The 235,505-nt window shown below is 40.7% G+C and overlaps 4 protein-coding genes and 6 long non-coding RNA genes across 13 annotated transcripts; 5 read left to right on the top strand and 5 right to left on the bottom strand.

Moving 5' to 3' along the window:
• The first annotated feature begins 9,216 nt into the window (after positions 1-9,216).
• Positions 9,217-9,619, top strand: LOC125300560. Its single transcript, XR_007194582.1, has 2 exons — positions 9,217-9,258; positions 9,363-9,619. It is a non-coding gene; the product is annotated as an uncharacterized LOC125300560 (long non-coding RNA).
• An 11,390-nt stretch (positions 9,620-21,009) lies between these two features.
• LOC125300240 (desmoglein-2-like) lies at positions 21,010-89,015 on the bottom strand. The gene is made up of 15 exons (XM_048251976.1): positions 88,954-89,015; positions 85,363-85,479; positions 83,610-83,765; positions 83,128-83,266; positions 82,520-82,689; positions 78,854-78,988; positions 78,268-78,453; positions 78,007-78,136; positions 77,487-77,829; positions 74,554-74,696; positions 71,876-72,097; positions 69,916-70,167; positions 63,370-63,500; positions 61,880-62,215; positions 21,010-22,883 (listed from the first exon to the last, which is right to left on the bottom strand). The coding sequence occupies exons 1-15, from the start codon at positions 88,999-89,001 to the stop codon at positions 22,026-22,028; spliced, it is 3,366 nt and encodes a 1,121-aa protein (XP_048107933.1). The 5' UTR covers positions 89,002-89,015; the 3' UTR covers positions 21,010-22,025.
• LOC125300556 lies at positions 42,306-47,123 on the top strand. Its single transcript, XR_007194577.1, has 4 exons — positions 42,306-42,404; positions 46,359-46,500; positions 46,808-46,858; positions 47,024-47,123. It is a non-coding gene; the product is annotated as an uncharacterized LOC125300556 (long non-coding RNA).
• Positions 89,016-93,548: 4,533 nt separating the features above from the next.
• On the bottom strand, positions 93,549-101,543 carry LOC125300360. Of its 2 annotated transcripts, none has more exons than XR_007194536.1 (3): positions 100,804-101,543; positions 95,593-95,692; positions 93,549-93,973 (listed from the first exon to the last, which is right to left on the bottom strand). It is a non-coding gene; the product is annotated as an uncharacterized LOC125300360 (long non-coding RNA). The 2 variants fall into 2 exon arrangements; XR_007194537.1 differs by lacking the exon at positions 100,804-101,543 and adding an exon at positions 100,419-100,454.
• Positions 101,544-102,241: 698 nt separating this feature from the next.
• Positions 102,242-123,186, top strand: LOC125300361. 3 transcript variants are annotated; one of them, XR_007194540.1, is made up of 4 exons: positions 102,242-102,848; positions 122,421-122,485; positions 122,656-122,974; positions 123,098-123,186. It is a non-coding gene; the product is annotated as an uncharacterized LOC125300361 (long non-coding RNA). The 3 variants fall into 3 exon arrangements; XR_007194539.1 differs by lacking the exon at positions 102,242-102,848 and adding an exon at positions 121,827-122,072; XR_007194538.1 differs by lacking the exon at positions 102,242-102,848 and having other exon boundaries at positions 121,827-122,485.
• On the top strand, positions 108,589-110,626 carry LOC125300357. Its single transcript, XM_048252235.1, has 3 exons — positions 108,589-108,971; positions 109,204-109,286; positions 109,580-110,626. The coding sequence occupies exons 1-3, from the start codon at positions 108,824-108,826 to the stop codon at positions 110,267-110,269; spliced, it is 921 nt and encodes a 306-aa protein (XP_048108192.1). The 5' UTR covers positions 108,589-108,823; the 3' UTR covers positions 110,270-110,626.
• LOC125300358 (desmoglein-2-like) lies at positions 112,815-160,043 on the bottom strand. Its single transcript, XM_048252236.1, has 16 exons — positions 159,723-160,043; positions 149,837-149,962; positions 149,460-149,612; positions 127,459-127,603; positions 125,351-125,517; positions 124,465-124,599; positions 123,778-123,963; positions 123,343-123,608; positions 122,884-123,060; positions 122,504-122,646; positions 121,931-122,040; positions 120,831-120,942; positions 120,271-120,531; positions 119,461-119,579; positions 115,937-116,197; positions 112,815-115,317 (listed from the first exon to the last, which is right to left on the bottom strand). The coding sequence occupies exons 1-16, from the start codon at positions 159,759-159,761 to the stop codon at positions 114,061-114,063; spliced, it is 3,657 nt and encodes a 1,218-aa protein (XP_048108193.1). The 5' UTR covers positions 159,762-160,043; the 3' UTR covers positions 112,815-114,060.
• On the top strand, positions 119,461-120,277 carry LOC125300362. The gene is made up of 3 exons (XR_007194541.1): positions 119,461-119,551; positions 119,863-119,937; positions 120,115-120,277. It is a non-coding gene; the product is annotated as an uncharacterized LOC125300362 (long non-coding RNA).
• An 8,206-nt stretch (positions 160,044-168,249) lies between the features above and the next one.
• LOC125300946 lies at positions 168,250-170,795 on the bottom strand. Its single transcript, XR_007194642.1, has 3 exons — positions 170,767-170,795; positions 170,080-170,148; positions 168,250-168,422 (listed from the first exon to the last, which is right to left on the bottom strand). It is a non-coding gene; the product is annotated as an uncharacterized LOC125300946 (long non-coding RNA).
• Positions 170,796-192,773: 21,978 nt separating this feature from the next.
• On the bottom strand, positions 192,774-220,812 carry dsg2.1 (desmoglein 2, tandem duplicate 1). The gene is made up of 15 exons (XM_048251969.1): positions 220,659-220,812; positions 217,988-218,068; positions 217,402-217,563; positions 216,857-216,998; positions 216,113-216,279; positions 215,727-215,861; positions 214,443-214,625; positions 213,528-213,831; positions 213,201-213,373; positions 212,926-213,103; positions 210,168-210,389; positions 208,453-208,695; positions 207,915-208,045; positions 198,347-198,652; positions 192,774-194,777 (listed from the first exon to the last, which is right to left on the bottom strand). Exons 1-15 carry the CDS (start codon positions 220,740-220,742, stop codon positions 193,572-193,574), a joined length of 3,717 nt encoding a protein of 1,238 aa, XP_048107926.1. The 5' UTR covers positions 220,743-220,812; the 3' UTR covers positions 192,774-193,571.
• Positions 220,813-235,505: the final 14,693 nt, after the last annotated feature.

Below are 235,505 nucleotides of genomic sequence, written 5' to 3'. Positions count from 1 at the left end.
AGGCATGCCAAACAAGCATACACAAAAGTTTCAAGAGTGGGGGATGGAGTAAAATATGGAGACAAATTGAAGTGTGATTTATTTTCGCGGAACGGATGTACAGGACTGAGCGGCGGTCATATTTTGTACCGCTATGCGGTACATCTAGTTTTTTGTATGTCCGCTTATTTTAGGTGTATGTTTACATGTCTATTCATTCTTTACATCAAGATATTCACGTACAGTCATTTCTAGTAGGTAAAGCAACTTCCTGACTATAAACATGCCAAGTTTCAAAGTTCTCAGAGCTTGTGTGATTGATCTGCACTAATTTATATGCCTTAACTCCAATACAGACAGGCTATATTTTAGTCCTTTTTTGGTTTTGGGGTGTATAACAATATCTGTTAATTTAACAATCTTAGCAGTAAAATAATTTTAGCCAAGAATCCATTTCATATATGGGAGACCTTAGAGATGAGGAAAAACATTGTTGGGTTTAGTTCTACCTCCGGTAGGGGTATCTCAAAAACTAAAGCTCTTTCTGACCATTTGTCACTAGCCTATAAGTTAGTGTCTCTTTCTAGTTATTCAAACAAAGTGTCCTTCAAGTTAGTGAGGTGCAGTGGTAGCCTGCTAGCTAGTAACATCAGCATTGATCAACGTTGTCTTTTAGGGCTGTTTCACGAACCTGAGCTGATCGAAATGTCCTCCTGGGTTGCGGGAGATGATGACACACACTGAGTTTCCACTTCTTGTCCCTGCTCTGCCCTTTTTTTTCTAAAGAAACGTCTAATATCCATTTGTCCTTCTGTACACTTATTTCGCTAAGGCTAGTAGAAGCACGAAACAGCAATGCAATATAGCGTAGAGAAGGTACTTGAAATTGCAACATTTTGCAACAAATGATTCTAAACCTGCCCAGATCACGTCAGATTTTCTTGCGCTGCTGTTAATGCACACAATGGACACAAAACACAAAAGTCTCTTCTACGGGGCTATTTTCATTCACGATTAGAGTTTTTGTTGTTGTTGACGGCCCATAGATCCGGGGCTATCCCCAGACAATCCTGGGCTATAGCCCCGAATGCCCAGGTCTAACGACGCGCCTGCATGGTATCCTTTGAGCTGAAATTCTAATCTAAAGCCCAAAATAATGAACTTGGTTTCCATATCAAAGAATCAAAAGTTGATCATGGCATGCACAAGCATCAATGTGCTTTTGAATAGATATGTCTACTATCATGTTTCAGGTGGCATGAATGTCAAGTCAAGTGAAGTCAAGTCAAGTTTATTTATATAGCGCATTTCATACACAGGTCATTCAATGTACTTTACATAAACAAAACCAAATCATAATAACAAATATAAGCATAGAAGGGCAATATAGTCAAAGAATAGTTCAAAATGTAAAGATCATAATAAAAAGAAAACATAAAACACAAGGTGAAATCATTTAAAAATAGAGAATGATTAAAAAGGCAAAATAAAAGACACAAGGTAGAATAATTTTCAAGACAGATTCAGAAATTATAACTCAGTGCAGTTAGCAGAAAGCATCTGAGAACAGTTTGGTCTTAAGTCTTTAAAACTGGCTACAGTTGGGGCCTTTTTAACCCTTTGCAGAAGGCCCATTCTAATTTCGGTACCCCAGTACCGATGACGTTCAGTCTAATAACTCTGCCATACCCCAACCAATTTTATCACTGAAAACTTCCTCAAAAACGTCCACATCATAGGCTTTCTGGCGATATGATTGGTTAAGGGATTTGTGGCGCTGAATTTCTTTTACTACGGAAGGAAAAATCAAGAGTTGACGCCTCCCTCCACTAGAGGAAAAACAGCAGGAAGCACTATGCATCGCTTGATCTTGACGTCGCCTAAAGGAGAAACTACTGGATCATCTGAGGTAAAAACAAGTCTTTTATGTTATTATTACTTGTTATCCATGTTATTACTTCAAAATCGTTTTTTAAAAGTTATTTTTGCTGGTAATTACACCTTGTATGCATGGTCAGAACATAATGCGTGTGTGTGTTCACTTCAGCTGATGACAGCTGGTATTTTAGCACACCGTAATCTTTAGTAAACTCATCATTTTCAGTCATTTTTGGGGGGCTACTATATGTCAACCAAGATTACAGACCTACTAAAACTGAAACTTTAACGATTTGTTCTATTTTGAACGATGTTGCTTGCTTGTCATCTGATAGAAAACTAGCTAAGTTAGGTAACGTTAGCATGAGGAGACTAACACTAACAACATGTGTAGTCGCGATACAGTTCACTCCCGTGCTTCATGACTGCCAACTTTATGTCAAGTAGACCTAATCGGTATTTTATTGTCAAATAAACATTTCATTCCTTCGTAATATGTATAGCACAATTTACAGTTGTTTGTAGCCAAGTTGCTTAGCTTACTTAGATAGAAACATCTGACATGAATGACAACATTAATGTTACGTTACCGACGTGAAGACTGTGTTGATCACCGATGGTGTAACGTAAGGATTTTATTCATTGACTGCTGTTTTCATAAATACATGACTGAAGATTTGTTATAAATGTGTTTTAGTATTGTTTAGCTTTTAGGCTGTAAGGTTGGCTGCTACGATTATGAGGTTTTTGGTTGGCTAACTATGATGGGAGCTCATACACCCAAGCCTACTCGTCAACACATTATTTTCTAAGGGGGTGTTTTGTCTTTACGCAACTGCAGTAGCCTATGCACGGTGTGTATGTGTATGCATATGCTGTTTAGATGTTTTCTGTCATATCTCTTGACTCATGTTAATAAATCAATTTTTGCTTGTAAGCTGGTATGCTATGTATGGTTTAGCCAAGGCAATAACACTTACTGTAGTGAGCTCTGAGACTAATGTTACCTCTCCAAGCAATATTGGAGTCCTTTAGTGACAAAAATACTTTTAGTGAAAAGAGTCATGGTTGGTGGTGATTAAGATTATGTGGAAGTAATGTAAAATAAAACTAAACAACCTATTCACTATCAGACCTGTGATTTTTTGTTATTTTAGATGGAGGGAGAGAAGTACGTGCAACTGAGGTGAAAGCAGCCGACTGCTGATGGCAAACATGACCCCAAGGACCACGATGGCATGGACGGGTAGTTTCTGGATGAAGAGGAAGACAATGATGTGCTAGAGTAGGAAAGTAATCTCCCATCATCCTCAGATGGGTAAGCATGTTTGTGTGTGTGTGTGTGTGTGTGTGTTCGCCCAACTGGGCGTATGCACATTTCTGGTTGTGATAAGAGTGTTGCTTATAACAATAATGAGAGGGATTATAGTGATAATAGTTTGGTTAGATTTGTAATTCAATTTCTATATTTCTTATCTGACAATTTCTTTATTTTGAGTTTGGTCAAGTCCCATGTCCGGTAGAAAGCATACACTTTGCCTATCCTTCCAACACAGACAGAGACACCGACTCCAATAGCATTTACACCCCATCGTCTGCTAGGCTTAGATGGACACACATACATGCACACACACACACACACACACACACACACACACACACACACACACACACAACCATGCCACAACTGTGACAATGCACACACCACGGATCTGGTGTGAATGTGGCGTTAGTGTATCACCTTATGTGTGGGGCAAATTATATGGATAATTATATATTGTATCGAATTATATGCTGTATGGTTGTTAAATGTATTGAATTTCTTCTAACGTTTAATTGTAATTATATATATGTGTGTGAATGTTAGTATAAATTGATGTTTTGTTCACCATGTAAGATTTGTTGATCTTTGTTATACTGTTGTCTTGTCATTTCTTGTAGTTCTAATAGTTACTGCATGTTTGTAAACATATGTTTGTTATTTACCTGAAGTTGTTGTTCCTGGTTATTTAATCACATTGTTTAAGACTTTTCTAAATAAAATGATTTATTTCCCCTTTCGTAAACCAAACACATGTGCCAGTGTCTCTATATTCTTGTTTTCATAGTAGAATGAAGCACACGGAGAAGCAGTTACAATCAGCTAGTCTGTCTTTCAGCCTTTATCTGTCCTCCCCACAATTGATTTAGCCTCTTCAGAGTACAGTAAGACATCCCATATTGAGCTTGTTTTGATGGTAAAACAGCTTATTTTTTTACATGACCATTATATCTGTATTTTTAGGTCCGATGCCAAACGGGGAAATGAAAACATTCTATGTCTCCATAGTATTTCCACCTTGGCTGTTTCAGTGAGTGCTGTCGGTCATGTTTGCGTCTTTGCTCCGGAGCTTCGCTCGTTGTAAACCAACCAATCAGCACGCAGTTCATCTAAATATTCATGAGCATACCATAAAAGGAAGAAAACCTCTCGTTTCATTTTAGGGCTTTTAACCAGGCTTGCATTAGGGCGCACAGAACAGCACATATGCCATTTTCAGCCCAACCAATGTTACACACCCTATTCAGAGACCTTAAGGACCAGCACAAAATACCCTATATCATCATTCTATCACCCCTTTAAGACTGTTGGTTTACAAAATCTCCCCAGATCGTCCAGATTCCTAGGTCCACACTTGTGCATTCTCCTCTTTGACTCACCCCACTGTTTTTCTATGGAGTTTAAATCAGGGTGCGAGTTAGGGGGGAGCAGGGGGAGCCATGGCTCTCCAGTGGCCACCTGAGCTCCCCTGGAAACATGGTATGTGAAATTGTGGGGGAACTTTAAAATATTGATATGATTGCCAAATAAATTATATTTTGGCCATGGTTTTCCCTAAAATGTGTAAAATAAGAGAAATAAAATTGTATTTTGAGTTCATGATTCATGAGAAAAGTGCCTGCTTGCATGTTAGAGGCGCGAAACGTGGAAGCGCCTGTCCACATCATGGCTTACCGGACCGGACCGCAAAAGCGGCTGAACCCAGGCCGCTGTGGTATGTGCCGATGCGTCTCTCCATGCAGTGAGAGGGTTGTGTTGTGCTATAGTCCTTGCTGTAGCCTATTGTAAATAATAATATGTTAGCTTATGCCATAATATGCAAACAAGCCATATAGGTTGATCATGTAGCCTATACTGCTGTCATAGCCTACTGTTCTTTCTTCCATAAAATAACTTTAATTCATATGGTTAACTCTAATTAATTAATTAATTTCGTGCTCATCATTTTCAGCGGGGGACTGGCTGATCTGCTGCTCAGGCTACTTTTGTTTTTAGGCCTATAGGCTACTGCATACACAGATCAAGCTTGAGTTTTGTTATCAATATTTGCAAAGTCTTTGAATAGCCATATTGGATGATACCAAAATGATAATATTTTAATTAATTTAATATGTTACTTGCGAATAGGTTGACAACGCTACAACGTCCAGTAGGTTATTAGCCCAATTACGTCGTTATAATCATGGCTATCTCTCTTTACCAGTTGCCACTTATGTCTGTCCTCTTCAAAAAAAATTAGAAGCATGGCACATTTGGCAGTATTTCCCTCCAATACTTTTCGTCTTTTTTATGGCCTTTTCAGTCCCTCATGGCATCTTTCTACCATCCATCCTCCCTGACGCTTATCACTGCGGTAGGGCCGGCCCGGCTGCTATCTGACAACTTTTTAGGAAAGACGGGCCAACCAATTAACTCTTCTTGGGAGGGGAGAACAACCCATGCAGAGGCTGCGGTGTTAGGCATAGAATGCGAACGTGTGTAGCCAACTTTAAGAGAAGATAGATTAACGTGACAAATGCCAATATTTTTCCCTCGACCGGCCCAAAAGTGAAGCGGCCCACCGGGGATTCTCCCGATTACCCACTCCGGGCCTGCCGCTGGCTGCTCTTATCGCGTATGTTTGGCTCTGTGTACAGCCTTATAGGCTATAGCCCATGTGATTGTGAAACAATGTAAGTTGTTGAGTAATTCTAAGTTGATTCAATTAAACAGTCAAAACATTGGTGGTCAGGGTGCGTGGATTATTTACTATTATGTTCATTGAAGTTTGCGTAGCCCATTTATGATCCATCGGGGTGTTTCATTTAAATATTGTAAACATATTATGTTTCATGTAAGCAAACATAGACCTATGGCACCACCCGTGTGCAACGGATTTTCTCTTTATAATAGGCATATGCTGTTGCTATTAATGGCAGGATCAGCATTTAAACTTTGCCCCCCTCCAAAAAAAAAATATATTGCCCGTACCTGCCTCGGCTCGCCCGGAGACCGTGGTATAACTCGCACACTGGTTTAAATCAGGGGACTGAGATGGCAATGGCCGAAGCTTGATTTTGCATTCAGTAAACCATATTTGTTTATTTTGCATTCAGTAAACCATATTTGTATCTGGACGTTTGTTGTGGTTCATTGACCTGATGAATGATCCAATCATGTCCAACGTTTTGTATCTTGGCAGAGATTGACAGATTTCCTTTAAAAATGTTTTTCATGTTGTTCGTGATACCATGCACCTAAATTAGATTCCCAAGGCCTTTGGGAAGAAAAACAGCCCCACAACCATATTTATTTATTTTGCATTCAGTAAACCATATTTGTTTTCAAGTAGCAGGGAATTCAAGCCAAACCGTTGCAACTCTGCCATCAATCATTATGTTAAGCCCACCAAACGACTCTATACACGATTTCAATGCCTGATTAAGTTTCGATTTCTGGAGCTCACAAGCCAACGGAGAGTTGCTAGACTAGGGGCGCGTCTAGATTTCTAGGCTAGTACCATTCAGTTACTCCTGCCGTTAGTAATTAGTAATTAAATGACTGGACAGGTGTTTACCTAGCATGCCCTCTAAATAAGCTATTAGCAGTGAGGTCACTTTTGAAGATTGTCTGGGAAACTTGGTGGCCCCAAGATGACACCTTTGTCTGTAACTCTCCAATAGTGGTTCTTATGGAATTTTTTGCCTATCTTACCATCCTCCATACTGTACGTGGGGGCGAGATAACCATGGGTCTTTGTCCAAGCATGTTTGTTACATTTCCAGTTGATTAGAACCTTTTAATCATTGTTTTAACTGTAAATATAGGCCTTTTCAACAAAGTACCTAGTTTTTATAGACATTCACTGACTTACAAATGTCAACACACTTTCTTTTTATTTAAATTTAGTGTATTCTCTTGTCTTTCTGATGTTGAAAAACGATAAGAGGATTTAGCCTCTGTGTCACTTTATTCATATCTTAGTGAAAAATAAAGAACTACCTCTGAAACTTCACAGACACTCTGATTAACTTAACAAAGTTGAAATTAGATAGGGAAATGCTTCTGTTAGGTTTTGTATGTAAGATTTTCTAGGGGTGCCAATAATTGTGAGCAACGTGTTTTTGTTAAAAATATTTATTTCTTTATGAGATTTTCTTTTTTCTCAGAATAAATGTTCTTCCCTTCAAGGGTGGATTTTTCCTTGTTTTCATTGTGAGAGTACAATGAATCATCAAACTGAATGAATCATCGAATCATCAAATTATTTTTTATGCCTGTTATTAGTCAACATTACCAAAGGTGCCAAAGTAGTACTTTCTCACAGATTCTGAAAGCAACTACCGGTATATACAGAACATGTTGCCAGGCCTTGTACACATCACAAACATCAAATGTCTCTTCCAAAAAACATTCACTGAAGACATTTCTCCCTCGCTGTCATCAGTATCCTCCACTGAAAGTGTAGCCATCTTCAAATTTTTATTCGCACCAACTTCACCACCACTACTGCAATGGCAGTAGGTGGTGCATGGTAGTCCATCTGACTGACAGCAGCAAGAGGCCCTGGAGCATGCTGGCAAAGCAACAAGCTGTAGAACTGTTTTGGGTGCAATGTCAGTGTTGCCATGAACAGGCACAGGAATTCCATCCTCTATTTTCCAGCCAAACAGGGATTCATAATCAGTACACAGGTGTTGGCAGCATCTCTCTACAGAAAGACTTGCAGCTATGCATGCTTGATGTGTTCCGCTGCATATTCTGGAAGACTTTTATTTTAGGAGGATCTCTTTTCTTGGTGAATGTATCTCAAGTTACTGAGGCTTTCAACAAACCCATTCCTGCCTTCATGCTCATCAGCTTCTATATCTGTAAAATTCTTCAAATCAAGATTCCTCTTGAGCATCAAATTGATTGCTGAGGTTTTCCCTTTACCATATGGATATGACACACTGTCACAACCGTGTGTATGTGTACTCCTAGTGTGCTCATTGCTCTAGGGTGTGTGTTTGTATTTGAATGGGTGTACACTGTGTGTGTGGGTGTGTTGTACACTACCCCCAAATGGGTAAAATGCAGAGCACAAATTCCTTGTATCGGTGGGGTCAGCCCTATGTTCCCACATTTCTATGGTTAGGGTTAGGCCTGAGGTGTGGGTTAGGGTTAGGGGACATAGGGCTGTGGGAACATAGGCATGCTTCCGTACTGGTATATCTAAGTATACTTGGCCAATAAACCTGATATGGGGCAGCTGTGGCCTACTGGTTAGGGCTTCGGGCTTGAAACCAAAGGGTTGCCGGTTCGATCCCCGACTAGTAGGAGAAATGTTGGGGGGGAAGTGGTTGAAGAGCACTGCTCTCCAATGCCCACAACCACGGTTGAAGTGCCCTTGAGCAAGGCACCTGACCCCTCACTGCTCCCTGAGCGCCACTGTAGCAAGTCAACTCACTGCTCTGGGTTAGCGTACTTCACCTCATGTGTGCTCATTGTGTGCTTCATCTCACTCTGTATTCACTAATTCACAGATGGGATAAATGCAGAGACCAAATTCCTTGTATATGCAAGTATACTTGGGCTATAAACCTGATTTACATTTGTTGTTATATTTGTTGTTGTAATTCCAAATGATACGTGTCATTCCTTGCAATACTGGAAGAAATAATTTTCTTAATTCTACCCTCTCCTCCTGTAATCAACTTTGCAGTTTTCTCTGTAATTAAGGGGGCAAATTCAAGGACTATTATAGTTAATGTTGTCATGAGCATTCTCTCTCCCTGGTAACAACCTTAATTGATTCAATTCTCTGCCACTCTGCTCACTCTCTCTCTACTCTGCCTAACGAGCTCCACCTGGCTCCGCCCTGCTCTGCTCTAATTACTCTGCCAGCTGCACTGCATTTCTCCACTAACCTCTCCCAGTATATAAAGCCCTGTCAGATCGTCTTCAAACCTGGACCAGTAACCTGCCTGCCTGTCTGTCTACTCTCTGACTCCTACCTGTGATTCGGATCCTTTCTTGACTGCCTCCCTGTTCTACTGCCCCGGTTATCCCGACCTGCCTTCCGGATCTTCTCGATTACTCTCCGATCTTCAGCCCCCCCGGTAACTCGAATCTGCCTTCTGTCTCTCACCACGTTTAGTGCCTAGCCCTGGTCTGTACTACTGCCTGCTGTTCACCTTGCTGTTGTGTGTGTGTGATTCCCCAGGCCTCCGACCACCAGACGAGCGAGCCCCGACGCGTCACCACCCTCAGCCCGAGACGCCGCTCGATCACTGGGGGACACACACACACACACACACACTCAGCACCTTGGACTGGAACCCCCCGGAAACTTGGAAAACCCCAGAGCCCCGAGAACCCCTGGCACTCCTAGCACCCCTGGAACCGGAACCTCCAAGACCTCACGTTTCTCTCACTCCTCTTCCCCCCTGAACCCTTCAATAAAAAGACTCTGAATTTGAACTTGCGCTCTTGGGTCGTCTTCTGTCCATGACATAATGTGCTGACTAACTGGCAAGTACCTCCTAACTCAGACTAGTTTGTATCAATCCTGGACTGTGGTGTCTGTTTTTAAAGCATTAAAAAAATGTTAGGATGACAAATATTGTTGTCTGTAATTCTGGGGGGAAATCCAAGGACAGTTATAATTAATGTGCTAACTACCTGGGAAGTACCCCACAACATTGCTGTCTGAAATTCAGCGACTGATTCAAGGGAAATAAAGCTAACGTGCTAACTAACCGGCAAGTTGATGAACTAGGGTACATCAGACTATAATATTCATATTAAAATGAATTACTATTGAATGATTGTATTCCTGTATGTATTAACCCTCTATATCCCAATAGAATGTTAGAACAATGCCTCTGATTCCTGGAAGTTCCAGGAAAAAAAGGCAATTTCAGTAATATTTTAAATAATGCAAAATAACTTAAAGTAAGGCAAAGTGTCATGCAAGTTACATTCATATTAAAGGTCAGAAACTGCTTTTTAAAATGATATATAATTCATTGCCAATTATGTATGCACAATTTCCATAGACTGCCATTGATCTGAATGAAATGATAGAAATTGTGATATGATGACAACTAAAAGACTAAAAGAGAAGCTTTTCAATCTTAAAATATCATCTAAAAATATATGATAGACCAACTTAAAGGAGAATTCCGGTGTGATATTGACCTAAAGGGATCAGATTCCAAAAATAATTCAGTGGAAATGCATGGATTCCAGTTGCTGCTACTGGAAGAAACTGGAATCCATGCATTTCCACTGAATTATTTTTGGAATCTGATCCCTTATCATACCTGTTCATTCTTACTCGTTGCTCGACTTATCGTGACTAAATTCAAGATGGCTGCAAACGCTAAACTTCGTGAAGATACTGTCTGTATAAATCGTCTTGTAAGTAAACTACCAGTGCTTTTTCAAAGTTCTCAATGTCTCGTTTTAAATGTCAGGGCCCTCGGAAGTCTACCAATGAAGTGTGGAGATACATTGAGCCTCGTAAATGGGTGTAAAACAGTGATTTATTTGCATGGCTAGCCCGATGCCGAAGCACCACTATTGAAAAAAGCTGTTGGTAGCATCGGCTAACTAGCGCCAGATTTTGGAGTGCAGGGGACAAGCCGAGATGGGCTATGAGACATAAGTTCACACTCGGTATCATGTTTCAATACACTTTAGGTCAATATCACACCGGAATTCTCCTTTAACTATTACATTGCAAAAAATATGAAACTGTTGAGTAGTTCAGGGGTTAATATTTTTTTATCTAGTCTGCAAAGAGCAGCAGATGGAATTTTGTCATTTTCATTTAGCGACTACCATTTCAGAACATTACAGCAGTTAGAATAGGCCATTATTAGTGATGAGACCATTACGTTGATACAACACAATAAAATAATAGTAATATAAATACTACTACTACTACTACTGCTACTACTACTACTACTACTACTAATAATAATAATAATAATAAAGGTATTGTTATTATAAAAAACAGCAAGAAAGAACTTCCGACTAAAACCTTATTATGTATTTATATATATATTTTTATTATTATATCAACAGTATTATATTAATTAGACCGAAGCAACACAAACCTAACAGATTACATTTCATTAACTATTCAATAAACTATAACATACCATGAAATTCATGAAAAAATGGTGGCATTTTGCACAATGGCGCAGAACAGGTTGAGCAGCCAAAAGAAGTTTCAATGCACCGCCCACTATTGGTGCGGCGCCCTGCTCTAATGCAGCTTACACATCCCTTTTTCCTCCCCTCAAAGCGCACAAGTGAGTGGCCTTCTTTTAAATTCCTACTCACTACAAAGTCGATACCCAGGGTATTGATGCCCTGGACACCCCGCTTCCTGCCAAAAAAATCATCACATAGGGCATGCACGATTTTAAGTTTGAAGGCTTTCAGAAGAAAGCTGAGCTGAAGCTGCCACACAATATATGCATTTATAATTGCTATGTCAAACAGTCCCCAGAACAGGTACTTCCACCATTTCTTTCCAGTTCGCCCAACATTGTAAGAGCTTCGAAACTGGTCTAGATGGTCAACCCCTCCCATTTTCCTGTTGTAATCAAGGACCGCTCCTGGGCAAGAGATTAGATTAGCATTAAACTTGGATCTTCGCTTCATTTGGTCTCTGCCTGCATGATTGCTTGAAACTATATACACATCCCTTTTGTCCATCCACCTCAATACCATCATCCCATCCCTTCCCACTTTTCTGCTCTCCCCTATCATTAATTTTGGTTCCGTGATTTGCGTTGGAAAGCCTTTGGAGGTCTTTCTGATGGTGCCACAATAGTAGGTGTTACGATCAAGCAAGTCTCTCACCAAGGGAATGGAAGAAAAAAAATTATCTGCATAGACATGATAGTGCTTGTCCAAATATCCTCTAAGCAGATGCATAACTACTCGGTAGGCCAAACCTTTTCCCTGTACATCATCTTTTCCCGTGTAAACATTGAAGGCGAGACAATAACCTGTCAAAAGAGTCACAAAGGCACCATAACTTTATGCCCCATTTCACTGTTTTTTTCGGCATACATTGTTTCCAACGCAGTCTCCCATCAAATTTAATCATCGCTTCGTCCACAGACAGCGCAGACCAGGGCACAAGCAGTTTTGGGAAATTTTCTTGTAGCACTTGTATAAATGGCCTAACTTTTGCCAGCTTATCTGTATCCTCTCCTTGTGAACTGCACTGAAAAAATTGGCAAATTAATTCAAAACGGTTGTGAGATATCCGGTCAGCGATATATGGCACTCGGACACATGGATCAGAGTTCCAGAAGTCGGTGAGGCAGGGTAAACGATGGATACCCATGAGGATATTGAAACCAATGAAGGCCCTCATCTCCTCCTCTGTTGTATCGTACCACGTGGCGGGGGGGTTGCTGGATGCAGCATACATATTTGTAAACTGCACTAGATTTGAGATGAATAACACCCCAACCATCTGCCACATCTGGGGCCAGGATCAACCATTCAAGGCTGGATGGAGGGAACTGGGATAGAGTCAGACCATGGTGGATCGTCGTGTGTTTGTACCCTTCCTCTCTGTCTCCTTCTCCCACTGTTTCTCACTCCCAAGCTTCCTCCTCTTCTTCCTCTCCCTCCTCCTCCTCTTCCTCCTCTCCCTCGACCTCTTCTATACTCTGCCCTGGCTCTCACTCTGGTCTCCACTTCTTCCTCCACTGCTTCACCTGCCTCCTCCGCCTCTTCTCTCTCCATCATCACCTCTTCCTCCTCTCGCATAGCCTCTCCTACTTCATTGTCCTCCTCACCTTGAGAGCTGTGATCTGACACATCCGACAGATTGATCTGACAATGAAAGTTGCACACCAAAAGTCTGTTCGGATTCAATATTAGCCCTATCTACAGTCTGTAATAATAATAATAATCTATCTATCTATCTATCTATCTATTTATCCATCCATCCAGCTCTCGCAACAAAATCTAGGTCAAAGGTGAACACCCCTGACGTAACCAATTGACATCCATTCAGAAGTTTTGTTGTCACTCGATATGGATTAGCCTACTCTGATGACTGCCATAGTGAGCTAACTAACAACGTATGGAAGTAATGCCAAATCTATGCCAATGTCTTGTATGGATCTAGCAGATTAGAAGACAGGAATGAAGAAGTTTCATGTTTTCTGAATTTTTCGGCAAAAAGGTAAAAGACATCCCAGCGCCTCACTGCACTTGTTGAAGTGCTACCTACACTAACTAGTGTTAGTGTTCAACCAAAGATCCTTGATTACTAGCAAGATAGAGCAACGTAATTCGTTACTATGGGAGCAAAATGGGACAGTTCCGGTCTGCATAAGTGGGAGTGTCACCTTACGTCACTAAATAAACTTTCTCTCTTAATAAGCAATAAGAACAGATAAACATAATTGTGTTCACAATATCATTGTCTATAATCATGTATGATACCAATGAATCATTCTTTAGGACATGATATAAATAATTTAATTAGTCATGTGTACTGAGCTAGCTAGCTACACAAGTGACTAGTAGTTGAAGGACTTCGTTTAAACTTAATATACTGTTCCAAATTCGCTTGAGTATAAACTATCCACTTTAACTAATGTCAGTAATGTTATTCAGCTAGTTGTCATTTCAAAGAAATTACACTTCTCCGTTTAAAATGTTACCTTAGCTAAGAGGCTAGCTAGCATGCTAACAACTGGACAGTAACTGGCAGCAGCATGGTCTGATATTAAGTTATTTTATTACAAATCCGAACACTAAAAAATTACACTTTTAGGCTTGAAATGATCCCAAACAGTTACAGATTATGACAAAATGTTCCAAAAAACCCTCAACAAATCCAGAAAGACATAATGACCAATTTATTGGTAAAATTCCACAAGTCTCCATTGACATTAGTGCAGCGAGGGTTTACTCTGGTCTGCATAAAGGGGGATATCCCCCCCTTCCCCTTGCAATAATCGAACGCGGAAATTGTCGAACGTTTGTGCCTCTCGCTCCGCTTTAACCCTCTCTGGTTCAACGTTAGTGAAAGTTAGCGCTAAACTTAGCAATCAACTTAGCGATCACGGACATATTTTGTTTACGGTCATATTCTTTTATTGCCAACATTACATTTACAACTTACATCAGTGTCATTGCCATCCAATATGGGAAGATCTTCTTCCAGCACCTGAGATGGATCAGTGCACATCAAAACCGTCTCGGCCAGACTAAACCTGCGGTGTTTCGGTGCAGAAGACATTATCTCTTTGCCTGTTACTCTGTCTCGTGATTTCGGAGGCTATAATGTTTAAAATTGCAGGTCCTGATGGCGGGAAAAGAAGTAAATTGTAACAAATCCTATGATTGATGGGACACAGTGACATGAGTGACGATTTGGCAGATAGCATAGGCTACTGTAACTTTGAGACTTGAGTCCTCATTCATATCGGCTGAACTGCTGCGGCCGCACGATATACAGATAGGCACATCTCGTAGCATAAAAGATCAACATATATCAAAGCCTACAAGCAGATTTTTTTTGTTTTGATGGCTGGGGAAAAGAGTAAAATGTTACAAATCCTACGACTGCTGTGCCAAATTGATCATGGCAAGATGAGTGACGTTTGTTAGATATCTTGGACATATGCCCTCATTCATATCAGCTGAACCACAGCGGCCACGGAGCAGAAACAGGCACATATCGTAAAAAAAACGCAAATATCTAAAAATAAATCAATATAAACATATGTGTTTGATTATGACAATACATCGAAGGGGATCTAAAATATTGATCTGTAGTGTACATAAGCTGTAGAAATTAAGTGATCGCCTGTATTCATCCATGAAAAAACACCGGCCGCTCACGGCCGTTATGGGGAAGAGCAGCACGGCCGGTTAAGCTACATGGAAGTGCCATAATTTATTACCAAACATGACACGATTTAGAGGTATAAGCTATTATGCGACAAAAAGGAACCTAATTTGACCTTTAAAGGTCACTTTGCAAAAGGTATTTTGTTCTCTGGAGGGACCTAAACTATTTTTTTACTTATGCCCACATTCCACAAAGTTCTACCTGACTAGTACCATAGTTGACACACGTGTCAGTCCGTGTCATGTTTCATTTTGAGTAGGTTGAGTGTTCAACATCAGTGTTCAATATGGATTTAATTTCAATTATAGGCATAATAATATTTAAAAATAATCAGTTGGGGGGGGCACACTGGTCTGTTTGGGCGGGCCTGGCCCCTTAAGGCCCGCCCTTGACGCCGACGCTGTCTACTACTTGACCCTGTAGTCATAGCTAATTTCAGGCGGGGATCTGCTCCTCAGGCTACTTTTCTTTTTTTATCATCATTTCTTTTTCATACACATATCAAGTTTGAGTTTTGTTATCAATATTTGCATAATATTTTCAAAATCTTTGAATTGCTATATTGGATGATACAAAAAGGCTAATATTTTAATTAATTTAATATGTTGCTTGAGAATAGGTTGATAACGCTACAAAGGCCAATATTAGTCTAATTACTCATTGCTAATAATCATTGTATAGGCTATCTCTCTTTACCAGTTGCCACTTATGTTTGTCCTCTTAAAAAAAAATCTGGAAGCTTGGCACATTTGGCAGAATTTTCTCCAATGTTTTTCTTGTTTTTTTACCTGGCCCTTTTAGTCCCTCCTGGCCTCTTTCTACCATCCATCCTCCCTGACGCTTATCGCTACGGTAGGGTTGGCCCGGCTATGGTATCTGAGAAAACTGTTTTGGAAAAGACGGGCTATATGGACCCAACCAACTCTTCTTGGGAGGGGAGAACTCCCTCACATGGTAGGCTACAATCCATGCAGAGGCTGCGGCATAGAATGTGGAATGTGTGTAGCCTACTTTAAAAGAAGATAGACTAACGTGGCAATTGTCAATATTTTTCCCTCGACTGGCCCAAAAGTAAAGCAGCCCACCGGAATTCTCCTGATTCTCCCGATTACCCATTCCGAGCCTGCCTCCTGTCCAACGATCTTGCAGAGTCCAGTTACAGCTCATGGAGTTTCCTGTGTGTACTGGTCAACAAGCCGGATGGGTCATACAGGTTTTGTACCAACTATCGGCGGCTTAATGCCGTAACCAATACTGATTTGTATCCTCTACCGAGGATTGATGAATGTGTTGATTGTGTTGGGGCTGCCACGTTTGTGGCTGCTTTTGTAACCCCGGATGAATTTTTACAGTATAAAGTTATATGTGGCAGTTGTGGCCTACTGGTTAGGGCTTCGGGCTTGGAACCGAAGGGTTTCCGGTTGGATCCCCGACCAGTGGGAATGGCTGAAGTGCCCTTGACCAAGGCACCTAACCCCTCACTTCTCCCCGAGCACCGCTGTAGCAAGGCAGCTCACTGCTCCGGGTTAGTGTGTGCTTCACCTCACTGTGTGCTCTGTGTGTATTCACTAATTCATGGATGGGATAAATGCACAGACCAAATTCCTTGAATACGCAAGTATACTTGGCCTAGAAACCTGATTTACATTTACAGTTATGCCCTTTGGGGTCCAAAATGCCCCAGCCACTTTTCAACAGCTTGTCAGTCGTGATCCACTGAATGAGCTCTTGTGAGGCCTATTTGGATGATGTGGTCCTCTATAGTTGTTCTTGGCCCGAACATCTAGACCTTTTGCGGGAACTCATTACACGTCTTTAGAAGGCAAATCTTACCATCAACCTCTCCAAATGTGAGTTTGGAAAGGCCTGAGTCACTTACCTTGGGAAAGTGGTTGGAGGTGGACGGGTACATCCAGTGAATGCCAAAGTGGAGGCTGTCTGCATTTTTCCGGTGCCCGCAACACAACGGGAATTGCAACGTTTCTAAGGTACGGCGGGTTATTATATAATAAATAATTTCAAATCGGGTTTTAATGGTATGGAAACATGAAATTAAAGGAAATTATTTGTAAACTCTATAGTAGGCTATGTTTTCATTAAAAAATAAGCTACCCACAATGCATGTGATTTCCTGCGGGCACCCAGAATATCAGGCGTGTTAGTTTCGTGGAAGTGTAGGCTAGGTAGAAGGCTACGCAAACATGGAAAACTGGCTAAAAACAGGGACACTGTCTAAAAGGCCTAATTAAGGCGATCGAAGAGGAGAAGCGAGAGAAACAGAGGAGACAGGTAACGATGGAATGGGGGGCAGAATGATGAGAGTGGAGGTGGAGCGCAGGGGGCTAAAAGAAAGGACAAGACAGAAAAGACTGCAAGAAGAAAACAAAAGTATGATGAGGCGTATGCCTAGGCTTCATGTTAATTGGGAGACAGACTGCTAATGTTCTCCACACTGTTTTTTTAGCGTGTGAGCTCATAGACCAGTTGCACATTTTGATTTTGTTATTTGTTATCAAGTAGGGCGGCTAATTAAACATGATGCCTGGAATGAATCAATAGAATGTGTTATTCTTTTATGTGTCGGATGGTGGGGGTACGTACGCGAGATGAGTCAGGATGTAGAAGGTGGTCTGCAGGAAAAATAGTTTGGGAAACGCTGCCTTAGCCCAAAAGTAGCTTTTCAGTGGACTCCTGATGCTATCAAAGCTTTGTTGGCAGACTGCTCTCTCCTAATTTTGAGAAGCCATTCAGCTTATGGCCTCCTTACACAACTTTGACAAGATTTAGGAAAGATTCTTGTAAGATAGTCTTTTGAGTAAAGCTTAAATGGGGGACATTAGTTAAAAGACTACAATCTTGCAAGAATCCTTTCCAAATCTTGTCAAAGTTGTTTGGTGTAAGGTGGCCAGTAGCTAGTGACGTTGGGGCAGGAGCTGTTATGCAGGTGGGGGAAGATGGGGTAGACCACCCACTCCTACTGTTCAGCATTTTGAGTTTGTTTATACTGACCATAATCCTCTGGTTTTCCTTGATAGGAATTATGCAGTGGTCTTTAATTTTACAACCTTTCAACCTTATTAAACATGTATGTGTCTCGGACAATGTTGTCGCAGATACCTTGTCCAGAGCATTATGGTTTTCCTTCATGAGAATTATGCAGTGGTCTTTAATTTTACAACATTTCAACCTTATTAAACATGTATGTGTCTCGGACAATGTTGTCGCAGATACCTTGTCCAGAGCATTATGGTTTTCCTTCATGAGAATTATGCAGTGGTCTTTTAATTTTACAACATTTCAACCTTATTAAACATGTATGTGTCTCGGACAATGTTGTCGCAGATACCTTGTCCAGAGCATTATGGTTTTCCTTCATGAGAATTATGCAGTGGTCTTTAATTTTACAACCTTTCAACCTTATTAAACATGTATGTGTCTCGGACAATGTTGTCGCAGATACCTTGTCCAGAGCATTATGGTTTTCCTTCATGAGAATTATGCAGTGGTCTTTAATTTTACAACATTTCAACCTTATTAAACATGTATGTGTCTCGGACAATGTTGTCGCAGATACCTTGTCCAGAGCCATGTAAGTCTGTATTTTTTCCCTCTCCTCCTCTTCCTCTTTCCCTTTATGTACCTGGGGCCCAGGTTGCATGGGAATGAATGGAGTGGATACGGGATGAGTTGGACTCTTGAGAGTCTCATCTGGGGAAAGTGTTGGTGTTACATCCCCCTGCGCCCCATCAGCCAGTGGTGGCAGTGCCGTGGTTTTTTGTTTGTGTGTGTGTGCGCGTGTGTTGGGGAGTTGACAGTAGATAGGCCTCGTTAGGTTTCACCTGGCGGCAGGTGATGTGGGAATAAAAGTGGCCTGGGGCTCCTCCTTCGTTCTCTCTCATGTCCAGCCTCATTTTTGCCTTTTTCTCACTGAACTACACACGCACACGCACCCAGCTCACACACACCTTTCCATTATCTTTTCCCACTAGACAAGATATAGCCTACTTCTTAATTTGGTGTCATCAAATATAGAGGCATACAATTAAATGGTAGCTTAGTGGAGTTTCCATTCAATGTGCACGTCTGCGCAAGTGATACTGCTGATTTTGATTATATTTATAATGAGTAGGCCTATAAGCTACTATATGGTAGGCTATATAAGATTATAGTGTTACATAAAGGCAATCACAAAGAAAATAGGTAGGCTTTCTGCATGACTCATTCCGAATGAATTGTCTTTAATAAATACAACACATTGGGCTTGGCAAGAAATTTGGCAATGCTACTTTCCCACAGGTGATGCCCCCTTCCCCCAACACACACACACACTCCACACCATTACACCATACTCCCCAAACACACACACAATACAACTTTTTAATTACTACTTTTAATTAATTCTAAAGTTGATCTGGCTCTAATTTCATTACTTATGATTAATATTATGATTACATGACAATAAACTACTTGAACTTAATTGCCAAGCAAAACCTATAGAAATCCCTGAACAAATTCACACCTTAAACCTTTGTTTACATGGTGTTACAAGACTCAATATATGGCATGAGCATATAAATGGTCACATACAGTCTATATTACTAGCCTGGTCACACCCTTTCAGGGAGATACAATTCGGGAACACTAGTGTTTCCCCAGGTAGACAGACTACCTGCCCAACCAGCATCGAAAGGGGATGAGGCTATAGATTCGAAACCGAAATGGGCTATAGACCCTCCTGTGGGCTAAAGAGTGTCAACCTCGCATTGTTTGTGGTCGTCCCCTCCAAACACTTTGGAGCTACAGTTTGTCCTCTAACCCTTCACTGTAGTATGTCGCCATCTAGCTAATCAGCGCTATTCCTTCCTACTATTAATTTGGTGAGTAATTAATTGTTTCTGTATGCTTCAGCAGGTTGTATGGTGTCGCCATCCTTTGCTTAATGCTGTTTTGCCTCTGTTTGTCTTTCTTCATTGATTTGTTTCATAGTCTAGGCCTACTATTGATTTTGGGCTTCTCAGAGCAATTGTGTTTGTCTGTTATCTATTTGAATTTGTTGTTTTGATGGCCATCCACTCCCTTATTGTGTGAATATGTCTTGTATGTTTTTGATTTAGTCTCTATTTGTATTCATTGTGGTAACGGGAAAATCAGTCAGCTTTATAAGGGTCAGCCTTTGCGTCATCCGGGCCTACTGGTGTGATTACTGTTGTTGTCTGTACTTTTCGTTGCCTGTTGTGGTTTGTTTTGCAGGAGTAGGGGGTGCTGCAGGGGAGGCTGGTCACCTGGTGTTAGTGGGAGTCTCCAGTTTGTAGTGCATGTGTGGGTTCATGTGTGTGTGTTTCCAGTACTGTTCACCTGTGTGGGTTGCGGTGGTTGCTGTTTCCTATATCCACGTGTAATCCTGACATCCCTCTCTTTAGGATAACCTGCCTCCCTATGGTAAGCCCCCCCTTCCTCCTGTCTAATAAATTATTAATTGTCTTGTCTCATGTTTTGTTACATTCCCACCCTATGGGGCACAAAGTTGTACATTTTAATAATAAATTAATATTTTCTTAGTCTTGTGTTACAGCTCTTTCCTTCCAGTCTAAGTTTCTCTTAATTTGTTCCCCATCCTCTGTGCTTAAATAAAAACATTTCATTTTGTGGAATTCTGTCTGTCTCATGCCTGAACCTGTGATCCTGTCGAGTCTTTTGATTAACAGAAACCTATTCCCTGGTTTTGATACAAGGGCGGCGTAGTCAGCTAATAAATTAAACTTCTTGCCAGTTCTTGGCAACGCCACACAAAGTTAACAGTATGTTTATGACCGTCACCATGCTAGTGTTGTAAACTATCGCTAGTGACCAGACTCTATTCACTTTGTGAATGAGTCTTGCTTGCCAGGCTACTATATTACAGCACACATATACCTAACACAAGATCTCAAACGCATATGGGCCGCTGATTGCATTTATAGTCATTGCATTTATATCCTTGGAAGAATAAGGTTTATTAAGGATGATTAAGGTTTATCACCACAATCAAGGTTTATCACAAATATAACAATACAATAGTTATAATTAACAGTAAACAGTTATAGAAAGTTGGTGAGGCTACATTAAGGATAGTAATACTAACAATAATGCCAATACAATATCAACGATCAATAATGAAAATAAACAGATACCATATACCATTACTCATAAGAACCACTTAATTAAGTGCAAGCTGAACAAATAATGTCTTTAGACCCCTCTTGAAAGACCCAAAACTATCACAGGAATGCAGAGCACTGAGCAACTCTTTCCACCAATGAAGGGAGAGAGTACCACTGAGGGGAAGAGTGTCTTGAATTTGAAGTGTTTATGGCAGGTCGACACAACAGACGCTCACCAGAAAATCACAGTGGGCAATTGGGGATGTAAAGCTGGATCATAGAATTGAAATAGCAGGGAGCAGATCCAGAAAGTGTCCTTGGCTATAGGCCAAAGTGATTGTGTGAGCATTTTATCCTGCCACTAAGAGTTTCTCTTAAAACCTATTCACAAAGCTGCTGAAACCAATTTTTAGTAAGGAAAAATGAAAACTTGGTTGCCATGGTTGACACCATTACTCATGCAGAAGCTTGATTGGAGTGACCATCATAATTGGCTGATGATTATAACGTGAGAATGATGCCAAAACCCTCCCATATGAAGATGAGTGACAGATCTTTGCTGGTGAGAATGTGTGTGCTACACAGGTACTGCGAAGGACGGGAGATAAATGGACCAATCCCACTGTTGCTGCCTGGCCGCCGTTTACCAGAAACAGGTCTGTAGACCCCGGGGAACCAGGAGCATGTTGATGATTTTGACATTCAATCCCCTGTTCCCCCTGAACGTGCCTGCTCTGCTGCATTATCAAACTATGACCCCCTGAATGTACCCACCCTGGGACATCACAAACCCCTGAGCCTCCTGAACGTGCCCGCCCTGGGATATAACCAGACTCCCTTTTCGTTAAGCCTGTGCAGCACCCGGGCCCTGGACGATCACCCCCTGTACACCCTGAATATGGCCACCCTCCTGCAACACCAAACCCTGACCACCCTGAACGTGCCCACCCTGCTGTAACACCAAACCCTGACTAACCTGAACATGCCCTGCCTGCTGTAACACCAAACCCTGACCACCCTGAACGTGCCCATCCTGCTGTAACACCAAACCCTGACCACCCTGAACGTGCCCGTCCTGCTGTAACACCAATCCCTGACCACCCTGGGCCATCACCAGCCCCTGGGCTCCCTGCACCAGGCCTCCCCCCTGCAGCAGCATTCCTTCTGTGACTGTCTGACTCCCGTTGACCAGGATCATTCCCTGACCCAGACCCACTTGGGGCCTCTCAGTCAGCAGCACTGTGCTCTGGACCTGCTGCGGCTCCACCATGTAGTACAGGGGCTGCTGCTGCTGCACCAGCACAGTCTGGGTCGGCACGGCAATGGCTTCACACAATTGAATCCTGGGAAGAGTAGAAGAGTTGCTGATGGTACTACAGATCTCTGTGGTTTCAGTGTGGACAGGAGGAGGAGGAGGAGGAGGAGCCTCGGAAACCATCACAGTGCTGACAGACATAGAACTTTCTCGCTCTGTTTTTGCTTGCAGCGACATCTCAATTTGTTCCAGAATCAGTTTTGGTGGCTTGCAGATCTGGGCCAGGCTGGAGAACTCTGACTCCAGATCATCCAGGAACTGAAGGTCATCATCAGACCCCAGGAGGCTGCAGCAGCCCACAGAGCCAGCAGGTGATCCCTGCCCCTCGTAGCCATAATCCAGCAACGTGTCCTTCTGAGGAACCTGCACAGCTGTGTATGCTGACTTCTGTAACACAAACACACACACACACAGATACATTTGTCATGTGTTTCATTTACATAAGAAAGACAAAATAAAAAAGATCTCCTGACCACAGTTTTTTTTCAATCCAGCTTTATCTCTCACACTGCTGAGGCTTATTTCAAATGGGGCTTTTGCTAAATGCAAATCATGAAATACAATGAATACATGAAAGACATATCTTCTGATCCTAAAATAATAAGCTTTATAATAATAATAATAATAATAAGCTTTATTTGTATAGCACCTTTCATACACAGAATGCAGCTCAAAGTGCTTTACATTTGAAGCATGTAACACAATAATAGTCAGTCAGTCATTATCAATCACTTTTCTTCATTGCTGTGGCCGTTTATGATCCAATCGGCAACATATCAAAAATATAGAGAAATATAGCTGCAAGCAGCAATGAGGGGGCCAAGCAGTTGAGCAGAAGTTGGGATTGGACTGGACTGGACTTGACTGTGTTGTGTTACATTGGAATGGATTGGACTTGATTGGATTGGATTGGATTGGACTGGACTGGATTCAAATGTCACCGAATTTATTGTGTGTCCTCAAGATGTCCTCCTAAGACCACATACCAAGTTTGGTTTAAATCGGTGAAAGTGTTGATAATTATAGCACCCCTCGTGGTCAAAGGTCACCAAAATAATTGTGCAGTCTTAATATGGGGTCATGACTCCACATACCAAGTTTAGTTTCAATCGGTGAAAGTGTTAATAAATATAGTACCCCTAGTGGTCAAAGCATATCAAATTAATTGTGCATCCTCAGGATGTAATCCCAAGTCCACATACTAAGTTTGGTTGCGATAGGTGAAAGTGCTAATCATACCACCCCTAGTGGTCAAACGACATCAAATGTATTGTGGGTCCTTGTGGATGTGTTCACGAATCAACGTACCAAGTTTGGTGTCAATACGAGAAATTCTTCTTAATTATAGCACCCCTAGTGGTCAAAGTACACCAAATGTATTGTGCGTCCTCAGGATCGGGTCCCGAGTCCATATACCAAGTTTGGTTTTGATACGCAAAGGCATTACTGAAATATGAGCTAATTTCCTGTATCTCTAGCGCCCCCTAGTGGTTGAAGGTCACCAAATGTATTGTGTGTCCTCAGGATTGGGTCCCAAGTCCATATACCAAGTTTGGTTTCCATATGTGAATGCATTGCTGAGATATGAGCCTACTTCATGTGATTATAGCGCCCCCCTAGTGGTCAAAAGACTCCAAATTTATTGGGTGTCCTCAGGATGGGGTCTCAAGTCCATGTACGAAGTTTGGTTTAGATATGTGTAAGCATTGCTGAGATATGAGCCTACTTCCTGTGATTATAGCGCCACACAGTGGTCAAAATTTACCAAATTTCGTGAGCCTCCTTCTAATTGGGTCCTGAGCCCATGTAACAAGTTTTGTTTTGATACGTGAAAGCATTGCTGAGATATCCCTTCACTTCCTGTTTGGCGGCTTCGCCGCCAATTTTGATTGGCTGTTACGGGCGAACGGTTTTAGGTTTGAAGACAAAAAGGGATACATTTTTTGAGGCTTGGACTGAAGATTGTGTGTGTCAAGTTTGGTGTCAATCGGACAAACTTTGTGACCTGTGAAAACTTTTAGGTGTTTTTGATTAAATCCAATATGGCGGCCAGATCAATTACGTTGACATCACAAATTCACATCTGTCGGACTTACGACCTCCCATAGTATTAACAATCACCATTAGTAAGTTTTAATTCCAAACACAACACCCGTTACAGGCCAAAAGGTAAATTTGCTAATTATAGCGCCACCTATAGGTCAAAAGTCATTATATTTATTGAGCCTCCTCCTTATTTGGTCTTTGCTGAGATATCACTTCACTTCCTGTTTGGTGGCTTCGCCGCCAATTATGATTGGCTGTTACGGGCGAACGGTTTTAGATTTGAAGACAAAAAGGGATAACTTTTTTGAGGCTTGGACTTAAGATTATGTGTGTCAAGTCTGGTGTCAATCGGACAAACTTTGTGACCTGTGAAAACTTTTAGGTGTTTTTGATTAAATCCAATATGGCGGAAAATCCATCATGGCGTCCAATGACGTCATAGGGTGCGTTGAACTCGGCTTGGTCCAAGGATTCTAACGATACCTCATATTTGACAATAGAGCCAACGGGTCAAAAGTTACTTGTATGAACGCACGTCCAACTTTGGCCTGTTGGTGGCGCTAGAGTGCTCGAGGTGCCAACTTGAAACTTGGTGAAATTAATCATGGGACTGTGCCTAATTTGTGTGCCAAATTTTACAACTTTTTACCAGACGGTTCTATGGGCTGCCATAGACTTCCATGACAGAATAATAATAAATATAACTGCAAGCGGTGATTTAACGGGGTCCGAGCAAAATGAATATGAGGTAGCATAGCTTTTTTGTTTACATATGTTTCGATTGTTTGGGCCCAATTGTTCAAAAAAACGTGATTGGATTTCGGTTACCGGATTTCGGCTATCGGATTTCAAATCTTGAAAATTGTTGTTCAAAGTTGTTCAAAGAGAAACAAGGATCCTGAAATTGGATTAGATCACATAATTAGGGCCCAAGCACCGACGGTGCGCGAGGCCGGGACGGCCTTGCGCACCGAGAGGTGCGAAGCCCTATTGTTTTTGAAAGGATTATTATTATTAGGGGTCCGAGCAGCGTAGCTGCAGGACCCCTATTGTTTCTGTACCGTTCATTTTTTGCCAAAATTCTGTAAAAGTCATACTGCAGCCTAAACCGTAACTCCAAAACTCTTGACATTTTCAGGTATGGTTACCAGTACCCCCCTCTACCCATAACCCAAAATTTGGGGTACTGCACCCAAAGGTGGCGCTCTTGTCAAAAACGCTTATTTCTCCTTACCAGATTGACCTAGACTCAAAATTCTTATTAATCATATTAATCTCTAAATTCAGATGCATCTTTTTCACCCTGGTCTTATGCTCTAAAATGTTTTACTTTTGCCACAATTTCAGAGAAAAGCCAAACATCATAAAAAGTTTCACAGGCTTCAAAAATGATCAAATCTTCACCAAAATTCTCACAGACAATGTTTAGACAAAGCCTCACAAAAGTTATTAAAATAATTTGGATATGTTGTTCCATTTCAGAGATATAGGCCAATAAAGTTCAACCACTCAGCCCATTTATCCTATATCACCTATATTCCTATACAGTGGGTCCCAGTTAAAAATTGACACTTCATTCACGATCAGGGTGATTCACGCAGCTGGGTGAAATGTAAGTACAACTGCTGCCGCTTGGGGGCAGCATAGTCTGCTGTGGCGTTCCACGGTCGAACCGGACGGCGCATTCGACAGCAAGGGCTGTGATTGGCCGTGTTTTTAGCAGCCCCTGCAACATGCTAGTCCACTGTAGCCTAAGCTTTGTACATAATGTTTAACATAGTTTTGGATTCAGTGGCAAGATTTCTTGATTGTACAGTGCCTGTCTCTCAGTAATGTTTTAAAATGAGAGCTTCGTCAGCTGGCAGTAGGCTACTTTGTCGGTAGTCATGAGAAGTTCGCTTGCTAACAGAACATAAATATGCTGCCCAGAAACCTTGTGAATAGTTCAAATACTACACTAACGAGGTTGAAAGATAGCCTTTGCCCACAGCATCTCCTTAACAGTAATGTTAACAAAATGACAGCATTCATATGACAAAGGAAAACGAATTCGGTCACTCAAGACAGCAACCAGTGTAGGCTACATTCCCACCCAATAGGCTACTCGAAGCAGATAGCGTTGTCTGACGATCGAGTGGGTTAATGCACGTATATCCAGAACAGGTCTGCAACTTTCAGGCAGTTCTGAGTTCGAATCTAGGCAGGAGCAGAGCCATATAAAGGCCTAGGCCTATTGTTATCATTTTTTGCAAGGTGTTGCTCCTGGCAATACTTGTTTATAAGACGTTTGGTGATTAATTGATAGCTGTTTTTGGGACACGTTAAACGTTCTTTATAATGAGCGATAATGGGAGTAAAACGACTGTTACGCAGCTGTTACTACTGTAGGCTACAATGATTGCAATACAAAAATATCTCGGCGTTAGTTTAGTTAGTTTTGTGATTTTTTGCACTTTTTTTGCCTCATGTGTTTTCAGGTTTGAGGGCTTTTTTTGGCAAGATTGACCTTGGTAGACTCTGCATATGTTATTTCTCCATTATGGAAAATAAAGTCAATTTTCGACACACGTCTGTTATTAGTTCAATAAGAAGTGTTGCTTGTTAAAACATGTGACTAGTGAAACTCAAATGATTTTAGAAATATTTAGCCAAAGCCAAAAAGTGTTAGAGAGAAGGAGAGACGCCCGATTGCAGCTCAGATGTCTTCTTAATTTTCTTTATTCTTTAGTAAAAGGTGCAGAACATTATTAAACTTTAAAGACAGAATACGCACGCAGGCACAACTAGGCTACTTGTTGTTTTCTTTTACTCGGCTATCTATATATGGTTATCAGCACACAATGTTGGGCTAGGCCTAATTCACTAGTTATGGATATCACAAGTTTAAACAACGAAAACAGAAAGGATGGAGACAGCAAAGCTAGAGGAGTTATTCCAGATGGGCAAGAACAAGGTAGGCAATTGGTGTGCTTGTCAGAACGTTAGATTACAGATGTTTAAAGCCAGACGTCACGGTACGCTAGAACAAAACTAAAGGTAACTTTAGCTATAGGGCTGTATCAATTTGTCCAAATTAATAGGTCATCGTAGACGTTGTTGTTGTATTATTGCATGTGGATATTGTTATGCTATGTAGGCTACTTTTTTTGCAATGCACGGACCTAAAACCGGGAAACGGACAAATATTGTACACGCGTGAATTTGTTTTTGCGGGGGTGGGGGTGGGTGGGTGTACGTACCATATCTCTCTCTCTCTCTCTCTCTCTCTCTCACACACACACACACACACACACACACACACACACACACACACACACACACAGTACCTTTCTTAGCCACAGATAATTTTAGTGGTGATATGTGTTATGGACATTGTTATGCACATTATTGACTGCAGTTTATTCTCATCAATGTCAGTCCATGAATGCATATTGATCAGTTGTTAACTAATACTGTAGGCCTAGAAGTTGCATTTGAAAATGTTACTGTTGTAGGCTGTTTGTTTTTTATTTCAGCCACACTGTTTTAAAGTGGTTAGGACCATTACACACCAATTTTGAATAAGCCATACTGCAATACCGATTTCATGGTTGCACCATGCACATGTTCGCCGATTATGTGGCCCTCAGTAACCTATAAATTCAATGATGTGGCGCTCTATGAAAATGAGTTTGACACCCCTGCTGTCCTGGCCTGGCCTGGTTGCACCGGATTGTGGCCAAACGACAGATTTACTTTGTGCCCCGCGCTCCCCCACTGCTTGTGAAAGAAGGGGGTGGGGAGGGGGCTTAACGAAAAAAAAGCAATGTCCCAAAGCGGCAAAGTTATAATGGTAGGCTACAGGAAGTGGGGGGAGGGTATGGGATGACCAGAGCCGTCTTCGCTGTGCTATTCAGAAAGCATCTTATTGTCTTTCCAGGCGCACACAGCTCGTTATAGCCTATCGAGTGCCTTAGCAGATAGGCTCTGCTCTTGGGTTTGGCCTCACAGCGAACTCAACCCTCTTGTTGCTTGCAGTTTGTTAAATAAAACGATGCAGATTACATCATTTATTTCTGATTAATTGCGTCTTTTTTGCAACATCTGCTTGTTAGGCTGGGCTACTGTCAATGTCCTGTACAGGTATCTGTTCAACAATTGCTGGTGTAGGCCTACAGGCTATAATCAATTAGGGACTGTTCGTTATTTATTTAAGGGGCTACCGGAGGAGTTTTGGGAGGTTAGTCAAAAAAGACGTGACCCTCCCTCGCCAGCAAGACATTTTTCTATGACACTCCAAAGTGATTGAGAAAAAACGCATGACCCTCCCCAGTTCCAACAATTTAGGCTATTGATGCCTTCTGTCTACTGGGTCAATGGGAGCTTGCATGCTACGACTCCTTCCTTGAAATGCCTTGAAAAGGCTGTCGTTTGCACAATTTCACAAATAATTACTGGGACCGAAAAACAAACCTGTCAACTTTTCCCGGGTTTATCGCGTATTTTAACTTTTTCCTCGCTGTCTTAGGAGGAGCTGCAGGGCCGTCGCAAGGGGGTGCGAGGCCCTGTACGAACTTGACAGATGCATGAACTTACGTGCATGAAATCATGCGATAGCTTACTTTACACATAGCCAAGGCTACCGTCGGTGCATTTTAATAGTAGCCTAGTCTAATAAGCTACACCAGCTTGTCTTTAAGAGGGGAAATTGTATAGCCTATAACATTAGCTGAGTATTTGGCCATATGGTGTTTATCATAGGCTACATCATGAAACCAAATAGTGTAACAAAGGCGAACACTTTAAAAGGGGAAATTAATTGGGCATGAATCATTGTGCTGAACGGTATTTGTCAATGCAGAAACACACGACATTCAAACTGTTGATAAGATGTGCACTATGGAAATTGGTCTGTAGGCTAACAATGTACTTGTACAGGTAAATGTTCAACAATTGCTGTACAGGCTATAATCAATTAGCTAAATCATTTGTCAAGCTGTTTAAATTAATTGCTACATTCAAACGCAAAAGGTGCTTTGATATATTTTTCGTTTGAACGGCGGCAAGCAGGCATGCTGCGGTTGCAATGAATGAGGATAATTGGTTTTATCTGCGGATTTATTTTTTGCATTAATTTGAATATGACTCGCTCCAGTCTCAACAGCACTTTCCACACGCATCTAAGTTCTAACACATATCCCCTCTCGCTTTCTCTCTCTCCATCCCTGCACACGGTGCTTTCTTAAAGGAGCTGCACCATCTTACAACAATTGCATCTACATTTTCATATTAGAATGTTTTGTCAAGTGTAAGCTTAAACTACCGTGATCAATTTAAGTTCCTGTGCCCCCGCTGAAAGTCTCATGCGCTTATCGTTACACTATCAAATCTATAAGTAACCGTGACAAATAGGGTATAAGATATATAAACTCACGCTATTGTATTATCATATATGTTTGGTAATGACTCAGCTTTCTCTGATTGTTCTACTGACTTGGAAAATGCATCATGGAAGCAGTAAGTCAAGTCGTATCAAAAATAGTAGTGGCAGAACTCCAAAGTGACACCTTGTGGTTGTTTGTGTCAACTGCAATTTGTGCCATTTCTGCTGAGAAAATGGGGTGCGTGATTCCTGAAGGAACCCGTCCAAACTTAACAGGGACCCACTGTATGAGTAATTTTTTTTCTTGGATAACAACCATACAACCATCATTAGGTGGATACCATTAACAGTGCACATTTTCAGATCTGTACTCTTTTTTATAAAGCCCTTAATTCTATTGTCAAATGTATGCTAGGAATTTTCTTGATGTTGTGTGTTTGCCGATACACATTTTCACCATGTGAATGTGACTACCCAATATGTAGGATTGTCAGTGGCTCAGTGGGATAATGCCTAGTGCTGGTGTTTGTTAGGTTGAGAGTTCGAATCCTGGTAGAGCTTTAGGCTCAACCTGCATATGCTATTGGTTATTGAAGATTCACACCATTGAACAGCACCTGAATGACATCAGGCAATCAACATACACAGTCATTAGTTGCCAAGAATCAGAATGCCGAGACACTCTGACATTTAGGGGAACTTCTATGTTTACTATTTTTCCTTCATCATTAAGTCTATCATATTTATATTTCATCCATTAGTGTTCTTCTCTACAAATGTCTAATTGCCCCAGAATTTCAAAAAGTTTTCAGGTGTACTCTTTCAGGAAAGCCCTTCATTTTATTGTCAAATGTATGCTTGGAGTTTTTCTTGTGTGTTTATCAACACACATTTTCACCATGTGAAAGTGACTGCCCAATGTGTATCATTGTCAGTGGCTCAGTGGGATAATGCCTTGTACTGGTGTTTCTTAGGTTGAGAGTTCAAATCCCTATTACAGCTTTAGGAGCAATGTGCACATGCTATTGGTCATTTAAGATTCACACCATTGAACAGCACCTGAATGACATCAGCCAATCAACATTCACACTCATCAGTTGCCAAGAATCAGAATGCCGGGACTCTCTATTACATTTAGGGGAACTTCTTTGTTTACTATTTTTCCTTCATCATTACGTCTATCATATTTATATTTCATCCATTAGTGTTCTTCTCTACAAATGTCTAATTGCCCCAGAATTTCAACAAGTTTTCAGGTGTACTCTTTCAGGAAAGCCCTTCATTTTATTGTCAAATGTATGCTTGGAGTTTTTCTTGATGTTGTGTGTTTACCAAAACACATTTTCACCATGTGAATGTGACTGCCCAGTATGTAGGACTGTCAGTGGCTCAGTGGGATAATGCCTTGTACTGTTGTTTCTTAGGTTGAGAGTTCGAATCCCTGCTGGTTATTTAATATTCACATTGAACAGCACCTGAATGACATCAGGCAATCAACATTCACACTCATCAATTTCCAAGATCCAGAATGGCAAGACACTCAATGGCATAAAGGGGAACTTCTTTGTTTACTATTTTTTCTTCATCATTAAGTCTATCTTTTATATGTCATCCATTAGTGTTCTTCTTTACAAATGTCTAATTGCCCCAGAATTTCAAAAAGTTTTCAGGTGTACTCTTTCAGGAAAGCCCTTCATTTTATTGTCAAATGTATGCTTGGAGTTTTTCTTGTGTGTTTTACCAACACACATTTTCACTGCCTAGAGTTTTTTCTTGTGTGTTTACCAACACACATTTTCACCATGTGAATGTGACTGCCCATTATTTAGGATTGTCAGTGGTCCAGTGGGATAATGCCTAGTGCTGGTGTTTGTTAGGTTGAGGGTTGAGGGTTCAAATCTCCGGTAGTGCTTTAGGCTCTAGCTCAAATACTATTGGTTATTGAAGATTCACACCATTGAACAGCACCTGAATGACATCAGACAATCAACATACACAGTCATTAGTTGCCAAGAATCAGAATGCTGAGACACTCTGACATTTAGGGGAACTTCTTTGTTTACCATTTTTCCTTTATCATTAAGTCTATCATATTTATATTTCATCCATTAGTGTTCTTCTCTACAAATGTCTAATTGCCCCAGAATTTCAACAAGTTTTCAGGTGTACTCTTTCAGGAAAGCCCTTCATTTTATTGTCAAATGTATGCTTGGAGTTTTTCTTGTGTGTTTACCAACACACATTTTCCCCATGTGAATGTGACTGCCCAATTTGTATGATTGTCAGTGGCTCAGTGAGATAATGCCTTGTACTGGTGATCCTTACAGTGGGTCCCCGTTAAAGGATAATTCCAGTGTGATTTTGACCTAAAGTGTGTTGAAACATGATAACGAATGTGAATGTATGTCTCATAGCTCACCTCGGCTTGTCCCCTGCACTCAGAAATCTGGCGCTAGTTAGCCAATGCTACCAACACAGTGTTTCGTTGTGGTGCCTCGGGCATCGGGCTAGCCATGCAAATAAATCACTGTTTTACACTATTTACGAGGCTCAAAGTAGCTCCATACTTCATTGGTAGACTTCCGAGGGCCTTGACATTTAAAACGAGACATAGAGAAAAAAAGCACTGGTAGTTTATTTACAAGACGATTTATACAGACAGTACCTTAAGGAATTTTACCGTTCGGCGCCATCTTGAATTTAGTCACGCGATAAATTCGGCGGCAATCTGAAACGAACAGGTATGATAAAATATAATTCCGTGAAAATGCATGGATTCCAGTTGCTGCTACGGAAGCAACTGAATCCATGCATTTCCACCGAATTATTTTTGGAATCTGATCCCACATTGGCGTCGAATGGTAAAATTCCTTAAGGTACTGTCTGTATAAATCGTCTTGTAAATAAACTACCAGTGCTTTTTCAAAGTTCTCTATGTCTCGTTTTAAATGTCAAGGCCCTTGGAAGTCTACCAATGAAGTATGGAGCTACTTTGAGCCCTCGTAAATGGTGTAAAACAGTGATTTATTTGCATGGCTAAAACGATGCCCGAGGCACCACAACGAAACACTGTGTTGGTAGCGATGGCTAACTAACCAGATTTCTGAGTGCAGGGGACAAGCCGAGGTGAGCTATGAAACATACGTTCACACTCGGTATCATGTTTCAACACACTTTAGGTCAATATCACACTGGAATTCTCCTTTAAGTTTGGACGGGTTCCTTCATGAATCACGCACCCCATTTTCTCAGCAGAAATGGCACAAACTGCAGTTGACACAAACAACCACAAGGTGTCACTTGGGTGCCACTATTTTTTTGATGCGACTGACTTACTGCTTCCATGGCGAAATGGGGGCACGGAACTTAAATTGATCCGCGGTAGTTTAAGCTTACACTTGACAAAACATTCTAATATGAAAATGTAGATGCAATTGTTGTAAAATGGTGCAGCTCCTTTAAGAAAGCACCGTGTGCAGGGATGGAGAGAGAGAGAAAGCGAGAGGGGATAGGCCTACAGTATGTGTGTTAGAACTTAGCGTGTGGAAAAAGTACGTGCTGTTGAGACTGGAGCAAGTCGTATTCAAAATAATGCAAAAAAAAGCAATTATCCTCATTCATTGCAACCAAAGCATGCCTGCTTGCCGACGTTCAAACGAAAAATATATCAAAACACCTTTTGCGTTTGAATGTAGCACGAAAAAATGTTTAAACAGCTGGACAAATGATTTAGCTAATTGATTATATAACCTGTACACCAGCAATTGTTGAACATTTACCTGTACAAATTACATTTGACAGTAGCCCAGCCTAACAGCATGTTGTAGGCCTACTGTAGAAATTTCACTTAAATTGCAACCACAACATGCCTGCTTGCCAACGTTCAAACGACAACGAAAAAGATAATAAAACAACAAGAGGGTTGAGTCTGAATGACACTGAGTTTTTAGACACTGAGTTTTTGTAGTTAAGAAATATTTTCGGATAAAAAAATGATCATTCTTCAATCTCCTTCACTGACGCCTATGGAAAAGGCTTAACGTCCCAAAACAACGATCAATGATCATCAAATTTCTCTCTCACATTGCTCCTCATAACCATCTATAAAAAAGTGTTTTTTCTTTTCTTTTTGAGCTATGTGTAAAGTAAGCTATCGCATGATTTCATGCACGTAAGTGAAAAGGGCCTTACATCTGTCAAGTTCGCACAGGGCCTCGCATCCCCTTGCGACGACCCTGCAGCTCCTCCTAAGACAGCGAGGAAAAAGTTAAAATACGCGATAAACCCGGGAAAAGTTGACAGGTTTGTTTCGGTCCAGGTGATTATTTGTGAAATTGTGCAAACGACAGCCTTTTCAAGGCATTTCAAGGAAGGAGTCGTAGCATGCAAGCTCCCAAACTGACCCAGTAGCCTAAGGCATCAATAAATTGTTGGGACTGGGGAGGGTCATGCGTTTTTTCTCAATCACTTTGGAGGGTCATAGAAAAAATTCTTGCTGGCGAGGGAGGGTCATGTCTTTTTTGACTAACGCTCCCAAAACTCCTCCGGTAGCCCCTTAATTAAATAAATAACGAACAGTACCTAATTGATTAATATAGGCCTACACCAGCAATTGTTGAACATTGACCTGTACATGACATTGACAGTAGCCCAGCCTAACAAGCAAATGTTGCAAAATACATCAAAAGACGCAATTAATCAGAAATAAATAATGTAATCTGCATAAATCTTTATTTAACAAACTGCAAGCAACAAGAGCATTGAAGTTCGGCTGTAAGGCCAAACCAAAAGAGCAAAGCCTATCTGTTAAGGCAGTCGATAGGCTATATAACGAGCTGTGTGCCTGGAAAGACGATAGATGACGGCTCTGGTCATCCCATACCATCCCACTTCCTGTAGCCTACCATTATGAAGGCCTGTAGCCTAAAACGACTCGTTGCCGTTTTGTGACATTAAGCTTTTTACGTTAAGCCCCCTCCCCATCCCCTTCTTTCACAAGCAGTGGGGGGCCTTGGGCCAAAGTAACACTTTTGGTAGACAAAGGAGGGTTCTCCGCTTCTGTCGTTTGGCCACAATCCGTTGCAACCAGGCCAGGACAGATATTTTAGAGAGGAGGCGCCGGTGCAGCTCAGATGTCTTCTTAATTTTTCTTTATTCTTTAGTAAAGGTGCAGAACATTATTAAACTTTGACTAACATTTCGATGTGTCGATGTTTTTGACTAACGAACATCGAAGCGTTAGTCAAAGTTTAATAATGTTCTGCACCTTTACTAAAGAATAAAAAAATTAAGAAGACATCTGAGCTACACCGGCGTCTCTCCTTCTAACTGCACAGGCTTTGGCTAAATATTTCTAAAATCATTTGAGTTTCACTAGTCACATGTTTTAACAAGCAACACTTGTTATTGAACTAATAACAGACGTGTGTCGAAAATTGACTTTATTTTCCATACGGAGAAATAACATATGCAGAGTCTAACCAAGGTCAATCTTGCCAAAAAAGCCCTCAAACCTGAAAACACATGAGGCAAAAGCGCAAAACATCACAAAACTAACTAAACACGCACATATTTTTGTATTGCAATCATTGTAGCCTACAGTTGTAACAGCGCGTAACAGTCGTTTTACTCCCCGGAGGCGCTCATTATAAAGAATGTTTAACGTGTCCCAAAAACAGCTATCAATTAATCACCAAACGTCTTATAAACAAGTATTGCCAGGAGCAATACTTGCATTTTTGCAAAAAATGATAACAATAGGCCTAGGCCTTTATATGGCTCTGCTCCTGCCTAGATTCGAACTCAGAACTGCCTGAAAGTTGCAGACCTGTTCTGGAAATACGTGCATTAACGATTAACCCACTCGACCGTCAGACAACGCTATCTGCTTCGAGTAGGCCTATTGGGTAGGACTGTAGCCTACACTGGTTGCTGTGGCACAGTCTTGAGTGACCGAATTCGTTTTTCTTTGTCATATGAATGCTGTCATTTTGTTAACATTACTGTTAAGGAGATGCTGTAGGCAAAGTCTATATTTCAACCTCGTTAGTGTAGTAAAAGAAATCAGAACTATTCACAAGGTTTCTGGGCAGCATATTTATGTTCTGTTAGCAAGCGAACTTCTCATGACTACCGACAAAGTAGCCTACTGCCAGCTGACGAAGCTCTCATTTTAAAACATTACTGAGAGACAGACACTGTACAATCAAGAAATCTTGCCACTGAATCCAAAACTATGTTTAACATTATGTACAAGGCTTAGGCTACAGTGGACTAGCATGTTGCAGGGGTTGCTAAAAACACAGAGAAACGCACTGAAAACTCGGCCAATCACAGCCCTTGCTGTCGAATGCGCCGTCTGGTTCGACCGTGGAACTCCACAGCGGACTATGCTGCCCCCAAGCGGCTGCAGTTGTACTTACATTTCACCATTCACCATGATCGTGAATGAAGTGTAAATTTTTAACTGGGACCCACTGTAGGTTGAGGTTCAAATCCCACTTGAAGCATTAGTGTTCGAATGCTGTTGGGTTGTGGAGGTTAGCATATTAGAATAGAATGCTGTTGGGCTCTGGAGGTTAGCACACTATAACATTACAGCTACTTGTCAATGAGGACTTGTAGTGCAAGGCAAGTATAACTGTATAATTATAGGCTGTTTATCTTATTTACTCCGACACAGCTGTAGCCTATAATTATTTGTTATTCTTATAATATTTGTCATTTCTTATACATATTTAGTCGGCTCTTCCACTTGACAGAACAACTCTATATCGGTTAAGGATGTCACGCATGAAACAATGCTGCAGAAACACGAAAATACGACTTTGAGTTTAGTAGGCTATCATTTTCAGTTCCTGTTTATCTATTGCACAATGGGTAATAATTTAAAGGAATCGTGTTGCAGTCTTGTAAATAGTGACCCTGCAAGATCCCTAGTCATTGCAAAATCATAGTCTGTGACTTAAAACTCTACTACTTGTCTTTAGATGTGAGAGGGTCTGAGACTGTAGTCTTTCGAAAATCTTTTCCAAATCTTTGCAAATCTTTCCAAAGTATATCAGTGTAAGGAGGGCTTGAGGTGAAAGTGCTGTGGAGAAATTGCAGGATTGTTTGGCTCTGCCACCTAACCACACCCAGTTTACCTGCTGGGAAACCCTGTAGCTCCGGAGCAGGGGCTCAGACCAGGATAAATTGTTTGCTTTCAGCCCTCAGTTCACTCTTTTGTTCATCTCAACCCAGCACTCCAGTGTGTCCTGCTCTGTGTCGTCTTTGAGTTAACGTAAAGTCATCCCTTTAATGACCCTCACTATGACTTTTGTGATGTTTATCAGTTTGTAGAGTAGCTCTGCCATCATGTGTAAAGTTAAGGTCTTTGTTTGTTGGTTTGGTGTGTTGGAGTCCCATGTGAGAGATGATTAGGTGATGTTGGTTGACTTGGGATGTCACGTATTGTTTAGTTGTACCTTATATAGCCATATGATTTCAGTTTATTGTTCAAATGTCAATTGGTTTGTTTGTGAGTTGGGATCTGTACTGATTACTCCATTTTCCAAGTTTGTTTCCTCTTTGATGCAGCACACATACAAGTAAAGAACAAAAGAACAGATGAATTGAAACTCAAATAAAGTTCACTTGTGTTGCACCGAAACCTGCCATCTCCGTGTCATCACTCCATACCATTGAGCCTTCTGACCGAGGCTCTGCCTGCTCGCCACACACTCACTCTACCTCGACCCACATCGCCCCCTACAGTTCCTTCAGTTGGGTTGTGGAGGTTAGCATACTAGAATAGAATACTGTTAAGAATACTGTTGGGTTGTGGAGGTTAGAACACTATAACGTTACAGCTACTTGTCAGGACTTGTCGTGGCAAGTATAACTGCATAATTATAGGCTGTTCATCTTATTGACTCCAACACAGAACCCACCCCCACCCTCCTTCACCTACCACCACAAATACAGTTCCATTCTGTGGGAAACACTGCCTTCCATTATCAGACCCTTCATCTTATCCATGACAAATGCATAGTCCTGTAGAATAGAGTATTGTTAGAATACTATTGAGTTGTGGAGATTAGCACACTAGAATACTACTGTTAGAATACTGTTGGGTTGTGGAGGTTAGCACACTAGAATAGGGTATTGTTAGAATACTATTAGGTTGTGGAGGTTAGCACACTATAATGTTACAGCACAGGGTAATCCTAATTTTATGCATCAAATTTATTCCAATCCAACTCAAAAGTTTTGAACAACACAAAGTGAAGGTTTTATCCAGATCAAAACTAAGAATAGATTATGTGATCTAATCAATTTCAGGATCCTTGTTTCCCTTTGAACAACCCATTTTCAAGATTTGATCCAATCCGATAGCCGAAATCCGGTAACCGAAATCCGATCACGTTTCTTTTGAACAATTGGGCCCAAACAATCAAAGCATATGTAAAACTAAAAAGCTATGCTACCTCATGTTCGTTTTGCTCGGACCCCGTAAATCACTGCTTACGGTTATATTTATTAGGGCCCGAGCACCGAAGGGCGCAAGGCCCTATTGTTTTTGTAAGGATTATTATTATTATTATTAGGGCCCGAGTACCGAAGGGCGTAAGGCCCTATTGTTTTTGTAAGGATTATTATTATTATTATTATTATTATTATCGAGTATTATTATTGTTATTCTACTTTTTTGCTTTCCTGTTTTTGAGGTGGTTAACATGGTCGAAAACTCTTGAAATTTGGCACACACGTCAGGTGTCACACATCGCAGTTAGGTACAAGAGCTTGACCCCGGGCATGGCCCAGGGACTCGCTAGCGCCCCCTTAGGTGACTGATCCCGTTGTTGGCAAATATTTTGAGGTGGTTAACATAATCGAAAAGTCTTGAAATTTGGCACACACATCAGGTGTCGCACAAAGCAGCTAGGTAAAAAAGCTTGGCCCCGGGTATGGCCCAGAGACTCACTAGCGCCCCCTTAGATGACTGATCCCGTGGTGGGCATATACTTTCAGCTACACACACCAAATTTGGTAGGTGTCTGTATCTCCCCAAGATGAATGACTTTCGTATGTACAATGCATTAGCCACGCCCAACAGGAAGTGAGGTATTTGGGATTTTGTGCAGACTAATATGTGATGAAATATGTGATGAATCATGATGCCAAAAGAGGTTCTTCCCATGGGTGAAAACGCATGAAATTTGACACACACATTAAGTGATACAGTGAATAGACAGGGATACAAGCTTGGCACCGGGCGTTGCCCAGGAACTCCATAGTGCCCCCTTATGTCACTGTGACTTGTGGTTGGCATATAGTTTTAGATACACACACCAAATTTGGTGGGTGTATGTAACTCCCAAAAACAAACCACTTTTGTATTAACATGCCATCTGAAACTTAAAAATATTGGATATCATTATTGTAATGATATTCACATGTGTAATTCACATGCCTAATATAGCGCCGCCATCTGGCCAAAAAGTGTATCAGAAATGTTCTTTGCTTAAAATGAATAATCTGAAATTTCTCAGGTTAATATATGTTATGATTATGATGACACACAATGGGCCTGCCTTGCATTGCGCCCCTACCTGGCTAATCAAGTAAATGTGCCAGAAAATAACATGCAAAAAACAATAGCACACACATCAAATATGTACATTTTACAAATGCACCACGTCGGTGCTTTGTTGGATCCTGAAATGTCACGGGTTGCGGCCCGCAGGTGCTCGGGCCCGCCATTGCCGCTTGCGGCTATATTCTATTCTTGGTTTTGATCAGGATAAAACCTTTGTGTTGTTCAAAACTTTTGAGTTGGATTGGAATAAATTTGATCCATAAAATTAGGATTACCCTGTGCTGTAACGTTATAGTGTGCTAACCTCCACAACCCAACAGTATTATAACAGTATTCTATTCTAGTATGCTAACCTCCACAACCAAACTGAAGGAACTGTAGGGGGCGATGTGGGTTGAGGTAGAGTGAGTGTGTGGCGAGCAGGCAGAGCCTCGGTCAGAAGGCTAAATGGTATGGAGTGATGACACGGAGATGGCAGGTTTCGGTGCAACACAAGTGAACTTTATTTGAGTTTCAATTCATCTGTTCTTTTGTTCTTTACTTGTATGTGTGCTGCATCAAAGAGGAAACAAACAGAAAATGGAGTAATCAGTGAAATGGGGTAAATCAGTACAGATCCCAACTCACAACAATAAACTGAAATCATATGGCTATATAAGGTACAACTAAACAATACTTGACATCCCAAGTAAACCAACATCATCTAATCATCTCTCACATGCATCTCTCACATGGGACTCCAACACACCAAACCAACAAACAAAGACCTTAACTATACACATGATGGCAGAGCTACTCTACAAACTGATAAACATCACAAAAGTCATAGTGAGGGTCATTAAAGTGATGACTTACGTTAACTCAAAGACGCACACAAAGAAGGACACACTGGAGTGCTGGGTTGAGATGAACAAAAGAGTGAACTGAGGGCGAGCAAACAATTTATCCTCGTATGAGCCCCTGCTCCGGAGCTACAGGGTTTTCCAGCAGGTAAACTGGGCGTGGTTAGGTGGCAGAGCCAAACAATCCTGCAATTTCTCCACAGCACTTTCACCTCAAGGACTTTGTGCAGATTTAAGTGTACATTCGAAAATGAGAAAAAATGTAATAATAATAATTATATATATATAATATCTCTACAAACCAATAGTATTCTAACAATACTTGATTCTACAGGACTATTTATTTGTCGTGGATAAGATGAAGGGTTTAACGAGGGAAGGCAGTGTTTCCCAGATAATTGAATTGTATTTGTGGTGGTAGGTGAAGGGGTGGGTGGGTTCTGTGTTGGAGTCAATAAGATAAACAGCCTATAATTATACAGTTATACTTGCCTTGCACTACAAGTCCATATTGACAAGTAGCTGTAATGTTCTAGTGTGCTAACCTCCACAACCCAACAGCATTCGAACACTAATGCTTCAAGTGGGATTTGAACTCTCAACCTAAGGATCACCAGTACAAGGCATTATCCCACTGAGCATAGTTACAGGGTGAATTACAGGGGGTACTGGAGGGTACTATACCCCCCAATGAAGACCCAGTACCCCCCACCCATACAGAAAAATCAAGGGAAAAATATATTCACATATATGCAGCTACATCCAGCTTATATTTAAATAGATGGCTACAATATATTTAATACATATATAGTACAAGAATGTATATATGCAAGTATATGTGGGACCCAGCAATGTAACATATATGTGGATATCGTACATGAACATATATGGTGAATATATTCAATTAACTTATTTGCACAAAGGCAGTGATAGGTGGGGTTTACAAAAAACCTTCAACTTCAAAATACGTCACTACCAATGTCCTCTAAGGTCGTTGGAATAACGGTTAAAATGTTTGCAGCTTTTTCACTACATAAGCATAACTAACAGCTACTACTAGTACAAATGTAAAACGTTTGCTCTGGTTAAGTAGATTGGCGGGGAGTATGAGGGCAAAACCAGTATTTTGCCGACTGACTGCATTAGTAGACCTAACGTTAATGAGAAAGACTTTTTCAACGGCTCTGGATGGGACAACATCTTGCTAGAAACAAACATTATGTGGTGGAGGGGAGGAAGGCTCTTGGCCGGTTTTCGAGGCCATGGTGGTCAAAATTGCTTTCATATAACATTTGCAGAAGTTAATGTCCGACTTAACAATGGTATTATTTGTGGAAGCTGGAAGGTAACCGTTGCTACTTTCTGTAACATTAACGTTAGCATAAATTAGCCAGCGCTAGCTTTATTATTTTACACCTGAAAGGGGTTTGGACAATTAATGAAAACGACTTGTAATGACCATATTTGGTAGTATATTTGCCTCTGGCATGTGGATTGATAGCTAGGCATAAATAGAAGCTAACTTATGATTTGTCATGCAAGACAGAAAATGTAACGGTTAACATTACTAGAGCTAGCCTAAGGTGTAGACATTCTATGCACTGGGGTTTAGCTAGCTAGCTGCTATTGTTGCATCATGGACAACACTTAGAGCTAACATTAGCTTTTAAAAATATCTTTTTTAGATAGGACGTAATGTGGTATGTGCTGGAGAGTATTAGAGTGGACGTGAATGGAAATGATATTGCAAGTAATGTGTTTTCTTTTTGTGCACTATCAAACTACTTTGTCATGCTTTGTGCACTGACATTCTTGCAAAACCATTCATACCCATGCTAAATTATGGAAATGTAAAAGTTGAATTGTATTGAAAAGGACCATGTATGGTCATGTAGTATATTTGAGCACTGAAACCCCTTTTTTTTACATTTTAGAGAGGGAGGCAACACTCGAAAGCTACATCAAAGACACCGGAGGAAGGACCAGAAGACCTGAGACCAAGATGACCCAAGCCCAACCCGTAGTATGCTTCACTGACAAATGTTGATGTTGATGCTTCATCATCACATAGACCAAAGGTAATCAAAAATTAATGTTTACTTATGAATATATCTTTTTTGTTAACCCTTTCGTGCCCGTGCCGAACATTCCATTTTGGTGCTGGATGACCTCCTTACACAAAAAAAACTTATTTCTTGAGTATAATACATACCATCAGTGGGATATACATACCATTGTAATCAGAAGGGTCAGTTCTATCAAATGATGTAAAATACATATGGTAATGTTGATCTAGTAATGAACAGTCTTCGAAAATCCTCTCCAAATGTATACCGAAATTCGTTAAAATTGAATTTCATTCGCATAAAAATGAATTTTCATCATATTTCATGTTCAGCAAGTTGTGGGCTATTTAACAAAAAAGACTGAATTGGAATATCATTAACCTTTCAAAAGTTATGATAAATTAAGTGATAAGTGTAAAAAAAATGCAGTAAACGGGATTTAGAATGTTGACAGAATTCACATTCTCTTTCTCACCAAAAACATAAAAGTATGCATAAAAACTAATAATGAAGTCAGACACAATGGTTTAGATTTATTTGGTCCATCAGAATAAACCATTTATTTGTATATAAGCAAATGCTACAGTCAACAATAATGATATATAAAAGAAAAACATGTACCTTACCAGTAATACAGGAAGTAAGTATACTGTATATTTATTGAAGATCAATTCTGAATAGAGACATAGAATACATTTGATTCAACAACTTCCTTATATAAATTAGTGTAATATGAAAATGATATACATCTATAAAATGTATTACTTATGAAAAGCTAGGAATACAATCAACTTCAACATCACTCAAAAATCAATGTGTCTAAACATTTGAAAGTGGATAACATAGAACAAGCCTGTTGAGAATAAACACATACACACATATACACACAAACTCACACACACACACACACACACAGAGGAGGATAGGGAAAGGTGGGGTGGGGAACCTGAAGGTTAAACACAGAAGACCTATGACTCATAACAGAACGCATCCCCTTCTGTAGAATGCCAAATCTGACAGCAATTTTGTTTACCAAAAAGCAGTCACCTACCGCTAAACTCCAGGCCATACAAGCTACTTTAGTGTTATTATGTATTGTTTTTATAACAAAGTCAACAATTTTTCTTTGGCTCCTGCTGTACAGGAATATGTACTTGATGAAAAGACGACAGAGTAGTAGTTGGAGCAGCTGAAGGCTTAGGCTGAAATTTTGACCGAAATGCCTGCCAGCTGTTGTGATAGATTTTCACCAAAGTCGTTCTGGCTGTAGCTACCAAACCTAGGTTCAACACCAGATTCTGCATTGCCAAACTTGAAATAATAAGAAACTACTGAAACAGCAATGTCAATGGAGAAAAAAAAGTGTACACAATATGTATTTCTCATTTGGTCAACGCTCCTGATCCCTTCAGAGACTTGGTTCCCAGTAGCAATGGATATTAGGGAGGAAGTGAAGTCCCATGTCAATGATCAATCCCAGAAAACTGTGAAACTCTTCTGGGGTCTCTTCGATCCCATGCCCCTGCACTGTGTGTTTGCATACTGACGCCTACTAAGCACAACCTCCCACCCGCTCGGTTGGTAAAACCACATATGCCTGGGACAACAACATAAAAATCAACATAACAAGTCTATTTCACAGTGTTTTAGTGGCAGTCTACACCACCCTACGCACGCCACCTAAATCTATACCTTCTTCCTCCATCCTCACATGGTCTTCAACATTGTGAGCGCAAGCTCATCAACAGTCAGCTACCTCTTCAGGCCTGCAAGGAGGTCTGTGTAGGTCTTGTCATCCTCCATCTGAAACAACAGTAAAATCATACAAATGTAATACATTTATTAATTTAAAAAATAAAATCACAAAACTACAGATGTGTGTGTGTGTGTGCACATACATACACAAGAAGAGGTAGCCTAAACTATTGAAGCATTTTGAGTAACTCAAAAAATATATAGAAGTATGAAAAGTCATTTTATTACACATGGGTTTAGCTACCCTAAATCTGATTGCCTGGCTGGCATTAAGATAAAGACAGATTACATTTCACCTAGTAACTAACTGCTTAAATGCAATAATGACATTTCTGACATAATATGTGATTTCACATCATGTTTTCTATAAAACTACATATTGAGAAGAGTAGAATATCAAGTCATGCCATCTTAGAAAATGTTGAGACAAGCACGTCTGATGTTTGTCATTTAGAAGTTAGCAAGGTAAAACAGTTCACTACAAACTGCCTAGCGAGGTAACAACCCGAGGAGAGGCAATACGTTAATTAGCACTACATTTCTGACAGAATCCATTGATTTCACATCTTGTTTTCTACAACTACATATTGAGAGGAGTAAAAATATCGCTCAACTTATTTCATGTAAGAGAACGCAACTTAGAAACGCGGCGCCCATTGATTTATTCAGCTTTGGTATGCTATACTGACTTGCCAATATTGTCACGGTCGGGTCTAGAACCCAGGCTGCCGGAGTGGCAAACTGACTTTTAACCCACTAGGCCACTGAGACTAATGACTCAAGTGCAGAGCAGACAAAGTAAGATTAACTGAGTTTATTTCAGGTTTTAGACACAAAAGCTCAGAAGATCCGAAAAAGTCAAAAACAGTCCAAAAAGTTAAATCCAAAACCTCAATCCAAGGCGTAATCCAGAAAATCAAAGTCCAAGAGCCAAGCCAGGGTTCAGATAACAGAGTTCAGTCCGAGGAAGGAAAGGCAAACAAATCCAATAGGAGAATCCAAAGGAGATACCGTAAACAGTCCGGGTCAACACAGAGGTAAAGAATCCACAGGGCAAAAACGTCCACAAATTTCCACAAAGGCTTAGAGCTTGAGACACACAGGGTAATCACGAAGACTTAGCAAAGACACAGACAAAGAGCAGGGTTTAAATACACTGACACAATGAGGAAATGAGACATGTGACCAGAGACAATGAGGAACAGGTTAATTGGATAACAAGAGGATTGGGTAACAAGTGACTAGCTAGGGACAGAACAGAAGTTTTTGGCGACATCTAGTGGCCAAAATAGTTAATGCGTGACAAATATAATGCTTACCTAACAAGCAAATTGGTACTAGAAAACAAACTTACTTACAGGTTATATACTAACAGGTTTTTAAATGAAACTGTCAAATGAAAATAACCGATATCAAAAGCAAACGAGAATACTGCAAGCAGTTCAGAGTAATGCAGCTAGCTAAAGTTACATGACGATGCACTTAGCCCCCGTTATGCCATAATGTTGACGCTGATGAGAAAGCATATTACTGTCAAATAACATGATTTTATGACTACAAATTAAGATTAACCATAACTAGAAACGATGTAAAATATATATTACCTCAGTTTATCCAGCTGTGTGGTTTCCAGTCGGAGGTAAACTCCAACGAAGTGCAGGTGGCATCTGGCGGTCCATGTTAAAATGTCTGACTGAAGTGAAAAGTTTTTTTCACTCATCTTCAAGTATCAAAACATTTTCGCGCCATAAACCCCTTAACCAATCATATCAAATTGAAGCTTATTTGTCAGCATTACGGGGAAGATTTCAGAAATAAAATCAGTCATTGGACAGCTGAGATATTAGATGATTGGTCATCGTTAAAATTTTAACGAAATTAGAACGGTCGGGCTTGTAAGGGTTAAAGGTCTATTTTCGAATGCAGAACATAACCTTTTGTTTCTGAGAATTTATACATTTGTTTGAGTAGTTTTGATCTTTTGAATGACAAGAAATTAGCTTCAAGCTACTGGGGACACAAATTGAACTGAAATACCTTTCCAACCATGTCTTTCTATGATGGTTGGTACAGCTTCCCTACAGTCTCAGATAGCAATCTCAGATGGGAGACACTTCATGAGTGGGAATATCCCAGGACATTACATATTACGCAAGTATACCCTTTACCAACGCCACTCTCATTCATGCTGTATATTCTGTTCACTTGCAGGTTTCAGAGAAGGCTGGTAGAGCTCTCTATGAGTGTGAGCTGTGGTGGGAGATAACCCAGAACTGACAACCACCTAAAGAAGAGGTGGCGATAATGGCTCTCCAAGAGGAGGTTGTGAGTCTGAAGGCTTTTATTCAACAAGGTTTGTGTTTTCATACAGATGTGAACTTTTACATTAAAATGTACATGTTTAACTTTAATGAAATAGCAGCTTCTTGGTTGTACAAGTTTAGTAAAAATTTGAGGATGAAACTAACTTTTTCTTTCAGTGTGTATCTGTGTGCTTCTCTCTTCTGTGTATATGATATATTAGTTGTGTTGTCTCATTTAAAAGTGTTGTGTGGCTGTCGGTGTGGACTGCTTCACATTTTCGCCTCACCATCATATATCTTTTCTGTGTTAGTAAACTGTAACTATTTGAGGTCCTAATTGATTGTGCTATTTTTTAGGAGGCACTTAGAGGGAATGCCTGGACCCTGAGAGGACTAAGACGATAATTGGTGAGTTTATTTTATTTGTATGTCTTTCTCTCCAACTCACTTTGTATTTATCTCCAATAATTGTGATAACACAACAGTGTTTCTGCAATTTAGCATCTGTATTTGTGTCACTAATGTTTTGCATGTTCTATTTGTATATGTTCTGTCCTATTCAGGGGCCACCAGAGGCCACCCTGAAGCAGTTCCCAGGCCAGACACTCACTCCAGATTGCTGGGCCAGGCAATAAATGCCAAAGTGACAGAACTGAGGTTCCATAACAAAAACAAAGATTTCCAATAAAATAGAATAAAAGATAACAGAAGTGTTGTGTGTTTCTTCCTCTTTATACTGATACTATGGTTGATTTTGAGTAAACACAATAGTGAAATATTTATTGATCAATGCAGAACATATCAAACCATAGTAGAATATGAACTATATTAGAGAAATATATGTCTGAAATATATAGATCATGTGATCAGAATCGTCATCAAGGGTCATGTGATCATGCTTCTTAGTGTCATATATTTAAATATATTTATTTATATGCATAAAATATAAGAAAGTGGCCAATATTGAATATTTACTTATATTTTGAAATATATTGATACATACATGGAAATATATGTATTTAACATAGATGTAAATATATTTATTTAACATAGATGTGCTTATACTGGAATATGTTCAAGCTGCATATATGTTAGTGTTGCACGGTGTATTGATACTAAAAAGGTATCACGATGCCTTCACGCAAAAAACGATACGATTTCCGACGTTTTTAGAATCGATACTTTATTAAAATAATAACGTTCTGCGTCTGTGTGAACTGCTGCTCTCACTGCTCCTTGCACGCATCTAGGCAAGTGGGCGTGTCAAGCAGGCATCTCTGAGTGAGTGAGTGCGCAGCTAACGTCAACAAAGTTCTTTGCCGACAGTCCTCTGCCTTGTGGATAAAACAAAAGGTGAAGTGAAATCTGGAACTATATGGGATACATCAGGAATAGTGAAGGCAAGCCATCAGGTACCAGTGATGGGCAGTAACGCGTTAGAAGTAACACGTTACTGTAATCCAATTACTTTTTTCAAGTAACGAGTAAAGTAAGGGATTACAATTGCAAAAACAGTAATTAGATTACTTTTACTTTCCTGCAAGCAGCCTGCGTTACTGCGTTACTAAAACGTGATTTTGCCATAGACAGTAAAAGAATTTGGTATTTTGCCATATGGATTTTGTGAGACTAACTCCTGACAATGATGTAGGCTATAGCTGCGCGATATAGATGTAAACAACAGACACCGTGTACAAGACATGGAGTGCAGGAGAGCCTTGAACATGGAGCATTTAATTCATTGCAGTTCAGACATTAAGAAAAAAACATTAACGCTGTACACTCTTCTGGGGAGAAAAATGTTGTCTACAGCGAAAAATTCCACCTCAAATCTGAGCAAGCACCTAACAAGCCGGCACAGGAATGTGAAACTCATTGAGACACCCAGATCCCGACATGACTGCTGCAGCAACAGGTGAAAATAGAGGACGTCGCGGGTTCCCTGTAGCCTACTGGCCCGTTATAACAGGAGCCAGGGCATTATAAGATTCTGGCTGCATTCACTGTGATTTGGAAAATGGGCAAAAATTAATGTGGTCTTTGCCTTTTTGTAATGGGGCTGGTGAGTGTTGAAGTCTTCAATAATTAGTTTCCCTTAAACCAGCGTTTCTCTACTGGGTCGCGGAGACATGCCATAGGGCGCGAAAAACAGGATTTTTAAAAAAATTTTTTATCTGTAGCCTATTCCCAGGTAGCAATGGACGCACTGTGTTATTCATAGGGAAGCGCTCGTGTCAAAGCAGCGTGAGCGCATGTTTGAATCTGCAAGCACGTTCACTAATGAACATTTCTTGAAGCTGGCCTATCTTTGCGATATATTTGGAAAGCTCAATGAGTTAAATCTCCAGTTACAAGGCAAAGACGTGGCTGAACGTCAGCAAGACCAAGGAGATTGTTGTTGACTTCCGTAGAGGTCACACCCAACACCTGCCACTGACCATTGACGGTGCTGTGGTGGAGAGAGTGAGCAGCACCAAATTCCTGGGGGTGCACATCAGTGAAGACCTCTCCTGGACCACCAACACTGCATCACTGGCGAAGAAAGCTCAGCGCCGCCTGTACTTCCTGCGGAAACTCAGGCGAGCGAGTGCTCCACCAGCCATCATGACCACATTCTACCAAGGCACCATTGAGAGCATCCTCTCCAGCTGTATCGCTGTGTGGGGCGGAAGCTGCACTGAATACAACAGGAAAGCCCTGCAGCGCATAGTGAACACAGCTGGAAGGATTATTGGTGCTTCTCTCCCCTCCCTGAAGGACATTTACACCTCCCCCGCAAGGCGCAAGGCGACCAAAATTGTGAGTGATGCAAGTCACCCCGCTCACAATTTGTTTGATCTACTGCCCTCTGGGAAGAGGTACAGAAGCCTGCGCTCCCGCACCACCAGACTCACCAACAGCTTCATACACCAGGCTGTTAGGATCCTGAACTCTCTCCCCCCTCTCCCCCCTCCACCCTCAGCTACATAACATCCTGGACTTTTAGACCCAAAATGGCTGCCTTGCACTACTCCACTTGCACTACTCCACTTGTACACTTGCAACTTGTTGTTGTTGTCCTGTTGTCCTGAACACTTCTGAACACACTTCTGCTGCTCTTACATAACTTGCACCACTATGCCACTTGCATACTTAGGTCAAACAAAACTACCTCAGCCATTTATTGGCCTGACTTTTGCACTATTATATTGACTGTCTACTGTATGCACAATTGCACAATTTCTACCAAATTTTGCTGCTCTTATTTCTTCATTGTATGTGCCTTCTTATTTTTACTTTTTATATTGTTTACTTGAATGTTATGTTTGGCTGTGGACCTAATTGGTAAAATATGTCTTGTCTCCACCGTGGGATAGTAGGAAACGCAATTTCGATCTCTTTGTATGTCTTGACATGTGAAGAAATTGACAATAAAGCAGACTTAGACTTTGACTTTGAAAGACAAGCACCTACCTCACCTAGCAGATAAGATTACTGCATTCACCAAAAAACTTGAGGTATGGGACAGGCGCCTCGATTGCAACAGTATGCCTTTGAGAATCTGAGTGAAATCGGCTGAAACGTCTGCTTCCGGGAGCCACTCTTGTGATCCCATGTATTAAACAGTAGGCCTACATCACATCCCTGCAAAGTTTATTTCAAAAATATTTCCCAACCAGCAGTGCTCAGTATGACTGGATTATGGATCCATTTAATGCAGCATGTTGGTATTTCATTGAGTATATTGTACAATGCTGTAAAATATTGGCCTATGCTTCCTAATATGTTGCTGGAAAACAGAAATATGTGTGTTTAATTTACAATGGCACATTATGTATTTATTTATTATTATATCTGCAGCACCAGCTGATTTTAACTCTGCTGAAGAGGATATATTTAGAACTTGTCATTATTTCAATACATTTGACAATTTTAAGCTTGACCTACCACTTTCTTAGAGCGATGAGGGGCAGGTGGGGCTCGAAAAGGCCCCCTTGATCAAAGTGGGGAATGAAAGAAAAAGTTTGAGAACCACTGCCTTAAACTAAGCATTTACATGAAGCACAGTAGCCTATGCCGATTGAAACACATTCCGATCAGGTAGGTGCTACCAGGCTCATATAGGCTTTCACTTTTAATTGCAAACAGAAAATGTCTAGCTAGCTGTTTATACCAACTTAATATCATGACTATTGCTAATATAGTGCCAAATGTGGAGTTTGTGGACTAGCCATAGGCTTATATTTGAATGGAGCTGATCATTATGAGAGTTGTGTAGATGCTCTTAAAGTGACAGCGCACCATTTATAAATGAGTTAAAATGCATCAAATTAGTAGTATTTCTTAAGAAATATTTTAAACTAACAGTTCTGCTTTGGGCACCAAAATAGCCAGCAGCGGCACTGCACACACACAGTTCAAACACATACTCTTCTTGATAATAGAACAGCCTAAATGTGGCATGCAACAGCATTTTCTGTTTTGGTAAATGCATTACTCCTCTCTGCACTGCAACTGTTAAAAGATGTAAATGTTAATAGAGACTTTGGTTTTAATATTTTTTTTTGCTGTATTTTATTTACATCTATTTGAATGAAGGAGTATACACACCAAAAGGTTAAGATTGAAACTAATAAAACCAAGTTTTAAAAAAGCGTATTCAGGTTGTGTATAGCTAGTGTGTTTTTGTAAAGTAACTAAGTAATTAGTAAAGTAACTAATTACTTTTGAAAATAAGTAATCAGTAAAGTAACTAGATTACTTTCTTGGATCAGTAATCAGTAACTAATTACTTTTTCCAAGTAACTTGACCAACACTGTCAGGTACACAGAGGTCCTTTGTAAAATATGTTTCAAAGTCATTTATAAGCAGTAGCCTAGGCTACGCATGGCTAAACACCTCGCAGACATATCCCAACATTTTTAAAGAGTTCAAAGAACGACAGGTCAACGAATATGCTCTAGAAAACACGACTACATGGTTAGTGCCAAGTTCTTCTCTTCTGTTTTAGTCTAGCCTATGTGAAACGAGTAGGCCTATGGTTCTCTGGGATAAAGCGAACCTTCCTTCATCAATGAATTTTGACGAGACATAACGAGGTAATCATGTTGACGAGACATAACGAGCTGTAGCCTAATCATAGGGTGCTAACGTGATGAAAGCGCAATGTTCACGCCAGAATATCATTACCATAACTTGTAAACAATCTATTTCATGTTCGGTCAGTACTGGTAATATTTGTCATGGCATGTAGACTGCAATTTGTTCAATAATTATTGCCCAGATGTTGAATAGGCTACCCGAAATGCGCTAATTAAAGCCCACAGCATATTACCACCAAAGCGTGAGTCCTAATAATAATAGCGGCTTATTGGTGGTAGCAAATCATGTTATCAAAGAAATGGACGTAATGTAGGAATGCACACAGAGATATAATGCAACAGGTAATGGTGTAGGCCTATCTGACGAAGACCTGAGTGGTTGGAACGTCGTACTTTTTTTTTTAACACATTTTTCCCGTTGCAACTGTCAAAGAAATCCCATGAACACGGGAAGGCCTAGGGTAGCCTATACTGTACATGGCCTAAAGATTAGGCCCCCCTGCATAGCATTCAGTGATTTGCATGCAGTAGTTTCAACACTGACCTTGATCTAGCCTAGTTGACTATTTAAAGCTACTTTATTGCCAAAACACAACACAATGTAAATTAACTATAACAAACAATAAAGGACTTAATCACACAAAGTAGGCCTACTATTTTACTGACTATAAAAAAAATTAATTATGTAGGAAGTTTAGAACCCAGAATTGAACTGCACACTACAAAAGTGCACCGAATTCAACACAAATGACCCAATACACTTGGAGCAGGTAGGAGTCCTTCTTTTTTCCAGATATCTTAGGATTTCGCCGTAGTATCGTTTCAGTATCGAGCATCGTGATATTTATGGCAGGTATCATATCGAAGTCATAATTTTGGTATTGTGACAACACTAATATATGTGATATATTATTTTTCTGTATGGGCAAAGAGACAGAAATATCAGTTTTGAGGGGGTCAGATATTTTTTCTAATATTGTGAAAAATATCATTACAGTTACAATACAAGTCAACTCCTGTTTTCACTGTAGGAACATTTTTATGTAAAGCGATTTCAGAAACCCCTATTGTGGACCGTTACCATTTTTAACCACCCGTGGCTAGAAACAACTGAGCAAGTGTTAACATTGAATGACAAAACGCTAGGTAAATTCCTCCATTAGGCTAAATTCGGTTTGCTGCTGACGTGCATGGGTAAATGTAAGTTGCTAACTGACGTCTAGCTTGTTGAAAATGTGTTATTTTACAACCTTCATTTATAAACATGTTTGTTCTTTCATAGCTCATGTCACCTCTTCATACATTGAATTACTGGCTACTTACCTGCTACTTACTTACCCACTGAGGCTAGTAAAGTGTACCTTGGTTAGTTACCAAGGTTAATTAGCAAGGTAATTCTCTATTTAAATAAACTTTTACTGTACATTGTGGTGAGGTAAAATCGATTGCCATTTCCAAGGAGATGAACTCCATAGCCTAGGTATCCATTCTCATTATATCTTGAATAAATTATTGTGCCCTTTTGAAATTAGTTTGGCACAGATCCTGTGTTTTTATATTACCGGTATGCACAAGAGGGTCTGATGTAGCTAAGCCTACATCAGTGAAACCTGTGGAAACATAAAAAGACCAAAGTAGCCTAGGCTAAATATGTGCTAGTATTTTAATTTGTTTTTAATTGGTTGGTATTGTTTTTACATTCTATTATTTCCTATTTTTAGTTTGATAAATGTAGTTTCATCGGAGAACCCTGATACTATCTTAATGAAACTATTTTTTATCTACAAACAATTACATTAAAAGTGTAGGTGCAGTTAGGTTTTATACACTGTTCGTGTCAAATGTGTTAAGGACCAGCAGACAGGAGAGGCACAGAATAAAAGCCGTGAGCAGGCCGCAGGGAGACGACAAGATGAGGGCAGAGGGCAGAGTTGATCAAAACAGTTCTCTTTTGGATATACAGTATAAAAACGATGAGATATTCTGTAGCCTACTGATTATCAGTTTGTTGCATGTTTAGACCTTGTATGTGTGTTGCACAACACATGTTGCACTTGGCGATCAAGGTGGGGATTAATATGGTAATATACCATTATGGTCAGAAGAAGTGAAGGAGCAGTACCCCCCAATTATGGTGGGATAATTCGCACTCTGCCACTGAGCCACTGTCAATCCTATATGTTGGCCAGTCACATTCACATGGTGAAAATGTGTGTTGGTAAACACACAAGAAAAACTCCAAGCATACATTTGACAATAAAATGAAGGGCTTTCCTGAAAGAGTACACCTGAAATCTTTTTGAAATTCTGGGGCAATTAGACATTTGTAGAGAAGAACACTAATGGATGAAATATAAATATGATAGACTTAATGATGAAGGAAAAATAGTAAACAAAGAAGTTCCCCTAAATGCCAGAGTGTCTCGGCATTCTGATTCTTGGCAACTAATGACTGTGTATGTTGATTGCCTGATGTCATTCAGGTGCTGTTCAATGGTGTGAATCTTCAATAACCAATTGTATTCGAGCTAGAGCCTAAAGCACTACCGGGGATTCAAACTCTCAACCTAACAAACACCAGCACTAGGCATTATCCCACTGAGCCACTGACAATCCTACATATTTGGCAGTCACATTCACATGGTGAAAATGTGTGTTGGCAAACACACAACATCAAGAAAATTCCTAGCATACATTTGACAATAGAATTAAGAGCTTTATAAAAAAGAGTACAGATCTGAAAATGTGCACTGTTAATGGTATCCACATAATGATGGTTGTGTTGTTGTTCTCCAAGGGAAAAAATGTACTCATATAGGAATATAGGTGATATAGGAGAAATGGGCTGAGTGGTCAAACTTTATTGGTCTATATCTCTGAAATGGAACAACATATCCACATTCTTTTGATAACTTTTGTGAGGCTTTGTCTAAACATTGTCTGTGAGAATTTTGGTGAAGATTTGATAATTTTTGAAGCCTGTGAAACTTTTTATGATGTTTGGCTTTTCTCTGAAATTGTGGCAAAAGTAAACATTTTTAGAGCATAGGACCAGGGTGAAAAAGACGCATCTGAATGTAGAGATTAATATGATGAAAGAATTTTGAGTCTAGGTCAATCTGTTAAGGAGAAATAAGCATTTTTGACAAGAGCGCCACCTTTGGGTGCAGTACCCCAAATTTTGGGTTATGGGTAGTGGGGGGTACTGGTAACAATACTTGAAAATGTGAAGTTTCTAGGATTTACGGTTTATAGGAATATAGGTGATCTAGGAAAAATGGCCTAAGTGGCCTAACTTTATTGGCCTATATCTCTGAAATGGAACAAAATATCAAAATTCTGAGCGATAACTTTTGTGAGGCTTGGTCTAAACATTGTCTGTGAGAATTTTGGTGAAGATTTGATTATTTTTGAAGAGTGTGAAACTTTTTATGTTTGGCTTTTCCATGAAATTGTGTCAAAAGTAAACATTTTTAGACCATAAGACCAGGGCCAAAAATATGCATCTGAGTTTAGAGATTAATATTATGAAAGAATTTTGAGTCTAGGTCAATCTGGTAAGGAGAAATTAGCATAATTAACTTTTTATTCCAATAGCGCCACCTTTGGGTGCAGTACCCCAGATTTTGGGTTATGGGCAGAGGGGGGTACTGGTTAACCTGGCAATAGCCAGATGAATTTCGCTCCGCCTAGCTCCACTCATCCATCTGGAACCGATCCATTGAAGTGTTGCTTCAGAAGGCTGGGCCTAATCAAAAAATGCTTGCATATGATTGAATAAGCCACTTGTCCGTCATCTATTGACGTGCTACTTCAACCACTCACATCGAAGCCAACCCGTGACGCTAATAACAGACTCACAGTCGCTTCTACGCTATGTCACATCTATGAAACTCCCGCCCTGCGTCCTGTTGGCTAAACCATAAAGTTGGTTGGAGAAATCACTCTCAATGGAAGAGGTCCCAGATGGATGTGAGTGAAGCTAGGCGGAGCTAAGCGGAACGACATTCATCTGGCTAGGGTCAGGTTAGGTACTGGTAACCATACCTGAAAATTTGAAGAGTTTTGGAGTTACGGTTTAGGCTGCAGTATGACTTTTACAGAATTTTGGCCAAAAATGAACGGTACAGAAACAATAGCTACGCTGCTCGGACCCCTAATAATAGGAAAACGTAAAAACACAATGGGTGCCTTCACAGCTTCGCTGCTTGGCCCCCAATAACATGTCATAAGACTGGCAGCCTTAACCCTTTACCCCCCCACAAGCCGATATATTATTAGCCGACAAATGAAAAAATGAAAATATTATTATCGGTCCGATAACAGAATTCTGGCCGATAATTTCCGCCGATATTTTTTAAAGTCCTAATTTAGGCCTACGTAAGGTCCGTCTGGCTACACTGAGCTACTTGAGCTTGGTTGGCTATACTTTTTCCTCAATATAATGTCAGCGGTGTGAATGTATTTCACCACTCTAACAAAATCTGTGGATATGCGTTCATTTGGGAATCTGTGCATCTCAAAATCCTCTCGTGAATGATTCGCCATTTAACCTTACCAGAGCGGAGCTCAGCCCTATCTAGAGCCGTCTTGTGCTGGTGTGTTTGCACTTTACTGCGCTGGTTGGGGAAACAAATAAACAAACTCGTTATGGGACGAGTACATAAGTAGGCCTAGTTCTAAGTTGTGTTTTAGTATTATATTTGCATTACTTTAGCTTGGGTTTTGTATTATTACCTAGAAATATGCTAACCATTCGTGCTTCAGTTCCAGACAGGTCATCATAATAAGTTATTAAAACCTTCGGGGCTAACGCCTTTCATTTCTGCTGCAGCAGGTTCTGCGCAACAGAGTAGACGGACATAAGATACAGTATGAGGAGTTGCAGCTTTATTCAGTTACCCGCAGTTGAAACTAAACCTAAGTTTCCCTCACAAACTCTGATTTGGTCGCTATACTGAAGCTTATTCCAAGCTGAGCCGTTTATGAGCGTTTAGTCCTAAATGAAAACGATTCAAACTCTCTAGCCACTCACTCGCAATTTACTGACGTCAGGTTTACTTAAAGGAGCCACACATACTGTAGGGCTAGGCTACTGATATGTTGTTGACTGCGGTACTATTGATGACTATTATGAGTTCTGTCCATCATTTGGTGGTCGGTTATCGGTTATCGTATCGGTATCGGCCACACCAAACCAATACATATCGGTTATCGTTATCGGCCCTAAAATTCCATATCGGTGCATCTCTAGTTCTCTCTTCTTGGTCTTAGTTAAAAGTCTAGCCGCAGAGTTCTGTATGAGTGCCAATTTCTTTAGATGTTTTTTTGGGAAGACCAGTGAAAAGTGCATTGCAGTAGTCTAACCTGCTAGTGATAAGGCATGAATTAGTTTTTCTGCATCTTGTTGAGTTAAAAAGGGCCGCACTTTGGCAATGTTTCTCAATTGGAAATAGGCTATCTGAGTAGCTTTACTGATATGGGGCTTAAAACTTAACTCTGCATCTAAGATGACACCGAGGCTTGTTACTTTTGGTTTGACCTGGTGCGGCAAGTTCCCCAGATTACTAAGAACAATGTCTCGCTTTAGTTTTGGTCCAACCAAAAGTACCTCTGTTTTGTCATCATTTAGTTTCAACATTTTTTTGCTCATCCACTGATTAATGGAGGTTAGGCATGCAGTGAGGGAGAAAAGGCCATCTGGGTTAGTTGGCTCCAAAGAAATATACAATTGGGTATCATCTGCGTAGCTGTGGAAGTTTACATTATGCTGACTTATGATGTTTCCCAATGGAAGCATATATAGGGAAAATAGCAGAGGACCAAGGCAGCTCCACTGGGTCACACCAAAAGGCAAGTCATGTTTTTCAGACACATGATCTCCTAGACTGATATAAAAATCTCTGCCAGTAATGTAGGTTTGAAACCAGTTTAGAGCATTATCAGAGAGACCCACCCACTTCAAGAAGGTGAATTAGGATGCTATGATCAATGGTGTCAAATGCCGCACTCAAATCCAGAAGAATAAGGATTGAGACTTTGTTTGAGTCAGTAGCCAGTCTAAGATCATTGACTATTTTTACTAGAGCCGTTTCTGTGCTGTGATTTTTCAAGAATACTGTTTTCGTTGAGGAAGGTATTTAACTGATTACAAACGACTTTTTCAAGTACTTTGCTCAGGAACGGTAGATTTGATATAGGCCTGTAGTTGCTCAGATTGGTATGGTCAAGATTCGACTTTTTAAGTAAAGGTTTCACAACAGCGGTTTTAAAAGCAGTTGGAAATATACCTGTATCTAATGAGGTATTTATTACCTTGAGAATAAAGGGAGCTAAGCTATCATATACATTTTTGAGGAATCTAATAGGGATTGGATCCAAAACACATGTTGAGGAGCCGGTTTGAGTTATAATTTTACCAAGCTCAGATTGAGTAATAGTGCTAAAGAACCTTAATTTTGGGGGGCTGTTTTTGGGTGTACTATCAGACATATTACTTGTGTTACCAATAGCCTCCCTTATAGAAATTACTTTGTTTTTGAAGAAGTCTGCAAATTCTTCGCATCTTAGAGAGGATGCCTGACTGAGTGTATCAAAAGGTGTTTGATGGAATAGCCTATCAATGGTGGAGAACAACACCCTAGAGTTTCCACTGTTTTCAGCAATTACCTTAGAGAAGTGATTCCTTCTCTCATTCCGAATAGCTCTAATATAATTTGCTATTTTTTCTTTTAGAATCGCACGGTGAACCTGTAACTTAGTTTTACTCATCCCATGTTCTCTCAGCTTTTCTACATGATCTTTTTAGATCATGGATATTTTCGTTCATACAAGGTGTCAGTTTGCTACGGGGCCTTTTTTTAGTCTTTAAGGGTGCCACTCTGTCAAGCAGAGCGTCTATTTCACGATTGAGAGCCTCTACCATTTGATTAATGGGATGATGTAAAATATCTAAATTTATGGAGTCTATAAGAGCTATGAACTGCTATTCTGCTCTAATGTCCAAGAGTCGCGATTTGATTGCAATTTCGGGATGAATTTTTGGAGTATGTAGTACTATATTAAAAGATACACAATAATGATCAGACATACAGTAATATATATTATTTACTGATAAGTCTGACTTCTATCCCTCTAGAAATGACTAGATCGAGGGTGTTGCCAAGGTTGTGGGTGGGTCCTGTAACATGCTGCTTTAGCTCTAAACTGTCCAAAACATTAAGGAACTTACTGGCTTTAGCATTAGTTGTCTTATTGACATGAATATTAAAGTCGCCATTTGCAATTATCCCATCATAGCTAGTGATGATGAGCGACATAAGTTCAGAAAACTGGTCGAGAAAGCCAGTCCATAGTTTAGGAGGGCGGTATAAGGTTAATAGAAGTACAGCTGGGTCAGCCTTCAGAGTGAGGGCAATATACTCAAAAGTTAGCAAATTCGCCAAAGTTGACTCTAGTGCAGCTATATTTGTTTGAGAGAATGGAGGCAATTCCACCACCTCGTTTGCCCTGTCTAATTGAGTGGAAGAAATTATAATTTGGGGGACAGGTTTCAACAAGAACAGCTTCGCTGTCTGAAGTCAGCCAGGTTTCAACAAGAAACAGAAAATCCAATGTTTTTTCACTAATAAAATCATTGATTGCAAAGGTTTTGGTAGTAAGTGCACCTATATTTAGTAAGCCCATGTTAGCTGAAAATGCCTCTGGCTTTTGAGGAATATGCTGAGGTATGGAAAGAATATTTGTTAGGTTTCTAGTTTTAAATTTATCTTTTCTTTTTACCAGGGCTCCGAACCGGTTCAAGGAACGAAAACCGAAAACGAACGGAATTTTACGAGGAGCGGAAACGGAAACGGAAACAAAAACAAAATGGTCTTCAACTGTTCCGGAACAGAAACGTTATTCTGAAATCCACAAAACTGGTTAATAACGTTTTTTTTTCGTTCTCTATATATTTTATAAAATTTCACAAAAGCATATCCTAAGTGTTCTACTCGTTTCATTGTAGGCGAACAGCCTAATAATTTGATTTCTGCAGTTTGAAAAAAAAACCCCGAATAAATGGACATTTGGTCCAAATGTGTATATTTTGTCTTGCTGTTGTAATGTAACCTATCCGTCTGCCACTTCGGATCTTAGGCCAGCTCGTAGCGTAGGCTACTGAAACTGATTTGGAAATTGTTTGTAGCCTATGCGTAATAGCCTATTTTGCCTGTCCACGCCTTGTCGTTTTAAAGTCGGGATTTGAAATGTTTGCGCAATTATAGCCTATTCTATGTAGAAGAGTTAAAAATTTGAAAATTTTGAGATAGGAAATTTGAGATAGGCCTTGTCAGCAACAGACAGGTTCGTTTATAAACAGGGTTGGAATTATAGCGCAAGCCTTTGAAGATCTCCATATGGAATATCCATACTGCCGGAACTTTAAGAATGAACGGTATTTTGCGTTCCAAACCGGTTCAGGACCGATATGTTGGTGGCGGAACACATGCAAGAATGAAAACGTTAAACATAGGCCTACCTAAACCGTTTGGAACGGAACGTTTGAAAAATATTTTCATTTTCAAGCCCTGCTTTTTACTATATGTTGGGTAGAAATCAATGTTGGAATAGAACTATAAGTCATGCTATTGCATGAAGCAGCTTGATCTATGGTAGTAGTATTGTATGTTACCCTGCAGAAAACATTTTCAGACCCATCCACATTTATAATGCCATTCGAATCAATACCTGGGGGGCGTGAATCTGTAATATTTTCTATAGAATGATAATGAAATGAATTGTTTAATTTAACACGGTGGAGAAGGACGCATTTGGCGCTTTAGTGCTGTAGCCTCGCAAAAATAGAATTTGCTAGTCGTAACAATAATAATTCATTAGGACTATTTTCTGCTAGGCTAAAACATTAGGCTACATCTTTTACGTTCAATGTAGGCTATTCTGCGAGACATGTAAAAAAACAATTCACACATTCACGTTCATCAGGAATTATTTGAACAAGAGGGTAGTCTCACATAGACTAATAAGTATTTTATTTTTGCACTGTTTGGCTGACAGCCTTTAAAGTAGGCTACCCTATATATGCATTTAGCCTAACTCCGCCCTCCTACGTACTTCCGCCAGAGACTTTCTAATGAGGAGACACAGCACTCAAAAAATCCTCAATCGAAATGCATGGGGCTACTTTGTAACGCCAATATGGCCGTTGTCTACACATATCACACCCCTTCCTTGGCAAAACGTTGACATGTGAATACATTTAGCGTTGTTCCAAAAAGCGTTGCAATATGACCGCCGAGTGGAGGGACTTGCCTAAAAGGACTTTGCTTCCGCTCAATTTTAATTTCCCTTCAGTACGTCGCCTGGGTCTGCGGTATTTTCACAGGTTTTCTCCAGCAAAAATCTGCAGGTCCAATCAGCGAACAAAGGAGTAGCTGAGAACGATGATGTTTAGGTCGTGCACTAGTTTGAGCCTTGGTTATGGCAGATCCAGAGTGGCTCTGAGCAGATCCAATAGTTTTTTTTTTTTTAAGTATATTTTTTGGGCTTTTTTTGCCTTTATTTGGACAGGACAGTAGAGAGTGACAGGAAGCAAGTGGGAGAGAGAAATGGGGTGGGATTGGGAAATGACCGCCGGTCGGATTCGAACCTGGGTCCCCGTGAGCACTCGGACCTGTATATGGTACGGGTGCTGCAGCCTGCTGCGCCACAGCACCCCCCCAGATCCAATAGTTTTAAACTTCAACAGAGTACTCGCCTTGAAGAAGGTTAACGCTTGGCAATGGAAAGTGGCCAGACTCTCTGTACAAATGAAATGTACGTACGTGAGTCTGGATATTTCCAGGCTACATATGCATCAGTTCTAGGCTCAATTTCATTTCCATGGAAAGTTTTTTTTTATGTTTAAGCCTGTTATCCTACAGCAGGAATTAGTGCCTGGTATGTGGGGGCGTGGCATCACGATGGTATCCAAAGCCACTTACAAAAAGGGAATAATCAAGGCACAGTGCCACCAGGACATACAGTATTAGTGCAGCAACTTGCATACTACCTACTTACAGAAGTACTACATACACACATAACGAGGGGTGAGAACCAGAGGGGCGTAGGTGATATGATCAGCTCTTTTACTGTCAAAACGACAGAATTATTTTAAAAAATGAGTTATTAGTGAAATAATAACTAAGAGAAATAAGAGTTATTAGTGAAAAGGACTGAACACACTGAACCAGTTGGTGAAATGTTGTTAAAAGTTGTTGAAATGTCACTTAAGCCCCTCTGGTTCTTAGGCCTCGTACACTTGTGGACTGTGGCAACCACCTGGCACTGCCATTCTCTGCCTCTCACCTGGGCGAAGTACTCCATCAGAAAATCATCAGGTAGAGCAATATCTTCATAGAGGTCTGCCAAGCCTGCCTGCCTGCTCTCCTGCCGGGTGACGGCGCGGTATGTTGAGCCTCTCTGGTGAGCACTGAGCGTGTTAGCCTGGCCTATGGCTGCATACTCCGCCATGCTCCTCATGTCCATCTCCACATGTTGGCTTGGCTGAAACTGGCTCATCTGCATCATCTGGCTGTAGGTGCTGCTGGACATTTGAGTGGTTTGCTGCTCCACTGCAGAACTGAGGGCCACAGGTGCTGCTGCCTTTATCATAGTAACTGGCAGCAGGTAGGTAGGGACCCCCTAAAAGCAAAGAGACAAACAAAACAAATATACTGTATTGCACTCTTGACTTCTTAAAATATATTTACAGTAGTTTCCTGTGCACCACCACAGTGTGTTATGCAAATTAAAAAGAAACTGCATCCGTGTATTAGCCACAGTGCCCAACAGCCCACTGAATCACAATCAGATTTTATATCAGAATCAGAATCATACAGAAGAATGAAGAAAATAAATGTATTCCCATGTATAGCCCACCCTTGTGTAGTTACCCCATAGCTGAAGAAATTTGCAAAATCAATGTGTAAACCTCAGTTAAAGGAACCATATGTAAGAAAAATATTTCAATTAATCATAAAATGGCCCTGATATGTCACTAGACATTAAGAAATCATGTTCATTTCAAATACTTATATCACTGACAACAGTAGTGCGGCCAGGATATTGTCATTTAAAAAGTGAAGTTGCAGCCCTCAACTGATGTTGATGTTGTGTTTTGTCATGTCATGTTTTGGCCTGATGCGCCACCCTCCACCTATCTACTAATCACGAAGTCAGTAGTGTTTCGCCATCAGGTTTGGCAACCTCGAGTCAGGGGGAGGGGGAGGGGATACACCGCTCTTCAGTATTTTGAAAGTGATTGCAGTACCAGTTTTGGCCACAATCTTACATATGGTTCCTTTAATACTTGGGAAATTATGGTAAGCAATATGGTATGAGTGAGAGTGGGGTTGGTAAAGGATATCCCCACGGCTGTGATTTGGCCATACCGTAGGTCTCCTCAAAAAAATACAGTAACTAGTGTGAATTTTTGGTGTCTGGCGGTGCCAAACAATGAACATTGTCACTGTAACAAAGTTGGGTGAGAGGCTATTTGTGCACATTCATTAGTACATTCGGCTGTCTTCATGTTATGTTAATCTACTCCATTAACCCTTTTATTCTCATTTGATCTGTTTAATGGAACATTATAAAATTGCAACCTGCTCTCTCGTTCTCGATAAATGGAACATTAAATGTCAGACAATTCATGTGTAATGTATTAACCGTGGAGTGATAACTAAATAAAGTAAAGAAATCTAGGATATCAGCACTCTGGGAATGCAGCTTGTCCAATTAGAAATGAATAAATTGTTCAACTGGACCTAACTGTTGGGGATACATAGATGCATTACCTTGTCTTCACCCTTGCCCTCAGTGTGATATGGCATCAGGTACTCTTGAACATCAAAAGGCAAGTCCATGAAACGGTCAGCCATGCCGGCTACAGATCCACACTGGCAGAACAGCAGCAGTAGGGGGACCACTTAACACACACAACACCACAACAGCACACGGAAACAGAGAGGACAAAGAGATTTAAAATTTAGTTTGAATACAGTACCGTAATTTTCAGGGTATTCGCCGCAGGACAGTTTTATGCAAGTTAAAAACAAAACCATATTAATACCATATTAACTGCCCCCATGCATTAACCTCATAGCTGAAGAAATGTAGCAAAATCAATGTATAAACCTCGGCTAATAGTTGAGAAATTACGGTAGTAATTTCAAGATTTGCCTAACCATCAGGTTTTGAGTGTCAGAGATATTTTGAGTTTAGAGGTGGCTGAGAAACTTCACTGTCAAACTGCAGCTCCCATGTGCCTAAGTAAAAAAAAAGTGCGTAACTAAGCGCTTTTCAGCCTGCACAAATTCTCCCCTTCACATAAAGTGTAATTCCAGCGAAAAATTAACACAAGGGTGTTTTTCTGCATTAAAGAACATCAAATAAGCCGTGGAGACAGTCATTTTCGTTGATCAACCACTACAGAGCTTGGCCTGGTATATGCTAGCCCCAAATCGCAAACAGTGGAGTAGCTATGAGCAGTAAGCTAAACGCTTCCCAAATAGCATTTATTTAACTAGTAATATTGTTCAAAATGACACCAAACCTCGTCAGTAGCTTGCTTAAGGTCTCTACACATAAAACTAAACACCAACAACCTAGTTAACGAACGCAGTGTTTATTACAGAAGACTTAAAAACATGTGCGCTATTTTAAAAACTTTATCTTGGATTCATCTGCTGAATTTCTCTACATTCAGTGATGTAAGTTATGAACCCATTTTCTACAAGCTACATGTCTTCCTAACATTCCGACATTGACATTGCATTTTCCAACGAAACAAACAAAGAGAAAAAATAACTTTGTTTGTGATCTGTCACCAGGGCCCAGTTCCCCGAAAGCATCTTAAAGGAGAATTCCGGTGTGATATTGACCTAAAGTGTATTGAAACATGATACCGAGTGTGAACGTATGTCTCATAGCCCATCTCGGCTTGTCCCCTGCACTCCAAAATCTGGCGCTAGTTAGCCGATGCTACCAACAGGTTTTTCAATAGTGGTGCTTCGGCATCAGGCTAGCCTTGCAAATAAATCACTGTTTTACACCCATTTACGAGGCTCAATGTATCTCCACACTTCATTTGTAGACTTCCGAGGGCCCTGACATTTAAAACGAGACATTGAGAACTTTGGAAAAGCACTGGTAGTTTATTTACAAGACGATTTATACAGACAGTATCTTCACGAAGTTTAGCGTTTGCAGCCATCTTGAATTTAGTCACGATAAGTCGAGCGACGAGTAAGAATGAACAGGTATGATAAGGGATCAGATTCCAAAAATAATTCAGTGGAAATGCATGGATTCCAGTTAGCAGCAACCATTGTGACTACCATGTGACCTACTATGTGACCATTGTGACCACCATTATGAATTCAGGGGTTGTTTAAGTTCTGATTTCAGTGAACAATTCGGTTTTAACATTTCAATAGTAAATCACCCACACCACCCTAACATATGAAGTATCCTTTTACAGTTATTGCACACCTGAAATCTCTCCATGATCTGACAAAAAAGGTAATGTACAGTCCTGCTCAGTCAAGCATGCCACAACATTTTCAGCGTTATTATACGGCAGTAGCCTACGGAGGAGAAAAGGCCTGTGAGCTACAGCAATTGTTTTTCAGTCCTTGAACAATCATGCAAGAACCGTATTTGACGAACATAGAATGGCCACAGAACATTTGCAAAGATATGCTTCCATTGGCTACACCAGACAAGCAAGTTTTTTCCCCTTTACTGTGTATGCGTGCGAGCAGCATGTATTCGCTCCGCTTCCGTTGTTGTTTAAAGATTGAATAGGGAAACGGATTGGAGACAAAGGCTAAAATTTAACGCAGCTACAATTTGTAAGATATCACCAATATAAATGTAATGTTACAGATGTATGGCTACATACATTCTTAAAATGGTTCTAGTCTAGACTTAAATATATATTGAAAACTTCACAATGGAGCGTGTTTTTAGAGCGTGATCTGACTGATTGTTTTTTTTTAGAAGGTGCGCTGGGGGCGCCTCATAGCCGTTCCGGGCACCGCGTTGGAGACCACTGGGCTAGGCTACAGTATGTGCTGACACACCATTGTGCTGAAGGCCTTTTGCTATTCAGTTCACCATGCTTACGTTTTCAAAATCAAAGACTGGTTTGTGTTCTTTCTGGATTTAAATGACATTCAGAAGGTGAATTAGAAAGTCCACGTTCCACATTTTCATATTTACCTAAATTAACAAGGTGGTGGATCAGTCTGATTCTATTTTAAATAAATCACACCTCTTTCATAAGGCCGCCTTGATTTCGAACTTATGCTCTGTGGGTGTGACAGATGCAGGAATGGGAGAATGTGCGTACCTAAAAAAAGTGCGTAACTGAAGCGCATAAAAAGGGCTTATGCGTGATTTACGAACAAATGGGAGAGTTAGCCCCACTGTGCATAGCTAGAGCTCTAACTTTGTGTGGGTTTGTCATAGATATATTAACTAGATGTCGCCTTTGGCTTCTCAACATGCATCTGCAGCCACCATCTTTCATCTGACGGAAGTAGGCTACTTCTATGAATAGCTTTATAGGCCAAAACTCCTGCAGCTTGTCAGTACACTCTATTCTTTTGAGGGTAAGTGTCCCCTGTTCAAATATGGTGGCTGCGTTGACATATTCTGCCTCATAGGCTTTAGCACGCAAGGCGACATCTACCGATATCTTTATGGGTTTGTGCTAAAGGACTGCTACTTGGGTGGAGTGATTTGCGCGCAGCACCTGAAAAGCCCCATTGTTACTTTTGCAAATCCAGTGCTTCAGCTGAATGAGAATTCCAAGTATGTATATGCTTAGCATCAGTCCTAGTGCTACTGGACCTTAGTGCAGCATTTGACACTGTTGATCACAATATTTTACTACACAGACTAGAACACTGGGTTGGATTTACAGGCATAGTTATCAGCTGACTAAAATCATATCTACAAGAAAGGAGCTTCTTTGTTGCCATCGGAAACTGTACCTCAACACCAACGTCCTTGACCTGTGGTGTTCCCCAGGGGTCGATCTTGGGGCCACTATTATTCAACCTCTATATGCTCCCACTTGGACAAATCATTCAAAATAATTTGATTTCATATCATAGCTATGCAGATGACACACAAATTTACTTAGCTCTATCACCAAACGACTATGGTCCTCTTGAATCTATGTGTCAGTGTATAGAACAAATCAACACCTGGATGTCTCAAAATTTTCTTCAGCTGAACAAAGAAAAAACTGAAGTAATTATATTTGGTAAAAATGAGGAAAGACTTAGGGTTGCCACTCTCCTTGACACAAAAGGGTTGAAGGCAAAGGATACTGTTAAAAATCTTGGTGTATTAATTGACAGTGATCTAAATTTCAACAGCCACATGAAAGCGATAACTAAATCAGCTTTTTACCACCTCAAAAATATTGCCAAACTCAGAGGGCTGATGTCAAAACATGACTTAGAAAAACTCATTCATGCATTTATCTCCAGCAGGGTTGATTACTGCAATGGACTGTTCACAGGCCTTCCTAAAAAGACTATTAAACAGCTTCAGGTGATACAAAATGCAGCAGCTAGGACTCTAACAAAAACTAAAAGAACTGACCACATTACTCCAATTCTTAAGTCCTTGCACTGGCTTCCAGTAAGTCACAGAATTGACTTTAAAGCACTATTGCTTGTTTATAAATCAGTAAATGGAGCAGGACCTAAATACTTGTCAGACATGCTTCAGCAGTACACACCTTCTCGTCCTCTCAGGTCCCAGGTGAAAAACCTGCTAGTAAAACCTACAGTTAGAACTAAACATGGTGAAGCAGCTTTTAGCTGCTATGCGGCTCAGCTGTGGAACCAACTTTCGGATGACATTAAAAAGGCCCCAACTGTAGCCAGTTTTAAATCTAGACTTAAGACCAAACTGTTCTCAGATGCTTTCTGCTAACTGTGCCGAGTTACAAATTCTGAATCTGCCTTGATAATTATTCTACTTTGTCTTTTATTACTTTTTTACTACTTTTGCCTTTGTTTTTGCTTACTAATTATTCTTTATTTTTAAATGATTTTACCTTGTGTTTTATGTTTTCTTTTTATTATGATCTTTACCTTTTAACTATTCTTTGACTATATTGCCCTTCTATGCTTTTATTTGTTATTATTGTTTGGTTTTGTTTATGTAAAGCACATTGAATGACCTCTGTGTATGAAATGTGCTATATAAATAAACTTGACTTGACTTGACTTGACTTGACTTAGAAAATTGCTGTGTCTCATTTTACATAAGTATTTGTACACAGGGCTGTAGTGGAGGCTAAAGAGTTTCTTGAATTTCCCCTGGGGATCAATAAACTATCTATTTATCTATCTATGCAAGTAAACACAGTTTTTTCACCTCTGAAATTTCAGAAATATAGTTTATCCACCTCTTATTACAGTTTATCCGTCTCTCAAAAGAGTTTATTCACCAGTTGCAACTTTTCAACAACATTCAAAATTCACAATGTATTATCCACATCCACAATATGTACACTCATAAACAATCTAGGAACCATTTAATACCACTGGTATTGTTAGAAACATTGGAAAATAACCTCCACCATCATCAAACATGTTCTCAATGCTTAAAAAAAAAAAAAAGTCTGATACGGGGCAGTCTACCTTACCATGATCACAGAATTCATAGTTTACCCACCTGTAACTTTTGGGAGCTGCGTGGTGCGTCAGACTTTACAGAGTTACTGCATGCACAGACGAGAAGGGTACGTACAGTGTATACGGAAAGTTTTCACAGTCTATGTTCACAGCATGTTACAGCCTATGGTCACAGCATGAGACAGCCTAAAGGATTAAATTATTTTTCCCCTCAAAATTGTACACATAATACCCCATAGTGACAACTTTAAAAAAAGTTTGTTTGAGATTTTTGCAAATTTATTAAAAATAAAAAAACAAAGAAATCACTTGTACATAAGTATTCACAGCCTTTGTGATCAAGCAAATGAATCTACAAAATTGAGCTCCAGTGCATTCTGTTTCCACTGATCACCCGTGAGATGTTTCTACAGTTTAATTGGAGTCCACCTGTGGTAAATTCAGTTGAGGTCCCACAGTGTATGTCAGACAGTGTATTGTCTCGAGGAACAGATCTGGGGAAGAGTACAGAAAAATGTCTGCTGCTTTAAAGGTCCCAATGAGCACAGTGGCTTCCATCATCCGTAAATGGAAGAAGTTTGGTACCACCAGGACTCTTCCAAGACCTAGCCGTCCCTCTAAACTGAGTGATCGGAGGAGAAGGGCTTTAGTTAAGCTTCCAGAAGGACGACCATCGCTGCAGCACTCCACCAATCAGGCCTCTATGGTAGAGTTACAAGATGGAAGCCACTCCTTAGTTAAAGGCACATGGCAGCCTGCCTGGAGATGGCCAAAAGGCACCTGAAAGACTCTCAGACCATGAGATACAAAATTCTCTGGTCTGATGAGACAGAGATCGAACTCTTTGGCGACAATGCCAAGTGTTAGGTTTGGAGGACACCAGGCACCATTCATCACCTGGCCAATACCATCCCTACAGTGAGGCATGGTGGTGGCAGCATCAAGCTGTGGAAATGTTTTTCAGCGGCAGGAACTGGGAGACAAGTCAGGATTGAGGGAAAGATGAATGCAGCAAGGTACAGAGACATCCTGGAAGAAAACCTGCTCCACAGCACTCTTGACATCAGACTGGGGTGACGGTTCATCTTTCAACAGGACAACGACCCTAAGCACACAGCCAAGATATCGAAGGAGTGGCTTCAGGCCAACTCTGTGAATGTCCTAGAGTGGCCCAGCCAGAACCCAGACTTGAATCCAATTGAACATCTCTGGAGGGATCTGAAAATGGCAGTGCACTGACGCTCCCCATCCAACCTGATGGAGTTCGAGAGGTTCTGCAAAGAGGAATGGGCGAAACTGGCCAAAGATAGGTGTGCCAGGCTTATGGCTTCATATTCCAAAAGACTTGAGGCTGAAATTGCACTGCCAAAGGTGCCACAAATTATTGAGCAAAGGCTGTGAATACTTTGGTATGCAGTACATATTATATTTTCGTTTTTTATTTCTAATAAATTTGCAAACATTTTAAAAAAAATTGAAGAAAGAAATTAATTGAATCCCTTTTGGAATAAGGCTGTAAAAAAATAACAAAATGTGGAAAAAGTGAAGCGGTGTGAATACTTTCTGTATGCACTGTATCATCATCTACAGTAACTCTGGGGTAGACGGCGAATAAGCTAATTTCCCAAAATGTTGGCGTGTTCCTTTAACATGTATCTCTGTGTCTCTGTGTTGACTCACCCAATACGACGGACAGTCCTGCCAACAGAACGCCAAAAAGTGGGGCTCCAAAACTGACAGAACTGAGGGAGGAACCATCTGCACCCACATATCCTCTGAGACTGCAGCCATATCCATCTGTGCAAGTACAGACCTCCAGCTCCAGCGTCTGCTTGTCTGGGCAGGACAGACCCTGAGCATCGGTTACCTCCACTGTGATTGTGTAGACTCCTGGCCACAAGGGCTCCACCGAATGCAGGGCCACTGCTGTGCCTGCCAAATGCCAGGAAATACACAGACATGTCTACAGGTTGGCCATTTTATCACATTTTAAATGCCTAAAAGTAAAGTTTTATTCCCACATGTTCTTCAAATATGTCTTACGGAGGATTAGTAGCTTGCGGAATGTCTGAAATGAGTTGAAATAATTAAATAGCCTATTTTGAGTTCATAGAAAGGCTTACAGATGCAACCCAATTCAGAAGTGGGCATATAGATTACAGTAATAAGGATAATTGAATGTTTAAGTAGCCCCCATTGACTGATTTAGTGTATGCCTAATCCTGTGAACATTTCAGATGCAACACCATTGGCAAACGCACATGGCAGCAGGTGAAAATGAAACACAAAAACATTATTCAGAATAGTAGGTTTATATAGTTATAGCTTGCATTAATATTTCTTAATTATGAAAACATGTAGGCCTAGCTTATAGCCTTCACTTGGCCTCTGTTTTACAGCTAACAAGAAAAAAGTGTCTTTGAACACTGCTGTAGGAAGAAAGGCACCAGAGTGTTTTACAGTAGCAGAGGAGTTGGCCATCGCAAATAATAGTGGAAGGCCGATTATGGAGGGGGTTGAGGGAGGCATTCGGTCGGATTCTGGTGCTGTGGAAATGTGTAGCCTTTATGTGCAGGGTACAGTAATATGATATTCAATTCAACAAGTTTGTTAAAATGGTGATTTTTATTTATTAGGCCTACTGTAGGCTATGTCCGATTTATTTTAGGCTATTCTTGCTCAGATGTTCAGCCTACTGTAGGCCTATGTCCGATTTATTTTTGGACATACAGTATTCTTGCATCACCGATGGAATACATGAATGTCCACGTACGGGCATTGCTATGAGACCTTTTCCTAGATCATCTGACAAAGATAACGAATTCCCTCGACAATTCCCCTGACAATCTATATCTTCATAGAGAATATCGTCCGGGTAGGCTATATATATTTTCTGGCGGTCTCTAAAACCCCTCGCCCTGCGAAGAGAGTCCCTCACGATTTGTGCTCCAATGTCGTATGGATCATCCAGGTACGCCGACATGTCTCGGGAGAAATTGTTAGTGGAGGGGTGGTACTTATAAAGGGTGTGGTTAACGGAAACCTCGGGTTAACCAAGAACATAACCTGGTCGGAGCAGGTTTGAGATGCAGCGTAAATTGGCATGGCAGCATACCTCGGTTAAAACCTATCCACCTTTCGTAGTACGGGTTAATCGCGATGTTACGCCACACGTGATCAAGTTACTCTCGAAGTTACCCAGATAAGCCAGTAACCCCGCTTCGTAGTACAGGCCCCTGAAGTCCTAGGCTAGACGCTGGAAATCCAATTCGCAGAACTCACGGCGGACCTCTGATAGCGACGGTTCCTCCTCCCAAATACCACTTACACAAGTTGTAGTGGTAAGAAACCTTGAACTCTGCTCATTAAGTGGGACCTATTTGCCAAAGGCATATTGAGTCAAAAGCAACGTCAAGAGGTGTGGGCTTGTCTTGGTACTTTACTCAGTACTTTATTATTAGAAATTAAGACTCATTGCCTGGCCAACATTGACTTTGTCCCACCTCTGGTAGCCTCTAAAACCTCTGCCTGACCTGCTATGATTTCTCATGACATAATTTGCTTTCGCAGGAAAAGTGTCAACACCACAGATATGCTTTATCAAGATGTAGGCTCCTAAAGGATTTGAAATGCCCCTCACCATTGAGCTTCTCCGTCTCCCATGGTCCTGTGGTCTGCTCTGAAATGATGGAGAAGTGAAATGGTTCTCCATTGGGGCTGAAATCTTCATCAATGGCAGACATGTACACAACTTTAGAATCTGTGCAGATATTCTGGTATGTGCTCGTCAGTTTCGGGCAGTTGTCATTTGAATCCTGTACATTAATGGCAATGGTTCCAGTGGCTGTTCTTCCTGATCCATCTGTGTGAAACATTAACAGTTAGTCATGAAATTGACAGTTGACAAACTCAATAAGCCCATTTCACAGTGTCCAGGTGATGGCCTTGTTGATGTTAATATTACCTTAATTGGCAAGGTAAAACCTATTCCTGTTTCTGTCTTTCCTGTGGACTGCACTGTTCCAGAGTGAGTTAGTTTACACAGTGGCAACATCTTGTGAAATGGGCTTTTAAAATGGAATTTTACGTGCGTGCAGACATTTGAATGTCGGGCAGTAAACGGGTTCGGGCTCGGGCTGATTTCTGTGGGGCTCGGGTCTTGTCGGGCCTAACTTTTAAGGGCCGATTACAGCTCTGCCACTGACCAACTGTGGGTGGAGATCTTTAGATTCAGCAAGTCATTGTTTGAAGAATTATGCCGAATGATAGACCCGGCTGTTGCCCGAGTACTCGTGGTCGGACGCCTATCCCAACAAACAAGCCATCACATCTATCCATAAATTGCAGGAACGTCTGTCTGTCTGTCTGTTGTTCGTCCGTTCGATTTCAAACTTGGCAGGTGTCTTGCTACTGGCATGAGTAAGTGCAGTGCATAGTTTGACATTGTTTGGATAAGAAAAGCAAAACATCGTTATATATATATCGGTAAAAGAAGCACACGTTGGCTTTCTCCGCTCTACCATAGCCACCCCTCTCACTCAGCACTGCACAGAGAGAGGATAAGCGGAGATTTGGCAGCACTAAATCACGGTTAAAATGCAAGATGTTTGATTATCACGTCTGACCTCAACAATAAAGACTCCCTGTATGTTTGCTTGCATAAAATGATTTACGCGGTTTTGCAACAACATGCCAACAAACACGGGTAGGTAGTGGCAATTCAAAATTACATTAAAAGTATGTGCAATAAACTGACGCTTTGAATACCCCAGGCTACATTGGACGTGAGAATTTGAATAAACAAACTACAATTCCGACTGCAAGGTCCCAACAAGCGATAGGCTAATGGTCCCGAATTTAACGTTTCAGAAGACATGCCACATAGCTAAACAACAAGTGGCAGACAGAGCAACTTATGCTACCAAACACTGCTTTTTCGTTGCAAATGTCAAACGATCACAAAATGGCTTGTCTTCACTATCAGGAAAGTTATTCAATAAGCTATAGGCCAAGCCTTAACTCAAAACATTTGTTATGCCATTCTGATCAGAAATGTCACATGCAGTCATGCCTAAATTCTGCTTACTGCACATTAATTATAGGCTAATATATTATGATATTCAGTATTCATTATTGAATGCTTAGCTGGAATGATGTTTTTCCCTATCATCCTATAAATCTGCGGGCGTGTAATAGGCTAATTGGGCTACAGTTTTTCTACAGGAATGGCATGTTTGAACGGGCACTGCACTAGTTGTATAAACTTGCGGCGTGTGCCGAATACAGAGTTGTTGGTAACAATTTTAGCGTTAGCAAAACAACTGTGCACCGATGTGTGTATTCAGTTTGTTTTATTCTACGGAAACAAGAAAGAGAGCACATCAAGTTGCCTAATGTTAGGGAAGCTCCAGAGATTGCTGAGATTCTCTGAAGGTTACGTCACACAATGCGAATAAACCGTTTCCATCAACTTTATTCGCATTATACCTTATGCGCATCGATAGTTAATCCACCCCCCTCTAGCGAATCAAATATAGATGCTCATTAGGATTTTTCATGCGCATTTCAAATGTTTCCATCCGGGATTTCTTATTCGAATAGATTAAATGCGCATTAGGAAGTTGGATGGAAACATGCTAACAGTCAAAGGTTTTATTTCATTAAAAGAAAGAACAAATATGTATCTTTATCTGGTATAAATCCCTATAAACCATGGTCATTTGGGGGTCCAAATATGGAGTTCCAAAAGAGTCACATCTGCCAGAGAGGGTTTTTGGACCCCCATGAAACCCACACCAGTGGTACCATACCCTTCAAATTAATTTTGGCAAGAGCAAGGCTCCCACATATAATAAATAATCCTGTTTAGAATAAATATGATCATTAATTGTGGTGCTAGGGCCACCCAAAAAGTGAAAAATCACACATGCTGTTAACATTTTTTAAGACTTTGGTGACCCACCTCTCACCCAAACAGTAAGGAATGTTGATTCTGCCTCCAGAATTGTGTAGTATAGGCTACAATGAACTACCACACCAGTTTCCAGCCTTCTACCACTATTAGAACACGTTATGGGCTTCCAAAAATGCCAAAAGATGAAATGTGAAATTCCAATGTGTCAATTAGGGCCGTGGCACCCGAAATTCAAACGGACGCCACGGGCAAACCGTTTGAGATATTGACCTGAAACTTCAGATTCCCTAGTTTGGTAACATAAGGCATATTTTCACAGCTTTTCAGCTAAATCTGAGAGGTACCATGTACATGATACCCCGGTATTGGCTGTTTTCACATGGAATGACCCAAAAGGAAGTCACCTTGGACTAGACAGAGGACCTCAGCATAGTATGTGCCATTCTTTAGGAATGGAGATTCTCGATCTGGCATCTTGTTCAGTCTGATCTCTGCAGTGTCTTCATCAATAGTCAACCAGTTATCAGGGTCAAATCCTTCAGCATACCTACACATTTAGTCAATTAACAGAGAAAAAGAACACTGTACAGTTAAGAAAGTGACACTGTGAAACATAGAATTAATTTGAAAATTATGCCTTTTGTCTACAAAGCTTTAAATGGCTTAGCACCCCAATATCTCTGTGATCTTTTAAATCCCTACTGTCCTCCTAGACTTCTTCTATTATCTTCCCAGTGTCTTATTTGTGTTCCTTTTGCTTTCCTTCAATCTAAAGGTGATAGAGCTTTCTCTGTCTATGCTGCCTAGCTCTGGAATAGCCTTCCTGATGATGTCAAATCCTGCCACACTATCAGTAGCTTTAAATCCAACCTAAAGATCTACCTCTTCTCCCTAGCTTTTAACACTTCCTGACCCCTTCACCTCTCCCCCAAATTATTACTATATATTTTTTTTTATGTTCATTAATATTATTACAAGGGCCATCTGTTGTTATCTTTGAGTTTTTAAGTTTGTTATTTTCCTTACTTAGCCTATTCATATTTTATTATTATCATTATTATTCATTTTATTTATTATAATTATTGTTATTACTACCTATAGACCCCTTCGCAACGGTGGTGAAAACATAAACATTCGGGTGGGCGTGACGTCACTGGAGGCAGAAACAATCGTTTGGATAGTGAGGCGGCTATTTGAATAGTAGGGGAGAGCCGGGGCAGTTGAAACACTTTTTAATTAAACATAATTTACAAAGTGATCGTACCACACTGAAAGCTAATATTTGGTCACTAGTAACCTACATATGTACTCTGTCAAATACAGATGCATTTTCAGCTTTGAACAAAAACCGTTCACGAATTATTACAACAAAAGTGGGACGTGCGTAATGTTTCATTCGTCCCTCCTGGTCGGGACAGTTGAAACAACATAAGGGGACGAATGAAACATACAGTTTAAGCCATATATATTTTACTACATATCATGAATGTTCCTCCCAAAAGGTTTTATTTTAGATAGATTGTTGCAGAGCTATACGTCTTTGTGCATGTCTGTTAACAATGCCATCATCATGAAGCGTGTATGAAGCGTTTTTTGAAATATCATGCCCTGTGGATGATTCTGCCATGTTTATAGCTAGAACGGTAAGCTTTCCCATTTATATAATGTTTATATTGTTGAAAATGTCGTTTCACTAGGTTTTTACGTGGGTTAGGCCAATGCACATCCAAATAAGTAGGCTTAATGACCCACCGGCCGTCAGTCTCCATAGGATAACATGGGAAAACTCAACCCCCTACCTGGTGGGCCCAAACGTATTTTCATCTTCCTAAAACTGTTTTCCTATGTATTACCTCCATAAATAATTGTTTAAACACAGCTATTTGTGCATTTAATTAAAATACATGGAGTTACAGCCTGGTCGGGACGATTGAAACACGTGTTTCAATCGTCCCAACACAGACATATGTCACTATAGCTTGTTTTGCTTTCCATGTAAACAAGCATGCGATACGAAAGTCTGGGATTGTGGAGAACACTAAATGGTCTACTGAATAAGCATTAAGTCAAACCTTTAAATGAAAAACACTCATTGATAATCGAAAAAGTGTACTTTTGCGCATCAAAACTCGTTTATCGCCAGTAACTCTGTGATAAAATGACATAGCAGGAAGATATTTGGCTGATAGAGGGAGGTTAACATGCTCTATGTTTTGACCGAAGGACGTCGGTCTATCATCATTACACTCGGAGAAAACTGGATTGTTTCATTCGTCCCGTGTCAGCCAGCGCCCGCCCATGTCACAAGGCAAAGATGTATTGCAAACGTGGTAATTACCAACCATTTCGTTTGAAAATTCTAAAACAACGTTTTTTAATACTTCAAAATAACATTTGATAAATGAACCTCACATTTTTCAGTAGCCATAGGTGTCTAGATTTGAACAAAATCTAGTTTGTTTCTTACCGGGGCTTTTACTGCCTGAAATATCCAATTTTGTTTACCACGCTCGGAGTTAGTGCTGGGCCTTACACAGTAGCCTAGTAGCTAGTAATCAAGGATTTGGTTTAGCTCTTCGAGTCACAGTAAATCTTTGGTAGGCTACATAGCTTATTTAGATACACTTATGGTGTGGGCGCTTGCGTTTTTTTTCTTTATGAATAAGTGACATAGGCTACATGTAAAGAGGTTGGAAATACAGGACGATTGGTAGGCTAATATGTGAGGTTCCGATACAAGGCTTGGGTTATCGTGAGTCACACGAACAACTACGTTCTCCCTGGAAACTGTAGCCTAGGCCTACTCATTTCAAATTTAACCAATGACTTTTTCGGTTCTGGCACCCGACAGCACAGCAAGATGAGACCATGATAACCTTTAGCCTCCCGAATATGACTGTCCGTTTAGCTTCCCAGCTGAGGTGATGGTTTGTTTTGCCTCCAGTGAACGTAATGACGTAGGCTCAGAAGGTACCTATTGGGCAATTTCACGGAAAATGGACTTTTTGTCACATCCATAACGCCAGTGAAATGCCTTGGCATTTGTATGATGTGAATGATAACATTTATTTTTTGTACATTTTTTCTCATGTATATTCTTCAGCCAAAAACAGCAAATGCTCAAATTTCATGTAATCATTCACATCATACCATACCATCACATTTTATTGGCGTTATGGATGTTACAAAAAACATAATTTTCCATGGAATTGCCCTATTATTATTATTATTATTATTATTATTACTATTATTTTTTTTTTTTTATGCAAAACACTTTGGCGCAATGCTGTTAAATTTGCTATACAAATAAATTGACTTGACTTGACTTGACACTTACTTAACATCATCTAGGTCTTCTCCAGTATCACCATCCACAGCTGGGTACACAGCCATGACTGAGTGAAGTTCAATCTCTTCTGGGTTTTCTGACAGTGGCACGTGTTTTACCTCCGGTTCAAAACTAGGTCCATCAGGCATGTTGTTGACCGCAATTGAAATAGGATAACTTTTACCAGGCTTTTTCCCTGGTTTGGATGGCTTGGGCCCTGGTTTCCCTCCAGGTTTGGTACCTGGCTTCCCTCCAGGTTTGGTACCTGGCTGCCCTCCAGGTTTGGTACCTGGCTGCCCTCCTGGTTTGGTACCTGGCTTAACAGGTTTACCAGTATCAGGGGAGACATCAACTTTTGGATTTCCACCACCGCCGCCACCTCCACCACCACCTCCCCCTCCTCCGCTACCCCCCCCTCCACCTCCGCCACCACCTCCGCCCCCACCACCCCCTCCACCTCCGCCCCCACCACCCCCTCCACCTCCTCCACCACCCCCTCCACCTCCTCCGCCACCACCACCACCAAGACCAGGCTTTGCATCTAAGTCCTGATCTGGCCACTCCAATCTAAGAGCCAAGGCTGTGCCATTGACAAATGGAGCGACATTCTCCATCTCCAACTGAAGGTTCAGCTTTTTGGTCTTCTCATAGTCCACATGCTTAACACAAAGTCAAACGTGACATATTGAGAATGTGGGAATAAGGTGAAAAAGATCTGATAATTATAAACATGCAGGTAGCCTACTGAAGTCAACTAAAACAGATGTGTAGAGAACCACTGTAAACCTACCTTAATCAGCTTCAGGAGACCTTCATTGGTCTTGGGATCTGTGTGGATTGTGAAGAGATCTTCTTCATTCCCAGAAACAATATTAAAAACAACCAGCCAGTTATCACTGTCCTTTAAATCCACATCGAGAGCTTTGATTCTCATCACCACCACGTCCACAGCTCCTTCGTCCACATTGCCAGCGTACTGGAGAGAGGGGCAATATTGCATGTCTTTAAGCATTTGTCCACAGAGTAATAATATGAAGTGTTGATCAGGACATGTTGTAGCTATCTATGCCTAAATTCTGAACACCTGTGGGGTACCGCCATAAACGTAAAAAAATATCAGCTCATAAATCTCCCACCTGTATAAGATTTGACTGAAAGTTCGTTTGAAATATCATAGCAGTCATAAACCAACTGTTAAAAGTTGATGATTTTGCCAACAGTGACAGTCTGTTTGTTTTATACACATATTATATGTTCTAATACCCCCGCACCCAATTAAATAGTGTCAGAGATATGCGAGTTCCCACTTAAGTTTCTATATACGGTAGCTATCTCTATTACAGGCCAAAGGGTAACTTTGTCTAATTTTACCACACCTCCTCCTTCTCGAGAGTAGGGACGTTGTCGTTGATATCTTGTACAGTAATCTTCACTGTTCCAACTGCAGTAATTCCATTTGTAGCCCCATCCAAATCCACTCCTTGGACAATCAGTTCATAGAAATCCTGGGTCTAGTGAAGAGAATGTTGGTAACACAATGTTTTTAGCATGTTTTTTTTTAGATAAACTACACAAGAGTTGTCTTGATCAACTACACAAGAGTTTTAATCAACTACACAAGAGTTGTCTTGACTGAAGACTCTGTTTTGAGTCATTAAATCATTTTGTACATATTGCAGTGTGTGTGTGTGTGTGGGGGGGACTGGTTATGGAGTTGGTAGCAGATTATGTATTTTTTCTTTAGTTTCTGTGCTGGATTTTTTGATACATGTTGTGTTATGTTTTCTATGAAATAATTTTGTTCATTTTGCACTGGGGGTTATGTAGTTGGTAGCAGATTTTGAAGTTTTTCTACAGTAAATGTATTCCCTACGGCCTACATGTCATTTTGCATCGGATTTTTCAACACATTCTAAAACCACACTCTCTCCTCATTCCAATGACACCCCACTTGTGAAATTCTATCGTGGAAAATTGCCTTTTTAGCCCTTTGAAAATATAGTATGTATTTGTGAAATTGCAGAATTTCAGCACTTGAACAGCGACAGACATCCCATAATGCATTTTGCAACAGATGTTTCACCACATTCTGAAACTACACTCTCTCCTCTTTCCAATGACATCCCACTTGTGAAATTCTATTGTGGAAAATGGCATATTTAGCCCCTTTGAGTTTATAGTATGTATTTGGGAAATTGCAGAATTTCAGCACTTGAACAGCAACAGACATCCCATAATGCATTTTGCAACGGATGTTTCACCACATTCTGAAACTACACCCTCTCCTCTTTCCAATGACACCCCTATGTGAAATTCTATCGTGAAAAATGGCCCCTGAAAATAAAAATGTATTTGGGAAATTGAAGATTTTCAGCACTAGATTTGGTCTAGACTTCCCATAATGCATGTCATGGGAAATTTATTTTGGCCTATTTTTCTGATTACCGGTACTCTATTGGTCTGCATAGTTTTACAGTGAATCCTAAGTAAAGGTTTGAAAGGAACTTCAGCTTCCGACTTTCTCTTGGGAAGCTGTTAGGTTTATCATCTCTAATAGACCATGTCATTGCCTCACACAAGTGGGGGCAGAATTGGAAATGTGTCATAAATCATGTTTATCTCGTAATTACTCCTGATTTTTTTTTTTTTTTTGTGATGTGAATGCAATGCGCCACCTATCTTGTAGCTGTGCCGAGAGAGAATCGGAATCAAGCGTAGATCTGTAAATAAATAAACCGTTAACCTCAATTGAAATTGAGATGGTTTTTTTTCCCCCATTGCCTGTATAATTAGTTTTTTTCCCCTGTGAATATAGTTATACCTCGTTACCCCAACTTCATTATTTAACTACTTTTCTTTCCCCCGTGAATATAGTTATACCTCGTTACCCCAACTTCATTATTTAATTACTTTTCTTAAAATATCCTAGTTTTTCGTGGATAAATGTTACTTCATATGAATTCACTTGCCACATTCCAAAGTAGGCCTACTGCCAATCCATCAAAACGTTGCTGAAATATTGTGTTCAGATGCTTTCATTGACAACAGACTCTTTTGGGGCTTCTCCCTTGACTGTTCACCTCCATGTCCACCCACGATTGCCTCCGAGCTTTTCCTGATTGTATGGTAATTTCTCTACTGCGCGACAGAAAGTTGTGTGACATCATCGTTAGCCTATTTTTACAAAAACAGCTGCTACGGAGCCATAATGTGAGATAAAAGGTATGGAGCCATTCATACACTTGAAACCAAAAGTTTACATAGCCTACACATGCTAAAGTTGACTAAAAAAGAGGAATAAAAAATCATCTTTTGGAAATTGATCTTAATGCCTTAATTGAAAAAATTAGGAAAAATCCAACCTTTAAGGACACCAATTTTCTTTGTGAATGAATAATGTATCGTAAATAAATAAAGGTACAGGTGCAAAAATACAGGTGCTCATAAGTATACCCCTATGTTAAATTCCCATAGAGGCAGGCAGATTTTTATTTTTAAAGGCCAGTTATTTCATGGATCCAGGATACTATGCATCCTGATGAAGTTCCCTTGGCTTTTGGTATTAAAATAGCCACATATCATCACATACCCTTCACCATACCTAGAGATTGGCATGGTTTTATTTCAGTTAGCCTATTAGCTGGTTTGATTTGCATGCAGAATCTCCCATAGGGGGTACACTTTCCCGATATTCGCTTACCCCCTTGCTCTGAACCAGCCTAGCCAGCCAGTATGACACAGAGCGCATGGTAGGCCTAGGTTATTTTCACTTTCTAGAGTGCACATTCATTATGTGAAAGATGCTTCATACCAAAGCAGCGATCAAACATTATCAAATTTATTTATTTTAACACTCCAATTAGAAAATCAAAACCAAAATCATGTAAGTAAAGACTATGTTAACAGCTTAATTCTCAATACCAATTTCCAGGTTTTGCCTGAAATTGCGCAGCACCTGCTTCAGAGGCCACTGTTCCCACCTAGTTTGGCCTATAATCAAATGCTTGACCTCTTTGGAAAGCTAAGACAATGTAGTTTCTTGTAACAATCAGAAGAACTGTGTGTACTGACACAGAGTTACAGAGGCTAGAATATTGTTTTTTTTTTTTTTCTGCCGGATAACAAGCATCTCTGAACTGACCACATTTCAGCCCTCTGTGTCACTTGATATGACTCAGAAACACAACTGAGACCTAGCACCAGGTCTTGTGAAGCTGTGTTCAAAAGTAGATCAATACAGAATGGAAATGTGAGTACTTTAGACCATTATTTGCCAAGGTATGCTCATGCATTTTGTAAAATGCCCTATGGAAACTCCCCATAGGACTTTTGGTTATCCAAAATGCATACTGACAATCAAATGAAAGGTAACACTTTGAAGTTTCATGCATGCATTTGAATTGTACTTCAGGTGTTCTGATGACTACAGTAAATATGGAATAATAACACAAAAAATATAAATCCTTGCCATTTCTATTTCAAATCAATTGGTGTGTATAAGATGGACTATACATCTGCACAACTAATATTTGATAAAATAACATGATTATTACATTTCTATGGATTCCTATGAATATTTCATAACCCAATATGCGATATCTAGCATATTGCTAAGTGTTGTTATCTCATTGGCGCCGGTATAAGGAAAATGCGATATCTGTTTGTAAAATGTATGCCATCCTTGTGTAACCCAGACTAAAAGGTACAGAGGCACGGATTCACGAGGGGGTTGAGGATTTGATGTGATGTGAGGATGTGATTTTGACTTGATACATTTGCCTAAATAAAAGGCTTTAAATTGGAAGTATTTTAGCTTTGGTTCCCTTTTGACGCTCCAAGGTAGGGAGGATCTTGCCTCAGGGCTGAGGTCAGGGATCTTGAGCTTAAAAAGGTTGGTGACCACTGCGCTAGAGGAAAGCGAGATGGCCATCCACATTCACCCCAGAAAAAGTCATATAACCATTCCAATGACTCCAAAGCTGTTAAGTTAAGGTAAATTAAGCCAATTGAGCCAAAGAAAAACCTTGCTGAGCCGGCCTCACCTCCCGGTCCAGAGTTGGCTCATTCACAAACAGTTGTCCTGTGTCCCTGTCAATGGAGAACAGCATTCCAGAACCTGGAGGCTCTTGCTTAATGATGCTGTAGGCGATTTTTGAATTAACCGTCCCTTTCTGGTCTTCGTCGTGGGCGGTCACGTTCATTATAACAGTTCCTAGTGAAACACAACCGAGTCAACTGAGAAAATGCATCTTGAAACAGAGACTGCTAGCACACAGATTGTTAGAAGAGGACCATTCTGTCAAGTGGAACAGAATGAATTTTACAACAAAAATGTTACATTTTTACATAAACTGTACACATAAAATGGTTTACCCTAAAATGGTTAAAGGTGCTATATATTTGAATTTTCCATTAAGAGATTCGAATGTTGACTCAAAATAGCAAATGAATGTTAAGAAATTTCCATTTTGATGTGATGTCATATGCGCCTACGCCCTGTTTTATCCAGGTAGTCAATAAAGCTAGCAGGAGTGCCATATTAGGAATAATGCAGCGTTCCAAAAAACTAAGATTCTACATATTACATCTTTTAGACCAGAGTAGATACTCAAGAGTAGTTGTTTTCAGATAGACCAGACCGTTTCCTTACCGACTGTGCTGCATTCTCTGACAGTGCTGATATGGATGTCGAACTTTGGAGGGTTGTCATTTTGATCAACAACAAAGACAGTAAGCTCAATGGCTTCCTCTGCCTCAGTACCGTCAAGGAACATGGCAATTCCAGTCAACTGTTTGAGGAAACACAGTGTTTCTTGATGATTTTTGTTGATGATTGTTGGTTGCTTTATATCTGTAAAACTCACACAAAATATAAGAACCTTTGTAATCTAAGTTGGAAGGGTTGTCTAGTAGTTCACACAAATGTACACACCATCTCACTCACATTACTCCAATTTGTGCCTCAAGGGGGCAGTAAAGAACTAAAATGTAAATGAAAATGGGTGGGGACCTGTAACCACATGCAGAGTATTGCTGGGTGTTTCTGCAAATAGGGTGTGGAGTAGCAAGCTCATTTGAAAGTGCTTCAGGCTATTACACTGTGTTGTTTTCAAGACTTGGAGAGACACTCACATTATACTGATGGATTTCCTCTCTGTCCAAGATTTTAGTGACCTTGACATAGCCAGTGTCAGGGTCAATGATAAAGCGATTGACAGGATGCTCGTTTGCTCCTGGTCCTATCAGGCTGTATTTCACTTTTTGAACCTCGTCAAAGTCTGAGCGAATCTAATTAATAAAAAAAAAAAAACAACAGTAAGAATTTAAAGATGCAGGGCTTAGTCGTAATCAATTACACTTCTGTCAAATGAAGGACAACCCATATCTCTCAAGATGTCAGTGTGCGTGTGTGTGTGTGGCATGGACAGAGCCATAAAACTAAGTAAATAAGTTGTTGTTGCCCTTGTGTGAAGCAAGTGGTGTATTTGATTAGATGATGAGCTTAAAAGGAAACTTGGCAGGATTTCCCCCTCTGCTGGAGAAATTGTGAATTATGCTATTTCAAACTGTGGAAAAAGGTAACGATACAAAGGTAATGATAAAGCACATGGATTTGTTTACAAGCTAGCAAAACGGTTAGCATAAGTTCGGCAGACAATGTGGATGTTACAAGGTAAGAAACACGATTTAAAACGAGTTTCTTGTTTCTCACTTCTCTTTCCGGGACGGTAGTCTCAATGTTGTAAGGTTGGTTTTCCGCCTGGGGACGCTAGGGGCAGCGCGAAAAGTCACCATTTTCACCGGAACAGGTCATTTAACTATTCACCCCTTGCAGACACGTGACTTAAGTCACGTGACGGCTCCATGCTGGACGGCAAAAAGATGGGAGATGGACGGCAACTTACATTATGTCATAAAGATTATGATAAACTGAACTCCATTACTATAACATCTTTGTAGTTCAATGTATTGCTGTTTGTCGTAGCTCATAGTGCTAGGGCTAATGTAACTCGTCAGTTTGTACGTTGCCCAGCGAATAAACTTACTTCTTACATGTCTTAAGTTAAACAATTGAAAGAAATAGGAAATAAATAAAAAAACTTGAACGGTATTATCTGTTTACATTCAGATCTTGCCAAAGACTTTGCCTAAGTGCTATCTGCCATCCTGTTCAGTCTATGGTTGCCATAGCAACCGCTGCTGTGCTTCATACACTGAGGAGATAAGCATGCAATTGTGGTTGAAATACTCCCGAAACACAAAGAAAACAAACCAAAATATATCTATGCAAGAACATGGGATGTTGTTGTATTCCAAACAATAAGCCAACAGTCGTGGAAGGGCATTACTACGGTTAAATCTCACTATAATCTCCTAGCTGTGCGATATGTCCCATTACAACCCATTGATTTGATTCGTGTTCTTGCCATCCACTAGGCTATTTTGCTGTGGCGCGAACAAAACGTGACGTCACTTGCAAGGGGTCAATCCAAATGATTTCTAAACGGGTTTATTATGTTGAAATAGTTGCCAAGTTCCCCTTTAAATGTCAGGAACCTTTCAACAGTTAAAAGGACTGCGGATTTTAGTGATTACTGACTGAACAACATACAGTTTAATGAGCAGCAGGACTAGAGGCAAGTTTCATCTCTTCAAATGAATCATGTTAGCTATTTTTGCATTCACAGTCACCACAGAAACCTGTTGAGCCTGTAGGCCTATTTCATATTTGCATAAGCTGAAGAACAACATACATTTATTGCCATGGGGTCTGTTGAAAGATAATATCATCACCAGTGATAGATGTAGTCGTCGTCAGAAGTAGTCAGACAAGTGCCACAGGTTGTGGAGGACTCAGGTTGTGAGTGTATCACATGAAACCAACCTTTGCAATGTACTCTCGTTCGGTGTAGTCAACATTCTCCTCCAGTTTTGCGGGTGGTAGGATCCATTCTCGCTTGCACCGTCTGTGGCTGTTTGCTTCAACTGACTTCATACAGACCTTCAAGGATACAATCCATATTAGTTAAATCTAAATGGAGCTGCAATATTATCGACGCAAGAAAACGTTTAGATGTGATCTATCTATCTATCTATCCTATCCTATGTGGTCTCCTGCTTTTTCAATTACATGTTTATTTCAGGAACCTTCATAGGCCTTGATTTATATTTCTCAAGGACCTATGGGTACCTTGATTGTTTCTTTTTCCCCTCTCTGATACTGTAATCTTCCCACATTGTAACATGTCAAGAAAGTTGTGCCATCAATAGCCTTGAGCATTTTGTTGTGGGTAAATCTGTCAACACAACTGTGAGCACACTACAGCAGTCCAAGAATTTGCAATATATGGGAGAGGAACCGTCATCAATCATTAATTAGGCTTGACTTGTTACCTGGGATGACATACATTCGTTAAACTCAACCCCAGTCCTAAGGGGTTTGAAATATATACATAAAGTTCTATGTATAAAAACAAACATAGTTTTTACTTAACTTCAGCCAGTGCTCTTATGTTTTAAATATCATTATGTGGTAAAAACTATGAGGCAAAAAGTATCGCACAGGCAAGCCGACCGTATGGCAGAGTACAAAGCTTTTTTCACGACGCCTGACACAGGTTACAAACACAGAAGCTAGCGAGCATGAGAGCACCACACATTTTGGCTCAAGGGCCACATTGGGTTTTGAAAATGGGCTGGCAGGCCCCCCCAAAAAAAAAAAAACAAAACACTGTTTTATATAATTTAATTGAAAATAATAACAAAGTAATTTTGTTTTAAAGGGGTGATAACTGGTTGAACAGAGCATTGTACCTTGTTCTGTGATGTTAACACAGAAGGTATGCAAGTAAGTCCAAGAAATGGTCAGATGTCATTTCACAAGCCCAGTTACAACTCTATTTTGGCAGATTTAGCACCCCCTCGTTGTTTTCTGGACATTCTCATTAATAATGAATTGCCTTGCAGCCAATGACTACACACTTTGCAACATTGCTATCTTGAAATGTATCTTCTTAGATTCCAAAATTAATCTTTACTCACTGAAACAGTGTCACCACATGGTTGTTCTTGCTCTACATTGTTAGTAGGGTAGACTGAGTACAGTTGAGACACTTTTTGCTCACACAAAATCAAACAAAAACTAGATACTGAAAAGAAGTGATTTTCCACATGACATTCCACATGCCATTTCCTTAGCTTGTAGACTAAAATACTATCAAACAGTAATACCCGTAAGTAGTTTATATTTTCCACAATTAGCTCATAAACATAAGGTGCATTTTTGTCACCCATATGGAGTACAGTTGAGACAGTAGGGGAGAGTGGGGGCGGTTGCAACACTTTTTATTCAGTTTCACAGTGACAGTTTGTATTAGAAAGACAAACAAATTATTTATTAAACCCATATATGTCACCTAACTGCCCACAAGACATTGCATAGCGTTCTCCCACGCAGGGCTGGACTGAGTGGCGGGCGGCGCGCGCCGACGTTATGTGGCTACCTCGTGGTCATTGCCGAGGACGGCAATGGCTTGTTGGGGGAGCTGTGTAACGTCGGCGCACAAGACATTGCATAGCGTTCTCCCACGCAGGGCATGCTGGGATGCGGGAGCGAACATTTGGGGTTTATGTCTTTATTTCTCCTAAGTTATAAGTGTAAAGTTAGCGTCTTTATTGTGACATGTATGTGTAGCGTGTGTGTGTACTTGACCTGCCCCGTGTGTATTGTGTTCTGTGTCTGTGTCTCGGCTCTCGTTCTCAGCTAATAAACTTTTTGATTGGACGACTGTGTGAGTCACTATCAAATCGTTACAATAATATGGAAGTTAATTGTACTTAAATGGACCCTGAAGTATTATGGGGTCACTCATTTGTCACAGCTATTATCTTAGACCAGACAGAGTCCATTGACTTAACACCATGTGGGGACAGTTGCAACATTACGTTACCTGTGTCGTTCAAATTTTCCATGATCAAAGGGGACACTAATACGCATGTGCATAGCAAATATAACAACTTGGGCTTGCTGCACAAAGGCGTCTCAACTGTACACATGTCCCAACTGTACTCAGTCTACCTTATCCAGTTGTTTTGTAGGAATAGTACACTTGTATGACTTATCCGTTTCCTTTCTAAAATATTTAGCAAACTCCATCCCCATCAACGCACTTACAATGGCCAATCTTTGAAATTTAACGGTGTCGGGTGGATTTGGACATGCCTCAGACTCATGTGTCCGAGTGTGTCAAAAGTGTCCAAATTTTTTGGCCGCCTGACTACAATGGACACGCGCGACGCCAACACAATCCAAATAAAACATTCACAATCGTGAAAGCAAGAAGACAACAAGCTAAATTACTATTACATCCGCTTAGCATCATTAGCATGCTGCACATATTTGTTTAAAACTCTTGCATTCAAGTTGACTGATCATCTCAATACCAATGTTTCCCAAAAGTGGCTGTACCAAGGAGAAACAAGTAGCCTATTACCTTGAAACTTAAACACACATGGGGAAACTGAACAGTCCAATCAGTAAACTATGACAAGCTAGCCAACTATGCTACTTTGTTGACAATATTTCCAGGCTTCAACCAGACAGTTGAGATAAAGAGAGTTGTGCTGTCATAAATATCAGACATTCAGTATTCTCTCTTTTTATATCAGGATATAAAATAATACAGATATATTATATATTATATTGTAATCCTCTGGTGTTCTAGGCTATTGAAATGTTATTTAAAAAATGCGTTTAGGAAAATAGCTCTATTTGATTATCATAAAAATGTGTTTTCTATACAGAGATCGGTAAATATCGGTATCGGCCATAACAGCAATATTAATATCGGTTATCAGTATCGGTCACAATTTTCACATCGGTGCACTACTGCTCATATTATTCATGTGGATTTGTTTTTTCCATCATAATTTTTATGCTGTGTATTTTTTACTTTTTATGCTGTAATGTATGTTGTGTGTGATGTCTTTCAGCTACTGAGAACTTGAATTTCCCCTTAAAATAATAATAAAGTATAAAAAGTATTAAAAGACAATAAAGTATCTATCTATCTGTCAAGGCAAGGGAAACAAATTATTGAAGATTTCAAGACTCACCACTCCCATTACACAAAGGCAAAGACCACTTTTTATATTTTTGTCCATTTTCCAAATCACAGTGAGTGCAGCCTATCAAAATGCCTGTTCAAGATCAACTTAATGGAAATTGAGAGAGAAACCGAAATTGAGAGAGAAATTATCATTCTTATGTAGCATGCTGGTGCATTGCCATTGTAAACATTCTCTTAAGAAGATTAAAAATCAGTATACTGTAAAGCTCTTTATTGGCTAAATTTTAGTGCCCCCTGTCCCTTGGTGCTCTACGCACAGTGCGTGATGCGCGTGGTGGTAGCGGCGGCACTGAGTGTGTGTGTGTGTGTGTGTGTGTGTGTGTGTGTGTGTGTGTGTTTATACTCACCACAGATATGGCCAGTAGAAGCAGGGCACAAACTTTTGAAATGCTCATCCTCACTAGGTCTTCGCTAGGTGTCCTGATGCACACACACTCATACACATACATACACCAAAACACACTCTTGCCCACCCTGTTTCTTCAGTCTTCACACTCTGTCACTACTTGAGACCTTGTCGCGTGTGACTCAGAGTTGCCTGTGCTGCTCCTCCCACTTCATTATGGGTATTGGGTTTGGCAGACGCTTGTCCAAAGTGACTTACAAGTAAAACAATACAATAGTTAAATTAACAGTGAACAGTGTTTCAGAAAGTTGCTAAGACTACATTAAGAATAGCAATAATAAACAATAATGTCAATGCAATCAATAGCTTAATGAAAATAAACAAATACTATAATATACTATAATATACAAACTCATTTCACCAACAAGGAACCACTGAGGAAAAGAGTCTTGAATTTCACCTAGCGTTAATGGCTGGTCGACACAACAATACTTTCCTGCGATCTTTCAGTGCCTACTTTCCTGTCCACATCAATCACTCTTTTCCTTGGTGTCATTTTTCAGAAATACATAGCCTAAGACCTATAAATCAGGTTCTGATGACTGCATACATCAATGCTTCAAGAGTGTATTTATTTGGTTGGTAAGTAATGATGCAAAAATGGGCTAATAATTCTTTGGGTCCAACAGCTTTCAGAGCCGCTTGTTTTTCTCCATAGACAGAAAAATAAATGTTTTCTTTTCCGATTTTGTTTTACCCTTACTAAAACAGAGGTGATGGTGACAAGATTTACAAGTTTTTAAAACTGGCTGGCTGTGCTAGTAAAAGTTTTTGATGAAAAAGCTGTTGGGTCCGTCACCTGCCAATTGGAAGATACTGTGCAGACAGTAAGAGCTCCCACCTCAATACACACATACTGTAGGCATAGACCAACCAAACGTCATACCACCCGCCTTACATGTATCAGAATAATTGCCTTTTTATAAGCAGCCAACATATAGGCCTACCTACATGAACTTACACGTATCCAACATGTGCCCAGAATTGGTGCAACATGTAGCCTAGGTCTACTTATTCAGTTGGAACATGATGGATACCCCCCCAAAAACTGTAGCCTACAATGTTGAAACTTCATTAAATTAACATTTATTAGCCTATTTGTGTCATTATTAGTGACAAGCTATTGCTATTTTTGCTTAAAACTAGTATGTGTAATAACCATCTGCAAAACAGGACTATAACCAATTGTCTGCGAGATATCAGAAATGCCATAGCTGGCCTTACCACATTTTCTCTTTTTTACATCAATATGTTATGGAAGCATATGAGCCCACTTCAAATCATCTCCAAATATGTGATTATGTATCCTAGGCTAAGTTTAACAATGTCTTCTGGACAAATGTATCCCTCAGACTGCAATTTAAATACATTAAATACATATAAATACATTTTATAGGCTGACACCAGACATAATTTCACTGCATTTCTTACTTCCAGTAACTATATGCATGTGACAATAAACTTCCTTGTATCCTTGTAAATAGATTTTGCTGTGCCGTAGCCTACTGTAAAAGTAGGCCTACAGCCATTTCTTAGAGTGGCTTGAGATTAACATAGCCTAAATACTGTAATGTTGCCACTAATAAAGATACGTTTATTAAGTAGGCTAACAAATGAAAAGTGTTTTGAGCTGAAATGGCATGAAGGCTAGACTATTTTTTGTGGACCGCCTGGACCTTTGAGCAAAACATCAGCAGATGGAGAAGCCCTCAGTGTCTAGCAATGGAGAGTGCTCGGGGGAACCTGCTTATCCAACTGTGGGTCGCCAGTCGAACTGAATTCGCATTTATTTCAATTTGGCTATAGGCTACGATTGAAGTTCCTATGGTTCACAACTACTCGCAATATGCTATCGACACTAGTTTGTAGCCCTATTGGTCATGTTAAGCGTTACTTGAAATGTGAAACTAAAATCTAAGATAGTAGAAAATTATGTTTAAAGACAAACAAACAGACAAAATGCACCAAAAATAAAATCTCCGGAGAGGTAGACTACACATTTGTGTTGCATGATAAAGCAATGAACGTGCTGGTAGGCGTTTGACATGACATTTGATGGATCCACCGGTTGGTAGGAAGGGAGGTTTTTGGCATCATTCTGACACGCTTTGCTCTTGTTTCTGTGCATGTGAAACAGCAGCAGATTCCACCCGCTGTCTCGCTGTCAAGAACCTGTCAAGAACCACAGGAATACATGAACAGTGTTTGTAAGGCTATGTCTTTAGGCTACGAAACCAAACTTGTGTGCACGCACAGAGGTGAACGCGGTTAAAAGTGCTGTACCCACATAGCAGTGGCGGAACAAGTCAGAGCGGGGGCGGGGCACATGACCGGGCCCTTTATTAAACTCATCATAACATAATTTTACAACATAGGCTACACATGCCCACAACAGCGGGTCTTATAAGCGTCAGCGCCACGGAGAGCAACTATGTCATTTTGAAGTCCATCGAACGTACATGAAGTGTAACCAAGAGAACAACAACAAAAACATTAGGCTACGTGACCCCTAATAATAAAACAACAATAATACGCAGCACTATTTGAAGGGCATACAGTACGACGAGCCTTGGCCCGCGAACTTCGTCCCACGATGCTCTGTGTATGTCCATTTTCTTTGCTCTCTCATTCTCTATGGTGGTTTTTAATGATCTTTAACTTGGAGAATGAGCGCTCAGAGGTTGCAACAGTGACAGGAAGAGTCAAAAATAAAATTAGGGCGGTGCAAATCACTGAATGCAGAAGTTACTGCTGGGTGGTTGCATTGGCGGAGCGAGGGGGTGGTTTCGGCTCAAGCCCCGAATCTCTTTTCAAAAGCCCCGGATCTTTTTTTGTATGTGTTTTCAATTTCCATAGATTCTAATTTCTAATTTAACTTCCCCTCGGTTTCTCTGTAAATGTTACAAAATGTAGCCTACTATTACTGAGCAAATATATCCCTTAGGCTACTTTCAAAGCCCAATATTGACAGATAATCTGATTTTCCACACGATGAGTTTAGGCAATGCCAGATCCGAGATGCGGTTTACGTCATAAACCTGGCAGGAAAGTTCAGAGCAGCGCAGCCAGTTTAAACAGCAAGCCGGTAAGAAAAACTATTGTCAAGACATTATGCAATTAGGCTACTGTACCCCGGAATACAAAAATAAACTTCAGAAAGACAGAAAGTTTGTTGTACTGTATTCTGTAGTCTCAATGACCGAATCAGTAGATATACCTGTTGTCAGTTGAGTTCGTTCAATTTATTGTAGGCTAGTAGTACACTCAGAAAAAAAAGGTTCAATTTGGCACCAAAAAGGGTTCTTCAGTGTGATGCCATAGAGGAACCTTTTTGTGAAGCTTGAAGAACCCTTTTTTAATGGTTCTTTTAAGAACCATTTTATAGAAAGGTTCTTTAATGAACCTCTAAATGTGCTTTGAAGAACCATCATTACTTTGGTGAAAATGGTTTTTCAAGGCCTTATTTTGGGTTCCACAAAGAACCTTTTAGACAAAGGGTTCTGGAAAGAACCTTTTTGAAAACGGTTCTTTGAAGACTAGGGGTGTGACTTTTGAAACCGACGTCTCGAATCAGTGTCGAGGCTTCGAAGCACAAGTGTTTCGAAACACTGCTTCGAAACGTGGTTCAAAACAGCCATGTCATGTGACCACTGCTTCAAACATCGCTCAAAAATCCCGTGTCATGTGACCAAAGTTAAGTGAACCTTCGGTGCATTTCACCGTGTCGGCGGCGTGCCAGCGTTCAATTAACAGTGTAGCTTTCTCTTAAGCAATAACCATGATGGTGTAGTGGTAGTGAGGGTGTTTTTTGCACGGTAGCCCAGGCTGCTCAAATGTGGTTCGATCCCCGTTTGATTTGTAAGGTATTGTTTCAGATCGTATCTGTTTATGTTTTCTTACTTCACCATTAATCATACAATTTCAACTAAACTCTCAGAATGGTCAAAAATCGAGAGGTTTTATGAGAAGAAAGTGATTTAGAGAACACATAGTGGCAACAATAAGACTCCCTTTATTGTGACTTCATGTGGTCTCCCATCCAGTAATTGACCAAGGGCATGCTGCTTAGCTTTTGACAAAGACTGAACACAGGTAACACAGCAAGCCACGAACTTTAAAGACTGCATCTCTAATACGAAGCATGACAGATTTGTTTCACTCTAAACAGCTCTGAGGTGTCAGAATTGTTTCAAAGCTTCGGAACAATTCGGCACAATTGCTTCGAACGTTTCAGTGTTTCATAAAGCCTCGCTTTGCCCATCCCTATTGAAGACCCATATAGATCTTTGAAGAACCTTATGATATGGTTCTTCAAGGCACCTTTCAGGGTTCCGTGAATAACCTTTCAGAAAAAGGGTTCTTTGAAGAACTTTTCATTAAAAGGTTCTTTATAGACCCTTATGGTTCTCTATAGAACCTTATTTTAAAGATTCTTCACTCATGACTGGTTCTTTAATGTATTATTGGTTCTTTGAATGGTTCTTTGAAAAGTGATTTTAAGCACAACAATAAAAACAAAGAAAATACCATTTTAACTTTTTAATTAATACTTGTAGAAAAGCAATGAGCATGCTTTACAAACTTAACAATAAAGACATAGCATTTGAACAAAAACATATTTTACAGGCCTGAGACGGTGCAGCAACAACCTTATCTGATTTGACACGGAATGACCCAGGGGGTAAAGAGTTCAGTGTGTGTAAGTGCAGTATGGCAAGTCCATGTACAGTAATGTAGTTTAAAGAGTTATGTGTGCTCAGGATGTGAATGGCTTGAGGAAAGAAACTCCTTCTCGGTCTTTCTGTTTTAGACATTTGGGAACAGACGTCAGACGTCTGCTTTACCTCAATGGTTTAAACAGTCCATGGTCAGGGTGTGAAATGTCCTTTAAAATATTTTGGGCCTCTGTCCATCCTCTTCTGGTATAGATGTCCTGCAGGGTAGGGTGAATCTGATGGTGTCTGTAAAAGAGAAAGAAATCATATACAGTATTACAATTGGCCCCGTCCATGAATATAATTAATACAAACAACTCAAACTGCTCATCTTGTATGACAAATAAAAGCAAACCCATACTAGCAAGTCAAATGCAATAGTTAGAAGTAACACAGATGTGTACTATATACACTATAATTATACAGTTTGGAATCACTTAGAAATGTCCGGTGCTTTTCTTTTGATAAAGAGGAAAGAGGACATTTCAAAGTGACCCTACACTTTTGAGCAGTAGTATATCTGCGTGATATCATACCTAAACGCAACACTGTCTGCAGCAGCTCCTGCCTTCGTGCGTACACCACCTTTCTGATGCCTAACATATGTAGCAGGTAGACCTTCTCTGCTTGCTATTTCCCCATAGCACCTGCAAGTACTAATGAAGGGGGCGGGGCATAGGCATTTAATCAATCTGGCACCAGTGGAGTGCTACTTAAGAGGGGCAGTAGCCAGTAGTAATGTAGACTCCACTGGTGTAACCCCTGTCAGGTATGCTGTCGCCCCATAAACATTTGTGGTTTTATGTTATGTATATTGTGGTGTTTTCATTGTTTAATATTCTGTGTTCTGTTCTTTTAGGCAGCACAGTCATGCTGATGGGGAACATGGGTCGTGCTGCTGTCTTGTCTTGGTTTTGCTTTGGTTATTTTATGTTTGGTTTTTGTGTTGCCTGTCTTGTCCTTCTGTTTAACTTTTATGTTTTTAGTAGGGAGGTGGCTCTGAGGGGGGGCTAGTCTAAGCATACGTGTGGTGTGGTTTTGTGTATTGCTTATCGCTTTGCGGTGTGCCTTTGCTGTGTAACAGGTGAGCTTTTCTTTATGCTTGCATGTAAAATATTTGTGTGGACGTCCATAACTGCCACCCTCAGATCTCCACTTCCCAACCTTTTGTCTTAATAAATATTGTTTTTCTGGAATTCATGTCTCCACCGTGTAGTTACGAACCTGAAAGCGGTACAAGCTCTTAAAGATTCCCTGACGCATTAGGCTTTAGGGTGGCGTAGTCAGGCTACTGTGATTGGCCCCTTGGCCCTTCCTATGTATCACCTTGTTACACATAGATAATCTCCCATCTGACCTGCAATAGCAGCCTTTGGCTCCACACTGAGACTGTTGGATGGCACCAAAAAAAAATAAAACAGCAATTGCCATACATCTTGTCATTGTTGAGTGTGATAAAAAAAAAAAAATGAGCATTAAAAAATAAGTAAGGTAAGTCAATCAGGTGTACAAACAAATATTATAATTACATTGTGAAGGCACCCTTGCCACCATCATCTACTGTATGCTAATTCCTGATATCAGTTTATTTGTGAGGGCTCTGTTAATAAAAGATTGAATTTATACATTTGAAATAATGATTGATTAGTTTGGCAGATATTCACAACACTGCTCACATTGCCACCAACACAATGGTAAACATGGCTATATTGCAAAATCAAGACTATTTTCAGTAGCTGCAATAATCATGATTAATTTCTGTATTAATGCATTACATTGCACATATGTCAAACAAATTAGAGCATTCATAACAGTCATACCCTCACCATGATACAAATAAATACATTCAAAACACAAACACTTACGCCACGTTGAGAGCACCAGCCATGGCTTCTAGACGTCATCAATTAGCAGGTAGTGCAATCAGGACAGACTGACTTTGCCCCGGATGGTTGATGGAGCCCACTACACAATCATATCAACAGACACATAAAAAGAGGGGATAAACTAGTCACAGTTACAGACACAAATATATGCACACATATCATAATGCTATATGTGATTCTACTTGTGCATTTTCTATAGGTGTATGTGTGCAGGGTCGGTCCTACGCTTTTCTTGGCAGGGGAGCAACATCAAGCACACGCATTTTGAACAGAGGGAGACTTAGATTAATAACTTGCAAAACACACAGAACATAAAAAGACCATCACTGAAGCACTACTACACTCATATGCATCTTAAATAAACACATAGTTCATCGCAAATCAGGTACATCAAACAAGGAGCAAATAAGGGCTATGAAATAAATAACATGTAGCCATAGCCAAACACTATACTGCCCTTCACAACCTTCACAAGTGCATCATACCCCAATTCCCCAAATGCATAATTGCCCTCTTTCACATCCATTATATGACAAGTCTGTTAATGACAATGGCTATACTAAACTGCAGTTCCTTAAATCAGGGTGCAGGATAACTTACATATCTATTACTACATTCATTTGTTTTACTGGTCTTCTTTCCATTTATATCAACACTACATGCATATTAAATGTAAATAATGTTATCTACCTAGCTAGCAGCTAGGCCACTAACAACTCTCATCTGCAGGGATGCAAACAGAGGTATGGTGAAAAAGGAGTGAGATTATTGAAGCCCACGCCCCCACAGGAAATATCATATAATTACATTTTGCCACCACCTCTGCAGGGGCGGACTCAGAGGGGTGGCTCCAGGTGGCACAGGCCACCCTTGAGATTCGATTGGCCACCCCCAAATCTTAGTCTACAATTGGCCATTAACATGGTCTAAGGCAGGACCTTTCTTGATGCACTTGCAGCAGTTTGAAGTATCAGACGTCAGAAATGTAAGTGGCAAACACGCTTGCCTTTATTGGCCTACAGACTACTGCTTGTGCTAACACGCAAAGATATCTATTTACCTATTGCATCTGCCAGTGCCTATTTATCTAATCACACACTTAAGTCGCCGACATTTGATAGGTCATTAAGTGTTTACTGTAGGCTAGGCCTATACTTTTGTAAAAGTGTTTAATGGTAATAATGTCCTAATGTAATGTTAAGAAAACTTTTCATTTATGGTTCATCAAGCTTAGGCCTACTCATTAAACACTCGTCGCATCTAGGCTACAGGTAGCGATATTCTGATGACATGTATGACCATTCAACCAGTCAAGCATTTGTTGTAAAATATTGAAATTATTGGAAGTTTACATAGCTTAGGCTAAACTGTATGCTTATTTCGTCCCCAATACCTGTTTTATTGGTTTTGTGGTTGCCCTGCAACAAGTTACCCCACGTGAAAATGTAATTAATAATTTGCCCACACTTGTTGTGATCATAATATTGAGATTTAGGAAGATGAAATTGCTCACATACACAATACACTCCTTCATACCACCCTCAAGTTTCTTGAGAACTTAAAGAAAATCTTATTTAAAGAAAATAAACAAATAGACAAAAAGGCAGGTCAAATTATTTTAACAGCTACAAAAATAGATGCACATAGATATAAGTTATTGTGGGGGGAAAATGTATTGGATGAGTATATTTGTATATCTTCATTTAATAGAATAGAATAAAATGGATTATATTTTTTAATGTCCCCATGATGGAATTTGTTTTAGCACAGCATAGCCCAGGGACAGACAACTTAGATAATTAACCTTTAATATGTTTGTATTATTTTATTCAAATACAAAGACATTTTATGTGAGAGTAAGATATTTGTGGGGGTTTTTTCTTTCAATTTATGAGTATGGCGTTTGTGTCTGGTTTCCCTAATGTATTTGTGCTAATTTCACATCTTGAGCCCGTTTCTGTTTATCTGGTTGTTTTGCCTCATGCCACCCTTGAATTAATCAGTGCCTCACCAGTGCCACCCTTGTTAAAAATCGCCACTGCACCTCTGCCATCCAGGGCTCACCCTATTCACACAAAAATGTTCTTTATATAAAAATACACTGTCCCAGTTCCTTCCCTTATTCTGTCTGCTGGGGCCTGACTTTGGCTGGTAGCTGGCTTGTCTTGACAGAGGAGCTGGGCCACACTGGGTAGATATGATGGTAGCCACTCTCTCTGTGTGTATAGCACTCTGGAAGTGATTCAACAGAGCATGCACTCCCTTGTTAGCATAATTAATCTCTTTCATGCAGAAAAGTACATTTGGCATGTCCCTTTTTTTTCAATTTTTTTGATAAAAGTCTGACATTTTGAATTCCGTTTCAACCTGTAACCAAGACCAGTTCCAATTTGTTTTACAACCCTCATCCACTTTCTTAACTGTTAGTGCCTCACTCTCATCAAATTCTCTCATTCTGTAAATGAAAAGTTGCATATTAGCCATAGTGTTACCCTAGACCTGACAGTATCATAACAGAGTGCAAAATAGTTCACTTCACTTTGCCCCCTTTCTCAATGCGCCCCAAAATAACGTTATTCTGCACGAAAATGTACAGTTAAAATGTATCAACAGTAGTGCGGTCTGTCTGTTAGGATAAGCCCACACATCAGTTTCTCGCCCTTATGTGGTAGGTGTCATTGAAAATAAGTCAGTTCGTCACTTGTCAATTCGGCTTGCATTTACGAAAAAGCCTAGACCAGCGGCTCATTAGGCTACTAGACGTCAACAAGCTGCTAGCCTAAACAAGTACTGTCCGTTAGGCCATCCTTAAAAATATTTTCGTTTGCCGTAACCCGACCGACCCTGTCAATTTAGAACCGACCCAAATATTTATTTTTTTCCCCCTTTTAGTCCGACCGACTTGCCGGTTGTAAACTTGCGTTAATACCGACCGATTGTTTTTTTTTACTCTAAACAACCAATACAAATGCAATAAAATAATATTTCTTTTAGTAGGCCCAAGTATTGTGAATATAAATTGCCTACATGCAAACGTGGCTCACTTTGCGTGGCTCACTTGGCGTCATCTCTACACCATTGGTTTTACGCATGTCACACTATGGCCTACGCTTCGTTTCATTCACACAAACTGATAACGCTTTTACTTGGCACGAAGTTCTGGAAGAACTGTGGCCAGATCTTTTCTCATCCCTTCTCCCCCTAGTCTAGCGGTGACCGTGTCGGAGTATTGAAATTGGTTGTGGTCTATTCAGCATTTCTCGAAATATGGGTCCGCAACATGGAGACTGCTGGTTCGCGGAGTCGTGGAGTGAAATTAGGCCCGATGCTTCATCTGATAATTTGCTGCGCAGGTGATCAAGAAACCGAAAAAAAGAAAACAAACGTTTCTGCTATCGATGTCATTAAACATGGAGCCCTACAATTAAGTGGTGGTATGAGCATTCATTCAATGCGCGTCTGCGCGAGAGAAACTGAAACTAATCGATAACGTTGGAATCAAAGCTCTGCTTCAACCTGTTGGAAGGCTATTTATTTATTTAACGAAACTTAATAGAACGACGTTGTTTTTTGGAACTTCCTTAGAAACAGAGCAAAGACTGTATAATATACTGTATAGCATTGAGTATTGTATAGTCAAATTTCAATATAACGTGGCCAAGAGCTATTGTAGCCTTCTTTCTGGGTACATGTAGATGAGCCCTATGACCCAAAAGTCTGCCATGACCGGGCCTCAGGTCAAAGAAGTTTGAGAAAGGCTGGACTATATAACCTGCATCAGAATGATGTTTGCAATGGTGCGCCTGAAGGCACGGGTTGAAGACCCAGTCAGTTACATCACGATATGCACATTTGTGTAAATTCATTCCTACGTAATCACCATGACCAAAATTGAACTTTTTTTTTTACTTTGAATCTTGAAAAAAAAATATTGACCTACCTACCGACCCATTTTTATTTTTTTTTGGCTGTTACTGCAAACAAAAATATTTTTAAGGATGGCCTTACCATTAGGCTACACGTTGGAAAGAGGGTAGAGTTGGATATAACGTTAGGCTGCTACTAAAATATTACAGGACAAAATACTGCTAGTCTGTCCGGAACTGAACTAAACTGACTGACGCAACAAACAAGATTAAAAAACTATTTTTGCTAGTCATGTAAAATGTAGCGCTAGTGTGCTACTTAAGCAATATAGCACAAGTGAGAGTGGGGTTGGTTGGTCATGGATATTCCCACGAGTGTTGTTCGGACGTAGCCACGAGGCCGGAGGCCGAGTGGCGCAGGCAACAACAGGTAAATTATTATACAACAATTCTACAACAAACTAAATAATCTGAAAACACCCCATTATTGTTTAAAAATGTTAATTTCGACATCGTTCTTACGCATCAAAAATAGTTCCCTTTTCAATAGACAGCATCTTGGTTGCTAGGTAACCAACATTCCAGATCCCTCGTTACGGGTCTTGGTGGTTTACATGTCTTCTTGAAAGAAAATTTTGAAAGTCGGGCTGAAATCACATTCATATCTAGGTTTGCTGAATGCATGTTACAAGGACAATGGGCCATGTCATGTAAGGGACATGGAACTGCAAAAAAACGGAAACATTGTAGAACCACTCAACTTTACTAATTTATGGTGAATAAATGTTATATTACTGTGCACAGCCTGATGTGACGATGCTAGCACGTTAGCAGCGGTTAGCTAATTATGCTAACGTTAGTCTCCTCCAAGTGACAATCATATTATACACAATGCTGCCAATGCTAAGAACAATTAGCATCCTCGTTTATCTTACTTACATTGAGTTGACTGTGTGGCTTAATCCACAGATGTGGTGAAGCACTGTTTCGTTATGGTTTGCTAAGGAGTAACCCATTGCTTGAAATAGTGGAGAGCTGGGATGAGAAAATTGTGTCAAATCTTCGCATTTTATTGCGGAGTGATTTATTATTAGCTGTGCAAGGTCTGAGTTGAAATGTCCAGGGATATTCCAACTCATGGAACGTCTCTCGGCCAATCAGAAACAAATAAATAGTTCCATAGAACCCAATTGTTGTATAACTAGCACTAACCTGGCATGGTTATTGTAAAGACTGTAATGACACATTAGGACAACCTAAACATTACACAATGCAAATGGTAGAAATTATGTGATTAGAAGACATCAAATATGGTTAACCTTACCTTTCTTGCAAAAAAGACCAGGCGCGACACAAAATTACTGGATCCCGGACTGATAGGCTAGCTAACGTTGTAACGTGACTAAAACCGGGCCGAAAAAAAGGCCTTCAATCACGCCAGCTTACTTTTGTGTGTGCGTGTGAATGTATGTGCGTGGGTGCGTGTATGCAAAGAAAAGAGACGAAAGTTCGGCAATTTCTTATCAGTTCGTAATCAGTGTATTGAGCAAGGAAAAAGCAGAAAGGTTCTGTTGGTAATTTCAAGTTTCCTTCAAACAAAAAGCTTCAACCAGAAAGAATAAAGGGCGCAGCCAGAGCCCACAGCACACATCTCCACCAACGGTGAATGCAACAGAAATAAAATAAACAATGTTAATTTAGAGCCTTGCACTAAATGTTCGTTAATATTGGTAATACCCAACACTTCAGCAACAGAAAACAGAATAAGTTTCAGTCAAAAGTCGACGAAACAAGGAAAAGGAAATTTCACTGCATTCATGTGTCAACCAGCAAGCGCGCAGCAGCGCATAGACTTTTACGCTTTCAAAGTCAGTCACAAATACGAAGAAATGGTGAAAGGGGAAAATTGAGAAAAAGGAAAAAGGTTTAGAAACGGAAAATAGAGTTGTGGTTGGCCGGGGGGAGGAAGTTAGGGATTTGGAGGTGGTTGCGTTTTAGGTGAAACAGGGAGACCGGGTTTTCAATGAACATTTCATTGAACAGGCATTTTTGGTCATGACAAGGGCAAACTTTCAAACCCGCCAGTTCCTGCGCTGTCTGTTCCTCTCTGGAAGCGATAGATTCCATACAGCTCCGTCAAAACAACGTTGGACTCCTCTTTTGAGAAGTGTCAGGCAACGCGGTCCGGGTAAATCCGTTAGGGGATCTTCAGACGTGAAGACGGGGCTATTTTTAAGACGTGCAATCACTCCAAAAACTTTTAAATAACGAAAACATCTCCCGTGTATCATCCACCGCCATTGACTTCTCTCTCTCCACTACCGCTTGGCCATTCATAAAAATACTTCCCTGTGCGCGTCACTGCACAGGTAACCAGAGAGAGGCGGGCACCAGAAGCGCACAGTTCTGGGAGATGTATGCATAAGTGACGGCAGGCACGGAGAACAAGGGGAAGGGGTTTTAATTCTTATTGGTTTTAATGGGTTTTTAAATGGTTTTAATTGTTAATTTATAAAATACTGTTTTAATAAAAAAAAGTGCAGAGAAAAAGTAGTTCTGCTACACTAGCGCGACTGATGGGTTAGTAGTCGTTGGAATTACGATCTTTTACAATGTTGTAATTCAATAGTTACGAAAAACTGCAAATGTCTTTACATGAAAAATTGTCTTTAAAATCGACAAACATCATATGGGTAATTCAAGGCACAAGTCAACCGGGACCAGAAAATAATTTCTTTTTCGCCATAGACTGCGTTCAAATTTTTTGAAAGATAGGTCCCATGAAGGCAAACGGAAGGGGCGGGACTTCACCACTCTATAGCCATGCAGGCTAACATAAAAATGTGAGAAAATCCCGCCAGTGTCTAATTCTAATTCTAATGACAGCCGCGAGTGGCAGCCAGTGACAGCTATAACGCTCTATTTCTGTTTCCATGCGAACGAACACCGTGTCATGCGGAAGTTAATCTAAACTGGGTTGGAAAAACGATAGACGCCGTGGGGAGTTTATTGTGGCGTTATTGTGACGTTCTATACATTATCCCTTACTCAGAGCCATATATGGCTCTGCCCTTACTTAGCGGTTGATGCTAGAATGGATCAGCAGGACGGACAGGGGCGGTCGTTCCGAACGTTCGATGCAGATGCCGATTGTTGCGTTGTTAAGCAACCGATGACGCTCCAGCTTCGCCTCAGCTGACGTTCTAGTCGTAGCTGTCACTTCAGTTTTTAAAACACTAGCGCGGCAAATCAGCAAAATGACGACTTTTGAAAATCTCTCCGACTTAAATACTTTCGTACAGGGAGTGGAGGACGAGTCGAGATCAAAGTTCATAACCCTTTCTGTTGACTGTAACTTCAATAACAAAGGTAAAGCTACATAGTTTGTTAGAGACGATGTACAAGTAGGCTACGTGTTTTTAATAACACCGCCGGTGCTTGTCAACACAGAATGGGCACCTTCGCACGTCAGCCGTGTATACTGTGAGTGGACAGGGGGATCGGGTATGCCAGCCATTCCTTACACCGGAATCCCATTCATGTTTGTTGGGTCGAAAAGGCTGGTCTGTCATCAAGGCAAAGACCTCGCTATTGCCCAAAAGAAGAAATATTCAGAGGAGAAGACTAGAAAGACGATAAGTGCCAAGTCACTCGTGAAGAGACGACACGCACGAGAGCTACTTCGACCCGCTAAAAGTCGTCTGTCAGGCCGATCTGTCGCCTCCATAGACTGTATATATAGAACTGGACAGTGTGCCGTCTGTTAAGAGTGATGCGAGCGTTAGTCCAGAGCCCCCTGGTGGCTGGCTGCAGTACAATGTGTAACTCCGCCCATCCCCATGTATTTCAATGGCCAAGTAGCCAACTTTCCGTGTCACTTTTCTCACCTAAAACTATTTTTGTATCAACAACTTTTATTCAAAAAATAGTTTTCAAGATGCTTCAATACACACAATTTTTCTTTTCTCGCTGAAATTATTTTTTTTTAATGTTATATTAACAAATCTAAAAAGGGTGTGTTTACACCCATGATTGACAGCTGGCTGGCTGCAGACACGACGCTTTGTCCATTATGTTTTACCGTCTAGGCTGCAGACACTACCACGTCATCGCTCACTTATTTTAACAACACCTGATTTCGACACATAATCTAACCTAAATAAGTGTTGCTGTTATTATCATTAGGCTATATCTTATCACAGTCTGACTAAATACATATTGATAGTCATACATTGTGTAGTTGTTTGTAAGAGACATCGTTGTGAGTTGTTACAGATTCTTTGTGAAAAAGATATGTGCTGTTCTTTCAGAGATGCTAAGTATATTAGCTCATAGCATGCTACATCATGCTAGCATTAGCCAGTTGATAGGTAAAGTAAAAGGGCTCTGCTATATTGATCCGAAGTGACGTTAGCCATAGTCACCATCATTTACAGTCCTACTTGTTTAAAATGGTTTAACGTAACCAGTGATCATCGTTGCAACTTCATTTGAATACACTTTGTCACTGGAGAAGGCGATGTTAAGTTTCATGAATGTTAACTCTTGCTTAGTTTTGCGAATGGCAATAAACGCCACCTAGCCTGCTAGGTCGACAACCTCGGTATGCCCATTTATGAATCAGCCCGACAAATAACTTTACTTGTGTTTTAGTGAACACATTATTGGAACATAGCTTAACGTGAGGAGGGATTCAAAGTTACAAATGGCCAATTTGCTTAGTATGCTCAGAACAGCGATATCTGAAAATGCGTTAAGGTAGCGTTGTTACCTGCGATTGCACTGCTGGAGAAGCATTTTGCATTCGTATGATTTGATCAGGTCTTGCCAGTGATGTGTAAATCCTCCCGTAGAGGTACATCATTTCAAAATAATACGTCTAAATTGAAAACTGTGACAACTCATTGATAGGCTCTCTCAATGTCTGTAATCGTATGCCTCTACCACAGGCTTGCAAGTCTTTCACCAGAGAGGGTGCTCCATTATAAATCAAAAATGTAATACTGCAGCCTTCATGTCAGCTGTAAAAATATGAGAACATGGACCTACTACATACTCTGTAAACATTTTACACATAATCAGGAAGCTACTTTTCTGTTCAGTGTGTGATGTGTTTAAAGTGGTACTTCGTTTAAAGAAACATTTTTATTCTTTGTTTCAAGTGCATAAGAAAATACCACATTATGATGATGATGGTTATGGTTACCATTAACAAATACAAAACAATATACTTAAAACAGGGATCAATCAATAGTATCAGGAGTATCTCAACTCTTGTAACGAACATTTGAAATTTACTTTGGAATATGATAAACATTCAGGTATACAAAGAAGGTACGACTCTGAAAACCGATCTGTTTCGCAAGCCTACGGATCGCAATACTATTTTGCATGGGGATAGTTTTCATCATAGGCCGCTGGTCAAAAGTCTTCCGATCAGTCAGTTCCACCGTGTGCGCAGAATATGCAGCGATAATACTTTGCGCATGGCTGCAGACTTGACTAAAAGATTCCTCAATAGAGGTTATAAACAGGACTGGGTTGATTCGGCCAAAATACGTTTTGATCACACAACACAAGAGGAGTGTCTTCGATCAAAAAAGCGCACCAAAGATCAAGTAAGTCCCATATGTTGCATAAAATATTCTCCGCTTGTGTCAGAATTCAGAAAAGCTGTCTACAAACACTGGCATATTATTGATTCGGACCCTAAACTTATGAGTTTTTCCAGAAAAACCTAAGCTGGTTTTTAAGCGTGCTCCTAAATTAAGAGACCGCCTAGTCAAAAATGATACGTCCGCAACCCACGACGTCCTTTCTGAGTATGTCTGATGGTAACTATAAATGTCCCAGATAGCAGACGGGCATTGAAACTATGTAGAATCAACATTACATTGTCAACCATAAATCATTGAATCAATGTCGGATTTCGATGTTGATTTAACATCAGTTTGCACCCTCAGTTAATATTGAAACAATGTTGATTTATTAACTATAGACCAGCGGAATTTCAATTGTATTTCAATTAAAATAAATATTGAAACAATGTTGAAATTACAACCAAACTAAAGATCAATGCGATTTCAATGGTATTTCAATTCATATTAAACCGCAGTAAACCACTATAAATCTGGCAAAATATTGGGAAATTCATACCCTGCTTTATCTACAGCCAGGATATATTTGGCTAGGCCTAGGTATGTCTGGTTTAGGCTACACAAGCTTGCATAAATAACCATTGACAACTTGTTATCAGTTTGAAAAGCAAGTGCATTTATTCACTCTTCTTCATTTATAAATTCCCGTGTGCTGTGCTTCCCTGCCATCTATTCAGTAGGCCTACGGTTGCAGTCAGCCTGACCATCCAGTTGAGTGAAGCGGCACCTAACAGAAATAGAAGAAAGATATACAGTGTTAGATAAATATGTTAAACTGAAGGCTACTTACAAGTGAAACTTTACAATAATCATATTCCGTCTATGTACATCGTAGCCTAACTTACAAACTCATTCGTGCTTGAGCAGGGTCGGACTGGGAACAAAATTCGGCCCTGGCAATTTTCTCCTGGACCCCCAACCACACACACAAGCCCACCGATACCAAAATCCCCCCCTGATTCCCCCCCATAAATAACAATCACACAGTATCATGCTGTAGCAACACTTCATAAACTGAACCCAAACATTTAGATTTGGACCTATAGGTTATTATATAATCAGTATCGTAATTTCTGTCAACTATGACGATCTCCATGCATGTTCAGTAGCCTATATTTTTCATTTAGTCAAGCAGTGACATGTGGTTTAATCAGTGTTGGGCAAGTTACTTCAAAATCGTAATATATTATGTATTACTTATTCAAAGTAATTCATTACATTATAATATTACTGTCTCTGAATTGTAAGGCATTACACTACTATTGTATTACTTTTAAGTTACTTTTACCAAAATATCTGGAAATATGGATTTGGAATTCTAAATGCAGTTTATCATGCTCAATGCAGCTCATTGCACTTCTAATGGAGGGTGGTGGTACAACATAACGACTGAGCTAGGCTTAATGCTACAGTAGAATGCAATAGGTGCAGTGATGGCTCATGATGCAATACAAGGAACAATCATAGCCAGAATTTTGTTAAAAGAAGACAAAAGGTCAAAGTCTGGTCAATTGTGATAGAAATGCTGTAACTTTAGGCTTAGGCCTACTCATTAAAATCAACAGAGAGCCCACTACCTGTATATTGTAACCCAAAACTTAGACATGTCAAGATAGGCTACACAGTGCAGCTACTGGCCATTTTTGTGCCCTAAATGGTGAAATACAGTATTAACCTAAGTATGTCATTATATGGCCAACTATAAAGATGTAATCTGCCTGTTCCCAGGGATGGGTAGTATTTCTGAAACATGTAATATGTGTTTCAAATGCAAAATAGTAATTTTGTAATTTTAAAAATACTGCAAAATACTATATGTGAAAAACACAAAAAAGTAGATACTACAGACAGGTGTAATGAATAATTGGTAATTAGGCAACAATGGTTTATGTTTATCGCAATAAGCTAATGTGAGAACAGCTGTGTTCAACACCACTTACAGCTTTTCAGTGACGGCTATTGCTGAAGCATCAGCTCTGGTCTGAAGCACTGGTGTGAAGTGGTACGCAAGTAAAGATGAGCAAGTTGACCTGTGCAAGTTCACATAAGGACACTGACAAAGGCAACCATGTCCCATTGTATCCATGCCAATCTTTAACAGAAAAATGTCAGATATCTCGACCACAATGACATCAATATATGGTAAGGTGTTGAGTGTGTTTGAATTCCCTCCCGCGATCGTAACACACACTGAACCTGACATGAAGAGGCCAAAATGATTGACCCGTCACCCCCCAATCCAAATGGATGCAACTGCATTTATAGGCTAAGCCTAGGTCTACATGACGGGCCGCAAATAGGCTAAATAACTTTAAAAAAATGTTTTAAAAAAATCCCGGAGGTCACCGGCCCACCGGTTGTACAGATTACCAGTCCGAGCCTGTGCTTGAGTCAACTTAGGCTAGCTAGCTGGTAAGTAATGGTTCACGTTAGCCAGCAGCACATCATCTTCAGCCTATCATTTTGACAGTAAAAGTTTAAACTCAACAAACATTTTATGTAAATCATATGAATATAATAAACTCTAACTTACTGACAACTAACGTTAAGGAAGGCCTAATTATAAATCAGACTGCCGAGTAACGTTAACGTTAACATAACATTATGATGAACTGCTAGCGTTAACGTTAAAACATTAATTTGACCAGCAACGATAACGTAGCTAGCCTAAGTTGACTCAAGCATGAATGAGTTTGTAAGTTAGACAGTAGGCTACGATGTACATAGACTGTAAACATGCCCGAATTTAATGTAGTACAATTTCACATTGAAACATTGTCGTTAGATAAATAAATGCTTGCTTACCATTCGCCCATGTCTCACTTTAACGTTCTGAAGCGAAAACGAGGCTAACGGTGTGTTTCCACACAACGAAATTTCGCGTCGCTCTCATTGAGGTTGAATGGAGATCGAAATTAAGCCCTAGTTGGGCTTAAATGAAAGCGAAGCAAGAAGCAAGGCGAAACAAAGTTGGCCAAAGTTTAACTTTATTTAAATGAGGACCATTCGAGAACCAATCAGGTCCCGCGTCTTTGTGTTTGGAGGCGGGAGTTACAAAAAAAGTCTGACCAAGATGGCGGAGACTACCTGAGCTGTAACACAAACATTTGTATGTGATTAAAATGTTTCTACATGAACATTGGCACTTGTATCAACCGCGAATCGTGGTTTTATATGCCACCACGAACTTAGTCAGAGCACATACACCACTAAATAGACCACTATATATGTTAGTTTAAGCACTCGATCTTTTTAGCTAGCTGACAGGCGAAATGCTAGTATTGCATTGTAAACCTAGCTAGACAGCTAGGCTACATGCTGCAACACAGGTATGAAATATATTATGTCTTATTGACCTTGTTGTTTCTATGAACATGAATTGTTGTTTATAGGCAACATAGTCTTAGTCGAGTCATAAAGACCCCTGGATATCTTCATTAAGTACTTAAACTTAAGTTTGAATTAGCTGATTAGCCTAATTAGCTCGCTTGCCACCACTGGCTAGACACTGCAGTCAAAAGGTTAGCGGTTTCGCCGTCACGCCCCCGAAAATCGCGAGGTGTTTCGCTGTGTGGAAACACACCGTAAGGTTGTAATCGCTGTAGCGCTACATTCTGTTACACTGTAAGCTACCACGCACTGTATCGTTACAGTAACGTGAACAGTTACAATTTGTCAAAGAGAAAAATGGCTTGGACAACAAGCCTTGACTCCTTATCAGCATTTACGATGATGGATGTTGAAAAGTGGGCTGATGAGGGGAATCGGATCCCAAGATCAGTGCTTTTAAAAGGATATAGCAATTGGATAGAGGGCTACATCACCGATATTCAAGGTAAGTGAATGATTGGTGTGCTATCAGCTAACGTCAACATTTAGCAACGTGAACGCTAACATTAACTTCGTAATTGATGTTATTTTGATTTTCTATGTTATAGGGTACATTACGTTACTAAAGTACCCTATTGTAAAGGCACTAAATACTATGTTTTATATAAGGCAAAATGACATTCTGCGTTGAAGTATTTGTGACAAGGTTACTATAGCTAAGCCAAGCTTTTTTTCAGTCAGGAGAGACGAGGCAGGCAGTGTTGTGAGGGCCAAGTCATTTCGTTCAATGAGAAAAAACGAACCCCCATACAATTTACAGGTATTTGGGTAGAAGACAAATAAGTGTTCAAGTTCACGTTCATGTAATCAGTGATCAATGCATCATGGAGAATCATTAGGGTAGCCTAATGTTAATATTATCCAAGAGTTTCAAAGGATTACCAGTCTAGTTGTAAAGATATCATAATAATTATTTTGGTAGCCTAGCTTCAAGGCATAGTCTAACCACAGCTCTGGACTATTTGATTAAATTGAATAGTTTTACTTGTAATTATGGTTGGCAAAGTCTTTAATTGTAATGTTGTTTAACTTGTTTCTTTTCTGCTCCTGTAGATTGATTTTCCATCTGAAGGTCCATTTATTGGACAGTCAGTGTGTAACTGCAAAGCTGGCCAGGGACACTGTAACCATCAAGTTGGACTGCTGTACACACTGGCACATCTTCTAAAGCTACAGTGCAAATCTGTCCCCCCTACAATTAGTAAAACCTCACTCCCACAGAAATGGCATGTTCCTCCACGCACATTCGGCTTGACCCCAAAAGCAATTAACACTATGAAAATATCCAAATTAAAGCCACCCACAGTTTGCCCACCCCCAAAGAAATACAAAAGATGTGATGGTATCCTACCCAATCTATATTGCCCAGTTCCAGTCCCCCTACCAAGTGACCAGTTTGCCAAAGACCTTAAAAGCAACTTAGCTGCCATTGGAAGCAACAGCCAAATGTATAGCCTACTGTTAGCCGCTGAAAGACATCCAGTGGATAAGGTTGCCACAGAACTTGGAGACGTACCCCTTGGTTCAGTCCTGTCATACCAAGCCCTTGCCTGTCCCACCTCCACTACCAATGTCCATCACCCACCCTTTCCTCTGCCGCCACAGTCATGTCACTACGTCACTGCTCTCACTGAAAATGAGAGCAGATTCTACAGTGGAATGACTGTCACACTCTCTGATGCAGAGACTCTTGAGATGGAGACAAGGGGACAGAGCACAAATAACACCTGGCACCGCGTCTGATCTCAGCGTCTCACATCCTCCATATTTAAGAGGATTGTGTCGAGGGTTGCCGACTTCGACACCTTAGCGGCACACCTGAACAAGCAGAAGAGGGCGGTGCAGACGCAAGCTATGAAAAGGGGATTGGAGTTGGAGCCTGTGGCTGCAGCGCTATACGAAAAGGTCACAGGTAATATGACATTACCTTGTGGCTTTGTCCTAAATCCACATGCCCCCCATTTAGGTGCCTCACCAGATCGCAAGGTGGTCGACAGGTCTGGGCTCCTTCAGGGGCTTCTGGAGATAAAGTGTCCAGATGTGGATAGTTTTGTTGAGTGTAGATACCTATGCGCAGGATCAGAAGGTTTTACCCTTAAACACAACCATGAATACTACCATCAGGTAATGGGACAAATGGGCATCACTGGGATGACCTGGTGTGATTTTTTTGTCTATTGCACCAAAGACTACCACCTGGAGAGAATCCATTTTGATGCAGGCAAATGGGAGCAGATGAAGACAAAGTTGGACATTTTTTTCTTTGAGCATTTTCTGCATGCCCTGTGTAAATAAAAGCTTCTACGTTTGTGTTAACCCCAAAACAAATAGTTGACAATGTTTTAAAATGGTTAATACACTGTTTATTAGTGCAAATTGTTCAGTACACAAATTATTTTAGTTATATGTTCATATTTTATGATAGAAAATTCAGTATTGAGATACATTCAGTGTTGAGACACATTCTAGTGTAAAAATACACATTCTAGTATGAAAAGATCCAGTATGAAAACATCCAGTATGAACAAATCTTCCAGTGTGTAAAGAGACATTCCAGCATGAAAAAACATTTCACTATGAGAACTCTTCATTTAACCCTCTATTCAATCTATCAATCAATCGGTCATTTTTCTAATGTGGGTGAGTGTGTGTGTATGTGCGTGCGTGCAAGATGTCTGACAGGGTGTTGTAAATGCATGTTAAACAGGATTAAAAGATAGGTCCCTGAAAGTTAGTAAGTAGAGCACAAACAGTCCATAACTGGTTAACTGAACCACACAGTGAAAGGGGCATGACGCCATCAAATATATGATACTCTTTAATACGCCTGATTGCCCTCTCTACGTGAATCCTCAAGCGGGCAATCTCTTGTGTGTGTGTAATATCTTCTTTGGAGAACTGCCCACTTGGCCCCAAGAATGTTGGAATTATAAGTTTTACATTTATGACAGCAAGGAGGTTTTTGATAAGAAATCCCTTATCTGCCATGACTTCGTCTCCTGGCTGTAAGAGGTTGAGAATGCCAGACAATTTGGTGATTTCTTTATCTGAGATGGAACCTGCATATAGATTGCTGACTAGGCTAATAGTACCAAAAGGAGTAATGCCAATCAATGACTTTAGTGTTGTGGTACCCTTGTAATGGGAGTATGTGACCGAATTCAGAACCTTTGAGCTTGCCGTTTGAATATGGATCTCGGTACAGTCTAGTACTACCCGTGTGTTGGGGAATGTCCTTTTAAAGGATGGTGGCATCATTTCATTAATAGCCTCTCTACTTGGCCATATTGGCAGTGTGCTTAGCATGAAGAACAAGTAGTTCCCCCATGTTATGCAGGTCCTACTGACTGTCGTTGGTGATACGCTAAACCGCACAGCTAAATCAACAGCAAAAAAACCTTGCCGCACACGACAAAGGAAAAGAAAAAACTGGTCAAAGAGACATAGGTGCTGGGCATGGAACCCCGGTTTCACAATGTGGTCTTCATTGTGATTTAACCTTTGCATTTGACTCCATCTAATCATTGATTCAATACATTGAACAAGAAAGGGTTAATATACAAAATTGACCAAGGGATATCACTGGGCACCCTCCTAAATCTTAAAGAGATACCCCTGGTCTACAAGATTCTGCAAAAAATAAAACTTTAACCGACAAAACCAGGTCTGACCCCATGGCTGCCGGACTAACGGGACAGTCCTCCACTGCAATCCTGCTCCTCATTGCCTTGATCAATCAAACACCAATATTTAACTGAGAACTTGCAAAATAGATTTTATCTGAAAATTTACAGACAGGTTTAGACCTAAGCCCTGGTGTCACATCTACAACCCCCACCCCCACAACCACAATTTTGAAAGAAAATGCTGAATGTTAGGAATGAGTACCTCTTCCTTAAAATGCTGTCACATGAGAACATTTGTTTACTGTAAAAAATGTGTGGGTCATCCTACCCATCCTCAACTTACCCCATTCTCATTTTTTATTATTTTTTTTATTGTGGTGGTGCATCGCTTCATAGGCTTGGTATGGAAAAAAACTGAACTGAAAATCGTGTTTAGGCATGTGGAGTAATTACAGTAAATTATGGCAGTTTGATAGATATTATGGTTATGGGATTTGGCAGACGCTTAGTTAAATTAACAGTGAACAGTTTTAAAAAGTTGGCAAGACTTCATTAAAGAGAATAGCAATAATAAACAATAATGTTGATGCAATCAATAGAAAATAAACAATGAAAATAAACAAATACTATGACATACTTTAATATAATATACAAACCATAAATCATAAGAAATGTTTAATTAACGGTGCACGATAAACAGATATGCCTTTAGGCCCCTCTTAAAAAACCCAAAACTATCACAGGAGCGGAGAGCACTGGGCAACTCATTCCACCAACAATGTAACATAAAATTTACATTTATTTTTTACAGTTTTAGCAAGCCAGAAAAACCTTGTTTCATACAGAACTAAGTTACTCACCAGCGTCAAACTTTACCACCGCCGTGTCGATGCTCGTCAGTAAAGAAATTCGGCTCTGATGTATGTGGCAAGTGATAGCACACTCATGTCAGCGTCTATTTGCGAAGCGGCTAATTGCTAAGCAAACCCCATAAAAAACCCTGAACAAAATTTACATATTGAGCCTTTGTTTAAAAGACGTTACAAGAGTCAATATATGACATGAGCATATCAATGGTCACATACAGTCTATATTACAGCACACATATACCTACCACATTAAACCAAGGAGAATATCTCACACTAAACTCATATGCCCCGCTGACAATCAGTATTTATAATGATTTTTGAAAAAAATACATTTTTTGGGGGCTTTTATGCCTTTAATCTGACAGGATGGTGGAGAGTGACAGGAAGCGGGTGGGATAGATATGGGAACAGGAAATGACCCGGGCTGGATTTGAACCCAAGATGGTATGGGCGAGAAACCAAATATGATACAGGGGCTGTAACCAGTTGCACCACAGTTCCCTTCGCATAATAGTCATTTATTATTATTATTATTATTATTATTATTATTATAAATAACCTTTATTTAACCAGGTTAGTCTCATTGAGATATAACATCTCTTTTTCACGAGCAGCACTAAAGAAGATTTGCTCCCAGGGTCCCTCAGAGTTGAGAAGTGTAGTGATAAATGAACTTGTTAATATAATAAATGTGTGTCTTTGTAAACCCCTTTAGGGCTGGTTTAAGTACTGTGGTGAAAGATGTCGCACTAACACCAGCACTGCATGGAGCTATTCATGAGGGTGGCTCATCTCCCTGCAGAGTTGGACATTGAGGGTAAGGTCTGGGCTTCTGCAAAAAAACGCTGTTTTTGTTGCATCGGGGAGAGGGGATCCAGGGCTAAATGGTCTTCCGTCCATCAGAAACATGCCCGGAGACCCAGGTCTGCACTAGTCCATCTCCTTGATGGACCAATCCCACTGTGTCTGCCTGGCCGCCGTTTACCAGAAACAGGCCTGTAGACCCCGGGGAACCAGGAGCATGTTGATGATTTTGAAATTAAATCCCCTGTTCCCCCTGAATGTGCCCGCCCTGCTGCATTATCAAACTCTGACCCCCCTGAATGTACCCACCCTGGGACATCACAAACCCCTGAGCCTTCTGAACGTGCCCGCCCTGGGGTATAACCAGACTCCCTTTTCGTTTAGTCTGCGCAGCACCCGAGCCCTGGACGATCACCCCCTGTACTCCCTGAATATGGCCACCCTGCTGTAACACCAAACCCTGCCCACCCTGCTGTAACACCAAACCTTGACCACCCTGAATATGGCCACCCTCCTGCAACACCAAACCCTGACCACCCTGCTGTAACACCAAACCTTGACCACCCTGAATATGGCCACCCTCCTGCAACACCAAACCCTGACCACCCTGCTGTAACACCAAACCCTGACCACCCTGCTGTAACACCAAACCTTGACCACCCTGAAAATGGCCACCCTCCTGCAACACCAAACCCTGACCACCCTGCTGTAACACCAAACCCTGACCACCCTGCTGTAACACCAAACCCTGACCACCCTGAATATGGCCACCCTCCTGCAACACCAAACCCTGACCACCCTGAACATGCCCATCCTGCTGTAACACCAAACCCTGACCAATCTGAATGTGCCCACCCTCCTGCAACACCAAACCCTGACCACCCTGAACGTGCCCACCCTGCTGTAACACCAATCCCTGACCCCCCTGGGCCATCACCAGCCCCTGGGCTCCCTGCACCAGGCCTCCCCCCTGCAGCAGCGTCCCTTCTGTGGCTGTCTGACTCCCGTTGACCAGGATCATTCCCCGACCCAGACCCACTTGGGGCCTCTCAGCCAGCAGCACTGTGCTCTGGACCTGCTGCGGCTCCACCATGTAGTACAGGGGCTGCTGCTGCTGCACCAGCACAGTCTGGGTCGGCACGGCAACGGTCTCGCGTAGGTGCATGCTGGGAAGTGGGGGTGGAATGTGTTTCTCCACGAAGCTGATGCTCCTCTGTTGTTTAACATTGGTTGCCATGGTGACACTGTTGTCCACCTCTGTCGTGGGAGGTGTGATCTCTTGGGTCACTTTTGGGCTTGTTTCTCTGGAGTATCCACAGATCTCGGCGAGGTAGGTGAACTTTGAACCCAGGTCGTCGAGGAACTGGAGGTCGTCGTCAGCCCCGAGGAGGCTGCAGCTACCCACAGAGCCAGTGGGAGATCCATGTCCCTCATAGCAGTACTCCAGCAAAGTGTCCTTCTGATAAGAACCCACCGCTGTAAACTCGGCTTTCTGTTAAACAAAAAGAACATGTTATCGCAGTGTTACTGAATCCTCAAGAGACACAATGTTATGCCCCTCTGGTTTTGCAGTGGCAGTGCAACAGCCTTTGGGTGGTGCATGGGCAGAATCAGCTTCAATTGTCCACACCTGAGAAGCATAAAAAGGCCATGTCTTTGCCTTCATAAAAGGCTTCAGTTTGACAAGTATGCTTTGGGCTTGTTTTTGCATGAAGTCACTTGGAAATAGTTGTAGTCGCGGGTTGCAAGTTTTTGGACGTGTTTTTTGGTGCGGTCGCTTCTTTTGGGCTTGCTCTTGCTAATGAAAGGGGGATGCATGGTGCACATGTAGGACAGTCCATCTCTGACTAAATAAGACAACAGCCAATCAGATTGCATACGTAATGCTTGTTTTTTTTTTTTTTTTTGCTTTGGTCATGGGTCGCTTGTTTTAGGCTTGCTTCAGAGACCTCGTTGCTTGTTTTTCGTCATGTGACCTGGCAACACTGAAATGCTTACAATAATATTCTCTATTTGTGATAAACTGTGTAGTCTATTTCCATTTTATGTTGCGGCTTCTGAGCTGACCGTAACACTCATGAAATCTCTCTCTCGCTCTCACACACACACACCTGTGAGAAGTAGTTGTCCAGAAGTGAGTCTGGTAGTGCTGTGAATGTGAGCTGGTCCTCCTCTCTCATCTCCCTCATCTCCTGCAAATATGACAGCACCTCCCCATGGGCACTGTAGTCCATGTCCACTATGTCTTGCTGATCATAGTGATTGTAGACGCTCTCCTGCATCTGCACCGGGCTGCTCGTCACAGTTGGCATGTTTCTGAAGACTGAAACATCTTTGGAGATCTGTACCGGAATACTCGCCAGAGGAACCTCCTGCTCAAAGAACGGAACCAGAGAGACAGAGACACAAAATTGTGAATGGTTCAGTTGACTTTTCTGACACAATAGAACCTGATACTAAAAGATACTAGGACTAGGACATTTAGGGTGTTTTCACAAATAGTCCCTTTTTAAAAGAACCAAACTCAGTCCACTAATAGGGGACCAGAAAGTGGACTAAATCAAAAGGGACTTATTTTGTATTCACATTGTGAGTTCATTTGGCAGAGGACTCGGATCTCTTTCTGGTGCACTTCAGCTCTGATGGGGCTTCAGTTTCCTTCCTGTTCACACTATACCTTCTCTGGGGGTCTCAGACTTTAGGCTGTTGCTTTGGGTTATGGGCTATGTAGTTGCTCATTTCCATCATCATTCATTATCAGGTTGAAATAATTATCATAACCCATAATTGGTGTGGTGATTTGATTAATGTGGTCTGAAATAGTGCTGCCGCGATTAGTCGACTTAGTCGACCTAATCGACCATGAAAATTAGTCGACGGCAATTTCTTTAGTCGAAGAGTCGTTTTACTATTGACCGCCTATTTATTTTGGCTCTGTAATGTTATATTAATTAACTCTATGTTATTAACTCTTGAAACGTACAATGACTGTCTTTGGATGTCAAACAGGCTAAGACTTTGGCAGTCATGTTTTAAACCCCGCTATGCACTGCACTCAAACTGTACGCCAGCAGCAAAGCTGCGTGCCTGCCTGCTTTCAGCCCAATTCATTATTAGGCAGAGCTAAGTAGGGGGTGCTAAGCTAGTAGGTTACGCTAGTCCAGACTCTGACTAATATAGTATTGTGGAAATTGAAATAAATGGAGGTCTCACGCTGACAACGAACGGCGTCATTACTGTAATTCATTCATACCAAAAAACGTTACAACGAACATGCCGCCGCCCGTGATATCAACAATCAAGGTGCGCGTCATTTCCCATGGTCAATAAGTCACGAGGCATATTCTGGGGCAGCCGTGGCCTACTGGTTAGCACTTCGGACTTGTGCCGGTTCGAACCCCGACCAGTAGGCACGGCTGAAGTGCCCTTTGAGCAAGGCACTTAACCCCTCACTGCCCCCCCCAGCCGCTGTTGTTGCAGGCAGCTCACTGCGCCGGGATTAGTGTGTGCTTCACCTCACTGTGTGTTCACCTGTGTGCTGAGTGTGTTTCACTAATTCACGGAGTTCAAGCCAACTGATAAAGTGAGGTAACCTATGTGGTAAGACACGCAAAGTGCCTGTAGCCTACTTGCTTTGAACATGCTGATGCAAAGTCCTCAACTCCTGTCGCTTTCAAAGTCCAGCTGCTTCAACTATAATGCGCGACCAGCACCGCCGTAACGCGGACACTGCTGATCCAGAGCCGCTGAGTGAAATTATTCCCGGGCTTCATCTGATAATTTGCTGCGCAATTGATCAAGGAACCGCGGACCGACAGAAAAAGAAAACAAACGTTTCTGCAATCAGTAGGAAATACTTGCTAATTTGGTATCATCAAACATAGAGGCATACAATTAAATGGTGGTGAGCGTTCATTCAATGCGCGAGAGAAACTGAAACCACTTGATAACGTTGGTAGCAAAGCTCCAATTCAACCTATTGGAAGGCTATTATGAAACTACATTTAATAGAACAATGTGGATTTATGCAACTTCCATAAAAACAGAGCACATACTATAATACACTATCTAGAGTATTGTATAGTCAAATTTGAATAAATGTGGCCAAAAGCTTGTGGCATAATTAAATATGTCAATATTCTTTCCATTTGCCTACCAGTGTATGATGCTTGCATGAGGGAAACATCCCAAAACGATGACACCCATATAATTGCTGTTGTTTTGATAAGTATTTATCATGCAACCATGCAAGCAATGAAACTATTGTAATTATATTTTACATTAGTAAAGCAGTCCTCTGATGTGCATGTTTTCACAAAGTTTTTGTGAACAATGTTAGCACTTTAAACACTGGCTGCTTTGAAGTGCACGTATAACAATATAGCATAACAATAATAATTGTGATGTGATTTAAGGATAATTTGATGGGGGGTGGGTTCATGTAGGTGGGCCCTATGACCCCAAAGTATGCCATGACCGGGCCTCAGGTCAAAGAAGTTGTCTATGTCCATGGCAACACTGGCATACAAATAAAGTCTATTAAAGGTCTGACATTAGATCTGAAGGTAGCATTTTAAATGGGTGTTTTTTTTAATACATAATGTTTAACAGTTTACTTACAGTAATACAGCTTCTAACAAAAGTGATATATATATATATATATATTATGTTTATACATATATTATGTTTTTTCCCTTTGAGTTGAGTTCAAAATAAAACGGACACAACAAAATAACAAACACTTGATTTTTAAAAAAAATGAGTCGTTTAGATTATTTGACTAATCGAAAAATTAGTCGAAAGATTAGTCGTTAGAAAATAAGTCGTTAGTGGCAGCACTAGTCTGAAATACTTACTTATATATATTGTGATATATTTCCAGAATTAATTCTGATCTGAAGTTATTTCAAATATCCTCTTGAACTCAGTGGTAGGCCTGCCTCACCTGGTTACTGTTGCTATGTCCAACTTTAGCTCACGTTCAAAATGACAAGTGAACAGCAGCCCGTTAACTGCGCTGCCCAATGTCTCGTAGCCTATGTTTCCACGTGCAAGAAGACTTTGACAGATAATAGCTTAGCAGATCATGAAAAATGGTGAGCAATGTAATTAAAAATTCACTAATTTCTATATTGATAATTAGGCTACGAATAGCTTGGATGAAAGGATATTCAGCCTACTGTAATGTTAATGTTAGAAGTACACACCATGGCCTATCGTGAGCCTAATAATAATAAACAACATGCCTTCTCTTTTGGCAATGGCAAGTCAAGTAGGACAAAATAGGCTAGCCTACAATGCAAAATGTGAAAGAGAACCCAGGGCGATAGTTGTTCACAATGCACAGATTGTGAACCGTGCCGCGGACTTCAAAGCAAACCTTGCCGAGACTACCTCCCGAAGGGGTCTCAGTTCGGTTTGCGGTAGAGGGGTCCCAGTTCGGTTGGAGTGTTCACATATGCATACAAAATACTGAGTCATCGATCTGAGTTAATTTAGAAGCCTGAAAGGGACAAAGTGTGTCTGCATTGGAGGACTTATGTGAATGTGCCATTGCCATCTAGTGATGTGCCATCTCCACTGTTTTCTCTCTCCAGTCAGACTGTGTGTGTAACATTTTTTAGTATGTAATTACCCTGTCCTCTCCCTTTCCCTCCGTGTGGTACGATATGAGATGAGTCTTGGCATCGAAGGGCAGCTCAGTGAAGCCTGTGGCTCCAGCGCAGGTACAGTACAGAGCCAATAGTGGGATCACTAATAGTACACACACACAGACACACACACACACAGGTATTAGGTGACAGCCAAATGTAGATATGCACAAATAACTGTATCACATTAACATTTTACCATCTCTAAAAACTGGGGAAAAAACAGGTTTACTACAATGTGTCGAGTCCCCCATCCACATGTGTTTCAAAGACAACATTTTCTATGTCTATGCAGTTTTTCTCTTAAACTATCTTTCCATGTATTTAATTTGAGCAGTTAGTTTTTACCCAATGCTGATATCGACACATTATTTACTTTCCTCCAGGAATTCAACCCCCCACCCCCTTTGTCAGTTTGTCTCTCTGTTCATTCTGTCTGAGGCCTTTCTTTTAGTAAGTAAGTAAGTACATTTGTAAGTTTGTAGCTGTAGAATCACAATAAAGTGTGTTTTTCTAAACTTCTAAAATTTCATGTAACTTAAGTTTACAACTAAAGTTTCTTGTTAAATTTAAAGATTCTACCATTCATGTCCTTTTTTTGCTGTTGGTTGTACTAACAGATTTAACATGTTTATCAGTGAACTGATAATTTCCTCAGATGGAGAAACATCAGCATGATGAAGATGACACTGTAACTTACTTGTCAGACACGGAGACATTTTTTTCAACAATGACAGCATAATTTGTGTCTCACACAGACACAGACACACCAACATGAGGTGATGTTTACTCACACAGTAGTGTAAGGACGCCAAAGAGTAGTGCTCCCATTGCAGCTCCCCCCAGTTGGGATGACTTTCTGATGGACGCCCCTCCTAACTGCTCCTGCTTAATTCTTGGATTACAGGAAGTCACACCTCCTTCGCAGGTGCACACCTCCAAGTGGAGGACTTGTGTTTTAGGACAGGCCAATCCCTGTTGGTCTCGTATCTCGAATTTGACGTCATAGTACCCAGGCCAAATGCCATCTTCACCCCAGAGAGATATTGAATCATCTACACACACGACCACACAGAAACCACAAATGATTACATCACCCTATATTTCATACTAATATTTCACACATCTCACTGGTTTTAGAAAACATCTACTGTACACTTTTGTCCATTAACACCCACCCAAAGTCATCACAATCACTAGACAAAAAGTTTCAAAAGATGAAACCCCCATGTACACACACATAATACATAAAACTAAACTGGACTGAGAGCTATCACAAAAACAAAATCTGTGCTAAACAATTGCTCATGTAACTTATATTTGTGCCATTATGATAGAGCACGTCCTTACTCACTTCCAGTCCTCTCAAGCCTCCATTGCACCCCCACGCCCTTATCCAGCAACGTGAACGTCAACGGAGGGCCGTAAGGGTGTCCATCCAGATCCTCTGCTGTCACGTTCACCACCTTCACAATAACATTTCGGTTACTATCAAATAGTTAAAGGCACCCTTAAGGAGGTTCCAAGATTTGCTCTCGGGGTCCCCCTCTGGTTGAGAAGCACAATAATAAACAAACTAAATATGCGTCTTTTGCAACAAATTATGAACATAACTCTGATATAATATCGAGGGAATGCACCAGCAGCAGTCTGTATAAAAAGAACCAGCAGCGGAACCCAGGGAAGGACCGGAGCATACAAATAGCTTTTACAGACTTTAATGGTGCAAATGACTAACATTTCGACACACAGCATCTTCCTTTGAGTGAAATGGGTAAGTGGTTGCCAGAGAGGACTGAGGAGGCTCACTGAACAAGTGGCATTGTTTAATTGTTTCATATATTTTAAATCTTAATGATAATACCTCCTGTGTCAAAACTAGACCCTTTCAATCTGTTTCTTTCTGGTTGAAATGTTTAAAACCAACATAGATATTTTAAAAAGAAAATGCCTTAGGAACACACATGGTCCTGATGTGCAGTTTGGCGCCTTGCATGACCGCTTCTGTCATCTGTGTATCTGAGTGTGTGTATGTGAGGCATTAATTGTAAAGCGATTTGAGTGCTCAGAGTAGTGGGAAATGCTGAATAAATGCAGTCCATTTACCACTTTGACTGTCAACATCAGATTAAGGCACTTTCTTATTAAAGGTGCTCTAAGCGATGTTAGGCGGTTTCTAAGCTAAAACATTTTTTGTCACATACAGCAAACATCAACTCACCAACCGCTAGCTGCCTGTCCCCTGAATACACTGTAAAAACAAGCAGTCTCTGTGAACAGCCCAGGCTCCAAAAGCGCCAACAAAAACAGCCTAGTCCAGCCTGGACCATAAAACATAACTGTTCCAGCCAATAACCGACAGGAGAGTTTCAGTTGCAGTTCTCACGCACACACAGACAAAAAAAACAGGGAAGTATCCCACTGTGGTGGACAGGAGTGTAGGCGGGCCCTTACCTTGGTGTCACTGCACAGGAACTGCACGTTGCTCTTGAGTCTGGGGCAGTTGTCATTTACGTCCTCCACATGCACTTCAATGGTACCAGTGGCTGTCTGGGTTGGCATTTCTGGAAAGTAGTGAGACAAAAGAAACATTCATGTGAGACACACACTAACACTTAATAACAACAATAGCATGGGCAGCATACAGTAGTCCAAGTTTGCATTCAGAAATGTAGGCACAGAGATATGAGCTCAAATTTAGTGCTGTAGTGTTACAATCATGTTACAAGCTGTAGTGGCACCTCTGGTAAAGATGAGTAAAAAGTATTTATTGTCTTTTTATCTCTATTACACATGATAAAACAATGAGTTAATCCGTCCAGTTAGTCAGATACTGTAACACAATTTCCTTATTTTCCGTATGTTTTTAATGACTTCTTTTAGAAATCTGCGTATAGACCTGCTACGTTTATATACATGTTTTTCTTTTTTTAATGAACTCTAGTACAACATGAAGACAAGCAGCTCTGGAAACCAGCGAGGCACTGGCTAGCTAACTGAGCCAATGAGGTAGGCCTTTATACCCACCATTTGTCAAGCAAAGAATCTTGGCTATGTAGACCCCATTCACCACATGTGGAGACTCCCGGTCTGGAGTCTTAATGAGGATGACCTCAGCTGTCTCCTCATCAATGGAGAACCAGTTTCCCGGGTCGTAACCTTTTGCATATCTGTCACAGGAGAAAAATTCAAGCGAAATTCATCTCACATCAGCCTGTAACTTTCAAGCAAGAGCAATTGAATTGGACTTATGAAGACTGGGCTAATGGCGTGGACTCTGTCCCATATTAACAGGATCGGGTGGAATCGTTAGGTTGGCCGAATTCACCTTTCTGAAGATGACGTACTGTGTACGGTCAATATAAAACAGGGTGTTAAGATGAAAACAGCGTGGGGGAGCTCCTGACCTGACATTCGTGGCCTGCTCTCCTGTATCTCCATCCGAGGCAGGAAAAGTGGCAACGATCTTGGGGCTGGGGAGCTTTTTGTTGCCCTCTGGTAAGGAAATGGGCTTGGTGCTTGGTCGGTAGACTGGCCCATCGGGTTTGTTTTTCACATTGATCTTCACTGGGTATTGTTTATACTTTGAAATATTGATCCAAGACGGCAATTGTCTTCCAGGCTTTCCAGGGGCCCCTGGAACCCCTCCAGGTCTTCCTCCTCCTCCGCCACCACCACCAGGCCCTCCAGGTACACCACCAGGCCCTCCTGGACTTCCTCCTCCACCTGTGCCACCAGGCCCTCCAGGTACACCACCAGGCCCTCCTGGACTTCCTCCTCCACCTGTGCCACCAGGCCCCCCTCCTCCACCTGTGCCACCAGGCCCTCCACCTCCACCTGTGCCACCAGGCCCCCCTCCTCCACCTGTGCCACCAGGCCCTCCACCTCCACCTGTGCCCCCAGGCCCTCCTCCTGCACCACCACCTCCTCCACCTCCTGCTCCACCACCACCTCCTCCACCACCTCCTCCTCCTCCACCTCCTCCACCACCTCCTCCACCACCTCCTCCTCCTCCTCCTCCTCCTCCACCACCTCCTCCTTGAGCATTAATTGGTATCCTGGCTCCTTCGCGTGCTTTATTCACCACCACAAGCCCCAGGTTCATGTTTGGTACTTCCTCAAAGTCAACAGGCTGCAAGATTGAAATCCTCACATCAGAGTCACCAATCACACAGTCATCTTGAAGAACAGTATGTGGGGTATTATCATCTTCTTCACCTACATTTCTCTACCTCAAAATGTTGCAAGAAGATGGTTCCCCTCTATTACAGAAGGAAACTGCAACTGCAAGACCAACATACCTTGTTGAGCATCAGCACACCCTCGTTGGTCCTGGGATTGGTGTGAATGCTGAAGTAATCGTCCTCATTTCCAGACACAATGTAAAACTCAGCATTCCAATTATCTGAGGCTACCAGGTCATCGTCAAAGGATTTAATGAGCATTACCTCAACGCCTTCCACATTTTCATCAATACTTACTGAAAACTAAAATAACAAGAGATGCAACAAAGGAAAATAATAAATATTCTGTCCATGTTTACTAAAATGCATTATTTTCCAGCTAAGGAAGTTCTTCTATTCACTCTTATTTGAGTATGTGCTTAATATCTTAATATCTGAACACCTGTTTTGATTATTTATTCTGTATTCTATTTTCTACATGTTACAGGAAAAATAGTTGTTTAAGGTGTTTCTATACACTTGTATGTATTAAAAATTAAGTTTTAGGCAATCTATTAACAACAATGTAATTTATGTTTTAAGAATGAATACATTGTTGTGTTTTCATTAGCTTAGAATGAGCCATACAGAGTCAGTACCCCTCCATGGAGTCTGCCAACTTGCTCCAAAGATAAAACTAAGACATTTTTGACTTGGCGGCCACCATTTCTCCCACATGCAGTTGGCTGCAGTTCAACATTCTCACCACTAGGTGTTTGTACATACTGTAGCCTTACGTAAGCTGTCTGATGAGAGCGCTCTCACCTCATCCTTTTCTAGTGTGGGGACGTTGTCATTGACATCCAGAATGTGGACCCTTATGGTGGCTGTTCCTGACAGACCGCCTGGCTCACCTCCCATGTCTGTAGCCTGCACAGTGAGGACGTAGGAACTGACTGTCTGTGGAGAAGAGAGAGTAGGCATTCTAGAAAATACTTTGGTAATCCACATAGTGTATGTATCCAGGTTCATGTTAAATTTTGCCTGGATTCTATGTTTTTTTTTTGTTTGTCCTGTTCCAAGGGGCTTTACAAACAAACTATGATAGAATCCTAATTAGAATCTAGTTAAAGATGACATAGAATGGATAAACATGTATTTTACGTTATTCTCTGATGTTAATATAGAAGGTATGCAACTTTGGTCTGTTGAAAACCCGGTCCCATTTACAGCCTTATAATAAAGTTGGGGAATATAATGGCCCATTTTAGCAGATATCTACACCCCCTTATGCTTATCTTGCACCCACATAAACTCACCTTATCCATGAAACCCTACTTCTGTCTGGTATTCACCTTCTATCCATTCTGTTTACATAATAATACTTTGTGCAGTCTCAGCAGGCTAACTATTCTTCAACTTATATTTCTTTCAAAATGTAGATAATTCTACACTCAATATGGATATTTTATATATGTATGTTTTTTAGTTCACATTAGCTTTGTGGCCATTCACCGAACCTCTGCTATCAAAGCCAAAGTAAAAATGGTTTTCCATTCTGTCACCTTGAAAAAAATGAGAAGGAACAACACTATTCCTCTGTCTTCCTTTCAACAGAATTAAAATTGTGTTGGAATGATCAATTGTGGCGTTCTCAGTATAAAGCACAACCACACACACACACACAAACATAAACACACACAGAGAGTACCTCTCTGTCAAGTTCAGATTTGACGTAAATCTTGCCACTGGTTTTGTCTGCATGGAAATGGATTCCGCCATCATCTGGTTCCTGCTTCACCACACTGTAGGCAATAGAGGTGTGGGGTGTTCCTGGTTCATCCCGATCTGTTGCGTGTATTTGTGTCACAAATGATCCTACAGTGAGGAATAAACCATGCAAAACATGAGCGTGAGAAAACCAGGGAGCTACTAAACTCAGAAAGAAAGCTCACAACTTTCTTTTTCAAGCACAACCCATAGAGTGGCTTGATTTGTTTTACGCTGAGTCTACTCTGATAAAGAATATATTTATATTAACAAATCCAAACAACAAAATAGATTAAAGCAATACCAAAGAACTTTCCCTCTGTCGCACACACGCTATTTATTTATCCAGCACTTTGCAAATAACGATGTCCACAGACAAGGTAGAATATTTTGCATGACTTATAAAAGTACGATGTATTGCGACATCAGATGCAAGTCAAATTTGTAGTTTCTTATGTCTCATTCCATCGAACTACAGATCCGCTATCCGATCTGGCAAACTTACATAGTGCAGTTATAGCCGATAGAGGGCCGCGAAGGGAATGCAGAATTGCCGTTCACCCTGTTACGAGTTGATGAACCACTGAAACGATTTTGGAAACATTATTTTAAGGTACAAAAAAACTCTTTGGTGTTGCTTTAAGAAATAAATCAATAATCATTCAAAGTAAATACTTCTATAATAGAGTGAATTCTTAAAGACTGGAATTGTGTATGTGAGAAAGCTTTAACAGTACTGTTGTGTACCAGTAATAGAGAACAGTTAGATTTAAACATCTAGAGAACAGTAGGCCTATCCATTTGGTAGGAGGTCCAGGCCCAAACCAACAAGTCCAGAGACAGTTTTTACCCACAAGCCATCAGGCTACAGAACTGATGGCTACACTAACCCTTTCACAAACATACATCATACAATGTTCTGTGTTTCTAACTAGCCAGCAAATAAATGGGCAAACTGAAACGGCTTCAAACAAGGATTATTTTTACTTGCAGAAATCACGCGTGAAACAGGTATAGCATCTCTCATAACACTCCCTTACGTCATTCACGTCTAACGTAACCCGCTCCATTATGGGTAATGTAGTATTACTGTGTAACTCAAATACAACTTCAAACGTAAAGTGTTCAACAACAATAAACATTAAGTTGCAACATACCAACATGCTACTAACACAATGACATACATCTATGGCTAGAGCAGTGTTTTTCAACCTTTTTTGAGTACATTTTTACATTTAAAAAATCCCGCGGCACGCCACCAAGCAAAAATATAGCCTAACAAAATTACACACTGTAGCCTAATACAGCAAAATTTAGTCTCTCCATTTGTTTATAGTTCAGTTCAGAGTCTACATTTTTTCCCTTTTCAAGTAGGCTAGGCCTTTTTATCTATCGCTGTTTTACATCTTTTCACCCATAGATATTAGAAAATTAGATGCCGCATTAGTGGCATCGTGAAGGCTACGTGAATGCGGCCGTCATATTGCTGGTGGCAAACACCTATGGGCAACACTTGTCGACAATCAGAGACACTGTCTGATTTCCAATCAAAAACACCTGTTTCTCCATTGGCCTCCAGTGATTGTTTTCCCCAATGCCATATCATAATCGCCACTTCTCATGCCCATCACTTAATTAACAAGGTCTTTATTGAGCTACATAGTGCCACCCACTGACATGAAAGAGTATTTATTTATTTAGCAAGTCACTACATTGCAGGCACAGATGCTCAACAATGGCATAGCCTAGCCTAGCCTACTATTTGCAACAACACACAATAATACATGTTTCTGGACTGATTAAGTGAAATTGGACAATTTCCCTGTGGTTGAAAATCACTGGGCTAGAGCCCAAACTCACCTCTTTTACAGTTTATGCTGTTTTTATTTTTACATTGTTTATCACTTTATTTTGCCCCCTGTATTATATCCGTATCTCTTCTTTTCACTTCAGACTTTCAATAGCCTTTCATTTGTAATTCATTTGCATTATTATTATCAAGTATATGAGAGTGTTTGGAGTGTAGTGATGGTTAAGGAGGTGACTCACCTACTGGGCTATCCTCATAGATGTTGACAGGTTGCAGTGGTTCAAATACTGGAGCGTTGTCATTCTTGTCCAGCACCTTTATTGTTACGGCAATGGGGGCCTCAGCCAGAGAATCATTCTTTTTGAAGGCTGCATAACCAGTCATCTGTACCACACACACACACACACCAACAAACCAACAAAGTAAGAAGCATGTAATTTATAATCCTGTTCAGGAGTACCATGGACCTTGCAAAACAAGTTTATTTATTTTTTTCTCGTACCAACAGTAGGCTACTCAGTGACTTTGAAGAATAGAGATCTATGTGAAAAATGACCAAACTTGACTTTGTTTGGGTGGGCAAGACACAATGCTTGGGAGGGCTCAGCCCACCCTGGCCCCTGCCTAGAGCCATCCCTGTTGGGTCGACACACATAGCAATAAATCATTATATGGACACTCCAAAATGGCACGTTGACAAGATATAACCTCATTAGGGTAGAGAACATGACGGCCGGCAGCGAGTGAGATATGTGGGTCCGACTCTCGTGGGGAGAAAATGTTCTTACACTCTTAATCAACTTTTTTGTGATGGAATAACTACTCTTTATTTTATATAGTTGACGTTAAAACGCTGCCCGCCCTTTGGGACTTTTAGGCAAAACTCTAGCGAGTTAACCTAAACAAACAAACATTTCCACCTGTTCGTGTATGTCGCCTAAGACCCGCTCCAAACCAGGGATGGAGAAAATCCAAGCAACGTTAGACACGCTGGTGGCATCTAACGCCAATCTCACCAGTAAATTGGATAAACTAGACGCTCTTTCTAAAAAGATGGACAAATTAAACGCGTCTGTGGACTTGATCGGTGCGCGGCTGGACTCAACTGAGGCCAACTTGTTTGAGCAAACCAACAAAGTGGCAGCGCAAGAGTTGACAATTAAAGCCCTGGAACATAAACTAGAGGAAGCTATGAACTGATAACCTTGAAAATCGATCCAGGAGAAGAAACCTCCGTTTGCTGCACCTGCCGGAAAACAGTGAGGCAGGCTATAGTATGGAGGCCTACCTGGCGAAGACCCCCTCTGCTCTTCTTTCCATTCCATTGGAAAGGCACGACATTGAAATCGCTCACAGAATCGGTCCATTTGTCGTGAATTCCAGGCCCCGTACGGTGATCTTTAAACTTCACCATCTACAAAAGAAGGTCTCCATTGTGGAGGCAGCTAAGTCCATCCAGCTGGAGCCAAGGGAGCTCCCCGGTGTGAAGCTACGGATCTCTGACGATATATCGGTGCGTCGGAGAAAACTTCGGGACCAATACTGGCCGCTACGGGAGCAACTTCATGAGAGATCAGTCAAGACCAGAGTCCGGGATCCGGGCACTCTTCTTGTTTGGATTGATGATGAAACCTTTAAGTTCGAGTGCTTAGAGGCGGCCATGGACGTTTTGAAAATTAAATTCCCCGACCTGAAATAGGCTAGAAACAGCGCTATTAACCTGGCGCTTTGGGGGGTAAGTGGCGAGTGGCTCTAGGCTACTTCCCCATTATTTTTCTTCTTTTGCTGTTGTTTAATCTAGCCTATTTATATCTCTATTTTCCTTTTTCTTTTACTTCGTGGCCTGGGCATTTGGGACTTAAAAATAGAGCTTATTGTTTACTGCTGTTCAAAGACTCTTAATAATTTTTTGTTTATGGAACCCAGTGTTGTGAAGCCCTATGGAAATGAATGGTAGGCCTAGACTAAACCTACGGATGGCTTGCTTGTCTGTTTATCTGTTTTGTTTTGCCCTTGTATCTTGGCTAAGGTCTTGGCGAACGGGGGGTTCGCTTGCCGCTGTGCGGGATGTGTGTTGTGTGTGTGTGTGTGTGTGTGTGGCTACGTTTCTGGCTGGGGGAGTTTGTGTGTGTGGGGTCGTCTGGTGTGTCTGTGTTTGCTACGTTGGTGTGTGTGTGTGCGCATGTGTTTGTTGGGGGTGGGGGGACGGATCTTGCGCTACCTGCTCATTTTTCCCATGTTACTCACAGCTCATTATTTGTCTTTGGTACCATGATATAAATGACTAAACTTACAGTATTTTCTTTTAATGCGTGTGGCCTGAATTTGCCCTTTAAACACATACGTAAACACATGGTCAGCGAATCCCACCTGCTTCAGAAGGATGTCCATAAACTGCAGAATAAACATTACTGTGTAAAGGCAAACTCTTCAGCCCTTAATAAAACTAAAGGAGTATTAATTGTTGTCCGCCGCAACTTTCAGTTCACCAACTTAGGTGTGGGTAGTGACTTAGATGGTGAAAACCATTATAGAAAATAAGAAAATTGCCTTCTTGTCTGTTTACGCCCCTAACAGTTTTGATTCTGAATTCTATACACGATTGTCTAACACCATGCATGATCTGGCAGATTACCAGTTAATTATTGGAGCAGACTTTAACGCAGTCTGGGACCACTCCATAGACAGGACGACTGAAGTTGAGGGCAGGGATCAGAGATCAGTGTCTGGTGCATTAAGAAAATGGGCTCAGGATTTTTCGGTAATTGATATATGGCGTGCTACCAATCATAATCGACAAGACTTCTCGTTCTTTTCGGCAAGACATCAATCATTTTCTAGAATAGACTTCATTTTTACATCCAAGGATCTCTTTGAAAAGGTAAGTACGGACATGCTCTCCCTGGCCTTTTCAGACCATAAGGCTGTCATTTGTAAAGCTAACCTTTCTGTATTGCATGACCGCGCTCCACGCTGGCGTCTTAACACCTCTTTATTGCGCAATGAGAGCTTTGTGAATCAACTTGATTCTGGCCTAACAGAATTCATATCATTTAACGAGCATTCAGTCGTATATTAGAAGTAATTGTGTATCGTTTGCGTCCAACTTAAACAAGACTCGTCAACGCAGGGTTCTTGAATTCGAACGCGAGCTTGGGCAATTGGAATGTGCCATGCACAACAACGTTTCCCCAGATTCAATCACCCAACGTAAAAAAATAAAAGACGAGTTGAATTCATTATTCCGACAGCGTGCTGAATTTCTTACCCACCGCACACGTCAAAACCATTACTTGCCACTCACTTGCCATAAGCCTGCGTGCCAGTGAAAACTTTGCGCATATACCTGCCATTAAAACATCAGATTTTTTAAGGATTTAAAGCTTACAAAATTATTGCCCCATGAGGCAGCATCCCTAGATAATTCTTTTACAATAACCGAATTGGAGATGGCTTTACGTAGCCTTAACAAAGGGAAATCGCCTGGGTTTGACGGAATTCCTCCTGAACTGTATTTGCAATTTTGGTCGCAGCTTGGCCCTCTGTTGCTGAACATGTTCAACCATGCCATTTCAATTGGCTCTTTTTCGAGAGATGTTAACACCGCTACGATTACTTTACTTCATAAAAAAGGAAAAGACCCAAATGAATGTGCAAATGATCGTCCTTTATCTCTTTTGAATGCGGACATAAAGCTCTTCGCTAAAGTGCTCACATTAAGGCTTGACACCCTTATGAATAAGCTCATCCACCCTGACCAAACTGGTTTCGTAAAATCTCGCCTATCTTCAGACAATGTTCGCAGACTACTGCATATAGTAGAAGCTTCTGCTGAGGTTCAAACTCCTTGTGCTGTGTTATCTCTGGATGCGGAGAAAGCTTTTGATCGCCTTGAATGGCATTACTTATGGGCTGTTCTTCACCATAAGGGGTTTGGTACGAATTTCATCAACATGATAAAAACACTTTATGCTTCTCCTTCTGCCATGGTAATGACGGGCAATATTTGTTCGTTGTTATTTCCTGTGGGCCGCAGCTCCAGACAAGGCTGTGTTCTTTCTCCATTTTTGTTCATTCTATCTCTGGAACCCTTGGCCCAGACGGTGCGTCAGTCAACCCACACTCCTATTACGGTTCATGGAACGGATCATTTCATCTCTCTTTATTGTGATGACATTTTACTAGATCTTGGGGATGCAATTAATTCCACTCCACATATTTTGTCCATATTTAATATATTCGGGAGTATATCGGGGTACAATATAAATTGGTCCAAGTCGGCTCTCCTTCCTCTCAACGATACTATGAGGCAAGCGTCTTTACCAAGCGATATTCCAGTGGTTGATCATTTTAAATACCTAGGCTTATCAATTTTTCCCTCGATTCAATCAACCGTCTCTTTTAATTTCAACTGGACTCTCAGGCAGGTGGAATCTGATTTGGAGCGCTGGTCATCCATTCCCAATTCTTTTCGAACAAGAGCTGCCATCATCAAGATGAACATCTTACCACGGGTCAATTTCTGTAGTTCAATGTTGCCCTTAGCACCCCCTGCTGGACATTGGGAGAAACTTCATAAATTAGTGTCTAGGTATGTCTAGAAAGGGAAACGCCCACGGATCAAAATGTCCATTTTGCAGAGGCAAAAACTATCGGGAGGTCTTGGGTTCCCAAACTTCCAGTTTTATTTCTGGTCCTTAACACTTCGTCCTCTTTATACCTGGTTAAACCCGGATGCACAAGTAGCTTGACGTTCTTTAGAAGAAAACCTAGTAAGACCACATAGGCTTCAGGATTTAATCTACTCTAACATCCCTCTTAAAACCTGTAAATCCAAATTTGGTTCATTAATCTCACATCTTCTTTCCACATGGAGAAACATGGAACCACAATCTGAAAATCTTTCAAAATTCCATCCTCACCTTCCTTTATTTAATAATTATGCCCTTCGCTTGGGTGGTCATCAGATTTCCTTCCATCAGTGGAGCGATAAAGGGATCAATACCCTTTCCGACATTACATCAGGTAATGTACTCAGATCTTTTCAAGACCTGAAGTCACATTACAACTTACCTGGTACCTCTTTTTTCTTCTACCTGCAACTCCGCAGTGCCTTACGGGCATATGGAGTCCCTTGGGGAGAACATTTGGAACCTCATCCGATTCATAGAATTTGTGGTATTGCATCTACCCGAGGCTTGGTCTCCTCTCTTTACACATACATCACCAAACATGCAGAAAAAACGCTGCAGGTTGATAGTCACTGGAGCCAAGATCTCTCAATTGCACCTCAACACAATCAATTGGTCTACAGTCTGGTCAAGGATAGTCCTATCATCGCGTAATCCCAACCATCAGATTATTCATTATAATTTCATACACAGACTCTACTGCACTCCCCGTAAATTATTTTTAATGAAATTAAACCTATCTCCCAACTGCCAGCTATGTTCTTCAGGTACAACAGGAACTTTTGTTCATATGGTCTGGGACTGCCCTGGTGTGAGAGATTTTTGGAGTATGGTCTCCAGTAAGATGTCCATAGTACTTGAGCGTACCATCCCTTGTTCCCCAACTATCTTATTGCTTAGTGATTTTACTGGTCTAGACCTGTCTTTGATGCACCAACGCTGGTTCCTGGTAGGCCTAACTGCTGCCAAGAAGCTTATAGCTCAGAGATGGAAAGCACCTTATGATGATTTGGCATACTAATTTTGTCAACTTTGTTGAGCTGTATCAGATAACCGAATCTCTTTCTTTTTGGGCGGGGGCGGGAGGAGCAAGACCTGGGGATGGGGGGAGTGAATGTGGTTGAATGCTGTATGTTGTTTTATTTGATGTGTGTTGTCTTATTTGTTGTCTTAGATGTATTTCAGTTTTTTTATGTGTTTGTTGTATGAAGCAAAATACAATAAAAAATTGATCACAAAAAAAAGATATAACCTCATTCACATGTCTACCATCCAGTTAAGACAATGAGGATGCGACATACTGGTATACACACACTTGATGGTCTTTTGGGCCCCCACCGTCAACTTCAAGGCAGCGCTGCCTCCGTCGACTGAAGGCACCTAACCCTAACCCTTGCCTAACCATAGCGCCTTCCAGGCAGCACTGCCTTGAAGTCGACGGTGGGGGCCCAAAAGACCATATAACTATTACACACATCATATTTTAATATAAATCACAAAAAAACAAGACGAATTGTCCAATTCCTTATTTAAACCATTGGGATGTAGCCTAATGTATTATGGTAAAAAATGGTTGAAATAAAGATTTATTACAGAGGTCTCTCTATATCAAGAAAATATGCCCTTATCTTACAAAATTATGTGCTCATTTTACTAAATTGTGCTCTAATTCTAAAAACAAGTCTTTCACCAACACCTCTAAAGTGACATAGACCAGAAAAAACAGAAAAACTCCTCTGTCTGATTATATAGCCAGTTCCTTGGAGTTAGATGCATTTGCACAAGGGATGATGATTTCCACACAAACTCTTTGATGTGTTTTTGAAGAGGGGTCCATGAGAGGTCTAAGATCAGGTATTTGCAAAGACCCATGGGAAGTATAGACCCTCTCCAACTATGCAACCAATCATGTCTGTAGGACTGCAACGATTAACCGATTAGTTGTTAACTATTAAATGAATTGCCAACTATTTTGATAATTGATTAATCAGTTTGTGTCATTCCTTAAGGAAAATACATAAAAATTCTCTGACTGAAGCTTCTAACTTGAATATTTTTAGCTTTACTTTCTCCTCTATTACAGTGACCTAAATAACTTTGGTGTGTAGACAAAACAAGACATTTTAAGACATAATCTTGAGCTTTGGAAAACCATTTTCACTATTCTCTGGCATTTTATCAATCAAACAACTAATTGATTAATCGAGAAAATAATCGTCAGATTAATCGACTATGAAAATAATCGTTAGTTTCAGCCCTTCATGTCTGTACCCAAAGCATTTCCTGTGGCACGGAAAACAACACTGAGCTAAGGGTAACTCAAGGGTAAACAAGAAGAGAAAAAATATGTTCTCTTTCAAACATTCATTTCGGTATCTCACAATGGGAACGCCTCTTGCGTGCCAATCAACGGAAGCCACAATAGCATCACGTCTGCCAATGGCAGACCCAGTCGGGATAACCCTATAAATCCCGCACCAGACTTGTATCCAACATTCTTGTTCTCTTCCCGTGAACAACGCGAAGCTCAACTGCGCAGCTCATGGCACCGACAGGCTACTACACCAGCTTCTGGGCTGCATCGACTCTTGTTCACAGTGAACCGCAAGGCCCTCCCGCTGAACGTCCAGCAGCGCCGGAATTCTGAGGCAACAGTGCTACGAGCTGACCGCGGTATCACTTCTAAAGTTGACTGACTCGTGGTTATTAAATTGTCAATCGAAGGCCAATTGATTCACAAACTGGATATATATCTCCACTTTTAGTAGAGGCAAGCTCTTTCCCCCTTCAGCGGTCACTCGCGAAGTGGTTTCATTCCTTCCGATGGAAAAGCCATCTACCTCGAAGGCTTTAACCGGGGTCGACTGGGGAGACATGGGGCCTCATTTATAAAAGGGTTGCGTAGAAACCATCCTTCATTTGATCTAAGATCATTTCTGAAATGATCGTATGTGTAATTCAGAGAAAACAAAAGTACGCACAAAAAAACGTGCGTACGCCACCCTTCCAGATGTGCCCATTATAAATCACAAATGAATGTCAACTTGTGCGCAGCCAGATAGTTTTAGGTCTCCGCCTTGTAAACACCCCCTCATCAATATCATTAGCATATGTTTTAATGAAATCAATGGCCTAAAAGCTGTAGCTTATGTAAAATTATATATTGAAAACATTGTATAGGCCTAGCCTATGCCATCTGATGTTAACTAGCCTATATCGTCAGTTCAATAGCTTACCTAATTATGTTTTTCCAGCAAAGCTTTCTGGAAAGAGATCGTATGCATCCATGTCCATTGTCCTCTGCTCGCTTTCATTCCTTTTGCTTGCAGTAATGTGAATAATCAACATTTCAGATGTTTAGGCCTACTTTGTAGAAAAAAAAAAATGGGTAGGCCTAGCTTATGAAGGAAAGACCTCTAGGCCTATATAATCCTGTACGTTATGGTACAGTAGGCTACTGTATGTTTCCAATATGACCCAGGGTAATATGCTGATTTAGCCTACAAAACAGAGGACTAAATTATAAGCGTGATATGTCATGTAGGCTTAACGTTTCTTTTAGGGTAGGCTATGTTTTGCTGAAAAAGTAGCCTAGTTAAGCGGGTCATTTTTCATTCATTCTGCATATATTTGCTATCATTTTCTTTCAATAATGTCCAATGGCTTAAACATTGTCCTTTATTGTTTGCTTTAGGCTTACCTTTATATTTTATCCTACATTATTCAACTCACGTATCTTCATCTGATCTTGGGCACTGCCAGTCAAAAAAAGCAAACAGGTGCGCGCACCTCTTTACGCAACTCCGACGCAACACTAAATATGACGATGCCCTGCTTTCAGAGGATAACTTTCGTCCCTTTCGGTTGTGTAGGCTATATATGATATAAAATATCTATAGCCTACATTGTATAGCTTACAGTCAAATATTACCTTTCTGTTACGAAGCTGGGAATAGGCATATGAGCGCAAATTAGGATGTAGTGGAGGCTAAACGCGAGTAAACGCAGTTTATCCACCTTTCAGAAATGGAGTTTAGGCCTACCCACCTCTTATTAGAGTTTATCCACCTCTCAAAAAAGTTTATTCACTTTTAACATTCAAAACTGTATGATCAAATACTATCCTATATTCCCAATACTGTACAATAACCTCCAACATTATCAAACTGTTCGAATGCCTTTTTAAAAAATCCGATACCGCATGGCGCAGTCCACCTCACCGAAATTGCAGAATTCATAGTTCACCCACCTCTTATTTTAGCACTACATCCCTGGAAACAAATGTACTTTTCCTCTCCTAAACGAGGGCAATTGGACATTGTATGGTAAATATTAGATTGGTGAGAACACTAAATATACTAGATCACCTGTAAGAATGTTTCAATCATTCTATCGTAGGGCTTGGTGTTTTTTTTTTTAGATATTATTAAATAAGTAGGCCTAAGCTATAGGTTTTTTCACTTTCTTAAGTGGACTATAGTTCTCATTAGCAGTTTTATGCTAAACCATGAAACATTAAGCTGTGTCCAAAAACATCTTTAAAAATCTTCTGATATTGATCATGCATATGGCAAAGAAAGACATGAGATCGTTGGTCTTGGAATTTTGATCGCACTTAGACCTCAGATTACTTGCAGTACCCGGCATTACCACAAGGAAATGGTCGTACGTCAAGTTTGAACCTGACGTGGAGATAAGCACTTTTCCACGTCAAAGACGGTTTTTATAAATCTGAGCGTTGGCATGGATTTGAGCGTACGCACGGTCTAAGATCAAATCTGTGCGTAAGAACGCTTTATAAATGGGTCATTCCGTGTGAAATCACCCAATTTCAGCGCAATTTGGCAGGTGACCCTCTCCGAAAAAATCTGAAAAAAAGGTGTTTGTAGACCAAATCCATGCATAGATCTTAAATAGTATATCTGTATAACTAATCGTTGCAAAACTACAGCCCTTTGAAACTTGAAGTCATTTTAAGCATTGTGGTGAACAATCCTTTTTGTTCAACTTCCAGCATTATTGACTCTTTTGGTATTTCACATACATTAGTGAAACTATGTGAATAGAAGTACATTTTCCTGTTGAATTAATAAATTCCAATCGGATCAGACGTATCTTGTGTACTTTCCCCTCTGGAAAGCTCTGAAAATGGCTATAAATTCATAATGTGAAAAGACATCATCACCTTTGAGGGCTTCTCACAAATATATCATATTCATATATTGTTTACTTGAATGTTATGTTTGTCTGTGGACCTAATTGGTAAAATATGTCTTGTCTCCACCGTGGGATAGTAGGAAACGCAATTTCGATCTCTTTGTATGTCTTGACATGTGAAGAAATTGACAATAAAGCAGACTTTGACTTTGACTTACTCTTCCATTGACTTCCATTGTATTAAAAGAGCACCACATGTGGTGCAAAGTGGTACTGCAGATCCAATACAAATTCAGTGGATTTATAGACAATATTTTTAAAAAATCTTCTCAATGAAGAAACTCAGCAACAAGCCCAAATTTTGGGCAGATGATCCTCGCATACAGAATGATATATGGTAAAATTTTTAAAAATCCAGTTAACTGTCCACGTGGTGAAATGAGAAGATGAAAACGGGCTTTTTGAAAATCAAGCCCAATTTAATAAAAATGCTCTGACAATATGATAATGTTAACAACCAAAATTAATGCATGGACATGACCTTATAATCCATACATGAGTGGGAAAAAAATCTAATGAATTTGTGTCACATACTTTTTGAATGACAAGCCCTCAAAGGTGGTGATGTTTTTTCACATAATGAATTCATAGCCATTTTCAGAGCTTACAAGATACACCTGATTTGATTGGATTGTTTAATTCAACAGGAAAATGTACTTCTATTCACATAGTTTCACTAATGTGTGTGAAATACCAAAAGAGCCAATAATGTTGGAAGTTGAACAAAAAGGATTGTTCACCACGATGCTTAAAATAACTTGAAACTTCAAAGGGCTGTAGTTTTGGAACCATTAGTGATACAGATATACGCATAGGTTTGGTCTACAAACACCTGTGATTTTTTTTCCAGATTTTTTGGGAGAGGGTGACCTGCCAGCCACTGGGTGATTTGACACGGAATGACCCAAATGAGGCCCATGGTCTCGAACGAGACTAGGGTTGAGCACCGAAACACGGTTCTAATATGGCACCGGTGCCGACGCAAACGGTAGTAACTGCATCGAATAACAACGTGGATTTCGTGCCTCATTTCGGTGCTTAAATAGCGTTTTATTTTTTTATACATCACTGCATGTCATGTGCCATCTCTAACGTTTTGCTCTGATAGCAACACATCCAGATACAGTTAGCTAACATAAACACTGGATGTATGAGGGTGGACCACACCACATAGGCCAGTGGACAGTGTTTGACAGCTTGCGTGAGCCCAAGTAGCTTGCTTTAAAGCGATATCGCGAGCTCCTGTCAAAATCTAGCAGTGGGCCTAACTACACACAAGCAAAAGGCTATGAAACAACATCAACAGTAGCCTATGGGTTACACAATATTCTTGCTAATGTGCTAACTGGCATTTATTTGAAATGTTATCAGCAAAGTTGTAAGGTGAAAACTTTATTTCACGGTGTGTTCTAAACAACATAATGGCATGATATTAATCTTTCATGTGCATGAGGCCCATCTAGCATCACAATGAATATTAAGATCAGGTTAAAAGTTAGCTGGCAAAAACATAAATATGTAGGTTACATACCTGATGTCACTGAGCTGTCAAAGAGGCTATGAAACCATCTCCATATGTTATCGCTAATTAAACTCAGCTGACTGGTGTTAGCGCATAGCCATGCTGTTAAAATGCCTACTAGGCTAGCGCTGGGAATCTAGACACTTCAACAACGTCATGTAGCCTAACATGTTCAAAACTATTGCGTGTTATGGGTTAAGACATGAAAATTCTTGAAGCATTTGGGAACACACTGAATTAACTGGAAAGTAGAGTCCCTGTTAGATAACCTTGCTTGCAAATGCCGTCAGGGCCATAGACAGTAAAAGAAATGGACGAACAGACTCCGTTGTTTTCAATGGGAGGGCACGGAGTCAAATAGAACGATTTTTCAGTTGGTCCCCCCAGTACTGCGCGACCTAGACTTAACCCATTGGCGTTAGCCATCGAACTAAATCATATGATAGATAGGCTATACAGAAATTCTTCTCACACTTCCTTTGCCTTCAAAGTCATCAAAGTTAAACATTTATTTAAGTATTATTATTATCATCCTCACAAGTGATATCAAGTCGTGTTAATGTTGAAACTACCACACATGATCATCTTCAAAAACAGTCATGGTAAAACAAACAAAAAAGTTATAGCCTAGCACTGCTACCTAGCACTAGAAGCTAATCTTCTTAACACTTTTCTGACCTACGGTCAATCCATCGAAAACCTCTGAAATGATTATCGTTAGTGCCGTTTTTCATTAGGTTTACTTGCCTCTATCCAATGCTTTACCTTAACATACAATGGTATTGTAGGCTACATAGCTTTGTTCAGGAGTTTCCGTGCTGGCTGGACTGAGCTTCTTATCCAAACAATACGATTATCTCCCTACGGTGCGTTAGCTTCCCTACAACCGGACTCGCTAACTTTACTTCTTACGGGAACCTCAACGTTACATACGAGGTAGCTGAGCCTGTTTTGCCTTCTATTGTTGATGTAGATCATACAGAAGCTACAATGTCGGTACAGGATATATGCTATATGTAGTTATGGCATTTAAAAAAAAAACTAAAATGAATGTGCTTCTATGGGGTTAGCAGAGAAGTGGTCCCTCCAGCCTACATTGATTCTTCTACTTCCGGGAATTCGCCTGCCCCCTTGGTCAGGGCTCTCAAGTTTTGAAGTTCTTCTTCTTCTTTGAATTTTAACGGCAGCTTGCATCCAACTAGTTGCATGACTGCCATCTACAGGACTTTTAATTCATTACACTATATTCTGATAAATAAACCAGTATCTATTAAAAACGTAAAGAAAATTCTTTTCCCCCTCCCACTTGACCCTATTTCTAAAATACCTTTTAGAGATAGATCTTCTACTCCAATCTCTCAAAATTAATAAATGCTCTTGATAATTGTCTTGTACATGACACTGAAATACATGCACCATCTCCTGCACCATCCATCTCAGGATTTTCAGACTTAAACTTTGGGCTAGTCCACACGTACGAAACCGATCTTTTTTTCCTCCGTCTTCCCTGAAACCGCATCAAGAATATTTGCGTCCAAACGGATCCATCTCAACACGACTCAACACGTTACTTCATACCCCAGGCCTATAGGTGGCACTGTTTCTTTACAGAAATTGACCAAATTTTGTGCTTTACAAACAGACAGAATAGGCTATGACGAAATGGCTAGTGTGAGGAAACCAGAATTGTTTGTGTGGACTGATGGTGAACTGTCAACTGTAGTCAACTGTAAAACTAATAAACTTTATTTTACGGTTTGTGAAGGGTGCAGTCCCGTCCTTTATTTGGCAAACGCAGGTAGGCCTACTAATCACCTTTACTTTCTTTGGTTGTAGGATAGTCCGTGATTCACATTAGTTTTGGCTATCACCGCAATTAGGCTACTAAACGCAAGGCTTACCCAAGTTCTAGGCTATTCTGTCGCCACATTTATAATATTGCTATAAAACCTTCGCTAGTAACAGTCAATACGTTTGCCTGCATCAAATCAAATCGCGCATTTGCATTCAGTGCGTTACCAGCTTAACGTGAGTTCTAAGCGTCTTTGTATGTTTATATCTGATTTCACTCGACTGTGAATGCATGTATATATGTTGTAAGACATGTAAAATAAATGAATGACACTGGCACTACGAACAAATTAATGTAGCCTAAACTTACACCGCACTTTCCTAATAACTTAAGTTCTCTCGCGTCACTGACAGTAGCTAGAATGCATTAAAAAACACAGGGGAAAAACAGTGTTCAGTCCACCAAGTCATAAGCTATCGGCGCTGCGCAGCACCAGTTGTGATATTTATCTTACGGGGGGTGTAATCGTAGGTAATGTCATGTATGAAAACTAGTATTGTTAGGCAATACTATAAGTGCAAGTCCAGGGCAGCTGAGGTGTGGCGATGACATCATCGATACGCAAGCAGGATGTGCGGTTTCGCTGTCTAAACGAATTCAAACGGGCTACGGTTTCAGATTTCTCCACTCTGGGACCAGGTTTCAGAAAAGTGCGGTTTTGGGCAGTGCGTTTACAGGATTCGTTTGGACGCTCGGCCAAGACGAAGCAAAACCTCTGCGTTTAACCTAAAAAGCGTCTCCGTGTGGACGGGCCCTTAAGCAGCTCTAAATCTTTCTTTGGGACCTCTAGTTGCCATAATGGAATTGAAGGCCACATTACTCCTGAACAGAAGCTCTTATCTAGAATAGACAGTTCTTGTGCCACAGTCTCCCCTGTCCATTCAAAACATGACAGATTTGCCACTTCTCTCTCGCAGCTTGGTTGAATAGCAACTTTAACTGGGTGATCACACCCTTGACCCATTAAATTGACCCAGTAGTTTGCCTGAAGCCGTTTTCTTCGCAAGTTTAATGGCATCTCTCCTGTTTCTATCTGTAAAGAACACACTGGTGAAGAGCGCACGGCTCCTGTACAAATTCTTAGCACTTTTGCTTACATCTAGTACAGCTAAAACTGACTTGGCTGCAGATCCATATGCCAGACACCCATAATCAATTCTAGCTCTAATTAAATAAATATAAATCTGTTTCAGAGAAGCTATGTCTGCCCCCCCAGTCCATTCCACTAAGACACCTCATTAAATTCATAACTCTTTTACACTTGTCAATAACCTTAGAAACATGCTCCCTCCATGTAAGTCTAGAGTCAAAAAAGACACCAGGAAATGTAAAACTTTCAACCCTTTTCAAGTCCCTGCCATACATCTTTAGTTTAAGACTTTCATCAATTTTCTTTCTAGCAAAAAACATCATTTTAGTCTTCTCGATAGAGAATCTAAAACCCCACCTCTTTCCCCACTAGGGTTAAAGTTTCCTGTATTTTCTTCAGTGTACTGCACATGTTTCCCCCTTCTCCATAAGCTACCATCATCTGCATAATGACCTTCCAATACCTGGATCAACATTAGAAAAAATATCATTAATCATTATATTAAATAACAATGGACTTATGACGCTTCCTTGAGGAGTTCCATTTTCAACTACCCACCTTCTGGACATATCTTTTCCTATTTTTACCTGAATACTTCTATTACTCAAAAAATCCATAACCCAGTTAAACATGTTTCCACCAATACCTAAAAGTTTTGAAGTTTGCAAGGAGTGAGACATTAGGCGAGTTCGACTTGCGGCAGATCTGTGCAGATCTGACTAGATGTGATCCATGCTGGGTTGAACACAATGCATACTGGGATGGACGCAATGCTTGCTGGTCTGAAATTCTGTCCGACTTCTGTCAGCCGGGGAGGGACTTACCACCGTGACACCATGTCACATGGCCTTAAAATATCGCGGGAGTCTTAGCCTGCAGACAGATCTTGCAGTTGCCTTCCACGAGCTGCACGAGCTGAAACACGCCCTCATGACGTCAGTTCAAAGACGTGATGGGGCCATTTGGGAGGAACACTGTAACAAGATTCTGTGATTTTCACAGCATCACTGCTGTTTTTGAGAAAAATGTGTACTGTATTTGTGAATACAGTATGTTGCTGTAGTTTAAGCTATGAATTATGGTCAAAATGGTCAAACTACAGTAATAAAAATTTGCTGCGAATCATAACACAGTAATAAATCTGACTCCTCCCTCACTTGTCAGCTTTTTGAAAATTTTGAAAAAACATGGCGGAAAATCAGTTGGGGTTTTCTGTTTTCTTTTTGCACATAAATACAAAGTTAAGCTCCCAGATAGCAAGGTGACATTGATATTATGTTGATGTTCCATCCAAATCATCATTTTGAAAAGATATTGAAAAGTCATGGATTTATGGTTTACTGGGAAATTTTGACGTGGTGATTGAAACGTGCACCGCGCGACGACGTTTGAACTAGCTTATGTACTTATACTATACTAACTTATGTAACGTTAACTCATCGTAATCAGTACATATATCTATGTGTTGCTGCAAGCAAACATCATCAATGAGCTCACCCAGCTGGCTAACGTTAGCAGCTAAATATACCTTCTGAAAACTGAGTTATGCTAACACCATCTTCAGCCTGGCATTTTGACAGTAAACTCAAAAACATACAGTATATATATAAATGATTATTCTAAAGTTTCACTTGTAAGTAGCCTTCAGTTTCAGTTGAAAATTGTTATCTAACACTGTTTATCTTTTTTTCTTCTATTTCTGCTAGGTGCTGCTTCACTCTGCTACTGGTGGTGGATCAGGCTGACTGCAACCGTTGGTCTAACGTTAGGATGCAGCACACGAGAATTTCTAAACGGAAAAAAGTGAATAAATGTACTTGCTTTTCAAACTGATAACAAGTTGTCAATGGTTATTTATGCAAGTTTGTGTAGCCTAAACCATACCTAGGCCTAGTCAAATTTATCCTGGCTGTAGATAAAGCAGGATATGAATTTCCCAAAATTACTGTATATAATATTACAGCACTGGTATTACTACTGTACTAAGTTACAGTATGATCCATAAGTACTGTGATTAAAAAATACGGTAGACAATTCAATACTGTATACATTACAGCACTGGTAGTACTACTGTAGTTTGCATTTACAGTATCAGGCATAGGTACTGTGATTTCATATACAGTAGGTGTACTGTATAGTGAAATACAGCAACTTGCTGGTTATTTGCTGCCAGCAAGTTGCTGTAAATTTTACGTTAAACTTTTTACAGTGAATGTCCTGATGACGATTATGACGGGAGGCTCATGCTGCTTCCTTATGTTGGAATATGCGAAAATAAACAGAAATCGAAGGGATACCTTCTTATATGTGATTTCTGCAACAATGGTAGGCTAGCCTACTGAAAACGTTTGGATATTCTGTTATTTTCTGCTGTTGGCTAAATAGATAGACACACATATAGGGGAAACACTTGATATTGAATTTATGTGCTACAATGCAGGCCTGTTAACTGTATGACAACAGTGGTTTATTTAAACTACATCATAAGAATTTATTTCGTCAGTCATCATGCTCATTTTAATGAGTAAGAATGAAAGTTCTGCTGTGTTTATTGCAAACAAAATTCCGCGATATCTCCCGCGATGTCTCCCGCGAGTCACGTCAGGCAGACTGTAGCCTGCCTGTCCGGGATGTGAGCGTGTGAAGTCATTGAAATGCGTGTGTCTCACGCTCAATGCGTGAGACTTGAGAGGTCTGAATGCCGTTGTCCATGACCTGGCAGTTCTATGGCAAGCGGTTTTAATATAGGCTACCTTATGGCAAACCGCCTACACTGGGTAAACTTGAAAGCAGAGCTTACCATTGTGTGTGTGCATGCATGGCAAGCTGTTTTAACATTTAAATGTATTATTCGTAGGAGCAATGAGATATTGATAGTAAATTGAATATAACAGTTCAATTTCATGTTCAAATTTGTCTTATCAATAATAGGAGGAGGATGCCTCCCGGCCACACAGCCTCAGGCCGCCCTGGGTCCGACTGGAGAGGCTCCAACAGGGGGGACTCCTACCCCTCCATCCGTTAACCTGTATGAGGTGTACAAGCGGGCAGCTGACCGGCTGGGTATCCCCTGGCCGGCGTCTCAGGATACAGACGGGGCGACTAGGGACATCTATGACGGTAAACGTCTCCCTGTCCATCAGGCCCCCACTAAGCAGTTCCTCCCCATGGTTCCTGCTTGCCTTAAGAATATGAAACTGTATTGGGACAAGCCGTTCTCCCACCGAGTGCCCGTCATGGGTTACTCCGGTTTGGACATGCACAACATGGAGGAGCTCGGACTGGCAGGACGACCGCCTGTCGAACCCTCCGTGGCATACCACCTCCACCCGAACTAGAGACCCGCTATGGCGTCCGCTACCCCATCTCTACCCAGTAAGATGGAGCGCTTCACAGCGTCAGACGGTGAGGGCACTGAACGTGACTACGTTGCTGATGGCCTATCAAGCAGAAATATTGGAGGAGATGGGGTGCCAGCTCGATGGCGGTGCACCAAGCCCAGGCTTATGGGAGGAGATATGCCACCTGACCGATCTCTCTCTTCGCACATGCCGTGTGGCCGCACCATGGGGCTGAATTTGTCCAGTCTATCGGACAGGGACAAGACGGCTATTTTGGATGCACCTGTTGACCCTAAAGGTCTGTTTGACCCTGCGCTTCCGACAATGCAAGAACAATGTGATGACAAAAAGGGCTCGGGCTATGTCTGCCACATAAAGTAGTGCCCCACGCACCCCCACCAAGGCGTTCGACACTGGTGAATTCTCAGCCGAGCTACAGAGGACCATGGCCGCAGCCAGCCAACTCAAGCGTCCAGGGAAATGAGCAACACCCGCCGCCTAAGGCCACTAATCCCAGGCCTTGGCCGAAGCAGTCTTTCGCTGCGGTAGCAGTGAGAAGCAACACCCAGGAAGGCAAGAGAAAGCGGCAGACCTGGGAACGGTGGTCTGATGCTCAAGAGACATGGACAGCACCTCAAGGTCCCTGTTTCCAAGTCTCTGGGGATAATCGAAGCTGGCCCCTCCCCTCCGAGGGTCCTAGGTCAGTTCCACGACATGTTCAGCCATGTTCATGTTCATACCCACAAAGGTTATGGAGCGGTCACACATGTTCCCCCTGTGTCCTCTAACATGCCACAGTTTTCCCCCTCGGAGGTGAGGGATGTTCAATAGAATATTGGGCAACAGGTCGTGCGTGCACCTTTTCACAGTCTGCACTACACCATACCTTTTTCAATAAAGTTTATGAAGCAAAAGAAAAAGACAAAAAACATTAAACATTTTCATTCTTGTCTGATCTCGGCACAGAGCGAAAGTGGCCCAGGCGGATTGCACAATTCCCTCTTTCTCCACCGGAGGACACTCGTACCCTTCCAGTGGAGAACAGAGATGTTTGTTCAGCGGGCCCTCTCACCAACCTAAACTACTGGCGCGAGTGCAACTCCCACCCGTGGGTTTTGCTCACAGTAAAGCGGGGCTATCGCTTACAATTTCGAACGAAACCACCTCCTTTCAATCAAATTGTGCTGTCAGAGGCAAATGGCGACTCATCTCGCTTTCCGGAGGAGGAAATATCCTCTCTGCTACACATGAACGCAATACAGTTAGTGCCAAAGGAAAAAAATCAGCAGGGCTTTTACTCCCTGTACTTTGTAATTCCAAAGAAAGGCGGAGGCCTCCGTCCTATTCTAGATTTACGACAATTGAACAAGCATCTACGCAAATATCCATTCAAAATGCTGTCTCACAAGACACTCATGCAGTCTATTCGTCCAAACGACTGTTCGCGATTTGACAGACGCTTACTACCACATACGGATCTTCCCGCCCCACAGGAAGTATCTGAGATTTGCATTCCGCAAAAAAGTTTACCATTTGGCCTTTCACTTGCGCCGAGGCTTTTTTCGAAGTGTGCAGAGGCAGCTCTTTACCCTCTCCGGGAAAGGGGAATTAGAATTCTTACTTTTCTGGAAGATTAGCTTTTTCTGGACGATTAGCTTTTTCCTGTGCGCAAGCAGCGCACAGGAAGCGGCGCACAACATGGCTGCGCTGACAGCGCACCTGACAGCATTGGGGTTTTCCATAAACAAACAAAAGAGCAGCCTGGAGCCTGCCCAGCACGTAAAGTTTCTGGGGCTCCAACTCAACTCAGTCTCTTATCAAGCCATGTTGTCTCCGGACCGGGTCACTGCGTTCCACCAGTGCCTCGCTTTATTTCAGAGAGGCAGCCGCTTGCGTTACCACACATGCTTGCGTCTGTTGGGTCTGATTGCCTCAACTATCGCAGTAGTTCCCCTGGGACTATTACAGATGAGAGCTTTTCAGCGCTAGGTGTCCGCCCTACAGTTATGCCCAAAGTGACATCTCAATCGCCTTGTTCTAATCGACGCGGCGCGCGTAAAGTCACTCAGGTGTTGGAGGGATGCGTCCCTTTTTGCACAGGGCACACCCCTGGGAACGACAGCGGCCAGGAAAGTAATTTCCACAGATGTGTCCTTAGCGGGCTGAGGAGCGACGCATAAGGCAGATGGCCTCCTCACCTTCAGGATGCTCACATAAATTACTTAGAGCTAATGGCAGTCCAGCTTGCTCTAAAAGACTTCCTCCCACTCACTCGAGGTCAGCATGTCCTATTGTCCGAGTGAGATCAGACAACACTACAACAGTGGCTTACATAAATCAGCAAGGGGGAACTCGCTATCTATGCTCACACAGGCTAGCCCACAAGTTACTGACGTGGAGTGCCTCACTGTTCCTGTCATTACGCGCAACACATATTCCGGGAACGCTGAACTCGGGAGCGGATCTACTCTCCTGGGGAATCCTCTCTACGGAGAGTGGACACTCCACCCCCAGATCTCCGCCATAGATCTCTTCACATCGCGAGAAAACTGTCTATTGTTCTTTTCCCTCACGGACGACAACGCACCGTTGAGTGTGCATACATTAGCATACCAGTGGCCAAACGTGCTGCTTTATGCGTTTCCACCAATAAGCCTGATAATTCCAATGCTGAGCAGAGTGAGGGAGAAGGGTCTGAGCATGATACTCATAGCACCACGATGGCCCAGCAGACAGTGGATAAAGGAGATAACTCTCCTGTTATTCGACCAGCCATGGCCCCTACCGTCGCGCAGGGACTTGTTATCTCAAGCTCGCGGACATATTTACCACCCTCGCCCCGAGATGGTGGCACTTTGGACTTGGCCTGTGAGAGGCAAGTTGGTTGGTCTTCCGCTGAATGTTGTTGTGAGTGTTCGAGCAGTGGTGTGACCCACACATATATTACCGTTTCAGTGCTCTGTGGTACAGATACTGTGTTTCTTACAGGATTTGTTGGATAAAGGTAAAGCTTGCTCCACGATTAAAGTTTGTTGGCTTCGGCAGCTCCCCTGTGGGTCAGCACCCCCTGAAGGGTGTGCGACGCTTAAGGCCATGATTACGTCATGGGATCTGGCCATGGCGCTGGAAGTATTGGCCCAGAGGTCTTTTGAACCCTTGGACAGGGCCGACGCACTTTTTGTGCCGAATCGCCGATGTAGGCTAATTATCATTTAGGCTATATTTATTTTATTTCTTTTTTTCTGACAGCACCTGCTGACAGCAGCCCACTGGTTAATTTTCCATACCGACATTGACATCGTCCAATCAAGTCTCTTACTTTTTTTTGTGGCCGCGCCGGTCTTTATAGAGTTCATTTGCCATAGGCCTACTAACGCAAAATTGACATAAACAAGATGCAAGATGATTTAGGTTGCCCACACACACACACCAACCTCAAGTTTCTTGAGAACTTTAATCATCAGTTTCTTGAGAACTTTAATTACCCAAGTTGAACACATGGAACCAGTTATGTGGTTGCCCTGCATCAAGTTGCCCCATGTACTTTAGTATCGGCGATAGGGTGCACACACACACCAACCTCAAGTTTCTTGAGAACTTCAATCATTAGTTTCTTGACAGCCTCCAGCTGGTCTGAGAACGCATTCAACCAGAGGTATATCTACATCCTGGGTCTTTTTCAAAGGCATCTCAGTGAAAGACTTGTGTCGGCAGCCTGCTGGATCACTCCCTTAATGATCACACATTTTTTCCGCTTGGATGTTACTGCTCCTTCGGTAGCGCATACAGTTCTAATTGTGACCTCTGAGCCTGAGGACCCATGCCGGTAGTACCATATCGGTGGGTTCGCTGAGGGCAGTTCCGCATTCGGGAGTTGTAAACATCACTTTCCCATTGTGAGATATTGAAACGAATGTTTGAAAGAGAACTTTAGGTTACTTAACGTAACCCCGGTTCTCTGATAACATGAGTGAGGTATCTCACTGACCTCCCCTCATTTTGCGGGGGGATTCTGTGCCATTGACCTGATCAAACCTCTAACCGACCGTATTGTCATTTCATACTCATTGACTAAACTGGATGGTAGACATGTGAATGATCTCATTAACATGTCCTTTTGCAGCGCCACTCAATAAAATCAATTGTTCATCCAATATCAGTTAAAAATGTCAGTGCTAATGTGCATGGCAAGTAACAGCACACTCATGTTGGCACTTACATGAGGAGCACTAAGGCACCTTAATGGCATGCACTACCTTTACTTCACGTGGACTGAAACCTCTGTACTGCACTGCATTCTTTGCACATTTTTCTGTACAGCCCTGCTACACATACAGACATGACGTAACAGACATGTCTGGCCAGCTTTTTTGTCTGTCTGTGTCCGAGTCCTCTTCTTAACTCATACTTTGACTGCAGCACCAGAAAAGACCAATTAGGACTAAAAGCAAGGCTCAGCTCAATTTTTTGTATACACACTCACTGTGACAGTGAACTTTGTTTTTAAATTTGCCCTGATGTACTCACGTTGTATTCCGCCTGCACTTCGCGGTCCAGAATCCCCGTGATCCTGACCATGCCATCATTGGTGACCATAAATAGGTTTACTGGGTTCTGATCAGCGCCAGGCCCTTTCAGGTAGTAGTATACAGGGAGGCCGTCGTCTCGGTCTGATCGGATCTGTTTGGATAACCAACCAACAACATTATGCAACCAGGACTGTGCTGTCTTAAATGTTAGCACATGGGGCCTAAACTATATTACCTTACATATTATGTTAGCACATAAACTAAAAGGTCCTACATATTATGTTAGCACATGATTACAGAATGTCCATGACATACCATTTTATCACCATTTTATGATGATGCTTTTGGATTATTCCTATTCTTTCAATTTCTTACTTTGGCCACAAATGGCAAGTCTCTGTGATCCTCATTCTCAGTCAGAGTCTTAGGTGCGATGACCCACTCTCTCTTATGCCTCCTTTGTTTGTAGTGTGGTCTATGTCCTTTCCCTTCAGACAAAACCTGCACACACACACACACACACTGACATGTGAGACCAACACAGCATACAGTTACAGTAACACAATACGCCAGCAGAAGACAGAAGGAAATGGTGAAGGAGCAGATAAATTAAGAAAATACAGAATTATTTCCTAAAACCCTTAATAAACACTCAAAGAACTTCAGCATCAGTGGTGTAGTTGAACCTGAAGCTATACATGTCAACAATGCATTACATTTGAGCTTTGGTGTCCCGTACTGCAAATCAAGAGGCTTTCAGTTCGAGGGTTGTTGTCTCTTACTCATTATCTGTTCTGAGTGATAACACAAAGCATCCATCTGTCCTGCTTTGAACTTACCAGCCATTTCCCTGAACAGGTGTGGTATAGGCCTACAGTACTCCCCGTTTATCAGACTTGTTATGTTGATTTTTATGTTGTTGTCCCAGGCATGTGTGGTTTTACCAACCGGAACGGCTGGGAGGTTGTGCTTAGTAGGCCGTCGTATGCAAACACACAGTGCAGGGGCATGGGACGAAGAGACCCCAGAAGAGTTTCACAGTTTTCTGGGATTGGTCATTGACATGGGACTTCACTTCCCTCCCTAATATCCATTGCTACTGGGGAACCAAGTCTCTGAAGGGATCAGGGAGCGTTGACCAAATGAGAAATACATATTGTGTACACTTTTTCTCCTTTGACATTGCTGTTTCAGTAGTTTCTTATTATTTCAAGTTTGGCAATGCAGAATCTGGTGTTGAACCTAGGTTTGGTAGCTACAGCCAGAAAGACTTTGGCGAAAATCTATCACAACAGCTGGCAGGCATTTCCGTCAACATTTAAGCCTCGCCTTCAGCTGCTCCAACTACTACTCTGTCGTCTTTTCATCAAGTACATATTCCTGTACAGCAGGAGCCAAAGAAAAATTGTTGGCTTTGTTATAAAAACAATACATAATGACAGTAAAGTAGCTTGTATGGCCTGGAGTTTAGCGGTAGGTGACTGCTTTTTTGGTAAACAAAATTGCTGTCAGATTTGGCATTCTACAGAAGGGGATGCATTTCGTTATGAGTCATAGGTCTTCGGTTTTTAACCTTCAGGTTCCCCACCCCACCTTTCCCTATCCTCTGTGTGTATGTGTGTATGTGTGTGTGTGTGTGTATATATATATATATATATATATATATATATATATATATATATATATATATATATATATATATATATATATATATATATAAATAATGTGTGTTTATTCTCAACAGGCTTGTTCTATGTAATCCACTTACTCAAATGTTTAGACACATTGATTTTTGAGTGATGTTGAAGTTGATTGTATTCCTAGCTTTTCATAAATAATACATTTTATAGATGTATATCATTTTCATATTACACTAATTTATATAAGAAAGTTGTATCTGTTGAATCAAATGTATTCTATGTCTCTTCAGAATCGATCTTCAATAAATATACAGTATACTTCCTGTATTACTGGTAAGGTACATGTTTTTCTTTTATATATCATTATTGTTGACTGTAGCATTTGCTTATATACAAATAAATGGTTTATTCTTCTGGACCAAATAAATCTAAACCACTGTGTCTGACTTCATTATTAGTTTTTATGCATACTTTTATGTTTTTGGTGAGAATGTGAATTCTGTCAACATTCTAAATCCCGTTTCCTGCATTTTTTTTTTTTTTCACTTATCACTTAATTTATCATAACCTTTGAAAGGTTAATGATATTCCAATTCAGTCTTTTTTGTTAAATAGCCCACAACTTGCTGAACATGTCATACACTCTATATTTTTCTCTCTTGTATAGAAATATGATAATTCATTTTTATGCGAATGAAATTAAATTTTAACGAATTTCGGTATACATTTGGAGAGGATTTTCAAAGACTGTTCATTACTATATCAACATTACCATATGTATTTTACATAATTTGATAGAACTGACCCTTCTGATTACAATGGTATGTATATCCCATTAATGGTATATATTATACTCAAGAAATAAGGTTTTTTGTGTAAGGTCATCCAGCACCAAAAATGGAATGTTCGGCACGGGCACGAAAGGGTTATTATGGTAATAGTTTAAAATGTTTTTTTCTATTGCTGTCAGTCGCTTTGGATAAAGGTGTCTGCCACATGAATAGATGTAAATGTAAATGCTAAGTGGAATAACAATGTCTCACTCACAGTTAGTTCATATAAAGGCCTTCCTGTAGGCTATAGGCCTATTTCATATTACCCACACTTTTCTCTCTCGCAGCAGACTATTTCCTATATGGTTAGTGAGTGTTGTTCAGGCTACTCGTGTCTTCAGAACTTAATCTGACAGACAGCAGCTCAAGTTTTGGAGGTACCAGGAAGCAGGTGCATTGTACCGCAGCCCGTCTAGAGCCTGTTCACTTCCTATTAAGTCCATAGACTAGATTAAGCCCCATTGTACTGAATTTGGTTGTAGTTTGTCATTGATTGTGGTTGAAAAATCACAGATCTTACTGTAGTTTTTGCAAGTTCAATATGGATTATAGGTCAAAAGTTGAATGAACGAGTACTTATAATATCCTTTCGATTTCTTACAGGTTGGGTCATCGTTGCCCATAACATGCTAGCATTCTGCTAATGAATGATGTTACTGACATTTTTGAAAGGCTTTTTAGAACAAATAAGCGACTTTAAAAAATATATAGGTTGATCTTTGACTTGTCTGTTAATAGTGGTTTCCACTGAAAAATGTATTCCCTTTCACTATAATCTTTAAAGGGTGTTTTCTCAAAATAAGGTTTCTGTACACTGTGGAGGAGAAATATCCACTTCAGTAACACATACATACATACATACATAAACATAAACATACATATTCATTACATATTTCTTCATATCTATATTTTGTGTTTGATTAGTGGGAAGTTATGTTGATATATTTTCAATAGCCTGATATTTTCTACATTTTATACCAAAATATCTGACTAAATAGTATTTTCTAATGTATAGATGGATGATAATGGATAATGGATTTTGAACATCTGTAAGAAGAGTCCATCTTGGCACCCTGATTGACGTGACTGAATCCCTGCTGGAAGCCTGCCAAGAGGGGAAACACTGCTGCACTGCGCACCCTGCATGCAGTGAAGACATTCTGACCAGGTGAAGGCAAAAAATCTTTACTCCTTTATACGGGAAAAAGAACCAAAGGAAAGCTAATTTATTAGATAAATTAGAAATTAAAAGCTGCACATTAATGAGAGTATTGAAGTTTGTGTCATTAAGTGTTTTGACAAGTAACGTACCTATATCAATGATTGATGAGCTCCTAGATGTTATTTGATATAAGAAGTTTTCTGGAAAAAAGTAAAAGGTCAAAGTGTACACATATTTTGGCTAATTGGATAGATTCGTGAACGAATTAAAAGAAGTAATCGATTAACTACGGACAAGCTTGGGGGATTAAATCTTTTCTTTTTCTGTACTGCCATTACATGTTAAGTTGTGTAAGTTATTAAATGAATGCTGTGCGTGTGCCAATGAGAAAATAGGAGTTGCTACAGTCATTATTTTGCTGAGTGAACTGGTTGTTTCTCAACAAGGACTAAACTTAGTGCTACAGTGATACGGAAAGGAGACGAAATCACCAGAGTGGGGTGTTTTGGTTGTGCAGTATTTGAAAAGTGGGATAGGGTTTCCACCTATGTTTTTTTGTTGACTTGGTCAACTGGGAATTTAACGAAAGATCGTTAAAAGTGTGAGTGAGACATTAATTTGTATCATTGTCCAGCCGTTTTGGGAGAAAAGAAACAGTCTGAGTTAAGTGGAACTGACACTGGTGAAATTTATTGTTGTGGCATCATGCTGTGAGTAAAATAACTTACCAAGTGTCAGGTTACGGAGTGAGAGAGATAGAGAGAGAGTGTTTCCTTTTCCCTGGCGGGAGCGTGTGTGTGTGGGTGTGAGTGTGAAAAAAATAAATAAGAGATAGACAACTTGTGAACAATTGAGAGGCGAACAAATTACTAACCAAATTTTCAAAGTGCAAAGTTGTCACTATATCACTACCACATCACGGGAAAATATAAAAAAATATATTTAAAAGTATCACGTCACTGCACGAAACACATAGTACAATTTAATATTTAATGATTTGATATTAGCACAATCCAGATATGGTTCTTGGTAGGAAAACTAAGTTACAGGCCTTAGCTGAGATACAAGACTATGTGTCAGATTGGATGGCAGTGAAATTACAATTGGGCAAATTTGAGAAAAAATTACAAAAAAAAATAGAGAAGTTGGAATTAGAGATCCGAGACAGGATTTGCAGACATGAGACTGAGACGTGATTTGGAGGAACAACTCATGGAAGCGGATGTGTTGCCAGAACAGAGTGGAATGAGGCGAAGAGGAGTAGTCTCAGAGGCCCACTCAACGGGGAGGAGCCGACTCCTCCCATACACACCGGCACCTAGTGGGGGCGGGGGTCGCAACCATGGTCGCAAACAGGCAACCAAGCACCTGCCTCAATCCGACTCTGCCTGACTTGGACTCAACAGCGCCATATGCCATGGTGGAGACATCTAGAAGTGCAGTGGACATTGATAAAGACAGCTTCATTGGACAGAATGCTTCTGTTATGGGGACCCCACATGGGCCAAGAAACAGCACCCCACCTGACCAACAGCCAGCAGGTGACACAAAACGAATCATTCTGGCCCCATCAACAGCCACTGCTTTCTACAATCCACAAAGACAAGGAACAACGTCTGCAACCAACCATCATCAAACTGCTCCACTCCAGTATGGCTATCCACAGCCACTAGCCATAGCTTCAGTACCTCCTCCTCCCCCATTGTTGTTACCAATGCCACTGGCTACAAGCCCTTACCCACCTCACCCACCTGTCAACTCTTTACCTCACCCACCCCCACCCCCACCTCCCTCACCCCCACCTGCACCAGGGAATGATGGGGCATCTACATCCAATGCTGCCCAGGGAGCGACTGCTCCGGTAACAAGGCCAAAGACAAAGAAAACCAGGCCAGCGATGGAGGACTGGGATGAGTCAGCTGACGAGGCACTCATATGCCCTGTGCGCACAGTAGCCACCACTGACGGCGTGTCTGTGCTTTACCAACCAGCTAAAACTGACAACACCCTCTATGCTACTGCCTTGCTTGAAGAACACATCAAAATTGAATTCTTGATTGATACTAGTGCTGAACTTAAAGTCTTTTCATCTGACCTATTGAAGAAACACGAAATACCTCTGTCAGGCATCATCAATACAGCTGGTGGACCAACCGGAAAAAAATTCAGTCTGAAGCAGACAGCCCCAGTCACCATAGCCATTGGAGAAGGAGATGGAGAAGTCTTGTGGAACCTGAGAAGGCTAAAAAGAGAGGATCTCCTGGAACATCCTGCATGGGCTAAGGGAAGGAATGACTGTGGACTGTTGGAAATGGAACCTGTCAGACTGACTGGAAAACCACCTCCATGTGTGAAACAATGTCCCATCAAGAACGGACAGATTGTGGCAGAATTGTTGGATGCAATGCAGCTGCCAAAGGAACTGGCAGTGATCAAAGTAAAGGCACATACAAGGCAAGAGGCAATGCAATGGCGGATGCGGTGTCAAGAACAGCCGCAAGAAAAAGAGAGGGAGGAGATAACGAAACAACTAACGAGAATGGACACGGAAATGGAAACACGGACGGATCTAACGGTAACAGGAACATTTTTGAAAATGACAACGAGAAATGCATGATGAGAGTGACAAAGAAGGTCAAAGAAACATCTGAAGAGGGAAAACGGGAAAGTTTGGCCAACATCATAGACATGCAGAACAGCTCGAGCCGAGAAGAAAAATGGACTTGGATTGAAAATGCGGCGAAGCTCCATGATGACAACTTGTGGAGGTTTGGAACACGAACTGTGGCTCCAGAAAGTCTTCTACCATATCTGACGGCGCAAAATTAATTCGCTTGGACACGTGGGAGTGGAGAAGATGAGGAACAGATTCATACCGGGTCTGGTGGTCACCGGGTTCACAGCAACGCCACAGACATCGCCAAGTGGTGTGTCACCTGTCGGCAAAACAATCACGACAAGAAGGTTAAGTTGCCAATGCTGAAGACACCAGCTCCACCAGGACTATTCAGAGTTCTCCAGATAGATTACATCACTCTTCCCAAGTGCAAAGGCTACCGAGATGTTCTGGTTGTCCTGTGCAAGTTCTCCAGGTGGATTGAGGCATTCCCTGCATAATCTGGAACTGCACTACACACTGCCAAAGTCCTTGTGAAAGACATCATTCCCCGATGTGGATTGCCATAACATAGTCGGCAGTGAAGGTCCAGGGTGAGAGAAAAGTGGATACGTGCGAGCCATTGCAAACTAATAGAACCGCCTGAAACATGACGCTCTTGGGTAGGGTACGGATTCTATCTGAGTTTCCGCCGATCTTCTTTTAGGGGTGAGGTGTGAACTAGAGGGGGGAAGATTCACGGGAGACTTTCATTTTGACGGGGAATTTATTACGTCAGGAGAAATGAAAGGTTAGGGATCCGAGAGTAGAATCTTTCTTTGAGAACCCGAGCATGCTCAGAGTGCTGTGGTAGTGGACTCTTCTTGACACAAACTCATGTTATGAAAAATGATAGTCTTAATTGAAGTCTTAATTGATTTTGATATGTGTGATTACTGATATATGAAATGTTTAATCTGAGGATACAATTACAATTGCCGATTTTTGAGAATGATTACAGTTAAGCTAGATCAAGAGGGGGGAGTAATCCTGTAGTCCTGGTTCTAAAGGTGGGTTTCTGGGGACACCCGTAAGGGAGCTGAACACGCAGCAACGGGTTAACCGGGGACTCACTGGGGGACCAGGATTGGGAGGATGCTACACCCCTATAATAGATTATTATATATATACTGTTGTTTTCATGACTATCCTTCAACTGATACTGCTCTTTCTTTTCACTCCACATGTACCTATGAGGTTGCCAGGAGCCACAGACAACATCTGGGACAGGGACTTTGCCTTTGAACTGAACTGTTGCTGGCCGGTTTCCTGAACTTCCAAAAGACTTTGTTTTCCTTTTCTTTTAACTCTTAGAATGTGAGATAATCATCAGCAACATAATCAGTTTTTAAGTTTTCTTTCAAGGTGCCTGCACTTCTTTTCTTTTCCTTAAAGTGCCTGAGAGGTAATGCTTGGTTTGTTATCTGTTCTTTAGACCACATCAGACTCCTGTTTATTTGTTTTGTATGATCTATACAAATCTGTGTTTTTGATTGATCAAGAGGGGGGACTGTAGAATTCTGGGGTATTCTTACTGTATTCTGATGTGTTCATATGTTACATCTGTGTGTAGTATACAACAGGGAGAGGTCCATATTATTGTACATAACTGTGCCTTAGGCCTGTGTACCAGCAGGAAGGTCATACAGGCCGATGTTTAGGAACATCCGAGGAACATCGGTGATAACATGGGCCGAGGGAGACAGCATGTCTGCCTATTCGGGCTAGTATCTCCATCTGGCCAGGGCCGGGTTTTGTACACTGGTTGGCACCTGCCACGTTGGCATGATTGACGTTTGTATGTTTTAGTATAACAGGCTTTGTCTTAGGTTTTGACAGGGAGACGGATCGAGGAAGCAACCCAAGGAGCATCTTCTGTCGGAAGGCTCAGCAGCCGCTTCTAATAACAACCACAACTGTTAGACTCTGCACAGTTTTACTGTTTGAGACTTCAGAGAATTCAGAGAATCCAACAGGATGGTAGAGAAACATAACCACAGTCCCTTATTTAATTTTGTCTATCTGTATAGTCTCAACATAATGAAACAATACATTTTTAACCTGGCTTCATCCAATTTTCCAATTGTGTGATTTGCAATATGCAAATTATGGTACATTTTATGAATAAATGCCTAATTTGCATATATAAACATAAAATCTGAAACACTTGTAATGCATTTTTTCTTTGGTATAATGCCACTAATCAACTGGAGAAGTTTAATAGTGATAGCTATTAATTGAAAATGTTCCCCTATTCTACTCAATTTAGAGTGCATGTTGGGCACAACTTTGGCCTTTAGTCTGTAAAAAAAATATGCACTCCACTTCTTTGTGCTGACTTTGTAAAGTGACCTTGAGTCTGAGAAAGGCGCTATATAAATAAAACTTATTATTATTATTATTATTATTATCTATGGCAGTAGACTTTAGTGTATGATTCAGGAGGGTATTAGGACCAATAAAAACTGAGACATTTCATTAGGATGGACTTCAAATTCTTCAAATGAAATCAGCCCATTTCAGAACCATGTTTTAGTACTTTTAGCAATATTTGATATTTAGCTTAAAAACAAAATGTTGGCATCTTAGCCAAAAACACAACAGATGATGAGGTGTCATGCAGGTCAGACATCAAAAACCAATGGCGAGTGACCTTTACCCTGACATTAGACTTCAGCATTGTTACCTGTCCAGGCCCAATAAGCCATGTTGAAGACGCTATGTACAGAATGACAGAGGCACAGACACAAATGACACTCCAGAGAACAAAAATACACAGACACAGAGCAAAGTGGATAAAGAAGGCATTGTGAGAAAAATGAAAATTAAAATTAAAATTAAAATTAAGAATTATACTACCAACCATTATTCTACCAAATCAAATTGCCCATTAGAGTTGAGAGAGCTCAAGAGTCTGTGTATTCCCCTGTGTGTGTATTCACACCAAGTTGGCCTACCATAACTTCACAACTCTGCACAGTATTCCATTAACTGCATGACAGTAGGCTATTCACATTTTTCTGTAAAGTAAACACCTAATTAAAATCAACTTAAAATCAACTATACTCATGCACACCTTTTGTTTGAGCAGGAGAGAGAATGACAGCGCACACACAGTGTTACCATCACACCAGATGGGTGTACGTACCATAAATTCCTGCAGGCACCCGTCTCTGGATAGAGAAACAGTGACAGGCACGTACACCCCAATAGCCAATTTGGATACAAGAGATAACAAAATCAAAAAGTTCCAACATGGTCAACAGATAGAGGCTAGACACCAGGAGAAATTATCCGTGTTCATCAGTGTTTCCTAAATCTACTCTAAACAAACACTGGAGGCTAGGGAAACCACTTGTATGTGTTCCTCAGTAGGAGGAATGAGGTGAATTTCTCTTATTTACTGCAGTTCAAGATAAATTCTTGTGAATTCACTCTTGGGAGTTCCAGGTAAATTTACAAATGATTGGTCTAATGCTATGATTATAGTGGTTAGGGTTAGAGCTATTATGTTTATTGGTGTTCCTCAACTTGTTCTAACATAAAGTTGAATATCTTCCAACACAGTCAGGTATATCCAAAGTCTGGCCCGGATGCAGTGTTTTGATTTGGTACAATTTACAGTATATGTCTAGTAGTAATCTAGTAGTACAGTCTAGTATTTATGGGATTTAAATACATGAGTTACTGTATCAATCTGAGGTAAATGAATTTAATGTAGAACTAGTGGATCATACTGTAGCTGATGCAGATGAGTTTTTTCGCAAGCAAATTCACAGCTTAAATTTACTATTTAAGATTTTTTGCTGTGTATCTTAAGCACATTGCGTTGCCTTTGTGTTTAAAATGAGCAATATAAATAAACTTGCCGTGCCTTGCCTAATCCGACACCCATTAAAAAAAAGATTGGATGCCTCTATTCTACCAGGATACACATGCCTATAGGCCATTTTTAGGCACAGCTACTCACCAAAAAAGCTAGTCCAGACAGTACGAGTAGACTCCTCATGGCCTCTCCAGGGTGTTGAGCAGGAAGCCCAGAGTAGTGGCAGATGAGATGGGTGAGATATTTTTTTTCAGACAAGTCCCTCCAGTCATGGATCAGTGTCTCTCTTTCTTGTTTTCTTTATATATTCACGTATGATGTATACATAGCCATCACATTGTCTGTAGAGTCAGATTTCTCCAAACAACTGTTTTCTGTTGCACTTCTGCCGTTTACCTCCTGAGCACTGTATCCTCTGAATGGTGATGAGCCTGTTTTTCCAGGTCTTCTGTCCTCCCACCTCTATCTTTCTGTCTGACTCCGTGTCAATCTGACTCCTTCCTTTTATCTCCCGGTGCTGCGATAGCAACACTCTACTTGCCCCTCCCCCTTAACAGGGCTGGCCACATACTATCATTTACATCCATTTATATGTATTCATTTAACAGACACTTTTATCCAATGTGACTTACAAAAAAAGAGTAACATTCAAGCTACAATACTGACCAGATACTGTAATGGAATGGAATCATGTGACAAACCTATATACAAGAATGGCATGGCGGTGGTGACAGTTATGTCCACACACAAGTGTTCTTTGTAGTGCATTGAGTTATTGTTCAGTGATGCACTGAGCTGTTGCATTGAGCATAAGGCAGGGATCACACTAACCAGCGGCAAGCGGCAGGTTTCCTATTTTTCTCTATGGTTTGGCAGCGGAACAGTGGCAGTGCTAGCGTTGAACAAGCTGAGTGTTGAACTTGGTTCAACCTTCAAAGCGCAACATGAGCATATTCATAGTCAGTTTAGGCTAACCGTTTGTGTTACTTAGGAACGAGATAGAACGTATTATATTCTGAGCGTTGCGTTACGCTTACCTCTGGCCAATGTGATCCCCGCCTAAAGGTATACCGTCACACAGTGGTGATAGGAATGTTAGAAAATAAATGTAAGGAATATCTGGGTTCATTGAATTCAATATAGAATTTTAGGACTTTGTTACGGAATTGTCACAGAACGGAATCTACTGTATGTTGGAATGTTCAAAAACCCACACCTTTAACCCTTAAAGGTGTACGGGAATGTGGAAAATGAACATTATAAAGACTATCTGGGTTCACTGAATTCAACATAGAATTTTACAACCTTGAATTGTTGTGGAACAGAATCTTATGAGAATGTTCAAAAACCCACACCTTTAAGGGTTAAGCCTGACTGATGAATGATTGACTACTTGGGTCTGTTGGTGAGGAGATCAAAATTAAAATGGTAGATGAGTTAACGCTACCGCCTGCGTCTGTGTGATCCTTATTGAATATAGATAGATAGATAGATAGATAGATACTTTATTGATCCCCAGGGGAAATTCAAGGTCTCAGCAGCATACATACAACACATTCTTTAACAGCAGAAAGAGTAATTAAAGTATATAATCTAAAAACACAACTAAGCAGTAAGGACAGTAGAAGATAAAGAATATGCTATGTGAAAAGCGAAGGTCTCGCTTTCACGGGTCCCACCGTTAGTAAGCCTTAATTCCCTACACGTAGCTCCCACATAGCATTTACACTGATAAACGCATACAGTTCCCGACGTGCATCACCTACACGACCCGCGGCCCACACGTGTTATTGGTGTTGTATTGTATGGGGCGATATGATCACTCAATATCTAAAAATGATAAATGTGAGCATGAGCCGTCCCACGGCGGAATTTATTAAGCGCAACCACAGCACAGAGCCATGGCTCTGCCGCAGCAGAGCTCACGTAGCCATTCCGAAAACAGTTTATACCGGTTACTATAGTGACTATTTGTACGCCTTACCGAGCTTTCTATTTGTCTCGTAAATCCGCCGCCCGAGTTAGAAACTGTAAATTACCCAGCTTTCTTGCGGCATTTTGGGCAGGCACGCCCACTTTACCTCGGAGTACTTGAGGGTACCCCAACCTTACAACAAACATGGCTGCGCCCATAGTTGAGATGAGATGACATGTATTTTTTTGCATATGTACTGTGTTGGTCATGTTAATGTTGATGTAATGCTCTGACACACTAGATTACATTGCTGCTTCAATCCGGTCGCCAATTAATGCATTGCACGGTTTTGCTGTGCCTGCAATACAATGTAACAATTTGTTTTCCAGCCATTTAGCTAGAGGCTAAACGTAGCACAAAACAATAACAATGACTAGCCTCCTGCTAATGCCCCTCGTGGCTCGAGAGAAACGTGTTCCTATAGCCACTCATTCGTACATGTTGTACGAGTGGGTGTACGATGATTTACAAGACAAATAGAAAGCACCATTACATGACAGGTCCTGTCTGCGCAGCTAAAAAAAAATCGCCACTATTAACCTAAATAAGGCTTATGTGAAGCATGTTACCCATTATGTAAACAGTTAGAACATATAGGCCTAAAAACTTTTATTGTTATAAAAAAATGAAACTACACAAATTGTTACAAATACAGACAAATGGATAAAATTTACCTTTGATGGGCTATTTGGCGCCAGCTTAGAATGTTTACTTAGAACGTAGCCTATTCAAAAAGCACAACGCGGACGTGAGGTAACTCACCCATTCTCACAATCATTTTGACCTGAGAAGTTAAGTGTTGCGTGTAGCATATTGCAATCCTGACTGCAATATTGTGACAAACTTCACTGCTTGTTAGTGTTAGTGGCTGCGTGTTGACTATGGCATGATGATAATTGTAACAATGTAATGGCAAACGAAGACACGAAAGACTAACTTAGCATATGCCTACTTGTTGTGTTTTATTATTCATCTGTACTTAAATGGCATGGATAATAATTGTAACAATGTAATGGCAAACGAAGACACGAAAGACTAACTTAGCATATGCCTACTTGTTGTGTTTTATTATTCATCTGTACTTAAATGGCATGACGACAGCTGGCATGACGACAGCTTCCTAGGAACTTATTGCAAAGGATTTTGTGCAGCACGCTACAGACAAAGATGGTTGATTACGAAGATACTTCATGAGAGGCCATTTCCTGTCCCTGGAAATGTATGCAAATAGGGTAGCAGTACACGCCCCCGCACATTTATGTAGTGATCGGCTCTCTTTTTAACATTGAGGTCTATGGCAGAATCCAAGAATTTCCCAGAATTTGTCAAAGCCTTATTTTTCTGAGCAATGGATGCACATTTCGGACACGGTATCATGATCTCCAAACCCTCCTCCCTATTTCAGTAGAATGTCGTGATAGTATGACCCTCCAGTCGGGAAAAAATCAACATTAATGAAGGTGTACACCAAGTTTTTTTTTGTACTCCGGCTTGTCTGGCGTGGAACCGAGGCGTTCAAACGTAAGTCATACGTCAGTGACACGCCCCTGTGCAGGCGGGAACTGAACCAGAGCCCGTCTCTGACTGAACTCCACTTTGCCCTTATAGACATGAACTAGGACGACCCATCTTGCTACGCATTCATTATCTTTGCTACAGAGGCTGTTTTTAAAAAAAGTTTTTTTACGAAGACGTTGGTTAATATACTTTCCTGTAACACCACCAAATGTAGCGTTCTCTGTTTGTGACTTTGTAACGTGAGCTTTTTATAGCCCGAGCTCGGTGCCGCGTTGCATGGAAGGTCAATGTTGTGCGTAATGTGTGCCTGTGCGTGGGTGCGCAGGGAATGCAATTATTTTTCTCCCCAAAACAAAACCCTTATTCCTCCACAAGTAGTGGACAATGATTGGGGAAAATGTATAATACAAAGGGCACGAACTAACATTGTGTGACGGGAGCCTAACCATTCTAAAATGGGGGGATAACTTGTATCACGGGCAGAGAAAGACGCCCGACAGGACACGGGTATCATGGCAGTTATAGAATTTTCGGTGACCGACTTTTAATGAGGCTCAGTGGCCGGTTAAGATTTTTTTTTTAATTTCGCCATCCCTACTCAGAATATACTCGAAATATTTCTAAGTATGAAAAGTCATTTTATTACACATGGGTTTAGCTACCCTAAATCTGATTTCCTGGTTGGCCCATTACCATATCAATCCCCACCGTGATCGCCAAGTGCAACATGTGTTGTGCAACACACATACAAGGTCTAAACATGCGACAAACTGATAATCAGTAGGCTACAGAATATCTCATCGTTTTTATGCTGTATATCCAAAAGAGAACTGTTTTGATCAACTCTGCCCTCTGCCCTCATCTTGTCGTCTCCCTGCGGCCTGCTCACGGCTTTTGTCCTGTGCCTCTCCTGTCTGCTGGTCCTTAACACATGACACAAACAGTGTATAAAACCTAACTGCACCTACACTTTTAATGTAATTGTTTGTATAAAAAATAGTTTCATTAAGATAGTATCAGGGTTTTCAGATGAAACTACATTTCAAACTAAAAATAGGAAATAATAGAATGTAAAAACAATACCAAACCAATTAAAAACAAATTCAAATACTAGCACATATTTAGCCTAGGCTACTTGGGTCTTTTAATGTTTCCACAGGTTTCACTGATGTAGGCTTAGCTACATCAGACCCTCTTGTGCATACCGGTAATATAAAAACACAGGATCTGTGCCAAACTAATTTCAAAAGGGCACAATAATTTATTCAAGATATAATGAGAATGGATACCTAGGCTATGGAGTTCATCTCCTTGGAAATGACAATCGATTTTACCTCACCACAATGTAAAAGTTTATTTAAATAGAGAATTACATTGCTAACTAACCTTGGTAACTAACCAAGGTACACTTTACTAGCCTCAGTGGGTAAGTTAAGTAGCAGGTAAGTAGCCAGTAATTCAATGTATGAAGAGGTGACATGAGCTATGAAAGAAGAACAAACACGTTTATAAAATATAGCTGCAAGCAGCAATGAGGGGGCCAAGCAGAATAGGCCGGAGTAGCCACGGCGACAAGATAGAACTCAGCAGACACCCGCGATCAACACTTTCAACAAATGTCACATCAAAACATAGCTGATTTTGTAGGGCTGAAACAGGGCTGAGTATTGCCACCGCCTCCGCCAGCCAGGCCCCCCCCCCACCTAATCACCCCTGCCCTTCCCTACCCGTCCCGTCCTGCCCCTGCGCGCACGCATTAGAATTAACTGGATGGAACATGTTGTCATCAGTTTCACATCAAAAAATAAAAGATTGATAAAACACATCAGCAACTACACATCAAAATGCAATATTGCTAATTGCAGCACCCCCTACAGGTCAAAGGTCACCAAATTTTTTGAGCATCCTCCTAATGGGGCCATGAATCTATATACTAAGTTTGGTTATGATACATGACAGGGTTGCTGAGATATGAGCTCACTTCCTGTTTGGCAGCTTCGCCACCAATTTCAATTGGCTGTTACAGCCGAATGCTTCTGTCAGTTGTTCCAGAAAGCAATGCACTGATAAGGCATGGTCTGAAGATGGTCTCTGCCAATTTTGGTGAGGATCAGCTGAAATTTGTGACCTACGAAAACTTGTACGTGTTTTTGATTAAATCCAATATGGCGGCCGAATCAATTACGATGACATCACAAGTTGGCTTGGGTCGGCCTAAGGACTTCCAACAGTATTACCAGACACCACTAGTGCGTTTTAATTCTAAGCAAAACAGCAGCTACAGGCCAAAAGGCATGTTTCTTAATTACAGCGCCCCCTAGAGGTCAAAGGTCACCAGATTTCTTGAGCGTCCCCCTGATTGTGTCCTGAGTCCATGCACCAAGTTTGGCTTTTATACATGCAAGGGTTGCTGAGATATGAGCTCACTTCCTGTTTGGCGGCTTTGCCGCATATTTCGATTGGCTGTTACGGACGACCGGTTTTAGTTCCGAAGACGAAAAGGAGTATCTTTTGTGAGGCTTGATCTGAAGATCATGTGTGTCAGATTTGGTGTCGATCGGACAAATTTTGTGACCTGTGAAAACTTTTGTGTTTTTGATTAAATCCAAAATGGCGGAAAATCCATCATGGCGGAAATTGACGTCATAGGGGGGACTCGGATTGGCCAAAGGATTCCAACGATACCTCATTTTTGACAATTGGGCCTACGGGTCAAAAGTTTCGTGCGTGAACGCATGTCCAACTTTGGCCTGTTGGTGGCGCTAGAGTGCTCGAGGTGCCGGCATGAAACTTGGTGACATTAATCATGGGACTGTCCGTAATCAGTGTGCCAAATTTCACAACTTTTCACCAGACGGTTCTATGGGCTGCCATTGACTTCAATGACGGAAGCGTAATAATAATAAATATAACCGCAAGCGGTGATTTACGGGGTCCGAGCAAAACGAACATGAGGTAGCATAGCTTTTTAGTTTTACATATGCTTTGATTGTTTGGGCCCAATTGTTCAAAAGAAACGTGATTGGATTTCGGTTATCGGATTTCAGTTACCGGATTTCGGCTATCAGATTGGATCAAATCTTGAACGGCTTGTTCAAAGGGAAACAAGGATCCTGAAAATGGATTAGATCACAATCTATTCTTGGTTTTGATCTGGATAAAACCTTCACTTTGTGTTCAAAACTTTTGAGTTGGATTGGAATAAATTTGATGCATAAAATTAGGATTACCCTGTGCTGTAACGTTATAGTGTGCTAACCTCCACAACCTAATAGTATTCTAACAATACCCTATTCTAGTGTGCTAACCTCCACAACCCAACAGTATTCTAACAGTAGTATTCTAGTGCGCTAATCTCCACAACTCAATAGTATTCTAACAATACTCTATTCTACAGGACTATGCATTTGTCATGGATAAGATGAAGCGTCTGTTAATGGAAGGCAGTGTTTCCCACAGAATGGAATTGTATTTGTGGTGGTAGGTGAAGGGGGGTGGGGGTGGGTTCTGTGTTGGAGTCAATAAGATGAACAGCCTATAATTATGCAGTTATAGTACATAGTACAAGTAGCTGTAATGTTATAGTGTGCCAACCTCCACAACCCAACAGTAGTCTTAACAGTATTCTATTCTAGTATGCTAACCTCCACAACCCAGCTGAAGGAACTGTAAGGGGCGATGTGGGTGTGTGGCGAGCAGGCAGAGCCTCGGTCAGAAGGCTCAATGGTATGAAGTGATGACACGGAGATGGCAGGTTTCGGTGCAACACAAGTGAACTTTATTTGAGTTTCAATTTATCTGTTCTTTTGTTCTTTACTTGTATGTGTGCTGCATCAAAGAGGAAACAAACAGAAAATGGAGTAATCAGTGAAATGGGGTAAATCAGTACAGATCCCAACTCACAAACAAAACCAATTGACATTTGAACAATAAACTGAAATCATATGGCTATATAAGGTACAACTAAACAATACTTGACATCCCAAGTCAACCAACATCACCTAATCATCTCACATGGGACTCCAGCACACCAAACCAACAAACAAAGACCTTAACTTTACACATGATGGCAGAGCTACTCTACAAACTGATAAACATCACAAAAGTCATAGTGAGGGTCATTAAAGTGATGACTTACGTTAACTCAAAGACGCACACAAAGCAGGACACACTGGAGTGCTGGGTTGAGATGAACAAAAGAGTGAACTGAGGGCGAGCAAACAATTTATCCTGATCTGAGCCCCTGCTCCGGAGCTACAGGGTTTCCCAGCAGGTAAACTGGGTGTGGTTAGGTTAGATCCTGCAATTTCTCCACAGCACTTTCACCACAAGCCCTCCTTACGCTGACAGACTTTGGAAAGATTTGGAAAAGATTTTTGAAAGACTACAGTCTCAGACCCTCTCACATCTAAAGACAAGTAGTAGAGTTTTAAGTCACAGCCTATGATTTTGCAATGACTAGGGATCTTGCAGGGTCACTATTTACAAGACTGCAACACGATTCCTTTAAATTATTACCCATCGTGCAATAGATAAACAGGAACTGAAAATTATAGCCTACTAAACTCAAAGTCGTATTTTCGTGTTTCTGCAGCATCGTTCCGCATCCGTTTTCATGATCTGGCCCAGCTCTGGGACGGCTCTGAACCGGCTGTGTTTTTTATTTGGCGGATCTGGGCCAAATGTGCAAATTATCGTCATGATCTGGGCCAGATCCGGACCAGATAAGTGTTCGATAGTGGCGATTGCAGCCCTTATTTGGGCCAAATGTGCACTTTATCATAATGATCTGGGCCAGATCCGGACCAGATGAGTGTTTGATAGTGGCGATCGCGGCCCTTATTTGGGCCAAATGTGCACTTTAGCATAATGATCTGGGCCAGATCCGGACCAGATGAGTATTCGATAGTGGCGATTGCGGCCCTTTTTTGGGCCAAATGCGGGCCAGCTCATTTTACGTCTGGCACCCATTTGTACTATCTAGTCAATGTCACTAACAAATCAAGGAGTTACAGTATTTGTTCAGAATTTCAAGCTTTAAAAAGTTAAGATTGTCAAATGTATAAAGGATTACTAATAAAGCTTTTTAAACAGTAACATCCAATACCCCTAGTTGAACTCAGTAGCCAGTAGTTTAATCATGTATATTGAGTGTTAAATGATCGACATCTTGGAATAAATTATCTAAAAATCAAAACCTTGTACTAATGTATTTCAGAAAAGAAGCACAAATTCAAAATTTTACTTACTTTATTAAATTTCATTTATCACACACACTTTCCCTCTCAATTTATTACACACACATATGCACGCATGCACTGGGTGGTGGGTGGATCTTGTCCTTACTGCCCCTGTTAAGACAAGAAAGGCAATCAGCACACATGACAATCCTTGGCTAATGCTTCCTGTACAAAAATTACATTACTCAGCATTATCAAGATAGTTAATGATTTGAGTTGAATTTGAGAATGAATGATTTGTGATGCAGTGTGTAATGCTTCCACTAGATTGGAAATGTAAAAATCTTGTTTGAGAAAGATGACAAGTCTTAGTCTTGGAACAAGAAAATTTGAAAAATGTGAAAATGGAGGGTACAAATTAGAAGACAAAGTGGAATGTCTATTTCTATCCCTGTTCAAACAATTTAAGCAAAAAAAAAAAAAACAGCGTTCCACATTCAGCTTTTAGAGAGACAGTTATCTTTGATTATGAGTGCACCACCGGGGACTCGAATTTCCAAATGACGATTGTCCGTCATCTGAGCGAGAATTTTTAATCCTACACCTTGTAATATATTTTGGTTTTGGGTTTTAAATGTCAGAAACATAGGCTAAACAGTGCTACAAGACTTACACTTACATTACTGAAAGGCAGGATTGCAGACAGGGCACGCCAATTCCGCCAGTCCGCCACCTCAACGCCTCGGTCCTGGGGCTGAAGAGACAGGGGAGGAGGGAGAAGGCATGATTCATTCGATACTTAGATACCCGTCTAACAGTATAAAATCATTATTTTAACATATAAACACGTATCTCACAACATAGATAGCTCGCCAACATCCCAATTAGTTTCCGTTTTTTTTTTTTTTTTTTTTTTTTTTTGGGGGTCTAGACATTTTATTAAATAACATTTTAATAGCCTCCCTTATAACACCAGAAGATCTTTTATTTTATATCCTTTATATTTTTCTGAATGACTGATATTTATGACAGCACACTTTATGCAGATTAGCCTATAGCCTAGGCCTACTATTTATTATTACACACAATTCAGCTGTCTGGTTGAAGCCTGGAAATGTTGTAAACAAAGTAGCATAGTTGCCTAGCTTAGCCCATCATAAGTCTACTGATTAGACTGTTCAGTTTCCCCATGTGTGTTTAAGTTTCAAGATAATACTTGTTCTCCTTGGGACAGGCCCTTTTGGGAAACTATGGTATTGAGATGATCAGTCAACTTCAATGCAAGAGTTTTAAACAAATATGTGCAGCAATGATAGCTAATGATGCTAAGCGGATTTAATAGTAATTTAGCTAGTCGTCTTCTATGCGTCCTTGTTGTCACGATTGTGAATGTTTTATTTAAGTCGCGCGTGTTCATTGAGCAGGAGAGGGAGGGAGGGAGCGCGAGAGAGCGGGGCAAGGAGAGGGGGTTTACTTCTATACTGTTTGGTAAAGTTGCACACATAGTCTACAATGAAAGCAAGGAGAGGTGTGAAATTATTATTTATTTATTTGTTTTTGGACAACGTAGGCTACCGATAAGTAAAGCGGGAGATGTGGGTTGCTTTTGCGGCCGCATAAGCTGCAAAGCAGTGCACTAGAAAGGGTGTGTCGCGATTCTGCCTTTTCACACCGCGACACAGTATCGTGGATATGAATGTCGCGATTTCGGGTCCGAATCGTATATCGTTACAGCCCTACTGATAACACCTTTATGTAATATATTTTGGTTTTTTAGTTTTAAATATCAGAAACATAGGCTAAACAGTGTTACAAGACTTACACTTACCTTACTGAAATGCAGGATTGCAGACAGGGCACGCCGAATTCACGCCACCTCAACGCCTCGGTCCTGGGGCTGAAGAGACGGGGGAGGAGGAAGAAGACATGATTCATTCGATACTTAGATACCCGTCTAACAGTATAAAATCATTATTTTAACATACAAGCACGTATCTCACAACATAGATAACTCGCCAACATCCCAATTCGTTCCATTGTTAGGGACCTGAAACCGGTCTATACGGCTCTGTAAATTTTCATGGTGGATTACGTTGAATAAGTCGACCAATCGCTGCAGCACTACAAAGAATCGGTCACTGTTTGTGTTATAACTATATTGTAACTCTGTAAATTGTGTTATCCATTGCTGCTGCTTCAGTTTTCTCAACCACGATTACCACAAGTTTGAAAATGCTCCCTCCCGCTATGTAGTCAAGATGGCGTACGCTGAGGGCGAAAGATTCTAGAGTGAAGCCATGAAGCACGTATCCAGCGTTCCACATTCAGCTTTTAGAGAGACCGTTATCTTTGATTACGAGTGCACCACCGGGGATTCGAATTTCCAAATGACGATTGTCCGTCGTACAAACGAGAAGTTTAATCCCTGATAACACCTTTATGTAATATATTTTCGTTTTTGAGTTTTAAATGTCAGAAACATAGGCTAAACAGTGCTACAAGACTTAACACTTACCTTACTGAAAGGGAGGATTGCAGACAGGGGCATCCAGTCACGCCACTTGAACGCCTCGGTCCTGGGGCTGAAGAGACGGGGGAGGAGGGAGAAGGCATGATTCATTTGATACTTGGATACACGCCTAACTGTATAAAATCATTATTTTAACATACAAACACGTATCTCACTACATAGAACACATCTCAATTATTTTCTGGCTTACAGAGGATGCGGCAGCGGTTAAGGAATCAGGCTAGCATGCTAGCCTGGAAATTGTGGGTTAAAATCTCAGTCTAAGTTGCTCTAAGGGAGACTAGCCCTGAAGTAACAAGTAAATTGACCAAATTAAGTCGCTTCGGATAAAAAGCGTTCCTAAATTAATTTGTAGCTGCTACATGGATAAAATGAACATTTCATTAACCCTTGTTTACCCCAAAAGCTAACGTTAGCTAATTGTCCAAGACCAGTTTAAAGTAAACGTCAAAAGGAGCCATTCACATTATATGAAAGCAAAAATAATGTATTTCATTCTAATATACTTGAAGCAAATAGACTTACCTGAAACAAATCAAACGAACTCTTCTTTTCACTAGCTCTAGTGTTCACCAACCGCTTCCGTTAATGTCTAACTCAGCTCTGGCAGCAGTAAGGCAGTTGAACTCGTAGAACTAAAAATTGGCGCTTCTGTTTCCACGGCGGCTGGCAGATCAGTTGTGCTTCCCTGCCCCTGGTGCCTGATCCAGGTCAATGTCTCCATCACGACAGTAAAACAGAGGTGACAGTTACACGGATTTGCCAGTTTGAAGGCGGAGTCTGTCCGGAGTCTACTGCTATCTGGGAAGCATTCTAACAGTGCCTTTCAGTGTTGGAGCAGTGGCAATACCTCAAAAGCTCTATTCAACTATTGCCTTGCGGGTTGAATGCGATTCATTGGATTTTACCTTTGGCCTACCTTCGAATTTAGCTTCTATGACTGAGATCAAATCAATAAAATAAAATGACAGCAGTGATTGGCTGCAAAAATAAATAATGTCCGCGCGTCTTGCGCCTCTCAAACTGGGCTATCAGGTAACCTACAGAGGAATTGAAATTATGAAATATGACCAAGGCATTAAAAGCTGCTTGTTTGTCAGGATACTTTTTTCACTGATTTATTTTTTTAAAAAAATATGAGCTATGAGTGTGAATGTTATATATTCCATCCCACAAATTATGTTTTACTGGTTTATTTGACAAATAATCTATATGGATTTGCTCTATAAAGACCTTATGTCTGTTTGGGATTGTTTTGTGAGCCTGGGGTTGTTTTGAGAGCCTATTGATGTAGCCTATCTCAGAATAAAGGAATACTTCATATTACTCTAAACCACCGTCTGTAAATCAACTGTATACTACTGTCTACATTGCACTATATTTCTTGACCTGTCTCTGTATGTTTCATCACCGTTCCATACTTTGCCTCACATTGCAACACTGCTCAGATCTTTGGTTGCTATGAAGGCCAGTCGTTCTAAATGGATGGTTGCTATGGCCAAAGGCCAGTTCTATCTCTGCCGTTGTCAAGCGGGCATATCGTAGAATTCTGATTAACCTTATCTTATTTAAAACATCTCTATTTTACTTAGCCCACTTCCATACAGTGGGTCCCATTAAGAAGTGGCCACTTCCTGCACGCTTACCGTGATTCACACAGCAGAATTATTAAATTAATCTGTCACCATACAACTATGCCTACGTTTGCAAAGAAAACATTTTAATTTGATTCACATGAAACGTTACATTTCATGTACATGTTGACAATGAGTAGGCTAGTTTTGGTTGTTGGTGGTGTTATTGCATCCCTTAGTTATGCCTACAATGCAAGTTCCTTAAGCTGTCACAGACGTAGGTGCTACTGTACTTTTAGGGCTAAAGTGCTTCGTGAATTACTGTTAGTAAAAAAAAAATAGCAGTCCTAAAGTTACATGGTGACGAGTTCACGAGTGCAAGCATCTCATATCAAATGACCATGGCATTACGCTAAACAACATAAATCCCAATTAGCAACATACATCTCCTCCCTATAGCTAGCCACACAAGAAATGAATAATACTAAATCTCTGCTTAGCATGCTTCTCAAGCTTAGCATTCTAATAACAGAAGGGGGCACATTTATGTTGACCACTACAACATGACTCATTATGTCTGTAACGTTAACTGTATAAAACACTTACTTTCATAAAGGACCTTTTACCATCCAGCACATGGAAACCGATATTTTAGGTTCTTGGCCACAAACTCAAAACGTGTCTCTCTGAAGCCCTGTTCTAGAATCTTTTTTGCTCTGAAGGCTGTGTTGCTAGGCGACATCAAATAAAAACGAATGATAGTCTTTCAGTATTAAATGTGTGCGTGTGATTCCGAATGGATGTGTGTGGTTTGCAAAAATAAACAAGAAATAACATTTCCAATAATTTCCCATGATAAATTACATAATATTTGCATCTTCCTTACTTGTGAATCTCACACCGTATTTCAAGTAGGCTACACTAGTGAAATGTAATACAACGTTGCCACCTAGCGTTCAGATAGGTAGGCTATTTAACATTAACGTGACATTGCTTGTTTATTCTTTCGTCAACTCCATGCTTTTTGGAAAACAATCTTTTTCAATGAGCGATTACCAGCTCGTTTTTGTAACAGAGATAGCTGTTTATTGTCCCTAGGTTTACAGAAAAACCTATCATATTAATACAGGAAATCAAGTTAACGCTGCCGACCACTGTTTGTCTATTACATGGCCCAGAATGCCTTGCATGTCTTTACAACAAAACAACCCAGTAAAACCTCATTTCCTGTAAATATATGAATTTGCATACTTGTAACATTTTTAATAATACTCTCCCATCATGACATTTAACAATAAGGAAATTTTTTATTTGAATACCGTCAATGTGAAAACAACTCTATTATGTAAGCTATATATAGCTACTGTTCTCTGCTATTTTAGTTTGTAAGTCCATACTATCCCATGGCAGAGCAAGGATTTCATGATTGGGCAAGGCTGCCTAGAGACATTGTGCATACTTGGAAGGCATTGGGATAGCAGTACAACTGCAAATGTGAAAGGTGATAGTTACCAAAAATGGATGGGTGGTTTGCCAAATGATGGAGACTTTTAGAATATTTCTTTTTTTTTTTTTTAGCTTATGCACCCTCACATTGGAGTCCCCAGTTCATATACAAAATTTGGTATCGATATGTGACAGTGTTCCTGATATATGGATCACTTCCTGTTTCGAACTTCGCCGCCGATTTCGTTTAGCTGTGACGGGCAAACGCTTTCGAAAATCAAAATCCTTCTGGTAACTTTTGTGAGGCTTGGTCCAAGGATAATGTACGTCAAGTTTACGTGGCGTTCGGATCAAATTTTGTGACCTGTGAAAATTTAGTTTCGCTTTCTGTTCAATCCAATATGGCGGACGAACGGCACGCCCACCTGACGTCATCTTCGCGACCAACTTACACCAGTACTGACCGGACGTTTTAAAGTTGGAACGGTGTCTCTGTCTCAAAGGGCCTAGGCGCTAGAGCTGACAAAAAATTAGGGAGACGGGAAAAATAATAATAAATATAACCGCAAGCGGTGATTTGCGGGGTCCGAGCAAAATGAACATGAGGTAGCATAGCTTTTTAGTTTTACATATACTTTGATTGTTCGGGCCCAATTGTTCAAAAGAAACGTGATCGGATTTCGGTTATCGGATTTCAGTTACCGGATTTCGGCTATCGGATTAGATCAAATCTTGAAAATGGCTTGTTCAAAGGGAAACAAGGATCCTGAAATTGGATTTGATCACATAATCTATTCTTGGTTTTGATCTGGATAAAACCTTCACTTTGTGTTGTTCAAAACTTTTGAGTTGGATTGGAATAAATGTGATGCATAAAATTAGGATTACCCGGTGCTGTAACGTTATAGTGTGCTAACCAGGGTGCGATTTGTGTAAAAACCAGAGGGGGGGATGATTTTGAATACGTTTGTAACCCCCCCCCCAAAAAAAAAAAAAAAATGAACGAACAATTCATAGCCTAGTAATGTCATGGCTAATAATAGCCTATATTAATTTTGCCACCTTTGTAACATTTTAGTTTTAGTTTAGAGAGCCATTGAATAAGCGATGCCAAGCAATTTCTGTAACACTTTTTGTGACATTCAGCAAATATCTCCTCATTTAATGTAAGTTCCTTCGGACAATAGGCCTTTACGTTCTACTCTACGTGCAGTTGTCCTCCATCTCAGTTGCATCAGTTTTCTAATTTTAAGGGTTCTAAAATATGACTATATGCTTCACTGAATCCTTCTCGTATTCTTTCATTTGTCCAGCTAACTTTTCCATTGAAACTAGCCATTTATGATGGATTACACACTCGACATTCTGAAATGTCCTGCACGATCAAGGCCAAATTAAGTTATCACGCAGCCACTGTGCCAGTACAGCAGCATGAGTGCTGACGGTGACGGTACGTTTCTGATGTCAGATTATTATATAGGCTAGCCTACTAGACTGTTCTCACGTTGCAGCGCTTTACTTATATGAAGTAGCATTAATCAATATGAAGGGCAGAGGGGGATAAATGTTGTCCCCACCAGGGATAAAAATAATTTAGCAGAGGTAGGGATAGGAAAACCAGAGGGGGGGAAATCCTCACCATCCCCCCCTACAAATCGCACACTGGTGCTAACCTCCACAACCTAATAGTATTCTAACAATACCCTATTCTAGTGTGCTAACCTCCACAACCCAACAGTTTTCTAACAGTAGTATTCTAGTGCGCTAATCTCCACAACTCAATAGTATTCTAACAATACTCTATTCTACAGGACTATGCATTTGTCATGGATAAGATGAAGGGTCTGATAATGGAAGGTAGTGTTTCCCACAGAATGGAATTGTATTTGTGGTGGTAGGTGAGGGGGGGGGGGTGGGTTCTGTGTTGGAGTCAATAAGATGAACAGCCTATAATTATGCAGTTATACTTGCCTTGCACGACAAGTCCTGACAAGTAGCTGTAACAATATAGTGTGCTAACCTCCACAACCCAACTGAAGGAAGTGTAGGGGGCGATGTGGGTCGAGGTAGAGTGAGTGTGTGGCGAGCAGGCAGAGCCTCGGTCAGAAGGCTCAATGGTATGGAGTGATGACACGGAGATGGCAGGTTTCGGTGCAACACTAGTGAACTTTATTGAGTTTCAATTCATCTGTTCTTTTGTTCTTTACTTGTATGTGTGCTGCATCAAAGAGGAAACAAACAGAAAATGGAGTAATCGGTGAAATGGGGTAAATCAGTACAGATCCCAACTCACAAACAAACCATTTGACATTTGAACAATAAACTGAAATCATATGGCTATATAAGGTACAACTAAACAATACTTGACATCCCAAGTCAACCAACATCACCTAATCATCTCTCACATGGGACTCCAACACACCAAACCAACAAACAAAGACCTTAACTTTACACATGATGGCAGAGCCACTCTACAAAATGATAAACATCACAAAAGTCATAGTGAGGGTCATTAAAGTGATGACTTACGTTAACTCAAAGACGCACACAGAGCAGGACACACTGGAGTGCTGGGTTGAGATGAACAAAAGAGTGAACTGAGGGCGAGCAAACAATTTATCCTGGTCTGAGCCCCCCGCTCGAGCTACAGGGTTTCCCCAGCAGGTAAACTGGGTGTGGTTAGGTGGCAGAGCCAAACAATCATGCAATTTCTCCACAGCACGTTCACCTCAAGCCCTCCTTACACTGACAGACTTTGGAAAGATTTGCAAAGATTTGGAAAAGACTACAGTCTCAGACCCTCTCACATCTAAAGACAAGTAGTAGAGTTTTAAGTCACAGACTATGATTTTGCAATGACTAGGGATCTTGCAGGGTCACTATTTACAAGACTGCAACACGATTCCTTTAAATCATTACCCATCGTGCAATAGATAAACTGGAACTGAAAATTATAGCCTACTAAACTCAAAGTCATATTGTCGTGTTTCTGCAGCATTGTTTCATGCATGACATCCTTATGACATATAGAGTTGTTCTGTCAAGTGGAAGAGCCGACTAAATATGTATAAGAAATGACAAATATTATAAGAATAACAAATAATTACAGTGCATGAAAATGCACTGTACTGTTCTTCCTAGGCTTCTTATTACAGTGCATGAAAATGCACTGTACTGTTATTCCAAGGCTTTTTCTTCTTATTATTACAGTGCATGAAAATGCACTGTACTGTTATTCCAAGGCTTTTTCTTCTTCTTCTTCTAACGAAGTTAATGCAGCTTAAAACCGCTTTTAACGAAAAACTTCATTCAAACTATGTTACTTTAGGTCTTACTTAGGACATGTGGGCTTTGTATTTTTCAACTTTGTAACTTTTATACTTTTAAACTATTAATTAAAAATTAGTCAAAATTTCCCCATAGACTTAACATGGGCTGATGACATCACAATAGAGCCAAAGCAATTAGAATCCTATGGCAGGTGTTCGGGCCACCTGCATCAACTGCCAGTCTCAGGCTTTAAGCATACAAACTGGCCCTATTAAGACTACACACCCTATTCAACTGCTTCCTCTGCCAAAAACTGTTTCAAAATAAAAGTCCTCACTACAATATTTCACTGTTAAACAATTTAACCCTTTAAACTACTGAACTTTTCAACTGTTCAGCCATTGTAACTGTTTGTCTGCTTGTCATCAACTATGACTCCTACCCACTGTAGCTAGTTAGCTAGTTAGCTAAGTAACATGGTTAGCATAGTTAGCATGTTAGCATGCTAGTTAGCATTTTTAGCAAAACTGTTAAAAATGATTAGCTTAGTTAGCTAAGTAACATGGTTAGCATAGTTAGCATGCTAGCTTGCTAGTTAGCATAGTTAGCATAACTACTAAAAATGAAAACATTAGCTAAGTTAACTAAGTTAAGTAACTTAGTTAACAATATTATCTTTGATACCATAGTTAGCATAACTGCTAGCAAACATTAGGGCCATTCCAACTGTCAGTTATCGTCAATTATCTACCTAAATAATTTAACCATTTAAATTATCCACCTATTTAACTGTTCAGTCATTCCAACTATATTAAACCTTATCTACCAAGCAAATCATTTAACTATATAAACTATCCACCTATTTAACTGTTCAGTCATTCCAACTATATTAAACCTCATCTACCTAGCAACTAATATAGTTTGTTTTTTACTCTGTATGATATTTTACATCATATTTTTTGCATTTTCATGCACTGTATTTCCTTCAGGAAATGCTTTTCTAGTTACAGTGCATGAAAATGCACTGTACTGTTCTTCCCTAGGCTTCTTCTTATTCTTCTTCTTCTAACGCTTTTAATGCAGCTTCAACCGCTTAACGTAGAAACTTCATTCAAACTATGTTACGTAGGTCTTACTTAGGACATGGGTGCTATGTATTTTTCAGCGTTGTAACTTTTATACTTTTGAAACTATTAATTAAAAACTAGTCAAAATTTCCCCATAGACTTAACATGGGCTGATGACATCACAATAGAGCCGTTAAGCAATTAGAATCCTATGGCAGGTGTTCGGGCCACCTGGATCAACTGCCAGTCTCAGGCTTTAAGCATACAAACTGGCCCTATTAAGACTACACATCCTGTTCAACTGCTTCCTCTGCCAAAAAACTGTTTCAAAAAATAAAAGTCCTCACTACAATATTTCACTGTTAAACAATTTAACCCTTTAAACTACTGAACTTTTTAACTGTTCAGCCATTGTAACTGTTACTTGTCATCAACTATGACTCCTACCCACTGTAGCTAGTTAGCATGGTTAGCATAGTTAGCATGCTAGCATATGAGCATGCTAGTTAGCATAGTTAGCATAACTGCTAAAAATGATTAGCTAAGTTAGCTAAGTAACATGGTTAACATAGTTAGCATGCTAGCATGTTAGCATGCTAGTTAGCATTTTAAGCAAAACTGCTAAAAATGATTAGCTAAGTTAGCTGAGTAACATGGTTAGCATAGTTAGCATGCTAGTTAGCATAACTGCTAAAAATGATTAGCTAGGTTAGCTAAGTAACATGGTTAACATAATTAGCATGCTAGTTAAAATAGTTAGCATAACTACTAAAAATGATTAGCTAAGTTATCTAAGTCACATGGTTTACATACTTAACATGTTGGCATGCTAGTTACCATACCTACTAAAAATGATTAGCTAAGTTAGCTAAGTCACATGGTTAACATAGTTAGCATGTTAGCATTCTAGTTAGCATAGTTAGCATAACTACTAAAAATGAAAACATTAGCTAAGTTAACTAAGTTAAGTAACTTGGTTAACATTATTATCTTTGATAACATAGTAATATAACTGCTAGCAAACATTAGGGCCATTCCAAGTACCAGTTATCGTCAATTATCTACCTAAATAATTTAACTATTTAAATTATCCACCTATTTAACCGTTCAATCATTCCAACTATATTAAACCTTATCTACCAAGCAAATCATTTAACTATATAAACTATCCACCTATTTAACTGTTCAGTCATTCCAACTATTAAACCTCATCTACCTAGTTCAGTCATTTGAACTATATTAAACCTCATCATGTTGGTTGCCAATTAGCACATCATCTGTTTTAACAATATATCTCACACCATATGTTTTGCATTTTCATGCACTGGTAATTCCCTGGAATTGCGTTTTCTAGTTCTTATTCTTCTTCTTCTTCTAACGCACTTAATGCAGCTTCAACCGTTTAACGTAGAAACTTCATTCAAACTATGTTACGTAGGTCTTACTTAGGACATGGGTGCTATGTATTTTTCAGCTTATTAACTTTTATACTTTTTAAACTATTAATTAAAAATTAGTCAAAATTTCCCCATTGACTTAACATTATGATTATGACATCACAATACGGCCGTTAAGCAATTAGAATCCTATGGCAGGTGTTCGGGCCACCTGGACCAACTGCCAGTCTCAGGCTTTAAGCATACAAACTGGCCCTATTAAGACTACACATCCTGTTCAACTGCTTCCTCTGCCTAAAACTGTTTCAAAATAAAAGTCCTCACTACAATATTTCACTGTTAAACAATTTAACCCTTTAAACTACTGAACTTTTTAACTGTTCAGCCATTGTAACTGTTACTTATCATCAACTATGACTCCTACCCACTGTAGCTAGTTAGCATGGTTAAGATAGTTAAGATGCTAAGATGTTAAAGCATTTTTTTAGCAAAACGGTTAAAAATGATTAGCTAAGTTAGCTAAGTAACATGGTTAGCATAGTTAGCATGTTAGTTAGCATTTTTAGCAAAACTGTTAAAAATGATTAGCTAAGTTAGCTAAGTAACATAGTTAGCATGCTACCATAGTTAGCATGCTAGCATGTTAACATGCTAATTAGCATTTTTAGCAAAAAAACTTGGTTAACATTATTATCTTTGATAACATAGTAGCATAACTGCTAGCAAACATTAGGGCCATTCCAACTGTCAGTTATCGTCAATTATCTACCTAAATAATTTAACTATTTAAATTATCCACCTATTTAACCGTTCAATCATTCCAACTATATTAAACCTTATCTACCAAGCAAATCATTTAACTATATAAACTATCCACCTATTTAACTGTTCAGTCATTCCAACTACATTAAACCTCATCTACCTAGTTCAGTCATTTGAACTATATTAAACCTCATCATGTTGGTTGCCAATTAGCACATCATCTGTTTTAACAATATATTTCACACCATATGTTTTGCATTTTCATGCACTGGTAATTCCCTGGAATTGCGTTTTCTAGTTATAGGCTACAGCTGTGTCGGAGTCAATAAGATAAACAGCCTATAATCATACAGTTATACTTGCCTTGCATTACAAGTCCATATTGACAAGTAGCTGTAATGTTATAGTGTGCTAACCTGCACAACCGTACAGCATTCTATTGTAGTATGCTAACATCCACAACCCAACAGTATTCTAACACCACTGCTTCAAGTGGGATTTGAACTCTCAACCTAAGGATCACCAGTACAAGGCATGATCCCACTGAGCCACTGTCAATCCTACATGTTGGCCAGTCACATTCACATGGTGAAAATGTGTATTGGTAAACACACAACAAGAAAAACTCTAAGCATGGAGGGGCAATTAGACATTTGTAGAGATGAACACTAATAGATGAAATATAAATATGATAGACTTAATGATGAAGGAAAAATAGTAAACAAAGAAGTTCCCCTGAATGTCATAGAGTGTCTCGGCATTCTGATTCTGATGAGTGTGAATGTTGATTGGCTGATGTCATTCAGGTGCTGTTCAATGGTGTGAATCTTAAATGACCAATAGCATGTGCAGCTTGATCCTAAAGTTCTAACAGGGATTTGAACACTCAACCTAAGAAACACCAGTACAAGGCATTATCCCACTGAGCCACTAACAATCATTCACATTGGGTAGTCACATTCACATGGTGAAAATGTGTGTTGGTAAACACACAAGAAAAACTCCAAGCATACATTTGACAATAAAATAAAGGGCTTTCCTGAAAGAGTACACCTGAAATCTTTTTGAAATTCTGGGGCAATTAGACATTTGTAGAGAAGAACACTAATGGATGAAATATAAATATGATAGACTTAACGATGAAGGAAAAATAGTAAACAAAGAAGTTCCCCTAAATGTCAGAGTGTCTCGGCATTCTGATTCTTGGCAACTAATGACTGTGTATGTTGATTGCCTAATGTCATTCAGGTGCTGTTCAATGGTCACCAATAGTAACCAATAGTATTCGAGCTAGAGCCTAAAGCACTACCGGGGATTCGAACTGTCAATCTAACAAACAACAGCACTAGACATTATCCCACTGAGCCACTGACAATCCTACACATTTGGCAGTCACATTCACATGGTGAAAATGTGTGTTGGCAAACACACAACATCAAGAAAATTCCTAGCATACATTTGACAATAGAATTAAGGGCTTTATAAAAAAGAGTACAGATCTGAAAATGTGCACTGTTAATGGTATCCACATAATTATGGTTGTATGGTTGTTCTCCACGAAAAAAAATTACTCATATAGGAATATAGGTGATATAGGAGAAATGGGCTGAGTGGTCGAACTTTATTGGTCTATATCTCTGAAATGGAACAACCTATCCAAATTCTTTTGATAACTTTTGTGAGGCTTTGTCTAAACATTGTCTGTGAGAATTTTGGTGAAGATTGGATAATTTTTGAAGCCTGTGAAACTTTTTATGATGTTTAGCTTTTCTCTGAAATTGTGGCAAAAGTAAACACTTTTAGAGCATAAGACCAGGGTGAAAAAGATGCATCTGAGTTTAGAGATTAATATTATGAAAGCTACGCTGCTCGGACCCCTAATAATAATAAAACTTAAGAAGAACAATAAGTGTGCTGCTTTGCAGCAAGCACACTTAATAAGAAAACATAGCTTCGCTGCTTGGCCCCCAATGAAGGTTGTAAAATAACACATTTTCAACAAGCTAGACGTCAGTTAGCAACTTACATTTACCCATGCACGTCAGCAGCAAACCGAATTTAGCCTACTGGAGGAATTTACCTAGCGTTTTGTCATTCAATGTTGACACTTGCTCAGTTGCTTCTAGCGCCGGTGATTAAAAGTGGTACGGTCCACAATAGGGGTTTCTGAAATCGCTTTACATAAAAATGTTCCTACAGTGAAAACAGGAGTTGACTTGTATTGTAACCTTAATGATATTTTTCACAATATTAGAAAAATTATCTGACCCCCCCAAAACTGATATTTCTGTCTCTTTGGGGGGTACTGGGTCTTCATTGGGGGGTATATTACCCCCCAGTACCCCCTGTAATTCGAACTATGATTTCACATCTTATTTTCTACAACTAGATATTGAGAGGAGTAAAAATATTGCTCAACTTATTTCATGTCAGAACGTAACAACTTGAAACGCAGCGCCCATTGATTTATTCAGCTTTGGTTTGCTATACTGTCTTGCCAATATAATGCTTACCTAACAAGCAAATTGGTACTAGAAAACAAACTTACCTACAGGTTATATACTAACAGGTTTTTAAATGAAACTGTCAAATTAAAATAACTGACATCAAAAGCAAACGAGAATATTGCAAGCAGTTCAGAATTAACGTTATACAGCTAGCTAAAGTTACGTGATGATGCACTAGCTCCCCCGCTAAGCCATAATGTTGACGCTGATGAGAAAGCATATTACTGTCAAATAACAGGATTTAAGGATTTCAAATTAAGATAAACCATAACTAGAACTGATGTAAAAACAATATTACCTCAGTTTATCCAGCTGTGTGGTTTCCAGTAGAGGTAAATTCCAACTTGGTGGCATCCGGCTGTCCACTTCAAATGCACCGACTCAAGTGAAAATATTTTTCAAGACTCATCTTCAGGTATCCAAAACATTTCGCGCCATAAACCCCTTAACCAATCATATCAAATTGAAGCTTATGTTGTCAGCATTACGGGGAAGATTTCAGAAATAAAATCAGTCATTGGACAGCTAAGATATTAGAAGTTTGGTCATCTTTACTTTTGTAACGAAATTTAGAACGGTCGGGCTCGTAAGGGTTAAAGGACCAGTATGTAGGAAATAATGGAAAATAAACTGTAACCATTCCAAAAATGATCACCATATGTTGTCAGAGAGTAAGGAAACACGATGAATTGAAGTAATGGCTTATTTGACAACATTACTCTAACCTGTAAACCGCCGTAAAACCAATGAAAAAAAATGAGTTACGGGGCGGAATCTCTTGGAATTTTCTTTTATGTTTTGAACGATTCATTCTATTCATTCTGGGCTAGCGCGTCCTCCTATTTGGGTTGCCAAATTAGCAAAGGCCAACTGTCAACAGCTGTCAGTTGTAGCCATGAACGCCTACAAGAGCCTGGCAGGCCATCCTATATCATTGAAATGTATAGTCTGGAATCGAACCATTTACCTCGCTTAATCCAAGGGGCGGGCAGAGAATTGTCTTTCAAACTGCCTAGGCATGCAATAGGCCAGCGCTACGACCATATCCGTATCCGGTCGGCAAAACGGCAAATACATCCTTCTTCAAGTCAAGTCGGCTTTTATTGTCAATTTCTTTACATGCACTGGTCATACAAAGAATTGAAATTTCGTTTCTTACTTTCCCATGCAGACATAGACATGCTTTAAATACAGACATAGACATACTATAGACATAGCCATAGACAATAAACATTAAATTCAACACACTTTAGGTCAAAATCACACCGGAATTATCTTTTAATTCTATTTTTAGGATCTTTCTGACAAAGCAAAAATGATTTTAAAAATGATGATAGTGAATGATTAATTTTGAGTATATCTAACATTGATTTTTTGTTATAAACCGTCTCTTCACTCTGTGTTAGATATGTCCCTTGTCCATTATGCATGTCACTATAAAACTCAACCAGGCATTTTTGTTTTTGGTGTGAAGCACTCTGAACATCACACTTACTGGACTACATTCATATTTGGCCAGGTCAGTTGTCATTTTTGCATCAGCCTTGCTTTTAAGTGTAATAAGGCCAGTGGGCAATGCTATCCTTTCTGGTCTCTACATATGGGAGTGACTCCCTCTTATTTGTTGGTGCCAGTGAAGAGCTCCATTTGCTCCTCTACACAGTTCAGATAATATAACTTGCCATCATGCTACTCATGGGTGTGACTGTGGTATTGCTTCCTTTATTTCCTTGTAGCAACACATGTTGTAAACATATTGAATAACCTCTGTTATTCAATATAACCTTGGATATCATGCAATACATTTTAGGGATAATATAATGGGCAGGTACAGCTTGTTAGTTTCCATTGAACCTGCCGCTATTGTTGGTATTGTACAACCCCAAATCAGAAAAAGTTGGGACGTTGTGTAAAATACGAATAAAAACAGAATGTAATAATCTGCAAATCTCTTAAAGTCAGATTTAATTGCAAAAAGGACACAGACAACATATCAAATGTTAAAAATGACAAATTTGACTATTTATTATATTATGGAAAATATATGTTCATTTTGAATTTGACCATGCTGGTATCAAATTCAATACCAGCATGATACAGGTTTAAAAAAAGGTTGGGACGGGGGTAACAAAATGCTGGAAAAGTTGTGTAGTAATAAAGAAAACAAAAGGAGGAATGTTTCACAACTAATTAAGGTAATTGGCAACACAATTGGGTATGAAAAAGAGCATCCCAGAGAGCCAGGGTCTCTTAGAAGTAAAGATGGGTATTCATCACTCTATGTAAACCTGTGTGCACAAATGATGAAACACTGCCATTTTAATGCTTCTTAACATGAAATTGTGAAGCATTTGGGAAGTTCATCATCCACAGGACATAATATAATTAAAACATTTATAGAAATCTTTGCAAATAGGGGATAGAGCTGAAAAAAAATGTTTTTCAAAAATTGTGATTTTTATAGTCTAGTGGTTATCACGTTCGCCTAACACGCGAAAGGTCCCCAGTTCGAAACTGGGTGGAAACAAATTCTTGAGGCAGCCGTGACCTACTGGTTAGCACTTTGGACCTGTAACCGGAGGGTTGCCGGTTCGAACCTCGACCAGTAGGCACGGCTGAAGTGCCCTTGAGCAAGGCACCTAACCCTCACTGCTCCCCGAGCGCTGCAGGCAGCTCACTGCGCCGGGATTAGTGTGTGCTTCACCTCTGTGTGTGTACTGTGTACACTGTGTGTGTTTCACTAATTCACGGATTGGGATAAATGCAGAGACCAAATTTCCCTCACGGGATCAAAAAAGTATATATACTATACTATACACATACTGTACTCAAGGGCGTAGGTTTGGTCTCAGCTTTGGTGGGGACACATCGCCAACTCCTGTTGTCACGATATCAACATTATTGTTTCAATACCAATAGCAAGTGAAAAATCTCGATTTTCGATACTTTAACAATTTTTTTACAATTTTTAAAAAAAATATTTGGTTTGGGAGCCCCCACCACCTTGACGCCATCAGTAGCCTAATATTGAATATTGTGTGATCATTTACATCAGTGGCAATCATAGAATTTGATTGACCCTCCACACACACACAGAAAGTGATGGTTTAGGTCACTTACAGTCATAGGTTTTCATATTTTGGAATTCATATTTCAGTTTTTTGTTTAGTAATTTGAATACATCATATTGATATTTAAATTGTAACTTTTCTTAATATCATCACATGTGGTTTGTAAGTCTAATTGAGTGCCTGTCACTTTAAGAGGAACATCTCACGGTTTTAGGCTAGTGGAAAATAGTTTCGCATAGTGCAAGGATATGTGGATTCAATTCATCATGTTTGCTGTGTCATTAGATAAAATTAATGTTCAAATAAACTAACAAGTCAAAGAAAATCTTTCTGGGATGAGATCATAGAACAGTGGTCCCCAAACTTTTTCTTCCGAGGGCCAGCTTACTATGCCTGGCTGTAAGAGAGGGCCAGAGACTCGGAGTATATCAGTAACCATAAATAGCTTAGTGCTGTGAACAACAGCAGTCTACCTTAGTTGAATATTCCATTACATTTAATCTATAGGCTATTGCAATTTAATACCATTGTTAGCTGTGTTTATATTGCCGTCATGCCATATCAGTGTAAAATGTAACTCAAATTAAATAATACTGATAAAAAGACTTTTGCATTCCCAAAAGTATTAGCAGGTAGTCCCAAAAGTATATTTAATTAAAAATGTGTGAACTCTGAATTTTATGAAGTGCTGAAGTGGTCTGAAATGACCAGCATTCTAACTTTCACTCACCTGAACTTGTGAACATTGTATGAACATTTGAACCAATAAAAAGAATTATCCCAGAAAGTCCCAGAAAAATGACTTGAATATAAGTTAGTTAGTTATTAACAATTCATTGATAAACTTTTCAAATACTTTGAGCACTGATGCAGTCAGCATAGGCCTCTTACATTGTTTGCAGATAGGCCTACACTTCATTCCGTTTTTGATGGCAAACGCGAAACAGCGCCAAAACAACCACCAGTGGACAAAAAGAGTATTACATGTGTACTCGCCATAGAGAATGAATGGGGGAAATTGCGGAGGTTATAGTTTGACGATGTCGTACTCCCGTGCGGGCCGGTTGCTATATACCACGGACATGTTTTGGGGGGCCACCCAAAATGAGGTGGCGGGCCGTATCCGGGCCTTAGAGTTTTTATTTCACAATTTACCAGACTTTGACCTAACAAAATTCTGACTATGATTGAGCGTAATAAACTGCATTTCGAATGGCAAATCCATATTTTCAGATATTTTGGTGAAAGTAACTTAAAAGTAATGCAATAGTAGTGTAATGCCTTACAATTCAGAGACAGTAATATTATAATGTAACAAATTACTTTGAAATGACAGTAATAAGTAATGCTTAATACATTTCGATTTTGCAGTAACTTGCCCAACACTATTTATTTCTTTGCATTGTGCAGGCTACATTCACAAATACATTAGCCTACATAAACAGAATATAGGAACAGGAAAATGTCTCAGATCCATTGACCATTGTTTGTTGCAGAGGAGGCTTCTATAAGACTACAGGTGAAGCAGTGCTTCACCAAAAAAAAAGTAACAAACAAAACACAAAAAAAAAAAATATATAGCTGCAAGCAGCAATGAGGGGGCCAAGCAGATAGGCCGGAGTAACCATAGCAACGAAATGCTGTTAGCTCAATGCTGCGATCAGACGGACGGCCATAAGCTGTCAAAGCAAGTTTCACGTCTAGCACGTCAAAAGTTACAAGGCAAAATGCATTTTTGCTAATTGCAGTGACCCTAGCGGTCAAAGGTCACAAAATTTCTTCGGCATTCACCTGATGGGGTCATGAGTCCATGTACCAAGTTTGGTTTTGATACATGCAACGATTGCTGAGATATGAGCTCACTTCCTGTTTAGGCTTCGCCACAAATTTTGATTGGATGTGACGGGCGAACGCTTCTATCAATTGTTACAGAAATAAATGAAGTGACAAGGCATGGTCTGAAGATGGTCTGTGCCAATTTTGGTGAAGATCAGATGAAAATGTGACCTGTGCGAAATTGTTGGTGTTTTTGATCAAATCAAATATGGCGGCCGAATAAATTATATTGATGTGACAAGTTGCCCTCAGTTGACCTAAGGACCTTTCACAGTATACCAGACACCACTAGTACAATTTAATTCTAAGCGCAGCAGCAGCTACAGGCCAAAAGGCATGTTTGTGAATTACAGCGCCCCCTAGAGGAAGCAAATTTTGATTGGCTTTTACGGGCGAACGGTAATACTTCCGAAGACAAAAAGTGATAACTTTTGTGAGGCTTGGTCTGAAGATGATCTGTGTCAAATTTGGTGGGAATCAGAGTATGTGACCCCTGATACATTTTAAGTGTTTTTGATGAAATCCAAAATGGCGGAAAATCCATCATGGCAGAAAATGACATCATAGGGTGCGTTGAACTCGGCTTGGTCCAAGGATTCCAACAATACCTGACTTTTGAAGGATTCCAACAATACCTGACTTTTTTCAACTTTGGCCTGTTGGTGGCGCTAGAGGGTTCGAGTTGCCGACATGAAACTTGGTGACATGAATCATGGGACCGTCCCCAATCAGTGTGCCAAATTTCCCAACTTTTTACCATACGGTTCTATGGGCTGCCATAGACTCCCATTGCATATAATAATAATAATAGGAAAACGTAGAAACACAATGAGGTCCTCGCAGCTTCGCTGCTTGGCCCCCAATAATCCCAATTTTACTCCTTTGAAACCGAAATACAGTCACTAACACGAGCTGTTTTCCTGCTAGCAGTCTCAGTCAGCTAACGCAACTTACAGGATTCTTTAGTTTTTTTAAATGGGGACCTATGAGTGAATGCAGAGGGGAGACCAAGAGACTTCCTGTGAAATTAACACAGTTCGTGAGTGCTACGGTAAGGATAAACTTGTTCCATGTAGGCTAACGTTATGCATTAGAAAGTGCAGCTTCTCAACGTAGCCGTCCTGTAAGTTCACTGATGTGTTATGATAACATTAGCCTATGTTATGGATGTGTTATAACGTCTTGGCTTCTAGATTGAGGCTACATTTATACGGTGACAATGAAAAGAGAAGACGCAGAAGTAGCGTCTCGTCTTAATTTTTTTATTCGCGTTTAGACGAGCATTCTCAGGGGGAAATCTTTGTTTATATGAAGACGCAAGAGTATGTGATATTCGATTGGATATGCATTCCAGACCGCTGGGTGGTGGTGTGATAGAACCCCGGTACGTCACGCGCAGACATTCTAATTTAACAGTTTAACCAGAGAGATAATCAAGGATCTTTGGTTTAGCCGTTTAGACGGAGACGCAACCCGGGTCGTCTTCAAAACTCTACACTTTGGAAGGAGTCTTCAGATTTTTGCGTCTTCAAGCCCCGATGCCGGGGTCGCCGTGTAAACTAACGGCACTTAATGATAAAATATTTTGTCGTCTTCCTTCGAAATCATTCTCGTATAAACGGCCCCTAATTCTAGAATAGCGTATTAATAATGGGATGGCGCATCCTCCTATTTGGGTTGCCAAATTAGCAAAGGACAACTGTCCGCAGCTGTCAGTTGTAGGCATAAACGAGGAACCTACGAGAGGCAGGCAAATTTCCAAAATTAAAACAAGAAACAAATTAAGTGGACATCGGAGGAGCTTCTTGAGATGGCGACATCTTCGTCAAACGAGAATATCAAGTCTGACGCAGAGCTGGCCATATCTCCACAACAGGTAGCCTAGGCTAAACTTCATCTGCATCGCTAACTTCAGCTAAATATGTTACGTTGGTTAGGTATTTTTTGTTTTCACTGTTTCCGTAATGTGTAGCTGGGTCATGGTTGGAGAAACGTTAAAGCAGCTGCAGGTCAACTAACGTTAGCTAAGTTTTCATCTGGCAACCCAGAAGAGGCTCGTCTGGTAGTCTTGAGAACGTTCACCAATGTTTTTATTTTGGCCTACAGAACGTTCGGTAACAATCCTACAAATCGCACCTTTAATACACTGCAAAAACTGCTTATCTAATACAGTCTAACCAAGTGTTATTCATCTTATATCAAGATCAGATCAATGCTCTTTTTTGGGGGCATGACCATAGACCATAGTCTTTGCAAGCAATATGTCTAACACAAATATGCAAACTTATAATAATAATAATACATAAACCTTCTTTACTGCCTTGTCCAGTCTGAGGCCTACTACACCCCATTTGTGGCCTGTACTTGGAGATTGTGGTCTTGATTTCTCAACAAATTACTCTGAGCTCTCTGACTGATCAAACAACATAGCTTTTGTTTATGCCATTGCAGACAGTTCAATGTCATCATGTGTCTCATACATTCAACCGGTGTTGGCAGGTGTGTTAGGCGGATTGTTCGCTTCCGGGTAACTTTTATTCTGTGCTTTATGCAAATGTCCTGCAGCACACCCTTATTCAACATGACTCCTAACCTTAGTTGAACGATTACAGAAGCTAGGTTTAGCTGTGACAATATCCTGGGTAATATCCTAACAGTTAATGCTATTTTCCCCAGTAAAATCCGCATTTGAAAGCCTGGTCACCAGTTGCCAGTTTGTATGGCTAGTTACTTTGTCTATTAGACTCTGCATAATGAAAAAACTTCGAATGTTTCTTCTTTGGTGGCATAGCTGATCTACAAAGCACCAAATGGGGCAAAATGTGCATGCTGAAGGGCAAAGGGAATATTACAAATCTTTCACACTGGTCTTTTTGGGTTATGTATTGGTAGACATCCCTGATAACTTATACCGACACACCCCTGTTTCAGCCAATCAAATGACAGTGTTTCTTTTACTGTCGTCCTGGCCGTCGGAATAGCACAAAGGACTTCGCTAAAATATTGGTGGGGACATTTTTGTCATCTCAAAATATTGATTAGGACTAGTCCCTAGCGTCCCACCCTAAACTACGCCCATGACTGTACTTGCACGAAAGGCTCTCAATGTGGCTTTTTTCCGGTGTGGCGTTAACTGTGTTGTAAAGGCATCTATGGTTATTCTGCTCCTTACATCTTCACTCCGACACTGAATGTGTTGTTTGTCCAATAATATCAATTTTAACACTTGCATAAATCCTTCTTTATCGTAATGTGTTAATTCACTAGATGCAACAGCCAACCGATTCCATGTAGACACTAATTACATTAACAATAGCGGCAGGTTCAAATACACCTGGCTCCACCGGAAAAAAAGTGGCCGCATTGTGAGCCTTTCGTGCAGGTAGCCTATTGTTGATGGGACCATCAATGTTGTTACATCATACTTCACTTCTCTTTCACATGGACATGGTTGAAATGGTAACAACAAAAACACACAACTTGGTAAAACAGGTTTTGCTCTTTCCAGATAATATTTGGCTTGAATAGGAACAACCCCCATGGCCACACACACACACACACAAACATACACACACAGCCTTGTACAGACTAGCGTGTTGGCATTTCTGAAGAAAACAACACAAAACCTGAGAAAGCCCTATGTTGCCTTTTGAGGTTTAAAGAGACAAACGCTGTCTTATCAGTGGCTCATCATCTTTGTCATGAGCATGCTTTAGTAACTTCCATTGTTGGCAACCATTCTAAAAGAATAAATATATTTCTTAGCAGAAGGAGGATTATGATGGTGGGCAGCCGTGGCCCACTGGTTAGCACTCTGCACTTGTAACCGGAGGGTTGCCGGTTCGAGCCCCAACCAGTGGGCCACAGCTGAAGTGCCCTTGAGCAAGGCACCTAACCCCTCACTGCTCCCTGAGCGCCACTGTGGTTGCAGGCAGCTCACTGCGCCGGGATTAGTGTGTGCTTCACCTCACTGTGTGCTGTATTTCACTAATTCACAGATTGGGTTAAATGCAGAGACCAAATTTCCCTCACGGGATCAAAAGAGTATATATACTATACTATCTACAAATAAATTGTTACTGTGCCTTTATTTTATGAAATCTTGTCAGGAATATGTCCTAACCATTTTAGAAAAGCAATAAGCCACATTTGGATACATTAAAACAATTGGAACTCCCTCCCGAACACATCAAGCAGTCAAGCACCTTACCATCCTTCAAACAGGCCCTCAAAACTCACCTCCTTGAACTTGCTTTTTCCTGGTGACAGACTTCCCCAGTTTTCCCCTCCTTTTCATTAGCCACCTTTGTCTGTTATGTAACCTTAAAAAATATGAATCTTTGAGTGTCAACAAAAGCGCTATAAAAAATAAATGTATTATTATTATTATTATTATTATTATTATTATTAATAAACATACACAATGAAACTGAATCTATTTTCACAACCTTTCGTGTTTCACAACATCGGTTTGCCTGAAGAAAGAATGAGATCTAGCTGGCCACAGTGTCAAATAAGATGAAAATGCCTTCCAGTAATTAATAAAAGATTACAGGCTCTGCCTTTGCATTTGATGAAAATACATTTTAAGTCAATCTTATTTTAAAATACTTTTCATTAGTAATCTTCAATCATTAAGTGCACATTGGAAAAATGTTTCACTATGCGCATTCCGGACAATGCAACATAAAAAATGAATGTGGCAGCTCTTTCAAAGGCATGAAGGGGTCATATAGGTTCATCATGAATGGTGTCATGCGTCATCTGGTTCTGAGGAAAAGCCTCAAAGGCAAACTCCCTTCTCTATAAACCACACCTTCATAACACTTACAAAGGCAAACATAGGCTGCTTTAGTTGGTTAATGTTTTAACAACAACCTAAATCGTTAAAAAACGATTTGTTTTGATGTAGCAAAGTTGCCCCCAAAGGCTTTCTTAGATGTGTTTCAGTTGTAATACTTGATCTTACTCATAACTGCACAATAGACCATAGGTTGTTGTTATTTTCCCTTTAAATATGAAAATGAAACCAACAAATTCCAACAAACACAGAACAAAATTGGACACTGAACAAAAAAACATTTTATTTCAATCCACTGGATGACATGTGACTACATAAGTAATTTTAAATTCCAGGACCAAGAAAACTGGCATCAGATGAAAACAATACCTTTGAAGACAAAATTACATTTTACATTGAAATACTTAATAGTGCATAACAAAAAACGAATGGAAAAAAAGATTGCGGTGACAGTGGAATTAAGTCGGAACCAAAGTAAACTTAGAATACCCATATATATGTATGTATTCTATGTATTCTATATATATGGCAAACCATAAACCAACAAAAGCCCTTAATTGAACATACACAAAAATCTTGACCTTTGCAAACACATTCCTGCAAACTCCCATGGTGCACCCAAACAAGGCGAGAAGGAAGTTTACAGGTAAAACAGGCCTGTAAGAAAAACTTAGTCTGAGCAGGTGGCTGTGTACAGGTATGTGTGTGTGTGTGTGTGTTTGTTTGATTGTGTGTGGATAGATGAGTCACTACACTTCTACAGCCCTCTGGGCCTAAACAGACCGAAACAGTAGGCGTAAGGTCTCACGATACATTTGTCCCATTTATAAACTCATCTATATTCTATAATAATAAGGGATGTGGCTATGCAATGCAATGTTTTGTTAATTTCATTGCCATTTAAAAAAATTGTTTTGCCACAAAGGTGCATTTTACATTCATATAAAATTACTTTGTATAAAAATGTATGTTATACACTGATATTGCATCAAAAATTGGCTTACTGAATTTCAAAAATTCAATTGTTGCCAGAGATTTTTATGAAAAATCTTTCGCAGCTTATAGCTGTGGTTTTCTGCTACTCTGATCAGTGACCACTTTCCTCTCCTGAACGATCACTTTGCGCGAAGGCTGCAGTGAAGATGCTCCGTGTGAACCTGCAGTCTCGTTCACTGACGTTGTGCTTGTGGTCACTACATTGCGCAAGCCCTTGCTGACCCCTGACCCTTGACCTGATTGTTCAACGAATATTACCTCAGAGCCCCCCATGCTCCCTCTAGGGAGAGTTGATCCTCCTTGGAGGATTTGCGCTCTCTGTAAAATCTGCCCTCCCTGTAAGATCTGCCCCCCTTGTTGCCCCCCCGCTGCCCCATCCAGCAGCACCATTTGGGAGCCGGAGAGACTGGATGTTTGCAGGAGGCCAGAGGTCAGTGCAGTGCCCCCTGCTCCTCCGCTTCGCTCCAGCAGCACCAGGTTCTCTCCTCGTCCCAGGTCAGTCTGCACATTGCCCGAGCCCTGGAAGATCACACCCTGACCACCCTGAACATGGCCTCCCTGCTGAAGCACGAAACCCTGACCACCCTGAACGTGCCCACCCTGCTGTAACACCAAACCCTGACCACCCTGAACGTGCCCACCCTGCTGTAACACCAATCCCTGACCCCCCTGGGCCATCACCAGCCCCTGGGCTCCCTGCACCAGGCCTCCCCCCTGCAGCAGCACCCCCTCTGTGGCTGTCTGACTCCCGTTGACCAGGATCATTCCCTGACCCAGACCCACTTGGGGCCTCTCAGCCAGCAGCACTGTGCTCTGGACCTGCTGCGGCTCCACCATGTAGTACAGGGGCTGCTGCTGCTGCACCAGCACAGTCTGGGTCGGCACGGCAACGGTCTCGCGTAGGTGCATGCTGGGAAGTGGGGCAGGAAGCTGCTGCTGCACGCTGGTGACGGTCCTCTCCACCCGGGTGGACGATGCCATGTCGTTCCTAACCTCCATGTTGACAGAGCCAAAGTCAACCTCTGATGAGATGGCGGCAGACTGCGGTGGAGGAGCGGAGATGGCTGTCACAGTCTTGGCCTTGGAGCCTCCGCAGACAGAGGCCAGGGTGTTGAATTTTGGCCCCAGGTCATTGAGGAAGGCGAGGTCGTTGTCGGATTCGAGGAGGCTGCAGCAGCCCACGGAGCCAGCAGGAGATCCCTGCCCCTCATAGTCGTACACCAACAGATTGTCCTTCTGAGCGCCACCCAGTGCCACACATTCTGATTTCTGCAATATAAACAAGTAAGCAGACATTCATTTATTAACAACATCAGTAGCAAGTGAAGTACACAAAGTTCCTCATTAGAGATGTTGAATAGTCTGTATGATTGGATATAGTCCAGCAGCATCTTGCACAAAATAAAGTATTAAAATAAAAGAATTTTGGTATGAAAGCAAGCCACCATAGCCTAGAAATCTACACGCATCCTAGTGGCAGCAAATGTATTTGCAGCCAGGGTAGTCTAAGGGCCTGTCCACACGGAGACGCTTTTTAGGTTAAACGCAGAGGTTTTGCTTCGTCTTGGCCGAGCGTCCAAACAAATCCTGTAAACGCACTGCCCGAAACCGCATTTTTCTGAAACCTGGTCCCAGAGTGGAAAAATCTGAAACCGTGAGTCCGCTTTGAATTAGTTTAGACAGCTTAAAACCGCGACATCCTGCTTGCGTATCGATGATGTCATCGCCACACATCAGCTGCCCTGGACTTGCACTTATAGTATTGCCTAACAATACTAGTTTTCATACATTACCTACGATTACACTCCGTAAGATAAAGATCACTGGTGCTGCGCAGCGCCGATAGCTTATGACTTGGTGGACTGAACACTGTTTTTCCCGGTGTTTTTTTTATGCATTCTAGCTACTGTCAGTGACGCGAGAGAACTTAAGTTATTAGGAAAGTGCGGTGTAAGTTTAGGCTACATTAATTTGTTCGTAGTGCCAGTGTCATTCATTTATTTTACATGTCTTACAACATATATACATGCATTCACAGTCGAGTAAAAGACGCTTAGGACTCACGTTAAGCCGGTGGTAGCACACTGAATGCAAATGCGCGATTTGATGCAGGCAAACGTATTGACTGTTACTAACGAAGGTTTTATAGCAATATTATAAATGTGGCGACAGAATAGCCTAGAACTTGGGTAAGCCTTGCGTTTAGTAGCCTAAAAGCGGTGATAGCCAAAGCTAATGTGAATCACAGACTATCCTACAACCAAAGAAAGTAAAGGTGATTAAGAGGCCTACCTGCGCCAAATAAAGGACGCACCCTTCACAAACCGTAAACAAACTGTACCCTTCTGCACCCTTCACAAACCGTGAAATAAAGTTTATTAGTTTTACAGTTGACAGTTCACCATCAGTCTACACAAACAATTCTGGTTTCCTTGCACTAGCCATTTCGGGCATTATCGGACAGCTATTTTCCTATTCAAGTGAATGGGGAGGCATACAGGAAGGGGCGGGATATGTGTAGACTAGTGCCATATTGGCGTTACAAACTAACCCCGTTCATTTCTGTGGAGGATTATTTGTGCTGTGTCTCCTCAGTAGAACGTTTCTGTTAGCAGTCACAGTTTAGCAATTGAGATGGGCAGGCATAGGCAAACCAGGATGCCTAAAGAAAACAGGCTGTGCTTGTGTCTTCACTAGCTTCACCTCTTCACTAGCTGTCCAAATTACACAGAAATTTGCTCCAACTTCTAGAATTCAAGCTATATATCCATAGGATGTCTACTAGCTACACATTATGCAACTGGGCCAAACAGAGTGATCACACAGTGGCACTCGTATGAATGTACACACATTAATTCACATACTGCAACACTCTACATCCACACACACACACACACACATGCGCACACACACACACACTACACTGAGTAGCAACTAACAATGTTTAGAGGTGATTTTATATACAAAAATATATTTTTTCCATTGTTCCTGTGAATGCTTTGGAATTGCAACATATCATTTCTTATGTCAATAAAGCATATTGAATTGAAGTGGAAAAGAGAAGCAAAGAAGTAGAGAACGAGAGAGAAAGGAAGAGAGAGAGAGAGATGGCATATCCAATAATCCAGCAAAGACAGTTGCAGTATTTGTGCTGGCAGAAACCAGTGGCAACAAGCCTTTGAAGCTTTTCCCTGATGACTCAAATATTGGAATGGATTAATATATGCAAATATTCCATGGGTGCATAATAAACAAAGGTGTGTCTGTAGCCAAAACTAATGTGAATCACGGACTATCCTACAACCAAAGAAAGTAAAGGTGATTAAGAGGCCTACCCGCGCCAAATAAAGGACGGGACTGCACCCTTCACAAACCGTAAAATAAAGTTTATTAGTTTTACAGTTGACAGTTCACCATCAGTCTGCACAAACAATTGTGGTTTCCTTGCACTAGCCATTTCGTCATAGCCTATTGTGTCTGTTTGTAAAGCACAAACGTTGGTCAATTTCTGAAAAGAAACAGTGCCACCTATAGGCCTGGGGTATGAAGTAACGTGTTAAGTCGTGTTGAGATGGATCCGTTTGGACGCAAATATTCTTGATACGGTTCCAGGGAAGACGGAGGAAAAAAAGATCGGTTTGGTACGTGTGGACTAGGCCTAAAATACAACTCATGGAGTTGTATCTTATAGTGCTCTGACTTTAGACGGCATTGTTGGTGGTCTTATCTACGGCTAAACGCCTAAGCGATAGTGGCAGCAAATGCAATTTGCAGCCAGGGTAGTCTAACATCTCTCATTTTGCTTGCGAGCTGGAAAAATTACTGTAAACTTCGATCAGGCCAATCACATTGTGTATAGAGTCGGTGGGCGGGCTTAACATAATGATGGCAGAGTTGCGACGGTTTCGCATGAATTCCCTGCTACTTGAAAACAAAGAAGATGGATGCTCCTACTGTGTGATCTTCTAAATGTGTAAGCGATATTCACACCGTATCCATGAATCCAGCCTGTATGCAATTTTTCTCAGGTGACATGAGGGTTGTATTAAAACCCAACCTTTCGCCTCCCTGGAGTAGGAGCGGCTGAATGTGCTCTGTCAGGTCAGAGCACTGCGCTTGTACAGTATGTGGACAAAACAGCGGAGTTAAGGAAAACAAAACAGCCGTTTTGTTTCATCAAAGTCACATCTGGGTAGACCACTCACTAAGCAGCGGCTATCACAATAAATTGTGGTGGCTATTAGCCTGGCCTATACCACCAAGGGGTTACAACCCCCAGCTGTTTTACGAGCTCATTCCACCCGAGGAATGTCGACTTTGTGGGCTTTATTTCAGGGCTTCCCCATAAAGTCACAATATCCCATAGTGAGATACCAAAAGAATGCTTGAAAGAGAACTTAAGGTTACGCATGAGTAAGGTATCTCACCAGACCACCCTCCTTGCCGGTAACAAGAAGAGGTTGGTTAGCTAGACTGAAGTAATGATGTTGCGCCATGGATAATAAAGAAGAAGGAAGTACCTCCCCCGCTTTGCATATGTCAGTCGTCCTACCGTAATGAAATATGGTTTCTAGGGAATCCGCAAAGGGCCGTTTAACCACATATCAAACTTGTTTTAATAATATGCCCAGACAACACTTCTCAGAACCATTGCCAAGCAACATGGTGCAACAAGTTCCCAGCTTAGAACAGAGAGAATAGACTGACAAAAAAACAATGGACAGAGACATACAGAAAAGAATGCGAGACAGGCGATTGCACTGTAGACAAGAATGCAAGACAGGCGATTAAAAAACAAGACACCACAGGAATAAGAGAAGATGTGGCCGGGTGCCCACCTGGGTGTAGTAGTCCGCCAAGAAGGCATCAGGGAGTGCCAGCTGGTCGTAGGCACCACCTCCCTCTCGGTACTCTGACATGAAGCCGCTTGCCTGGCCTCCTCCAGCCATGCGGCTCATCGTCTGGTCCATGTAGTTCATCTCCATGTTAGACTCGTGGAAGCCGCCGCCCATGGTGGACCTGGAGTTAAAGAGGGCAGCCGTGACACCACCGAGAGCAGGGCCGGCTGTGGCTACGCCCCCTTTGCTGACCGCCTGCATCATGCCGCCCCCATCCACCGCCGGAACTGCCATGAGGGGAACCTCCTGAGAGAGGAGCGAGGGACAGAATGAGAGAAAAGAACAAAAGACAAAAAAAAAAAATTGACCATGGGTAAATGACATTATGTTAAGACATTCAAGGACAAAGTACAGGCAAAGTCCTTTAAGGCAAGTTCCCCCACTCGGCGCCCATCTTGGTAACGCACTTTGGGCAGTTATCGGGCAGCTATTTTCCTATTCAAGTGAATGGGGAGGCATACAGGAAGGGGCGGGATATGTGTAGACTAGTGCCATATTGGCGTTACAAACTAACCCCGTTCATTTCTGTGGAGGATTATTTGTGCTGTGTCTCCTCATTAGAACGTTTCTGTTAGCAGTCACAGTTTAGCAATTGAGATGGGCAGGCATAGGTAAACCTGGATGCCTAAAGAAAACAGGCTGTGCTTGTGTCTTCACTAGCTTCACCTCTTCACTAGCTGTCCAAATTACACAGAAATTTGCTCCAACTTCTAGTATTCAAGCTATATATCCATAGGATGTCTACTAGCTACACATTATGCAACTGGGCCAAACAGAGTGATCACACAGTGGCACTCGTATGAATGTGCACACATTAATTCACATACTGCAACACTCTACATCCACACACACACACACACACACATGCACACACACACACACACACACACACACACACACACTACACTGAGTAGCAACTAACAATGTTTAGAGGTGATTTTATATACAAAAATATATTTTTTCCATTGTTCCTGTGAATGCTTTGGAATTGCAACATATCATTTCTTATGTCAATAAAGCATATTGAATTGAAGTGGAAAAGAGAAGCAAAGAAGTAGAGAACGAGAGAGAAAGGAAGAGAGAGAGAGAGATGGCATATCCAATAATCCAGCAAAGACAGTTGCAGTATTTGTGCTGGCAGAAACCAGTGGCAACAAGCCTTTGAAGCTTTTCCCTGATGACTCAAATATTGGAATGGATTAATATATGCAAATATTACATGGGTGCATAATAAACAAAGGTGTGTCTGTGATGAGACACAAACCAAATCATAGGTTGAAACACGTGTATGAAACGTATTAAATATGCAAACACAGATCCGGCATAAACACTGACACCCTCCCAGGGTCGGACTGGGAACAAAATTCGGCCCTGGCAATTTTCTCCTGGACCGGCCCACTACTGGACCGACGACCCCACACACACACACACACACACACAACAAGCCCACCGATACCAAAATCCCCCTGATTCCCCCCCATAAATAACAAACACACAGTATCATGCTGTAGCAACACTTCATAAACTGAAACCAAACATTTAGATTTGGACCTATAGGTTATTATATAATCAGTATCATAATTTCTGTCAACTATGACAATCTCCATGCATGTTCAGTAGCCTAAATGTTTCCTTTAGTCAAGCAGTGACATGTGGTTTAATCAGTGTTGGGCAAGTTACTTCAAAATTTTAATATATTATGTACTTATTACTGTCATTTCAAAGTAATTCATTACATTATAATATTACTGTCTCTGAATTGTAAGGCATTACACTACTATTGTATTACTTTTAAGTTACTTTTACCAAAATATCTGGAAATATGGATTTGGAATTCTAAATGCAGTTTATTATGCTCAATGCAGCTCATTGCACTTCTAATGGAGGGTGATGTGGTACAACATAATGACATGATGAGCTAGGCTTAAGGCTACAGTAGAATGCAATAGGTGCAGTGATGGGGCAGGGGGGCGCGATCGTAACACACACTGAACCTGTCATGAAGAGGCCAAAATGATTGACCTGTCATCCCCCAATCCAAATGGATGCAACTGCATTTATAGGCTAAACCTAGGTCTACATGACGGGCCGCAAATAGGCTAAATAACTTAAAAAAAAAAAAATCCCGGAGGTCACCGGCCCACATGTGGACCGGCCCTGTACAGATTAGGCTACCAGTCCGAGCCTGCACCCCCCCTAAAAAAAAAATCTCCCGTTTTTGGAAAGCTAAATGTTGACAGGTATGGTCGCCAGCCGATTTTATCGGGGCTTCAGTCCGGGGTAAATTGAGCTCAGCCCAGCCAGCCAAAACATTTTTATTTAACTTTTTTATTTCGTTGTGCATTCTATCCCTCGTAGCCTGTTAGAACCGGGCGGGGCTGGGCTGGGGGTGGGTGGAGAGCGGCAGAGGGTCGCTTCGCGGTCTGGTCCGAGATCAGTGGATCTGTGCTCTCAACTACTGCTATCAACTCACTGGGTGGTTCAGCGTCATAGATTGCAGTCATGGGCGTAGATTTAGGGTGGGACGCTAAGGACTAGTCCTAATCAAAATTTTAAGATGACAAAATTGTCCCCACCAATATTTTAGCGAACTTATTTGTACTGCTGATCATTCCGACAGCCAGCACGACAATACAAGAAACGTCAGGGTTATCTGACACGCAGGCTACACGCATGGAGAATGCCAATGCACAGGCTACTTTGCAGTGGCAGTCAAGCGAGCAGTTGTGTCAACGACAACGGTAAGTTACCAGGGCTGTCTGCCAATACATACCCCATAAAAGGCCAAAGTAAAACATTTTGATATTGAATTTGACCGACAGAGCTTTCAATTCGGCAGCCGTGGCCTAGGCTATACTGGTTAGCGCTTCGGACTTGTAACCGGAGGGTTGCCGGTTCAAACCCCGATCAGTAGGCGCGGCTGAAGTGCCCTTGAGCAAGGCACCTAATCCCTCACTGCTCCCTGAGCGCCGCTGTTGTTGCAGGCAGCTTACTGTGCCGTGATTAGTGGGTACCTCACTGTGTGTTCACTGTGTGCTGAGTGTGTTTCACTAATTCACAGATTGGGATAAATGCAGAGACCAAATTTCCCTCACGGGATCAAAAGAGTATTTATACTTATACTTATACTTCAGACCAGAGCTGATGCTTAAGCAAAGGCCGTCACTGAAAAGCTGTGAATGTCGTTGAACACAGCTGTTCTCACATTAGCTGATTGCGATAAACATTAACCATTGTTGCCTAATTACCAATTATTCATCAAGTAGTAACTTTTTTAGTGTTTTTCACATAGTATTTTGCAGTATTTTTAAAATACAAAAATACACACCAATAAAGTATTTTGATACAAAATACAGAGCCATTTCCTTCAACCCAATAAAATAAAAATTACAAAATACTATTTTGTATTTGAAATACATATTACATGTTTCAGAAATCTTGACATGTCTAAGTTTTGGGTTGCAATATACAGGTAGTGGGCTCTCTGTTAATTTTAATGAGTAGGCCTAAGCCTAAAGTTACAGCATTTCTATCACAATTGACCAGACTTTGACCTTTGGTCTGCTTTTAACAAAATTCTGGCTATGATTGTTCCTTGTATTGCATCATGAGCCATCACTGTGCCTATTGCATTCTAGCTCAGTCATTATGTTCTACCACATCACCCTCCATTAGAAGTGCAATGAGCTGCATTGAGCATAATAAACTGCATTTAGAATTCCAAATTCATATTTCTAGATATTTTGGTGAAAGTAACTCAAAAGTAATACAATAGTAGTGTAATGCCTTACAATTCAGATACATATTATAATGTAACAAATTATTTTGAAATGACAGTAATGAGTAATACATAATACGATTTTGAAGTAACTTGCCCAACACTGATGACAACCATCACTTTCTATGTATGTCTGTGTTTGTGTGTGTGTGTGTGTGTGTGTGTGTGTGGAGGGTCAATCAAATTCTATGATTGCCACTGATGTGAATGATCTCACAAATCACACAAACCAAATTAAGTTTTAAAAAAATCGCAAAAGTATCGAAATTGAGATTCTTCACTTAGTATTGGTATTGAAACACTAATGTTGGTATTGTGAAAACAGGAGTTGGGGATGTGTCCCCACCAAAGCTGAGACCAAACCTACGCCCTTGGTTTCAGTACATAAGGAGACGTGACATGGCCAGCAAAAAAAAATTTGAAACTGTTTGGCTTTTTCAAACGAAAGGCAAAGGGTAAGAATTCATGTTTGCATACTGAAATATAGCCTAACTGAAATATAGCCTAAGCTTAGACCTGTCCGACCAACTCTTAGTGTTGGTGTTGTTTGTTTACCTATCCTATCGCTAGCTGGCTAGCAAGCTATCATTAGTAACATGGAGGTATTATATATAACTGGAGAGAGTGACTAAGTCCCGCCCTCCATACAAATGAATGGTGTAGGCTAGGCTAGTAAATCCGGCCAATTCATAGTCAACGCCATCTTGAACACTGGGGTTCGGATCAGAGAAAGTCTAATAAGGGGAGAACTGCCACTCTCGAAAACTTCCGTTTTCTGAACTGGTTGCAGTTCCTTTCTGTGGTTCCACACATGAGGGCGCGTCCACGGGTGCAGAATGCATGGAGGTCTATGGAGCTGTACCCCTCAAAATCCACTTTTCTCGGGATATATTTTTTTCAAGTAATTTGAGTATTGTATTGAAAGGGGAGGCAAGAAAATACAATTGGTTGAGTATTATATTTTTAAAGTCACTTAATTGTTCTAAAAGCCTTTAAAATGTGTCAATGACATCATTCATTAGCACAATGCTAGCGTGTTATGTGCAACAACGACCCAACCTGTAAGAAATCAAAAGGACATAAGTACTTGCTCATTAAACTTTTTGACCTATAACCCATGTTGAAGTTATACAAACTACAATCAAATCTGAGATTTGTGAACGACAATCAGGTGAAAGAGACAAATTTAGCCGTCTAGCTCCATTGACTCCCATTCATTCTGCACTCATGGCGATCGCCCCCAGTGAAACTCTTGTGGAACTGCATCCAAAATTCGGTACAATGGGACTTAATACGGAGTGGCAAGGCTCTCCGTAGACGGGCTCTGGTTCGGATCCAGCGCCAGTCGGCTCTGAGCATGCGCCAAGTTACAAAGCTGGAAATGACGATGGACCAACGCCGATTTTATTGATATTCTGTAAAAGAGAGTCGTCCTCCAGTAAGAGGGTGGCGATAATGCACATAAAGTCCTTGCCTCATAACAAGAAGAAAAAGTTGCTCGGGAACGCGCATGGAGTCCGAGTGAAGTCGCCCTGAAGCGCAACTTAATTTCATTGGATAACAGCGGCTCTAACTAAGAGCGGTCTGCCTGCTGTCCTGCTACAAATATGCATTCAACATGACGGAAATATCCGTGAGTCGAACTATAAATAAACTATTCGGTTAGTGCCAAGTGTAGCACATTTTTACAGTCTATGATTGGTTTGTTTTTTATTTTATTTTTTGTTTGCCATCTCATAGCGGGTGCTCTAAATGTATTCTAGCGTTGGCCCATGACCAAATCAAGCCAATAATAGCCAGTAGCCACAATAATGACTGGAGCCAGAGCCCTCAATAGCCACCCTGTTTTGAAAATAATATTGAAGATATTCAATATTATTAAAATAGTATTGAAGATAACGCCAGAACGGTCAGCCTGGCGGACAATTACGTCCCCAACTCATCTAAAATGTGGTGTCTTTACTTTGAGTTGTACACCGCAGATGGTGAAGACAAGTAACCGTTAAAGAGAATGTTGTCTCTTGGACTCAGCAAAAAAAGCGATCCACGACATCAATCTTCAGCCACCTGTGGAGTTACCATCCAAATGAGGCAGCGATGTCAGAGGCACAGTAGACGGCCAGAGCATCGCCAGCGTCCAACATCGTATGATGGCAAACTTTCCGTAAATCCTAAATTATGTCCGGCGTCTGCTATTTACTTAGGCGGCGCAATTAAGCACAGGTATTTATTTGAGGTAGGCTTATTCGAGGCAGACCTTTTCACGTTATTGTGAGACATCTTTTGTTTGGAGCCGCATACCAGGCTATTAAACGCAGACGATTTTCGGTTTTGGTATGAGATTTAATTTACTTTTTGACTTTTATTATATAGTTAAATGTTGAGACTGATGGGCATTTAGATCTAGAGGGTATTGATCAGGGAGGATGATCACTGTTTCGTGTAGTTGAAAAAGTGTTGGAATTTCCAGCTGTTTATTGCGAGACAAGGCAATTTCCTTCATTCATTGAATGTGCGCTGTGCTCTAATGGAAACCTTATTGCATAGCGAAGTAGCCTAAATTAAGTTTTTTTTTTTAATTATGCATGGTTTACTTTTTTATTAAATTCGTAGGCTGGAATGCCTCGCGCCAATAATTGTGTTTAAATGTAGTAGCCTAGTGCTTCAGCCTCTGGCGAGCTCCAAAGAGGGCGGCTATAGGTTGAGAGCAACGTGTTGGAGACCCATGGTGTAACGAGACAAGGTCTTTATGCCGCTGTTGTGTAATTTATTGTCTTTAATCATGTTTAGGCTATGTTTGTTCGGGACAAACAACAACGAAACAAGATCAATACAATTTTCTTTATTTGTCATATGATGGATAAACAACCACAATATGCACGTCTTCTCATAGGCTCCTCAAGAAATACGCACTGAATAACGTTTGGCTGTAGCCGCCGGATAGGTACCCGCCCACCAACATGTACGTGCAAAAGAGCTCGTGCCCAACACAGATTTTCGTGCATGGAGCTGGTTCCAAATTAGAGTGCGGATCGGGCCACAAATTTCTGTCCGAACCCGGCCCGCGTCCAACAGAGTTGGGTCCGAACCCGACCCGAACCGGACAGGCATTTTCATTTTTATGTCCGAACCCGACCTGAGCCCGACGCAGATGATGCCTCATTTATTCCCATGCTAGTGATTAAACGTTCACGTTAGCCCATTAAACAGAACACACATAGCCTAGAAATCTAGACGCGCCCCTAGCGGCAGCGAATTACATTTGCTGCCAGGGCTAGTCTAGCAACTCTCCGTTGGCTTGTGAGCTCCAGAAATCGAAACTTAATCAGGCCAATGAAATGCGTGTATAGAGTCGGTTAGGTGGGCTTAACATAATGATTGATGGCAGAGTTGCAACGGTTTGGCTTGAATTCCCTGCTACTTGAAAACAAATAAGATGGATGTTGCTGCTGGCGAACAGTGTGACACGAGTTAAGCTTTTATTAAGTTGGCAAACTTTTGAACTAGCCAACTAGCTCCGCTGGTGGGAAATGCATGGGACTCATAGCGCTGCCGCTGTCCTATTGCGTGCAGAGGGAATTTGAAAGACAACTGATTATCCCGCCTCTCGGACTGAGCACTGCGAACGGTGAGTGTCCAGACCCTATATTTTAATGTGGGTCTGGCTCGTTAGGCTAGAACACACAACAAATTGTCTACAGAATCAGATGAGCATGCACGCACGCAGGTCACACACAGCGCACATTAACACAAGAGGCCCAAGCAAGCATAGCCTATTGAAATATGATCCATATGCAGCATCGACGTTAATTGGGGCAACTCGAGCAAATCCTCATCCAGTTGAACGAGACGACCTTATAGCCTACCGGTAGCCTATGTCTTTACCACAGTATGCAACATAAATAATCTTAAAATCTCCTGATAGGCTAACAACTTTTTTTTTTTACGTCACCCAAGACTGTGCTTATAATGCGAAATGTGCATAAACATTTGTTTATGTAGTCGTGACAACGCGTGTGCATTTAGTCACGATAAACAAATCTTGCACGCTGTTAGGTCTTTTTTACATTTTACTTTATTCTCAACAAACAAACGTTTGCATCATGTAAAGCAGACCTGTTGGATACCCAACATAATAAGGAATTTTAAATGTAAAGCTTCCAATGCATATAAGCCCCCATGTGTCGAACCCGAACCCGAACCGACTATAATTTCTAAATATTTGTCGAACCCGACCCGACCCGTCGGGTGCCGTCGGGACCCGTCGGGCTCGGGTCGGGTAGCCACACTCTATTCCAAATGCTCCATGCAGCGCCATATTTGAAAATGGCGTATGCTAACATGCCGAAGCTAATCTGCACGCTCTTGACCCCCTGATTAGTAAACACTAAGCAGTCAAAATTAACTTTTTGAAATGTGAATATCTACCATTCACTATCTTGAATATCTTCACTGACAAATGAAGTGGCGAAATTCACCCACCATTCAATAGGTAATCCGTTTCTGTCTGAAATCTACCAACTTCAATATTTACCAGCATTTGTCTGGTGCAATTTTGAGCCCTGCTAGTAGTAGGCTAAGCAAGCATTAGGCAACTGCAAGGCATCTGGTCAGGTTAATTGACACGACATATTTCAGTGCTTGTTTTGAGAGAGAGAGAGAAAGAGAGAGATTTATTACACTCAGCTCTAAATAACTAAATTTAGCCAGAAGGGCTAAATGTTTTCCCCCGTTGTTGAACATTTGTACTGATGTTCTGAGGAGCAGACGAGGATGTTACACTCTCTAACACTATAGCAAAAAAAATGCAATTTTGATACACAGTAGGCCTGCAATGTAGGATTTTTTCGTTAGGGAGATGTTTTAACAGTGACAAACTAAACCATTAAATATCTAGAGGGGGCTGAGACAGCTTTCATTCACCCTGTAATGAGCCATTTAACCATCATCGTGATTACAAAGCTGATGACATAAACATAAAACAGCATTAAAAAACCCAAGTTTCATGGGAATGAACATGTTCCATAGGAATGTGTTTAAATGTCCACTGAAATGTATGCAAATGCCCTATGCATAAACAAAGCATTTGTAATTAGAGCTGAACATTGCAATCTCAAAAGTTCTGTATCCTGCAATGTAGTAGGCTAGTATGTTTTTGTTGGTTTGCCACACACTGATCTGATTCCATGATTTTGTAGAGGGTAGCTGTTTTCTCTCTCTCTCTCTCTCTCTCTCTCTCTCTCTCTCTCTCTCTCTCTCTCACATCAACCATCAAGTCTTTTTTGTAGATCTCTGGCACAGATCAAACAACAAAAGAGCAGTCAGATAATGGAGAGAGAAGGGAGATCAACAGAAGGAGGTGCAGAACATTTGCTTAATGATACTTTACATGCAACCTCACACTTAAACGTGTATGTACCTAGTAATTCAATAATAAATCATTTGGGCAGTCTAATGTAGTCTGTTGTCTACTATAATAACACCTTTTATGTACTGTATATTTATAAAAAATCTTTACATTTACATCCGGTCCAGCCGGGCTAAGCCCAGGTTGTCCTGAAAGTCTAGAAACGCCCCTGCCCTTCGGCAGGGGAGTTTTGAACATTCTAACAGAAGATTCTGTTCCACAACAAGATCAATCACAGGCGGTTGCACCATTATACTGTCCTGGAATGACTCATAAGGATGTTGAGACTTGTTTGTTCAATCACATTAATGAGGAATGGTTACCTTGTCCTCCCCCTGCCCTTCCGTGTGGTAAGAGATCAGGTGCTCCTTTGCACCGAAGGGAATTTCGGCAAAACCTGCTCCACCCATGCCTGCTGCACCACACTGGCAGAACAGCAACAACAGTGGAATGACTGTTGAGAGAGAGAGGGAGAGAGAGAGACACACACGCTTAATGCTTGCACAGTGTGGTTGATTGTAAAACTACATTTTTTCTACATCATTGGTCTGACAACAGTTAATGCAATAAGAGGAATCCAGAAGAACAAGGGATGACGAATGGAATAAGGGGAGAAAAGAGAGACAGAGTGAAATAAGGATGAGAGGAAAGGGGGCCTTGAGGGTTGGAATACAGAATAAGTGAACAAGAGTGTGTGTGTGTGTGTGTGTGTGTGAGAGAGAGAGATATGCAAATGTGGTGTGTGTATGTCTGTGTGTGTGTGAAAGAGAGAGAGAGAGAAAGTGAGACAGAAAAAGAGAGAGAGTGTGTGTGAGATACAGAGAATAAGTGAGTGAAAGAGAAAGAGAGAGAAAGACTCACGCAGGAGGAGGAGTGCGCCCAGGAAGCCCAGGCCGATGGCCGCAGGGCCGAGGCTAGCCCCAGGCTTCCCGTCAGGCCCCACCCCACGCCGGCTGCAGGTGCCCGTGTCGTCGCACGTGCACACCTCCACCTTTAGCTCCTGCAGGTCTGGGCAGGCCTGGCCCTGCTGATCCTGGATCTTCAAGGTCACCTTGTTCTGTCCTGGCCATAGAGGCTCATGGGTACGCAAGAGGGCCGTGGTATCTGTACGCAAAAGCAACCAAAAAAAAGACTAAGTACTTAGAAATACACCAGGAAATTAGGGGTTAGACTAGTAAGCCTATAGCTAGCCTGGGTTATTGTATAGCATCGGAAAAAGAAGGGTATATTATCATCTTATCTAACTTCGGGATAGACAGCAAATAAGCTTGTTTCCCAAGTTTGTATGTTCCTTTAAATCCCATGTGTGGGATTGTGTTGTGCGTCACTTGTCCTGCCCGGGACTTTTTCACTTTACCACATGGGTATCTGGGCATTTACGACCACATTTTCTCCACAATTATTCCTTTGTGTTATCGATAACAGGGCCCCTTTACGAAAATAATAATAATAATTTTGCTTCAATTAGTTTACACAAGGGTGTTCTGTGAGTGTTAAAGGAAGTCTTGACCTTCTAGAGCAGTGTTTTTTAACTGGTGGGTCGGGACCCAAAAGTGGGTTGCGGAACCATTCTTGTGGGTAAAAACAAAATATAATCTCCATTAAAAGATTCTATGATTCTATGGCTCCAATTATTTTGATGAGAACAAGGGACAGAAACCCCAGAGTGTGGCATACAATGAATTGCTGGCACATGAGAGCATGAAGTGAATCTGAGGAAGACTGCAAGGTCGAAGCGTCATCTCCCAAATAATGAGAAAAAAAACTCAAAAAAGAGTACCAAGGAGTGTGCAAACTTTTTTCTTAAAAAACTTGACTTTTTTGTTCAGCACCTGGGATGTTCAGCACCTGGGATGTGCAAGTCAACTTGTACATGAGAGCATGAAACCATCAAAACTAACTACTTTGAAAGTGACACAGGAGTTGAGGACTTTGCAAATGTGCCTAACATCAGCATGTTCCAAACAAGTACATGCACTCCACGCGTCCCACCTCGCGGCTCACTATACTGTCACTATATGTCAACATAACTAACATATGGGTCGCAACTTAATGACCATGGGAAATCGAGGGTCCCAAGGCCAGACCAGTTAACAAACACTGTTCTAGAGTGCATTTCTTAGGTGGATGGGTTTGAAAATGTTCAAGTTACACCCATTTGTATCACCTTGTTTATTAAACTTTGTGTCTTTGCTTGTGTCTCCAGTTACTTAGTACATTATGAGTAATGATGATAGTGACAAGCTGACATTTATATGAAAATGTTTTTTCCACTACACATTTCCCTGTTGCATTTACCTCGGTGAAAGGCCTATTTAATCTGTTTCGCTGTGCCAAACTTTCTTCGTCTTCGTCTTTTATTGCAACGTAAAAAAGAAAGAAAAATCCCTCCAGAATACTGTAGTAGATCAATAACAACATGCTCCCGTCATTTTGGTGTGCTTAATTGTTTCTGACATTGTACCAGTATGCATTGACAATCTTATTAACCCTTTAGAGACATTTTTATTTACACAAATGTAAATGTCTATTTGTGTTATACATGCACTGCTGGGGGAGGCGGCTAAACGACTGACCGTTGAAATGCTCCACACTCCACTTGCCCTTGGTGCCCTCAGGGATGAGGGTGAACTTGAAAGGGGCGCCGTTGGGCTTGATGTCGGGGTCCACAGCTGTGATGTAGATCACCTCCTCCGCCGTGCACATGGGGACCAGGCGGGAGGTCAGTTCCGGGCAATGGTCATTGAAGTCCTCCACTTGGATGGCGATGGTGCCTGTGGCTGTCTTGGCGGGCATGTCTGCAGACAGGGAGGATAGGGAGAGGGGAGTGAAGACTAGTGCAGCTAAACAGTTCTGTTTGTCCCACGCTGTTCCTTGTTAATGTGTAGATGTATGTGTATACATCCTTTCATCTAATTACATTTATTTAATTAGCATACACTTATATCCAAAGCGACTTGGATATGTCATTAATATCACAATATATGACATTTATATTACAATATATTCCCTGGAGCAACTTGAGGTTAAATGTCTTGTTAGGCTTCACAGGCTACTGCATGCTAGTCCAGCTCCTTAACGGCTGCACTACTGCATGCTAGCCCAACTCCTTAACCACTACACTACTGCATGCTAGCCCAGCTCCTTAACCACTACACTACTGCATGCTAGCCCAGCTCCTTAACCACTAGGACACGCCCGTTTGTTTGTAATCATTGCAGTGCAGCACTTTGGTAAGCGTATAAGCTGTGTATAAATGTGCTCTAGAAATCCATTTTACTTACTTGCTTACTAAACAACAGTTTACACTTGAAATACAGAGAGGTAGCAAAAGGCACCCAAACTTCAACTCCTATAAGCTACTCTATTTATTATTTCTGTATCTGATTAATTTATTTTCAGAGGGACAACTACGTTCCAATGCCTAATTGGACAGTGAATATTATAATCTTATTCAAAGGAGTTCCTATGAAAGATGTTCAGACTCCTGTGAATGGACTATATGCCACAGAATTCACTGATTCTGCCAGCACATTTATTTCCAGTGGAGCGTCAGCATTAGGATCTTCTGTTATATTCTGCTACTTTCGTGTTCACTTCTATACTAAACATCCTCTTTATGACCAACATGTCTTTATTCAACCTCGACACACGTGTACATCTTTGAGAATTTTACTGTAACATGCTCATTCACTAGGTGTAACACCCTGGTGGTGCTGGCTGAAAAGCCTCCCAGGAAGTGTGTGCCATATAGTTGCAGATTGGGTTCACATGTGCCTTTGCCTTCCTCAAACAAAAACATGCTACTCCCTCTAGTGGCACAAAAAGTTCATTCCACCTACATTTGGCAGTAGTGCTTGGGCTGCTTGTTCTCAAGTGAGTATAAAAAAGATATGCTGCTATTGCCCCCTCTAGTGGCAAAAATACTTCTTTTCACCCACTGAGTGTTACACAGTTGTAAATGAGGTTATTTACAACTTGCAATCCTTGAGCCAGACCTCATAATTTTGGTCAATCATTCAAGGGGAATAAGTCTCATAGTGATTTTTGACAAGGTATACCACCCTAGAATTAGAAAATATGTGATATCATTGCATTTGGGGTAGCTTTTTGTGTTTTATCAGCTGGTTTATGTCCATGGAGGAATATCTTACAGGTGATTGGGCAATAACTTTTAACTAATAGACATTTCCACAGCTGATTATGTACATTAAGTCAATATTTTGTTGTATTGCAATTTTTCTGAAATTGTATGTATAAGTATGTAAAATATATATGCAATAATTTGCATACATTGTATGTACAGAAACCTTAACACTGGATAAAGTCTGGCTCAAAGTTTTTCTTTTTGTTTTTCATTTTGGACATATAAGAGTGGGTGTTTTGAATTTGGGTATTTTGGAAAGATAAAAATACTGCCAATAGCCACTAAAGAAAATCTATTATTACCATATTCACAACCAGATATACTCCTATATACTGGAGGATTTTATAGAAGAGGTTGTTCATATATGATTTGTGACCTATAGTATTTAAAGTAAATAAATGTTATAAAGTAGGCCTATATCATGGGTTTTCAGCAAATGTATGAAGACATTCTCAGTATTTCATGAATTCCAGGAATAACATTTCACTCAAATATGTCACCAGAACAAAAAGGAGAATTTTGAACCTGACTTTATCCAATGTTAGGATTTCTGTACTTAAAATGTATGCAAATTATTGCATGTTTCATCAGATAATGGCTCATTTACATATGTATAGGCTACATAATATTTCAGAAAACTTTCAATACAAAAAAATATTGAAATATTGACATAATGTAAATAATCAGCTGCGGAAGTTTTGTGGGGATATTGCGGTTGATAACACACAAGAAGCTACCATTTTCTAACTGTAGGGTGGAATAGCTTGCCATAAATCACTATGAGACATATTCCCCTCAGAAGGTACCGACTACTGGAGGCCGTAAGGAATTATGTGCTTGGCATTCCAGGCAGCTGTATTCCTGAACTGTGGCTCTGCCTGATCTCTTTACGCTCACCTCAGTCATTAAGGCTGGCTCCCAGACTCAGAGCATGTTTCATGTAGGCTGTACTCTCTGATATATCCAATTAGTTTACCCTGATAAAACGGCACACTGAGCATTTAAAGCATGAACGCAATGTGATGGATACATTACAATACAGACACACACACACACAATGTATAACTATTGACATAAGAAGTCTATTATATGACATGTCATAAAACAGTGAAACTGGAGGAAGCACTCTGACACAGTGTGTGTGTGTGTGTGTGTGTGTGTGGACAGTATGTATGTGAGGAACATACCTTGGGTCAGACAGAGGACCTCTGCCAGGTATGTGCCGTTCTTCAGATACGGCGACTCTCTGTCTGGCAACTTGTTGAGCCTGATCTCCAGTCCCACCTCCACCTCCTGTTCCACCTCCTGTTCCACCTCCTGTTCCACCTCCTGTTCCACCTCCTGTTCCACCTCCTGTTCCACCTCCTGTTCCACCTCAGTCCCACCTCCACCTCCTGTTCCACCTCCTGTTCCACCTCCTGTTCCACCTCCTGTTCCACCTCCTGTTCCACCTCAGTCCCACCTCCACCTCCTGTTCCACCTCCAGTCCCACCTCCACCTCCTGTTCCACCTCCTGTTCCACCTCCTGTTCCACCTCCTGTTCCACCTCCAGTCCCACCTCCACCTCCTGTTCCACCTCCTGTTCCACCTCCTGTTCCACCTCAGTCCCACCTCCACCTCCTCCTGTTCCACCTCCTGTTCCACCTCAGTCCCACCTCCACCTCCTGTTCCACCTCCAGTCCCACCTCCACCTCCTCCTGTTCCACCTCCTGTTCCACCTCCTGTTCCACCTCAGTCCCACCTCCACCTCCTCCTGTTCCACCTCAGTCCCACCTCCACACGCCCGTACCAGTTCCAGTCCCACCTCCACCTCCTCCTGTTCCACCTCCAGTCCCACCTCCACCTCCTCCTGTTCCACCTCCTGTTCCACCTCCAGTCCCACCTCCACCTCCTCCTGTTCCACCTCCAGTCCCACCTCCACCTCCTCCTGCTCCACCTCCTCCACCTCCAGCACCTCCTCCGCCGCCTCCTGCTCCTCCACCTCCGAGGTTGATGGTTTCTATACTTCCTCCACTCACACTCACATGGTACGGTTCTATGTTCCTCACCCCGACTCCCAGTTTCAGGTCTTTCACATCCTCAAAGTTGACTTCCTACACACACAACATGGTGGAAGACACTCAATCAGGCACTATTGTAAAGGTGATGACACACCGGGCAACCTTTTGAGCAGTGTTTCCCTGGAGAATGGGAGAAATGTTCAGCAGGCAACTTGTTGCAGTCATCCAAACAGAACATACAGTAGGATGTGGAAACCAGTCCTGTTTTTGACTGGCAACTCTGTTCAAAACAATGGCCTGTGTAACACGACTTCAAGCACTCATAGTGAAATGTGCTTGTTGCTCATATTTACATTTGTTATGTATTTATTTAGCACATGTGCTTATCTATATCAGTGCAGCACAGACAGACATTTGCATTAGAATGAGTTTTTCCCAGCCATCAAACTGCTCTACCCCTTGACCTACAGGAAACAGACAAGGAAGGGGTTTGGTCTCACATGATGACTTGCAAGAAACGAGTAGAGCATGGTTAGGTGCTGTGTATAAAGTGTGTGTGTGTGTGTAGGTGCTATGGTAAGGTTCAGTGGTAGCGTAGTGGATAAGGAGCTGGGCTAGATACCACCTTTGAGCAAGACACAATAATTATAATATGTAAGTCGCTTTGGATAAAAGCATTTCCCAAATGAATTAGTAAGACTCACTTTATCGAGCATCAGAATGCCCTCGTTTGTGTGAGGGTCCTTTACCAAGCTGAAGTAGCCTGCCTCATTTCCTGTGACGATGACATACTCAAATTCCCGATTTACAGCGTCAACGTCCAGGTCCTTAGCCTTGATCCTCATAACCTCCACATTCTTGGTGTTCTCTTCAATATTGCCCTCATACTGCAGAACACACACACGGTCAGTACTATATGGACACTCTTCACAGTTAGAGACACCATGCAGCTAATATATATATATATACACACACACAACATATATTGACCAAATACATATGGAAGGCCTTTTTAACTACAAATGGGATCAATTATTTAATCCCACACAGTTCACAAATGACATGAGCATACCTTGGGTCAATTTATTTTATGAAACTAAGTTTATTAGGATAAACCCCTTGAGATGGGCCATCTCATTTTTGAGGGTGTCCTCTGTACACACACACAATGAAAAACGATACAGTATACAAGACAAGTCACAGATACACTCAATATACATATTGAGACAGTGAAATATGCAAATGATTTTATGAAAGATGCAAATATTATAGCTGGGTTCCCCTTGACTTCACTGGCTAAAGTGCTTCCTATACCCATTACTGAGACACCTATGATAAAAGTCAACATTTTCTTCTCTCCTCTTTTTGCATATATGTTTGGTGCTGGCAGTGTGTTGTTTATAGTATTTGAATAACAGTGACAGAGTCGCTCAATATTGCTCCAAAATAAACATATTATGCCAGCATATGACATGAATACTCCAATTATTATCTCTCAACAAGTTGTCTCTCTCTCTCTCTCTCTTTCTGTGACAATATAAACAATTATGTTAACACACGTTGAGTGTGCAGTGTCTTCTGTGTGCAGTGTCATGATCTGCTTAGAGAATGAAAGTATGGCAGAAACCCAAGTTGCCGTACTGCAATGGGACACTCTGTAACCCAAAGCCCCACCATCCACACTCAGGAGAGTACCTGATACAGCTAAGCAGCTGATCAATTGAAAACTGAGATCAGCTGATCTAATTAGTTGCTTTGCCGCTTTGTGAACAAAATAAAAAATGCGAGCCATTTTGAGCCTTACCATAATAACAAATGCGAGCCATTTTGAGCCTTACTTTCAGTATACTACATAATATAGCTTAGCACAGGTAGTTTTTGAATTATTGAATACTTGTATTCTTGAATAAATAAATAACAAAATAAGTAATAAAAAATATATTTCCTCCACGCCTCTGCATTTTGGCCTGTGGTTTGTTTTTCTTTACCTCGTCTAGTTCCAGGGTTGGCACATTGTCATTTACGTCGACAAGATTCACTATGACCATCCCCGTGCCAGTGTTTCCTCCAGGGGCTCCGTAGAGATCAGCGCCCTCTATAGTCAGAACGTAGGAAGCGATCAGCTGAGAGGGGAAAAAGAGGAAAGCATTGGTACCGGCCTCACTGAGCAAAGGCTGTTATGCAAAGGCTCTATGTTTGCATGTGTGCCTTCTGGGAAAAAAAACAAAGAAAGGATTTGCTGTTTGCTCCTGCACTAACAATGTACTGAATGACAACACGAGCCAATTTGTGACTCTGTGAAGCCATTTTTATATATGCCATATATTTCCTGTGTGTGTGTGTGTGTGTGTGTAGGAGGGGGGTGTAGGCCAACCTCTCTGTCCAGATCAGGCTCTTTGACACGCAGCTCTCCATCGGAAGTGATCGAGAACATCATTTTTTTCCCCGCAGGCTCCTGCTTGGTTAGGGTGTACTTGATCCTAGAGTTGAGGTTGTTCGGCTCGTCTTTGTCTACAGCCCTAATCTGCATGATGGACATACCTGTGGTGGGAGCAGGACGAGCAGGGTGTCACAAACACTAACATAACTGACCTTACTGACCCATAATTTCTCCATGATTGACCTATAATTTCCACAATTCATCTAATGAATCCTTTAAATTAATCATTGCAGGCGTGGCTTCAGCAGGGGAGTCTTGAACATTCTAAAATAATATTCTGTTCCGCAACAATGTAAGGTTCTAAAATTCCATGTTAAATTCAATGAACCCAGCGCCGTCTAGATTCATTTGAAATTAATTTGGTTCTGTCTATGTAGTTCTTGCCACAGGGTGTTGAGGCTTAAACCCAGAAGAGCAAAACTTAGATTGACCAGGAAAAATCAAGCCTCTACAAAAGAGGGTAGCTTCAGCAGTTTCATCATGTAAGAAGGGTGACTCTACAAAAGAGGGAAGCTTCAGCAGTTTCATCATGTAAGAAGGGTGACTCTACAAAAGTGAGCAGACCCAGTGGACACACCACACCGCAGAAACACATACACACGCACGGACACACACACACACACACATAAACAACCCCCATAGCATAGTGAATAACTGTGGTGAAAGGGTGCTGCTCACCTCTGGGACTGAGCTCCTCCACTGAGGCAGGCGGAATGGAGGAAAACACAGGGCCATTGTCATTGATATCCTTCACCTTAATCTTGAGCTTGAGGTCGCTCTCTGCGATTGAGCCATCCGTAAAGTAAGCTATTCCAGTGAGCTAGAGGACCAAGCATAAGAAGGTTTACTGTCTGATCGTTGTGTAAAGACATATACAGTACAAAGCAAAGTGTGTTCACAAGAAACACAGCATATTGTTATACTATGCCATACCGTCCTTGCATAAGACAGTACAGGACAGAGGGTTTTTTAGATTTGGTCATTTAGGCCCCGTTCACACAAGAACTTCAAAAAGTTCTGCATCACATGGCATCGTTTTTTTGGCAGAAATTACCACGTTCACATGAAAACTCTAAAATGAGTGAAAACACTATAGGCAGTGTAGAGGTTTCACACAAATTTATGAAGAATATACACAACAACATCCGGAGCATTTTTGAGACAAGCATTATTCCTACGTAAAATTAAATTAAATTCAAGAACAAAGACGATTTTACACTCACATTGTACTCGTGGATGTCCTCCCGGTCCAGTATGCGGGTGACCCTGACCTTTCCAGTGGTCTTATCCACCACAAACACATTGACAGGGTCCTGGTCAGCCCCAATACCCTTCAGGCTATAGACGACCGGCTTGTTGAATACACTTTCCTGATCTGAGCGGATCTGATATAACAAAGAAAGAAAGAAACAATCCATTAATAAAACAAACACACACAAAAACAAGGAAGCAAAAACAAACTATCTTCGTGACACATTTTATTTCTATGTTTTTTTTTTCTCAATGGAGTGGCAAATCATTCAAACAGTAATTACATTGGTTACATGTTTATACTGACATAGTTGTTTGTGTCTGTTATTACCAACACATAATTTAAACTTGGGTTTATAGTGTATTTAACTAGGGGAATGTGAATATATTGATCAGTATGTGTGCGTGTGTGTGTGTGTGTGTGTGTTTGTGTGTGTGTGTGTGTATGTATGTGTGTGTGTGTGTGTGTGTGTGTGTGTGTGTGTGTGTGGGTTTGCAAGAGTGAACAGTATGTGTGTGTGTGTGCCTGCAGAGAGAAAAAGACAGAGATAGACACACCTTGGAGATGTAGTCATCTTTGGTGTAGTCCTGGCCTTCAGTCAGCACCTTTGGGGGAATAATCCATTCAGCCACAACCACCTGTTTCAGACCACATACACAAAGGCACACATTAAACAAATACATACAGTTCACACTAAGTCTAAGACAACATTCTCACACTCGCTTTACAAACACAATTCACAGTATCCAGGGCAAACTCATAATAGGAGACTGGAGAGAATATTGACATATTTGCGGGGAGAATTTACTGACATTTCTGTATTATGATATACCACACACACAGAGACTTTACAACTACACTGGTCTCGGTCTCACTGCCTTGATAAAACATATTATAGCAACCTGACTAACATCAATGACAGACTACACACTACAAGCGCTATGTGAAGCTTACAGTAAACATAACGGTAATTCTATTGTCATTTGTGTTACATGTTTATTGTAATCAGGGATTAGAAACGGTTCAATGAATGAAAACGGGACGGACAACATGTTTGGATGGACGTATCTGAAAACAGGAACAAACCAATTTCATTTGTTCCAGAGTGAAAGCTATTTTCAATTTTAGATAACCGGTTAACTACGGTATTGATCGTTCCAATTAACCTTTCTGTGAATATTATGCAAAAGTCCAAAGGCTTGGAAAGTCACCTGCCCACACAACGTTCCCCAGACCCCTTATAGGATTAATACAGGACACATTTAATGAATTGGTGTCTCCCCTGTATAATAAGATAAGCCTACTAGGAGTTGATAAAATGCATTTTATCCGGTTACCAGTTAGAGGAGGAACACTGGAATGGGAATGGAAAAATAATGTTTTTGCTCAGAACGAACCAAAATGAAAATCATTTGGTTTTCAGTCCCGAATTGTAAATCTATTATTAAATAAGTGTACACTGTACAGGATTTCAGATTATTCTTTATACATCAGCACATCTACCTAAATCTCTTCCAAGCAAAAATACAGACATAGGCTATACATATGCACATGCAAACACAAGTGCAGTGACACACAACAACTGTGATTCAACCCAAGTGCTGTGACAAACAAAAGATGCTTTTAACATTTTTTAAATATTTGGACAACATATTTTAACATTATCAGCAATGTTAAAGTCTCCAATGGCCCTTGTGAAATATAATCGATATATGTAATTCTTTATGTACTATAATTGATATATGTAAGTCTTTATGTACTATAATTCTATAATTTATATATGTAAGTCTTTATGCACTATTACCTTCTTTTTTATTCTTTACTTTTTAAACTATTCTTTGACTATTGCCCTTCTATGATTTTATTAGCTATTACTGTTTGCTTTTGTTCATGTAAAGCACATTGAATGACCTCTGTGTATGAAATGCACTATATAAATAAACTTGACTTGACTTGACTAAGTAGCTTCAGATAAAAGTGTCTGCTAAATTAGTAATTAAATGAATGTCATCGAAACACTCATTGATTGAATCCTTGACAGATTGGTCCACTGAGTTGCTTAACCAAATCCTGGGCGAAGAACCAAGTTCAAGCATCAGGTTTTTGAAGTCAAAAGGTCAAAATGGGATACACCCCCGAAAGTGGAGAATGACCTAAGCTAAGACCCTGTGGGACTTCAAGATAAAGACTGACAAGTTGGTAATGGCTAACAGCAGAAAATAATAGTGCAAGACAGACAAGAGAAGAAGGCTGTGGTGATCGATGTGGCAATACCAAATGACAGCACCATCAGACAGAAGGAACACAAGAAACTTGAGAAAATACCAAGGACTGAAAGAAGAGTGCAGTCCAAAGAACAGCTAAGATACGGCATAGAACCCTAAAGCTCCCAGGCCTCTGAGCTTAGAGGACCAAACTTGGAGGAAGAACGACCGCCCACAATATATAATTTGCTCATATAATTTATAAGCACGTTTTGAATGTGTAAAGGTTTTAAGTGTCTGAAGGACTAGACTTATTATGCATTAGAACGTTTCAATATTTAAATAAGCTCTCTCTCCCTCATCCACTATCTCTCTCATACACACACACACACACACACACACAAACACAAGAGAGAGACCCTTGCCACAGAGAAGTCAGCCTATTTCCCACAGAAGTTAACAAAGGCATCTCACACACCCTCACTCTTCCACTTAGGACAGGCTACACCTGGTTGTCATAGCAACTGAGTGCACAAAACAAACAGGCTCTGTGTAGTCAGATCACCTGGATTAGAGAGACATCCCTCCTACACCGATGGAACTGGCCTTACCGGTGCGTGTCCGGCTCTGCTTCTGACCTCTCCCGCACCCACCGAAAAAGTTAATCAATCTGTATTTTTCCACCAAAACGCTATTAGGCCTACTGCAATCCGCATAGCGTAGGCCTAATTAGTGTCGTAAAACAGAATAGCCTCTTTCCGCTCATTCTTCCTATCCTAGATAGCTTAAAGACCTATTCTGCACCAACAAAGATTCCCCGTTGATAGATAGCCTTCAGGCACGTCTCCTATGCGCAGGCTACAAAGTGTTATTTAATATGCTACTTTTGGACTGTGTTTAGACTAGCCTGTAAGTCAACTGCTAGTTTGACATAACAATACAGCGAAGGCAGGAAGCATATCTGAAATATAGGCATTTTAAAAGACCATATCAGTAACATTAGCCCATAGGCTAGCTTACTTACCGACAAGGTGAAAAAAAGAATAAACACGGTGACGGGTGCTGATGCCCGTGCCATTGCCACGGGAAATTTATTTTCTGAAATCATATACCAGTTCCTGTGGCTGTTCTTCACTCTTAGTCCGTTTCATGTAAACTGACGAGACGAGATGTTCACACAAAATTAAAGGATGCTGTAAAAGGTGTGTGCACAAAAGGCGTCTGCAACAGCGTACACACCCCTACAGGGTTTGGCGGAATTTGCGTCATTGAAAGTTGGTGAACCAGGTGAGTGTAGCCTACTACGTGTGTATGTGTGTGTGTGTGTGTGTGTGAGTGAGAGAGAGAGAGAGAGAGAGAGAGAGAGAGAGGGAATGTGTGTGTGTGTGTGTGTGTGTGTGGAAAAAGAGAGAGACGTCACAGAATGCCATAAGGCAAGGGGCAGTTGTTAAATAAATAAATAAATAAATACATACATACTACTTCTGTATCTATATCATAGAGAGAGAGAGAGAGATACTATAGTGAGTCTGAAGATGACTCTGTATCAAAACAGTGAAACTGGATGAAGCAATACCTTGACACACCCTAGCTGCTTGGTACTGTTGTGTGTATATGTGGGCATGTGTGTGTGTGTGTGTAAATGCAAACATGCTTGTGAGTGTTTTTTTGAAAACTAGGTGTGGCATAGCAAATCAGATTGGCATGGAAACACTCACTCTGCAAGCTTTAAAGCAACACAATGTGTTTTTTTTTTACCTTAAAAACTTCAAAACACATTTTGACAATGCACTGTGTCGTTGCTGATGCACACTCAGATTAACTAGTTTTGATGAACAGATGATTAACTGTTTTGATTAACTAGTGATTAATTTGACTAGTTATTTTCAAAGCCAATTTGGTGATAATTTTTAAATAAAATTAAAATCAATTTATTGTTATTTAAAGTGCAGCATCATCATCGACACAGGTCTCGTTACACTCAAACACTTGTGGGCAACCATGGCTTACTGGTTAGCGCTTCAGACTTCGAGCCCCGACCAGTAAGCACGGCTGAAGTGCCCTTGAGCAAGGCACCGAACCCCTCACTGCTCCCTGAGTGCCGCTGTTGTGTGCAGGCAGCTCACTGCGCCAGGATAAGTGTGTGCTTCACCTCACTGTGTGTTCACTGTGTGCTGAGCGTGTTAAACTAATTCACGGATTGGGATAAATGCAGAGACCAAAATTCCCTCACGGGATCAAAACAGTATATGAATTAAACTTACAGTATACACAATTATTGGCACCCAGATTACTTTTTAATAATCTGGCACACAAATTATTGGCACACAGATTAGCAGAGGTGCCAATAATTCTGGAGGGTATTGTGTTACATTGCTGAACTTCCCTCACATAGCCACATAACCACAAGCTCCTTCAGGTAGCCTGCATCTCTGGTTTCTCAGACTTCCTGATTTGATCCAATTTCTTTTTATGTTTATAGTTTCACTGAGTGCCTTTGAGTAGATAGCTGTAATAATGGTCCTGAACAACATTAGCATTACACGTGGTGTGACCATGAGACCTGTTGGGTTTTGATGCTTGACAAAGTTTTGTTGTGTGAAAAACGTCCTTGTCTGTGTGACTAAACACTACAATACACTATGCAGCAGTGGTGCTTAAGATCATGTTGGCTTCTGTTGCATGCCATTCTCTAGGCCTGACAACAGGGTGGAGCAGGCTTGTGCTCGGTTATATAAGTTATTTTAGATAGTTAATTTGAAGGGTCCAGATGCAAAAGCCTCTAAATGCCACCTATGTCAAAAATGAGATAAAGATGGTGAGGGGATGCTCTTCACACATAGTATACGCTAATCAAATAATTTAACTTCTAAACCCACTAAATACTACTATCTTCCTGGTCTGAAATATCGATTTATAGGCAAAAACCTATAGGAGCCTGAATTTAAATGCTCATTTAAAAGAAAAGTGGTCAGACGGATTTAGAGGGTTTTGCATCTGAACTCTTCATTTGTTTCCTTGTTATTGTGTGTTAGACAGACAGAACAGACAGATAGACAAGATAATGATAGAGAAGGGGGTTTAAGAAGTATGCACTGTGCTTGTTGGATAATTGTTGTTGTAAAAATAGAAGCAGGTAGGTTACACATGTCACTGAGGCCTGGGTAGAAGGGTCCAGTTCTCTACCAAACCCTGGACACAATCAACTGATTCAGAGTGAATCAGACTCTACACATCAACAGACACAAAGATAGACTTGAGAAAGTCAGATCACTCATCACTTCAAATTGGAGTGAATTAAAACATTGTCTCCTCTCACACATGGCATCTTTTAAAGCAACACCAAAGCACTTTTCCTCTGTTGCATGCATGCTATTTGTTTATCCAGCACTGGCTTTGGAAATAACAGTGTCCACAGACAAGGTAGAGAATGTTGCATGATTTTATGAAAGTACTATACAACATCAGAAGCAAGTCAAATTTGTTTCTTATGTTTCATTCCATCAAACTACAGATCCGCTACCCGATCTGGAAAATTTGCATAGTGCGGTTATAGCCGATAGAGGGGTGATGAACCACTGAAGTTGATGAACCACTGAAACGATTTTGGAAACAACAAGGTACAAAAAACTCTTTGGTGTTGCTTTAAGTATGGGCGGAATAAAATGGCCTCTGACCTGGTTTTGAATTTAAAAAAAGGAAATGTGTTATTCTGCATGCATAAACTTCCATTTTTGTGCACATGTGTGCACATGTTTATGTAACCGGTGGCTGCCATTAATTTCCTTTGCCTTTGGACAGCCTATGTAGACATGGGGTGTGGCATGAAGCTGAGGTGTGTCCTGGAGCGACTGAGGGTGAGAAAAAAAGAGAAAGAGAAAAAGTGAGGGAGGGAGGGTGAGAAACAGAGAGAGAGAGAGAAAGATGGCTGTGGAGCTCTTTGCGAGGGATAGACTGAAAGAATGCAAGTGTGGGCTAGAAAAGAGGAAAGCAAGCATGAGTCACGCCCTGCCTGCCACGCCCGCCCCACCTTCCCCTCCCTCCCCTCGGACTTTTCCCGTCTTCTTGGCTACGTTCCGCACAGCAGCATGTCTGACCTTGTCCTGGCAGAGGAGATACAGGGAGGGGTGAACACAGTGATGACATACTGAGGAATAAATAACCAGAAGGTAAAATAGAGGATGTTTTAAACGTACATGGAAAAAGCCGTGACAGCCCCCAAATAATACTTTCTTAAAAAAGAACATAGTTTACTTCTTCATGTTAGACTTTATATTCCTCACTGAAAAAGACCAGAGGTGATCAGGGAGGTGCTGGGATAGCCAACTGGTCTGGTGGAAGACCAACGGTATTATTGAAGTATAAATCCTGTTTTATCACATACTCCTCCACTTCTACTAAGCCTTTCATGTTTACGGTAATACAGTAGTCTTTGCACAAAGGAGAAACGTGAACATAGGGGATTTAGATGACATGGGCTGCTGTAAAAGGTTGTTATATAAAAATGAAATCTATGATGTCTGAGGATCACAACCTGGGTGGACAACCCGGTCAACAAGCTGCTGGAAACTTGCAATTAGGGTCAAAACAATGCTACCTCAAATTCTGCTTTAACTCCCCGGAATCACCCAATCATGCTAAAAAGGTTTAATTATATCCATGAATCCTGGGCCATATCTCCCTGATACTTTATGCTAGAAACAAACTGAGCACACCTTTCAAAAGAGTGGAAGATAGGCTTTCATCTGAAGCCTTGATTGTACATGTAATTAGAATGTAAGAGTTAAAAATGCCTCTTAATTCATAGGTATACAAAGATATTTATAAATATTTAAAGAACATTCCATTATATTCGGTAGCATTCTTTTCCCTTTGTTGTTAAAATAAACAAAATACCATGTGAAGTTAACTTTTACAGATGAAATAATATTTTGATCATTTTACTAACCAGACTTCAGACCCATTAACACATTTAGAGGGAATTCAATTTCAAGCCTATGATTGCCTATCAAGTCAAACAAGATACAAGAAAGGTTTACTGTTAATCTGTTAACTGATGTGAATTGTAGTACAGCTCTGTTTCTATACAGTAGGCCTACATAGTTTGTATATTTATGCAAGATCTGTTATTTGTATTATAATGTCTAGTATTTCTAATATTCTTTCACAAGTGGGATAGCTTTATTTATTCTATCGAAATAAAAAAAAAGGATTTCAGGATTTGGGGTTAGGCGGGTTATTCTGGAGTTCAATCTAGGTGTTTGGAGTGTAAGATAGACAACTAAATGTTGAAAGACTAAAACACACAGGAGTCATGTGTGGAGTAGTTTTTTAAAATAAAATACTGATTAAAACAGTTACATTAAGCAGCAATTTGTAAAACAAAACAAAAAACAATTAATGAAACAGGCAAACAGATTACAATTCAGGGTGATAACTAATTTCTGTAATAATGTTTTTACCATTTGTTTAGCTGTTTTCAGAGTCACTGCTGCTGTTGCTGCTCTCTAGTGTTTCAGCAGATAGATAGATAGATAGATCCCCAGGGGAAATTCAAGGTCTCAGTAGCATACAGACATCACACACACATTCACTAACAGCAGAAAAAAGAAATTAATGGTATATAATATAAAAAAAACAACTAAGCAATAAGGACAGTAGAAGATAAAGAATATACTAAAATACAAATTATACTTAATAACAGTCTAAATCAATTCTAAAAACAGTGATTTATCAACAGGCGCTTGCAATGACTGAGGCAGGGACTGAGCCTGTGATTCTCTGTGCATAGAAAGGTAAGGTGCTCTGTGTGAGTGAGTGTCATGGTGATGGTGCAAATGAATAAGTCCAACAGTGCAACAGTGCAAGAATAAAGTCTAGAGACCAGCATAAAATAAGTATGGACATATCAGCGAGTATAGGCAAGGTAATATAAAAAACTATAGAACAAACTATATCTATCTATCTATCTATATTAGGACTTGAGAAATGAAGTGATGTCTTGATGTCTTTCACAGTGTTGGAACTTGTCCGAGGCGTAGACTCAAGTTAAAGATGTGCTTCAGTGGCTTCCCCAGTTCAGCAGCACAGGCCTTGAGTAGCCTTGGACACAGTCTGTCAGGCCTTCTTGGGGTTTCTTTAGTTGAACTCTTACTTGATCTGGTGTGATGATGGGGGGTGGGGGGGGGGGAGGGGTGCATCTGGGATCTGTGTGCGATTGCTGTTGACTGAAGTCATTGTCACCTCATTGTTTGTGATCGCTATGTGGGGAGGGGTGCACATCCAGTGATGGTGGGGTACGATAGCCTGTGATGTGGAGGTGAGTGTTGCACTGGTATTGAGGGGGTGCATGGGGGCTGGGGAATGACCACCTCCTTGATGTCCCTGTCAAGGATGCCAGAGTCGTGGACACCTCAACAGGCACAGGCAAGGAGGCGCCAGGTGGGGGCAGGGCGAGGTGATGGTGGCTTAGGTTGTTGGGTGTCACTGGGATGCAGAGCTGGAGAGACTGGGAGGTGGGGGTAGGGCAGGCACGCAAACAAGAGCAATGTCTGAGTCAGCAGGGGGTGGTGGACAGACCACTGCCATTGGAGCTGGAGCAGGGCAGTCAAACCTGTTGTAGAAGTGGTTCAGCTGGTTCACCCTGTCCAGGTCCCCCTCAACAGAGCTGTTGCTCTTCTTCAGGCCCCTGGCAAAGGCATCCTATGTAGCATGGAATTGCCCTCTTTGCACAGGAGCAGCTCTTCTGACAACCCTTAACACAACCACATGATATTGCCATGGCCATTGACACAGGCCAGGCAGGCTGTGTAGATGGAATTGAAAATGCTTGGCCCTCATCCAGAGACCATCCAAAATTTCTGATTTTTTACTGCCCAAGCGATTCATCATTATTATAGTGTTCATATTAATAGCGACTTGAAATACAACCCCAAAACAGAAAAAGTTGGGACGTTGTGCAAAATGCAAATAAAAACTAAATGTGATAATATACAAGTCTCGTAAAACCATATTTAGCAGCAAAAAGGACACAAACAACATAATGTTGAAAATGAAAATGTGGACTATTTCATGGAAAATATATGTTCATTTTGATGCCAGCAACATGTTTCAAAAAAAGTTGGGACGGGAGCATGTTTATCACTGTACTGCTTCACCTCTTCATCTAACAAAATTCTGTAAATGTTTAGGAACTGAGGAGACTATTTGCTAGAGTTTTGAGAATGAACTCTAGCAAATAGTCATTACTACACGATTTCAGTTGCTCAACAGTATGGGGTATTCTTAGTCATGCTTTCCATTCCATTATGCACCTAATTTGACAAATCTGAACTGCAGACAGGCCATTTTAGCACCTGGACTCTTTCTAAATACTATTTAAATATGTGCAGAATTCATTTGGCCATTGTTTTCCTGAAATATTCAAGGTCTTCTCTAGAATAGATATGGCAGTATATGTTGCTCAAAACCTGTATACATCTTTCAGAATTGATTGTGCTTTGCCAAATGTGCAAGATGCCCATGCTGTAGGCACTAATGTTCCTCCACACAGTCATAGATGTTGGGTTTCGAACTGAGCACTAAAACAAGTTGGATATTGGATACATGGATAGGCCCTCTCCTCTTTAGCCCAGATGAGTCCATGATTTCCAAAAACAATGACAAATGTTGATTGGTCTAACCACAGGACCTTTTTCCATGTTACCTCAGTTCATTTTAAACAAGCTTTTGGTTGTTAGAATTTTACAATGACAGGTGTAGAAACAGGTCTGGTGTTGATGCAGTGCCATCTGAGGTCCAGAAGACCACGACCATCCAATGTGTTTTTCAGCTCCTTCCCTTGTCCTGTAGATGATGGACCCCCCAAATACTTCACAATTTCATCTTAAGAAGCATTAAAATGGTTTTGTTGGCATTGTTTCATCATTTGTGTGATGAATACCCGTACATCTTTACTTCTAAGAGACCCTGCTGGGATGCTCTTTTTCATACCCAATCATGTTGCCAGTTACCCTAATTAGTTTTCTTTATCATTACACACCTTTTCCAGCATTTTGTTATCCCTGTCCCAACTTTTTTTGAAACATGTTGCTGGTCTCAAATTCAAAATTAAAATATATATTTCATGAAATAGTCAAATTTGTCATTTTCAACATTTGATATGCTGTCTGTGTCCTTTTTTCAAGTAAATATGAGTTTAAGAGATTTGCAGATTATTACATTCTGTTTTTATTCACATTTTACACAACGTCCCAAGTTTTTCTGTTTTGGGTTGTAATTGCCCATACAAAAATGTGATATATGGCAATATATGTAAAGTACATATATTATGTATATGTCAATGTATGTCTCACACATATAAGTCACATATATACACATACATGTCAAATATATTTCAAAATATAGCAAAATTGGCCGTTTTTATATATGTCACATATATTTTCCCAGATATACAAATATATTACAAATATATGTCAGTTGCATATATGTTAATATATGATAAGTTATGTATTTGTACGCATACTAGGGATACCAATATATTGCAAATATATGTCTATGGACATATATTTGCACTCATATTAGGTTAATATAATGCAAAATATATGTAATGTTCTTCTATGTCACAGTTATAGAAATATGTCACGATATATGTATATTTCAGAAATATAACATTGTTGATGTTACAAAGAAAACACACAAAATATTTGTTTAACCTTTAATTAAAGTTTAGTTTTTCCACACAAACAGTGAGTAGGCTACACTCTACAGGTAGAAACTTTTTTCCCTGTATGGAAGTGGCACACATTGATTTGGCATGCAGAATGCACTCAGTGTTCTCAGGGCAGCAGTCCTCACAAATCACCACCTGCAAACAGGGAACAGAGAAGATTAATATGCTGTAAAACACACAGAACATGAAAAGACCATCACTGAAGCACTACTACCTTCACATGCATCTTTAATAAACACACGCCTTGGCACAAGTAAGCTTAAATATAGGGCTATGAGATGAAGAACATGTAGCCTAATGATCCATACATCAGAATACTTTGACAAGATTTGGGGAAAGATTCTTGAAAGATTGAGTCTTTTTAACTAATGCCCCCATTCAAGCTTTACTCAAAAGACTCTTTCAAGAATCTTTCCCAGATCTTGTCAAAATCTTCTGTTGTAAGGATGGCTTAACACTACCCTTCACAAACTAAAGATCCATTTAGGCCTACTAATGTTCACGTTAGCCTGCATGGTTATTAGCAGCCACTTTAAATGTAAGCTATAGTGCTAGCTAGGTTAGCTAACTTACTCACACCTGATATTTCATTCAAACTAAAACTTATATTCATAACAACATTTCAGACAGGCTTTTTGTTGGATATGATGTTAACTACCATTCTAGATATTTACCATAATGGTAAAGTTAGTTAATGGAAAAGTTAACATTAACAGCTAACATCGCTAACGTTAGCAATATTATCGTAACTCCCCCTATTTCCACCGGTCCCGTATTTCCACCGTCTTGCGTGTATGTGTCACTTAATATCCATTTCTATACAAACCAAGACAGCAGACTCCTATAGAAACGCAAACCACGCACAAACATAGATGTATCTAAATTAGCTATGTACCAAAAATGACATTTTACCGCGGACTCGAGGAGCTGTAAACCGTGGTTGTAAGGCTGCGGTACACAACCGCTTGGAGCTCTGGTGGAATTTTAATTTCACGACGAAATTCTCGGTCTAACCGTCCATGTGCCGTTGAAACGGTGTAAATAGGGCGACCCATCAGGCCAGCACTATTACCCGAGCGTGGTAAACAAAAAATCGGATATTTCAGGCAGTAAATGCCCCGTTAAGAACCAAACCAGATTTTGTTCAAATCTACACAACTATGGCTACTGAAAAATGTAAGGTTCATTTAGTAAATGTTATTTTGAAGTGTTAAAAAACATCGTTGTTTTAGAATTTCTGAACAAAAGTGGTGATAATTGGGGGTGTTACGATAGCTCGCTAACGTTATCGATAGCTAATTGATAACATTAACGTTTGCTAATTCTAACATGATGGTTAGACTGTTAACAAACGGATTTGGTTAACATTACATTATAAAAACAATATTTTTCTAATTCCTGTTTACTAAAGGCCTTCTTACCTTGGATATGATGACAGCAGAGTTTGTACAGCTTACACAGTCAGATGCATGACAGGACAGAAAAGTGACGGTTGAAGTCACCGTGGGTTGGATTTCAAAAGTCAGTCAAGGGTGGGGGATGGGTATTGCTGTGTGCGCATGCGCATATCAAGATGCGATAAGCATCCGTTATATTTAAAGTAGCTGTGGCCTCACACATTTTTTGTATGCATATAGTGCAACCCAAAGTGCTCCACACAAAATGACACATAAGGCAAAAGATGCTGAGCAGCATAGCTCGACATCATACCTGTGACGAAAGACATAAAACAAATTCACACTGTTCTCCATTTGGAAAATAAAGTAATGGAATCTAGTGTATGGATATGTATGCCACCATATATGAAGACTACAAATATGTCTGCCACATATTCACACATAAAGTTCTCCATATATTTAGAAAATAAGTAGCGGAATCTAGTGTATGGATTTGTATGCCACCATATATAGAGACTACATATAACTCCGTCACATATTCACACATAAACTTCTCCATATATTTGGAAAACAAATAACTGGATCTAGTATATGAAGATATATAGCATCTTATATGGGAAATTAAAATATTTTGTATGCATGTATGGACATATAGCTTTGAATATATGTTTGACATAAATATTTGAATCACATATATGTCCATATAAGTAAAATTATAAGTCCCTGTTATTTGACATATATGTTCATATATTGCCATATATCACATTTTTGTATGGGTGTTTTATAATGAAAATTGAAAAGCACTTAGGCTACCATGAAATTTCTCAACCTTGATTTCGCCAGCTTCTCGATATTTTATCGCTGCCGATGTCTTTGCAGTCCACAGCAGCAATAAGTGGTTATTTATTGCCTTCTAGTGGTGAAATGAAAATCCAAGTAGCCTAGCCTATTTTACATGGGATTTTCAACAATACAGGAAGTAGCGTTAACATAATCGTGCACCACTGCAGAAGAAGACGTTGTGTTTTTGATGTGTTTGTGGACTAAGTTTGTGCATAGTAAAAGTGCAAGGATACAAAGACAGAACCGACTGATATCTTATTTATGGACTGTTTTACAAGATCACCTTTTAGGTAAGTAGTATAATGTAAAACTATTTGATCAATCAAAACTATTTTCTTTGCAGCAGGCTAAGCTAGAACTAGTGCTAGTGGAGAAACATGGATAATTAGCAACAGAAGTTCAAAGTCTTTCAATGTAACAAGGATACAAGGATACAAGGATACAAGGAAGTTTATTGTCACATGCATATAGTTACTGGAAGTAAGAAATGCAGTGAAATTATGTCTGGTGTCAGCCCATTTGTGCATTAATGGGGGTGAAGATGTGTGTGTGGAGGGAGGGGAGTGGCAGTGACTGTGTGTGTGTGTGTGTGTGTGTGTGTGGGTAGGTGGGGGCAGTGTGCTGTAAGTATGTAGAGGATGTGTGTTGGAGAAGATCCTGAAGACAATGTGCTGTGTGTGTGTAGAGTAAAAGTGCAGTAGAAGAGGGGTTTAGTAGATTAAGTGGCAAGGGCTGCATAAAAAGGTGGGGGAGGATTGGGATTGGGTGGGGGCACCAACAAGGGAGCACCCACCAAGAGCAACAGGGGCAAGGGAAAACTCCCTTACCAAGGAAGAAACCTTGGGCAGATCCACGGCTCAAGGGGCTAACCCAACTGCCAGGGGTCTTGAGGTGTGTGTGTTGGGGGATGACAGGGGAGATGGGATAGTGTGCTGTGTATGTGGGGAGAGGGCAGTGTGCAATATGTGTGTTGGAGAAGCTTCCCTCATGAGTGGGGCAGAAAGGCTAGGCAATCAAGGACATGGGTAGATGGAGGGAGAAATCAAAAAAATAAATAAAAAGTGTGCAAAAAAGTTGGAGAAAGTCAGATGTGTGTGTGTGTGTGTGTGTGTGTGTGTGTGTGTGTGTGTGTGTTTTTGACGTGTGATGAAATAAGAAAATAAATAAAAGGTCTGTAGCATAGGGAGAGGGATGTAAAAGTGCTAAAAGTCTTGTAGGTGTGTGGGGTGTGGTGTGTGTGTGTGTGTGGGGGTCATGAGTGCTGAGGAAATGAGTGCAAAAGTCAGTATAGTGTGAGTTCAGAAATGTTTGAGAGTGCTGAGGGAGAATGTGTGCAAAGTCAGTATAGTGTGAGTTCAGAGTTCTGATGGCCTGGGGATAAAAACTTCTCCTGAGTCTCTCAGTTCTGGCTTTGTGACTACATAGGCGTACATAACGTTACATAATCACAACTATATTTCATACTGCTTGTACAATCAAGATATCGTTTGAAAGCTGTATTCCCGTTGTGTTGGTAGGGCTGTAGATTTCACAACTAAAATGATATATAAAGTAGAGATATGAAAGCAGTTATGGATGATGGCATTTGATCGCGGCTGCTAGCTGCCATAGGGAACTGCAAAGAGCTTCAAAAGCGTATTTTTTTGCGGGGGGACATGCATACTTTGAACACATCCTACAAGTTTCCAGCAGCTTGTTGACCGGGTTGTCCACCTAGGTTGTGATCCTCAGACATCATAGATTTCATTTTTATATGACAACCTTTTACAGCAGCCCATGTCTGATTTCGTAAAAAACGGGTGTTTTGCCCCCTGGGTAACATGGTAATTTTCATTTGGCTTAGACTAAATTCAGATTGCACCATTATGCAAGTGGTTTGTGCTAAGCAGTTTCCATACAGGCACACGCTGACAAACACATGGACTCACTCTCACACATATATCCAAATACACACCCAAACCACACACACACACACACACACATACACAGTTTGTCTTCCCCACAATTTTGGATTTTGGAGAGAACCACGAAGGAAGGCTAGACACACTAACTGTGTTGCTTCGTTGCTTCTCATGCAGAGAGTCATGCCAGGTTGGAGACAAAGATGAGTGTTTTAGGTGTTACAGGTGTGTTGGATACCTCACCTTTAACCACACCTGTGTTCTGTCCCTTTGCTAGGGATAAAAACAATCATGACTCATCCTGACAGTCCTTGGCGTTGATGTTTTGCACGTGGGAAATAGTCATGCTGTGAAAATTGACTGAGAAATAATCATGCCTTATTATCACCCGTGTACGTGTACATTTTCCTTTGTTTTTTCTTGGCCTATCATTTACATCTTCTAGACCTAAACTATTTCCCATGACTGTCTTTCTATATGCTTTCTTGAATGGTATTGGTGCCATATTACATATGAAATGTCATAATACATTTGTGAACATAACATATCTGGGACTTACTTGTTTTCCAAAGCTTAAAGCTATGCATTTTCGAAACTATACTCTACCTTGAAGGAATATTTGTATAAAATTAATATAGACTGTATTTTTTGGATGATAATTTTGCAACTTTTTGTTGGGGACCAAAATGGCACTTCAATTGAGGTCTGGAACATGCATTTGCAAAGAAATAGTAGCCTACAGTATATAAAGCATAGCCTTTGAGGGCACCCTCACTACATTAAAGTCAATTGGTACTTAAAGCTACTGGACTAGGCTCAATCTATCATTACACTTCTATGCTACAGTGGAGTGATTCCCTGCAGTCAAATGGAACTTTTTTTACCTTTGTTTATCTTTGTAACGCCTTCCAGTCTCCCAGCAAGTTTGAGCCCATGGGTACATCCTTCATACAACTGTTTTGCTTTTGTTAATGAAGACTTTGTTCTACCCTTGTGAAAATCCAGTTGTCATAACTAATAGGTAGTAGCTTGACATCAGTTGTCATAGCCAATAGGTAGCTTTATATAGTAGCAATATAAGGTTGTCTTGTACCATGTTCACTGTAAAATGAATGCTGGGAATTGTATTGAAACTAGATGTACTGTACGCGGAAGCGATACAAAATGACCGCCGCTACACACACACACACACACACACACACACACACACACACACACACACACACACACACACACACACACACACACACACACACACACACACACACACACACACACACACACACACACACACACACACACACACACACACACACACACACACACACACACACACACACACACACACCCAAACCACACACACACACACACACACATACACAGTTTGTCTTCCCCACAATTTTGGATTTTGGAGAGAACCACGAAGGAAGGCTAGACACACTAACTGTGTTGCTTCGTTGCTTCTCATGCAGAGAGTCATGCCAGGTTGGAGACAAAGATGAGTGTTTTAGGTGTTACAGGTGTGTTGGATACCTCGCCCAGACACGCCCTGTGTTCTGTCCCTTTGCTAAGGGATAAAAACAATCATGACTCATCCTGACAGTCCTTGGCGTTGATGTTTTTGCACCGTGGGAAATAGTCATGCTGTGAAAATTGACTGAGAAATAATCATGCCTTATTATCACCCGTGTACGTGTACATTTCCTTTTGCTTTTTCTCACTTGGCCTATCATTACATCTTCTAGACCTAAACTATTTCATGACTGTCTTTCTATATGCTTTCTTGAACAGTATTGGTGCCATATTACATGTACGTAAATGTCATAATACATTTGTGAACATAACATATCTGGGACTTGTTTTCCAAAGCTTAAAGCTATGCATTTCAGAAATTATACTCTACCTTGAAGGAATATTTCTGTATAAAATTAATATAGACTGTATTTTTGGATGATAATGAGTGCAACTTTTTGTTGGGGACCAAAATGGCATCAATTGAGGTCTGGAACATGCATTTGCAAAGAAATAGTAGCCTACAGTATATAGCATAGCCTTGAGGGCAATCTCACTACATTAAAGTCAATTGGTACTTAAAGCTACTGACTAGGCTCAATCTATCATTACACTTCTATGCTACAGTGGAGTGATTCCCTGCAGTCAAATGGAACTTTTTTTTACCTTTGTTTATCTTTGTACGTCTTCCAGTCTCAGCAAGTTTGAGCCCATGGGTACATCCTTCATACAACTATTTGCTTTTGTTAATGAAGACTTTGTTCTACCCTTGTGAAAATCAGTTGTCATAACTAATAGGTAGTAGCTTGATATCAGTTGTCATAGCTAATAGGTAGCTTTATATAGTAGCAATATAAGGTTGTCTTGTACCATGTTCACTGTAAATGAATGCTGGGAATTGTATTGAAACTAGATGTACTGTACCGCAGAGCGATACAAAATATGACCGCCGCCCAGTCCAGCACATTTTTTCCACAAAAAGAAATCACGCTGAAAGGCCTATATGATTCTAATTGTCTCACTAAATTGCATTATCCACACTCAATTCTCACTGGTATCTGCTAGACAACAAGTACCAAAACATGATTAGTTCATAGATTTCACATGTAAAATTCATTTTATACAACCCCACCTCCATCTTGCCTGTTCATAATTCTGAGAAATTCTTGATTGTTTGTGTTATGTTTATGTTATGTGTGTGTGTGTGTGTGTGTGTGAGTGTGTGTGTGTGTGTGTGTGTGTGTGTGTGTGTGTGTGTGTGTGTGTGCGTGCTTGTGTGTGTGCCTGCGTATGTGCCTGTGCATGCAAGCGTACATATGTCTACTGTGTGAGTATGTGTCATGCATTATGATTACTGTGAATGTATGTGTGTGTGTGTGTGTGTCTGTTTGTGCACATGTGTGCACATGAAATGGGTTAACATGACCTCTGGAGGCAAACATACGGAAAAAATGGTCATCCTAGGCCCTACAGTTCTCAAGATATTC

Source organism: Alosa alosa, chromosome 9 (assembly GCF_017589495.1).
Source record: "Alosa alosa isolate M-15738 ecotype Scorff River chromosome 9, AALO_Geno_1.1, whole genome shotgun sequence".
Lineage (NCBI taxonomy): Eukaryota > Metazoa > Chordata > Actinopteri > Clupeiformes > Clupeidae > Alosa > Alosa alosa.
Note: the sequence above shows the minus strand (reverse complement) of the source record. Positions and strands in the feature narration are given on the sequence as shown.

Bases quoted from the DNA above. Each gene is read 5' to 3' on its own strand.
- LOC125300358 (XM_048252236.1), bottom strand. From the start codon at position 159,761: ATGAGGAGTCTACTCGTACTGTCTGGACTAGCTTTTTTG. The intron at 149,613-149,836 runs GTAAGAAATTGA...TTATCCAAACAG, and splicing joins ACTTGCCATTTGTGGCCAAA to ATCCGATCAGACCGAGACGA. The intron at 125,518-127,458 runs GTGAGTCACCTC...TCCTCACTGTAG, and splicing joins CTATGAGGATAGCCCAGTAG to GATCATTTGTGACACAAATA.
- dsg2.1 (XM_048251969.1), bottom strand. From the start codon at position 220,742: ATGATTTCAGAAAATAAATTTCCCGTGGCAATGGCACGGGCATCAGCA. The intron at 214,626-215,726 runs GTAAAGAAAAAC...TGTGTTCTGCAG, and splicing joins CAACCCTGGAACTAGACGAG to TATGAGGGCAATATTGAAGA. The intron at 213,104-213,200 runs GTGGGACTGAGG...GAGGTGGAACAG, and splicing joins AGGTGGAACAGGAGGTGGAG to GAGGTGGAACAGGAGGTGGA.
- LOC125300240 (XM_048251976.1), bottom strand. From the start codon at position 89,001: ATGAGCATTTCAAAAGTTTGTGCCCTGCTTCTACTGGCCATATCTGTG. The intron at 63,501-69,915 runs GTGAGTCAACAC...GTGTGTGTTAAG, and splicing joins AGGACTGTCCGTCGTATTGG to TGGTCCCCCTACTGCTGCTG. The intron at 62,216-63,369 runs GTAATGCATCTA...CTTTGCTTTTAG, and splicing joins AGGGCAAGGGTGAAGACAAG to GGGGTCCCTACCTACCTGCT.
- LOC125300357 (XM_048252235.1), top strand. From the start codon at position 108,824: ATGGCTTGGACAACAAGCCTTGACTCCTTATCAGCATTTACGATGATG. The intron at 108,972-109,203 runs GTAAGTGAATGA...GCTTTTTTTCAG, and splicing joins CTACATCACCGATATTCAAG to TCAGGAGAGACGAGGCAGGC. The intron at 109,287-109,579 runs GTATTTGGGTAG...CTGCTCCTGTAG, and splicing joins AACCCCCATACAATTTACAG to ATTGATTTTCCATCTGAAGG.